This window comes from Diadema antillarum, unplaced genomic scaffold (assembly GCF_040938485.1).
Source record: "Diadema antillarum isolate AM-2024a unplaced genomic scaffold, OU_Dant_1.0 seq00001726_RagTag, whole genome shotgun sequence".
In the NCBI taxonomy this organism is placed as follows: domain Eukaryota; kingdom Metazoa; phylum Echinodermata; class Echinoidea; order Diadematoida; family Diadematidae; genus Diadema; species Diadema antillarum.
The window spans coordinates 1-288,358 of NW_027272413.1; the positions used below are offsets into that span (position 1 = coordinate 1).

The 288,358-nt window shown below is 38.2% G+C and overlaps 1 protein-coding gene across 1 annotated transcript; it reads left to right on the forward strand.

Moving 5' to 3' along the window:
* The first annotated feature begins 14,048 nt into the window (after positions 1 to 14,048).
* LOC139711893 (tRNA pseudouridine(38/39) synthase-like) lies at positions 14,049 to 189,591 on the forward strand. Its single transcript, XM_071623739.1, has 14 exons — positions 14,049 to 14,192; positions 17,550 to 17,719; positions 24,587 to 24,680; positions 30,105 to 30,297; positions 37,147 to 37,252; positions 40,725 to 40,785; positions 57,777 to 57,836; positions 75,647 to 75,720; positions 78,857 to 78,974; positions 89,948 to 90,071; positions 92,100 to 92,157; positions 109,777 to 109,898; positions 139,359 to 139,472; positions 189,280 to 189,591. Exons 1-14 carry the CDS (start codon positions 14,151 to 14,153, stop codon positions 189,384 to 189,386), a joined length of 1,443 nt encoding a protein of 480 aa, XP_071479840.1. The 5' UTR covers positions 14,049 to 14,150; the 3' UTR covers positions 189,387 to 189,591.
* The last annotated feature ends 98,767 nt before the right edge of the window (positions 189,592 to 288,358 follow it).

A 288,358-nucleotide genomic window follows, 5' to 3' on the forward strand; every position in this document is an offset into this window, starting at 1 on the left:
AGTTGTATATCATCCGCATAACAATGATAACTAATACAATGCTTGCGAAATACTTCACTAATTGGTTGCATATACAGAGAAAAAAGCAGCGGGCCTCCAACAGAACCTTGAGGTACACCAAACTTTGTCATAGTTTTACAAGAGGTAGAATCACCAATTCTGACATAATGAGATCGATCACATAAGTAGGATATAAACCAATCAAGAACAGTTCCTTTGATGCCCAAATATCTCAGTCGTTGAATCAGAATAGCATGATCGACTGTGTCAAAGCTGAGCTCATATCAAGCATGATAAGAGCAGTGATGTTACCACTATTCTCTGAACACAATATCTGATAAGTTGACTAACAGTGTTTCTACACTATGACCAGGCTTGTACGCAGATTGAAATGAATCAAGCAATTCATTATCTTGCAGATACATTGTCAGTTGTGAGAAAACAACCTTTTCAAGCAATTTACTTAAATAAGGTAAATTTGAAATTGGGCGGTAATTTTTTAGACACTCCTGATCTAAGCCTGCTTTTTTCAAAGTTGGATGAATAACTGCTTTTTTACACACCTGTGGAACTACACCTAATCTCAGGCTAGCATTTATGATTCTTGTCATAACGGGTGCTAAAACTCTGCCACACTTCTTAACCAAATCTGTTGGGATTGGATCAAGTTCACATGATTTGTTAGGTGAGTTCTTAATAAGCTTTTCTATCTCATTAACAGTGACAGACTGAAACTCACTCAATTCTGACTTGACTTCACATACAATGTCATTTGGCTGTTCACAACGAGTTGGGAAACTCCGTTGGATTGCCACAATTTTATCAATGAAATATTGATTAAAACAAATAATTCTGAGTGCACAAGACTTATCACTTATATTCCGAAAACTGAAGGTTCCCTCATGTATCTTAAGGGGAATTTCCCCTTTTAATCGACCCTTTCCTCCCTCAGCCCCCCCCCCCCTGTCATTTTTTTTTTTGTGATTTCCCAAATGTTGATTCCATCAAATATGCGTATCATACGAGATATCTCAATTTCAACCTTAAAAAGATAAAAGCTCCATCGGAAGGGAAGGGTGGAGATAACACTCGCCCACGCCTTCTCCCTGCTCGCCCCCCCCCCCCCCCCGCCATGCAAAGAAGTAGACTGTGGCTATACCCAGATCGCTTTATTTCAATTCTAAAAACGCAAAAGCTCCGCGAGCGGGAGGGGGGATCCCCCTTCCCCTAAGCTCTACCTCACTAGACTTTATACGCACAGATGGTGCACATTCGGAATAAGAGCTAAATTCCGTGATTTTAACACTTCGATGAAAAAGTATTGCACCAAAAATTTGCACCAGATCGCTGAATTTCAGGTCTGAAAACGCAAAATCACCTTCGCGTGGGAGGGGATATGCCCCTATCTACACCCTCGTGTGGATGCTTTTTCTGTTTGATTGCTGAACAGACAGCATGATATTCAGTGTAAGAATTAATACAAGAAGACTAGTATAAATTATACCATTTTATAGGCAAATTGTTCAATAATAATCTACACTAAAATATACTGCAACCAACAAGTGGGACTGTTTCAACTCGTTAAAACACGCAAAAACATGCATCAAACTGCACCATTTTCAACATCAAAATGCAAAAAGTTCTCACCGTGGGAGGGGACACCCCCCTCCCACACCCTCCCCTACCCCCTCGCTCGCTCGGGCTCGCTCGGGTTCAGTCGCGTTCATAATATTCAGTGAAAAGAATTAAGAAGTGTATCTAAATTATACCATTTTATAGGCAAATTGTTCAATAATAATCTACATCAAAATAAACTGCTACCATAAACAAGTGGGACTGTTTCTCGTCGATAAAACGCGCAAAAACATGTGCATCAAATTGCACCATTTACAACATCCAAATGGTTCCTGGACAACTCGACCGCGGGATAAGTCGTCCCTGGACAAGTCGTCCCTACCCCTGGACAGCTCGACCGGGTCGAGTTGTCCAGGGTCAGGTTTGCGATTGGACAACTCGACCCAACTTTATTTGTGCCAGATTTTTGCAGAATGAAACACATTTTAGTCATTAAAATGGCATAGGTTAGTGGAATGATGTATGAAAAAATGTTTTATCGCATTTTTAAGGCAATTCCTATTTATTTTCTGATGCTGCGAAGCAATATTTCACGGTATCTTCCCTGCTCTGAGAATCTCGGTGACGGAGCTTTTTCTTGTGACGACAGCCTGTATGGTAAGGTGACATTTGTTGAGAAATTTCCATTAAATGCTTATAACCAGCAATAAAATATAGTATTTTACATAGTTATACGTGTTTTCTATCCTTAGTGACATTTTCATGAGCAGAGGAATCATTTCAGTATGAAAAATGAAACAAATGTCTACAGTATGTCGATTCGTCTTCGTTCGTACTTGTTCGGTTTCCATATCGTGGGACGCGCGCTGCTAGCTAGCTGCTAGCTGAGAGGCTAGGCTGAGCGTGGCGCTCGCTCGCTCCCTGGCCACCAGACCCCCTCCCACCGATACCAGCCCAACTTGTGACGACATCCTGTTTGGTAAGGTGAAATTTGTTGAGAAATTTCCATAAGATGCTCATAACCAACAATAAAATATAGTATTTCATATAGGTGCATGTGTTTTCTATCCTTGGTGACATTTTATGGGCAAAGGAATAATTTCAGTAAGAAAAATGAAACAAATATATCTATGTCGAATCGTCTTCGTTCGGTAGGTGTCCACACCGCGGCACGCTGCTGAGAGTGGCTCACGCTACCACCGATACCAGCAGAACGGGATACCGGCCCGCGGGCCCCGCGGGCCGTAGGGCTGGCAGTCGTGGTGCTCGCTCGATGGGTGGAGCGAGCTGTGTCGCTGCGTAGCTACGAAGTCGACCGTGATCTTTTCTTCGACATTTGGACTAAATTCCAGTCAATGAAACTATTTCATACCTTTCTCTTAACTTTGAACGATGTTATACTGACTAAATGGTTTGAAAAGTGTCTGAAATTTTACCGTCACTGTATTGATTCATAAGTAAGCCATCAACAACATGACGACCAGGCTACAGTCTTTGTCTTGCAAGCCCAAATTCTCTGTACTACCACACTACCCACAAGCTATGGAGAACCTGACTCCGTATTGATACAGTACTGTGGGGACCAGTACTGTACTACTGTACTGTCAACAAATAATGGGGGGAAAAGATAGTGACAAAAAAGGAAATAAGATTTCTCACTCTTTTTCTTTTACTTTTTTGTGGTTGGTTTGTTTATTTCTGTTTTTGCCAAAAAAAAAAAAAAAAAGGATTGCCCTGCATGTCTTGCATTCATTAAAAAAAGAAAAGAAAAGAAAAGAACAGGGAGTACATGAAGTACTGGCTGTCTTAGCTTGTCTGAAAACTTCAAATATGTAATCCTCTATTTTTTTTTCTTCTACGCACTTCTCTCTCGGTCTTTGCCAAAGATACTATTTTGAAGAAAAAAAAAAATTCTTGTAACTTACACTTGAACACTTGTAACTTATATTTACCGGTGATTTCTGACAGTACTTTTCTGAAGTTGATGATATGATCTGAACTGATCCTTTTTAAGAAAAAAAAAGGGGGATGGGTTGGGGGGGGGGGGGGGGGGCATCCCAGGCCTGCATAGAACATCATTCTAATGCCCTGGGCAGAGTTGTGTCAGAAAAACAGAAATGTATATCTTAATTTGATTTTGTTACGTATGCATGATACAGGTTACATTGTCTCTCTCTGTCAAACTCACAGGTACTTTTTTTTTTCTTAAAATAGAATTATGGTCATAATAAAAAAAAAAATTCTGTATGGTACGGTACTTGAAATTCTGTCTTTGTCAAAGATATAAACTGCGAAAACTGTTTGACGTTACAGACAGTTCACTACACATCGGTTACGGTGTAACATTATCCTAAATTCCTAAGGCCACGTTAAAGTCCATCAAACCATCCAGATCTCTCTAAACCTTAGTTTCATCACAGAAAACAATGTCACACCTTTCTTCACAACATATTTTGGGTCTGGACATGACTAATTTTCATCACATTTCATTTATCAGGGCATAAACAAAGGTGCATTTTAAATTCCACCTTGTCTTATTTTATATGTCCCAGTTTGATGTGAGCTCATCAATCTACTTATCTGGTATCTAGATAGAACAACCTCAAATTTTGCTGAATAGCCCTTTAAAGACAGGAGTATAAACGAAAACCAGAAATGTCATTGTCAAAATGATTTATACCCCCTCTTGAAGTACTGGTGCCTATTTGACCTCAAAAAAATATCATAACACTTACTATATCTACAGATTGAATGTGCACAAATTGGAAAAGAATTTCATGACCCTGCATGGCATTCCTCATTTTGAGGCCATCAGAAATGTGCTGTTACCATGACACCACACTTTACTCTTTAAAAATGTATCTTGCACTTTGAATATCAATTTTTTTTATGTGTTCCATATATCTGGTAATTTCTAATTGAAAAAAATGGCAAATTAAGTCTCATTTGTTAGTCCATTACCGCACTTAAAGGGTTATAATTTGCTATTGCCATGGCAACACACTTTCTCCCCAGTGCTGATTAAAATGTTATAATGTGAACAGGACTCCACAGCTGGGATATTTGGTTGCAGGTGCAAGGTGGCTAGCAGTGCATAAAGCCCCCCCAAATGCAATTTGGCCTATAAGGCTGCGTTCACATAGAAGTATACTATTCGGGTATAGTACGGTACGCGTTTTCGAGGGCACGCGAATAGCTTGAATCGAACGATATGATTTTCTAACACGGGTAAGAGGGCACTATTTGAATATGCCGAATAGCACAGAATAGTAAAGCATAGTGGGAATCGCGCTTGTTCGATTTTTGAGCAGCGTATACCGTCTTTCGATTTTGAAATGGTAACAACTTTGGTCTCGATTTGCCCTTTAGCAAAAATAATCATATAGACTGACACTCTGATGCAGTTTAGAAATTGTTAAAGGACAAGTTCACCTTCATATACATGTGGATTAAGTGAAGGCAACAATGTTAGTAGAACACATCAGTGAAAGTTTGGGGAAAATCCGACAATCCGTTCAAAAGTTATGAATTTTTAAAATATTTGTGCAATCACTGCTGGATGAGAAGACTACTACAGTGTATGATGTCACATGCGTACAACGATATAAGGAAAATAAAAAGAGAATTTCACAAAACTTGACTTTTTAAATAAAGTGCACATTTTCTTGACTTGTTACTGACTTATGTTAGGGGTAATATTATTCCCCCTGACTTCTGAAAGAGAGAAATCGAGTGTTCTTTTATTATGTGAAAAAAGTGAGAATATCTTGAATTTTCTTTATACTTTCTTTATATAGTTGTACTCATATGACATCACAAGCTATAGTAGTCTTCTCATCCAGCCGTGACTGAGCATAAACTTCAAAAATTCATAACTTTTGAACGGATTGTCCGATTTTCCTCAAACTCTCATTGATGTGTTCTACTAATATTGCTGCATTCTCTCAACCCACATGTCTATGAAGGTGAACTTGTCCTTTAATAAGATTGCTGGGATGGTTGTGTAGGAGGAAGACATTCAGATGGTGCGGGTGATGGTGTACTGGGTCGACTTGACGACGCATAGGGAATAACGAATACTGAATTCTTCTATGTTAACGCAGCCTAAGGGTATACACAGCTTTACATTGAGCCTAACATGACCAATGTGTGCTATTAAACTTATGTCATCACTTAAAAACTGGAGAAGTGTGATCTGTAAGTCTTTTTGTAATTTCCTGGGCCATCATGTAGGGCTTACAATTGTCATGGCAAACACCTTCGAATGCATTTGTATACTAATATATCTTGCACAACTTTATATTGAGTCAATTTTTGCTTGAATCTCTTGAAAACCAGCATACTACAGTGTAGCAGTTTGAGAATTCTACAATTTTTAATGATTTGTACAAAAATGTTGTTACAGTGGCAGGACATCTTTTGACACTCACACAAAAGTGTCTTGCACAACTACACATTAAAATATAGGCCTACTGATTGTAAACATACAACTGAATTGCCAATTGAGAGAATATATTTCAATCCACAACTTTAGATGCATGATTTTCATAAAGTTTGCAGTTATCAATTAATAGGGAGGAAAAGGTGTCGCGCATATCTGCCTGTGATTTAGCGGCTACACCTGCCAAGATTTAGGTTTACAATGTACAAGTACTACTAAAAAAATGAGGGTAGTTTGATCCACAAGACTTTGCAATGGACTGACCGATGGACCATCCTTTACAAAGTCTTGTGGATCAAACTACATGTACTCTAATTTTTTTAGTACCAGCTTCAGAATGGGGTGCTGTTCGTTTAATTCGCAAATTCCCTATACCTAGAGGTTCTTTAATCCGAAAATGAAAAAGGGTTCGTTAGTCTTAACATTTGTGGCATTATTCCGAAGGTTCGTTATTCCCGAGATTTGTTAATCCGAAAATGAAATTTGGAATGAAGAACCTTCAGAATAACGAATCTTAGGACTAAAGAGCCTTCGGAATAACGAACCTTTCGAATAACGAGCTGTAACCTTCAGAATGATTCCTCTTGCTTCAGGTAGTATTTCTGCTCAAAATGAAACCTCAAAATGTGGTATTACTGTATGAAGGTGATTACCTTGTATACAGGTACTCCTGTCTCCATCCAGTTTCCTTCTCTCTGGGAGGTTTTCTCTGAGTTATAATACAACAGGCCATGACCATGTCAAGGAAACCTAGTGTCTTGCATTCTCTTATCGAGGCCAACAATAGTGGCAAAATTCATGAAAATTACTGGTATCCTGTGATAAGGTTTAATAATCATGCTTCATCCTTTATTTTTGCTATGCCATTACCATAGCAACCAATTCAGGACACTGCAAAGATGTGTCATGGACTTTTTCATATCACAGTCATCATGTGTACCAAAGTTTGAGATATTTGCCTAAAAACTATGAATACAGATTAAAATACATTCATAATTAATTTTTTAAAAGAACATACATGTACTATGTAGCTTTACATTATCATGAATTCATTAGCCTTCACCACACCTTCAAGAAACGGCATTATCTTGATAAAGACACAAACTCAAATAATGCTTGTCACATTTTCAACTAATACATTGCTGTTGTCTTGTACGACCTGATTGGAAAAAATTGTTGCAACACAGGCAAACTCCTTTCAGAATGAAGTGGTCACTAAAGTTTGATAGAAATTGTGGAATATAAAGCAAAAGGGGAGATGTCTGATCTGCACAGATAGTCCGGATTCATGAAATGAAATTGAATGTGGTTCTATGCGTATTTATGCCAGCTTCAACCTAAAATGCATTTTCTCTCCCAGGGATTTTGTGTATTTCCTCCCTTTTTCATATTTATACATATTTTTTTTAATTATCATTTTTATTTCTTTCATCAATATCATTATTACTTTTATTATTAGGTCCCTATTATTATTATTGTTATTATTTTGTTATTATTATTAGTATTATTATTATTATCATTTTCATTATTAATATTATCATTATCATCATCATTATTATTATTGTTATTATTATTATTATTATTATTATTATTATTATTGCCTTTGATATGATTGAGAACTTGCATTGGTTGGTTGACACTCACTTTCATTTTGTTGCCTCCTCTTGGTACACCTTATTAAGGCTCATTGCTTGCTCAGCCCCCCCCCCCCCCCATGCTTTTCACTCTTTTCCTTTCTTTATCCTCTGTTGTTCTTTATCTTGTTTGATTTTGCCTCCTTATTCATCCTGTTCCTTCAAGGTTTCCCCCTTTGGTCCTCAGATCTGGATCATCACTGACCCTCCTCAGCCTTTTGTCTGTCAACCTCCCACTCTAATCCCCCTCCCTATACCTGTTGGGCTCCTTGCCCATGACTTCCTACCCTCCCCTTTTGTTTTCCTTGTTCTGTGTCCCTAGCGAGTCTCTGACTGTTCTTTATGGGTGAAGTCCTATTATATGATTGCTTTCCCTGCCTGTTTGTCGTTTTGCCTCTGACAGAGATTCTGCTAGGATTGAAAGCTCAGGCCCATTTGACTCCATTTTACTCCACTGGCTCTCCACAATTGGATTTAAGCAGTTTTTGAACAGCAGTTGTTGTTTTTTTTTCTTCTCTCTCTCTCTCTTTTTTTTTTTTGTTGCTACACTGAAAAGACAAAGTGTGTACGTAGGAGTATGCTGTAGAACTAGGAAAACATTTCATTTTATGATGCCTATAGGACAAACACACAAGCATTTTTATAACATGAGCAATTTCACATTTCTAACCCATAGGGCATATATGGTTGTTTGTTTTCACATACAATTGATAACATAACACAATCTGATTAAAAGACGATCAGTATTCTTAAAAAACTAACTAAGAAGGCTGAAAATAGATGGTAAATTTTTGGTCAAGTTATGATGTCACGGTATTTTTTTTTTTTTTCATTTGTGCATGCACATGTGTGTGTGTACCACATAATGTCTTTTAGCAGCAAAGAAATATCATGTGATCATTTCAATCATCAGAATATATAACAGTCATGTTGCCCCCCTCCCCCCCCCCCCCATAAAAATGTCAAACATACCAGGCTCATTGACTTTACTATCTTTTTCCTCATTAAAGTTCATATTGCATACACACTCACACACACACACAAGGAGGGAAACGGTCGAACAATCAGAACATTACAGTAAAAAAAAAAAAACCTCAATCATGTATCCATAGTGTAAAGATTGCAAATGAATGTGATTTGACTACCTGACATCCAAAATGACATAGTTATAACTCACAGAATTGGTATTCAAAAACTATTTTAATCTGTAAGTGGAGGATTTGAAGGGGAGATAGAGATACAAGAGAGAGAGCCTGGAAAGAGAGATGAGGTGGTGGTGGTGGTGGTGGTGGTGGGGAAGGTTAATACAATTTATTATGTTACCTATCACAAAAAAAGTCCAACTGTAACCTGTTTGTCCAGTTACCTGACAAAATTATACAGGGATCCCTGATATAGAATTGTGTTGACCATTGTTGATGAGACCACCAACAACAAAAAAAAAATGCACAAGGAATCCATGACAAAACTAAAGATCAAAGTCATTGAAAAAAAGTAGAGGAAGTGTCTCTGATTGTACGAGTCCTTTTGCATCAATCTGTCCATGTTATGCATTTGTTTATTTACCCTGACCCTAATGGTTTACACTGACGATTTGCTGCGTGAAGGGATCGAGTCATCATCTATTTAATCAGTGTCACCTAAAAAGTTTGGTGCATTCACCTTTTATGCCATGATCATCGGTTGTCAGTTTGTTACTGTCAGCTCCATAGAAACACTTTCTTGGAATAAAATGAATGGGGTTAACACAGTTTTGTATGCTATGTTACCATATAGAAATATCTAATTATGACAATAATTAGAATTGTGTTGGCCATTGCTGATTAGACCAACAACAACAAAAATGCACAAGGAATCCATGGGGGGGGGGGGGGTCCCTTTTTTATGCACTGCTAACCTTGCGCCTGCAACTGAACATCCCATAGCTGTGGAGTCCTGTCTGCATTAGCCAGAAGAAGAGAAAGACACATTTTAATCAGTGGTAGAAAGAGAAAGACACATTTTAATCAGTGGTAGAAACTGTGTTGTCATGGCAACAACAAATCATAACCCTTTAAATGCAGTAAAGGACTAGCAAATAAGACTTAATTCTTCATTTTTTTTATTGAAATGACAGGAAAAAAGGACACATAAAAAAGATATTTGAAGTGCAAGATGCATTCTTAAAGAGGAAAGTGTGGTGTCATGGTAACAGCACATTTTTGATGGCCTCAAAATCAGGAAGCCATACCGACAGAGCGGTGAAATTCTTTTCCAATTTGTGCACAGTCAGTCAATAGCAATAGTGATTATGATAATTGTGAGATGCACACAATAGTCACGTCAGCCCAATTATTTTGTGGGAAATACCCCATGCGTACAGTAGTGTCCATTTCACATTTAAATGTATAGCACTGTATAGTACATCCCCATCTCCAGACCACAACAGGTGGCAGTCCCCAGGAGCTTAATGTAAGATAAATCCCCTGTCCAGGGACAAACATCTCAAAGGTCGGGTGGTCTTAACCCTTAGGGTAGGAGGCTAGCAGGAAATAGAGATATACATTGCTGGTCCAGACAGAGAGATGATTGGTTAAAAGTAATTTTCTTTTGTGTTTCTTTGAATAGATTTTCAGACAATGAATAACATAAGTTATGTAAGAATGACCTTCTTTATGATTGGTCAGAAGTGTAGATGCTATACAACTCTTTATTTCTCACTCCAGACAAGAAGTAACATAAGTTATGTAAGAAGGGATAGTGGTGTGATTGGTCAGGAGTTATTTTCCATGTTATGTCTTTGTGTGGAATCGAGACAAAACAAAAGTTAGTAGCAGCAATGTGCTGACTTGACCAAGGTAGTATTCTTTTTGTTTCCCTTAATGTACCCTTCCCCTTTCATAAATGGCTGACTTGTCCAAATAGGACTATTTTACTCTCCCTTTATTCATAGAACCACCGTGACAGTCCGAGCAGAGTCCCAGGTCGCGTCAAGGGTGAAATATGGCCACGTCACTCTCCAAGAGGATCTCGATCGCGATCGCGAACTGCAGTGCGCACTGCCACGATGAGCTCCGGGTCGAGATGCTGACGTGTACACTGTTTGGAACGGGTGTTCGCCGCCTGGTCCGTCGCCTGGCACTCACATCACTTAGCGCTGACACTAATGCGATTGTCAATGATGCGATCCCAGCTTGGAGATTCACATTTGCGCTAATTCGTCGTGAGCTGGAAATGGATGAAGTTCATCCTCAGTCATTGATGACAGGGTTGACAATGAGAGGAGATGCGAGACGAGCTCTGATGCAATAGCCTCATGCAGCATCCGCAAGTGTGACAGGAAGGCAACTCCTCTTCCGTAATAATTGTTCCAAAACTATTTCAAATCAATGTTGCTGGAACCAAGCACCTCACCGATGTGGTGTAAAATAGACATGTATGAACTTAGAGAATTTATCAAAACCGTCTCAATAAGGAAAGGACGTGACTCTGGAAAGTAATATTGCATCTCCTTTTTGTATTGGACGCAGGAGAGCTATGGTCTACTGTATGTCCATCTCCTTTGGAGGTTAAGGAGCCAGAGTGAGATAAAGAGCTTTGTCCACGGTTAATGTTAGGAAAAAGGGGCTACGTGGCAAGTATTATGGGATAAGCCTACGTGTACCTTTTTACGTAACCGTGGTCAAAGGACTGGTCAGCGAAAATGAGCTCTTTTGTTTCTTTTTGCCATCAGGGAGCGTCCGGAGAGAGTAACATGACTATACTACCGATTGAAATGGCTCCCTCTCTCGGCCAGTGACTTACTGTCAAACTAACGGGGTACGTGCTGCTACAAAGGTGTGACATTGTTTTCTGTGATGAAACTAAGGTTTAGAGAGATCTGGATGGTTTGATGGACTTTAACGTGGCCTAAGGAATTTAGGATAATGTTACACTGTAACTAATGTGTAGTGAAGTGTCTGTAACGTCAAACAGTTTTCGCAGGTTATATCTTTGGCAAAGACAGATGTTTAAGTATATACCGTACCATACAGATTTTTTTTTTTATTATGGCCATCATTCTATTTTAAGAAAAAAAAAACCTTTGAGTTTGACAGAGAGAGACATTGTAACCTGTATGATGCATACGTAACAAAATGAAATTAAGAATTATACATTTCTGTTTTTCTAACACAACTCTGTCCAGGGTATTAGAACGATGTTCTACGCAGGCCTGGGATGCCCCCCCCCCCCCCCCACCCCTTTCATCCCTTTTTTTTTTTTTCTTAAAAAGGGTTAGTTCAGATCATATCATCAACTTCAGAGAAGCACTGTCAGAAATCACCAGTAAATATAAGTTACAAGTGTTCAAGTGTAAGTATTTACCGGTAGGCATTTTCTTTTTTTCAAAATATCTTCGGCAAAGACCGGGAGAGAAGTGCATAGAAAAAAAGAAAAAGAAAAGAGTTTTCAGACAATATTTGTAAACGTGGAAATTTTCGTGGTGTTGAAATTTTCGTGCATTTCGCGCAACCAGAAACTAGCGCGAAAATAAAAGCATGCAAATATTTTTGCTTGCCATATGTTATTGTGCATGATGTCTGGATTCCGCGGAATTAAAAACAGGCGAAACTCTTCTGACCCGGCCAAACGCGAAAAATTAGTCGCGCGAAAATATCCACTTTTACAGTAGGTCCTACACCCGTTTTTTTTTTCTTTTTTTTTAATGAATTTCATGCAGGACATGCAGAACAACTCTTTTTTTTTGGCAAAAACATAAACAAACCAACCACAAAAAAAGTAAAAGAAAAAGAGTGAGAAATTTTATTTCCTTTATTTGTCACTATATTTTTTTCCCCATTATTTGTTGACAGTACAGTAGAACAATAAGTGTATCAATATGGAGTCGGGTTCTCCATACTAGCTTGTGGGTAGTGTGGTAGTACAGAGAATTTGGGATTGCAAGATAAGACTGGTCGTCATGTTGTTGATGACTTACTTATGAATCAATACAGTGCCGGTGAATTTCAGACACTTTTCAAACCATTTAGTCAGTATAACATCGTTCAAAGTTAAGAAAGGTATGAAATAGTTTCATTGACTGGAATTTAGTCCGAATGTCGAAGAAAAGATCACGGTCGACTTCGTAGCTACGCAGCGACACAGCTCGCTCCACCCATCGAGCGAGCACCACGAATGCCAGCCCTACGGCCCGCGGGGCCCGCCGGCCGGTATCCCGTTCTGCTGGTATCGGTGGTAGCGTGAGCCACTCTCAGCAGCGTGCCGCGGTGTGGACACCTAATGAACGAAGACGATTCGACATAGATATATTTGTTTCATTTTTCTTACTGAAATTATTCCTTTGCCCATAAAATGTCACCAAGGATAGAAAACACATGCACCTATATGAAATACTATATTTTATTGTTGGTTATGAGCATCTTATGGAAATTTCTCAACAAATTTCACCTTACCAAACAGGATGTCGTCACAAGTTGGGCTGGTATCGGTGGGAGGGGGTCTGGTGGCCAGGGAGCGAGCGAGCGCCACGCTCAGCCTAGCCTCTCAGCTAGCAGCTAGCTAGCAGCGCGCGTCCCACGATAATGGAAACCGAATCGACATACTGTAGACATTTGTTTCATTTTTCATACTGAAATGATTCCTCTGCTCATGAAAATGTCACTAAGGATAGAAAACACGTATAACTATGTAAAATACTATATTTTATTGCTGGTTATAAGCATTTAATGGAAATTTCTCAACAAATGTCACCTTACCATACAGGCTGTCGTCACAAGAAAAAGCTCCGTCACCGAGATTCTCAGAGCAGGGAAGATACCGTGAAATATTGCTTCGCAGCATCAGAAAATAAATAGGAATTGCCTTAAAAATGCGATAAAACATTTTTTCATACATCATTCCACAAACCTATGCCATTTTAATGACTAAAATGTGTTTCATTCTGCAAAAATCTGGCACAAATAAAGTTGGGTCGAGTTGTCCAATCGCAAACCTGACCCTGGACAACTCGACCCGGTCGAGCTGTCCAGGGGTTGGGACGACTTGTCCAGGGACGACTTATCCCGCGGTCGAGTTGTCCAACCCCCATCCAAATGCAGAAAGTTCTATACTGTGGGAGGGGGGACACACCCTCCCCGCCTCGCTCGCTCCGCTCGCTCGGGATCGGTCGCTTCGCTCCCTCGCAGACTAACCCCACCCCCCCCCCCCCCCCAAGATGAAATCCTGGCTACGCCGTTGTTTATAGTTGTGGTCAGTGTCGCTCTCTCACTTTCCAAGCTCCTCAGTTAAGTTCCTCACTTTGGTATAAAGAAACTAAAAAGGAATTATTCAGGGATCGTCCCCAAAGTTTGGTCTTCAGAGCGACTGCTCTTGCATGTGTCCTACATTTTTGAAATATTTTCGCTTTTGCCTGACGGCACGGGTCATCTCATGATCTCAAATGTTGTAATTTCAAGTTTATATTGCAAAAGATTTTACAGAAGCTGCGCGTACTCCTTCAGCAATTTTGTCTCTGTACTCTCATGATGTCGGTCATGATGGATCACCGAAATCAGACTGTCCAGGTAAGATAGAATCATATGAATCATCATGATCTGCGATAAAGAAATGTGTCCAATTTTCGTGGTATTATTCCAATAGGCTCATTCCCATGTTATCGTTATCTGTGCAGCTTAAAGCAAGTTAAAGGTTAATTTCTCGATCTATGCATCCAACGGCAAAGCAAAGCCAAGGCGCGGCGGCATTATCCATTTTTACAGTCCCGAGTGTACAAACCCATGTGGGTTATTTTTACTCCATTTGACTAGGTAGGATGGTAGATCCGATTTCCGGACGCTTTTTTTCGTGGCTTTCAATTCCGTACTCAGAGGATGAAATTTCGGCTAAAAATAACACCACTTATTCACAGACTCCTGGAAATTACGAATTCAGCCTACTTATGTCAATTGTTCGCTCCAGTTTTCAGAGAAGAAAAGGCACAGAAAATATGTTTCAAACATCTAACAGTTCACAGTTAGGCCTAGGACCCCTCTAAAAAAGTTGTCTTTTTGCGCGGTGCAAAATCGCATTGTATTACCAGACACGATTTTTGCAATGAAATAATCGACGTCTTTCGCACCTAGTCCTTGCACCAGAATCACAATTCATCCCACAAATCACTGTACACGATCTCACCGAGCGGATGACAAAGAAAAAATCGGCAAATGAGGCTCAAATTTCGTATTTTACGGTAAAAATCAAAAATTATGTCTGTTTTGAACATTTCGAACAGTTCACGCAATAAAACCTTGTGAGAAATCGACAACACCACAACTTCTATTTTACGTGCTTTGTCTATGGGAGCTGCATGCGCGGGTGACGAGTTGCGGGCCCCTATAGCGCACAACTATTCCGGATCGTTCGCATTTGAGGACGATAACTACAAATTTTCGATATTGATCAGTAAACTTTTGGTTCTATTGGAATCTTCAGCATTTTTCCTGTATGTGAGTGGGATTTCATAGAATTTCAGTCACGAAATGTGATTCAAACATGCATAAATATTAATTATGACGAGGTGCAGGTCACTCAACTATAAATTTGAGGTAAAATGTGAATTTCTTCGTGTTTTTACATTCTTATGTCGTGTTTTTTGCGATTTCGGTCCACACAAAGTTCTGTGAGGTTAATCTACGAAGTCTCGCGTGTACAGAATGTCATAAGTACGCAAAAATGTGCATGTCCGGTAATACCATGGTGTCCGGTAATACCTAGACAGAAAGATCTGTCTGTCCGGAGGAGTCTTGTATATTTTTGACGTTTATCGCTCTCCTAGTGTATAAGGAGGGGATCCGTGAAGCCAGACGCAATCTCCGCGGAACTTTCCCCGACGACCAGGTAATACCATGCTTGCATATACAGTACCGGTATATAAATAACGCCATCCATGCGATGGGAGCGACTTCTGCAATTCTGTACAGCGACAGCTGACAGGCCAGGCATTGAACCTGTATATAATCCTCAAGCTTATATCTTGAAGATATGCTTGTCCAGTAGCCCGACCATATTTATACAGCGACTTGGCTATGTATAGTTACTTGTCCATACATAGGATAAAGTTTAATAAACCCGTAAACTGCTGAGGGTATTTTTGGCATTTTTAGTTTTAGGGCCACACAGATGGAAATTATTGAAGAATATTATATTTCTGGTTTTTATGTGATGTTATATGTCATTTTGAAGAGGATAGATTGAAAATTTTAGCTGAAAAAATAATTTTCCAATGAATTTCAAATATATTTTTCATATTTTATGCCAAAAAACAATTTTTGTATTGAAAAATACCATAATTTTCGTAATAGATATGAAAAATTATGACCTATTTTAAAATTTTCTTCATCGTTTTCCAAATTTTCTACCTACACGGTGTAATTTTGTACATTGGTATGTTAGGACACTAATGCAAGAAATTATGGTGTTTATCACTTTTTACTGCTGAGATATTTGCATAATTGTGAGTCATGTGATCAATGTCCGTGTAGTCCCATATACTGTCGTACTCTGTTCAAAAACGCATATTTTGACATCTTTTTTGGCTATAAAATTTCACTTTTATGATAACACTTATTTTTTTCTGCTTCGGTTTGTTAAAACTGAATCTGCTTCATTGAAATAGCATAAGTTTTCACTTAAATACTTGTTCTTAACAAAATGACAAAAAATGTTACTCGGGGCCCCTTGATGTGGCCTTCAGCAGTTTAAACTGGCCTGGGATTGGTGTGTGACAGTAGGTGACAATGACAGTGACAGTGTTAGAACAGAACTTCAGGAAATAAGATGACAGTGAAAAAGTTGTAACGCTAGATTTATGTACAATAAAAAAGGTGGCCAAGTCGTGATATTGTTCTGTGTGTGCGTCTTCACTATATATGTGCAATGTCTATGGAGGTCGAAAGCAGTCCCCGGCTATGACAAAATGGCAGCAAATGGAGTGGTGGACTATTTCACGATAACAGCAATATGTTTCTGCTCTGAGTCCAAGAAAGTATTGATTCACAACAGTAGTTCATAAGAAAACTCTATGAAAGACGTAGTTTTGACGAATTTTCGTCCATAGGGCTTTGTCAAGTCCATGGCAGATTTTATTTTCTGCTACTACTGTTGTGAATCAATATATGAATATATAAAATTGTTCTACACATGAGACATCACAAATTTTAGTAGCCTTCTCATCCAGCAATGGTGCCACTGAAACTTTAAAAATGTCATTTCTTTCAAATGGATTGTCCAATTTTCCTCAAACTTTCACTGATGTTTTCCACTGACATTGCTACATTCACTTGAGCACATGTGAGGTGAACTTGTCCTTAAATAGTACTTCTAGGAAAGTGACAGACATCCATGCTCATACTGAAAACATCAATATTTTTGCGTGATTGATTTTTCGCGCTGAGTGGCTCAAAAGCATATGGGTTGTTGAATTCATGCTGTGCAATTGTCAACCCATTTACAATGTGCAGAGAAAATTTTGAAGATATTTGCACAGGTTTTAGAATTCGCGCTAGCCAGAAGTAGTGTGAAATATATGGAAATTAATGTATGGCAAAAATGTCTGCATTTACGGTAGATGTTGTAGCAATACTGCATTTTCAAGTTTAAAACCTGCACATTTTCCCCTTCAGAAAAGTCTTGAAAAGTGGGGTTCATGTTATGCATGGGTGTAGGTTATATATGTCAGAATGGTATTTGTAAAAGCACTTCATTGTATGCGATGTGTGCCGTCTATAGTTGAAGTGTCCAGAAGTCAAATTATGAGGTCTGATGTAAAATTGCATCTAGACCCATGAAGTTCATGGAAACTTGTGTTGCTTTTGTAGACTTGACCTCAATTCATTCTTCTCATATCAAATCAATTTCTTTGTTTGCTTTCACAATCCTTGCAGGAAATCAAGAATATTTTAAAGAGGCAACTTACTGACAGAGAATGGAGTAAAGTCAACAAAATCTTAGACCAGCACAGATCAGCCAACGTAAGAACTGAAAGTAAAGAATCAGATGCAGAAGCCAAAAAGGGAAGGAAATCAAGAGTCAGCAGACCATTTGACTTTTCAAGGTATATTGAAATGTTGTGTTTATACCGTATGTCCCAAAAAAAATTACAACGGGACCCTCCGCAATGATAACTTTAAAAATAGTGAATCAATCCAAATACAGTTTCAGGGTATGAAACTATAACTCATTGCCCACATCTTACAGAAAACCCCACTCAATTTCCTTCAGTGGTCAGAGAGAAATGCAGAATTTGTTGAGCATGTCAGGAATCTTTTCCATCCAAGTTCTGTCCATTGTGTTCACACACAAGAGCATCCAAGTGCTAAACTTGGAAGAATCAGACTCATGACATGCTTTACAACAATCCACATTTCTCTGTGACCTCTTAACCAAATTGAATGGAGTTTGCTGCAAAATAGAGCTAAGATGTTATGTTTTAAGACCCTGAAGTAGCATTTCGACTGTTTAATCATATTGGGTGTTATTGATGCGAAAATCTGATTGTAATTTTTTGGGGGACATACTGTATTTTAATCTTGTCATTACTTTGTTGTGTATGCAACTTTATGCAACTCATGCTAAGCCAACTCAAATTTGTATCACTTTGTTTCCCCATTGCATCGATGATGCGTGCTAAATTGAAAAGAAAAAAAATCATTCTTTTTCATCTTTTAAAGTCATTAAAACCAAAGAAGAACCCTTGACTTCAATGACTTTAGAATATGAAAAAGAATAAATTTGTTTTGTTTTGTTTTGTTTTTTTAGCAGAAATTGTGCCTGCTTTTCTCTAGCCATCCACTTAAAGACGGGCTACATACCTTATACTTAGGGCAAAAATGCTAAATTTCACTCAAGCGTCAACCCAGTAGGACAGCTGAATTTTAATGTGTGAATATACTCGTATAAGTCAAGATTTACTCATCATAATTGTGAGATCTCTCAAGGGCCCCATGCTTTTACATCTGTATGTGAGGCCTTGGGCAAAATTTTTAATTTTGGTGTACTGGAAACGTCAATATTTTCACGCAATTATTTTTTGTGCTGAGCCGCTCAAAAACATATTCGCAGGTTCTGGAATTTGGATGTGCAATTGTCAACCCATTCAAAATGTGCAGATGAAATTGTGAAGATATTTTGGCTGGATTTAGAATTGGCACCAGCCAAAAGTTGCACAAATGTGCAAAAATCAATGTACCACAAAAAAAAAAAAAAAAAAATCTGCATTTGGGCAAGTCCAAGATAATGTCCCCTCAGATGCTCAAAATTCATCTTGATTTAATTTAAAAATTATTGATATCATGTTGTAGCCAAAGAGTTGAATTGTATATCTCCAGCAAAGAAAATATAGAATTATGCCAATTTATGCAAGAAATACTGCCTTACTTTGCATAAATCAAAAACAAACCTTACGTATGGGACAATGAAAAATATCTAAAATCAGCTGAATTTGTTCTTGACCTAGTTCCTTTATGGACATGACCCCTGTATGAGCTAGTATAATTTCCAATTGGTAAGACAAGGTCAGCAGATTAATTATGCAAATTATGCTTTTTCCCAGAACGAAGTGTCCCATACGTAAGGATTTGAGTATGTTTTTTTAAGTTTTTTAAAGTTTTTTCTGAAGATTTCTAACATTTACCAATCATACTTTAGGAAGTTCTAATTTATTCATTTAAACTCCATATTAGCAAAACTAAATGTTGAAATTTAATTAGTCCTTCATCTTCTAACTAATTAAAGTTTGCTTACGTATGGGACAAATGCCTTACGTATGGGACATTACATGCAAAGTGAATGGGAAAACCTCCTTTAGACATGGATGCTATATGTATGTACTTATACATTTGTTCGGTAATGGTTAATGGTTATCTTTGCACCTACAGTTCTCTGAAGGATATATTTATGTCTATTTATCTGCCTCTCCTATTCAGTGGACCTCAGGGAGAGTGTAAGAACAGCATTATTGAGTCATTCTGTGATTAAGAAAGGAAAATATAGAATTTATTCATTTCTACTTGTATTTTCTTATTTTCATTACAGGCTGTGCAGCTGGTCTTCAATTAACATTCCTCCTTTTAACATTTTGATATTTGACATTTCTTAATTCAGTTTAATATCATTTTCAACTTTACCTCTCTACAAAATAACTTTGTCCAAGGGAATGGGATTCTCTGAGTGTCATTTTAGGTGCAGTACACTGTTCAGCATGTGCTACAGCCTCAAAAGGGAAATCAAAACAATTGTGCTTGTGGCGCTCATCAATGACAACATTACAGGTTTAATACTGAAAAGAAAATTCACTTGAGGTGACAGCAGGTAACTTTGTCATTACTAGAGTTGATAGCAAAGGAAAAACCCTACTAGAATACTTTTTATTTTGATATGATGTTTAATATTTCAACTGCACACCCCCAGAATATGTCATGACTTATCAAGGTCATGAACATGATTTCTGAAAATCCTGTAAAATGGAGACTATAGTTTACTTTTGCCATGAACCACAATATCAATACTGGTTCTGTGGTTGGAGTGCTAAAACATAAATTACACAAACAAATGGGGATTCTTTTTTCTTTTCTATTTTGTGTTTGAAGAGACAGATGTGCTCTGAGACACCTTCATGTATCAAGTCAGGCCATAACTCATACTTACTTTGTACCCCACATCTACACATTATCAACATGCATTGCATTCTGGTACTGTATGATCAAATGAGGTTATTAGAATTTATCAAAATTGTAAGTTTCAGATCAGTGAGTTACTTAAATCTTTCAAATCTAAAATTAAATTTTCTCTTCAGATTTGAATGTACAAATGTTAATCTTTCCTGTATCAGTACACAAGCATGCTGTACATACTTATCTACAAAGTAAAGCAAATTTTGTCATCTTTAGTTTCATAGACCTGAAGCTAAGCAATTAAAAAAAAAACAGCCAGCATAGGTACATCTGCATTCTTCTATCTCTTTGGTCTACCATGGCTTTTAAAATCTAAATGTTTCAGGAAAATTTGATGGATTTTGCAGAAGCTAAAATTTACATGGCAAAACATGACGATTACAGAGCAAAATGAAGTACCATTGTTGTTGTGTTTTGTGCTGCATTTCAAACTATTACAAAGCTCTATAAAAACTTAGACAACTTGCAAGGTAAGCCTAGAGCTACTGAAAGTACCCACTTCAAACTGTATTTGCAAATACATGGCTTTAGATTTTAAAGTTGAAACTATCAAGACTACAAATTACTGTAAAACGAGGAATTTTCGCGTGCATTTTAATTTCGCGAATTTCGCGAGTGCCGAAATTCGCGAAATTAAAATGCACGCGAAAGTTTTTGTCTACACTACATGCATTGAACGCCAGTGGCAATTCGCGAAAATTTCATGCCACGAAAAAGGCTGTCGGCTCCAATTCGCGGAAATTTCATGCCGCGAATATATCATGTTTTACAGTAATCATGGTAGGCTCTATCAAGGTCGCAAGCTAGAATTCGCACAATATTTTTTTTCCATTTGATAAAAAAATATTGACCAGAGTATCACAAATAGGCTAGAAATAGAGTGTCAGTATACAGTATCTGTATGTGTAGACACCATGAGGATAGTGTTAATGCATGAAGGAATCCAAACTAAGACATTTAATTGTAAATTGGTGATTACTTTTATTTGTCTTAATTTTAGCTTTTGTTAGGTACCTGAACCAGGAAAGTATCCACTTACAAGTCTGTTTCATTTGTTACATGTAGTATGATTTGTGGAACTGAATATGACATCATGGAGAAATTGAAAGTCATTTCCATGAATGCACTTGTGCACTAAAGACAAATGTCCCATACGTAAGTTGAGCCATGTCCCATACGTAAGGTGTACTTTAGTTAATTAAATCAACTTCATGAAAATATGCTTTATTCTTTTGCAGTGAAACTTTGCTGAAAGATACTTTAGTATTGTACCTTTCTTCACTTCTAAACAGAATTTGATCAGCATGGTACTTTCAGAGAATTTTCAATTCAAACTTTACTTTGAAAAATCCAGTTTTTCTCTGGTCCCATATGTAAGTTGCCATATTTTTCTTAATAAAATACTTAACCCAAGGTCAAATGACATCAAACTTAAACACAGTATTCTTCTCAGGGATACCAGTCCTCCTGATGATAAACAGTAAAATCCAAGTGCTCCTTCATTACTTTTCAGAGGTTTGAAATCTCTGAATGTCCTACGTAAGGTGCGCGATATCTTGGACTTGCCCATTCACAATGTATAGTAGCCAAGTATATGAGTTAATATAGTTATTCAAGAATATAGCAGTGATCCAATTAGGCATCTATGGGGACATAGAGAATTGAATGGGGCCCGAAGTTCCTTAGTCATCATTTTCTGTAGAGATCTCTGAAGAGCCCCATGCCTTACATTTGTGTGTGAGGCCTTGGGCAAACTTGTTAATTTTGGTATAGCCAAGTACTAGTGATATAGAGTACTATTATATTTATTTAAGAATATAAGTTGTTCATGATTATGGCAGCAGTGATCCAATTTGGCATCTAGTCTTCATGATGTTAGCAGTGATGGTTCCCCTAGACACATTCAGGGGATAACAAAATTGGTTGATACATTGTAATTGTTTGTGTGGCCCCAAGAGGAAGCAGTTACTATTCCATATACCATTTTATTATAGGGCACCACTGGGAATACAATACAATACAATACAGTGCAATAATGCAGTTGTTGTACATAAATACAGTACACTCTATATCTACTTAATTTCTCTTTAAATTATGCATGCTCAAAATAATTTCAAATCTAAAACCAGACTCATCAATTTGATACACCATTACAGAAACATATGTACAGCCTGTACCAATGCAGCCAAGGAAACTAGAACCAAAAGAGAAGTTCCATTACACTTGAATTTCTTTAAGCTCAACCAAATGTGACCCGCTGCAACAGAAGGATCCGAAAGTCGGGGAAGGGCAATTTTCTGGAAATGACATGACATTATTCCCTTACTCTTCCCCTTGAATGTCATATATTACATGACTCATAAAAATACTCGGTTGCAGAGATATCGATGATTTTATTAGCGCATGTCGAGTGGTTTAAGAAATCACCGTTTCGAGAAAACTGCCTTCAAAGTTTTCCTTCCGACGCTATCATGATCAAGGGGAAGCAAGACAGTTTTCACCGTTAGATAATAGAAGGTACGCTCCTAGCAACCTCCGTAATGTTCATTCAAGCTTGAATAGCGCCAGCGGTCTACGCACAACCAATCAGTAACCAGGATGCCACGCTCTGACCTTTGAGATCACTCCCTCGTTGCTAGGGGCGGAGTCTAGCTGTGGCGCTGAATCCAAATCTTCGGACGTGTTTCTGTTCCGTTGAAAGAAGGAAGATTATGGTCCAGAAAAATGCAATTTTCTTGCCTTTTCTTTGATCATTTAGCTTCAAAATTTTGGCAGATGATAGAAGATACATTAGGCTACAAAATTATGTCAAAAACAGAAATCAGTACGTTTTGAGGGATTTTGATGATCTGACTTCAAACTCGATTTTCTCGGCTCACCCGTCAGCGACTTTAGGATCCTTTTGTTGTAGCGGGTCACAAATGTTAGGCCTACTAGTACCTTGTTATACAATTGTCACAAAACATCTCAACAATATGTATACTTCTTATATTTTTTCTCAAGCCCTGTTTTAACAGACATTATCCTGACAATGTCGGGACAACATCCAAAGAACAAAGTTCCTTGTCTTGGGCAATAAAACTTTCCAGGAGAGAACCAGGGATATTGTTGCAACAGACCACACTGAAAACCTTCTCCAAACTTGTAGGTTTTCATAACAACTTACCTGATCATGCGCAAAGGGTTTGTGGTTACAATTCATGCGCATGATCGGTGAGTGTTGTGTCATTCTGTTTGAAGTATTGCGCATGCGTGTTGAGTGTTTCAAAGGAATGTTACCACAAGAGCATTCTAACAGATGCATTGAAAGGGTAATATCAGGTAATGTTGGGGTAATTACCCTTAAGCTGGCTAGGGTAGAATTGGGCAAAAGTCACCACGACAATGTCTGCGAGGACCGTTTTAACAAGCCAGATTTGGGAAAAAAAAATGCCCAGACATTGTCAACGTAACTCTTGTTTGAAAGGCTCTGTTAAAGCAGGGCTTAGATCAAATTACAGTACATATGTGACCCGCTGCGACAAAAGGATCCGAAAGTCGGAGGAGGACAATTTTCTGAAAATGACATGACATTATTCCCTTACTCTTCCACTTTAATGTCATATATAACATGACTCATAAAAGTACTCGGTTGCGGAGATATCAATGATTTTATTAGCGCATGTCAAGTGGTTTAAGAAATCAGCATCTCGAGAAAACCGCCTTCAGAGTTTTCCTTCCGACGCTATCATGTTCAAAGGGAAGCAAGACTGTTTTCACCGTTTGACAATAGAAAGTACGCTCCTAGCAACCTCCGCGATGTTCATTCAAGCTTAGCTCCAGCAGTCTACGCACGACCAATCAGTAACCAGGATGCCACGCACAGACCAATGAGATCCCTCCCTCGTTGCTAGGGGCAGAGTCTAGCTTCGGCGCTAAATCCAAATCTTTGGAAACGTTTCTGTTCCGTTGAAAGTCGGAAAATCATGGCCCAGGAAAAAGCTATGTTCTTGCCTTTCCTTTGATCATTTGGCTCCAAAATTTCGGCAGATGATAGAAGATACATTAGACTACAAAATTATGTCAAACAAGAAATCTGAACGCTTTGACGGATTTTGATGTCAAACTCGATTTTCTCGGCGCACCCGTCAGCGACTTTAGGATCCTGTTGTTGTAGCGTTATTGTAGTGTTACTGTTAAAGATGTCCATCCAGTAGCAGTACACTACAAGCATATATCCAATGATAATGTTTTCATATTTTTCCTTCCAGATACAATACCAGACATGTTGCACTGAGGATTTCCTACCTTGGATGGGATTTTCATGGATACGTTGTCCAGGAGGATTCTGAAAATACTGTTGAAGTAAGTTGACCACTATATGATCACAGCTCCCTGCTATTATTCATATGTTACAAATTTGTGAAAGTATCTTAAATGTTCATTGCTAAACCACACCTGTGTAAAACCCACACCCTCACTTTTGGACCATGGAGGGGGGGGGGGGGGGGAATAAATCAGGGGGAAAAAATCTGGGAGTCATTAAATGGAAAATCAGACCTAAAATTGGAGCCTTTCATCTTTACAGAAATTCATGCAAATTTCTTTTCCCTTCTGATTTGTTTTATGCCTTTGCCACAAAGTGTTTAAGGAAACTTATGTGAAAAGAAACCTGTACTGACATTTTTTAACTGTCTGATAATTCTAATTTACATTTTTTGATGCCTACAACTGGAAAGAGAGGATTCTAAAACCCAGGATAAGCCTGTTATGATTTTTTGAAAAAAATGAAAACGAGCAAGCCAAGGAACGATCCACACAATTTGGCATACGTCACAGGTGCCAACCTCCGATTTTAGCAAAACGAACTACACATGTCAATTTACTGATGAAATCTCACACGAAGTACTGCAAAAACGGTTATTTAGTAAAATTGCAATATGGAGCTGAAATAAACATGTTAAACAATATTTATTAATTTTTAAAAGGAATCTCTTCAAAAGCTTTTTATTTAGATAAAATTTTGGGGGAATATTCCAGATATGCAAAATGAAATTGGCATCATTGTCCGAACGTGCTGCCCATAGAAAACTGTGTGTAAGTAACGTTGCACTAACTATGCATTGAGATGAGCGATAATGGGTCGACATCACAGTTCAAACTATCTAACGAAGATGAGGACTGAGTGATTCTTAAAATCTAAATAAAAAAAAATAGTCAATGGCAATCACGGCTTACGCCTAGTTAGAAGAAAACGGCACCCAGTACATATAGACTCTAGACTAGAACTAGGACTAGTAAGCAGTCAAGGACCGAGAAGATTCTACTCGCCGCCCCATCGACAGCTGTACGTGCACAGCGATAATAATAGGCACAGTGTAAACGTTTAGTATACAATACATACCCCTGCTGCCAGAACTTGAAGAAAGTCCAGACGAAAGTCCAGACTCCAAGGTCTAGCATTGCCGCTAGATCTAGGCCCTTGTGCTGCAGGCCCTGTTGTTTCTGTGCTGAATTTTGCAGGTAAGGTATCTGCTTTATGGATTTTCAATGCTTTTGTAGTCGAGATAAATCTCATGGTGGTCGTATTAACACCAAGGACTAACTTAGATCTAGTTTTAGTAGGACCCATACCTCGGAAGAGTGGCCTGACCACGTAGGTTACAAACAGTGCCGCCGCTTCACGATCCAAGTGCTGGTGTAGGTATAGTGCTAGAATACTTCCGTATCCATGTAGATATCTCAAAATTCACTTAACCAAATTGTACCAAAATCACAAGAAATATCTTATGACTCATGTCCACTTGCTCACGCTAATTGGAACCAAATCGCAAGTCGGGAAGCGTAAGTGAAGTTGTCGACTTTCCTGTCATCGCTAAAAATAATCTGCTCTGTACGACTAAACAAGAGTGATCGCGGCGTAGTAGCCCTACCTGACTGCGCACGCACAGACTGAAGTTAGCCATCTAATATCATGAGACAAATCTTTCAAGTAATTGGGAGCAAAAAAAATCAATTTATAAATTATTTGAGCTAAGATGAATGAAAAATAAAGTTCGTAAATCACACAAATCGCCAAAATCATGACATTTTTTAGTTTAGTTCCCGCGTAAATTCCCCGTTCGCACAGTACTAGTCGGCTAACTTCAGTTCTCGATTGTGCATGTCGCGTTTACCAAGATCTCTCGTGAAGAGTGAGTTTTTTTTTAGTGACAACTTGAAAGTCGGCGTCAATATTGATACTTCTCGATTACCGATTCCGTTCAAATATAATACAGTATTTTGAAATATGCTTAGAAGTATATCCTGCAATTTTGGTGCGATTTGGTTCAGCGAAATTTGAGACAGCTGCATGGATAGGACAGTACACAAGTGCCGCCTGCTAGCTAAATTGGGCCTAAGCGTCGTCTGCTACTCCGCATGATTTAACGCACGCGTATGCGAGGGCTTGTAATCAGTGATATATTTGGCACCTGTGACATCACGACATCCGGGCTCGTCAGCTCATTAGCATAATTCTCGCCAAAAAAGTTCCATTTTCAACATGAAATTACGGACTAAATCGTTATGAAATTTTGATTCTGTTTGCACCTCTGGGTCTTTTAGAATTAAAAGAACAACATATAAAAAAATAAAAAACCGGTTCAATGCCCTTTTAAAGGGAGACATGGCCACACACATTATGAGATTTAAACAAAACTTTATTAGCCTTTGCTCTTTTGTAGTGTTCAAGCAATGCACAGGTAAGGATACTCGCATGAGGCATGATGTTTTTGGGTTGGCCATTCATCTGTCCATTCGTTCTTTTGTCTCTCCATCTGTAATAAATTTTGTCGGCAGCACTGTGCACTGTGTATACAAATGCTATGCTTTGTCTTTGAATCTTTGAAAAGAACAACATTTTCATTGGCTAGGTCTATTTTTGGGGGGAGGGGAGAGGGAGTTGTTAGAAGGTTCAACAGAAGAGAAAATAATTCATTCGTTACTAGCCAAATAATATCAGGAGTTATAGACCTAGACCTCATACAATTTGTAGCCAGAACCTGTACTGATGCAGAGCCAGAGCAGCCGGAGTCGTTAAGACAAGGGAGATATGATGGTTCTGCTTTTTCAAGGACCACAAATAACTTGGTAAGAAGGCTTGACAACAGAAGTCTGAAAATATTTATATAAAGAGATGCATGGTGGTACAAAACTTCAAAATTGCGTTAAACAAATTCATACTACTGAACGTTTTCGATGTGCACTCATCAGAGTAGAACCGCACGTATGAAACAAGAAACGCGAACAATATATACAAAACGAGCAAACCATTCAAGCAAGCGAAACAGTGCGTACGCTGATTGGTTGACGTCAACATGAGTCAGAATCTAAATCAAAAGAGCACCAATGTGCGTACAAACTCCTTTTGCCTGCATAGAATAGGACTGGTCAGCTGAATGAATGTAGCCTCAAGCATACGCAGGTGAGCGTCGCTCCGGGCTCTACTGACTATGCGAAACTGTGACGAGGTGAAATGCTCAGCGCATGTGCGACTAGTCAGTAAGTGCTGAGCGATAGCAGATGAAGGGTTACCAGCGGTGGCTGCACTATCAGCGGGGCGTTTACACTGGCGCGAAGGCTGTGCGCCATCAACTAGCTGCTTATTACGTATGTGTGCTGGCACATGCTGTTTAATGCGGTCCCCAAGTCGCTGTGATGTGCGCCCTATGTACCGTGCTTCACGACGGCACTTAAATTCATAAACATAAGCGAATCTGCTCGCCTTGTCATCTTTCTAGTGAAATTGACCGCATACGCCAGATCATGCATGAGAATGGTTACCCTGATAACGTCATCGAGGTAAACATAATGCGCAAGCTCAACGCTCCACCCAAGCAATTAGGACCCCACAAACGTCCCGTGTACCTTAAACTTCCGTGGAAAGGGAAACTCTCTCAAAAGTATGAGCAGCAACTCAAGCAGGCTGTTTGTTCAACTTACTATGCTGTTGAACCAAGAGTGATCTTTACAACTCGATGCATGCTCTCCGCAGTATGCAAGGATGCTATCCCTATCACACAAATGAATAACGTTGTTTATGAATTTAAGTGCCGTTGTGAAGCACGGTACATATATTAGGGCGTACATCATAGCGACTTGCGGACTGCATTAAACAGCATGTGCCAGCACACATATATAATAAGCAGCTAGTTGTTCGCGCACAGCCTTCGCGCCAGTGTAAACGCCCCGCTGACAGTGCAGCCACCGCTGGTAACCCTTCATCTGCTATCGCTCAGCACTTACTGATTAGTCGCACATGCGCTGAGCATTTCACCTCGTCACAGTTTCACATAGTCAGTAGAGCCCGGAGCGATGCTCACGTGCGTATGCTTGAGGCTACATTCATTCAGATGACCAGTCCTATTCTATGCAGGCAAAAGGAGTTTGTACGCACATTGGCGCTCATTTGATTTAGATTCTGACTCATGTTGACGTCAGCCAATCAGCGTAGGCACTGTTTCGCTTGCTTGAATGGTTTGCTCGTTTTGTATATATTGTTATGTTCGCGTTTCTTGTTTCATACGTGCGGTTCTACTCCGACGAGTGCACGTTGAAAACGTTCAGTAGTAAATATTTATATATTTTTTCAAATCTATTGTAATGAAAAACTAGATAAACTTGATATTTGCAGTGTCTCGATTGAATAAACATTGTTCGTGTTGGTGTTTGCAGTGCAACGGCACCACAAGTGGACTGTGCCAGTATTTGGGGTAGTATACGCACAGTGCGTGCTTCAGGCATAACGTCGCTGGGGTGACAAGACGTGGTATGTGAAATTTCGGTGAAAATGATTTTTTTTAATTAATGGTCAAATAATGGGTTAAGTGATGTCCTGTCCAAATCCCACGTGTCTTACTCCAAAAATGAAGCCACCACAGCATGTCAAAGGAAAGGCTTTCCCATTCATTATAGTGCTTTGGCCGCCATGTTTTTTGGCTCTCCTGAACATTTGACATTTTGTAGATACGAGGTCTTGTCGCCCCAGCAACAATAAGCTCTGCCAGAGATTCTGCTGGAGTGCTACTGCCTGGTTGTGTCTCCAGTTGCTCTGAGATGTACTATAGATCTATTGGGAGAAGCATGCATTATGGCGGAGGCATACCAGAATCCATACCAACATTTTTAGTTTTTTTCAGGCTGCTAGAAGTTGACCAAATTTGGCATGAGTTATCAACGGGAGGGATGGATTGTAGTTGAATGTACAAGTGGTAGTGGGGCCCGAAGATGCAAACTTAGCAAATTTGCATAATTTTCATCTTCTTGGAAATAGATGGCTAGATTTTGACCAAACTTGCCAAGAATCTCAGTCACAGTTTGCACAAATAGTGGCATTCCCCTCATAGAGGCTCATAGGGCAGGTCCCAAATGCTCACACTTAGGATGGAGTTGCCCAAGGACCTACAGCAATCCCTGAATCTCAAGATTTTGTTATAATTTGCCTCTAATGGAATGCCGTGAAGGCAAATTTCGTGACTAAAGCAAGTGCTTGAGCCATGGGTCTCTTGTTTCTTGACATGGACAAAACTTTCTTGTGAAATTCATATGTTGATAGATATGAAATTATACGCTATGAATATGAGATGAACGTGAAAGAATAAAGCAAGGTGCCTTAAGCTTTACTTCAATGTATTTTGGGGAGGGGGTCTTTTGTTTCCACTGCACTATGATAAAGTCATGATAAGTGCATAAATTTGATATTAAGTCTAGCAGTTATTTAACTTATCATGCAATTTATCATTGTTGCAGCACCACCTCTTTGAAGCACTGACCAAAACTAAGCTGGTAGAGAGCCGAAGTACATCAAACTATTCCCGTTGTGGGCGAACAGATGTAGGGGTCAGTGCATTTGGCCAGGTCATTGCCATCGACCTACGAACCAACCTTCTAGAAGGTCAAGGGGTTATTCAAAGAGCAGGAGGAACTGCTCGTCAAAGAAATGGTAAGTTGTCAATCATTTCACTGTTTACTTTTATGTGTTCCACATACATTGTGATATTTTCATGTTTTCCTGTCATCACTTCATTACATTTGTAAAACAATGAACAAGTTTGTTTGGACACAACAATACAACATGGTCACAATATAGGAAATATAAAGACCAGGAAAAGATTTTGAATTGAATAACCAGGACATAAGATGATACAAGGGAAAAGGCAAATGGCACTAGGGAGGTGTTTCATAGACAAGGAGAAGGACGTACAATCTGGTACTGTAGAACCTCTGCTTTGGACTCAAGCTCTGTGCCACTGAGAAGTTATGTACTGTATCGCAGATGTTAATAAATTGCTTTGACAAAAGACAACACTTCTGTATTTGTCATTCCTCACTCACAATAAACCTTGCAAGCAGCAGTTTGCTGTCCCTTTATTTAAAGGGGATGGCTAGTAACTGATCAGTGGGAATCAGTGGGAATGCTGGGGGATGATTGTTCCATTTCTTGTGGGATTCATTTAAGAGTAAATTTTTGTTGTGTGAAAATTGTTTGCTTCAATGGTCTCATATTCAAGTAATGTGCAGTTTAATGCCCCGTCACTGTACAGGCATGCTAGTCTGGAACCATTAAATTGCACATTACTTGAATATGAGACCATTCTGAAGTAAATAATTTTCACACAACAATATACTCTTAAATGAATCCCACAAGAATTGGAACAATCATCCCCCAGCATTCCCACTGATTCCCACTGATCAGTTACTAGCCATCCCCTTTAAGGCAGCAACTATTTTGTGTGCAGAGGACAGAACACGTGAAATGAATTTATTAAAAGATTGTGCTTCTTTCTCTGTAAAATGTTACTAAACATGCATGAGCCAATTGCTTTATCTGAAAGATTTATACCAAGTGCTTTACTTGGTGAACAAAATTATGCACAAATGTGCAGTAGATTAAAAAGTTAACCTTTTGTGAGGTAGTAATATTCCCTTTTTCAGTCCTAGAGTATCAATGACAATAAGATTTGAAGAAAAATTGAAAGGATTTGTTCCATACCATTATTACCAGCAAGTTCTACACATTATTTCAAAATTTCCACTGAAATACAGCTTAAAATTGCTGAAATCAAGAATCTCTTTGTTAGAAAGTCAGCATAAATTTGCACAAATTGCAAAGATATTCCACTCCTTCACTCTAAAGGTGCAATCACACATCGCCGGTTTGGATGGCGATTCATGGCGGTTCGGCAAATCGCCATGCTCCGCCAAAGACCGTGTTCGCACCGTACACAAACCCTGGTCATCCGTCACTCATAAACCCCGAGAACCGTCGAGAACCGTGGAGAACCGCCAGAAAAATTAAACATGTTTAATTTTTCGTGGCGGTTTTGGCGGTTTAAAATGGACCGTGTTCAAAATGCCATCCACCGTGTAAAGAACGGCTCCTCCGTGTTTGCACCACAAAATTCGTGATGATACCGTGTCAACACCGCCATAACTTTTCATGCCAAAACAAATGTAGAAATTAAAAGAGAATAATGCCTCCGGCGACACTTCGTGGCGGAGCAATCAAAAAAGAATGGGGAACAAAGCAAGGAGGAACCCATAATACTAGATTGGGTAAATATTGTTTTGAATGCTAAAGTTTCATTGCTTCTTTTTATCTTAACACACAGAGTAAAACAGAAAATTTAATATTCAAAGTTGGTAGGTTTGTTGAATAGTAGCCTACGTCAGTTACTTTAAAAGGCGTGTGCATAATTTTGTTAAAGCTTGATAGATTAAAAGATGGCCAGCTACGTAAACCTGTAAGTTATACACAGAAGACTTATGTAAATATGTTGGGTTCTGCTTTCGTGATTATGTATGCCTCTGTGTAAGAGTACATGTTGATACAGACATGTTGAAACTTAATTAAAAGAGTAGAGGGAAAAGCGATGTTGAAACTTGAAAAAAACAAACACCATTATTATGTTACGTGAACCTGTAAATAAACAGGAAACTATGTGGATGTACTGTTTTCTTCTTTGATATGTATGTCTTTTTATTGACTGTTGTTGGAGGTATGTGAAAACTTAATTAAGAAAGGGGAAAAAAGAGATATTGAAACAAGCAAGTACTTCTACATCACTTGACATAACATATAAACCTGTAATTGAACAGGAAATTTGTAAACTATGTTGGATTCTGCTTTGACATGTATGTCTTTTAATAACAGTTAATACAGATATTTCAAAAGTTAAAAGAGAGAGAAAAAAACCATGTTGAAACTTGAAGACGATTGCTTATTGCATCACTTATGTCAATCTGTAAATACACAGGGTGAAAAAACATTTCGCAATTTCTTTTGAAATTCTCTTTTTGTACCTAACAAAGCAATACCTCCTTGTTGTAACCCATTGAAGACGAGTGAGAGGGCTCTGATTGCATCCAACTACAAGGGCTTGGTATGGACTCCTCCACCTTTCGGGGAGATCCGTGTTACTACCGCTCCAATCCGCGTTAGCGCCGTGTTCAAAACGTGCTGAGAACGTAGTCACATCGCGTTTAAGTGCTTTCCGCCATCGTTTGGACACGGTTCACGGCGGTTTAAGAACCGCCATGAACCGCCATCTAAACCCGCGATGTGTGATCGCCCCTTAGCACCTCTCTGGAAGCACTTTGGCAAACATGTTATGTATATTGCACGTATTGTCTTTCTTTCATATTTTCGGTCTCCCACCCCTCCCCCTAAATTATTCAAGATAAGGTATTGAGACAGGATAGAGAGAATAGGATATATATTCGTACAAATGGGCACCAAGCCCCATATGGGGCTTGTCCTAATGTCCCAATGTGGGAGAGACCTGAAGCCCCCAAAGTAAGGAATCTTTACAAATCTTATTCTCTCGAACAGTTGCAGCGGACAGGTGCAATTAACTCACTGTTTTTATTTCGATGTGACCTCGCTTTCCTCTTGAATGAACACGCTTCGCACGAAAACCGCTAGGAAAGTGTCGCATCAAAACTGCTGTAACTTTACTATTAATTCATATTTTTTGATAATCCAAACGGTTATGAAAAGTAAAAATCTCATTTTAACCTGCCATTATGTTACCTTGTTTAAATAATGACGATAAAATATTCCAAAATGGAGCATAACTCTCAAAACGGAAAATAATTGTCAGAAATCGTTGCTAAAATTTCACATTTTGACTTCGTGAACAATAAAAACCTTCAAGTATGTTACTAAGTATGTATTTCTTTACGGAACTCTAAAATATCACATTCGAGAAGTCATGCATCCGGATATGTCTGGAAATAATCGAAAGAGGTTCACTTTCTACCTGCGTTCTGAGCATGAAATTTCATAGTCATTCGCACACGGGAAGACAGGGTACAGTCCCACGTACCCACATCTTTGTGGCGCTCACATCACCTGTACTGTGATCGTAACTCGTACTGGGAATTCGTAGTTGTATTGTTACTTACTAGTGCAGTAAAATCTGTGTTAAGTCTAACTAATCCTATGTCATGAATTTACAAGTGGCATCATAGCTCGTAGATATTCACATTTTTGCTTCTTTTTTTTTTTAATAGGCCCGTTCTGATAAAGTAAGTGCTTGTTTATGAGGTGGCGAAGTCCCCTGTAGCACACTGCTACTTATTGACACCCCGCGGCCCACTCTCATCATGCATGTACAGTGTACTAGGCATCCGCAGCAGCCTCCTCGCATCGCACAGTAACAGTACGCTGCATCGACCAGTCAGCTCGCTGGAACGAAACAGCATGGGAAAGTCCATTCATTGCGCAAGCGCAAATCAGTTTTTCATAGAATATGATGTCATTATTCTCGTTTGCTGCTCCCACGCAATTTGAGATTTCTGACAAGATACCTCATTTATTTTCAATTGTAACTTCAAAAATAGGTCTTCGGCAAAGCAAACAGCACTCTGCTAACGTCCGCCCATGTCTTACTATAACAATGTTAAGTTTCATGAATATTTAGTGGTGCGACCAGATGTGTCTGGAAATAATCGGAGGGTAGTTTTCCGAGACAGCGAAACATGAAATGTTGAATAACTTAAAAAGTGCCTAATCATTTCTCGTGATTTTTCGTATGTGGACAGAAATCATCATTTTGCATTGATACTGAAAGTTTGAGTGATTTTGGTCAATGTATAGCGGAGATATGAGAAGGTGAAATTTTGGTGAAAATGAGAACTCCCGATTCGCACTGTCTCAATGACAGCTGAAAATTCAAAATGTTTCGTGGGTTTCGGGGGAGTTAATTATAGTCGTCCGCTGCGACTGAAACCAGAATGTTATTTGCCTCCCTTACACCATATACAGTGTAGCAGGCAAAATATGTCTGGAATCAGAAATCAGAATCCTGAAAAGAAACAAATATGTGAATTGAGTGAAAGCAGTGCAGGTTAGTAGAACACATAGTAAAAGTTTGGGGAAAATCTGAGAATTGATTCCTAAGTTATGAATTTTTCAAGTTTCTGTGCCATCATTACTGGATTAGGTATCAAAACGTGTTATGTTTTTAATGTTTTGCCATTAGGTATTTTTTACTGCACAGGGAATGTGTTTTCCAAGCTCATACAGGCAGTAGTTGACTATTGGAGTGGACATGGTCAAAAGGTTACAATTTTGATGATGGATTTGCTTGGAATAAGAGCTGAGATATAGCGAAGCATTTAAATGAAAAATTACAATGTGATCTCAAAAACTGGAGTTTTTGTTGGTAGAAGAGAAGTGTCAATGGGAGCCACAATCTACAGCAACTCCTATGGCTTGGGCTAGAATTTTGAGTTTGACAAAGATAGACTTGTTTGCCAGTTACCAGCAGACAAGTTGCAGATCTCAAATCCAATATTTTGTTTGTGCTGAGTTTAACTTAAAGTCAAAAGCTTCTAGCATGGTTAGAACTTTGGCAAGAGTGGTAGGTGGCATAGTGTCCATGCATTCTGTCATAGGACCATTGATACAATTATGAACCAGAGAGCATTTTAAATGTGTGAACAGGGCCAGTCAGAAGGCCTCTATCAGGCTTGCGCAGAAGGCTCGTGAGGAAGAGTTTGATAAGTAGAACACATTCAGAGTCAACATCATACAATTCTACAGCCTATACCACTGCCTCTGGCATAGGTTTATGGTGCATGTGTAGATGGAGCTGATGACATACTGTGGGAGTCTGGTCCAAATTAGAAATGCACCTTGGAGGAAGTTGGAAGTGGTGGTGAGAATGGCACAGGCTAATGAGCCAAGTCTGAATGGGCAAGCAGTGAGGAAGTATTTTTGGACTGACAATAGAAATCTGATCTTGATTATGAAGAAGGGTAGTGACAGACCAGAAATACAGGAGAGTGCAACACAATGGACATACAGGTATTAATGTGAAACAGGGAAGCTCAAAGTATAATCCTGTATGGATTCCAAGAGAGGAAAGTATAGACCAGTTGAGCAGGATGGCAGACAGTTAAGATTAGTGTGTATGTTGGGAAGTATTTCTGAAGCTCTTGTCCATTGTCCCCCTGTATGTACCCCAAGGAATAGTTACATATACAGTCAAACCTGCCTTAGCGGCCACCTGTCTATAGCGGCCACCTGTCTACAGCGGCCACTGAAAAATCCCCCCGAGAGAAAAGCCCTGTTAAAGACCCTGTGTATAGCGGCCACCTGTCTAACGCGGCCAGCGGCCACAAATTTTGTTTCCCGCGGTAGATTTTAACCTGTCTATAGCGGCCACAGAGCCGGTAATTCAGCATGTTTTTCTGATTTGTGGCCGTGCCAGACATTCATGGGCAACGTTCAGTGATCGCCACCGCTGCATTCATCACTTATTCAGTCATAATAATGCATTAGTGTAAAGCTTTCTTCACGACTGTACACATGCTACTGTGCAACAATTTTATAAACACCGGCATTGTTCAATGCATGAAATACACGCGTGTATACTTACGCATAGTACATTATGTACATTAAATTCTTATCGACGTATCCAACGATGATATATGTACATGTATAGGCAATGCACATTAAGTTGGATAACCTGTCTATAGCGGCCACCTGTCTATAACGGCCACTTTTTTCGTTTCCCTTGGGTGGCCGCTATAGACAGGTTTGACTGTATATACAGTCTCATATAGTCGTGCAGTGGTAGTAGTACAAAATTGTAAAATGTGCTGCGATCAGTTTTGCAACAGTCCCGTGGTCTTAGTACAATCGCACCCACTCGCAAGACTGGTCTCTAGGTTGCCAGCGCATGTGCGAGTTGTTCAAGATCCCCAGCCAACCCAATGTGACTATTTAGTGTGAACTCTAGCATCACGTAAAATGTTGTGCAACACTTGTATGACAGTCGCACAACTGGTGGTACAACCTATTGTGAGTGAAGTGATCGCTTCTTGTCACATCAGGATTTTGAGCATCGTCATGAACACCGTCATGAATACTTCTACAGCTTGCAACAACCACAAGTGATATTGGTCATGCAATACCCTAAACAAAAATTGTTGCAGTTGGTCACAAGCTGGTTGCAGACCACTTGTGAAAGAGGATTAACAATGTACGTACAACATTGTAATAATAATACTGGTTTTATATAGTGCATTTCACACTTTCGTTAAGTATCTCAAAGCGCTTTACAGACTATTATTACCCCAGTCACTGGATACATAATTTCCATCCAGCACTGACAGTGTTCACTCTCCACTCCCTGGGGAGCATTCCAACCAGTAGCAGCCATTTTACAGGCGTTCACATGCTGATCAACCATCATAAGCTTTGTACATGTATGTGTTATCACTTTTGCCAATTCCTCAAGATTGATAATTGTATGAATGTGTTTGACTTATTTTATTGAAGGTACAAAGACCGAGGAGATCAACTATCCCCAGGTTCTGAATAGAGTCCTGCCTAGTGAAATCAGAGTGTTGGCATGGGCACCGGTTGAGCCTGGCTTTCATGCACGGTAACACATTCTTGCTTTTCCAAAATACATTTCTTGACCTGTATTCATAAAATCTCACTCCTACAGTACATGTATATACACTATTTGTAAATTTATGCCAACCACTTTGTTGCTTCTGATTAATTTGAAATTGAAAGTAACCATTAATCTATAATGAAAGCTTTTCCTTCTGAATGTAACAAGAAAACCCAAATTATCATTAAGATTACCTAAAGGCCGTGTCACACCTTTCTGGGCAAGCTACCCGGGCTTGTTGCGAGGAGGGATTTTCCAGCACACAGGAGAATTTCCCCAGGCGGACAAGAATGCTTGCGAGTTTCGCACTCGTTTCTTACCTACTAGGCGCATGCTACTTACCTTCTACTTGCGTGTATTCCATGTGATCTGCCTGCGCTTTAGTGCGCGCATGCAAACCTCAAATACGCGCAGCCTGAACTCCCAAGATCATTGACCCTACCTGCCAAAATATCAAAAATCCTTCATAAATTCCCCCAAAATTCTTGGATCACTACCAAAAGTCAATTGTTTGTTACTTGTGTCATTCTCAACCTTTCCTGCAATTTTCATCCCAATCCGTTAACTACTTTTTGTCAAGCCCACCGGAGGTGAGGGGAGACTAAGGGATCGCCTGCGGCGTCTGTCCGTCCGTCGTCCGTCCGTCCGTCCGTCGTCTGTCCATAACGCTACAAAAACTTCAATAACTCTTTACTCTAGGCTTCAATTACAATCAAATTTCGAAGGAAGAGAGGTCATACAAAGTTTCACATTTTACCGTATATGAAGGTCACCTCAAGGTCAAAGCTCACAGGCAGGGGTCTATGAACTTTTAGAGCCCAGTGTTAAGTTTTTATGGCGCGTTTCTATTATGGGTCATAACTTTTGATCCATAGGTCCGTTTGTTACTAAACTTGGATGGTAGATGTCCCTTTGGGAGTGGATGATCACCACAAGGTCAAAGGTCACAAGCAGAGGTCAACAAACTTTTAGAGCCCAATGTTAAGTTTTTATGGCGCTTTTCTATTATGGGTCATAACTTTTGATCTATAACTCCATTTGTGACTAAACTTGGATGGTAGATGTTCCTTGGGGAGTGGATGGTCACCACAAGGTCAATGGTCACAAGCATGGGTCAACGAACTTTTAGAGCCCAGTGTTAAGTTTTTATGGCGCGTTTCTATTATGGGTCATCACTTTTGATACATAGGTCCGTTTGTGACCAAACTTGGATGGTAGATGTCCCTTGGTGAGTGGATGGTCACCACAAGGTCAAAGGTCACAGGCAGGGGTGAACGAACTTTAAGGCACATTTCCTTTTTGCCATAAATTTTTACCCTTTTATATTTCTTGTTGTCAGTTTACAGATCTCTTTTTTTTAATCTGTTATATCCCATTCGCGTACAATTTCTTGTACGCGAATGGGCGAGACATATTATGGCACTTGCCTTGTTGAGTTATTTTGCACACAGATAAACTAACGAACTAACTAACTAACAAACAAACAAACCAAAACATAACGAAAACGTAACGAAAACATAACCTCCCCCCTTGGCGGAGGTAATAATAGAAAGAAATGAATTGATAGATTATAGTTACAGATTTAAAGGATGGACTTCAATGTTAAATGTATTTATTTGACAAAATTCAGTTATCAGCTTGATAACTCAAGAAAGTTTGTGGAAAATACCCTCATATGAAAAGAGACGATATTCTCTTACAATAAATTTGAGTAATTTGGCAGTCTGCTGTGACAACATCACCTGTCTCATTTGAAACTATTCTCTTTGTGCAAGTGTATTTTCCTTTTCCTAGCACAGATAGACGAATTAGATGAGTTCAAATAAGCCGATGGGACACGCTTTGTACATTTGTGATCATGAAATTTAGGCATACTGTACTGTATGTGTTAGTGCATGACCAAATACATTTGTGACCCGCGACAACGGTTTCAGGCAAAAGTCGCAAGAGCAAATTTCCTCCTAGGCGGGGTACAAAGATCTTTACCATTATTTTTGTTGATTTGGGTTGTTTGCAGAAATCGAATCTTTGATATATTTTCTACATCTACACTAAATTTCATAGCATAAGACTGAGTTTTTCCTATCGAAAATGGAATTTTAAGCACCCTATGTTGGATCGCCAATATCCCCAACGTTGCTATGACACAAGGTCTCGCATGCGATTGGCTGGTGCGTCGCACACATTTACATAATTCGGCTTGCGGAGATACCAGTTGCAGCATTTGGGGAATGCTTTGTCCACGCGTGCATGATTACATGCTCCATTGTTCTTGCGAGAGTGGTTTATACGCTGTAGTGCGTGCTCTTCGTTTGGCTTTCTATCCAAACTATTCTACCGCAATGTTCGACAACAGAAGTGAAACAAATATCATTTAGCACGACATAATCGTGTGAAAAGAAAAAACAATAGTCTACTTGTACATGTAGTAAAAATTATGACAGCAGACTGACTCAAGGGAAGGTAGATGAGAGGAAAGGAGAGGTCACATGGAACCAGTTATATTCAAATACTACACATCAAGATCGCACGAAACTAACGAGTCGTGTTTGTTTGTTTGTTTTAATATAATTAACACCACCGAACAAGGCAACATATGCACGGCTTGTAAAAGCAAAACAAACAGGAAGCGTGACCTTTGCCAGCACTGGCATTTTTCTGCCTACGAAAGGGTCGCCAATGATAAAGTCAAATCAACAACAATGAAAACGCGATTTGTAAATGTGTGGATTCGCCACCCGCTCCTGTTACATGCACATGGTCATGGCGTGTGGATGCCATTGCGTAATGCGTGCACCAATACACGTACACCGTACGTGCAATTATTGTATCCGCCATCTTGAAAGACGTGGTAAAACAAACCCGAGCGAACCGCATTGTTTTTTGGCTCCATACGCTGAGCTCCTAGGAAGGGTGCCCGGGAAATTTGACTCTCTCAGTGAGCCAATCAGAAGGCGATGTGGTTGCTAGAGGCGGAGCTTAACATCGATTGGCACCATCCTACAGATGGGTGATTCTTACCTCGCATCGGCGCTCGGACATTGTCTTTGAGAAAGAGGTGAATCTTCAAAGCCCGTTTTCTCGCAATTTTGTCGGGCTAACAACTTAAAAAGTGCATTTTATTTCGCTTTCCTTGCCCACTTATGATGCCAAAGAATGCAAGTGTTTTATATCAATGCAAAGCTTAGGAAATGGGCAACATGATTCAGTGACAAAATGAATTTTCAAAATGCCTGACTTTTGCCTGAAACCGTTGTCGCCGGTCACATTTGTAAAAATACTTGAATAAAAGGTATACTGACAGAAACACTTGCAGATTTATACTTCCTGTTTCATATTCTCATAATATTGCTTGTACATATTTTCAGTGATAACCTTCATTATAAATGCAGTATATCTCATACATCATGTTAACAGATATATTCCTCATGTTTTTCTTCATGCACTACATCTGCAGATTTGATACCTTAAGCAGGACCTACAAGTACTTCTTCCCTGCCGGAGATTTTGATATCGAAGTATGTAAACTATATTTTTAACTTACGTGCAACGGCATCAATATAAGCTACGATGTAATAATCTCTCTTCAAATCCCTTGCATAGCCAATGTAGATAGTGTGTATTGAAAAAAAAAACAAGGTAATCCAACTTTAGAGCCCTGCTGTTTCATAATTGACAACTATGGAGAGTGCAATGTTGGTTATGAGGAAAGGGAAGCACTTCTTTCCATTGGTACCTAATTGTGTTGATAAATGTCATGCATGACTGAACACCATAACTTTAAAGACGATAGTATACAAATGATGCACAGGATAGAGTGCGATAGTGGAGATGTAGCGCACTCGAGGGTATTTACAATTGTGAAAGATGCACGAGGCGAAGCCGAGTGCATGTTACACTACATTGTAAATACCCGAGCGTGAGCTGCATCTCCACTAACGCCACGAAATAATCCTGTTCATCATTTGTTTTATAAAATGGGTCGAAAACTAACAGCATTTTTTACGTACCTTTGTAAGATGTCCGAAGATGTTCGTCCCAAACATTTACGCACGTCACACTCGGAAATCCCGCACATATAAGTACTGTATGTTTTAAGAGTATACGTACGCCACACATGTTATGCACACAAGAAAGGCCGGCCGGCAGCCCGAACGAGAAGTTGTTTACAGGATTGACAGCGCGTATAGTAGCGCGCGACGCACTTGTAACAACTGATTGAGTGCGCACTGCTAGTGTAAACATTGTGACGTCAGGCCGTGGATGTGAATAGTGAGAAATTAATGCAGGCACACGTGACTCATTTCAGCGCTTCCAATTAGCTACATTCTTGAACCCATTTTATAATAACAAATAGCACTTTTTCCAAGTTTGAGTGTTATTATGAAGGAACACTGAATGTCGTGCTGAAACTGATGAGATCTGTCAGTGAAAGTGGTCAAATGATAGGGCGGTGAGTTTGGCTCAATTGGTAGCGTGTCTGCCTCACGATCCTAAGGACCTGGGTTTGAACCTAAGTCTGGACTGAGCAATGTTGTGTGTAAGTATACCGTCCCCTCTAGCAAGAGGCAAAACACTCTGTCCCTCGGATAGGACGTAAAATGGAGGTCTCGTGTATGAGAGAGTAACAACTCATGCACGTAAAAGATCCCGTTTCATTCATTCATTGCAAAGAGCAGGGTGTTTAACCCGGTGAAGTGGTCCCACCCCACATCCAACTGGACCCCATGGAAGACCAGCTTAACATAACTGAATATGGGCTATCCAGCCATCTTCTCAGATGGAAATGAACAAACAAACAAACAAACAAAGCCTACATGACTTTAGGTTTGTGTTTAGAAATTCCTCTAAACTTTTATGGTCCATAGCCTTTAACTAGCCACCTGTCTGATAATCTGGTTGCTCCTGCAATATCCCACAAAGGCCAACCCACACAATCCATTACACACGTAGTAGGAGAGTAGATCGTATCACCGGACGCTTTTTTTTGTGGCTTTGAATTCTGTACTCAGAGGATGAAATTTAGGCTAAAAATAACACCACTTATTCAAAGACTCCTGGAAATTACAAATTCAGCCAACTTATGTCAATTGTTCGCTCCAGTTTTTGGAAAATATGCTTCAAACATACCCCTCTTAAAAAAGATGTCTTTTTTGCGCGGTGCAAAATCGCATTGTATTTACTGGACATGATTTTTGCAATGAAATAATCGACGTCTTTGCACCAGGACACCTAGTCCTTTCACCAGAATCACGATTCATCCCACAAATCACCGTACACATTCTCACCGAGCGGATGACGAAGAAAGAATCGGCAAACTAGGCTCAAATTTCGTATTTTACGGTAAAATGTCTGTCTTGAACATTTTGAACAGTTCACGCAATAAAACCTTGTGAGAAATCGACAACTTCTATTTTACGTGCTTTGTCTATTGGAGCTGCATGCGTGGGTGACGAGTTGCGGGCCCCTTCCTTAGCGCACAACTATTCCGCATCGTTCGCATTTGAGGAGGATAGCTACAAATTTCCGATATCGATCAGTGAACTTTTGGTTCTATTGGATTCTTCAGCATTTTTTCTGAATGTGAGTGGGATTTGAATAGAATTTCAGTCACGAAATGTGATTCAAACATCCTATACTATAATACTCGAAGTTGTTGTTGTCGCGGCCTTATGTATTTCCTGTTTTATTTCGGTGTTGCTGGTTTCTCTATCTCCTCCCGAGCCGTCGGCTCCGGGCAGTTGCGACCGGTGCCGTTGGCCGCAGGAGAGTATCCTACATCGAATGGCGCAGGTTTCGTCCCCTCTCCGTCTCCGTGTCGACGTCGAGGACGAAAAAGAAAAATTAATTAGCTACATGCATAATGCATTTTTGTGCGTGACGAAAGAGCCGAGCGTTTCAATATTCACGGAACCTGCGCTGGCCTCCTGCTTTCTCGATCTTCCATCTTTTAGCTTGCAGAGACACTGGGGGATACTAAAGATGATGGTGCAGCGAAATCTCTGACATCTTCCGGCGGACGCGCACGCACACACACAATGTACCTCGCAGAACTCTATACACACTCTACACTGTGTGTATATAGTTCTGTGATGTACCTTTGCCTCCGCCTGTTACGTGTACTGAATGTATTGACGATGGTTACACGAATCTGTGTGTGCGTGATATGGACTACAAGGGCATTTACGTACAGTTCGCCATTATTGGCGTCCCCAAATGAAAACAACGAACGTCAGGTACGTCATTTAGTTTGCTCGCCGTTTGCTCTCAAGTCCGGTGTCACTGTACGCAGACTGTTTAGGACGCGGCTAAATATATTTGCCGATCGTACCCTTACATATCAGATTACACGCGCAGCTGTGTCCATTCGTTTACTGCAGAGCTGCTGTAATCATACATATTCATAAGATGAGCGGACGTAGAGGAAAACCTCGCTTTGCCGACCGCCTATTTTTAAAATTGCAAGTGAAAATAGAATGTGTGGTTCTATGGTCTATCAAACCAAGTTTTGGTGACAAAAAAAGAGGGAGCAAATGAAGACGAATGCAGTGATGTATATATTCTTCTTTCGTCCATAACATGGGAAAAATATTAAAGAAAAAAAATACGAAGTCGTGAGAACCTACTCCCACGGGTGCCTTATTAAACCTGATGACTATTAAACCTGATGACTATGATCTCCCCCTCCCCAAATAATAACAATGGTGATAATAATAATAATAATAATGATAAGGATAATGATAATAATGATATGATAATAACAATAATAGGAGCAATAATTGTAGGCCTAATATTAATTATGATAATGTACAATCTGAAGCAGATGTAGTTCTATATTAATATGATATATCAAGCCAAGTTTGGGTGATTAAAAACAAAAAGGAGGGAGCAAAATTATGAAGACGAAACTCTCATAACGTGGGGAAAAGAAACATGAAATAAAAAAACAAAACAAAACAAACCGAGGCCTTGAGACCAGCCGTGGATTCCCGCGGGTGCCTGCGTGGATGCAAGAGCAGGGGGTAATCAAAGTCATAGTGTTAATATCTTCCCGTTTCGACGGGAACAACCTGTGGGCAGAACTTTCGGGGAATCTCATTTGCGTTTTTGGTAATTTTTCCCTGAATGTTTTTGTTTTTTGCCCTGCGGAGGTGGAAATGTGTGTGTGCGTGAGGGGGGGGGGGAGGGGTGAGGGGCAACAAGACAACTGTTGGACTTCAACGGGTGCAAATAACCCCTCGAAACTCAAGTTCTATAATAAAAGCAAGTAGTGGCGGGAATGATCCCTACCAATGGACCGGATCGCCTGGCATATACTACAAAAATGTATTATAAAATTTCTGGGAAGGGTGGTCATTTAGAAGACAGCACAATTAACGAAAGAATGAGAACACTTTTCTTTTTATTTCTTCAATAAAAATGTGCAAAATCGTATTATGAGAAAAAAAAAATAAAACCCCTCAGACCCGTGGATTTCCACGGGTGCTGCTAGTGCATAAATATTAACTATGACGAGGTGCGGGTCACTCAACTATAGATTTGAGGTAAAATGTGAATTTCTTTGTGTTTTTACATTTTTATGCCACGTTTTTTGCGATTTCAGTCCACACAAAGTTCTGTGAGGCTAATCTACGAAGTCTCGCGCGTACAGAATGTCATTAGTATGCAAAAATGTGCGTGTCCGGTAATACCATGGTGTCCGGTAATACTGTGATGTATGCCTCTTTGTTTTATGTAGCCCCTCCCAAGACAATACCACCCACCGTGGTAGTCTAATTATGTAACGCTGACCCTCACCGCAATACCGGAAAGCCCAACGGGCAATTCCGTATGGGAGGGGCAAAACAGCAAAATTCAAAGTAAAGTAAATGCTCAGAAACTTAAGTTTCCCATACAGACTGATTGTTGTATTTACGGAAACAAAAAACCCTTTTCCAACAACTTTCCCCATTTTTGTTTTAAGTACATACTTTCAAAGTTGAAAGACTTTTTATTGTATTTATCTAATATTTTACAATATCAAATGAAAATCCATTTTATGAAGCATTCAGTCGCTCTCATTATGATATCTTTTTGAGAAATTTTCCAAATCTACTGACAAAATGACGTAATTCCGTTACTCTGAAATTGAAAAAAGTTTTCTCCTGTTATTTCTCCCCATACAAATTTTTTCTATACATGTGACTCCCTAAAAACTCACAAACCATTTTTTGAAATATCTCCTTTAGTTCTGCTGTAATCGTGGTAACGGAATTACATGGTAACGGAATTACACGCGCGTCAGTAATGGAAACGAATGACATAACCTACTTTCACGCCAATATGTATGAGATATTCATGAAATAGCGTGAGGGCGTTCTCCTCAAGCTCAATGTTGTTAGTGATTGGCAGTAAAGGAGTGAAAGTTGAAATATACACTGACATGACTCAGCATAGTTGGGTGCCTCTGACAGTGAGTCCTGACATCAGGGTAGGTGCTTGACAAGACTACTTGTGCTTGAAGTCTCCTCCTTACTTTCATCTTTTCTCATGTACAAGAACTACATGGAGACTGCGCTAGCTGATGATTTAGGTTTGGTAAAGATACTCATTCTCAAATGTTAAAACTCATACTGAATTCTGAGATATCAATGTATATTTTCTTGCTAAAAGAATCTCATGGTTTAAGGTAGAATCTAAAGTATGAGTGCTGAGGGACTATTGAATGGGTGTGATGCAGCGTAAATTGAACATAGGTTAGAAAGAAGAGGAAGGACATAGAATTTCTTTAAAAGGAAAAGAGAGCACTGCTACTAACAGAGAAATGAACAGGATAATTTTTGTGAGGAGAGAGTATTTAAAAGAAGGATCATACATAAGATATGATACGTGATAGTTCAGTCATAAATTGACATGGGATGGCCACTGAATGTGACACCTTTGATCTTTGACTATGTCAATAGTCTGACCGTTTATTGAACACGTCCTGTCTTCATCCTCACGTCCTTTATTTTTAATGGTAGGTGTATGACTATGACCTTCTTTCATCTGTTTCTTAGATCTATCCTCCACAGAGACACTTATATTGATTTCATGCTCCTTTGATACAGAGCATCTGCTACGCTTAGAAATGTGTTCTTTAATCTTTTCTTCTTAAAATAAATAAAGACAAAAACTAAATTTGTGATGAACATTGTACTATCCAATCGGTTGCTGTGATACAGTTTAAAATGTAACATTTAGGCCAATACTCCCCATCCTCAGAAGATTTTATATTGAGTCAATGGGCTTCTGCTTCTACCTTTATTCTTTAATAGTGTTACCACTTGCTCTACAACCCAATTAATAGTGAAATTACAGTGTATTTTATCATTTGCTTTCAAGCAGTCAAAATACCACTTACTGCAAAAGAAAAGATGCACACTTCTTGTGAGTGAATATATAGCAACACTCAAAGAGAGAACATTGTCAAAGTCAAGAAGAAAGACAGAGACAGGAAACTAGTTAGGAAATTTATAGGCCACGTCATGAATGCAGTCAATGATCAGATCGCTGTCATATTTCTGAAGATGTCATTTAGAAAATATGTGTGGTCACAAGTAAATACTAACAATGTTCACATGTTGAATAATCTGGTTCTAACTCAGTGAGGTACAGATGGATAAGAGGCCCTCTCACCGGTAAAGATGAATTCAAAGAATTTGGTGGGCTTGCTCTCGTGGTTCAAAACATCGTAGTTTGTTAAAAACTTAATTTACTGTATTCTGTTTCATTTTAGTGTAGTTCATTTTATTTTCTGTAGGCTTAAGTAGTTTACACTGTAAAGTAATTATCAAAGCATGCACTACATTGTTTACCAGGAGGCAACTTCAGCCATCAGTAAAATGTCACTTTTAGTGAGGAAAGCAACAACGTATAAATACTATTGATTGAGCACTGGTGCAGTAATAGTCATATAAAAAATTTCTTTTCAATTTATGATTGAATTGTAATTTGTTATGTTTGTCATTGAGACACAACTGCATCTTTTCCCTTAACAAATCAGAAGTTTAAAGCATCATTTGTGTTCATACTCAATATTAAACATTGTGTTCATTGATGGGTCTGCACACTGTGCTCTTGCACTGTAAATTGGCATTTTATGATTTAGATTTAAATTCAATGTCAATCCAGACATTTTTTTCTTCTTTTCTCGTGCATGTGCACATAACATTTATGTACATCATTTGTAAGTAATTCACTCAAATTATCAATAGTTGGCATATTTATGAACAAGAAAACAGAGAAAGGTGTCTTGCATGATATTAACAAAATAAATACAAGAAAACTTGATCATTGTTGACTTGATTTGTAGAATTGTATTTGTGTAGGGCTATTGTAGCGTAATTCCATTGCCATGTGTCTTAGATATAAATTTCCTACAGAGTGTAAAATTCTTAACTTGAAAGTAGACAAATCTTGATGGATGTGGTACTTACAAGTTAAAAGATCTTGATCGACATACAACTTCAAATCACAGTCATTAACATGAAAATTTTATGTTTTTTGACAATAGAAATTCATTTGGCACCTACAAACTTGTAGTAATTTTAGGTTAAAGGTTAGAGAGTACTTATTTAGTGGTTATATTATAGTTGAAGGCATAAATAATCTTTATCAAGACATTTCAGAATACATGAGTACCAAGAATTTGTATTTTTTCCAGTGTATTTCAGAAGGCGTAATTCCGTTACCATTTGTGTAATTCCGTTCCCACTGACTTTACAGGGAAAAAGCCTGCTGCTAAGAAAATGTGATGAAATATTTGAAAACCAATCCAACTATTCGTTATAAAATTGAAGTTGAAACAATCAATGATGAAATCAGACAACAATCTATACTGTATGTGTTATAAATTTCAGAGAAACTACTCCCAAAGTCAGAGGTGAAGTTGTGACTCAATTTTCTGGTAATTCCGTTACCATCACACATAGACCTCCTTTGTAACCAACCAAGTGAGAACATTTAACAAGTTTGTATTTGGGGTGATAGTGTGAGTACCTCTGCATCTTTTAAATGTTTCAAGAGAAGGCAAAGTAATCAATCCAGTGTACAGGGGGAAAGAATATGAGCCAAAATTCTCTGATTTGTAATTCTGTTAGCGCGGAATTGCCCCAACGTGGCAGAAGTAATAAACCCACACTCCTACCTCGCAACGCACTTGAGTCGGACGTACTTTCTGTATCCTCTGTGTCTACATGAGTGAATGCTAGTTGTATATGCGAGTATGTATTACATGGTGTCAAGAAAAGGGAGTCAACATTGCATTCTACTATAAGCACGATGGCAGGATTGAAGCCTCCAGGACCCCTTAGCTTTGAAGGGAATGTGGCCACCAACTGGAAGGATTGGCTGCGATCATATGAACTATATGAGACGGCAACAGAACTAAACAAGAAACGTGACGAAGTGCGTTATGCTACGTTTTTGTACGTGGCAGGTGCCACAGCCCAGAGGATAGCGAGAACATTTGAATTCAAGTCTGAGGAAGTCGGAAAAGTACAGCCACTGAAAGAAAAGTTTGAGACTTACTGCCAACCGAGAAAAAATTTGTCGGTATTGAGATACCTATTTAACTCTCGCAATCAACAATCTGATGAGAACTTCAGCACCTACCTCACCGACCTAAAAGCGCTCGTGGCTAACTGTGAATTCAAGGATCTCGAGGATGAGATGCTACGTGACCGGATAATTTGTGGTATTAAGGACCATGGACTCAGAGAAAAGCTGCTTCAAATAGACAACCTCAACTTGCAGCATTAAGGAAAGCAGTACAGCGCAGATGGAACAATTACGAATTGGTACCGAGGCTGAGGTGCACCATGTAAAGAGCCGTGCACGATCTCGATCACATCAGAAAAAGTTTCGCCGAAACGATCGCCCGTCCAAATCCCAAGCCCGACGCGACACATGTGCTTTTGTTTATCTGTACCTTTGTTTATCACTCGCCATCCTATTATTCTTTATTATTATTAGAATGGTTTATTAGGTAAAATTTGCAAAATCGTAGCCCAAAGGCTAAAATACATTGCAATGACAACTAAAAAATACATTGAACTGTCGTACATTACATCCACATTAAAAATCACAATTAGACATAAAATATATTGCACAAAATAATGGAAAAAGTGTAGAAACTGCGGGCAAATTGGATATTTTGAAAAGTCAACCAGATGTAAAATGAACCGGAGCTTTGGTGATGGAAAACCCACCCCATCGATGGGTAACCCAAGCCAGAGTGGACGAGGTGACCGATTATGCGATGCGAACGATGACCGCCGGATTGACAGCCGTGGTGACCGCCGAAATGAACTTTGCGACTATCGACGAAACAATAGGGACTACCATGATCAAGGTATATCGAGAAAGAATTACAACCGGGACGTGTGCAACCTCGATCAGTACAACCAAGGTCCCCGCGATGATGATGACGACAACGGTCACGACGATGACGAATATTTCTACGTAGATGTTATAGTCGACAATGTGGACCAACTTAGAGCGGATGAATGGAGACAAACCTGCAACGTAAACGGAGTGAGAGTTAAGTTTAAGCTAGACTCGGGTGCTCAGGTTAACATATTACCCGAGAGCATCTTTAGGGAAACTAAGTCATGTTTGGAGGACACAAACATAACCCTACGTACATACTCGGGACACAAAATGAATCCCGTTGGACAGGCTACATGCGAAGTGAAAGTGGGTAAGAAAATATTCTCCCTAAATTTTCAAGTGGTGGCTGACAATGTCAGGCCTTTGTTAGGTTTGAAAGCTTGTGAGATGATGAATTTGATGAAGAGGTGCATTGTTGATGACGTGGCAGGCGCAGGCGGGGCACAACCAAATGACGCTGCGACCCCACATGAAACCCGAGACCCAATTTCTCGCACAACCGCAGAAAGTGCGGCAAAACATGACCCCACCCGAGGGAAGAGCGACCCGCTAGATGCGCATGCGGATTTGTTCACCTGACTTGGCCGATTACGCAACCATGAATATGACATCTCAATTCGAGATGACATTGCACCCGTAAAGTGTTCTCCGCGTTCGATACCACACAAGTTAAGCGACAACGTGAAAGCTGAGCTCGACCGAGTCGATGGGGGTTATCAAGAGGGTAAGCGGTCCCACAGGATGGGTAAGCGCAATGACCATAGTCCATAAGCCGGATGGACGCGGCCGAATATGCCTTGAACCCCGCGGATTGAATATGGCGATCCGACGAGAGCACACCCCCATGCCCACTTTTGAGCAAGTATCCGCACGTATGCCTAATGCTTGGATATTCTCAAAATTTGATGCCACAAGTGGGTACTGGCAATTACCGCTGACAGACAGAAGTTTGTACTACACGATATTCAACACCCAGTTAGGCCGATATCGCTACAAGGTGATGCCATTTGGCATCTCATCGGCCAGTGAAATTTGGCAGCGAGCCATGGTCGATGAGTTTGGCCAACTGGAAGGTGTTGGAGTGGTCGCAGACGACATTCTGATATGGGGCACAGATGTCACGGAACATGATGCCCGTCTAGCCGCTTTCCTAGACAAAGTCCGTTCGTGCGGCTTGAAGCTGAACAAAGCCAAGTCGATCATTCGCGTGAGCAAGATAGAGTATGTAGGTCACGTGATCAGTAGTGATGGTGTAAAGCCCAGCAGTGATAGGATCAAGGCAATCATACAGCTACCCTATCCGGAATAAAAAAAGGAGGTTTGAAACCTTCCTCGGAATGGTTACCTACCTGGGAAAGTTCATCCCTAACCTATCAGAAATAACAGCCCCTCTATGCGAACTGACAAAAAAAGATGTGATCTGGCACTGGGAACCAGAACACACGCGCGCTGTCGATTCACTGAAGAACATGATCACATCCGCACCAGTACTGAAACTCTATGATGCAGGGAAGCCAGTTGCCCTAGTAACAGACGCATCCAATGCGGGATTTGGAGCCGTGCTCATGCACGATAATAATCCTATCGCCTATGCATCGAGACGCATGAACGATGCCGAAAGCAACTATGCGCCAATAGAAAAGGAGATGTGTGCCATACTGTTCGCTTGTAATAGAATCCACGACTACTTGTATGGACAGAAAGTGATGATACACACAGACCACAAGCCGCTGATTGGCATAGCCGCAAGACCGTTGCACAAGTTAAGCCCTCGCCTACAGCGCATGCGTTTGCATCTCCTGGCTTACGACATCCAGCGCCAGTGAAAGCCTGGGAAAGAGATGTTCGTACTTTGTACCAGACGCCTTTAATAAGCCGCTTGCTCCCTCCAAGCACTACGCGTTTGCAAACAGAGCCTCGTATCAAAGTAGAGATCGACACGGTAGAAAGTGCTATGCACATGTCCCCTCGCAGACTGGAACAATTTCAGAGAGAGACTGAACGCGATCCCGTTCTCCATAAGGTTCGCGCGTTTATACGCAGTGAATGGCCTGAGAACATGAATGACGTGCGGCATGAATTGAAGCCTTATCACTCATTTCGCAATGAGCTCGTTGAAATTGATGGGCTGATAATGAAAGACACTAGAATCGTAGTACCTGCAAGTCTTCAGAAGGAAATGCTAAATGTCCTTCATGAGTCCCACATAGGTGTAGTCAAGCTCAAGATGAGAGCCAGGAATATCTTCTTTTGGCCAGGGATGAACGCTCAAATCGAGGACAAGGTTGCACGCTGCTCTATCTGCCAGGCTACCAAAAAACAGCAACAATCTGAGCCACTCATCCCACATGAAATACCTGATAGGCCACAGTCAAAAGTAGGGATAGACGTATTTCATCTTGACGGAACTAACTACCAACTAGCAGTAGATTACTACTCTAAATTCCCAGAAGTTCAAGCCCTCCACGAAATGACAGCACATCATGTCATCAATGAGCTAAAAAACATGTTTGCCCGCAATGGCATCCCAGATGAGATAATCACAGACAATGCCAAACAATTCATCTGTGCAGAATTCGAGAAGTGTTCACGGGAATGGGAAATTGAACACAAGACATCGAATCCTATCTACGCACAAAGCAATGGGCAAGCAGAACGGTATGTTCAGACAGTGAAATCGCTCATGAAACGAGCAAAAATGAGTAACCGCGACCCAGTGTATGCTCTGCTTGAGTATAGAAACACGCCCATTGATGGTTTAGAATGGGTATGCACCTGCTCAACTTCTCAATGGACGGCTATTGAGGAGTACTTAGTCGTGTGCCCACTCAGATGACCCTCCTCAAACCACATGTCGTGCCTACCATGCATGATAACCTCATGGCCAGACAGAAACAGCAGCAAAAACACTTCAACGCGAAAGCCTGTCAGACCCCCCTCTCCCAGCTCCCAACCAATCAGGAAATAGTTTTTCGCGCCACGACTAACTCGTGGAGAACTGGCCACGTCGCACACCCTACTTACGCCCCTCGAAGCTACGTTATCAAAAATGAGCAAGGCGAATATAGGCGAAATCGGAAAGACATCCGACCAATTCCTGCCCGCCACCCTCCCACAGCCCCGCCAACTGCAGCGAGCAACAGCTCCATTACAGCCCTTAGCTCGCCACGTCATAGCCGCTCCCACTCACAACGCTATTGCACCATCATGCTTTTCCAACCAACCACCACTCGAAGCGGAAGAGTATCCACCCAACCAAAGCGTCTTGATTTGCAATTCCTCAAAGCATGGTGAACTAAACAGAAATTTGAAGTGTAAATAACCGTACATTGTATTTAACTTCTGGTAACATCGCTCACGCATACCAGTATATTTGTTTTATAAGTCGTGTAGTCCTTATGATTGTTATGACTTGTCTGTTTCATTGTCGAATTCCCCTCTTTACTTTCAATCCTTCTCCTTGATCCTTGCCTTCTTTCCTTCTCTTTCCTTTTAGAAAACATCCTTTCTTGATAGATATAACTCACTATTTCATGTAATGTCGACATCTGAGTTACCGGTTGAGAGATAAAACATGCTACTTCTATCCACTCACTTTCGGACGTATATATAGAGCTTATTATAATTATCCACACTTCATTAGATTATTAATCAAACATTCTTAAAGTAGGCCCAAATTATTCATGGTTAACGAAAATCTAAATGATAAGTTAAATATCATTAGTAGTTCTCACAACTTCATTATTTCAATTACTATGTGATGTCTATATATAATTCGCATAAATGATGACCGATGTAGGAAACATAAAGAACATGAAAATCAATGGTGCGATGAGAGAGATTAAGTAACAAAAGATATATTTGAAGATTTAATGATGTTAAGTATTGTGCAATTACAATGAACATTGAATGTTTGTAGAAATCGAAAGTGGCAAGAGAACCACGTAAAAAGAAAAAAAAGAGTAAAACTTATTTGTATATGTGATGACAGAAAGTGGAAAGAGAACCACACAAACACAAATGATTACAAAAACAATGTACTGTGTATATACTTCACTTTGTAACGAAACTAAGAAGGAAAAATAAGAAACTAAGATGCACGCACTGAAGAATATAACGAGCAAATTGTACTATTATTATCACGAATTAATTTTTGACTTATTTGGCTTATTTTTTATATCTAGTGATCAATACATGGTTTTGGAAATTGCCCCTCAAAATACAAAAATAAGAATGTCTTACTAAGTGATTCCCTATAACACTAAAAAGATTTGATTTGCAGTATAAGTTCATTTCTTGTTATGTTTACACATGATATGAATCGACTACCTCTTCGATAAAAGGGGAAGATGTGATGTATGCCTCGTGTTATGTAGCCCCTCCCAAGACATACCACCCACCGTGGTAGTCTGATTATGTAACGCTGACCCTCACAGCAATACTGGAAAGCCCAACGTGGCAGAAGTAATAAACCCACACTCCTACCTCGCAACGCACTTGAGTCGGACATACTTTCTGTATCCTCTGTGTCTACATGAGTGAATGCTAGTTGTATATGCGAGTATATTACAATACCATGCCTGCATAAATGTATGGGGGTATGTAGGAATCACTGTGAGGTCGGGTAGCCAGGCAGTTGGTCTGTCGGTCAGTTGGTTTAATAGGCAGGCGGTTGGTCCGTCGGTCCGTTGCAAAATCTTGTGGATCGAACTACTCTCTCATTTTTTGAGCAATTAACCCCAAATTTATCATGTGTGACCGCTATCAAAGGAAGATGTGCAAGATGCCTTTTTCATTGGTATTGCATTATGCATTGCCATGGCAACGTCAAATTTTTTTAAAATCTCACAAAATGTTGTGGATCGAACTCCTCTCTCATTTTTTGAGCAATTGACCCCAAATTTGGCATGTGTGACCACTATCCAATCATATATCAATCATACAGAAATGTGGGGATTGATCTAACTCCCAGATTTTTTGAGTATTTGACTTGAATTTTGGCACATGTGACCACTATAGTACATAGATGTGCAGAACACATCTTCTGTCAGTATTGAACAATGTGTTGCCATGGTAACAGCATTTTGTCACTAAAAAGAATACAAAAATGTTGTGGATTTGGCTAACTCCCTCAGTCTTTGAGCATATGGCATGAAATTTGGCACATGTGACCCCTATGGTACGTAGATGTGCAAACTTAATCTTTTGTCATTATTGAACAATGCATTGCCATGGTAACAGCATATTCTGAATAAAAATTGTACAAAAATACTGTAGATTCAGCCATCTCCCTCAGTCTTTGATCATTTGGCTTGAAATTTGGCCAATGGGACTGCTATAGTACTTTGATGTGCAAACTTAATCTTTTGCCATTGTTTAGCAATGTGTTGCCATGGTAACAGCAATTTTTCACTAAAAAGCCAACAGAAATATTGTGGACTCAGCTTACTCCCTCAGTCTTTTAGCATTTAGCTTGAATTTTTGTGCATGTGTGACCGCCATAGTACATAAATTTGTAAACTTAATCTTTCATCAATGTTGAACAATGTGTTGCCATGGTAATTCAGCATATTTTGAATGAAAACTCATGCAAAAATACTGTGGATTTAGCTAACTCCCTGAGTTTTTTAGCATTTGGCCTGAAATTTGGCACAATGTGACTGCTATAGTACCAAAGATGTGCAAACTTTATCTTTCCTTATTGTTGAACAATGTGTTGTCATGGTAACAGTATATTTTATATGAAAAATCATACAACAATTTTGGTTCAGGTAACTCTAAGTTTTTTGAGCATTTGGCTTGAAATTTGGCACATTTGACCACTATATTACCTACATTTGTAGATGTGCAAAAATTTATCTTTCATCATTGTTGAAAAATGTGTTGCCATGGTAACAGCATATTTTGAATGAAAATCATGCAATATTGTGAATTCTGCTAACTCCATCAGCTTTTGAGCATTTGACTTGAGATTTGGCACATGTGACAGCTATGATATACAGTTGTGCAAAGTTATTTTTTTGTTAATGTCAAACATTGTGTTGCCATGGTTACGGCATTTTTTAGATAAAAATCATAGAAATTGTGATTTACTTATTTTGTTCCCTCAGGTTTTGAGCACTTGACTTGAGACATGGCACATATATATACATATACATATATGAATATACATTTATTCAATGTTGAACAATACATTGCTGTGGTAACTAATTTTATTTTTTAAGAAAAAGCATACAAAGTAATTGCTAGTTGAGCTAACTCCCTCAGTGTTAGGTGGGGGTACTAATCACATTGAATGGTAGTTCTAGTTCTTTATTCATATCCAAGACATGGTATGTCACTGCAAGCCATGTGTTGAAAGTGAACAGAGAAAAATGGAATGTGTGGTATAGCTTTTGTTGTAGTGACCACATTATCTGACAGGTCACCATGTTGAAGATTATGAACCATAAAAAGTAAAAGAAAACCCTAAACACAGACCTGCAGTCAGTGCAGGCTGGCCTGTTTATTTGACCATTTTCATTGACATATCTCATCCATTTCAGTGAGATATTCAGTGTTCCTTCATGATGACGCTCAAACTTGGAAAAAGAACAACTTGTCTTTAAAATTAATGTGTTCAGTCATTTATGATATTTATCCACACAATTAGGTATCAATGGAAAGAAGGAGAGTTCCCCTTTTCTCACAGCCAACATTGTGCTCTCCATAGTTGACAAAGAGTAGCCTTCTAATGTTGGATTGCCTTTTCCTTGTTTTTTCTTTTACTTTTTTTTTCTTTTTTGATATGCATTGTATAAGTATACCTGGATGATGATATAGGGGAATCATAATCTGATATGGTACAGGTGGCATGTCCTTGCAGTCAGAGATGACTCTGTGAACCCGTCCTGCTTTTCAGTTCCCTCCTTCCTTTTTGTAGTCCTTGTGATGTGTGTTGTAGGAATATGTATCCTTAGAACGACTCATGGACCTTAGAGATTCCTTTTGTCTGTAAAATGTATCGCATATTGCAAAAAAAAAAAAAACACAAAAAAAAAAACAAAGCAAAATCAGGTACATTATATTTTTGGTGAGAAAGATTTTCATTTCATTTCTTTATTTGTCCAAATATTTTTAGATCATGTAATGGAAATTGGGTTTTGTCACACATTACTATTGAAACATCTAAAACAATGTATGAAAAAAAAGTAAATTAAACATAGAATGGATACTCAGATAATTCCAAACAGCCACACATTCATTCAAACACATTTTATTGTTATGTAGTGCACATATTAAAAAAAAAAAGAGTATACATGCAATACCTGTATAATGAATCAAGTACATATACTTCCAAAGGAAATAATATATGTATAGAAATTATTGTGAAATCATTTATCAATAGTTATAAATTCTAACATTTATGTCATTAAACATCTATTTATGGAGACTATATGAATAACATAATCTGTAAATTATTGTACATATTTCCTTTTATCCACATACACTCCTCACCCTGCCCCCCCCCCCCCCCAAACCAGCTAAGGCCCACTCATTTTCATTGATGCCCTGTACACAATCAACAGTTATTGAACATTAACAGGGGGGATCTGCATATCTGTTGGCACATTTCAGAGATCTGTTCTACTTTAGAACCACATTGCATCCATATATCATGCATCCAAATTTACATTTTTAGTAATTGCTGCATTTGTATGTCCCTATGTACCTATGAGACTATTTCCAATTTCATTTCCACAAGATTGGTTCACATGATGACTCTGTAAAGCCCTTGGTCAGAAATGAAACCAATCTTAGCATTAATCAGTCCAAGAGACAGGGGATTCAGTTGTTATACATCTGTAAACTGTGAAATATTTTGAGGATATACAACACGGTATATATATATATATATATATATATATATATATATATATATATATATACAAGTAAGTCCATCATCATATCAAATGCTTTATTGCCCATAGCCAAATTTAAGTCATGTTACTTGGAGTTTATCATAAGTTTTTTTGTTAAAAACAAATGCACTGTGCATCACAATTGTGAAAATAGTAACAGTTACTGCCTTTGTGATGTGTGTTTGTTTTACTGCCAGGTGATGCAGGAAGCTAGCCAGAAATTAGTGGGAACTCATGACTTCAGGAACTTTTGCAAGGTATGTATGTGGTCTCCACTTCATTTGTGTGTGTGTGTGTGGGCTTTTTTTTTTTTTTTGCAACTGCATTGCATGATTATTTCAGTACAGATTCTAAGCAAAAGTGATATATTATTATAATAGTGCACTGCAGAAAATGAGGAAAATAGCCAGTTCCTTGATTCATGTTATTTATTTGTTACATTTGATGATTGGCTTGATCTTTTTTTTCTCTGTGTTTTTGTCTCGCCCACCGGAGGTGAAGGTGAGACTAAGGGATCCAAATGGCGTCCGTCCGTCGGTCATCCGTCCGTCGTCCGTCCGTCGTCCGTCACAAATGTTAAAGTTTACCTGCAAGACTCTCTTATGATGCATAACTTGGCAACTGTTACAGCAATGGCAGCCACACTTGGGTGATAGAAGCACTAGGGGTATCTTCATGTTATGGTGTTGTCGGATGTCATGTGATGATGTCAAAGGTCATTTGAGGTCATTTATTAAAGAGTATGTGCAAGACTCTCTTTTCTATGTTAAAGTTTACCTGCAAGACTCTCTTTTGACAAATAACTTCACATAAGTTGCTTGGATTACAACCTAACTTGGGTCATAGATGCACTGGGGGTACCTTCATGTTATGGTGCCGTTGGAGGTCACAGGATAAGGTCAAAGGTCATTTGAGGTCATACGTTAAAGTTTACTTGCAAGACTCTCTTATCACACGTAACTCGACACATGTTGCTACAATGGCAATCAAACGTGGGTGATGGATGCACTGGGGGTACCTCCATGTTATGGTGCCGTAAGAGGTCACATGATAAGGTCAAAGGTCATTTGAGGTCATACGTTAAAGTTTACTTGCAAGACTCTTATCACACGTAACTCAGCACATGTTGCTACAATGGCAATCAAATTTGGGTGATGGTAGATGTCTCTTGGGAAGTTGAAGGTAACCACAAGGTTAAAGGTTACAGACAGGGGTCTATGAACTTTTAGGGCCCAATGTTAAGTTTTTAGGGCGCATTTCGTTTATGGCTCATAACTTTTGATCCCTTTGTCCGTTTGTGACCAAACTTAGATGGAAGATGTCCCTTGGGGAGTTGAAGGTCGTCACAAGGTCAAAGGTCACAGACAGGGGTCAACAAACTTTTAGGGCCCAATGTTATTTTTTTAGGGCGCGTTTTGATTGTGGCTCATAACTTTTGATCCCTATGTCCGTTTGTGACCAAACTTGGACGGTAGCTGTCCCTTGCGGAGTTAAAGGTCATCACAAGGTCAAAGGTCACAGAAAGGGGTCAACAAATTTTTAGGGCCCAATGTTAAGTTTTTATGGCACGTTTCGATTATGGCTCAGTACTTTTGATCCCTTTGTCCGTTTGTGACCAAACTTGGATGGTAAATGTCCCTTAGGGTGTTGACGGTCACCACAAGGTCAAAGTTCATAAGCAGGTCAATTAACTTCTGGGAGTTATAAAAAATATTAATTCCTTGTACGCGAATGGGCGAGACACAATTCGGCGATTGCCTTGTTTAAACAAAATGGAAAATATGCTCTTCAGGCATGAGATTTCTCCGCGGATCCGCGGATTTCCGCGGATTTTGAAATTCTGGGGAGAAAATACACAGTCGGGAAAATTTCTGTGATTTTCCTCCTTTCCTTTCTTTTTTTTTTTGCAGCCACCATATCTCGCCGTGTGTGAATGGTGATTCGAGTGCATTTGTCAGCGGGCAGCTGTGCGATGTTGCATGTTTCATGCATGAAATGGATGTGAAACGTGCTTGTCGATCAACTTGTAGCTACGGTACTATACTGTAGCTTGCAGTGTGGTGTGATGCACACGTGTGTGAGGCTGTAACTGCGTATTACGTGTATCTATCAAGGAGCTTCGGCATGCATGCGTTGCCGCAGCATTCAGCGCGATGCGTTGACCGAAAGAACGCTCTGTATCTGTCTGTCGCGGGGAATGTTCCGCGGAGACTGCGTCTCGCTTCACGGATCTCCTCTGTATACGAAGATCAGCGTTATAACTTATGACAAAATATAAAAGAGTCCTCCGGACAGACGGATCTTTCTGTCTACGCGATGCGCTGCTTTTGTATCCCGCTGATTACGTTGGCGTGTCCTACATTTGTCATCGTGATTTTGTGGACCGGTGAGAATATTTCTTTCTTTAACGAGAAAATGAAGACCTTCGATAAGGATGACCCTCGTGTAGCGGATATTGACACAGATGTCTCCAATACAGTAAGTTCAAGTGGCAGTGGTTGGAATATGAAGTTGATCTCCCAGAACCAGTTTCATCTTCTAACCACGTTAGGCCAGCGATTCAATCGACTTCCTCGGCACCTGGAACTTGTGATACATCATCCGCCGCAAGGATTCGCTTTACATTCTGGACTTCATCCAACTATACTTCATTTGCTTGGTCTACATTAGCTGTTTATGGACTTAACCGGGTCTACAAATTGTTGTACCTCCTGTAAGGTATTATAGGCAGTCTAAGTTAGCTGTAGACAGAAACTGAGAAAGATCCGTCTGTCCGGAGGACTCTTTTATATTTTGCCATTAATGCTGTCCTACGGAGGGGATCCGTGAAGCCAGACGTGGAACATTCCCCGACGGACAGATACAGACCGATTTTTCGGTCAAAGTTAGCTGTTGCATGGACGTAGAGACGGTCAACAATAATGAGCTGCATGTATGATTTATTTTCAGCTGTCTTATATACAATGTACATACAGCCTGTACATGTTTCTCTACTAGACTACATGGACCAAGATCAGCAATACTAGTAGTAGTAGTACAAGTACTTTGCCTGGTCTGCGCACTGTAAACTGTTAATGGACTAAGGTAAAGACAGCCAACAATGGCAATGCTAAGCTGTGATTTATTTTAATTTTTTTTTTTTGTACCCGTATGAACTGAATCCAGCAAGACGTCACCTGGGTGTACATTACTGTGATTTATTATGGCCTCACATTTGAGTAGGTCCTAGGTATAACAGTTACGCATACTTTTCCTTCCTTTAGATTTTGCAAGTGTCATTCATGAGTTCAATTATCACAATGTTTCTCTGTTAAACGTACCTCATAACAATAGTAAATTTCAGTTGTAAAATGCATTAAAATGAGTTTTTTCATACCTTGAATTTCAAAAAGTCCTCACTCACCCTCCCCCCGCTCGGTCGCTACGCTCCCTCGCAGCTTGGTCGCTGCGCTCCATCGCAAACTCTCTCCTCTTTTTTCAACTTTTCTCTGTCTCATGCCTGGCTCTTTTACATACTGTAAAATGAGGAAAGTTCACATGCATGTTAAATTCTGCGAAATTTGCGGGTTCCAAGATTCGCAAAAATAAAAATGCATGTGAAAAGTACTTGTCTACACTATAAGCATTGAATGTTACAGGCAACTCATGAAAATTTTGTGCCGCGAAAAAAGCTGTTTGCTCCAATTCGCGAAAATTTCATGCCACGAAAAGATCATGTTTTACAGTAATAGAAAAGGAATGATACAAAGTTTAGTCCTCCATGATTATAGCAGCATAGATCAGTCAAGTGACCTTGATCAAGGTCTTTTTATAGAGTACAATGTACAGGCGATTCCAGTTATAATTAAATCCTCAGGACCAGCAGGTTTTGTCAAGCCCACTAGAGGTGCGGGAGACTAAGGGATCACCTGCAGCGTCCGTTGTCCGTTCGTTGTCCGTCCGTAACGCTACAAAATCTTGAATAACTCTTTACTGAGGACTTCAATTTCAATCAAACTTGGAGGAAAGAATGGTTAAATACAAAGTTACACATTTTTACCAAACATGAAGATCACCTCAAGGTCACAGACAGGGGTCAATGAACTTTAGGGCCCAATGTTATGTTTTTATGGCGTGTTTCAATTATGGCTCAACTTTTGATTCCTAAGTCCGTTTGTGAACAAACTTGGATGGTAGACGTCCATTGGGGAGTTGAAGGTCATCACAAGGTCAGATGTTCAAATCCAAGTTAACCTTAATTTCCTCTGTATCCTTGATGCCCAGCTGAGAAAAACATAAGTTACATGTACCAGGTTAGAGGTGAACTATGTGCGGGCACCGCAGCGGGGTTTGGGGAAAATAAAAAAGAAAAACCCCTCACAATCAGGTACGGTACCGATCTCCCTGAGTGGCGAATGTTTGCAAGCGTAGCGAATTCTAGGGAATTTTGAGGTTCGTTACTGTTGCAATCAAATTCGTAAACAATTGCAATCAAACTCGCAAATAGTTTTCATTGTCATAACCAGTTTTTCTTGTTACAAAGAAATTTTGCACAAGTTCAAAATTTCCTTGCGACAAGAAAAACCGTTTACGTCAAGGAAAACTGCGCATTTGATTGCAATTGTTCCATGATTTTGAATGCAACTGTTAATGAACTCTGATGAAACCTAATATTCCCTAGAATTCGCTATGTTCGCAAACATTTGCTGCTCAGTGAAATACCCCTATTAAGGGCTGATTTCGCGGAGCACGCGAACGATTTGCGAAGGATGCGAATGGCAAAATCCAACATTCCAGAAAAGTTTTTATCCGAATGTATTCCGACAGTGAAGCCAAAAAAAACATCCTTGCGCAGTTTGTGCAAAGGTTTCACGGTGTATGTGCAACTGTTGTGTGTACCATTGCTATTACAAAGTACAGCCAGTTACATACACAAAATGCATGCTACGGAAATGCAAACAACGCAAATTTTTAATAATCATTGGAGATGTGTTTCCAAGGAGATTGTTAGCTGTCTTAACTTGAAGTTTTTCTCTTTCCTGTCTCTCTCATTTCTGTGTTGTGTGTGTGTCCCGACAGTTTTTGTGATGACCTATCCCCACAAGCATTTGATTTTTTTTTTTTTTGCATGTTCCCCCACACATTGTCTTAAGTTTCAAATATAATTTTGGCATCTTTATAGTATTTTAAGGTATATTCTGTGAATTTTTTTAATATCAAACACTTAGTTTTCTTTGCTAGTTTTTAACTTTTTTGTTACTATATTAGTTGTTTGATATGTGGATGTATGTTATGATTTTGATTTGTAGAAAACGTAGAGCTTTAAAGAGGTCATACATCAAGGGTGTGGATTTGCCCCAAACATGAGCCAAACATTCGTGAGAATGTCTCCAAAGGGACGCGAACAGTTATTGCAGGTAATGATCAGAAGAACTTCCCGGATATTGCGAAACATACACGAGACATCTTCCAAAGTTCCGGGGTATGTCCGGGGTTTCACGAAGATTTTGCAAATATTGCGCATGTCTTGTGATGGTCTTGAACATATGATGAGGCTTTAAGACATTTTTGAGAACAAATCATAAGCAAATCACGACTCAGTGTGCAGAAAAGGTTTGCAAAAAATTCCAATTGTTTTGAAATTCTCGCCGAAGTTAAAGCGACATCCTCAAACAATTGACAACACTTCTGAATTCCCACGTTCATTTAGCGATCTTTTGCAGACTAAAATGTAAATGTTGGACTTTGCCATTCGCGACGTGACCACGTAAAAAACACACATTACATGCAAGGCATTTCAGTTATCACAGTCCAATAATTGAGCTTCATGATTCTTTATTTTTTCAATTCAAGCAAAACAAAAAGCACTAAATACAACATCTGTAATTTATCGGTCAATAAAAACATAAAAAGACATTGCATTACGAAAAGTCATTAGGAAATGCAATTCTTATAAAAATGACATCCGATGGAAGTCGAATTTCATGTAAGTCGAAGTGTTTTAGTTGGTCCCAATAGTTTCGACATAGGCGAGGTTGACTGTAGTGAAAAGTATAATGATAATTTGGGGACTTTACTTTGTACTTTGTTGTAGTAAAAATTCCATTATAATTGTGTTTATTGTATTAGGAGTGTGCTGTATACGGATAGAAACAAAGAAACGTCCAAAAAATGAGGTGAATAGAGAGTGGTTCAAAAGTGCGAATGTGAGTACAGTGCATGTTAGTACAGGCCTGTCAGAGCCACTGTGGGTAGTATGGTATTGACCAAAGACGCTTAACTAATAAGACACGAAAGTGCGCGCTAATCCTGTAAAAAACAAATGGACAGCGTGCGGTCCTCATGCGTATTATGCGCATCACCTGAGACCACTCAGTTAACTTCAAAGAGAGCGCGTCTCAGGTGATGTGCGTCGTTGCCTGAGACGCGCTGTCTTTGAAGATGTTGTTGTTTATCAAGCGTCTTTGATTGTGAGATCATGTTGTTGCCAAATTTTTACCTCCATGAAATAATCCTTATTACTTTAAAATCTCATTCTTCAAAATAATCCCCTCAATCGAAAAAAAGCTATGACTACAATTTTTAAATCTTTTTAAGATAATAAAAATACCACTACCTTTGGAAATGAATGATGTTCCTAGGTAGTTTGTACTTAGCTCTCTTTTGTATCGTCATGTAGGGTAGCCATTTTGTGTCCATTTTTATCGCGCGCCTTCGTATTTTGTTGTCTATTATCTTTGGTATTGACTGTACCACTTTTTGGCCTAAAAGAGAAAGAGAAAGGAGAAAGGTGGAGAGATAGAAGAAAAGAAAAGAGAAAGGGAGAGAGAAGAGAGAGGAAGAAGAAAAGAGCAGGCAAAAGAAGAGAAAACTGAAAAAGATGAGGAATGATGAATGTCATGATGACAGGCCAATCTTTAGGTCTGATTTCTCGGAGCATGCAAATGATTTAAAAAGGACAGGAATGGTAACAAAATGGCAAAGTCTGATATATGATTTCTTCGAAATTGTTTCGACAAGGGAGCTGTTAACCATTTTTGTGCAGTTTGTGCGTAGTTCTCATGGTGTATGTGTGAATTCTGTGTGTACCATTGCTAAACTATGGCCAGTCACATACATGAAAAACATGCAACTTAAATGTGAACAATGCAAATTTTACAACTAGACTTAGAAATTTGTCCAAACTGACAAATTAAGTGATCCACTCAATTTGCAATCTGAAGCAAGATGTTCATCAGAGAACTGATATTAAAGGCATAATTTACCATTTGCAGATGAAACAAAAACCCAGCATTAGTGCTTCAAAATAGTTCTAAAATGTGAGTTAGGGATAGAAACAACCACTGTAAAATTTTGAATCCGTATAATTGATGTTAAGTGTTGTTAAATACACAAAATGTGAACAATAGTTATAATAAAAATGTTTCCGGATTAAACCGTCTACAGTTATGGTTTATTGAGAAGAACACTGATATCTCCCCATATTTTAGGCTTTATTGCAAAATTTTTATATGGTACATGTAGGATGTTTTGTGATACAACAAACCTACACATATGCATCAAATGTGATATCTTGAACATTTTTGAAATCACTACTCCCAAAGGTACACTGGACCTTTAAAACTTTGCATCTTGCTGATGATAAGCTACATATTCTGCCCATACACAATAAGAATTGCACAACATCTCACTAATTTGAAGACTAAGCTTCAATTTCATTCCAAAGTCTATACATAATTCCGACATGCCCTCAATAAACAAAGAGCATATCATAAAAGCCTAAAGTTTCAGTACAACTTATCTAAATCTGGAAGAAATTTGTCTGAGCATAAGTGAGCTACACTGCTCAATGAATAAAGTCATGTCAATAAGCTCTTCAAAAAAATGGACTGCCATGGAGATATGTAAAATAGGTAATTTTACAATTAGGTTAACATTAATCAATATTTCTACAGTGATGAGGTCATCGAATCAAAGCACTATGGCTATAACTTTGATAGAGAATGAATAAGCTACAACAAGGTTAACTTTGATCGATGTTTTCACATTGATGACGTCATCAAATTAAATAGCTGTTATTATGATTTTGATGGAGAATTTGACAACCTACACCATACAGAAATCTGGTTGAAATCAAATAAGTGATGAGTAAAATACATGTATGCTCTAATGAGTTTGACATTTGATGATGTCTACGTAACAAGAAAAATGGTCAAATTTTACAGGGTAGTTTAATCAATGTTTTCACAGTGATGGCATAAATTGAAAAGCTATTATTATAGTACAGTTGATAGGGAATTTCAGTAAGCTAAAGCATACTGAAATCTGGATAGAAATTGGTCAAGAATATGTGACATATGCTTAACAAATTTGGACATTTGATGATGTCATTTTTTGATATTACTTTTTCATATCAATTGACTGAATTGTAGACATGATTTTGACATTCAGTCCAGAGGACAGGGCAGAGTCCAGTAATACAAAGTATCAACTGCAATGAACTGAAATCTGGGAGAAATTTGCTGAAGGATAAGTGAGTTATTGCTCAATGAACACAGTCATGTCAAAATGCATTTTGTACCAAAAAAAAAAATGCACTGTCATAGAGATAACATGTGAAATGGTCAAATTTTACAAGGGTATTTTCAGTTGATATTTTCACAATGAGGACGTTATCAAATTGAAAACTTTGAATATGATTTTGATAGACAATAATTATGATAAGCTGCAACATACTGAAATCTGGGAAAAAAGCTGTCAAGGATAAGAGAGATATACTCAAAAAGGTTTCAAATCTGATGATATTATGAAATTTGCTATTTATCATTTCATGCAGAAATTTGATTTCTTTGAGTAAATTTGCCAGCCTTGAGGACCCATCAGATGATATCTACAAATCATCATCTTTCAGAATATGTAGCAAAACATGGGGGTCATCTTCCGTCCAAAAGAGCTACAATGGGTTTAAGATATGTACTTTTTCACACATTCGCACTGTGAATTGCCATACATTGTAGATGCATGCACAAAATTTTAACTTTGATGGGCCCATATAACGTCATATTAGCTCTAGTAGACTTGAAATTTGGTGGAAATATTATCTATGAAATCAATAACCAATTTCATGCACAAAAATAAAATTTTTGCTTTACAGGCACGCAAATATGCATGAATGTTGTGCGAACACACAAAATTTGAAAATGCAAGATGGTCTGAAAAGTATGTAAATATAAAGATTTCTGCAGTGGATTCCCATTATAACAAAGCCTTTGGGACCGGCAGTTTTCTTTCGTTTTATCTAAATTTTGTTATACCGAACATATAAACTATAAAAAGTGGATAATGTTGCATCCTGAATTTTCACTTCATTGTAACCGGAATTTTGTTATAACGGTGTTCATTATAATGGGAGTGCACTGTATCTGGATTGGAGCATTTTGAAATTTTGACGATGTGTGTGTCAGCTATTTTCTATATTAAAGATATTGATCATTTTAATACATGAAATATGCATCTGCCAACTTTCATTGAAAAAACAACGTTTGGAAATAGAGCTAGAGGCAATGTGATTTTAGATAATGCTATCATAACGGCGGCTCCATTGAACTGTCAACTAGAAAAATGACACCCTTCACTCATGATACATAAGTGCTACAAGTTTCAAGAGCTAGGAGCTAGAGCTTTTAGAGGTACATGGTTGCACAAAATTCATGGAGAAAGAATGAAACAAAAAGATAGAATTTGTACAATAACAAGAGATGCTCTGTGAGCTTTCATGTATCTTGGCAGGTAGCATCCCTAGGGGGATATTATCTCAGTATGTCCAAATGGGCACCATGCTCCCCTGGGGGCCCCAGGAGGGCCCCAACGTAACCCCCCCCCCCCCCCCCAAAAAAAAAAAAAAAAAAAAAAAAAAAAAAAAAAAAAGCCCTCTCCAGAACCAGAAATTATAGAGCTAACGAAGTTAATACGATGAGTTAGTACATTTTATGAGTGTAAAAGAAATAAAGTGATTGTTTGTCACACGAAGCGAGGCAAACACAAGGTATGCGTACGACGTTTCGGCCACGAATTCTGCTGGCCTTTGTCTGGCAAAGTAGACTGAGCGCTACAGCGCATGCCTATTTATATGGCTGGTGGAAGGGAGCATTGTGCTCAAAGGCACGCCATTGTGCTCAAAGGCACGCCATTGTTCCGCTTCACTGGAGCGTAAAGTGCGCTATTATCGGACGATGCGATAACGGTCAGCCAATCAAGATGCTTCCCGCCGCCGGTGCTCTTTTGTCACGTGTTAAGTGTGGCGGGAATTACCAATTGCGGACGTTGTAGCTAGGAAACAAGGCGGAGTAAACAACAGCGTACGATGCGGTGATGCGTAAGCACTGAACTCAGCCTGTACGGGGGCTGAGCGGGCTGCCATACCATCCCCGTCTGCTGCGGAGGGGGAGAGCATAGTGGCGGATGACAGGTAACCATTCATCCGGAATATCAATTCCGCTGTCCCTGTTTATGTTGTTAGGGTGCAAGCGGATCTGAACAGCTTCTTTAACGCGCTGCGCGTACCAGTGTTTGTCTTGTGCTATGCACCTGACCTCTTCCCAATTCGGTGGATTCCATATACGGTGCGCCACCTATTGGTTGTAGCAGACAGGCCGATTTTCAACTTTGGGGTCGACATCGCGCTAGCTATGCAGCTAGAGCTACGCTGCAGCGCAGCAGACACTAGCTGCATGCGCAATGCACTGTTTACTGTACAATAACTGTACTGGCCTAGCGTCTGGCGATCGGTATACGCGGTAACTAGAGTCGACAAACTGAAGAAATACCTGAATGATCGTGGCATACCAACCCGAGGAAAAACGAAGGACTAACTTGTTCAGCTGTCGGAATGTGGGGATAAATATGATGTTCTTAAACCGTGTGACCATGCAGAATTGGAAAAGAAACGAAGGTGTGTATGATCAGCGGATGGGACTGAAGTGAACTTGTACGATAGGCCAGTAAGATGGACTAGGGATCTGAGTACTATGCCTGATCTGTCGCTTGGAGATGTGTTTGCCTACCTTATCAAACAGTGTGATTGGACCCCAGAAAGGCTAGCAAGCTTAAAAAAAGATGATGGCTACCTTATGTTTAAGGACAATCACATTGAAGATGTCCATATGGGACACATCCAGAACCACCAAACCCAGACCACATTTAGTGATTTACATCAAGGCAACTGTGAAGCCTGAGCAGCGTCAAATGGCAGAACGGTACGCTACATTGGTACTACTCACAACAGACGCTTTAGTCCATTCTGCTGGCTGTGGATGTGTTGCAGCGTAAGTTTGCTTTTTCTGTGATTTGTTGATTTTGTCATCTGTTACCGGTGCTCATGTTGGGGCCTAACTTCAGGCCAACCAGCCCGGGCGCCCGCCCGCCTGGCGCGGCCGGCTGAGCTGAGCTGCGCTGCTGCATGTGCATATATAGAATGCGAGTAATTTTAATGTCGACTTTTTCCCATAAGGCATTGCGGATTTCGGCCTGTCCGCTACAACCGATAGGTGGCGCACCGTATATGGAATCCACCGAATTCGGTGGGTGCTCCGAGTCCCAAGCATGTTCTGCAACAGCAGAATTTTCAGTGTGTTGGAGCCTGACATCTCTGCGATGTTCCAGCATTCTTTCGCCGACGGGTCTACCCGTTTCGCCGATGTAGACCTTGTCACAAGCCCCACACAGGATCTCGTAAACAACACCATCTCACCTATTTGGGAGGGCGGGGTCTTTTGGGTGGACAAGCTGGTTACGGATAGTAGTATCGGATTTGAAGACGAGGCGTATGCTATGTTTCTCTTGCTGTCGCCGGAGCTGGCTCGAGATACTGTCGACAAACGGAAGTACTACGCTAGATTTGTAGTGCACAGGCTCCTTAGTGTTAATGGACTTTCTCTTGGAAACCCTGTTCAGAAAGGAACGTGGATAACCATTGCAAACAAGAGCGGATGCAACATGTTTCTTCTCAGCTGCTGTGCAATGAGGCTTTGTAAGTGATGCATGAAGCTCTGTTGTACAGGCACTTCACTACACCGCGCTTGACAGACTGGGGGTGGTGTGAATCATAGGCTAAGTAATGATCGGTATGTGTTGGTTTCCTATACACGGTGGTAACGAGGCGGCAGTTGATGTCACGGTGCACCAAAGTGTCGAGGAACGGGAGTCCGTTATTACTTTCATTTTCAGCAGTGAACTGAATAGACTGCTGTTGTGTGTTCATGTGTTTCAACAGTTGTTCGGCGGCGGATTTGTGGACAACAGTGAAGGTGTCATCAACATAGCGTTTCCATATTCTAGGGACGCATTCGGGCAGGCAAGTCTCGAGCGCTTGTTCCTCAAAAGACTCCATGTATAGGTTAGCAATGACCGCGGAAACCGGGCTGCCCATGGCCGCTCCTTCTTGTTGTTCGTGAAAGATACCATTGAACATGAAGTACGTAGATTGCAGTTAGAACTTCAGAAGGTCAGTGATTTGTGCCGGTGTAAGCTTGGTACGTTTGGGCAAGCTAGCTCTCTTGCGCGGTCGCCTCCACTACTGGACTACTACGCCCTCTTGTTGTTATAAATCTCTTTTGGTGCACCACACTGACAGGCTGCTGACAAATGTAGCCCCAACCAATGCATGGCTGTTTTGAAACGTAATTTCACCGGCCACTATAAGCAGGTGGTCACTATAAACAGGTGGCTGCAAGGACAGGTTTGATTGTATAGGTTTGACTTATATGTATATATATATATATATATTATATATATATATATATATATATATATATATATATATATATATATATATATATATAATGTGAGATATGACAAAGGAGAAGAAGATGCGTACCTTTGAATTATTATTCCTCTTACTGTTCCTTCGTTTTTGGAAGAAGAGCACAAGTTGAAAAATTGGTCTCCGCCGGAAATTGAATCCGGGTCTTTGGCATAGAACGCCAGTAGTCCAGTCAAAATAGGGTTTCACCCACCACTAATTGCAACAGTACGAATTCCACTGCAGTGCAACTTGTTATGGGCTCCTAAACACCATACTAAAAGTCCCAAGAAATCCAACTGGCTAAATTTGCATAATATGCAAATTAGCTCCCATAATGATAAAAATAGTGTTTCCATGAAAACTGTGCTTCTAGGTTTCAGATTGGAAAACCGAAAGTGTTTTAACCTATGTTTACAATGTCAGCTAGTGCGATGCAAACATTTCCATGGACATGATCTGGGCCTCATTTGCATAATATGCAAATTAGTTCCCCATAATGATAAAAATGCAGTGTTTCCATGAAAACTATACTTCTAGGTTTCAGATTGAAACACCAAAAGTGTTGAAACTTATGTTTTCAATGTCATTTAGAGCGATGCAAACATGTCCATGTACATATTCTGGCCTCATTTGCATAATATGCAAATTAGCTCCAATAATGATAAAAATACAGTGTTTCCATGAAAACTATGCTTCTAGGTTTCAGATTGGAACACCCAAAGTGTTGAAACATATGTTTGCAATGTAAGTTAGTGCGATGCAAACATTTCCATGTACATATTCTGGGCCTCATTTGCATAATATGCAAATTAGCTCCAATAATGATAAAAATACAGTGTTTCCATGAAAACTATGCTTCTAGGTTTCAGATTGGAACACCCAAAGTGTTGAAACATATGTTTGCAATGTAAGTTAGTGCGATGCAAACATTTCCATGTACATATTCTGGGCCTCATTTGCATAATATGCAATTTAGCTCCAATAATGATAAAAATACAGTGTTTCCATGAAAACTATGCTTCTAGGTTTCAGATTGGAACACCCAAAGTATTGAAACATATGTTTGCAATGTAAGTTAGTGCGATGCAAACATTTCCATGTACATAATCTGGACCTCATTTGCATAATATGCAAAGGGTACCGAGCCAACGGAATATTCAAATGCACCAAATTGCCCGATATGAGCATATCAAGAGTGTTCAAATGTGATATTTCAGTTTCTCTTCACCAAAAACAAACTTTTCAGCATTAGAAACCTAGCATGAATAATTTTAAGCGAATAATAGTTTGTTATCAGACAGATAATGATAGCTTATCCATTAATTACGTAGAATCAAAGTACGAATATAAACAACTGTCAACATCTATAACTAACTTGTCCAATTTTGTAATTAATGAACTCTATTTGGAGAGTTGCTTATTCGAACCTGGCTGATTCAGCTCTTGCACCCTTGAGGGTTTTGAGATATTGAAGCTAGCACAGTCAAAGGAAACTCTGTGGGTAGTGACCAAAGTTACCCCTATCGATCATATCCCCACGGCCATTTGCAAAACATGCATCAACCAATCCTGTGGGATGTGCCCCAAAGTACCCCACCCTCACGGTAATATAGAAAACATTGAATATCATTAACGCGAATATACTATAATGTTCCAAACATACATGTTTCAAACTTCGATCATGCCATGCAGCATGGGCACTTTTGCTTTCAAAAATACATTGTAGTTAATAGAGGAGACATCCCTTAACAATATCCACATTGTCAAAAGGACAATCCCTTGGGAATGGTCCAAAATTACACCTACGCTCACGCACCCTTAAGACAAAACACAGCTATCAGCAAAGCAAACACCGTTGTTCGAGCGTGGATGGTTTTAAAAGTAGTCCCGGCAATACAGCAAATACACTATTTATCAGTGAAAAGTCATGGAAATGATAGAAGAGGCTTAACTTTACAAGATCTATACTGTGAAGAGGATGCACATTAAATGGCAACCCTGTGAGATGTGCCAAAAATATTCATCCCTCACGGCAACTTAGAAAACATATAATATACAACGCGAATATATATATGTTCCAAACGTACATGTTTTCAAAATTCCATCGTGCTGAATAGCAAAGGCACTTTTGTTTCCAAAAAATGCAACTAATTAATAGAGGAGACATTGCTCTACAATAACTATATTGTCAAAAGGGTGAACATTCAAAAGTAATCCCTTGGGAAGTGTCCAAATTCACATCTACGCTCACGCCCTCTTATTACAAAACACAGATATTAGCAACGCAAATACCGTTGTTCTAGCGTGAATTGTTGTAAAAGTAGTTCCGGCAATACATCAAATACAATTTTCATCGATGACAAGTTATGAAAATGATAGAAGAAACTTAACTTTACAAGATCTATACACTTAAGAGGGTGCGCATCAAACGGCAACCCTGTGGGATGTGCCAAAAATACTCCACCCTCACGGCAATATAGAAAACATATAATATCATATAACGCGAATATATATGTTCCAAACGTACATGTTTTTGAAATTCCATCGTGCCGTATAGCAAAGGCACTTTTGTTTCCCAAAAAAAATGCAACTAATTAGTAGAGGAAACATTGCTCTACAATAACTACATTGTCAAAAAGGTGGACATGCAAAGGTAATCCCTGGGGAGGTGTCTAAATTTACACCTACGCTCACGCCCTTTGTGACAAGATACGGATATTAGCAACGAAAATGCAGTTGTTCTAGTGTGAATGGTTTTAAATGTAGGTCCAGCAATACAGCAAATACACTCTTATATAAATGAAAAGTCATGAATATGATAGAAGAAGATTTGCTTTACAAGATCTACACAATAAAGAGGGTGCTTATAGAAGGGCGACCCTGTTGCGTGTGCCCCCGAAATGCCCTTTATCCTCTTGGCAATATAGAAAACATATAATATCATATAACGCGAATATATATGTTCCAACAGTACATACTGTCAAAATTCGATCGTGCCTTATAGCAAGGGTATTTTTGTTTTCAAGAAATGCAATGTAATCAATACAGGAGACATTGCTTTACAATACTGATATAGTAAAAAGTGGTGCACATTTAAAGCGGCCCCGTGGGAGGCGCCCAAAGTTACCCCCTTAACCCCGCGTCCCCATATGCAATACGTGCATTATGCCAACGTGACTACTGTTGTTATGAATGTACTCTTACAGTTACCGCTAATTTGCATTTTATGTAAATTATTTTTGTACGACCAATTCGAAAAGGCATCTATCGTGTTCATTGACCTACAAATTATAAGTTTATACATTTAAATCTTTAAAATTGGATAACGGGAAGCTGAGATCTGTCAATTTCCTCTCATTTCAGGTGCTAATTTGCATATCATGCAAATTTTACTATTTTGCCCCGCTGGATTTTTTGGGACTTTTAGTATGGTGTTCAGGAGGCCTCAACGACTTGCTCTGCAGTGAAATTCCTACTGTTGCAATTAGTGGTGGGTTACCCCGTAAAAATCGCTAGATTGACTGGACTACAGTGCCTTAACTGCTTGGCCACAAAGACTTCATAGCAGTTCAGGCAGACCCAAGCTCGATTACCTAGTGAACCAATTCTTCAAACCTTATGTGCATATTCCTTTTGGGGGCAGAGAGTTACAAATAATAACCAGCTGCGTGAGCTGAATCTAATAACGAGCTTCAAGTGCCGGTGAATTGATTCGGGTAGTTATTTGTGAGAAAGGTCACTGATACATACAACTTTTTGCTTCTCCTGAAGATGAATAGTTAGATCTGTGAGATATTACATGTACCTCAAATCAAGCATAGTTGAGGGGATTGTGCTTTCTCATACAATATACATGGGCCCAAAACTTTGGAACAGCCTTCCAATATCTCTTCGTCAAGCACCTTCAATTGATGCTTTCAAAAAGAACCTCAAGACCTACCTTTTCAATTTAAATTGACAATTGTTTATCTGTATGTACATATGAACATATTTTGTTTCTTTGTTTGTAGTTCTTATATCTTCTGTGATACTCTGTTGTAATGTGAAACATATGTACTCTGTTCCACAGCGCCATGAGTATCTTTTTAGGTAGAATGAGAGCTTTATAAGAGTCTCTCTATTATTATTATTTATTTATTATTATGACGAAGGGCAAGATGGTGCATAGCTTTAGAGCAGGATATGAGTATTTTAATGCAACTGGCACATGTTGGCATAAGTTGCATATTGCATGGAAAATGAAAGACAAAAATGGTTAGAACCTTTAATTTAGAGCAACCTGTTGCCTCCCACAAGTACAATTGTACTTCAGGGTCAAACTGAATTGTTGCAATTCTTAAATTTTTGTGTCACTGACTTTTCTTTATACATTTTTGATAAACACTACAGAACCTGATTCTTGCATGTTATCTATTCAGTGGCATGTGTTATTAAAGTTGATAGCATATTTATGAGGAAATAAAGTCAAAATTATGTATTACGGCATGTTGAGTGAGGGATATATAAAAAAAAAACCTGTGGCTAGTAAAAATTCCTCTCAGTGATATGAAATGATATTAAATAATTGAAATGATATTATTTCATTTAAAACCATGTTTGTACACATCACTGTTCATTGCAGATAATGTAATCTTGCTTTGTTTGTGTTTAGAATATATTTTTTAAACATCTGTTACTTGTCTCAATTTTTCTGTTTTAAACATACATTACCATATATCAAGTTGAATATATCAATGACACAAAGGTCAGATATTTTGTTTGATTACCCATTTTCTAATTTAACAGTTAGTCATACATTGTAGATACTGCAACAAATAACATCAGCACTGATGAATTAGAATATTTTCTGCCACTTACTAGAATTATTTGAATATGAAATTATTCAATAATTATAAAAACACATTTTTAAGCTGTGTAGCATGCATTACCATGGATTGTGGTTTTTCAGAGGAGGTTTTTGAGGTTAGTAAAATATCTGTTGAACGTTTGAATCTATTGCAATATTTTGTCGTATGTTTCGACTGGGTAAATTGCTGAAATTTCAGAATTGCGTTGATTGAGTGGGTTTGACCCGACATGAAGATAGGGTCAAATTTGGTGTGCATGAAAGTACCTAGTACGGGATACAATATGATCTAGAAAATTTTGCTTAGAGACCTGATCCTTTCATTAGGAAAGCAAACTAATATACTAATAATGTCTACCTCTGTATGTATTATATCATTTAGGGTTTGCCTGCATACTTCAACCATATTCCTGATCTTATCTGATCTTTCACCTGAATAGATGGACGTAGCCAATGGTGTCGTGAATCATGTGAGGACAGTCACAGCGGCAACAATCGAAGAACTTGATGGCATGTGAGTTGGAGCATTTGCTCACCATATTCATTTTAGAATTGAGTAAAGTCCATGCTGAGCCTTATACACTGTTCATAGCAACACCCATAAAAGTCATAATGTATTGCCCGTGATTATAACAAAACACTTGCAATTATGTACTTGAGTATGATTGCAGTCATTAATTCATCGCACTGCAAATCAAAAGATAAGCCATGAACCATCAAATTGTTGCAAAAGCATGGTGCAGTAGTTCAGCAACTATGACTGGGCTCATTTCTGCTTAGTGCACAAGCTATCACAATTGCCCACAGATTTAAGTTTATTATATACTATCAACAGATGTCATATCTTTCCTGGCAGTTACAGCTCACATATTTTGTCACTGATATAGTGGTTGTCCTCTGACAGGGCATATCACATTTGGAAGACACAAAGTTTATGAATTTATAACAAAGACAACCATTTTTTCCTAAATAGGGCATCCATCCCCTTGTCTGCCCATTCCAAACTTCTCATATGTGACCGTGAATCACAAAACGAACAAAAAGTCGCACCCCTTGATTTTACGTGAGGACTCAATAAAAAAGGTGAAACTGGTCAACCAAGTCAATCTTGACTTTTTCATTTTATCCGAAAGAGTTATTCTTCTTTTACATTATCCTGAAGTTTGAGATCATAGAATGAATGGGAAAGTGTGTTTTTAGCAGTTTTCTACAACCCCTTTTTTGTAAGAGTAGTGTGAGCAAGTATGTCTTCTAGAGGTCCCTTTTCTTATCCTTTGCCCACTCTTCACTATTAACTGTAATAACTTTTGAAAGGATGATGGGACTACTTTGAAAGTTGGCATTAATCATGTACAGAATGTGTTAATACAGTATGCTCAATTTCAGCTTAATCTGACAATCCTTTCATTGTTGTTGCTCCAGTGGTTAACATCCTGTTTTTTGTCCCATTCATACTGCACCTAGCTCGGCTTGGTAAAGATGAAGTGCTTGAATAGACCCTGTACTTCAGAGCTTCTTTTCTCAGTTCACACTTTCCAGAGTGTGTGCTTTCTTTCCATTATTTAGATAGGTGAGGAGATTCCATTTGAATTGAGTTATACATCATTTTAAAGCTTAGAGTCTGCTCTTTCAGGATCTGCCCTTAATTAAAAATTCATGTTTGGCGACTTTCTGTTGGTTTTGTGATGCAGGGTCACATAAAGAAAGTGTCTCTCTTTCTGAGTTGAATATGCTGGGTTTTTTCTTTTTTGTTTGTTTGTGCCCACACCTAATGACATGAGAGTTTGTCTATCCCCCTCTTTTTTCCCCCTTTCCCCCTGATGGGGCAGGTCAAAATGAAGAGACACAGAGTTGGTCAACCCTTCAACAAGGGGACATGTGTACTGTTTAAACAAAGCATTTCCCCCTCACTTAGGTGGCTGTAAATGAAAGATAAGAATTATGAGACTTGATTTTGTCACTGGGACGAGACAGGCTGACCTTGATGCTCTAGCTGATTGAAGCAAGACGTGGCTGATGGAGTTCAATCCTGATGAGTGCCAAATCCTTCGGGACACCCGTAAAAGACACCCAGAGGTCTTTCAGTACACCCTCCATGGCAAACCTCTCAAGGCTTTCCCAGCTGTGAAATACCTTAGGAGCTGAAATTACAAAATTGTTATACCCCCGCCAAACGAAGTTTGAAGGGGGTATATAGGAATCAGCGGACGGTCGGTCGGGCGGTCGGGCGGTCAGTCGGGCGGTCGGTCCGTTGCAAATCTTGCGTTGCGAACTACTTCCTCAGTTTTCAACCGATTCCCATAAAACTTGGCACAGATGTGTGCCTTGGGTTGTAGATGTGCAAGACGTATTTTTTGACAGTACCCAAAAGTATGTTGCCATGGTAACGGCATATTATGGGCAAAAATGGGTACAAATCTTGCGTCGCGAACTCCTCCCACAGTTTTTGATCAATTTTTATGAAATTAGGTACAGATGTTCATCTGAATATATTAATGTGCAAGACACATATTTCCACAGCTTGGCAAAAAGTGCGTTGCCATGGTAACGGCATGTTATTGGTAAAATATAGGGCAAAATGCTTCATGGCAAAACTGCTTCATCAGTGTTCTTCCAATTCTCATGGAATTCATATTGAATGTTTGTCTTAGGATATAGGTCAGCATGACACATTTCTTGACAGTGACAAAAAGTATGTTGCCATGGTAACAGCTCACATATTATGAGCCAAAATGATGGAAAATTTTGTGTTGCAAACTACTTCCTCAGTTTTTGCCCAATTTCCATGAAACTTGGTACAGGTGTGTGCCTTTGGATGTAGATGTGCAAGACGCATTTTTTGACAGTACCCGAAAGTACGTTGCCATGGTAACGGCATATTAATGGCAGAAGATCAAGGAAAGATCTTGCGGATTTAACATCTTCCTCAGTTTTTTGACCAAAGCTTATGAAATGTGGCACACACCTTGATCTTGGTGGGAAGATGTGGAAGACATATTTTTCGGACGTGTCGGAAGCTGCGTTGCCATGGTAACGGCATATAAATGGCAGAAGAGCAAGGAAAGATCTTGCGGATTGAACTACTTCCTCTGTATTCGACTGAAGCTCATGAAATGTGGCACACACATTGGTCTTGGTGGGAAGATGTGCAAGACATATTTTTTGGACGTGTCGGAAGCTGCGTTGCCATGGTAACGGCATATTAATGGCGGAAGATCAAGGAAAGATCTTGTGGATTGAACTACTTCCTCAGTTTTTGACAAAAGCTTATGAAATGTGGCACACACAATAGTCTTGGTGGGAAGATGTGCAAGACATATTTTTCGGACGTGTCGGAAGCTGCGTTGCCATGGTAACGGCATTTAAATGGCAGAAGATCAAGGAAAGATCATTCCTTGGGTAAGACTGTCGTCACGGGGCGGGGGTATTAATCACCTTAAGTGATATTTCTAGTTTATTTTGTTTTGTGTTGTACATGTACTTTATTTCCTAGAATTGTTCATGAGTCCAAATAAGCTGAAATGGTAGTGACATGCAAGGCACTTTTCATCAAATGTATTATACAGTAGATTTGGCAATAGCGTGGTATTATCTATGTTTTAGAACCTCTTTGTGAGTTTTGTATACATTTTTAATCTTTCTCATTATAGTTCTGGGGCATATCAGATGTTCGAATTCACCATCACAGGCATGGCATTCCTCTACCATCAGGTCAGGTGTGTGATGGCCATCTTGTTTCTCATCGGGCAGCACAAGGAGAAACCAGAGGTTAGGATTTTTCTTTGTTAACTAATGTGTTTACTTTCACATATGATAGCTGGTCACTGAAATTGTCCTGGCCTCAAGTGATAATGCCAAAGTAAAAACACATTTAATGTTTGTGTTGTGCATGTGTGTGTGTGCTCATTTGTTATAAATATGTTTATTTTGTGTCCAATCTATGATTGATTTTGGAAAATTGCTTTTTACGTGATATTATTTTGTGAAAAATGCAGAAATAAAATGAAAACAAAGGTCAAGTAAAAAAAGCTAAAGTTTCACTTTTTCTCCATATCTCTGAAATGGCTGGAGGTATCTTCATGGAACCTAGTACATATGCATGTCCTGCTGAACAGTGATTCTCTTGGGACTTTAGGGATCAATGGTCAAGGGTCAAAGGTCAGGGTCAAATTCTCAACATATCACTACTGTAAAACAAGGAATTTTCGCGTGCATTTTAATTTCGCGAATTTCGCGAGCGCCAAAATTCGCGAAATTAAAATGCACGCGGAAGTTTTTGTCTACACTACATGCATTGAACGCCAGTGTCAATTCGCGAAAATTTCATGCCACGAAAAAGGCTGTCGGCTCCAATTCGCGAAAATTTCATGCCGCGAATATATCATGTTTTACAGTATTTCCCCCATATCTATGTGTACGTTATGCGTGAAGGTACTTTTTGAAGCTCATTGTTTACCAGTATTACCAGAAAGAGATTCTCTTGGAAAGTTTTTGACCATAAGGTCAAAGATCAAAGGACAACTTTGTTTTACCTTGTTTTTAGATATCCCAGTCATTTCAGAACCATTTCATGCCACGAAAAAGGCTGTTCATTCAAATAAACTTTTGATTCCCCTTAGAATTGTATGCTCATTGTTTTATTAAGGGATGGTACAAAGTATTGTTTTACCTTGTGATATCCCAGTCATTTCAGAACCAATTTTCATCAAATAAACTTTTGATTCCCCTTAGAATTGTATTAAAGGGATGGTACAGTATTGGTGGAGATGAGAATTGGGCTTTTAACTTTTTGCAAGATACCAAGAAAACACTTATGATATAGTACAGAGCATACCATTTTAAGAGGAATTCAAAGTTTATTTGATGAAAATTGGGTTTGGACTGACTGAAACATCCACACACAAAGTAAAACAAAGCGATCGTAATAAAGTGTGGGTCCCATACTTTATTAGAATCACTCTTTTTTGGATATTTCAGCCATTTCAAAACCAATTTTCATCAAATAAACGTTGAATTCCTCATAGAATTACATGCTCTTTCATATTTCATAAGAGGTTTCTCATTATCTCACCAAAAAATGTTAGAAACCTGAAATTAGGTCACAACCAAAACTGTACGATCCCTTTAACATTTTCATTGAGTGGTTTCTAAGAATCTCGCAAAACGTTACAAGCGGATTCCTCACCTCAACCAGTACTGTACAGTCCCTTTAAGGGCGGACGTCCACTTGGGCGCGGACAAGCCCCGGAAGGGTTGCGGAAGCAAATTTTGTTATTTCGGCATCCTGTCCGCGACAGACGCGGAATAACTTTGTGAATCGGCTTGTCCTGGGACATTCCTAGGACTGTCCGCGGACTGTCCGCGGACTGTCCGCGGACTGACTGCGGACATTCCTAGGAATCACTCCGGAAGAGCGCGAAATACCTCGGAATATGCTAATCGTAGCCGGGCAGCGCGGAAACATTTAGGATTACACCAGGAATGAACGCGGACAATCAGGATGCCTTCCGGACAACACAAGTTAGGCATGCGGACAAACTGTGGACGATACCAGGAAAATGGAAAGGCATAAATTTGGCGCTGACTTTGACTTTTCTTCATTTGACTGCTAGCGGTCATTGATGCTCCGTGTTGTGCTTCCGCAGTAGGGGCTGATATTATATTAATATGATTCGTAAATATTATTTGATAAATGTGACCACCAAAAGTCGAAGAATAGGATTGTCTGCATGTCGGCTGACGACTCATTTTCTTTTTTATTTGTCTCATCTGGGAGAACAATTTTTTCTCTGCCTAAAGTCACATGGATGATATTCGCAAACTTTTTGAACCATATATATATATGTAAATATATCGATTATGTATATATAATCATGTTGATAAGGTAGTCCACGTGTGGGCAAGATAAAAAGATAGGTAACAAAACTGCAACAAAGTTCATCAACGATTTATTTCTTCACAAGAAATAAACCGTTGGTGAATACAGCATGAACTTTGTTGCAGTTTTGTTACTTATATATATATATATATATATATATATATATATATAGGCCTATATATATATTATATTCTTTATTTCCTTTTTTTAGACCTGTGCCTTATCCATCGTGAAGTATATACATGTTTTGTCTGATACTTTTTTAGAGCATGCCAAAATGATCCTAATTATTAAATTTGTTTTTCTTTCTCTCATTTTTTAATCATGTTGATAAGGTAGTCCACGTGTGGGCAAGATAAAAAGATAAGTAACAAAACTGCAACAAAGTTCATCAACGATTTATTTCTTCACAAGAAATAAACCGTTGGTGAATACAGCATGAACTTTGTTGCAGTTTTGTTACTTATATATATATATATATATATATATATATATATATATATATATACATATATATATATTATATTCTTTATTTCCTTTTTTAGACCTGTGCCTTATCCATCGTGAAGTATATACAGGTTTTGTCTGATACTTTTTTAGAGCATGCCAAAATGATCCTAATCATTAAATTTGTTTTTCTTTCTCTCATTTTTACCCTTGTGCATCTCTAACCCTCTCTTATTTTTGATCACTTTTGAACATTTTCAAGTCCTAGAAATTTTTTTCATGCTTAGAGCTTACTAGCCTATTGTCAATGAAGTGTAAAAATGAGGAAATGTTTTTTACCTACTTTAATTTACTTTTTTTTTGGGGGGGAGGGGGTTCAGCTGGCTGTCAAATTGGACAATCGAGTTTATTTGCAACTAAAACAAAAAGAGAAGAAAAAATTTTTAGGTAATAACAACTATGAAAATCATTCAGTTAAAGAATATTTCTGAAATGATTTGTGATGCTTGATGTGTACTTAAATATATACACTCAGCAAAAAACAACACAAAAGAAAGACAGAAATTTAACACCTTTTCGAGTTCATGGTTTATTGCTTTTTCTCTCATTTCACTTGAATTTTGAAGTGACAGAAAATTCTTCATTTTCCTCCGTCATCTTTAGCTTTCATCGTTATTTTGGGCTTCAAAGATGTTACATTGTAATGAGACCACAGGTATATCTTTGCAATTGAATTCATGCTTTTTAGTGTGATGAATTTGTCTTTTGTTCTAATATGTTGTATCATTAGAAAGCATTTACGTATGAATAACAACTTGTTCATGTTTATATATATACATTAACATTTAGCCAAAAATTCTATGCTTTTTTTTCTGAGTGTACTTCCACCTACTTTTGTGATTTTTCAGCTGGGCTGTCACATGGGACAACCTAGTTTGTTTGCAAATAAAATACGAAAACAACATAAAGGAAAATGTACTATAGTAAGTAATAGGAACCAGGAAAGTCACTCAGATGAAAAATAATTTCTGAAAAGATCAAATCAAAACAAACTTACTAGGAAGTTAGGGGGCTGATTTCACTTCTTTCTGGTTGCTTTTGGCACAGTCTCTACTACCTTCTTCTTTGCCTTCTGGGACCGGAAATTCCTTAGATTTACCTGTTCTTCATCACTAGACGAAAGGTTTGCCTGTGATGGGGATATTTGCATGGGGGCCTCGCCTCCCTTCTTGCTCATTTTGCATTTCATTGGCATGACGCTCGCGGAAAGTGTCGACATTTTCGTGTCTGGATCACAAAATTTCCGCATCGGTTCCGGACACTTGCATATATAGATCCGCATCGGCTCCGCGCTGTCCTAAAACATTCCTGGTGTCTTCCGCTTTCATTCGGGAAGCTTCCCCACACCGCGGGATTCTTTCCGGAGCGTGTGCGGAAGGAGCGGAAGGGTCCCGGACAAGCGGGACATCCTCAGGACATCGTCAGGACAAGTCGCTGAAGGTGTCAGGAAGTTCATTTCCGCGTCCAAATTTTGGTCTCGATCAAAATTTGGACGCGGAAATTTTTCTCTCTCCCGAAGGTGCGGAAACGCCCGGACATGTTTAGGACAGTGAGCGGACACGTTCAGGAACGTGCGGACAGGTTCCCGAAGGAGTGCGGAATACCAAATTTGCATTCCGGGGCTTGTCCGCGTCTTGTCCGCTCCCTAGTGGACGCCTGGTCTAAGGAAAGTAAACACTGCATATTTGTGACAAACGTGTCATTTCACAATTATGTGAAACTGTCATCTCACATTATCAAGACATACAATGTACTGTAGACCTATTGGAAGGACCATGCGATATATAGTGTATAGCTGAGGAATACCAGTTACCGTAACGACATTGCTTCCGCACAATAAGCCTTTGTTTCAAGGTTCTGTTTTTTCAGGGATGCACTGTATATTACTAGTACATGAGATAGTGTTATCATCTTATTTCTTTTATTTGTTGTCACAAGGTTTAATGAGATTTTGTTTTTACATGTATGTAGTTCATAATCTGATTCTTCCAGATTATGCAGATTAATATCACAGAAGGACCCCATAGAATCTTGAAACCCGCTATTAGTTTAACCTCATGCTTGTCATTGTATGCCTACAAATTTGCATTCTTTATTAACTTCCTAATTTGTTGACTTTGTACCAATCTTGTAACTATGAACACATCAATATCAGTTTGTTCCCTATAACTGCATAAGTAATGGAAACATGGGCAATATGCTACGCTGCTACATGTATAGCAACTCCTAATTTGCATATTTTTCCAGTACCGGTAGTTTGCATGTTAGGGCTGATGTTCACTAGAGCCCCAACAAGATTAGGAAAGATTGCGGAAGCAAATTATATGATTTCGGCATTCTTTCCACATCAAAGGCAGAAAAGCTGTTCTAATAATAGTTTCCTAGAATATTACCATGAATGCCAGCATATTGACTGCAATATTCTACCAAGTTTCAAGGTAATCCGACTCAATATGATGTCATACGGACCCGTCAAAAGTTGAAATTCTGTGCATGTGTCAATGGCGATATACAGTGCAAATATGCAAAAAAAAAGAAGGCTAATTTTAAATCAAATTTAGCTTGTCCGGATGGACAATGACCCCCCCATTTTCTTCACATATATTGAAAGCTGATGAGTTGTAGATATCATTTCATGGCCAATAGCCAATGCTGGCAAAATGATAATAAGATACAGTGTATTAAATTCTTCTTTGATATTAAGATAAAGTGAATTTTAAAAATGATGTCATCAAATTTCAAGTTCACTCGAGTGTACATTGTATCTCACTTATCCGTACTTGATTTTCACCCAGATTTCAGTATGATGTAGCTTGTTAAATGCGCTTTCAGGTATGTAACCTCAGATCTTAGATTGGATGATGTCATCACCTCGGAAAAAAAAATGGAATGAAGGTAACCTTGTCAAATTTGACCATTTTATGTGTTATCTCTATGGGAGTGCATTTTTTCTGAAAATTAACATTGACATGATTGTCTTCATTGAGCACTAGCTCATTTATCCTTCATTGAATTTCTTCCAGATTTTAATATGTTGTAACTGAGACTTTGGGCTATTGGAAGTGGGCTCTCAGTTTTTTGTTTTTGTTTTTGTTTTTATTGGATGTGGAGATCACATTGAAAAACTTGGTTGAAATTGAAACTTAATAGCTCCGATGTAAAGAGATACTGCTTAATACACAATGGGCCAGATGCATAAAAACTAGCACTTGCTTGTCCTCGCCTTTTACTTGAATCCGTATGCATAAAAACAAGCAATTACTTGCGAGCAAAAGCTTTTGCTAGCAAGCACAAGCAAAATCTTGCTGCCCGCAAGCAATTGCGTAGAGACCTAGCATTTGCTTAAAAACGAATGCATAAAACAGACCTTTTGCTTGTTCTTGTTAGCAAGTGCTTACGATTTTCCAAACTCAGTAAAATGAGCTTGAGCTTTTGCTTAAATGGAATGTTTCCTTTTTAAGCATCATTTTCATATTCATAAAAGAAAAACCAATGTGTGCATTGCGTCATTTCATAGCTCTTCTGCTATGTCAGGAAATGTTTCTGCACACATGCCCTTTGATGCTGTCACACCCGCCTTTGTTCTTGTGATCACACAGGCTTGACATCTTTTTTGTTGAAAATGCAAGCAATTGCTTGTGCGGTACAAGCAAAGGTATAAGCACAAGCAAAAGGTTATGCATGGATATAAGCAACTGCTTGAGCTAGACCTTTTACTAGACAAGCTTGTGCTTGTGCTTGAAGTGATTGCTTACAAGCAATTGCTAGGTTTATGCATTCGGCCCAATATGGGGGTGATGTGGCTTAATGGTAGGGCATCAGACTTTCGTTTTAAGGATCAGGTGTTAGAGCCCCACGCATGCCATTTTTTTTCTACTTTTTTTTATCCTGACAATTTTCCTTTTTCTTTAGTAATGTGTTATTCTCCCTTCCAAACTTTATCTTAAGCGATTTTTTTTTTGTATTTTAATTAAAGTTCTATATCATACCATAACTTATTTTTTCTTTTTTTCTTTCTTTCTACTTTCTGTGCAAAGCTCAAGAGCAACAGGCCCTACCAACCCACATATTTTGCAAATGAAAGTCCATGTCACGAACATAATTTTATAAAATAACAACTACTTCATTGGACACCATCTTGGCTGTGTAAATTAGGGTAAAAGGTCAGAAATGTTTCATCATGTATCTTGGTGAATACATGTCCTATCACTCCCATATTTTGCATGCATGTTGACCATGTTACAAGAATCATTTCATAAATGACAACTTATTGCTCAGACGCCATCTTGCCCATACAAAGTGAGGTCAAAGGTCAAATATACTTCATTCTGTATCTTATGGGGTGTTGCAAGAAAGTTGCAATCAATTGCAACTTGCAACTGATTGTCACTGGCCAATCAAAATCATTGTTGCATGCATGTCTTCTTAATAGGGCAGACCCTGAGCCAATCAGAATGGTTGTTTCAAAATTAGCAATTATTTGCAATTGATTGCAACTTTCTTGCAACACCCCATTAGTGTATGTGGTATCAGCCCCATATTTTGCACACATACAGACCATGTGACAAGAAGTATTTCATAAAATTACTATTTTTTTTGTTCAGATGTCATCTTGGCTGTGCAAATGAGGTTCAGAGGGCAAACATTCTTTATTTTTTTATCTTGGTTGGTATATATGCAATACCAGGTACATATTTTGTGAACATATAGACTATGTTACCCGGATTATGCTATAAAATAAGGACTTTTTCCCCAAGATGGCATATTGGCTGTGCAAAGTGGGATCAAGAGTAAAAAATATCTCATCTTGTATCTTGGTAAATATGTGGAATATTGCCCCCATATTTTGCACACATGAATAATGATAATGATGATAATAATAATAATAATAATAATAATAATAATAATAATAATAATAATAAATCATTTATTAAGCGCAGAAACTATGTCTATATATTCTAAGGTACTGCGCCTCAAGAGCTCTTGAATTCCTATGTTGCACAATGCTGCATGGGAAGTAAAAAAAGAAATAGGCCCATGCTAAAACAAAAAAGTTTTCATGTCAAAAGAATCATTTCATATTAAAGATATCAACTTTTTCCTCAGATGCCATCTTGTCGGATGTGCAAATGAGGTTCAGAGATTTTCATTTTGTGTCTTTGTTGATATGCCTCATCCATTGTACAACTAGATCTGTAAGCATGATGACAGGTTTGATTCCCTTTTCCTTGATGAGAATCTCAGAAATCACTTGGCCATTCACTTTCAATTGCAGATATAATGGTAGGGTCATATGAATTGCAGTCAGGGCTCAAAACATTTATTTCCAGATACATCGGATCACCTAGTTGGATTTATTGATTTTACAGTGTAATGAATGAATCAATTTATATGGAGCAGACTGTTTTAAAAATCCTTAAAATCATGATAAACTTTTAAAGAGCTGAAAATGGCTGCTTCCTCGTCCTCATGGAAATCGTGGACCAAGAATTTAAATCTTTAGCTTTGCCTTTATTCTGTGGCCATGGGAATGTTGACACTCACCAGTTCATCATTACAGGAGGAGATACATACATACTGTAGTCAGCTGCAGGATGGGATCCTTGCCCATCCTCCCGACATCTTGTATTTTAATGGAATAAACAAGAATTTATTTTTTGAGGTTAAATCCATACAAGTTACAAGTTGGGTCATTGCTGAAACACTCTGGATGACTATTGCATACCTTTGTGAAGCTGCCCACACCACAGGATTCTTTATGCCTCCGCCACGAAGTGGTGCCGGAGGCATTATGTTTTTGGGTTGTCCGTCCGTCCGTACGTCCGTGCTCATTCATTTACGCGATAACTTGAGTAATATTGACTAGAATATTACCAAACTTGGTCCAAGTATAAAGTATGATGGGGCACTTACTTGATTAGATTTTGGGTGAAATCGGCCAAAGTTCAAAGGTCAAGGTCAAATCATTAAATTGTATCTGTTTACGCGATAACTCAAGACTGGATTCAGCAAATTTCACCAAACTTTGTCTGAGGATGATGTATGATAGGACAATTACTTGATTAGTTTTTGAGTGAAATTGGACAGAGGTCAAAGGTCAAAGATCAAGGTCAAATCCTAAAATTTATCTGTTTACGTGATAACTCAAAACTGGATGAAGCAGCTTTCACCAAACTTGGTGCAAGGATGATGTATGATGGGGTAATTAGTTGAGTAGATTTTAGTGACATTGGCAAGAGGTCAAAGGTCAAAAGGTCAAGGTCAAATGCTAAAAACGTTGCTATTTCCCCCATATCCATGCAATGCTCGAAGATATCTTCTTGAAACTTAGTGTAGACATGTACTACTGCATAAAGATTCTCCAGAGAGAGTTCCATGTCATAAGGTCAAAGGTCAAAAGGTCAAAGGTTAGGTGAATATGTCACAATTTCACTTTTTTTCGCAAATGGTTCAATGTATATTCATGGAACTTTGTACATACGCATGTACTGACTGGCAGGGATTTTCTAGGGAATGTACGGGTCATGGGTCAATAGTCAGGGGGTCAAAGGTCAAGGTCAACTCCTCAAACTGTTACTATTCCCCTCATATACTGTTATATGCAATGCTTGCATTATTATTTTTAAAACTAAAACTTGATATATGGTACATGTATTCCCTTAGGGAGATTCTCTGGGAAATTTCCAGCCAGAAGGTCAAAGGTCAAAGGTTAAGGGTCAAAGGCCAGGTTTAAATGGAAAAAAAAAATATTTTATACTGTAATTACACTCTTTCTTCATACCTTGAAAATTACTCAATGCATAAACTTATAAGAGGGTCGGTCAGAAGTCAAGTAAAAATTCTCAATTCCCCAAATACAGGTACCTGCACTCTTAGACAATTATAGCAAACCTAGTTCAAGGAAAGTGAACATTCAAGATATTTCTGACAAACCTGTCATTTCAGTATTTTGTCACTTTTGTGAAACTGTCATAACACATTGTGAAGACATTGTACCATACACCTATTGGAAGAATCATGCATTATTGCGGAGGCATCAGTCGCCATAGCGACATTTCTAGTTCAGGAAATGCCTTGCTGTCTTTAAGAATGATAAAGGCAGTAAAGCGAATTGTTCAAGAATATATGAAGAGGTTGCTGATTGAATGGGAATTAAATTTGCATTCCACGCCTTGTCCAGCCCCACCTTCTCATTATGGGATGAAATCAGTGCTAATTTGTCATTTCCAAACTTTGAATAATGTAGACTCTTAAAACCAAGTAGGTACAGTATGGATGATACCAGAATAGAATTATTATTGTACCTCCTTGACTTTACAGGCACTCATTTCACACTTCCTCTGGTAGTCCCCTAATACACCATTTTAAGCTGTTCCTCCTGCAATTCTCTGAGTGACTTCAATGCCCCCAAACAAGATTCTTTTTGCAGGTTGACAGAAAATGAACAGGGTGGTAATCCACTTGTCAAGCGGTACATGTTCCCCCGTTCACAGGTCAACTGCATGTGCCGTTGAACAATGGAAATATCAATCAAGCACAAGATATGAATAAAGCATGCACTGATGGGCTCACAAACTCTGTTGTTATACACAAAAGATGCACCTGAATGGGGTCAGCGATATCAAATATCTGCTGAGCTCACCCTTAATCGCTACGTACATCTTTATACAAATTCTACAGCAAAACAAGCTAACACTACATTGTGGAAAAGGCAAATAATACTCCAATACAGGCAGCTAGTTTTCATAGAGAAAGAAAACAGATATTGATGGAAGAAATTCTAAATCTTTCTATTAAAATCATTTTTCTGGGCAGCGTAACACAAATTAACATGAATTTAGGCCATGAATGCAGGCACTCATGTCTACATTTTGGGAACCTGGTATGGCAGGTTCCCGTATATCCAGGTGAGTCGCGGGAATTGCTTGTAGAGGTCCACGCAGAACACTAGTAGGAGGCTCATAGCAGCTTCACCTTGCAGGCAGATAACACACATTTGTAATGCAGGTTCTTCGCAGTGCCCATATGTCGTCCATAACTAGAACGTAAGTAGAATGTAAGTAGCGCGTGTCTAGCAGGTAAGACGCACACGAAACTAGCTTAAATCCTTGTCTGCCCACAAAAAAATTATTCTGTGTGCTGGAAAATCCCTACACGCAAGAAGCCCACTTAGCTTGCCCAGAAAGGTGTTACAGGGCCTTTGGGAAAAAACTTAGGAACATTTTCACAATGGCACCACAGATATGTAAAGCCCCCCCCCCCCATCTCATGTTAAGCCTATTATGTAGCTTGTATGCTCGCTACCTGTGATTGCAATGCATCCTGGGTTAAATGCCAATTTTGTTTCTGTGTGTAGATCATTGACCAACTCTTGGATGTAGAAAGGCAGCCATGCAAGCCTCAGTACTCCATGGCCACTGACTTCCCTCTTGTGCTCTATGAATGTGCCTACTCAGGAATTCAGTGGATATATGATACTGGTGAGTCTTTTGCACTGAAAAGTGTAATTTGCGTGTGGATTTCTGCAAGCAAATATCTGGTATTGATGGGGCTTGTTCACCAGTTTCTCTGTTAGTTTTTAGTTAGTTTTTAGTTTTTAGTCTTTCAGTTTTTATTATGCCTCCGCCACAAAGCGTTGCTGGAGGCATTATGTTTTCAGGTTATCCATCCGTCCATCCTTCCATCTGTAATAAATTTTGTGGACAGCGTAACTAAAAAACTGAGGTATCCTAATGAAACTTACCATGTATATGTATGAGGAGGCGAAGTTGTGCCTTTCAACTTTTGGGTGCACATGCTCAAGGTCAAATGCTCAAAATTTCACTATTTCCGCATATGTATGCAATGCCCACAGGTATTTTTGTGAAATGAAATAAAGATTATCCAGAGAGAGTTTCAGGTCATGCGGTCAAAGGTCAAGTGAAAATGTTAGAATTTCACTTCTTTCTCCATATTTCACAAATGGTTCAAAATATCTTCATGGAACGTAGTACATATGCATGTACTGACTGGCAGTGATTATCTAGGGAATTTGGGAGTCATGGGTCAAAAGTCAAGGTCAACTCCTGAAAATTTCACTATTTCCCTCATATTTATGCAATGCCTGCAGAATTTTTCTTGGGACTTAATATGTACAATGTCATATATTTCCTGATAGAGATTCTCTTTGAAGTTTCAAAAGGTTAAAAGGTCAGAGGTCAAGTGAAAGTGCTACATTTCCCTTCTTTCTCCATATGTCAGAAAGTGACTTACAGTATCATTGTGAAACTTAGTAATATTCATGCATGTTCTACTTGACAGTGATTTTCTTGGGAATTTTAGGGTCAAAGGTCAAGGGTGAAAGGCCAGGATAAATTGCTAATATTTTATTATTATACCCCCACCCACACATAGTGTGTATGGGAGTATAGATAGGAATCACTCTGAGGTCCGTTGGCCAGGCAGTCGGTCGGGCGGTCAGTTGGTCCTTTGCAAAAGCTTGTAGATCAAACTTCTCTCTCATTTTTTGAGCAATTAACCCCAAATTTGGCATGTGTGACTGCTATCAAAGGTAGATGTGCAAGACACTATTTTCGTTAGTATCACATAATGCATTGCCATTGCAACGGCATATTTTCATAAAAACTTGTAGATCAAACTACTCTATCATTTTTTGAGCAATTGACCCCAAATTGGGCATGTGTGACCGCTATCAAAGGAAGATGTGCCAGACACCTTTTCGTTAGTATTGCATAATGCATTGCCATGACAACAGCAATTTTTTTTTAAATCTTACAAAATGTTGTGGATTAAACTACTTGTACTCAGTTTTATAGCTATTCAATTGAAATTTGGGATAAATGATCAATGAAATGTGTAGTTTTGCAGGACTCCTTTTTTTGTGAATAAATCTGTTGCCATGGCAACAGCAGTTTTTTAATTCAATCATACAAAAATATGTGGATTGACCAACTCTGAGTTTTTTAGTATTTGACTTGAATTTTGGCACATGTAACCACTACAGTATGGAGATGTAAAGAACTTATCTTCTGTTCATGTTGAACAATGAGTTTCCATGGTAACAGCATTTTTTCACTAAAAACAATACAAATATATTGTGGATTCAGCTAACTTCATCAGTCTTTGAGCATATGGCTTGAAATTTTGGCACATACATGTATGACCGCTATGTTAGGTAGATGTGCAAACTTAATCTTTCGTCAATTTTGAACAATGCGTTGCCATGGTAGCAGCATATTTTGAATGAAAATTCTACTAAAATACTGTGGATTCAGTTAATCTCCTTCAGTCTTTAAGCATTTTGCTTGAAATTTGGCACATGTGACATGGTAACAGTATATTTTGAATGAAAATTATGTAGAAATTTTGGTTCAGCTAACTCTCAGATAACTCAGTTTTTTAAGGTTTTTTTTATATTACAGTTTTTTTTTATACCACATAAGCTCAGTAAAGTTGAGATGGATTTTTTGATGTGACACGCTAAGCTTTTTCACTCCATCTGTCCATAGCTCACCATGAGAGGACTATTTCTCAGTTCCAGGAGAAGTGGACAGGTCACATTGTCAGGTAAGATATGATTCTGTACGTCTCAAAGGTCAAGTTAAAGTGCTTAAATTTTACTGTTTACCTCATATTCTGAAATGGCTCAAGTTTCTTCATGCATGTTGTATATAAATGTTTATGCATGTAGTACGAGAGGTGAATGTCTGGTGCAGCTTGGGATTGTGCCATCAAACTTTCAAACCTGTTGCTTTACTTTCTTGCCAGTTTTGTATGTGAAAATGTCATCTCACATCATCAAGATGTATTACAAACATTTTGGGGCATTAATGCAATGTAGCAGAGGCAAGATGTACATGTACTACAAACGGGACAATAAAGCGATGTAGCGGAGGCATACCAGTGGCGAGGACGACATTTCTAGTTTTATTCTGATGTATGACAGACACTCTTTATCACTCATAAACATGTATGACCAATTTGAAAACTTCCTGTAGACTCCTCAAGGGGCAATCTTCGTACTATGCTCTTGGCAAATCAATGTAATGAATTGACGTTAGTCTCTATTAATCAGACTGATAATGTGCAGTCTGTGAGATTAAAAGAGATGTGTCACCAAACACCATAGCAAACAAACAGAAAACATTAATGATGTACACTCAAAGTAAAATGCATAATGTCACAAATAGATCAAGGTCACTGACGTATCAGTGAATATATATTGCATTTCTTTTTTAAGTCGAATGAAACCCAATGTAAATGGTATATGTGACCATGCATCACAAAACCAACAAAAAGTTGCACCCCTTGATTTTACGAGAGGACTCAAAAAAAGATGAAACAGGTCAACCAAGTCAATTTCTAGTTTTCTATATTTTCTGAAAGAGTTATTCCTCTTCTTCATTATCCTTAAGTTTTGGATCATAAAATGGATTGAAAATTGGGTTTTCAGCAGTCTTTCTACAACCTTTTTTTTTTTTTTTTTTTGGTAGAGTATTGTGATCAGGTATGTCTTAGAGACCCTTTTTCATTTCTTGAAAATCCTTCACTTTCAACTGTAATAACTTGTGAAAAGATAATGCTACTACTTTGAAAGTTGGCATTAATCATAAACAGAATGTGTTTATAGTGGGTACTTAATGTCAGCTTAATCACAGATAATTCCTTCATTGTTTTTACTACAGTGGTTTACATCCTGTTTTTTGTCCCATTTGTCTCGCAGCTAGCACAGCTTGTTGAAGATTAAGCACTTGAAGAGACCCTGTATTTCAGAGCCTCTTTTCTCAGTTCATGCTTTTCCAAAGTGTGTGCTTACTTTCCAATATCTAGATAGGTTAGGAGAGCCCATTTGAATTGGGTTATACATCATTTTACTGCTTAGGGTCTGCTCTTGTAGAATCTGTCCTTAACTAAAAATCCATATTTGGCAACTTTTTTGGTGGTTTTGTGGTGCAGGGTCATATGTGAAGAGTGAATGGAGCAAGGGTAGTGGCATACATCAGTAAACTTTGAGGAAAATTGGACAATCCTTCGAAAAGTTCTGAATTTTAAAGTTTTGGTGCAGCTGTTGCAACATAAATTGTCACCCCGTCATAAATTGTCGCCAGACGACAATTTATGATGAGGGCTAGTGGCAAAAATTGCCGCCCGCCCTCGAAGCATATTTTGCTGGGTAATATCATTCTTGACATAGTCATTGAAATACCATAACATCTATACATGGCTACATCCATGCAAACAAGCCATGTAAAAAGTCACGGTGAGGTTTCAAGGAAGTGTGTATGTGCGCACACACATGATAATTGAGTGTCCGTTTGTGCGTGTGTGTGTGTGTGTGTGCTTGTGTGTGATGGAGCGCTCTGCATGTTGTGGGCTCTGCATGTTGTGGGAATTGTGTCGCTTGAATGTTTCGTTCCTTTTATCTCCTGCGTGCTTACGTAGACACACGAACGCTTGCACACAACACACATACGTACATAGCCCACGTACACCAAACCCCTCAGATATACGTTGTACACTCATGCAGGCACAAAACTGCGCCCACAAACACGCAACACCAAACACCCTATACACATACGTCACGTACCCACATACACACGTACGCATACAGGCACACGTATACACACAGACAAACAAACCACTACCACTATACAACCACCACACATGAACAGTTTCCACATATTGTATTATTACACTTCCAAACACACACACACACACACACACACACACAGCTATACGCAAACGCATACACAAGTCACATATTATACGCACCTACAAATCATACACAGCACATACCATGCAGCCCCCAACACACACACACACACACACACATACGCATAACTTACCAGTCATACCCACCCCACCAAAGCATAACACCGGAGCAACCACCCCAACCACATAATTCACAGTGCATGGCCGGCGACAATTTTTGACGGGGCGACAATTTATGTCGCAACAATTATTTTTGCCATCACAAATTGTCGCCATTGAGGTCAAAAATTTGAAACCGCACAAGCATCAAAAATTGTCGCCAGACGACAATTTTTGACGGGGCAACAATTTATGCCGCCAACTCTGTCAAAAATTATTGCCCCAAACCAGGGGCGACAATTTTTGACGGGGCGACAATTTATGTCGCAACAGCAGCCATCGCTGGGTGCGAGAAGACTAATTACTGCAGTTCTTGACATTGTGTATGCACAGTGATATAGAGAGAATGCCACAAAATTTTATTCTTGCATTAGAAGTACACATTCCCTTGACTTGCTACTGACATATGTCAAGGGTACTGTAAAAGTGGATATTTTCGTGCGACTCATTTTTCGCGCTACGCCGTATGAGAAGAGTTTCGCGTGTTTTTAATTCTGCGGTATCAAGACATCAACTACAGGCATACATTGCAAGCAAAAATATTTGCGTGCTTTTATTTTCGCGCTAGTTTCTGATTGCGCGAAATGTGCAAAAATTTCAACACTGCGAAAATTTCCACTTTTACAGTAATATTATTCTCCATGCTTTTAAAAGAGGTAAGCCCAATGCTTTTTCATTATGATAGAAAAGTAAAAATATGTTGAATTTTCTACATAAGTATTTCCTTCATATCATTTTCTATATGTGGTGTCATAAAGTGTTGCAGTCCTTTCACCCAGTAATGGCCGCACCACCAAATCTTTAAAAATTCACAATTTTCGTTTGTCAAATTTTCCTCATACTTTGCTGATCAATATGTTCCACTTATATTGCTGCATTTCCTCAATTCACATACATTGTACACATACATACCATAAATAATAATGTATTAACCGCACCCCCCTTTTTTTTGGGGGGGGGGGGCTGAACCTTGTTGAGCGTCCACCCAATGTTTTTTATGGTTTTACCCTATTTCGGGGTGCTGTATCCGAATCTGGATGATGCAACTCTTGCATCCTTGAGGGTTTTCAGATATTCAAAATGGCTGTCAAATATGAAAGTTTCCATGTATTTCTTTTTAAATGGTGAACAATTGAAAACAATAAATGAATTTACCCTATTTCAAGGGTGCAGAATCCAAATCTGGATGAAGCAACTCTTGCATCCTAGACTGTTTTGAGATATTCAAGATGGTCGCCAAAGTGGCTGCCAAAAACAGAAATTTCCATGTACATTTGGATTTCCTTCTTAATGGTGAAATTTTGAAAACAATTGATGGATTCACCCTATTTGAGGGGTACTGAAACCGAATTCGGGATGATGCAACTCTTGCATCCTTGAGGGATTTGAAATATTCAAGATGGCTGCCAATATGGCTGCCAAAAATTGAAATTTCCATGTATTTCCTTCTAAAGGGTGAAAATTTGAAAACAGTTGATGATATTACCCTATTTTTGGGGTGCTGAATCTGAAGTCGGATGATGCAACTCTTAAATCCATGATGGTTTTGAGATGTTCTTCAAAATGGCGGCTAAAATTAGTGGCCCCCCCAAAAAATGATATTCCTATGTACAGATGTACTTCCTTCTAAATGGTGAAAATTGAAAACAATTGATGGATTTACCCTATGTCGAGGGTTCTGAATCCGAATCTGGAAGATACAACTCTTGCATTCTTTAGGGTTTTAAGATATACAAGATGGCCGCCAAAAATGGATGCCGAAATGGCCTCCAAACACAGAAATTCCCTTGTAGGCCCCCTATTTCCTTTTATAAAAAGGTGGGGAAAAAATGGCGGTTTCACCCTATTTTGACGGTGCTGAATCTGAGCCTGGTTGATGCAACTTTTTCATTCTTGAGGGTTTTGAGATGTTCACGATGACCACCAAAATAGCTGTCAGAAATTGAAATTCCAACATGATATCTCTTTCTTTAATGCCGTGTCACACCTTTCCGGGCAAGCCTTGTGTGTGACTTGCGAAGAACAATTTTAACTGCCCGAAAGTCCCTGCAGATGACCCACACAAGATAGTACCTAGCACGTATCTCACCTGTAGTCGCGCGGAGGTGCTCACGCAAATCCTTTTTACCTGCAACCATGTTTAGGCCCTGTCACACCTTTCTGGGCAAGCTACATGTACGCGGGCTTGTTGCAAGTGGGGATTTTCCAGCATACCAGACAATTTCTGAGGGCGGACAAGGATTTGTGCGAGTTTTGCATGTGTCTTACTTGCTGGATGCATTCTACTTTAAAGGGTCTCTGAGGTAAAAAAAAATTAATTTGTGTACTGCTAAAGTGCATAAAATTAACCCCAAATAACTTATCCGACATGCTATGGATTACCAGTTAAGGAGTTAGAAGTAAATAAACGGTAATGTCCATTACTGACGCGCGGAACTAAACCCCGAGATAAGTTCCGCGCGAGGCTTTTTGAATGCGTGTGCGTTTTTCTTGCATGCACGTCAGGTTTCCCCCAAAACAGCGATTGGAAAATGATCACGATTGAGAGTTTGCTGAAATCGGTCCTAGTGCACCCGTACGAGCGCTCGCTCGAGCAAGCTAGCTAGCTAGATCGCTCGACGCCGTCTTTGTTTCTCGAACGCCGGTAGCTATTTCAAGATTTTTGTCAAGAGTTGAAGAAAATATTCTACAGATCTGCCGGTGCCATCGACTTTCAGTTCACGATGCCTGGAAACTGTTTGGCACCGGGCTGCAGCAGCAATCCCTTATCTTTGTGTTCCTTCCATAATTTCCCGAATAAAATCCGCCGTCCTGATCTTTATCAAGAATGGACAGAGCTGTTGGTTGCAGCTTATGCGAACGCCGGATCCAGTCTACCAGCAACAGTGCTTCAGCGGGCGGGCTAGCCCTCTACTGTGCGAGAGGCACTTCAGCCCGCTGGACTACTGCGATGCACTATCGTGGCAGAAGGGTATGAAGTCAAAGCGGAGACGACTTCGAAGTGATACAGTGCCGTTCTTCGAATTTCCAAGGAAAAATCGGAAAGAGGTAGGTTCAATTCATTATTGCTTATTATTATCGCGCAACTAAACTATGGTCTGATGGTGTAAATGTGAGTGTGACTGTGACTGCCTGTGAGTGTGACTCTGTCAGTCTGTGATTGAGTGTGAGCAGTTGTGAGCAGTTGCCTCTCCATGAGTCCAGTCCTGTGTGTCACTGTGAGCTCGTATTGGTTTTACCTAAAATTTAGCAAGAATTTCTTGATATTCCATAACCCCAGGGGGCTCCAACGCTTACGCATTGATGCCCCAGGTACAACTAACCAAAATCTTCCTTGCCCATGGCATTAGCATGATCAAGTCTAGTTTGGTCGGTCGCATCGTCCAAAAGACGCCCAGACAACTCTCTAGCTAAACCCCTGCCCCCCCTCCCCCCCCCCATCCTCTCTTTTTTTTCTGGTGAAACTTTACAAGGGCCATGGAAGGTATATAAGCACTCCGACTACCCTTGTAAAAATATATGGAAGACGAAAGTCACACATGTACATCCAGTTCCCTTTACTTGCAGTGATTTTTTTTCCCTCTATCTCTGTGAAACATAGTTGTGACAGGCAACATTATACATGTATTTACTCAATAATATTTATTATATGCATTCAATTTCAGAAGACCACCACAGGTGGTTTGTCATCCAAACTTCCTGCACACTCTGCTGACGTTGAGCCACTGCATGTTGCTGATGCAAGTGCTTCAGTTAAGGTGAGGGTAACAGAAGTTAAAATTACATTCGTTTACTGCAAAAACAGTTAATCTATGGTCATCACTTTCCATGATCATTGTTTGACAAGTCACTGACTCAAGATTTTGTTGAATAGATCACCAATTCTTGTCTGTATACATGTACATGTACCTATCCCAGACAACACCATTCTGGCCTACCATGCTGGCCTTAAGTGTGAGAAGAATTTATGATAGATTTCTTTTAATACGTTTCAGTAGTTGGATTTTTGCAGTGCATTATATAAGATCTGTTGATTGTAAAGGTGAATTTCATTCTTTGTAATTGAAGACACCTGTTGATATATATATTTTTTTGATACATGTAGTACATATTTGATTGGTGTAAAATTTGTCATAGATTTTCATTACCAATTTGGATTTAAAAATTGATTTTTAGAAACATAAATCTTTAAAGTGTAATTCAGTCTTGGCTTTTAGATGATTCACAGGAAAGTAGAAAATAGATCAGGATGGTGAAAGTCAAAAGAAAATCAGACAAGGAATAAGAAAGTTATGGATGTTTGAAAAATGATGTCACTTAATCTTTGCGAATGGTGAGCTGATTGTGACATATTGCCGGTCAGGGGGGGGGGTGGGGGGGGGGGGGGGGGGGGGGCTGGGCTGCAATATGTAAAACTGACTGCACATGTAGATACCACATTTTAATAGGTCCCTTGTAAAAAGAAAACAAAGTTCAGAAGAAACATGTTTTTTAAAAATGTGGGATATATGGATTAACTGGGTGTCAGTAGTGTTTAAAAACCTGCATTAATCAATTGCTCTTTATTTCAGATGGGATTGAGGTCTGATGTCCGTCTTCCAGCCGACCGCGCAGATGTAATGCTATCAATGCAGCAGACTGCCCCTGATGCAGAGCCTGAAAAGATTGTTTGTTATCACTGTGGGAGCGGAGTACCCGTCGTCAGATTAGCAGATGCTTCAGTAAATGTGAGTTTAAGACTAGATTATGCAGTTATAACCGCAATTTTACAACATTAGCATATAAGCTTTATAAGTCTTCACATGATACTTAGAATAACGGAAAATTAATGGAATAGGCTAACTCATATTATTGTATTCTATTTAGGGAGCAATATATACATGTAGGGCCTACATGTTACGAAGATGTGAACCGACACTATTGTAACTTGTTCACAGGCATTGGAATAAAAAGAAAGAATATCTTTTAAAAATTAGGAAATTCAAAATGTCAAAGAATTGAAAAGAAATGAAAAGCATCCATGCAAAATCTAATGGAATAACATCACGTATTTTTCTGACATTAGAAAGTAATTTCTGCAAATAACCCTTTCCTTTTTCTCTGATTTTCTTCAAACATAATTTTATCAGCTTTCCTGCTTTCATTACAAGCAAATTTTTCCAGCTTGTCCTGAACGTGTATGAATTTGTATGATTACAGTCCTCAGTTTGATCACAGCAGAAAAAAAAATTTGTGATATGTTAATTTCATCAATACTAAAGGTGATAAATTTCAGACATGGTTTCTCATAATCAGTAATTGAGTCAAAAAAAAAAAAAAAAAAAAAATGAGGGGAGACTTGTATGGTTACCAGTATCAGTACTAAACCATGATAGATTGTTAGTCATGTGTTTCCAGAAATGAGTAATGAGACTGTAACTTGACAAACTGATAATAATTCCATAGCTTGTAACAATAACTTAATCGACAAATATGTAGTTTGTACTAATTTCTTTTTTCTTTTTTTTTTTGTTATGTTTAGACAGATTGATGAAATCTACGGTTGACGAGCCCTATCCTCTCAAACTTACCCAAACGCAGACTGAGACAGGTACACAGACGGAAGGATTCTTCATTTGATACATCACTCTCCTCAGATTCATTGGATTCATCGGACACTGACAACATCTCCTCCTTTACAGCCTCATTCTGCGATGGATCTCCAATCAAGACACCAACAGCAAGCACACCAGCAGCAAACACACCTGTTTGGTCACCCAACACATCCTTCAGTGAGAGCGACGCGAGCTTCCTCTCTCAAGCAGAAGCAAACTACAGCCCAGTCCATGACAGAAGTATGTCATTTTCAAGGCTTCCCTCGACGGACCCTCCTTTCATATATAAGATGTGATGAATGGGCCTTGTTGCAGATCCTGACCAGGCAGTTTGGAGAGAGGATGGGAGTCTTCTGATAGTTGACATTATATAAAATAAACATCTGGACTGCTCACAATTTGCCAAAGCTCCTGTTTTGTTTTTGTTTTTGTTTTTGTTTTTTTTGGGGTTTTTTTTTTTTAGTGCATTCCTGTTTATTTCAGTGACTATGCTATTGGTGAATGCATTGATAGGGCCAATACATTAGTCAACTTTGTATTCAGAATTTGGTTTAAAAAAAAAAAAAAAAGGGCCAGCAATGATGTCACTGAAATAAAGCCTTATATAATAGGTTTTAAAATATTGTAGAGATTAATTCTTCTTATGGGCTTCCAAATCTTGGGTTTGGAGAATTCCACCCTTTCTGGACAGTGCAGTTTTTTTTTTCATAATAGGGCCTACAGTGGAACCTCGTTATATAACGAGGTCCTTGGGACCATAGAAATACCTCTTTATATCGAAACATTGTTATATCAGGGCCAAAATACTATAGAAGATAAAGAGATTGGACCAGGAAAATCACCTTGTAACGAGAGTCTGTGTTTAATATCAGTGTCCTTTATAATGGGGTTCCACTGTACTTAGCCTTATAATTATTTTACAACATGTTTAGAATTCCGGTGCAATGTTCATGGATACCTTTGATATAAAATCAAGTATGTTTATGACTTTACACCTCTAGGTCTGAAACATTTTGTTCATGAAGTATTGTAGATTATTGCATCTCCTGTGGATATTCATTGTTTTGTATGGTATTTTCGAAATCTGTAAAAAATGGGAAAATTATATCTAATTGCATATTCATTTGTATTCTTTTGTCAGATCTTCAAAGTTCTATTTTTGTATTCTACCCTATTCCTCATCTCGCATCTGCATGTCTAGTGATGAAGTATGGTCACAAAATCTGGATTCTTTGAAAGTGTACATGAGTGTGGAGGTGGTACATTGTATGTCAACATGTAGACATGGTTTGCTGTGACTGATGTTGATTCACATCACTGTGTGAGAGCTTTCTGAAATAAAACTGATGAAAAAAAAAAAGAGTGCGACATTCACATCACCATTTAGTTAGTGAATAAAAGGATGTGATGTTTTTTTTTAAATCATTATATTGCATTGTATTATTAATTTCCATTAACAATTTTTAATCAATGGAAGTCACTAAATTCACTGGGGAAGGGGAAAGCAGGGCTGCAGCCCCTAATCATTACTGCAATCGTCGGTATCGCGTCATTGCATCTAGCACACGTATAGGCAGCGAGATGTTTTGTTTTGTTTTTTAAACAAAATTCATAGGTAGTTTGTATTATTAAATTTCAAAATTAAATAGCGTAAAAGGTCAAATTTTCACCCATGCTCTCAATTAAGTACTGGTAAGTTCTATTGATAAAGACAAAGTAAAAAAATTATTCTTAGTTTATCGTCCATGACCACATCATTTTGGGGCGTTCTCCAGAATATTGGTTGTTTTTTTTTGTTCAAAAATGGGGGGGGGATACTGCAAAAACATGTGAACAATGAGGAATTAAGACTATTTTATTTTTTAGCCTCCTATGTGAATATATATGAAAAGTATCGGATCACAAAACACAGCCCCCCCCCCCATTTTTTTACAGACGAGAAACTAGCAATCAATTTTGCTTGGCCTTTGGGATACAAACATTCCCCAGCTAAATTGTGCCCAGGATTTTTTGTCGATTTCAAAAAAGAAAGAAAGAAAGAAAAGGGGGAAAAATAGGACAAGCCAAGAAATTTCAATATAGGAAAAAAAAACCCAATCCCCCCTGTTTTTATTGCTAACTCCCAACCCTTTCTCCAAACAAAAACAACAAACAAAACAAAACAAAACAAACAACAAACAAAACACCCAGCATATAACGAGGCTCAACTCTATATGTAGTACAGGGTTCACTGTGACCTAACTAGGCCGGCTCACTGATGAGCTGTAGTGTATGCCTATCCAGTTCGTCGTTAGCTACAACTCGAACTTGGGAGTTACAGGTAAATTTTCTCTGCATACAAGCAAATATCTTTCACTTGACCCTCAGTGCTACAATAAGAATCCTGCAGAAATGAAAGCAATATACTAATTAGTTATAAATTCTACAATCACGCAAAATACAGCGACTTCAAATATGAAATAAATCGGCGCCGCTGCACAACTAGCAGCATGTTCATATGTAGTCGACAGGCGACACATCAGACGCCGATGCCACATACAAATGCGATTCCAATGGGAAGCGCACGTCACATGCAACAACAATGGGAGCACGTACGTGCGCACGAAACGACTCCTTTCTTAGCTCCGACAGCTGCCTGCTGAAACGATATTCGTGGCTATCGTTACTTCAAAAGGCGATCGGTGATTGTTTCGCCGTATGAGCTAGTCTTCGTACAAGTCGTCTTTAGATTTATTATGGGAAACGTTCAGTTTTAGAAATTCAATATTTTAAAAAAGAAAAAACTTTTTAACGTTATGGATTGTTTAGGGGGTTGTTATTAGGTATATTACCCACTAGCAAAGTATTTTTTTTGGCCTCTGGTACCCTTTAAGTTCTACTTGCGGGTATTCTGTGTGACCTGCATGCCAGGTGCGTGGAGCTGATAACTCAGTGAAGGAATTCCTCTGAAGGCATGGCAGAAGTCCCACAGAATGTCATTGTCTTGGCCGCATATGGGGACTGCGAAGCACCTTTGTGGGAGTTGCCTGCGAGGTGCTGCTGCTAAGGACCTCCTATTGGCGTTCTGCGTGGACATCTGCAGGCAATCCCCGCAACTCACCCGGAATAAGTGTTGGTCATGCTCTAAGCTTGGCTGCAGGTAAATGGGACTTGCGTCCACACCTCCGGGCAACTACGGGCGAGATAAGTGCTAGGTACTATCAGGTGCAGACCAACTGCGGAGAGCTCCGGGTAGAAAATTTGTTTCCCCGCAAGTCTACCCGCAAAACTTCCCTAGATATGGTATGACAAGGCCTTGAGCATTCTCATGTTCCGAGTGACTCGGGGGGGGGGGGGGGGGGTTGCCCGCAGAGGTGTACGCAGAACACCAGTGGGAGACCCTTACTGGCAGCACCTCACAGGCAATTCCAACACAGGTACTTCGCAGTACCCGTAAGTTGCTCGTAACAGAAAATGGACTGGTTTTAAAACTCTCACGCAGGTCACACGGAATACACGCAAGTAGAAGGTAGGTAGCACGTGTCTAGCAGGTAAGACACAAGTGCGAAACTTGCAAACATTCTTGTCCACCCGCAGAAATTCTCCTGCGTGCTAGAAAATCCCTACTCGCAACAAGCCCACGTAGCTTGCCTGGAAAGGTGTGACACGGCCTTAATGGGGAAAATTGAAAATGAATTGCTAGTCTTAACCCATTTCGTGGGTGCTGAAGGTCTTCTAAGGTTTTGAGATATTTATAAATGTCCTGTATAAACTGAAACTCCTTTTTATTTTATGATAAATGGCGGAATATTGTGCTCTAAGTGAAGCGGGGGATTGAACCCATGGTGAAAAGCAATTATTCATATTTTTAAATACAATTCAGTTGAGTGAATTTGTCAAATTAACCCAAAATTAATGGCATCCAAAATGACTTGCACAATGGTATTATATACTGAGATATTCCGATATGTCTCATATAGAATTTTTGCGCATACTAACAAGATTGATGTTGACATCATACTGAAACATACAAACACAAAGATGCAACTGAAAATTCTGTTATGCAAAATAGAAATTAAAAGAATGCTTTATGTTCACCAATAATATAGAGTAAATAGAGTAAATATTGAAGCCTGCTGGTATTTGGTGTTGAAACTTTTATGGTATTCGTATGAATCTGGCTTCGTCATATTCTGGCATATTCTTATGAAACTTGACGCATATTCACTAGAAATGGCTGCATCCATGACAGCTATAGTAGATATCAATATGCGCGTGATTTCAAAAGCATTCTTCACGATTATGATATTCTTAAGTACTGAAATACTAACTGTTACCTTATGTTGTCTTTGGTTTGTTTGTTTGTTGTTTTTTTGTTAACTGCACGTTACCTGTGATTTTTCCTACCACTCGTAATGTATTATACATAGATGTATGTATGTATATGTATATTATATATATATATATATATATATAATATTTCATTATATTGCAGAAAAATGTAACATAGATACATTAAAGAAAAGTCCAACTTGTATCTAATGTATTCAAGACCACCAATATAATAAATTAATCAATTTGAGTGTTCATGGATTAAGACAAGTAATGCTGGGTAATCTCAGTAAACTTCTTTTCATCACTATCACATTATGATTGAGATGGGCATGTCTCGTCCACTGATTGTTAGTGTTCAAAACTTCTGCATGTAGAGAAAACAGTATTATCTTGCGAATATTCAACCGCATCTGAGTCTTGCCAGGTTCATTGCCTGAACATCATTATCGTACCATTTCCAAGATATCTGATGGACCTGGGGCCTGTTTCATAAAACTTGTCATCAGTGACAAGTTGTCATAGTTGTGACAAGCTACTGAAATCCTTGAATCTGATTGGCTGAGAGCAAATTTGTCATAGAAATGTGGCAGTTGTCATCAGTGACAAGTTGTCATACATGTGACAAGCTACGGAAATCCTTGAATCTGATTGGCTGAGAGCAAATTTTTCATAGAAATGTGGCAGTTGTCACTGATGACAACTTTTATGAAACGGGCCCCTGGTTTTACAGCAAGTTCAAACTGGGATCGAAGAACTACATTATGCGTTTGTTTGTCAGCAGAAAAGAGTTGGTTTTAAATTTTGTGATTTTTATAGAGACGAAAACCTGAAATCTTTCCACGCAGAAAAGGCTCATATTTTGATGGTTCCAAGAAAGGCATAACATCTACAAAGTTTTCACTGAATTATATGATGATGGTAAGCAAACAATGTGGACTATTGTGCACAAGGAGGAATCTCATGTGTGCAAAAAAAAATAACTATTGTTGCAAGGGCCAGTGCAGAATGTGCAACAAAACCCTGAATGCACCTATTTGCTCAATAATCATAAGGCAGCTGTTTAAAAAACTCAGCATGATAGTTAAACTTTGTCAAGTACTGATTTAAGCAAAAATATCTTTCTCATTTCAAGATAGTTCTATGGAGCACAAAACTCATTCAAATTTCCACTCTGTGGAATATTCCACAACTTAAGAATGATGGTCATACTAACAGTCATTACTATTATCATTTGAATTAGAATGTAAGTAGGGTTTTATCAAAAATAAAGATCTGTTTCTCAGTCATGAGTGATTACTTTCTTTTGTGAAAAAAAAGACATTTTGGCTACCATCTTGGATATCACAAAACTATCTCGGATGCAAGAGTTGCATTATCCAGATTCGTTTTAAGCACCCTAAAAATAGGGTAAATGTGACCCGCTACAACAAAATGATCCTAAAGTCGGGCGAGGTCGATTATTTGAAAATTGCATGATATAATCCCCTGATCTCTGTGCTTTAAATGGATATATAACACATTTTATAAAAATAATCGGCTGCAGAGATATCGATGTTTAAAAGAGAGCATGTCGAGACGTCTGGAAAATCACTGTTTCAGAAAAGCGCCCTAAAAGTCTTCCTTTCGACGCAATCGCGATCAAGGGACACGCAAGTCAGTTTTCACCTCTGGACAATAGAAGGTAAGCCCTAGCAACCCCCAAAGAGTTCATTCAAGCACATCAGCGTCGGCGGTCTCCTCACCAACCAATCAGTGACCAGGGTGTGAGAAGCGGCTGAGCGTAGCGCACCCCGCCCGCACGCACCAGTCATCTGGGCAGTGTGCGAGCTTCACGCTTCGGTTAGCAGCAAGCAGCAAACTGACCAATGAGATCACTCTGGTCGTTGTTAGGGGCGGAACCTATCTGTGGCGCTCAATCCAAATTTTCGAACCCGTTTCTGCTTTGTTGAAACGCCAAAAAAACATGGCTCAGAAAAACGCTATTTTTTTATCTTTCCTTTGATCATTTTGCTTCAAAATTTCGACAGATGATAGAAGACATGTTAGACTCCAATAATATATCAAAATCAGAAAATCGTAAGTTTTGACCAATTTTAACGCTCTGACTTCACACTCGATTTTCACGGCTTCGACCGTGCGCGACTTTAGGACCTTTTTGTTGTAGCGGGTCACAAATACTTCAATTTTTTCACCATTTAGAAGGAAGCACATATGAATTTAAGTTGCTGGCAGCCATCTTGACTATCTCAAAACATTTAAGGAGGCAAAAGTGGCATCATCCAGATTTGGAGTCAGCACCCTCAAAATAGGGTAAATCCATAAGTTGCTTTCAAATTTTCACCATGTAGAAGGAAATACATAGGAAGTTAAGTTTCTGGCGGACATCTTTATTATCTCAAATCATTCGAGGATGCGAAAGTTGCATCATCCAGATTTGGATTCAGCACCCTTGAAGTAGGATTGAACCATCAATTATTTTCAATTTTTCACAATTGCAAAGGAAATACATGGGAATTTCCATTTTGGCGGCCATTTTGACAGCCATCTTGAATATCTCAAAACTTTCAAGGATGTAAGAGTTGCATCATTCAGATTCGGACTCCAGAAACCTTGAATAGAGTAAAATCATCAAGTGTTTTCAATGTTTACCCTTTAGAAGGAAATAAATGAGAATTTCTGTTTTTGGCAGCCATTTTTGGCGGCCATGTAGAATATCTCAAAAACCTCAAGGATGCAAGAGATGCATCCTCCAGACTCAGACTCAGCACCCTCAAAATACGATGAAACCATCAATTGTTTTCAAATTTTCACCATTTTCCATGTGGAAATACATGGAAATATCCATTTTTGGCGGCCATTTTGGCAGCCATCTTGAATATCTGAAAATCTTCAAGGATGCAAGAGTTGCATCATCCAGATTCGGACTCAGCACCCTCGAAATACACTGTAGGATGAAACCATTGATTGTTTTCAAATTTTCACCATTTAGAAGGAAATACATGGAAGCCAGTATCAATTTTTGGCAGCCATTTTGGCAGCCATCTTGAATATCTCAAAACCTTCAAGGATGCAAGAGTTGCATCATCCAGATTTGGATTCAGCACCCTCAAAAGTTGTGCCTTTCAATGTTTTGGTGCACATAGGCCTACTCAAGGTCAAAGGTCAAGATCAAGTTCTTAAAACTTTGCAATGTCTGAAGGTATTGTGGTGTGTTTCCTAGCAATCATTTGTGTCTGATTTATCTTGAGCTTGTCCAAATAGCGCAAGGTGCATAATGGGATTTTGCATATTTCATTGTTTAGGACCCTAATTCAAAGAATGAATGAGCCAGTGTGCAAAAACTAAACCTTGTGTGAGAAAAAGCGTGCACATTTGTGTCTCCATTCACACAAAATATTCGATAGCTGATTACCAGTTGTCACAGGGCACTGCCTCTGCACCGCCCAGTAATTAGTCCTAGGCCCGAGGCCTGAGCGATGATTGCCCTCTTTCTTCTGGGTTATGCTAAACAGTCACTTTGTGGCATGGTGCGGCTCGCTGGGTCAAAATTAGCCAAAGATGTATGATGTCTTCAAGAGGACGCATCAACAAGGTGTCTATATTGCAGGATAAAAATTGATCAAAATATACAAAGAGAAATGAAAGAGGATAACATGTCACATAATAGAATTGGACAAGAAGATGATAGAATGACAAAGAAAAACACCGAATGACAGAGAAGAGGATAGAAGGGGAGGAGAGATGGAAGAGGGAATGAAAGAAGAGGAATAAAAATTTACATAACTCGGGTAGGAAAAGCGGGAAAATATGACAAGATGAAATGAAAATAATGAGAGACAAAGAGACGTAAAATAAAGGGATATAGATTAACAATAGTGCTCTACGTTTGGATAAAAATTATAGTGCTCTACTCTGTGCACTACATTCTGTTTATCTCACTTAGCTCTGCAAGATGAAAACAAAAAAAAACTTCTCAAAAAGATGGAGGAGTAGTTTTCTGGTAGTTCAAATAATTTTGCCAAAAATGACATCGATGAATTTTACATTTCGTGTACAGAAATTCTTCAGCCTGCCAACTAGCCCCATTGAATCAAAAACCGATAAGAATGATGGAGAAATGATGGAATGGTAAAGATTAACATCAAGGAAAGATGAAAAGAGCTTTATTCAATCATCCGCACCGATTGGACGCTATTCACCCAAAAATAAATACAAAGAAGGGCATTCTGTACAATTTATCGTTTAACATTAAAACTTTTGTTTAATATTCACAGATAACAAAGAATTATATGGGCAGCTTGTAGCACAGGGGCAAGAGAGACATTTCCTGTTATTCAGTGTTGGTGATTTCCCCAGACATGTTATGTTGTACAAAATTGCACTATGGTGCTTCATGGACTGGAGAGCATCCATGCAACAACATAATGTAAAGAAATTCAGTATAAAAAATATTACATTTACCACAAAACCAATAAGGGAGTGAAGGGAGACACTATATTGAGTACAAGCATGCGAATCAGAAAAGCGGAATGTTAAAAGTTCCAAAAAAAAAAGAGAAAAAAGTTATTTAATGTTGGGTAATAAAGATTACAAATAAGTACAGTTGAACCTCTCTTATCTGGCCTCCCTTTATCCGGATCTCTCTATTATACAGACGCAATCTCGCCGTGATTTTTTTTTAATAATTACGGGAGGAAAGGGGGATTCCCAACTCCTTGAGAGCTCCTACACAAACACACATGAATTACATATACTTGATACATTTCTTAATAGTTATTTAGGTAAATAATCCCAAGAATTTATAAAAGAAAATGATTTCATTCTTGCAAACACGAACCTCTATTTTGGGGTCTGTTACTGAGTGTAACAATGAAAAGGTTGCAGTATACACATTACTACATATGTGGTACTACAATGGGCTACTGTACATGTGTATGTATATTATGTACATGTATAAAGCATTGAGTCTCCCGTATCCGGCCAAATCCCTTATCCGGATGAGCCCCGGTCCCGACTTGTCCGGATACGAGAGGTTCAACTGTATATTAAAGGAATCTCCTCTTTTTATCAACATTTTTAGATGCAGTGTTTATAATGAAGAGTCACTCGAGCCGTCCACTTTGTATTATGACTCTCATATGTCAACTTGAGGGTAAAAACGCTGTTCATCTCCGTCATAACAGATACAATGTATGAGTCATTCATGAATTCCAATGAGAATCGGATCTTCAGGTGTGACACAACACATTTTTGCTGCATTGCCAAAACAATGATCCCCAAATTGTGTGTGATTTGATATTAATGTTAATGTTACTGGATTCATTATTATGTTATATTAGGTGGAAGTGGAATGTGTTTCCCATTGGACCCCATCTTTAATATTTGTACTCTCCAATTCTTTTCAAAGAGCTACCATGATCAAGCGAATGCTGGATGGTCTTACAAGTGTTCCTGTAATTACAAGTACCCATCCATGTACTGAAGAAGAGAATAAAGTAGATGGTCAATCTTCAGCCGACAATATTGGAGGTACAGGTACTCTCCTTATTTTTACTTTTACTTTGGTCTTTCACATCAGCCAGATGAAAATCAAACCTCTAGAATCTTTTAGGAGCACAAACAATCACGCTCAGTCATTTGAAATTCTCATGCACTTTTCAGAACTTATTTACAGCGAAAGCTGGCCGATTTATTTATTTCAGTACAGGGCAAAGGAAACTGGAAATAACTGATATTATATGAAACCTTTGCTAAAAAAAAAAAGAACTGGTACTCAACACAGTCACTTTATTATGAATTTAGAGATACTTGAAACTGCCCGACATGAATTTACATTCACTTGCACAAATTACAAAAGAAATAAAAAGAAAAGAAAATAATGCTTTCAAATTCTCCATCATGTATGCATGGGTAAATATCCCCAAGTTTACATGAACTTTATGTCAGGACGGACTTTGCCATGTCAGTATTCTGAAACCACCATAGAAAATGCTCAGCTCTCTTACAACAAATTTAACACATTTCAACAAATTTCCTTTCCATCACTGATGGTTTTAACGAGCTTTAACAGGTTTTTTTTCTTCACAGCTAGAAAAAACGTTAGAAATCCCAACGCACTTAACGTTTTTGCTTTTCATTTTCCAGCGGTTTTGACACTTTCAACGTATTCTATTGGCAGTCGATTACCATTTGCAACGCATTTGGAATTTAAACAATCTCAACAGAATCGATGTCATGCGTCGTGTGGCAACTCTTTTAGCCACATTCCATTGGCATGTTTTTTTCATGAACGGAATTTTGTTATTTCCATGGGACGTTTTCATTGCCACGTATTGTTTGTTTGTTTGTTTGTTTGCTTTTATTTCTGCATTCAATCAGATGCAATTTGAATGCAAACTTCAAAAAGTACAAAGACAAAGAATAACAAGTGCAGTGAAATAAATCGATAACAGTACATAAATAGATTCACATAGGTGATTGCATTGAGCAATGTAGATACACAGAAACAGAAACATAAAATAAAATATACAGTATTTTTCAGTAAACAACAGAGATAATTGAATGCAGGAGACCACCATCATAAGCGATTAAGCTTGAAATGGATGGAGGCCTCATAAAATGACTATCCAACGACATAACTCTCTTGGAGGAAGGTGATCAGGTGAGTGCAGTGCAGTTGCAGGTGAGAGTGCAAGATGCAGTTGTAGGAAGAAAATTGAGATTGACAATAAGATGACAATCTATACTATAAATATTTGTTAGCTCAATTGGTTTGGAGAATATAATTGTATCAAATATCGTTTAAGTGAAGCTTTCAAAGAATAAATACTTGAACAAGACTTTATATTATCCGGGAGATTATTCCAAATATCCGGACCCGAATGTCTTATAGATTTGTGAGTCACTAATAATTTGGGATTCAAAAGGTGGAAATTTCTACATATACGAGTAGGGTACGAATGGACAGAAGTATTGAACCTAAACATGTTATCAAACGATGATGGAAGTTGATGATGTATATATTTGAACATAATTACTGCTACTTGAATAATATTCAAATCAAAAACCTTCAATGTTTTAAGCTCATGAAATAAAGAATCAGTATGAGCCAGAAAATGCGATCCTGTACAAATACGTATAACTTTCTTTTGTAATTTAAATATAGAATTTATTTTGGTAGAGCCGCAAGTACCCCATACAACATTGCAATAACTTATATATGGGAGAATTAAGGAATTATATAATAGAAATAAAGTTGAACGAGGAAGAAAGAACTTCAGCTTGGAAATTATCCCTATATTTCTAGAAATACACGTTGTAACATAATGTAAATGCTCATTCCAAGTCAAACTTTCATCTATATATACTCCTAGAAATTTTGAATTCATTTTCTTTTCTAATGGGATATCATCAATGTTAATATGTATCAACGTATCTTCATTATGAGAATGAAGTTTGAAATGAATAAAATGAGTCTTTTTTATATTCAAAGAAAGTTTATTAGACTTAAACCAATTTGATACTTTACTAATTTCAATATTTAAAGTGTCATTTAAAATCTTAAGATCTTTATGAGAATAAAATATATTCGTATCATCAGCAAATAGAACAAAAGAGAGAAGAGAGGATGTATTTATGATATCATTAACATAAAGAAGGAATAATAATGGGCCTAGAATTGAGCCTTGAGGAACACCACATTTAATTAAAAGGGGGTCAGATTCACAACCATTAAAAATAACATATTGTCTTCTATTAGTTAGATAATCTTTAAGCCATAAAAGTGCTTGTCCTCGAATACCGTAATGACTAAGTTTGGTGAGTAAAATAGAATGATCAAGAGTATCGAATGCTTTACTCAAATCGCAAAATATACCTGCAACATGTTCTTTGTTTGCAAAAGCACTCGTAATTTTGTCATAAATTTGTATTAGTGCTAAATCAGTTGAATAATTTTTTCTGAAACCATATTGATTGGGAATAAATAAATCATACTTATTAATAAATTTAAGAAGTCTATTATAAACAATTTTTTCTAAGATTTTGGATATACTAGGCAATAAAGAAATAGGACGATAATTGCTAATTTCATGAGGATCATCTTTTTTATGTACAGGATTAACTTTCGCTATTTTCAGCAGGTCAGGGAAAATACCTTGTGATAAAGAAAGATTAAATATATAACTTAACGGTTCTGCGAGTGGATAAACTATTTCTTTCAATAACATCATACTTATTTTATCAGAACCACAAGATTTAGAGCTATTTAAAGATTTAGTGATACTAATGATTTCACTGGGACTTGTTGGGTTAAAATAAATAGACTCTTGATTTTGGTCAAAAAGATAATCTGTAAAATGAGCAGAAGTATTGCTAATTTTAGTAGCAAGTTCCGGACCGATATTAACGAAAAATGAGTTAAATGAATTAGCATACATATTAGGATCATTTATTTTAATACCGTTTAATGTGATATCATCCGTTGGCGGAGAATCAGGCTTCTTACCTAGGACCTCTTTAATAATTTTCCATGTTGCATTAATATTCGAAGAAACCTTTTTCATTCTATCAGAAAAATATAATCTGCGGGATAAACGAATCAATTTTGTCAATTTATTTCGATAAACTTTATACATATTCAAATTAGATTCAGTTGGGTTACGAATATGTAACTTATACAAAAAATTACGAGTGTTTATGGATTTCAAAATACCTTTTGTAATCCAAGGATTTCTTGGTTTATTTCGGTTACTTTTTATTCTGCATAAAGGAATATTATTTTCATAATAAAACAACAATTTATCATTAAAACATTTATATACCAAATTAACATTGTTAATACTATAAATATCTGTCCATTCCTCTAAAAATAAATTCTGTTTCAATAATTCCACATTACGTTTTGACTCTTTATAGTACCATATTTTATCATGTAATTTATTACGACCCACTTTACATTCACAAATTGAAAATATTGGTAAATGATCAGAAACTTCAGAACATAATATACCCCCCATAATTGTATTATTATACACATTCGAAAATATATTATCAATCTGAGTTGACGAGTGTGGATTTATCCTGGTGGGTCTATTGATAATCGACATAAAACCATATGAATACATTAAATGCATAAAATTAAGGGAATTATTGTTATCGGATGTGGGGGAAAAGTTAATGTTGAAATCACCAAAAATAAAAACATGTTTGCTTTCATTACCTATCTTATGGAGATATAAATCCAATTCATCACAAAATAATTCACAATTCAGATCAGGAGGTCGATAAATTAAACCTATAATAACGTTTTTAGAGATTGGGTTCTCAATTTCAATAAATAACGTTTCTGCATATCTTAACGTGATTTCAGAACGGATTTTGAACTGTAAATTTTGCGCAATATAAAACGCAACACCGCCACCCCTTTTTCCTTGACGATCAGCCCTAACTAATTTATGATTGGGTAAATTAAAGATATCTGGGGAGTTTTGATGTAACCAAGTTTCACTTATTCCAATAACAGAAAATTCAAAATTGTTTAAAGAGTGCAAAAGATTTTCCAAATATTCAAAATTTTTATTCAAACTCCTAGAGTTTATATGAAGAAGTGAAATATTATCTGAACTATACGATACAATATCATTGAATTCAAGGGGTGTGTAATATTTACTGTCGCGCATAGGCATAATGTCAGCAGGAATATCGGGGGTATTCACATGTGACGACGCCATTCCGTAATACAGAGATGTAAATTACCGGAGATTTGAGAGACAACAACTGCATAGGTGCTAATGTGCATTTTGCAAGTGCATACTACTGTGCAGGTGTGTGTGCAAAGTGCAAATGTGTGTGGGGTTTCAATATACAATACAAAATTTGGTACAATTAGACCCATCTTGGTCACACTTACAATAATTACTAGTACGCAATTACAACAGATCACCAGGGGATAGCCGGACCACTCAGTATAAAGGTGTTGTGTTTTAAAACACGTACAGACAGAGAATTCAAGGACCGTGACACTTGCCCAGTTAAAGTTCAGGGAGACTTTCCCGTATACAGGGGGGGGGGGGGGGGGGGGGGAGTAAAGGGGAGTAAACAGTAAAGGTACATTTCTTGCAACATCTGTATTGGCTATTGAATGTGGGACTTTTAACCATGCACCCATTAACACACGTATCAGAGAAAAAAAAAACAGTACAAATACTGAATGGAAATCAGGGTGTTAATAGCAACCCGTTTAACATGCGTCAAACGCAGGTGCTACTTGCAGTGGCTTAATTACCATTGGAGATCAGTCGGCCGTGGCGCGAAAAAGCAGCCACGCCTCGTGTCGACACACAACATGTGAACGATTATACATTCATGGAAACTGCTTACTGTACATGTATAATACGGACGTCTTATCAATGGGTTCGGAGTTTCAACAGGTGATTCGTAGAACAAAGGGATTTTTTTTTTTTCCGGACAGTTCACAGGAGGATAAATATCTGCCAAAGCAGTGAGGGATGTGCTGTACTAAAAATAATAATAATAATAAAAAAAATCGGAGTTCAATACCAAAAAATGTGGGAGGTTTAAAAGAACCATCTACCAGTTATAAATTAAAAGAGATTAGTGACTTTCTTTAAAAATTTAAAGTTATGGGTTCAAAAACATTTTGAAACTATGAAGTGAAATATGTGGGTAGAAATGTCTGGCTTCAATCTATACGTGAAAAAATGAGGTACTATAAACTGTCACCATACTGTGGAGAATGACCAGGTGGTGGATGAGCATAACCTTGCAAAATTGAACCGTGTATCCCTAAAATGATGACCGAAAAAGGTTTTCTTTTTTTCCCGTTAAACTTTTTTGATAACCGCCATCAAAAAAAAAAAAAAAAAAAAAAAAAATATATATATATATATATATATGTACATATGAATGTATATAATAGGAAATAAAAATGGTTGAAACAAACCATGGTTCTATCATTCATTACACACAGCGTTGGGAGTCACAGTGGATCAACAAGGAGGACAGATAGCGGAGGCGTGGAGGGGAAACCTCGCCCTGACATTGGTTTACGCACAAGACACGTAATTAACAACACATATATTTGTAGTGATGTTACAAGGTACAATTGAGTTCTACGGTTAAATATCGAAAAAGGAAAAATGTATGGAAGCTTAGTTGACAATTGGTTGACTTTAGATGTTCTTGCTCAATAACAATAAGTTGTAAGAAAAAGGAAAACTGTCAACCAAAGAGCTCCGGATGGGAATGTGCTTTGACATTCCCATTCCCAGTAATGGTGGACTTGGCAATTGAAGGCAACCATTTTCAATCAAAGATTACGTAACTTTTTTATGAGTCAAAGGGCGATGCCCGTCAATAAATCCAACAGGGCAAATAAAATCTTCCTGTATGGTAGCTTTTTAATGGTTCCTGGAAGGTAGTGACAAACATACATTCTTTTCGTGGCTAATGTGTTAAATTATTATTTTTTCTTTATTTGTTATTTTTTTTTAACTCAACCAACGCCATTGTGCCTTACATGATCCTTAGCCACAATAAAACCAATACAAGTTGATCATGAGAGTCAAAGTGTCGAAGTATTTGACCCCTCCATACGAACAGGAAAAATGGCTCAAAAGACCGATATAAAATATTAGATATAATTTTTGCCGTGGTGAGGAAGGGGAGCCACGCCCTGTGTCTATATTTTAGACGTGTGTGGACAACTATAAAGACTACACATTTGTTTGTTTTTTTTTTATATATAATTATGGTTACGTTGCAGAAATAACTGAATAAAATCATTGGTTAACACAAATTCATTATACAAATTCATTACAAACTTTAGAGTTCCTTTATATGAAAACCAAAGGACCGTGGCCCTTGTCCAGTTAGGGAGGGGAGGGGGGGGGGGGGAGTAAAGGGGGAGTGAAGGTACATTTCTTGCAATCTCTGTATTGACTATCAAATACGAGACTTTTAACCATGTACTCAGTACCCATTAAAAGACACGTCGAAGAAAAAAATACTGTACAAATATTGAATGGAAATCAGGGTGTACAAACAGGAACCCGTTCAACATGCGTCAAACACAGGTGCCACTTGCAGTGGCTTGATTAACATACAGAGATATAAGTAGGTCGTGGTGTGAAAGAGTAGCCACGCTCAGTATCTACACTAAACATGTGAACGATTACACATTCTTGCAAAATTCTGATAGTACACATGCATAGAATAAGAACGTTACGTCAGTGGGAACACCTCTGACTTTCACAAAGATGATTTGCAAAACAAAATAATTTTGTTGGGCAAGTACAGGGATAAATGCCTGCCAAAGCAGTGCAGGGGATACTATACTGAGAAAATCGAGGTTCAATAACAGGAAGTATATATGGAGGTTTGTAAAAACCGTTTGCCAGTTATCAGTAAACTTCAAATTGATTAGTAACTTTCATTCAGAAAGTTGGAGATATGGGTTCAAAAAAGTTTTGAAACTTAAAGGGAAACAGGCAGGTGAACATTTCTGGCTTTACAATTAATACGTGAAAACGTAAGGTACTAATTGTCAACATTCAGCTCGCAGGCTGGTGGCGGATGAACATAACCTTGCCGATTTGAACTGTGTACCCCTACAGTGATGACAGAAACTGATTTCCCTTTTTTCTCATTAGGTTTTTCACCTTACCGGTTATCAAAATCTTTACAATATAATGTGATTTCTTTAAATATAATAATTTATGAAGTGAATCTCTATACATTGATTCACAGTGGATCAACGAAGAGGTCGGATAGCAGAGGCGTGGAGGGGAAACCTCGCCCTGACATTGGTTTACGCATGCACAAGACACGTAATTGGCCACATGTGGTGAGGCTAATACACAATTGAGTTCTATGGTTGAATATCAAAACAAGGAAAAATGTATGGAAGCTTAGCTGACAATTGGTTGACTTCAGATGTTCTTGCTCAGTAACAATAAGTTGTAAGAAAAAGGAAAATTATCAACCAAAGAGCTCCGGGTTGGAATGTGTTTTGACATACCCGGCCGCAGTGATGGTGGATTTGACCATTGAAAGCAGCCCATTTTCAATCAGAAATTATGTAACTCTCTTTATTTATCAAAGGATAATGCCCGCCACTAAATCCAACGGGCAAGACAGGGTATAAAATGGAACATTCCTGCATGCATGGCAGCCTTATTTAGCTGCTGAAGGGTGGTGACAAACATACATTCCTTTCGACGCTAAAACGTCAAATGTTGTTATTTCTTTTTCTTTAATTATCATTTCTTCTTAACAAGCTAACGCAGTTGTGCCTTTCAGTTGTTCTTCGTCACAATAAAACCAATACAGATTGATCGTGAAAGTCCAGGTGTCAAGGTATTTGACCCTTCCGAACGAACAGCAAAAATGGCCTAGAAGACCGATGTAAAATATTGACTATAGCTTTACCGTGGTGAGGAGAAGGAGCCACGCACTGTCTATATTTTAGACGTGTGTGAACAACAAATACAGGGATTTCGTGTTTATTTTGTTTTTTTTTTATACAAAAGTATAGGTATGCTACAGACATTATCTGGATCATCGGTTGATACAGAGGATATACAAAATTCAGAAGGTAGTTAAATTAAGCTCGAACGTAATTCATCAATAACAATTCACAACAAATGAATAGATAATTTGTGATTTTAAGAAGTACTTTTGAATGCAATGTATCGTAGTAACAAAAGAAAGGAATGGAAGGTCATGCCAGTAGAGGAAGAAGATTCACGCACGTGGTTCAACATTTTTAAAGGCAAAGGACTACCTTACATTCGCCAAAAGAAAAAAGACAACAAAAATAGAAAGAAAAAAAAAAAGGACCAGAGTTATCAGATAAACCTTACTCAAAACGACTGGACAGAATTTCCCTACGAAAAATAAGACAACACAAAAAGCAAATATTCAAGCAGTCGTTAAAGTCAGATTACTACTGTAGTGAATGCATGCTTTGAACAAACCAATCTAACCTTGGAAATATTTCGGTGCTATAAATTTGTTGTTGTAGTGACAAATATACATTCCTTTCAAGGCTCATGTGTTTGACTTTTTTATTTTCTGTTAGTCAACATGAATGTGCCTTGGGTAGTTCTTAATCACGATGAAAGTCAAGGTATCGAAATAGTTGACCCTTCCATACGGCCAGTGTGCCTAGAAGATATTAAGCAGCCGTGGCGTGGAAGAGAAACAGCGTCCTGTGTCTGTTTTAGAAGTGTGTGAACATTATAACTACATGTTTTAAGCTGTGGGTATAAGCTGTGGGGATAAGATTATTGATTGATACAGGGGATATACAAGACTCAGAAATGGGTTGATACATGCTCGAAGTTCAAATAACAATTCACAGAGAATAAATAAATTACAAATTGTGATGTTGAGCTGTATTTTTGAATAAGATATATAGTATTCATGCATTTTACAAGGAGTGATGGGTCGTCCCAATAGAGGGAGAACGTTCACGCATGACATTTAACGTGTTCGGAAGTAAATGGGATCTTACGTTTGCCGATAGAAAAAAAAAGGCAAACAAGTAGAAAAAAAAATGAGAATTTGACTCATCAGATAGACCTTTCTCGTATGAAGCAAATTGGACACTATAATATAAAAAAGAGGTATTATAAACATCAGTACCACAATCACTAAAGTGAGTGTAATGAATGCATGCCTCCAATCGATCTGAGGTGGAAGTATTTCTCTGCTACATCAAACATTGCATTCCATTTTTTCTTTCGTTATAAATTTCCTTGGGTGTAATAACGTAATAAGCAATGCATAGTACACCGGTAGAAATTCGTTTCGCGGGGATTGTCAAGAGTGTGGAATAGGGTCATCATTGATGACAAATAAGTTCAGATTTAAAACAACAAATAAGACTGTACATCCCTCACTCTGACCCAGTGTTCAGTATGTTCGGCTAACATGAGTTTGTACGTGAAAATCACAGCCGTGGTGTACAGGAAAAGTAAAGCTCTGCTTCTATTTTGCGTTGAGAGCATGTGTACCTGGTACCAGTACGGAAGCTCGTTTTTATTCTGTTTAGTTTTTTCCCCATATTGTTAATTGATATTCATTTTTTATATAGCAAAAAGAAAAAAAAAGGTCATAAAAATCAAACATTCTGTGTACGATATCTTTATGGTTTGCGGTGAGACAGAAAAAAGAAAACCACTCATATTACTTCATTATAATATGACAGAAATTTAAAGTCATAATTACAAATTAAACTACAATACCGAAATGTATCGAAATGTACAATATACTGAAGGTGTTTTTCCCTCTACATGTTATTATAATTTCAAACCGAGGGATTTTAAAGTTTGGATAGAAAACACATTGGAAAAAGGCTTATAAAGAAAGTGCCAAAGCAATGTGAAACGCAAAAGAAACAACGTTTGCTATTTTCCCCCCTCAGTTTCACATTGATTATAATATGTAGCTGTAATTCATTTTACTTCTTATTTCTGAACCATTGAGAAAAAAAAATACCAAAAAACAAGCTAGGTCACCTGAGGTGATGAGGGGTTCAGTCTTGGTAAGGTTTCCATGCTGTTGTTCCTTTCTCTCTCCACTGAAGGACGATGTTGACTCCTAGTAGTTTAATTCTGGTAGACAGGTTTTTTTCCTTTCGCAGCTTGTAAGCCACCTCAGCAAGGTGGCCGCGCCGGGCTTTCAACGTGGGAGGGAGATCGGTCCTGACGGTCATCCGGGAAGGGGGAGACGGGTTGGTTCCGTCTCCTTCAGGGGTGTTCCTCGGTCGCTTTTGATTCTCAAAGGTGGAGAGGATGAGATCCCGGTCAGCCATCCGAACGAACTTAGCGATTATCGGTGCGGGGGATGGGCGGTTTGAGGCTGGGTGGTGGGCGTCAGCGTTCCCGTGTGGGTTGCGGCGGGGAAGCCTGTGGGCGTTAACTAGCTGTATTCCTTTGGCCTTCTCTTCATCCAGGCCGAGGAGTATGAAGACATCAGTAAGCGTAGTGTAAATGTTTTCCTCTCTTTGCTCCTCAACACCGTAGAACAACAAATTCTGCTTCCTGTAGTAGATTTCCGTTAGAAGCAGTTTCTCCTTCAATTGAGCAATTTCTCCTTCAATTGAGCAATTTCTTCTTGTAAGTTAATACAATGAGTTAGTACATTGATGTAGTTTCAAGTTTGTTAGTGGCAGATCCAGAGATACCCCCTTGGAGCCTGAGGGGAAGGGACAGGGAAGGGTTCGAATGGGGCCTAAATTATGATACATTTTCATGTTCTTCTTGGAAAACCCATGATGGATTTTCACTAAACTTGGCAGGTGCATGTAGCATCCCTTGGGGGATTAGATCTCAATTAGTACAAATGGGCACCATGAGAGAAGGGGAGGTGGAGGGGGCTGGGCAACACAGTCTATTCTTCTTCTTGATAGCACTTGGTCAAATTTGTCATCAAACCCTAGTTTGCAAGCACAAACCTGTGTCAGTCATAAAGGAGTCTGTGCCAAAGTATCTCTTTTGTTCAAGCCTTCCACTGTTCCAGTAGCTGTTGGGAGCAGCTACAGTACACGGCTTATGGAACAGTGCCAGTGGTGCCTATTAGTCTTTTTGGTGCAGACTTTACAACTTCAAGGATTTGTGTCTGTAATCTAACCAAACCCAGTGCACTATAACAAGGGTGACAATTTATGTAGTATTAATGGGAACCCAAACCCAAAGAGCAATATAGATTGAGTGAAAGCAGCAGTATTAGTAGAAATCAGACCATTGATGCAAAAGATATGAATTTTTAAAGTTTTGGTGTTGGAACCGCTGGATGAGGAAACTGCAAGAGGTTATGACGTATGAGTGGACAACAATAAAAAAAATATATATAAAGAAAATTCCCCCAAAATTCACTGTACTAGAATAGTGAAAGATCACTTGAGTAACCGCTTTCAGAAAGCAGGGGGAATAATTGCTACCCTTAACATATGTCAGCGTTAAGTTGATGGAATGTGTAATTTTTGTGAAAAATGATTTTTTTTGTGTGTGTGAAATTCCCTATATATTTTCTTTATATTGTCCATTATAAAATGGGTTCAAGAATGTAGCCAATAGGAAGCGCTGAAATGAGTCACGTGTGCTTTGGTTATTCTAGTCCCATCGCACTGCGTGTTAAATCCACCGTGGTTAAATCCTATTGCCGATCATCTGTGCATGCGGCGGCTCCTTTGAATTGCATGCATACATACAGTACGCGCTGTCAATCCTGTAAACAACTTCTAGTTCGGGCTGCCGGCCGGCCGGCCTTTCTTCCCTTGTGCATAACATGTGTGGCGTACGTATACTCTTATATACGTACACTTTGTACAGTACAGTAGACCAAGCGTTGTGGGACCGGACGCGTACGTGGAGTCACTTTGAAGGGCAAATCCAAGTCTTTAGCAGGTTAATTCTCACGCCGTTTTCAGAGTATGTTGTCTAGTAGGCCTATATGAGGAGTCTATATCAAGTCTTTAAGGTAAAGGGTGCATATTCTATGTAAAATAAGTAAGTTTTCATGCGGGAACTGAAGTGTCCGGAAACCCAATCCCCCATCATACTTATACTGTATGTGCGGGATTTCCGAGTGCGACGTGCGTAAATGTTTGGGATGAACATCTTCGGATGTCTTGACCCACAAAGGTACGTGAAAAACGCTGAAAAATGCTGTTAGTTTTTGAATTTTCGACCCATTTTATAAAACAAATGATGCACAGGATTATTTCGTGGCGTTAGTGGAGGCGTAGCTCACTCTCGGGTATTTACAATGTAGTGCAACATGCACTCGGCTTCGCCTCGTGCATGTTTCACAATTGTAAATACCCTCGAGTGCACTATACGCCTCCACTAACGCACTTTATCCTGTGCATCATTTGTATACTCATACGTCATAACCTCAGACTAGTAGTCTCCTCATGCCGCGGTTCCAACAGCAAAATTTTAAAAATTCATAACTTTTGCATCAATTGTGCGATTTTCCTCAAACTTTCACTGATGTGTTCTACTAATGTTGCTGCTTTGACTCAATCCACATTGCTCTTTGGGTTTGGGTTCCCTTTAATACAAGGACCACAGAACACCCTAGAATGCACTTTCAAAGTTATCTATAGTAGATCCATTGGGGGGGGGGGAATCGAATGGGGTGGGGGGCATAATTTTTCGAATATCCTGTCAGATCACCTCCTGTATCTGTACTGATTTTTTTTTCTTCTTCTTTATTCTTCTTTCTTTCTCTTCAAATCTTGTGCAGAGCTTAAAGTTCTTCAACTATCAATTTCAAACTTATATGTATCATGTCCTTAGAATGACAAATATATTGTATCATTTTGATCAGTCAACCGTGACATCAGTATGACATCATCATCTCAATTCACGTTCTCAATCATATGTCATGAATGGAATGGAAATTTTTAATGAAATTTATATGTCATATACTTCAGGTCAAGCTCTATTTATTCATGATTTTAAAATTCAGCTGTAGACAGTATACGTGTGTGTACAAGTGCGTTAACATTTTAACATGCTCCAATCGAACTCAAAATTGTTTTGCACTCCTTTCAAGTCAATTAGACAATTTGATAAATTTTATTGTCCTATTAGCTCATTAGGATGTACAATGACCCACCATTTTCTTTACATATACCGAAAGCTAAAGAGTTGTAGATATCACCTAATGGCCAATGGTGGCAAAATTATTTAAAGGTATCAAATTCCTCTATAAAATAGAAAAAGTGAATTTTCAAAATGATATCGTCCAATTTCAAGTTTACTCGAGCATATCTCACTTATCCTTGGCTGTTTTTCTCCCAGATTTCAGGGTTTTTTTATCTTGTTCAATTGTCTGTCAGGTATGTAAGCTCCGATTTTAAATTTGATGACATCATCATATCTAAAAAATCAAATTGAAGTAATCTTGTCACATTTGACCATTTTACATGTTATCTCTGTGGCAGTGCATTTTTTCTTAAAATGAAAATTGACATGACTGTCTTCATCAACCGCTAGCTCACTTATCCTTCGGTGACTTCTTCCCAGATTTTAACGTGTTGTAGCTGAGAACTTGTGGCTATCAGAAGTGTGCCCTCAGGTTTTTTAATGGATGTCGGGATCACGTTGAAAATCTAGGTTGATATTGAAACTTAGCTTGGATGTAGAGAGATATTGCTTAATACACAATACGCATGTGGCTGATATGGCTCAATGGTAGTGCATCGGACTTTCGATAGAAGGATTGGTGTTTGAGCTCCTCGCATGCTTTTTTATTTTTTTTTTACTTTTCTTAATCCTTACAATTTTCCTTTTTCTTTAGTAATGTTTTATTCTTCCATCAGAGCTTGATCTTCACCAATTTTCTTTATTAAAGTTCTATATTTACTTTAACTTTTATTTTTCTTTCTTTCTACTTTCTGTGCAAAGCTCAAGAGCAACAGGCCCTACCAGCCCCGTATTTTGCAAATGTTTAGTCCATGTCACAGACATCATTTTGTAAAATAATAACTACTTCATCAGACACCATCTTGGCTGTGTAAATTCAGTTAAATAACCATGTGTGGTTCAAAATGTATCGTAGTGAATATATGTCATATCACTCCCATATTTTGAATGCATGTTGACTATGTTGCAAGTATCAGTTTATAAAATAATGAATTTTTGCTCAGATGTCATATTGGCTATACAAAGTGGGGTCAGAGGTCAAGTATACTTCATTCTGTATCTTAGACAGTGTATGTGGTATCACCCCCATATTTTGCACACATATAGACCATGATACAGGAAGTATTTCATAAAATTACTTTCTAGTTTCTGCTCAGTCACCATCTTGGCTGTGGAAATGAGGTTCAAAGGTCAAAAATTCTTTACATTGTACCTTTGTTAGTATATGCACTACCAGTGCCATATTTTTTACATATATATGATAATATATATGTGATAAAACCTAAAATGGCATTAAAACGCTTTATCCTGGCAAGGGAAGCGCATGTTTTAGAAACAAGTCACCAAACAGGTTAGTCATCGCATCCTTCATCATCAACCAGGATGCAATGTTATGTTAGATTAAAATCCGTTTCTGAGGCAGACATACACACAAGGGTATACGTCTGCTCCTGGTCGGACGCATTTCAAAACTAACCTGCTTGTGATGGAATGCATCTAGTAGTTGCTGCCACAGTTCAAAGTAACCGCACAGTGTGCCTGTGTGCGTTTGGTGCAGCAATGATGCATCCATGGACTAGTTCCCTCCATGAAGAGCCACAGATGAAAGGATGATATATATAAACCATTTTATTACGTAAGTCTCCGATCGAGACTACATGTCTGATCGGGTGCAATATGAGATCCCGCTGGTCACGTGTGTGGCAATTCGTTGGCGCGTTTTGTGTGTGTGTGAAAAGGATTTTCACAACCTCCGAATTTTCAAGAATTTCACGGAAATTCTTCCTTTCGGACTTGTCAAAATAATGAAAGAACAGAAGGATAGAAGATCCGCTGGTGTGGCCGCGGAAAAGGAAAACAAAGAGAAGAAAACTGACCGTGCAGCGGCAGAATCTTCGGGCGAAAACAGAGCAACGGAGTCACAGCAGGTGGTGAGTGTTAGCCAAGCTGACCGCACAGCGGCAGCGAAAGGGACGGCTGCCAACACGGGCCGTGGACGGGGAGTACCGGCGATGATGGAGGCTGCCGACTGCTCGGCGGTAGCGGCGACTCGGCCTCGGATTACTATGAAATCCAACGCGTCAAAGTTGAAAAAGGACAACTTTGGGGCAGTAAACAGTCGTCTTGATAGACTCAAAAGGCTTGCTCTGTCAGTTCGTGGAGGCTCTTCCCAGTAAAAGGGAAGGGGTGGCAGGCATGGGACATGCACAGCCAGACCGACATCTTGATCGCAGTCGAAGTGATTCAGCCTCTGCTTCAACTTCTAGTGCAGATTATGACATGGCACATACAGAAGAAATGGATATTGAGGATGATGGCATGGTGCATGCCTTGAGTGCAGGGCATAGCTCAGAGCTGGAGTCGTGCGTGGATAGGACAGAAGCACCGACAGTACCAGCTTTTGCTGCTAAATTTGCGGTGGCATCAGATATTGGACAGCCTCTTGATGAGGAGCTAGCAAGCTCTGTGAACTACTTGATGAGCCATCATCTGGAAGAGAAAGTGCTTGATGAGACAAGTAGCAAATACCCAGTGCCGTCGAACTGTCGAGGGATCGACACCCCGAAAGTAAATCAGACAGCTAACTATAGCTGTTAGCATCATTCCTTTTGTTTCCTATGTAAACGTAATGTGCAATATGTTATGTGCGTGTGCATGTATTTGTGTTTTTTTTATACTTTTTAGCATGTGGAATAAATAAAATTGAATTGAATTGAATTGAATTGACAATCTGGGACAACCTCTCTGCCTCTGAGATGAATGCCCTCCGTAAAGAATTGATAAAGCCGGATCTGAACACGAAATTTACTTATCTTTGTAAACCCACAAACCCTGTAAACAAGTACCTTTTTGGGGATGACTTGGGCAAACAAGTAAAAGACTTGCAAGACCAACACAAAGTGGCAGCCGGAGTGATGAGAGGCGGGTTTAAAAGACCCAAGCCGGCCTATCACCCCTACCCAAGCCAGGGGTCTCAACGCAGATACAAGGAAGCTGGTTGGTGTCGCGGACATCCTACGCGGACTTGTCAGGGAGCACATCTAGGCCTCTTTTAGGCCAATGAAACCAGTGGAGGAAGAGGACTCCACAAGCTCCCCATACGTTTACCCCGACAGCGTCTTGAGAGGGACACGAAGCTCCACAGTTCCGGAAGTTTGGCCAGGGGCAGGGCAGGATGAAATAGAGCAACTCCCAAACAGTGATGAGGTAAGGGAGACGATAGCAGCATCTAATGTCAATGATATTGCAGTCGGAGGTCGACTGAAGCTTCATATGCACAACTGGGGAGAGCTTACATCTGATACATATATTTTGCAAGCTGTACGGGGCTACAAGCTTGAATTTGACCCTGCTAAATATCCTCCTTGTAGGGAAAACCCCCTTCATGAATTCAAAAGAAATTCGGAGGAAATGGCCGTGATTCAAGGAGAAATCAACAAGCTGGTTGAGAAAAATGTCATAGAAGCATGTGAACATGTAGAAGGGGAATTCATATCAAATATTTTCACAAGGCCAAAGAAGAATGGAGACCTCAGGGTCATCTTGGATTTGACAGAATTAAACAAGAGTATTTTATATCAGCATTTTAAGATGGACAATATTAAGACAGCTCTACCCATTATTTCTCTGAGAGATTATTTAGCTTCAGTCGACCTTCGAGACGCATACTTCATGGTTCCTATCCACCCAGATTCTCAAAAATTCCTGAGATTCACATGGCAGGGAAGGTTATGGCAATTTCAAGCACTTCCCAATGGGCTTAGCTCAGCACCAAGGCTCTTTACAAAACTGCTAAAGCCTGTTTTGGCGATGCGCAGGGAGCAGGGCCACATTGTAATTGGATATCTAGATGATACACTTATCATTGCAAAGACTGCTGAGGAAATGCAGGCAGCAGTGAGCGCAACTACTAAGTTGCTATCAAATTTGGGGTTTATTGTTCACCCTGAAAAATCCATTTTAGAGCCTACTCGTGAGATTACCTTTCTGGGTTTCAATCTGAACACTCTGGATATGAGTGTTAGGCTTCCAAAAGAAAAACAGGAGAACATAAAGCAGTCTTGTCAGAAACTGTTGGCTACTGAGAAACCTGTTTTCAGAAAAGTTGCGAGGGTTATTGGACAACTAGTGGCATCATTCTCAGCAGTACAATATGGCCCTCTCTATTATAGAGCCTTAGAGAAAGACAAGATTCTTGTCCTTTGCAAGGAACAAGGGACATTTCGATAGGCATATGACCTTGTCAAGAGAAAGCATCCATGAAATTCAATGGTGGATATTGAACCTCGAGTCACAATTTAGCCCAATGCAGAGGGCAAAACCAGATGTGGAAATCCACACAGATGCCAGTGGTAAAGGCTGGGGGCAACAAATCTGTGCACTTCAACAGGTGGTAGATGGAATAGTGATGAGTTGAAAGAGGCAAATCAGAATAAAATTAACCTGCTAGAAATGGTAGCAGTTGGCCATGGGCTAAAAGCCTTTTGCTCAGAGAAAAGGAGCAATCATGTACTTGTTAGACCAGATAACATTACTGCTGTCGCATATCTGAACAATATGGGTGGCACAAAATCTCCTGAATGTAATCAAATGGCCATTGATATTTGGGAATGGTGTATTAGGACATCTGGCTTACAGCTGCTCACCTACCTGGGCGATTGAATATTGAAGCAGACCGCATGTCTCGAAAATTCTCGGACAGTACAGAATGGATGTTGAATAAGAGCATATTTCAATGATTAATCAGGAGATTTGGTGTGCCTCAAATTGACATGTTTGCCTCCCGCCTAAATAAGCAGGTAGACTGATATATTTCTTGGAGGCCTGAACCGGAGGTCTGGGCAGTAGATGCCTTCACAGTTGATTGGAGTCAATGGGATTTTTATGCCTTTCCCCCGTTCAATCTAGTGCAAATGTGCTTGCAGAAAATTCAGAAGGATAAGGCATGTGGAATTTTAGTGGTGCCCAGTAATTGGCCAACACAGGTTTGGTACTCTATTCTTAAGAGCATGCTGGTTGAGGAACCCATGTTAATTCGAAAGAGTAAGACATTATTATGTCAACCAGTTTCAGGCACCCCACATCCTTTGAATAATCACTTGTCTCTATGTTGCAGGCTTGGAAGGGACTTTAGGCAGAGCAGGGCCTCACACAAAGGACAATAGACATCATAGCGGCTTTGTGGAAAAGATCCACTAAAGCACAGTACCAGGTGTACATCAGAAAATGGAAAAGATTTTGTGCAGAGAGACACATTAATTATTTGCAAGTCCAAGTTTGTGATGTCCTTGCATTTCTTACAAATATGTTAGACAAAGAAAAAGTTGGATACAGTAGCCTGAATACAGCCAGGAGTGCCCTTTCCACGTTTCTCGTAGTTGATGGTGGACAACAGCCTCGTGGGTCGCTCCCACTTGTAAATAGGTTTATGAAAGGAGTTTTTCATTTAAAGCCGCCTGCACCTCGTTACTCTTCTATCTGGGATGTTAATGTGGTCTTGGACTACCTCAGAAAGCTATCTCCATCCAAGGCACTTAATCTGAAGCAACTTACTCAGAAATTGACTATGCTGATAGCACTTGTTTCTGCACAAAGGGTGCAGTCTCTTCATGTTATCCACCTGGACAGGATGAGGTGGAAAAAATCATCTGTTGAGATTTCTTATGAGAATACACTGAAACAAAACAAGCCTGGAAATACGGGATTCAGTGTAACACTAAATGAGTACCCTCCGGATAGGAGATTGTGCGTAATGAATTATATGAAAGAGTATGTGCAGCGGACACAGAATCTAAGAGGGATGGAGAGACATGTATTAGTAGCTTATAAGAAGCCCCACCTTCGTGCATCAAAGCAAATTACAATTGCACGTTGGATTAAGACTGTCCTACATGACGCTGGTGTCGATACACGGATCTTCAGTGCTCACTCCACAAGGGCGGCCTCTACGTCAGCAGCACAAAGGAGTGAGGTGCCTGTGTCAGAAATCCTCTCAAGGGCTAGATGGGTGGCTGAGAAGACATTCAGAAAGTTTTATTGCAAGCCTTTACAAGACACTGGCCAATTTGCCCAGGCTTTACTGACTTGGCAACTTCAGTCAGCCTATGGGGATGGCAGTCTGCACAGAGTGCACAGGTATGTCTGTCTGTAGTGATGCCGTTTGATGGCTTACAGATGTATTGTTCTGTACGTGACTACAGGGTTTTGAAATCTCATATTACACCCGATCAGACATGTAGTCTCGATCGGAGACTTACGTAATAAAATAGGGTGATTAAATGAGGACTTACCAGTTTGAAATTTAATCTTGATTTTATAAGTAAGTCGTAGAGAAGAGACTACATCCCTCCTCTTCCCGCCCCCCCCCCCCCCCCCCCCGTGACTTACGTAGCCTTATGCAGGCAAAGTTCTCAACATCTTCATCTTCCTATTAGTATATCCTGTAGTCTCGTACAGCTTTAAAAATTGCCACACACGTGACCAGCGGGATCTCATATTACACCCGATCAGACATATAGTCTCTTCTCTACGACTTACTCATAAAATCAAGATTAAATTTCAAACAGGTAAGTTCTCATTTAATCTTCCTATGTTACCTGGATCCTGTTATAAAATAAGGACTTTTTCCTCAGATGCCATCTTGGCTGTGTAAAGTAGGGTCAAGAGTCAAAAATATCTTGTTGTGTATCTTGGTAAATACGTGGCATATAGCCCCCATATTTTGGACACATAAAAAATCATGTCAAGAGAACCATTCCAAAGATAACAATTTTTTTCTTCAGATGCCATCTTGGATGTGCAAATGAGGTTCAAAGATACAAAATTTAAATTTTGTGTCTAGGTTAGTATAATATGTCCTATCAATTTTTAATTTTCAAAGTTCAATTCCCTTTTGTTTGATGAAAGTATCAGAATCACATAGCCATTCACACCCAATCGCAGATGTAGATATAGTTAACCTTGCGTAAGTCGACATAATCGGGACTGAGAAAAACATGTCGACTTACGCGAAAGTCGACTTACACGTAAGTCGACAATTTGTCGACTTATAAATGAAAACTAATTTCCCCTATCACAGAGTAAGATCACGATGCGGATCGCGACCCAAATCTTACTCCTTTTGCCGCCAAAACATACCTACTGACATTGGCAACAATTATTTTTCAGTTCATGCATAAATCTCGCGCCAATTAGTAATGACAACGCACAATTCCCAAATCTCTAGAGAGATTTTGAGAGAGCGGGATCGGAAACCTGGGCACGTTTCTAGACACTGTACGTTTTAAATTTGATTTTAAAAATCAAACGCATATTCCCCAAATTGCATGCAACTTTGCGATTTAAATTCAAGTGCGTTGCTGCGAAGATATGGGTGTGAATTCGTATGATTCTGTCGAGATAATTTTTCAGTGCCGAATGAGTTGAAATAGGATGTGTGATTTTCCTTCCCTAAGTCGCCATATTTGTTTTGCTTAAATTTCTATTGCCATACTCTGAAAATGAATTGTTCTCGCGCTCCGATTCGCAACATTACCGCTCTGTACGGCGCGGGCCAGTCTGAAATAAAAAGAAGAAGAAAAGTTTGTTCATCCGGTAGTTTCAAACGTGTATTAAAAATGTTGCGATGCCTTTCCCCTGCTAGTGCAGACTAAGTTCAGTCACGGTGAAAGTTCCGTTACGAAATAAAAAATAATGCAAGTCTTTTCAACAATTACACACTTCTATAAATTTCTATGCGTTTAAATGCAGTTTCTAGTTTCGTAAAAAAACTGCAAGTCTTTTTTTGCAACGCTCTTGCATTTTAAATACAGCGTTGCTTGTGATGTGATGGACTTGCATTTGATTTTTAGAATTGAGTTTAAGTTTCTTACAATTTTCTAGTTTCGGATGATTATCAAACGCAAGTCTTTTCAGCGTTCCGTGTGATTTGATGGACTTGCATTTGATTTTCGGGGTTGCGTTTAATTCTTAATTTTGCGTACGAAATAAGAAATAATGCAAGTCTTTTCAACAATAACGCACTTCCGTAGATGTTTAGAGATGCGTTTAAACGCAGTTTCTTATAGTTTCATACAAAAACTGCAAGTCTTCTCTGCAACGCTCTTGCGTTTAAATACAACGTTGCGTGTGATTTGATGGACTTGCATTGGATTTTTAGAATCCCGTTTAAAACGCAATTGAGTTTTAAAAAAAAGTTCCCTACAATTTTCTATTTTCATATGATTATCAAACGCAAGTCTTTTCAGCGTTCCGTGTGATATGATGGACTTGCAATTGCATTTAATTTTTAGAATTGCATTTAATTTTTAATTTTGCATATGAAATACAAAAAAATGCAAGACTTTTTAACAATAACGCACCTCCGTAGATGTTAAGAGATGCTTTTAAATGCAGTTTCTAGTTTCTTACAAAAACCGCAAGTCTTCTCTGCAACGCTCTTGCGTTTGAATACAGCGTTGCGCGTGATTTTGATGGACTTCATTTGATTTTTGATAAAATTGATAGAAGGCGACAGGCCATGCCTTTTATTAGGATCTCTTTGTTTCACCTTGTTTTTGGATATCTCAGCCATTTCAAAACCGATTTTCATCAAATAAACTTTTGATACCCCTTAGAATTGCATGCTCTTTGACATCTCATAGAGTGGTTTCTGAATATCTCGCAAAACGTTAAAAGCTAAATCCTCACCTCAACCAGAACTGTACAGTCCCTTTAAATGAATAGTGTTACACTTTTGATATTTTTCTGTGAAGAAGAAACATTATGCTTTTTTGGTCAAAAGGGCATTATTGGTTTATTCCTTGCTTGAAGTAATATAATTGTTTTTCTTTTCCTTTTCACTGGTTTGTCAAGGCTTGCAAATATATCCCAGTTACCAAGAAATAGGACTTTGCAACGAAAGAATTCTAAGATCAATATAAACGAATCTTCCTGTTCATAAATATCATGTATTACAAAATGTTCCTGCATGAATGAACATTTTTTCACCGTAGAATCACCTCTCACTTTGAGCAACATCAGTGTTAAGTTTCAAACAGTAATGACAGTATATGCCTTATGTACCATGATACAAGATGTGCCATATTACCTTAACCTGACATTTAAAGTGCAAGCGAAGAAATATATCTGTTTGTGCATTTGCCTCGAGGTAGAAACTTCACTAAGCTTCCAGAAAAAAAAGAAAAATGCTAGCAAAAGCAATCATTAGTAAAGATTATAAACCTGTTGGTATACAGCTGTACACAAGCTTTTTAATAGAAAAAGGTGGTTACCATGCAACCACATCATTGATTAGGCTTACAAACTTCGGTAGCTTTATCGTCACGTAGGACTGTGAATGTACTGTATAGTAATTTAGGTGCATATATTGCATGTGGTAAACTTAAACTTCAGATGATTTAACCTTAAACTTGTACTGAACCTTAAATCAAAAGCTCAAGCCCCCCATAAAATGATAATAATGATAAATAGATAAATAGATTTAAAGAAATAAAATGCATGTAAAATGAAAAAAAATGTATCCATGGACATACCATGGTGATGACATCATTCCCTATCAAAGGGATTGCTGCTCTTTTTTGATAACCTTTGACTTGTCAGATGTATTGAAATGGCCTAAAGTCAAAAAATTTGCCTCAGTTATAATTACTGTCATGGTAGCTGACATTACATGCTGGTATACGACGTTTTGGTAACTGACGTTACACATTTTGAAGTGTTCATTTTGACTCTCCAGTATGCCAAGTATCCTTATTTCTGGTATTGAAAGGAAGACATATGGGCATGCATTAGAAATTCCAAGTCACATCATACAGCTCACTTTCCTTGATGAATAAAGTTTAAAATTCCTTGTTTTTGGTAACTGATGTTACATCCATCATTGTCAAACTAATTAAAAGTTTTTAGCAAATTCTTTTAAGCAACCAGCTGGTTTTTTTTTCTATCATGTGGTAAAAGACTTCTCTGGTGACTGCATACTAAAAAGATTGTTGTTTAGAGTACTAGTAAAGTGCATATATAGAGAGTAAGTTATGTGACAATACACTCTTTCTTACCATTGAGTTACAGGCATATTTTGACAGCCATTTTGAAAATCAAAATGGCCGCTTTTATTGAAAAACATAATGATTCTTAAAACTTCAACTCAAGTATTGTCTGAAAATGTATTGGTGTTTGAAACAAATATCATTTTGAATTTTTGGCATCTGTGTCCTATATACCATGGAATTGCCCAGTTGCGATCTTAACAAATTTAATTTGTAGAGGGAGACAAATTTAAGCGAAGAAACTCGCACCTGAACCTTTACCCCTCTGAATAATATCTTTCTTTCATTTGATATGCCTTGTCCGCCTTGGACTACTTAACATAACAATGTCGGAATTTCGGAACTTGGGTATTTGTTCCATGTTCATCGTGTCACTGCCGGCAACCAGGGACAGCCTGTGGTGGTAGTGTCGCTGCCCGGAAAGCAGTAGATGACAGGTTCGAGTCCCACTGGTTCCTTTTTTCCGACATGTTTGTTAATTTACAGATCAGCAGTTGCGATTATAACAAATTTAATTTGTAGAGGGAGACAAAGTGAAGAAACTCGCCCCTGAACCTTTACCCCTCTGAATAATATCTTTCTTTCACGAAATTCATTATCCAAATGCTACATGCGTCATAATATTGAGTAAGCTAGTCCACTTGTACAATAAATGTGTGCAGTTAAATGTGATTATCATTACTTAAAAATTGTTGCAATAATACAATAAAAAAAACTGCTCAAAAATGACATTATGAATTAAGATGTCAAAAATGACGGCCTTTGGGAGAGAGCAAAAGCTAGGTAAATGGAAGGAACATGGAGAAGATTTTTAAAAAAGGAGAAGGGATGTACATGTTGTACTTTATTGTGATAACAAAAATCCGGGTGAGCCAAATATGAGAGAAGCGGGAGAGGTCGAGACAGAAGGTAAAATAGAAGTGTTGACTGTAACCTACACACTTAAATGGCATATAAAAACTACTCTTTTCACATCAAATGCTATAATATGAAATATGATATAAACCCCACATCATTATACCTGTTCACACAACAAAATATATAATCTATGCAGTATACACCCGTAGATAAAAGGGGGTAAACCAGTACCTGGTCATAAAACTTGATTGAAATATTGTTACTTCATCATCCAAATACTACAGTACACATGCATCAAAATAGTATTGCATGAGATTATTCTACTTCTCGTGAAATAAATATGTTGTATACGGTTAACCGTTGTCAGTATTGTATGATGAATGCAGTGAGATGGTAAGAGGACTGCAAAACATACCACCATGAATGTAGATATGAATATGATAACCATTTCCAAGCAGTTTAAAGAGAGTTGGCAAAACAATACTTATAATACAAGGAAACATTACAAGGAAATAATAATTGCCAATGGACATGATGCAAACAAACGTAAGACCTGTATAATATCATTTGGAATTCAGTGGTTTAGTCATGAATGGTACTGGGCTATTTTTGAAATGGTTGGTGTGGCACCTAGGGTCCTTGTACAACTTTGTATGTCTTGAAGATCTTACGCAGTCGTTTTTGATGGACCAGTTCTTTCCAATCTCTAGTTTAGTGGAAGACTTAGCAAAAGAGAGGCAGAGTTTGACACACCTTAAGGCCAGGTCCTGGATCCCCGCTATCTCAAGCGGTGTGCGATATGAACTTCCAGGGAAGGTAATCCTCAGTGCCTGTTTCTGGATACGTTCGATGGCAGATGATTGAACGACAGTAAGCCTGGAGTGCCAGACAGGACAAGCATATTCCAGGAGGGGTCTGATGTACCCAGTGTATACTGTCACAAGGTCTGCAGGAGGAAGTCGGAATTGTTCCAGTCTGCGGAGCATGTACAGACGTGAGGTTGCGCGTGATGTAATGGAGAACACATGGTGATTCCATTTGAGGTCCCTATGGATAGCCACACCGAGCAGTTTCATGACTGATACTTCCTTCAGAACATCGTTACACAGAGTGAGATCGAGATCAGGGGGTGGCGTTTTGCTGAAACTGACACGCATAATGTGACACTTCTGTGGATTCAGCATGACATTGTTGTGACTACACCAAACTTCAAGGTCAGATTGCAAGGACGCACTGGGCATAGCACCGCTGATTTCAACAGCGCCAATGGACATATCATCTACATACTTCCACCGACGAATTGAAGAATCATGCAAGAGCAATGCATTATCGATGAGAACTAGAAACAGGAGGGGACCAAGACGGGTGCCTTAAGGGACACCAGCTGTCATTGCTCTCAGAGGTGAGAGGACACCACGGTAGGGAACTTGATTCTGTCTGTCCGTCAGGAAACTGCACGTTCATCCAATCAACCATGGAGCCACGCCAGAAGTGAACAGTTTCTGCATCACGACTGAATGGTCTACCCTGTCAAAAACACAAGTGAAGTCAGTACAGACTATGGAAGTGATGGATTTAGGGCGGTCAGCGTTTTCACATAGGAAGGTGTAGATGTCGATATAAAGACATTGCGCTGTAGAGCGACCTGCTCTGGCACCAAATTGGTTCTGGTCTAACTGATGATCAGGTTACGCAACAGATGGCGATAAACAAAAATCTCAGCTATCTTCGCTAAGTGATCAGTCAGGGAGATCGGCCTATATCTGTCAATCGAGGAGGAATATTTCTCTTTGGGCACGGGAACAATAATTGCCTTTTTCCACTGCTTTGGGACAAGACCTGACTGGTAGGAAGAGTTTAACACCTCACAGAGGGGTGTTGCCAACTCAACAGCAAATTCCTTGACAAGACGTGTGGGTATTCCATCTGGACCACCTTATTTCCCTGGTTTGATTCGTTCAGCTCCTTGAACACCTCATACGGTTGAAGTAACTTAGCAGGTTGAGCGGGTAAGAATGCTGATAAGCTCTGAAGATAAAGTACAGGTATGTCAAGATTGATGCTTGCGGAGTGGTCATTGGTCGCTTCAGCGACAGCACAGTCATCCAAATCAGGAGATCCAGGTATGGTGATGATACTTACGGGTTTCGCTGCAGATGACAAGAGTTTAATATGTTCATACCAGCTTGATGGTTTCTCTTGCTTCAATTTGAGAACATGCTCCTTGTAGAAATTGCGTTTCAGTTCAGCTTTCACCCTTTGAACTTTGTTGTGCAATCGTTTCCACTCCATTTCATCTGTTTGAAATGCTCGTCTTTGACAGATCTACGCTTTTAGGAAAGGCGTAACCCATGGTTTATCTGTAGTGGAAAAAACACTTAAAGTTTTTCTTGCAGGGTTTCATAGAAATTGTCAACTCACGAATTGCAGAGTCTTTTATGGGACGAGTGATAATACTGACTGTTTTGTTGACTTTCTCACCTTTACTGTAGAACGGTTTCCAAAGCACAGCATTGTGATCACCACTGGTGCCTTGGGGTGAGAGGATGTCTGGTGCCGAGTACCATCTTTGCATATTTGTGATTATGAGGTCCAGTATGGCAGATCCATGTGTCGGATTACTCATGACTTGTGCGAGACCACCCGTACATGTAAGCTGAGAGATGTCGGCTCGGTTAAGATCACCAAGAATAATGATACCAGCGTTTGTGTGTCTTGTGTTTATATCATCGACACAGTTCATGAGGTACTGGATGAGATGTCGGCACCATTGTGTGCGGAAGGGGAATACACAGCCGCTACGTAAATGCACGAAACGTCACAGGGTAGTCTTTTTGGCCTGATTTGAATCCAAAGAGTCTCATGATCAGGATGCGGTGGGAGAAAAGTGACAGTTTTAGGTGATAAATCAGGTCTACCATATATCACCACTCCACCACGACGCCGAGAAGTTCTCGATTTTGCAAAAGGATACGAAATTGTTCACTGCGTAGTCGCTGTCAGGCTGGTCAGCTCAAAACCAGGTTTCACTTACTACACATAAGTCACACCCAAGTTATTTGACAACGATAGCAAATTCGTCCAGTTTTTTATTCAGAGAGTGAGGGTTGCAGAGGTAGACAGTCATAAATGTAAAATAATGCAAGTTGGAGGAACTTACGCATTCAATTTTCTGTAACTGTGGGATGCGAGGCCTGGTTTGCGTTCTTCTTCTTCTGTTGGCAGTAATGACCTTAATAGCTCTCCTTTTGTGAGAACCAGCTTGGCATCCACGTCACTTATAGATGCCGAGCTCCTTTGTCCGGTTGAATACTTCAGTGGGCAGTCGTGAATGAATGGCTGTATTACGTAATGATGTGAGTTCTGATGGAGAATAGAAGAAGCGTTTGCAATCTGGGTTTGCACTTGACCCTTCAGATTCCTACGACTGGAAGACCATGGCTACGATAATAATGGATAGGGTCATCTGAATCGGGGTTAGAGCTCAAAACATTTATTCCCGGATGTATGGGATCACGTAGGATACCCTACATTTTAATTTGTCAGTAATTGACAAAATTTTAAGTGTAGTTACATTTTTTTTAAACTGCATGGCTAAATTTTCTAAATACAGTGTACTTGGCAGGTATTTTCAGCTCATCTAAGCCAAAGGCTCAAGTGAGCTATTGACATTGCTCTTTGTCCAGCATGCAAACTTTTTACATTTTCATCTTCTTGAAAACCTCTAGACCGATTTTCACCAAACCATACCCCCAGCTCTCAAAGGTGTCCCCAACCCCCTCCCAAGTTTGCATTATTCTGAGGTAAGAGTCTGCGAGAGTGCATAGACGGTGAACTTGTGATACCCGGGTGAGCAGAAGACCCCCTGATCTCTTGTAACGATTGTGATGGAATATGCATATGAACTCCATGCCCCCATAGAAGCAGTCAAAGCTCTCCACCTCCCCCACCCCCCCACAAGTTTGCAATGTTCTCAGGTAGTCTGCAAGGATGCGTGGAAGGTGAACTTGCAATACTCAGGTGATCGCGAGACCCTCAGGTCTCTTGTTAACCCTAAAAAGGCCAGGGGGGGGTTGAATCAACCCCCCCTCGACATTTTTCGCGACTACTCTGCCGCGCAAAATTTTTTGACCGCGCCGTTCGCTGACTTTTTACTTTCAAGTCTTGCGCATCTTTTGACACCATTTTCGCGAAAATCGTGCATACTGTTGCGACGCTGCGCGACCTTTTATACATGCCTGTCAGACCGAAAATGGCTCAAAAACATGATTTTGTGTCTATGCAAAGTCTATGCAAAGTCTATGCAAATGGAGTTTTCTCTTCTTATTCATAAAGATATGATTATTTTCACTTTCATAGGCTGAAACTAATTAATTCTAGCATAATTATGCTTGAAATAGGTTCTGTCATAAATTTTGAGAAGAAAAAATGATAAAACAAAAGGTCGAAAAAACGAAGAAATACATAAGAAATTCATAAAACAATAAAATACATAAGAAATTGATTTTGATACCAGATTTTTTTTTCATGTACATTGTTAGGAATGCTACAAAGAATGTTATCACCAAAAATTAGGATTCTAGGAGCTTTAATTTCTGATTTAGAGCAAAAAGTATTATTTTACGCATATATTAACATAATTAATCATTATGATGAAAATGTCCATTTTTTTTTTTAGTTTGGTAGATTACGCGACAGGTAATGTATGTGCCAATTTTTATGGTGATTGCGCGAGCGACGGCCGAGATCTCGGGGGGGGGGGGGGGTTAAATCAACCCCTCCCCGGCCACAGAACACCCAAAAAAGCCCAGCCTGGTTAGGTTAAAGTTTGGTGCTGCCATTGCTGGATGAGACATATGAAAAAGAAATATAAAGAAAATTCCAGAGCAAGCAAACAGAAAACATTAAATGTATACTTAGAGTAAAAGGCATAGTATCACAAATAAAGCAAGGTCATTGACCAATCAGTAAATATTGTATTTTTTAGGGGGAATGAAACTCGCCATAAGTTGTACATGTGGATTGAGTGAATGAAGCAATGTGAGTAGACCATGAGGAAAATTGGACAGTCCATTGAATAGTTCTGAGTCTTTAAAGTTTTGGTGCCACCATCGCTTGATGAGAAGACTATTACAGCTCATGACATCACGTTAGGAATACAGTGTAAAGAAAACATTTTTAAAATTCCACAAAATTTAATTCTTTATGAAAAGTACTCATTTCCACAACTTGTTGCTGACATATTTTATGGTTAATATTATTCCCCCTGCAAGTAAAAATGAATTGATTATGAGGTATGAACATAAAGTATTCAGAAAAACACAGAACAATCTCTGTTGGTCTATTCACCATATTTCCATTAGCAATGATTAACAATGAAACTGTAATGTTCATTTTCATTTAAGATTTCACAGCTCCTGAGAGTGATGCCAGACCAACAACAGTGAGACAAGTGACATGTCTCTCTGGTTGCCTACCATCAAAACACCACAGACCACTTCTAGACAGACCCAGAGCAGGTAAAAGCAATCAAATCTTCCATTTATATGCCACATCACCTTTAGTTGACCTTGTACAGTGGTGGGCCAGCCTTCATGGCAGTACTCGGCCCCACATTTTTGTGTGTTTACACTGCCTTGTGGAGCAGCATCTGCCAAGTGAAGTTTCCTTTCGCATGTTCTTTTTGTCGTCATTGTGGTATTCTTCATATGTAAACTTTTTTTTTTTTTCCCAGCGATCTCTACAGTAGAGCCAAGTGGGTTTGGCCGCACATCGTGGTTCACTTGCATTTACATCAACCACTGTAAATGGGTCAAAAAGAGTAAGCGTGAACACACAGAACAGCAGAAGTTTCACCAAGAACTGACATAAAATGTCAAAGTCACATATTTTTTGGGGTGTCAATTTTTACGCATTTGTAGTGAAAAGTGATATTGCTCATACTAAGTTATAGAATTAGCAGATTACCTGCACACATATCTGTACTTAATTTCCACATTCTTTAAATCAAGTAAAAAGGAATAAGGTTATTGAACCTGTAGCTCCAAATCATTGTACAAGTATACTTTCAAATCATTACAAAAGGAATGTTGGTTAATATATATGATTTGACGGAATTTTTATGCAAACCTACATGTACTTCGGTGATAACGTCATTTACATTGTCACCTTTTTAGTCATTACAAATATCATTATTGTGTTACAACATATGGTATGGATGAAGAGTAATTCCATTACTCTTCCTTATTTGTCCAATGAACTTCATTTTCTGTTTGATTAATTTTATTCTCATTTTATTTAAGTGCAGATAGACGTGGAGTTGCATTTTATTATCACTCCCTCCCTCTGTTACTCTCAGTCTACTGTAGGACAACCTATAAGTGGTTGTTTTCGCGAGGGTTTAATTTTCGCGAATTTTGCGAATCACAGTTGGATCGCGAATTTAACAACACGCGAAAATCAACGCTAAATGAAATATCGACCCTAAATGTAATACACCTTAACCCTAAATGTAATAACAACCCTAAATGTAATACATTTTAACGCTAAATGTAATAATCGAGTCAACCCTAAATGTAACACACTTTAACCCTAAATATGATAACAGGAGACAACCCTAAATGTAATACATGTCAACCCTAAATGTAACACATTTTAACCCTCAATATGATAACCGGAGACAACCCTAAATGTAATACATATCAACCCTAAATGTAATAACAACCCTAAATGTAATATTGATCCTACATGTAATACTTTTTAACCCTAAATGTAATACATCTTAACCCTAAATGTAATAACGACCCTAAATGTAATACTTTTTAACCCTAATTGTAATATTGACCCTAAATGTAATACATCTTAACCCTAAATGTAATAACGACCCTAAATGTAATACATGTCAACACTAAATGTAATAACGACCCTAAATGTAATACATGTTAACCCTAAATGTAATAACAACGCTAAATGTAATACTAGTGGGGGGCGCAAGGGACTTTTTGGTTCAAATTCTTCCAGAAGCACCAAATTTGGCACACATGTAGCCCAAACCATACTATTTCGATTTTTGATGGGCGCCAAGAAGGGTGCCCTCTTGGGCGGCCATATTGGCAAAATCCAATATGGCCGCCATGTAGGTTTAAAGGTCACTTGCAATTGAAAACATGAAAGGGTTACAATCATTTAAAAAGTCAGGTTCGGAGGTTTTCTGAGTCAAGGAATTCGAATCTGAAGTTCTTTTAATGGTCTGAAGTCAACTTATCCTTATAAGGTCACCTAAAGGTCATTTAGGGGTCAAGTCATTTTATTCATAACAGGTAATTTAAAAGTGGCTAGTCCATGGTCAATATTCCAGGAATGCCAGCCTTGGTAATAGAATTGCAGTTGTCGACGGCTGAAAAAAATGCATATTTCTTGTGAAGGGCGTCCTCTGGGGCTGCATATTTGCAAAATCCAATAAGGCCGCCACTTACGTTTAAAGGCCAGTATAACAATTCAAAACTTTAAAAGTGTTACAATAATTTGAAAAGTCAGCTTAAGAGGTTTTCTGAGTCAAGGAATTCGATTCTGAAGTTGTCTTTATGGTCTGATGTCAACTTTTCCTTATAAGGTCACCCTTAAGGTCATTTGGGGTCAAACCATTATATTCACAATAAGTAATTTAAAAATGGCTTGCCTATAGTCAATATAGCAGGAATGCCAGCCTTGCTAATAGAATTGCAGTTGTTGAGGGTTGTGGGAGAGGGAGGGTGGGCTTTCTCACGAGTAACATCAATATATCTGCTTTCGTGTTAAAGATTTGTTTTCGATATGTTTGCATTCGCTTTAATGACAGCCAAAAGAGCTAGTTAGAATTATGGGTAATGCCCTTTCAAAGAGTTTTCAAGATTTGATTGCAATTTGCTATTTTCGAACTTGTGTTAAGCGGGGTTCCCACTATCGTGCGATCCATTGCGAACGCCACGATTGGACATTCGTAACTGGTCGTGGAAAATTTTTTGAACTCGTCTGAAATTTCACGTTTGGATACGAGGTTATGCGAGTCAATACGTGTTGGTACGCTTGGATGCGATATGGTCACGATTGGTCTATTTCAAGCGATACGATCTGTCACAATCTGGTCTGCCGTTCAAATACGATCCGACAGGATTGTCCTGATTGAGTTCACGATTGGCACCAATCTAACATGACCATTACGATCAGGATCCCCGATCTGGTACGTGCAGCAACGTACTGATACGTTCCAATACGAATACCGCGAACCAAATCGGGCTGCGGATATAAGATACGATATCTTTCACGATCGGGATCAAAAGCGACCCCAATTTAAGGCGCGATTGGACCCGAATGGGAATATTATAGTCCGGCTGACAATGGATATCATTGTTCCCCTTAAATCATGCAGAGTGATTAGGCCTATTGATTTTATCCACAATCATTGATGATGGTAAGGCTTGACAGGTTGACGATGATGACAACGTAACCTTTGCAGTATTGCTAATGACGATTATGTTATCAGAGAGAAAGCAGCACCCAGGCCAGCCATAACCTCAGATATTCCCTCGTCTAATATTAAACGTAAAGAAATTAATAGATTATTAAATCGACATGCTCACCCTCCCCCCTCACAAAAAAAAAAAAAATGAAATAACGACCCAAATACATAAGATCAGATGATTGCCTTTCTTCCCCAGAAAAAAAACCCAGCAAGACAAAATGGCCTTTCTCTCCAATACATGAAGAAAATGATTATATGATGAAATGGAAGCTAAGAAAGAGGATGGGATCATTTTGAATGTTATGTAACATAGTATTATGTGTTATATATGCTCGATATAAGAAAGTTGGCCGAATGGATATAGTATTGCTTATGTGTTCGATTTCATATTCGCAAAGTGTATGTATCATATGCCTTTTTATTTCAAAATGTCGTTATCTCATGGGTTATTAAAAGTTTGGTTTATTCGGCTTGATTTAGTGTTTTACTTAACAATTTTTAACATAACTGATACACACACATAACAGAAAAGTGACTCCCTAATCAAAATGATGTCACTTTTTAACAAAAAAGGAGGTTTTACGCAAAATTATTTCGCAGGGGTATATTGCTACACTTATTGAATAACTAACTGTGAAAAATAATAAGAGTGATCTTCATTGTCATAATCATACGGGTGATCTCACATCCACGAGAATGGTCACTTTTACATTTGCAGTAATAATGAGAGTTGAAAATAACCATTTTCCTCTAAAATTATACTCTACCAAACATTCAAAAAAAAGACATTGAAAAGTGTCAAAATAGATGTAAAGGTGTCAAACGATGGCTGATGAAACAACAACTCTTAATTACTATGTACAATACACAAACAGCAGGATACTGCACCCCCCCCCCCAAAAAAAAAAAAACTCTGTAATATACGTTTAACAATTAACCATTTGCCTTTGATATGTACCCATTCAAGCACAATTCATTAAATTATTCTCATCTCTGTACTGACGTTAGTCAATACATGCAGACATACAATTGCCATTTCATTTTTGCTCATTTTTTGTGTTCGTTACAGAAGTTATCCCATATCCTGTTTTGTGTGTCTGTATAATGGTAATAACTCATTATTGAACTCATTATTGAAAACATCATTAACATAATGTATGAAAACATCTAACAATCTGTAATACAACTTTAATTTTATGAAATCATTTTTAAAAATGATTTTGATAATGTACCTTAAAAATTACGACAATTAAACCCCACACCGTCATACAATTTACCGTTTGGAAATAATAATCTAAAGATGCAGGCTACCACCTATCAGAATACAAAATAAATATAATTTATGAGTAAAATAAGGGCAAATAGGCAAAAAATAATAATAATAAGCGGAAGAGAAGTGAAAAAGTTGATCCCGATCAACACGATTAAGAAGCACGATTAGAAGAGATTTGCTGCATTTGGTTACGATCCTAGACGATCTGATGCGATGATCACGATCAAAAACTAATCGTGTTAATCGTAGAAAATTTTTGAACCATCCAAAATTTTCCTACGATTAACGCGATTGCCACGATTGACCTTAAGATCTGATACAATCTGATAAGACCATCACGCTTGCTGCACGATTAAGACCACGATTTAAATCGTGGCGCCAATCGTGATAGTGGGAACCCCGCTTAAGAAAGTTCGATTTTAAAGTCCTTTATAGGAAATTTTATGTGCCACCACAGCTAAATATGCTGTTTAGAGAATATGACGGTCCTGGTGACGCCATGTAGGGAACAAGCACAGGTGCCGCAGTGACACCATTAACGGGGTACAGATTAGATGTGCTATAGTACAACTTTCATGACACCGTCTAGGGTCTATTAAGATTCGATCCAAAGTGCTTGGATGCAAATAGGTATAATATCACAAAGATTTTATAAGTTGGTATCTCGTTGGTCTGAAGACTCTAGGTTGCAACTCTAGTCTCCGCAACATCTCTACGACGCACGTCTCCTGGATACGAGCCCAAACTCCAGGAGTCGCAGGAGGTTCGAACCTTTTCGATTTTTGCAGAGACTATTTCTGGCTTCCAGCTTGTCTCGAGGACGTCTCCGCGAAGTCTCCATCACTGTGGCCATGTCGTGGGGACTAAATTTGTCTGCAACATCTTCGAGATGTCCTCGCATCTTGTGGAGACCCGTAATAACCTAATGGCGACGAGATGGAGAAGTCGCTGAGAAAAGACGTCTCTGATAAGTCCCTGGGACTGCAAAAGCCGTACCGACATCCCCGTGACTTCCAAGCAAATAAGTTGTCCCTTTGTTTGAAGACGTCTCAGACGTCGCCCTGGAAATCGCGTTAGTTGTGACAGCAAAAATAATTTTCTTCAAGACGCTGACATTGCGACAATGTCTCCTCCCATCAGATAGGCCCTCAATCCCCCCCCCCCCCCCCCCCCGGCAATTTAAGTTTGCAGCAATATCAAACTACTGATCATGGCTCGTCTGACACCTTCTCTACATTGTGCATTTTCACCTTCATTCATTTCATTTATTTTTTTTCCTCCACCTCCCGATGCATGGCTTAAAACTGCTGTAGTGCAGAAGAATGAAATTTGGTACTGAAGCAATGCGGAGAGTGGCTGATAGTAATTGTCATGTACCTGTGCTATCTTTACTCCAACTCCACTCCCTGAAGTCAGGGATCACATCATGACTCATGCTGTCATGATTCCAGAAGAAACTCGCTTGTAGCAGAACTCATCTTCGAAATGTTGATAGAGCGCCGCTTGAGCAGATAGGGTGGTTTCTGATGATCTGCTCTCACGTTATGACGAGGAGATACCTACCCTCGTTGACGCTGGCTGCACCATAAACCTTGTTGCTCATCAGCCCTCGCTGCACATGAGCACGATTATTAAAGTGTTCTACCCGTTGCATGTGAACGGACTCGATACCGTCGAGCTCAGGTCCAGGATGAAATCTGTGAAGTTAATGTGTCAGTGAGCTCTGGTTTGCTGACCCATACTAAGGCATTTTGCATGCCACATCAAAGCAAGTCTAAAGTAATGTCGCACCCTGTCAGTGCATGCTGGGCTCTGGAAGAGAGGTATACTGTACAGGAAAGAGCTGAAAAGGTTATCTTTCCAATACCAGGACCCACCCGTAACTCCCTCAGATCAAAGGGATTTTAAAAAAAAGCAGACTACAAACTATCCGTGCAATTGTATACTGTTTTCAGAAAATGTTCTGCAACATTATGTTATCCTATGTAAGGATATCTTTGTGTAGATCGCATCTAAGTTGTTGGAAAGCTGAAGGGTTGTGAGATCACAGTTCCTGTTGGATATTGCTGTCTCGAATCAGGCGCTCAGGATGAGTTTTCCGTCCCATTTATTCTTGGAGATCTGTGCGCTGATAAATGAGGGCAGTTCTTCATTTGTCAATCTTATTTTTCAGGTTTGAGTGGTGCCATCACCATCTCTGGTCAGAGGACTGCACATTGTTGCTGCGCAAAAATTTTAAGATTATTTTCTTTAGGATCAGTATCGCATACAACATCAATAGGTGTTCAGTTTCCCTATTCATTTGCGCCTGAAGTAAAGAAACGGTATTGTTTGATAAAAAAAAATAAAAAAGATAAGAAAAAACCTTGAGCTGGATTGTCTGCTCTGATAACATACTGCCATTAAAGGACTCTAATGTAGTTAACTGCCCCTAGAATGCTGGTCTGACCTGGATTGAGGAGCTCGATTCCCTGGAATCTAAGCTGCGACCATGGCTTCATTCACTGAAGATGCAGACGCTTGTCAAGGAAGAGAAGACATATACATTGTACCAATTTGAACAGGAGGAGAATAATATCGCTTGCCAGCTGGAAAGTTGTATAATTGACCATGAAAGGTGACGACTAGGCTCAGCCAGTAGCGTATGACTCGCAGTCTAAAGACTTGTGTTCCGGCGCGGGTTCGAATCCCACTTATCTCGAGTCTAGCTGAGCAATGGTGTGAGTTGTCATACCGTCCCCTAGTAAAGGCACAACACTTTGCACCTCAGCACTAGGATATACTGTAAAACATGATATATTCGCGGCATGAAATTTTCGCGAATTGGAGCCGACAGCCTTTTTCGTGGCATGAAATTTTTGCGAATTGCCACTGGCGTTCAATGCATGTAGTGTAGACAAAAACTTTAGCGTGCATTTTAATTTCGCGAATTTCGGCGCTCGCGAAATTCGCGAAATTAAAATGCACGCAAAAATTCCTCGTTTTACAGTAAAAAGTGTAAGTCCCGTGTGTGAAAGAATCACAACCTAGACACATTAAAAGATCCCGAATCGGCATTTCATTCTAGGAAAACTTAAGGTGCATAACCCGGTAAGGCGCACCTGGTAAACTAGGGACGGCGAGCGACGCGGTGCGACGCTTCTGCAAATTTCTTTCAATTTCCGACGTCAAAGGACACCCAGCGACGGTTAGCGATGGCGTACAATCACTAGTTTAGACTGCGTGTCGGCGGGCGCCGCCGAGCGTCGCAAAGCGTCGGCTAACTCCCAAGTATACTTGTAAAAGACGAGCCCTCACAAATTAGTGCAGTCGGAAAGGGAGGTTCCCATACACCCCAAACATATATTTTTTAAATCTACTTCATCTAGACCAATTTTGTGCGTAGATTTCAAAAATGCAATGTTAACAGGTCAAAGCGTGTCCCATAGTGGTCAAAAATCCGTTTCCATGGTAACGCATGGTGAAAATGTCAGTATCTCATAAAAACACATGTAACCTTTGATAAAATTGTTCAATTATCATGGCTTTGGTATCAGATTAAAAAAAAATTAAATTATCTATATGATGATACCAATTATGTAGGGGGTTATACCAATCTTCATATTAATTTTGAGGCCAGAATTCAATTTTTTCACATTTTCTCGCAAAAATGCATTTTTACCATAGTACTAATCTATCTCTAAATCATACCGAAACATATTCAATTTGTTTGAATATTCTTCAAAATTATACCAAATATGTATGTAATAAAATGTGAAAAATTCGTAGATATTGCTCAAATAACAAGAAAGTTACGGCCATCCAAAGTTGACATTGACACCTGTCAAGAATTGGTCAAGAATTTCCAGATGGATGGTGATGCGCGCCCTCTATTGTGGAGAAATAAGCAAGCTTGCTTGTGATAGGACAAAAGTTTTGGTGAGAAGCTTTATTGTTTGGATCAGACCGGGATCAGTCAAAGAAATCTGCCATAAATCAAACCTCTGACCCTTGTTTCTGATTGCATTTTGTGTCATATTATTGTTTTTAAAACCATTCTGCAACATACATTTATTTTTGCTTGAAAGCAAAGTACCAAAAAAACTTCATCTATTGAAGCTTTTCAACTACAAGTTTATGTTCAGTGAACTTCAGTCTCACATGTTTAAAAATGTGTTAGGATTTAGGTATGACATGAAATCAGAACTTGTTGATGTGCTGTGTTGAATTGAGTTGAATTTACTAATATTTAAAGAGAACATCTATGAATAGATTGTTATTTGTATAGTTACTTTGCTGAGTGTGAAAGTAACAGATTACAAGATTAGTTTGATGGAATGATACTGTCTGTGACATAATATTAGTTTTGGTGTAGACCTTAGTTCTGTAGACTCCACATAATTTTGTATTCATTACAATAGATCTGTAATGTTAGAGTCTAGTTCTATGTAATTAATTGATGGTGAAAACTAAAAGTAAACAGAAGCACCCAAATTTTATCTAAATTTGCAATATTTCATGAGGTATATTTTCATGTCTCTGCACTGAAGGTGGCGGATCGGGGGGGGGGGATTGGGCACATCCAACAGGATTGGCATTTACTGTACATCCTCTCACTAAATAGATATTTTGAAGCAATGCTTCTATCATTTCCACGACATTTATTGATATAAAAGTGTGTAGCTGTAATTGCTGGAACTACTTCTAAAACCATGCACGAAAGAACGTCGGTATTTGCGTTCATAGTATCCGTGTGATGTAATTACGGGGCTTGAGCGGCGGTGTTTATTTTGGACACTTCCCAGGGGATTGCTTTTGAATGTTGACCCTTTTAACAATATAGTTAATGTAGAGCATTTTTACTTTTTGTAATTATATTGCATTTCATACAAACAAAAGGGCAATCGCTGTACAACCGTAACGACAATGTGAAGGCATGGTAAATTGAAACATATTTGTGCTATATGCTGGTGCATGTTTCCTATATTGCCCTGGGGGTTGGATGGTTTTGAACAAATCCCACTCGGTTGCCTTTGAATGTGCACCCCTTTGACTATGGTGATTGTAAAGCAGTGTCTCTATATCATTTACAAATCATGAAAGGTAAAGTGTCTTTATTTACCACTCGGCAACGACTTTACATGCATGTACAAGTGAGTTTACTGTGGCATATAATGTATGTTTTGTTAATCTGTTTTGGGACCACGACGGTCAGGGCAGGGGTGATCTGGGCACTTTCCAAGGGCTTGACAAAATGGATATTGTAAAGCAACGTCTCCTATATCACCTTAATTGCATTTTACGAAAGCGTATGTGCTACATAGGCGGAAGAGCTTTTCAGAGGCATGTAACCATGGAACATTTTTCGCGGTTGTACAGTGTATACTGCATGTTTTTCATTGCCTTTAGGATTAGTTTGAGCACCTCCCACAAGGTGGTCTCTGCAAGTGAACCCTTTGGACTGCATAGATATTATGGATCAATGTTGTTATTTTATCTCTACCCCGGCAGTTTTTATAGAAAAAAAGTGTCTTGACATGGCAGGAATCCAATTCAATAGAATTCAATTCAATTTCTATTTCATTTTTCGACAAGAACAGATAGACATCACTTTCTTTGTAACAGAAAATGAGGTGCGTAAAATTATGTCGAATGAGAAGAATGTACAATGATTATAGCACCGTACGATGATTATACATAATCACAAAACTCAAGTGATAGTCCTAAAACTCAAGGAACGACCTTTTTTTCTTAGACATGCACTTTTGGAACGACTGTATATACTATAATTCCGTTGATATTTGCGTTACAAAGGTCATGTATAGAGGCAATTAATGTGTACACTTCCCATATAGTAGGCTCCCTTCGAATGATAACCACTTTAACTATGTCAGTGTAAGTAAAAATTACAGAGCAATACATCGTCTGTTGACTCCATTGAATTTCATTAAATAAAAGTTTCTGGGCTAGAGGACCAGAAGGACTGTTTAAAGGCATGTATCCATAGAACATATTCATGTATTTGCGCTGGTACATGATTATTGCATGTCTTAGACTGTCTTTGGGTGGGGTAATTTTGGGCACCCTCCACGTGGTTGTCTTCGTATGTGAACCATTTTCACCTTATACCAAGATATTGTAGAACAACAATTCTTCGAGAACTTCCACTGAATTTTAATGGAAATGAAATGAATAGGACGTTATGCACAGAGGGTTTTTTTGTCCCCGCCGAACGAGTTCGAGCAGGGGACTATGAAACGGGCTCCGTACGTGTGTGTGTCCGTGTGTCCGTCCGTGTGTCCGTCCGTGTGTGCGTCCGTGTGTGATCAAAATCTTCAATTTGCTACTTCTCTGTCATTTATGAGCCAATTTTGATTCTGTTTGCTTTATATGATAGCACTACATGGGAGCTTTGAAACTTGTACACAGAATTTCAGTCGTGACCTTTGACCTTGACCTTTGACCTATATTGTACATTTGCTACAAAATGCTACTTGTTCGCCATTTCTAACCCGATTTCGATTCCGTTTGCTTTATATGATGGCACTAGGTGAGGGCTTCAAAACTTCTACACAGAATTTTGACCTTTGACTTCTTTGACCTTTGACCTTGATTTTGACCTGTATGTACATTTTGCTACAGAATGCTACTCCTTCGCCATTTCTAACCCGATTTTGATTCCGTTTGCTTTATGTGATGGCACTAGGTGAGGGCTTCAAAACTTCTACACAGAATTTTGACCTTTGACTTCTTTGACCTTTGACCTTGATTTTTTGACCTATATTGTACATTTTGCTACAAAATGCTACTCCTTCGCCATTTCTAACCCGATTTCGATTCCGTTTGCTTTATGTGATGGCACTAGGTGAGGGCTTCAACACTTCTACACAGAATTTTGACCTTTGACTTCTTTGACCTTTGACCTTGATTTTTTGACCTGTATTGTACATTTTGCTACAAAATGCTACTCCTTCGCCATTTCTAACCCGATTTCGATTCCGTTTGCTTTATGTGATGGCACTAGGTGAGGGCTTCAACACTTCTACACAGAATTTTGACCTTTGACCTTGATTTTTTGACCCGTATTGTACACTTTGCTACAAAATGCTACTCCTTCGCCATTTCTAACCCGATTTCGATTCCGTTTGCTTTATGTGATGGCACTAGGTGAGGGCTTCAACACTTCTACACAGAATTTTGACCTTTGACTTCTTTGACCTTTGACCTTGATTTTTTGACCTGTATTGTACACTTTGCTACAAAATGCTACTCCTTCGCCATTTCTTACCCGATTTCAATTCTGTTTGATTTATGTGATGGCACTAGGTGAGGGCTTCAAAACTTCTACACAGAATTTTGACCTTTGACCTTTGACCTTAATTTTTGACCTACATTTTGTTGTACATTTTGCTACAAAATGCTACTCCGCCATTTCTAACCCGATTTCGATTCCGTTTGCTTTATGTGATGGCACTAGGTGAGCGCTTCAAAACTTCTACACAGAATTTTGACCTTTGACTTCTTTGACCTTTGACCTTGATTTTTGACCTATATTGTACATTTTGCTACGAAAATGCTACTTCCGGCGGGGACATATATTACGCACCGCGTAATTTCTACTTTTCCTTGTTTCGCTTCAAACAGCTGTATTCACGTGTGTATATGTTTTGTACCAGGCCGTGAGGGTATAGGGATAAATTCAGGTACCTCCCTGCATGCAAGCCACTTTGACTGTGCACCACTTTTCAAAGATGTACACATTGTAGAAAAATGTCTCCGCTGTCAATGCCAATTGTATTTCATGGAAATAACAAAGTCTTTGCTAGACGGCAAAACGACTTTAGAATAAAATCTTGTACGCTTAGAACAACCGAAATTGTGTTGGTTGATGCATGTTTTGTAAATTAATGGTCGTGGGATAATATGCTCGACTGGGGTAACTTTGGGCACTACCCACATGGTTTCCTTTGACTGTGCCATCTTCAATATCTCAAAACCCTCAAGGATGCAAGAGCTTAATCATCAAGATTCGAACAAACCACCCTCCAAATAGAGTTCATTCATTACAAAATTACCGTAGACTAATTATAGATGTTGACACTTGTTTAATTTCGTACTTTGATTCTACGTAATATTAATGGATAAGCTATCATTATCTGCCTGATAACAAACTCTAATCTTATAATAATAATTCATGCTAGTTTACTAATGCTGTAAAGTTTGTTTTTGGTGAAGAGAAACTGAAATATCATATTTGAACACTCTTGATATGCTCATATCGGGCACTTTGATGCATCAGAATATTCCGTTGGCTCGGAACCCTTTGCATATTATGCAAATGAGGCCCAGACTATGTACGTGGTGAAATGTTTGCATCGCACTAGTGACATTGTAAACATAAGTTTCAACACTTTCGGTGTTCCAGTCTGAAAACTAGAAACCTAGTTTTCATGGAACACTGTATTTTTATCATAATGGGAGCTAATTTGCATATTATGGAAATTTAGCCCTTTGCCCCACTGGATTTCTTGGGACTTTTAATATGGTGTTTAGGAGCCCATAACAAGTATAGCACTGCAGTGGAATTCCTACTGTTGCAATTAGTGTTGGGTGAAACCCTATTTTGACTGAACTAATGTGATCTATGACAAAATGTGTATCCGGTGTCTGTTAACAGTGCGTCATTTCTTTCAGAAGTACAGTATTTGTTGTAGTAGTCCATCGAGTATAATGAGCTTGCTCTGGTATCGTACAGAAGTCCATGCAGGACCCGTTTCACCAACATTGATTTCAGTGAGATCAGTGCCACTTAGTGTTTTCAGTTTCACTTAGCAAGTCCTCGTGACTGAAACATACCAATCAGAAAAGTGAGATAGCGAGACTGAAACCGGTGAAGTGAAACTGAAACCAATGAAAAGTTTGTTGAAACACCCTACAGGACTGCAAGAAAGTGTCGTGAAGTGGGTCGACTTCACGGGGTATATGGACGGTTGAGGTCCACGGGGTTCACACCAATGAGGATGTCGGGAGACTTCAGTTAAAGGAACTTGGGCCTTTAATGTTTCTCAATGACTCAAGAAACAAAAATAAAAAATCCAAAAGAAAAACCCCTGCAAAGCAGAGAAAAAACAACAAAACGATAATCAATACATATACTGAACCACGCAATATACTACTAACACTGTTATATTAATACGACAACAACAACGAGCATAGGTTGATATAAATCAAACTAACACATTTCTTCGCTAAAGAAACTTAAAATTACCTGACCAAAATTTAACTGTGGAATAGCTTTCGCTCTAAATAAACTCATCTCGTTTCCTATATTGTCCGAAATACGTAAACCAAACAAAATCTGCAAATTATACCTTTGGCATGTGTCTGTTCATCACAATGCAACAAACTGTTTTTATATTCTAAATTTTCTATCGATATAATCTTTCAATTAATTTCTTTTGTCTCAACATGCGTCAAAAAGCCAATAAATTGATACAATAATTCTTTATTAACTGATACGTCCAAATCCGATACCATCTATCAATGTTGCACAAAATATTCAAAGCACTTGACTATGCAAATGAATCTACTATAGCTTACTATGACACAAACAATTTACATGTATCTCATATACCGATAATCTTCTAACTTAATGTACGCTTCTCAACTGGCGATCCAAAAAATCCTATACAAGTATGACGTGCAAGCGGAATAATAATCATACTACGCACGCACAAGCATTATAGTAATATTTACAAGTGATGATCATACGATCAAATCAGCCATCAACGGCGACGCTACCGTTAACCATTGCCAAATCCCCCCCCCTTGGGTTCTTGTCACCTTAGTAACCATGACAATTTACTTACATCAAATATATTCTCTTTAATCTGAACAATCATGCACAATCAATCTATCTTCCCGTCATGCGAACTGCCCAATCTTTAGTTGATGGTACATTGTACTATTTAAACCAATCCAAACTCGTGCATGACTAATCAAAGTAATGTTTCCAAGGAGGAATCACATCTCCCTTCAATTGCGTAAACAGCTTATTTAATTTGATCTAATTTAATCCTTTTCATAACACAAATCATCTAGGAGTATGCATTACTCATACCTGAATCCAACACAGGAATCTCTGTTGTGTTACGAGTTCCCGTTTGTCAGAACACGTCGTACAAACCCGCTGCAATATACAACGATAACACAAATCAGTCATCTTACAATACAATACGGTGCATCAAAATTATAACTACTACGTCGAATATAAATGTGAACAAGCCGCCAAAGCAGCGAAACAAACGTGCCCCTCACTGTACGTAGAGTCAGTGTCTTTTGTTTCTCTTTGTTCCTCTAAAACTCCTCAACTACGGCTCGCTGTAACATTTTTATCGGCAAAATGAACGAGCTACGATTTGTTGACTAAATACCGACCGAAATCTGTACTTTTGCCTGTCTAAGGTCACTCGCTTGAGCGAGGCAAATCCCTTGTGGATAACTGGACATAAAACATGAATCAACTCTTGTGACCGTTGCCACGCGACCTAACTTTTTCTCTTCTTACTTCGACATACCACCTCCGATAAGGCTAGTGTAAACTTCTCTTTCCCTTTCTCCCTCCATCTCTCTTCTCCTCTCGCTCGCTCCCTCCTTCTCTTCTTTCTCCCTCTCCCATTGACCGAAAGCGACTCGATAAAGTACACAGAGCATGAGTCGTAACCAAGATGGTAGTCGCTCACTCCTAGCACCCATCATCGTTAACGGAAACTTTCTAACACCATTACTACTTCATAATGCGAAATTACAAACACAATATCAACAATTACGGTCAACAACTTAAAACAACTTCATCGTAATTAATCTCTGTCTTCCATACAGTATGTGGAATTCACACAAAGGAGGAAAGTGGTATCATATACGAGACTAATGTCCAGCGAAAACGCAACTATTTCACGGTGGACCACTATCACCTAACAACGTCATAATTCTCCCTAAAGAAAATTCTCTAAAACAACGTGCGGAGACACAATTCATTATTGGACGTTTCTCTATCCATTTATAAATTGAAATGTTGAATTTACTTACGATTTTCTCCAAAATCGGGATGATTGTCCAAAACTTCGACTTTTCCTCCGACGCAAAACGTGTCCTCTTCCTCTGGCCATTCTTAGAGCGAATGAAACTCATGCGGTCTCTCCGAGCTGACCAGAGGAAGATTTCTGACCCAATCACTCTTTTCTTCCAAATAATTATTCTTACTCTAAAATAATCTTGGTTTTTCACAAAGCGAAATAAACATGAATATACCTTTCGAGAATCACAATACCAGAAACTACTTATATCTGAAATTATCATAGCCGATGTTTTTATTCTATAATTTTCTCCAGGAGAGTTACTTGCTTGCTCGCGGATGACCACATGATGTCATCACAAGTCAAGCGGTTTTCTACGAAATACACCCCGATTAAAGCTATTCTCCGGCTTTTTTGAGGCAAAAACAGCAATACGAATGAATTAAACTGTATTCAAATCCCTTTTCAATCCCGTTTATGCGCTGTAGGGAAGTGTTCTATTTCAAGCATCTTAATCAGCCATAATGATTACCATATCATGGAATTTATTTGCACAAACTAAAAGTTTAATCTCGTCAATTTTCCATTTTCCGACAAAAGGAAAAGGCATGAACTAACCATTTTTATTGGGATTGGGGGGCGGAGGTAGAGGGTCTCATTTTATGAGAAATTGACTTAATCTATGTTCTGTGCCTGATTGACTTGAACGAAATGTCAGCTTGTGCCAAATGCAAAACAAAAAACAAAAAATCCAGCTACTAGGATGGAATATATAATATAATACACCACTAATAATGAAAATTGTGATTTCTGGACAGCTGTGTTATAATGGCTACAGGCAAGTTTCTGTGTAAGCATGGTAACTATGGTCTCTAACTGGTTAGGTCTCAACTCCAGTCAATTAAATAGCTATGAATTTGCATACTTATGTAACTTTAAAATGGCGTTGAGAAGGGGTTGCATTTTTTTGTTTCAGAAAAACATTGTTTTTAGCATAAAGTTTCCATAGAAATGACCTAATTTGGGCTCAGATTTTTTGAAAAAGAGGTCACAAATGTGCCCAATTTTGTTTGAAGAAAGGCAGGAAATAAGAAATACATACACTAGAAACTTATCTCATGATTAAAGGGACTGTACAGTACTGGTTGAGGTAGGGATTCATGTTTTGAACATTCCTAAGTGAGGTAATGAAAAGCCTCTTATGAAATATAAAAGAGCATGGAATTTTAAGAAGGATTCAACGTTTATTTGATGAAAATTGGTTTTCAAATGGCTGAGATATCAAAAAAAAAAGTGCTAATAATAAAAGGCGACATGCCACAACTTTATTAGGATCTCTTTGTTTCACCTTGTCTTTGGATATCTCAGCCATTTCAAAACCAATTTTCATCTAATAAACTTTTGATACCCCTTAGAACTGCATGCTCTTTGACATCTTATAGAATGGTTTCTGAATATCTCGCCAAACGTTGAAAGCTAAATCTTCACCTCGACCAGAACTGTACACACCCTTTAATGTCAGTTGTATAATGAACACTTGAGGTATCCTAAAATTCCCATTCATTTATCTGGTTTGTGGGGTGGCCATGTTGATGACGTCATTTCGGCATGTTCCGAAGCAGAACTTCCGGGTAAATTTTACTGGTAAGTTTGTTAAGACATACATGTATACTTTCAAATACAAAATTTGTTTGTTATACGATAGTTGCCAGTTGACCCCAAAATTCAGCCCCAATTCCCTGGCCTATAGACTTACAGTTGAAATCAACTAATAGTATAAATGATTATAATCAATTTTAAACAGGGCCCGGGTATTACGAAATCCTATTGTTCGATTTTAAGCTATTCGTATGCCCTCGATCGAAAACGTGCACCGTATACCCGAATAGTATACTAGTACTGTACTGTACTCCTATGTGAACCAATGATTTTTTTTCTACTCGCCCCCCCCCCCCCCCAGCAGCGTGCTGCAAAAACTACTACCCTGACCTCAAAATTGATATGAAGATTAGTATAAATTCCGTGTGATGATTGGAATATCATTCAAAGAATTTAATACTCTTCATTTAAATTTGACATTTAAATCATGATAAGTGAACAATTGTATCGAATATTACATTTTAAGGAGATTCTGACATTTCCATCATGCGTTGCCTTGGCAACAGATTTTTTTTTGCCACCATGGGACACTCTTTGACCTGTTAATGCATTTTTTTTTTTAATTCTACCCACAAAACTGGTCTAGATGACCCACTTCATCCAACTTCATTCTCATGCTTTTGGAACCAAATTATGATGACTGAAATGTTTAAATGAGATTATTCAACAATAGAGGGCGTACATCACACTCCCACCTGCACATTCTTGACATGCTTGAATGTCAACTTTGGATGGCCGTAACTTTCTTATTATTTGAGCAATATCTATGAAATTTTCACATTGTATTACATACATATTTAGTATAATTTTGAAGAATATTCAAACAAATTGAGTATGTTTTGGTATGACTTAGAGATAGATAAGTTTTATGGTAAAATTGCATTTTTGCTAGAAAATGTGAAAAAATTGTATTCTGGCCTCAAAATCAAGATGAAGGTTGGTATAACCCCCTACACAATTGGTATCATCATATAGATAATTTAATTTTCTTTAATTTGATACCAAAGCCATGATAATTGAACAATTTTATCAAAAGTTACATGTATTTTTATGAGATACTGACATTTTCACCATGCATTACCATGGAAACGGATTTTTGACCACTATGGGACACGCTTTGACCTGTTAACATTGCATTTTTGAAATCTACGCACAAAATTGGTCTAGATGAAGTAGATTAAAAATATATATGTTTGGGGTGCATGGGAACCCCCTTCTCCTACTAGACTAAATGGACCGTCGCATGTACGAAAAGCAGCTTACCTGGTGGCCGTCTCGCTGCGTCCGCAAAATAAGCTCCTTCCCTCTACCTTCCCGATGCGTCCCGATGCGTCTCGAGGCGTTCCTCGTTGAATGGCGACTATTGTTTCGTAATGAATAGAAAGCTAAAGTGCTACTACTAGTGCTATTAAAGCGGAGAAGCCATCGGCAATCCAGGATTTGGGGCCACGCACTGTTTTGACATGAAAATTACACTTACTGATACATGTGCAAATGTATTTTAGGTTACAGAAATGAATTGTGACATGATTCAACTCCTCAGCAATGCAACTGCGAACCGAATTCGGCAATTAATATTAAGGAAGAAATGCCATAAATATACTATTGCTTGATGCTTAAAAAAATCGCGAGTTTACCTATTAATTCGCGCTACTCGCTCGCTACTCATGATCCGAATCCCCGATACGCGTGCGTGTGTACGTAGTGTAGCGTCCGAGTATACTTGGGCACACAATCTGCGCCCTGGGCTTGAGATGAAATTTTATGAAGCACAGCTGTGACTTGTGAGAGCTAAAACATCAAATGCAAGTCCCCGCACCGTACGTAAATTTTCATTTAAACGCAAGGAAGTTCATTGCTAAAAGGAAGCGTGATTCCGTAGACATAATATCGAACGCAACCTTCACTAATCAAATGGAATAGAAAGTGCTACATATTACTAGCAGACAGAGCGGAGAAGCCATCGGCAATAAGAGGGTTTGGGGCCACGCACTGTTTTGACCTGAAAATTACACTTACTGATTTTCTAGGTTACAGAAATGAATTCTGACATGATTCAGCTCCTCAGCAGTGCAGTTTCGAACCAAATTCGGCATTAAGTATGAAGGTAGAATTGCTGCCCGATGCTTACAAAAATCGCGAATTTACCGTTTCGCGCTACTCGTTCGCTGCAACTCCCGATATCGATCCGAAAATCCCCGATACGCATAAAGTATTATGTGTTATAGCGTGTGGTATAGTGCACATAATCTAAGCACTGAGCTTGGGAAATTTCAGAAGTTGTGACAGGTACATGTAGTCCTAAAGCATCAACAAATGCAAGTTCCCGCCCGAGAGCGAGCCGTACGCAAATTTGCATTTTATTGCAAGCAAGTTCATTGCTAAGCGGACGCTCGATTTCGTAGGGAAAATATCGAACGCAACCTTGACTAATCCAATGCCAATTTGCGTTTGTTTCTAATTCAACGCAAAGTTTCAGGCAAAACTGTATTACTTATTTGCAGTTGCAAGTCAAACCTCTCACAGGGCCAGCGAGCCCTGGTCCCAACAACGGACATCCACTCGTTGGTATTCCAGAATGCGTTCGGAATACCTTTTACATTTGTATCTCAGTGGCATGCACTCGAGAATGCGCGCATTCTACTAGTATACCCATTCCGGCCGTCGCCTGGGAATGCTCAGCTTAACAGGGCCTAGAAATAAGCCGGGCATTCCGGAATGAAACTGAGAATGCATCAACAATGAGGGTGACTTTGTCTAATCTCTCTATTGTCTGTTAAAACCTAACGGTAACACTACCAACAGGATTAATTTGCCAGGGTTCACACTAATCACAGCCTTTGTCTTCTAGAATGCATTCGACCAGCCCTACGCTTTCACCAATGAGGTGCATTTTGTATACGTACATGCCGCTACTATACTAGCTTCCTTCGCCAGCTCTCAACGATCGAACATGTGGCTCTAGCTAGCTGGCCTGCTACATTGCGAAGGTACCAAGGTAGTCTTTATCCAGGCATGCTAGATTTCGAATTTTCTATCAAAGGACATTTAATTCAGTTTTCGCCTAGAAGGGATAAATCAATCCTTTTGCATGGCTACGTGAACATTTGTGATATCAGGGAGGTGAGATCTGTTCGCTATATGCCTTTTTTTAGGCAAAAAGAAAGACAAAACAGTATCATATGACGTTTACAGGAACTCAAAAGGGGCTTTTACTCAAGACTAGTGCCAGAGACATGTCCCTGGCTCACTCCCACTCCCAGGCCAGACTGTCTAATTGATATCTACATGTGGTTTACAACACAGGTGGGGTGTGAAGGAATGCATACGCGCATTCCTTTGCTGGCAGGCAACACTACTGTAACTTATTAGCCGGGTTCACACGTACAAAATAGCGGGATGACGATCGCGATGCACATCCCGAGTTTTTTTGCGAGCGTCCACACGTACCAAATTAGCGGGATAGCGATCGCGATCGGTATCCCGCTAATTTGGCGAGCGTCCACACGTACCGAATTATCCCGCTAATTGCCGATAGAGATAACAGCAAAGCCTGCAAACTGGGTCACACAGCGCCCTTCTCTATCACTGCCTGCGCGCACTTACCTTTGTCCGTTGTCTTTTACGCGTCAGTGGTGTGGTTCGCGCGCTGTTGTTGTTGTGCTCCAAAGAGGTGAAGGACCTCTTCGCAGATGCCTTGCTGTTGTGATGTGTGCATTGCATGATGGGATATAAAAACTCGAGATTCTAATCCCGACCGTTCACACATACCAGCGCGGGGCCAATTATCCCGCTAATTGACGAACCAGCGCAAGATTTCTTGGGATTAGCATCGCGATGCTTATCCCGCTAATTTTCGGGTTTTTTCTGTCCACACGTGCGAAAAACTTGGGATGACGATCGCGATGCAAATCTCGAGATTTGTATCCCGCTAATTGGTGTACGTGTGAACCCGGCTATTGATTGATCCACTCTGCTTTCATGGAAATTTCCACAAGCTTGGCCTGGCTGGGGCATATGTATCCCATTTATTCAGCTAGCATATGTTCCTTTGTTTGTTTCTTTTAGTTTTAGTTTTGTTTTGTTTTTGTTTTGTATTGTATCTAACTTCGAGAGGGGAATCAAAAGGAGGAATCGTCTGCTAAGCATGTTGTCTCCTATACTTTTGCACAGTTCCATAAATTGTCATCGAATGCCGATCATGTGAAATTAACCGGATTTGGATCAAATAGAATTGAACTGATATGAATAATAATATGAAAATCAGTGCTGTTGCTACAATACAAACGCATTCTACGTCACTACGAATGATTACAAGTTACTGATCTTATACTGCAGGACATATAATGTATTGCAAAGCGTTTTTAAAGCGACAGGGCTGTGTATGAAATTACAGACCAGCGTGGCTAACGAGCTACCCTCACAACCATGAAGCAAACGGACAAATTACAGATAGGAAAATTATTCGACATGTATTCTAGCATGTTCCGGAGCTGCATGTTATTGCTATTTACTTTTGAACGCAAAAGCAAACATGTGACATTTATTTTATCATCGTACGGAGTTGAATATTATCGTCATTAATTTCCGAAAGTTAAAGGAAACATTCCACATTTATTTTAGCATCTTCCGGGACCGAATGTTATTGCTATTTACTTTCGAACATAAAAGCAAACATCCGGCATTTATTTTACCATCGTACGGAGTTGAATATCATTATTATTCATTTCCCAACGTCAAAGCAAACGTGCGATATTTATTTTAGCATCTTACACAGCCGAATGATATCCTTATTCATTTCCCAATGCAAAATCAAATACTCGACATTAATTTTAGCACCGTACGGAGCTGAATCTTACCGTTATTCATTTCCTATAGCTAATAAAGTATAAGAAAACATCCGACATTTATTTTAGTATCATACAAAGTCGAATATTACCGTTATTCATTTCCGAACGTTAAAGGAAACATTCGACATGTATTTTAGCATCTTCCGGGGCCGAATGTTATTGCTATTTACTTTCGAACATAAAAGCAAACATCCGGCATCTACTTTACCATCTTACGGAGTTGAATATCATTATTATTCATTTCCGAACGTCAAAGCAAACGTGCGATATTTATTTTAGCATCTTCCGGAGCCGAATGTTATTGCTATTTACTTTCGAACACAAAAACAAACATCAGACATTTATTCTATCATCGTACGGAGTTGAATATCATTATTATTCATTTCCGAACGTTAAAGCAAACATTCGACGTTTATTTTAGCACCTTCCGGAGCCGAATGTTATTGCTATTTACTTTTCGAACATAAAAGCAAACATCAGACATTTATTTTATCATCGTACGGAGTTGAATATTATCGTTATTCATTTCCGAACGTTAAAGCAAACATTCCACATTTATTTTAGCATCTTCCGGGGCCGAATGTTATTGCTACATGTACTATTTACTTTCGAACATAAAAGCAAACATCAGACATCTATTTTATCATCGTACGGAGTTGAATATTATCGTTATTCATTTCCGAAAGTTAAAGGAAACATTCGATATTCATTTTAGCATCTTCCAGGGCCGACTGTTACTGCTATTTACTTTCGAACATAAAGCAAACATCCCGCATTTATTTTACCATCGTACGGAGTTGAATATCATTATTATTCATTTCCCAACGTCAAAGCAAACGTGCAATATTTATTGCAGCATCTTCCACAGCCGAATGATATTCTTATTCATTTCCCAACGCAAAATCAAATACTCGACATTAATTTTAGCACCGTACGCACGGAGCTGAATCTTACCGTTATTCATTTCCAAAAGTATAAGAAAACATCCGACATTCATTTTAGTATCATACAAAGTCAAATATTACCGTTATTAATTTCCCAAAATTAAAAACAAATATCCGACATCTATTTTAGCATCTTTCGGCAGTAAATGTTATTGCTACAGATTCGAACATAAAAGCAAACATCAGACATTTATTTCATCGTCGTACGGAGTTGAATATTATTGTTATTCATTTCCGAACGTCAAAGGGATCATTCGACATTCATTTTAGCATCTTCCGGAGCTGACTGTTATTGCTATTTACTTTCGAACGTAAAAGCAAACATCCGGCATTTAACTTTCATCGTATACGGAGTTGAAATTTTTTTATTATTCATTTCCGAACGTCAAAGCAAACATGCGACATTTATTTCAGCATCTACCAGACCCGAATGTTATCTTTATTCATTTCCGAACGCAAAATCAAATATCTGACATAAATTTTAGCACCTTAGGAAGCCAACTCTTACTGTATTCATTTCCAAAAGTATAAGCAAACACCCGACATTAATTTTAGTATCATACAAAGTCGAATATTACCGTTATTCATTTCTCGAAAATAAAAACAAATATCCGACATTTATTTTAGCATCTTACGGAGTCGATTGTTAGCGCTGTTCATTTCCAAAAGTATAAAGGCAAACATCCGACTTTTCTTGGTGGCCCGATCGGTCCACCAAAATCTTCATATGAAATTTGGGTGCCCGACGTGCTTTTTTTGATGGCCCCGGGCCACCGCTAGTGTCGAGACCTGACGGTATACCTGGTAGGTACAACTGTACCTCCTAGCAACAGGGTTGGCGTCTCATTCTGGCAAGAAAAAATACAAATGTATCGAACTGCGGTACGAAACGCAACTTTAGGCGACGAGTATTATGTCGTAAAAAACAAACTAACCAACATACAGAAAAATCGAACAAAAACAAAATCTCTGTGTTAGAAATCCGTTTCCAGAGACACTTTTACTCATTCTTCGTCCCCGCCGAACGAGTTCGAGCAGGGGACTATGAAACGGGCTCCGTACGTGTGTGTGTCCGTGCGTCCGTGCGTCTGTCTGTGTGTGCGTCCGTGTGTGATCAAAATGTTCAATTTGCTACTTCTCTGTCATTTATGAGCCAATTTTGATTCTGTTTGCTTTATATGATAGCACTACATGGGAACTTTGAAACTTCTACACAGAATTTCAGTTGTGACCTTTGACCTTGACCTTTGACCTATATTGTACATTTTGCTACAAAATGCTACTCCTTCGCCATTTCTAACCCGATTTCAATTCCGTTTGCTTTATGTGATGGCACTAGGTGAGGGCTTCCAAACTTCTATACAGAATTTTGACCTTTGACTTCTTTGACCTTTGACCTTGATTTTTGACCTGTATTGTACATTTTGCTACAAAATGCTACTTCCAGCAGGGACATACATATATTACGCACCGCGTAATTTTTACTTTTCCTTGTTTCACACTGAAACTGAAATACAACGTGTATAATAATGGCGCGCCTTTTCTTTCTCACAACGCAACAGGGCGGCGTGTCGTTCTTTTGAAGGTCAAAGACGATCTTCTTCTTCTTCTTCTTCCAGGTAGAGTGCAGCTTCAAGTTTTGAAGATTATCGCACTGTGAAATGCGTGTGAGTGTGTGGACCCTCACACACGTCTACGACAGGATAGCTTTCGTGCAAGTGCGTATATATACGATCGTAGAGGTGCACAAGGCCGCTATCATTCTTCGTGAATGAATGGTTTCAGTAATGCGTCTGCATTCTCGGACGCATTCCGGACGCCTTGTATAGAGGATTTTATAATCCCCATTCTCGGAATACGACGGAATGCCTCTATTCACAAGGCTGAGGGGAGTAACAATAGGGCATTCTCAGAGCAGGCAGAATGCGTGGACCGGGAATGAAGTAGAGAATGCCTGCATGCCGGACGCATTCTGGATTACCAGCGACTGGATGTCCGTCGCCACAGCATACAATTCATCACATTTTATTTTGCTTTCTGCAGAATGTGCGTCATCATGCGTCCCGAGGCGTCCCTCTCTGAATGGCGACTGCTGTTTTTTAATGAATAGAAAGCGCTACTGTACTGGCAAACAAAGAAGAGAAGATTAATCATTATCTTACAATGTCTTAATGAAGTGTAAAGTTACTCTAAATACTACGGATTTGGAAGTAAAACGTGATTCGTTTTCTTCTCTTAAATGCATTCTTTGAGACCTTCAGCAAATTGTGATAGTCCCTTACGTGCTACTAAGTAGGTTATAGCTCGTTATTCCGAAGGTTCGTTATTCCCGAATTTCATTTTGGGATTAACGAATCTCCGGAATAACGCCACAAATGTTCGGATTAAGGAACCTCTAGGTATAGGGAATTTGCGTGTTTCGGATCAACGAACCTTCTGAATTTTGAATTGATTTGATTTGATTTATTTCATTTTCATTTTCATTTTTTTCTTTCATTTCACAAAACATAACACAAAGTAAATCTCAAATTCAATCATAACCATATTATACATTACAAAGTATAACGATCAATGGTAATCAACAAACTTACAAAGATATGCACACATATACTGGAATTACAAAGTTATGTTTGAAGGATAAAAAAAGATGAGAACTGAGGGGTGTGTAGCGTAGAATCATGAGATCACGAGCTAGTTCTTCTAGTCCATGGGCCAGGCCAGATATTGGTACCACCTGAGGTGGCAAAACCTTTTTAGTGTCATTTTGCTTATCGGGCAGAGATATGCTTATCAAGCTATGATAGCATTTCCAAATGAGTAGCTTAGTCATAATAAATGAATTTTTTACCAATTTGGTCTCGTTGTTATATCCCTATACTTCTGAATCGAAACTAACCGCTATTGGACTATTCCATCGATTTAACTTCCAGGCTATTTACACGTTGTTTACTACCAGAATTTCAGTGCGCGCATTCTTTCGTCTGGCCAGCACCTGGGGTCTGGTGCATGCTTCTTTGGAAATTTCCCACAACGGGGGCCGGGGGGCGTGTCGACCGCATACAATCCGTTCGTGTTTTTCCCCTTATTTTTTTCCCTTTGCTGGTAATGAACATTTAGTTTTAACTTAACGAAGGTGAGGTGTATGTATTTTTTCCATCATTCATGGGAAGAGAAGAAGAGTGAAAGAGTGAAAGAGGGAGAAATGAAATCAGACGGGGGACACGTAGCTCAACAAGCTGTCTTTTACACCAGCATCAGTAATTATCATTAACATCACTCAGATCATTTGGCCCTTTTCGTATCAAAATTAAGGAACACGACCACCATCATCACTCGAGATAACACCTAAGCAAACTAATCACAAAGTACCAACAACCTCTCAGACAACAACACAAACACTACAAAATATCACACAGCACACCAAAGAGGCTGGGATCGAACTTCCTTCGAAATACTACACTACAGCAAATTGGAGAAATCGCCGTTACGAAAATGCATGTGCAGTCAACGAGACACCTGAAAGAATTTTTACATACCGGTACTTCGAAACAAAGGGAACGAATAGAGTGACATTAAACGAAAGAAATCGTACCGAACGAGCTATGAGAAACAGCGGAAATAAAACAATGAGTAGGCACTCGCCGAAGTTTTCAGCACCGAACACCACGCGAAAATTATAAAAGTCAACACGTGGCAACTCGCTATGACGAGATCTTTGAGACAGACATATTTTGTTCTCTGTAATCTTTATCAGTAGATAATAAACAATACAAAACAGAAAATGAATTCGTTGGGACCGGAGAAATTAGTTTGTTATATCGGATATTATTTTGTTATATCAGGATATCCTATGCCTATATCGAGTTTCCACGGTACACTGGAAACAAAGTTCGAACGCTTTTTCACATGCACAAAATACATGCAAGAACAATTATCGCAGGAGCAAATGTGTCATCATCCAGTTCATTCCCAAAATTGATTTTTTTTTTTTTCAGTCACGAATTATCTTTAATTGTTGTGAAAATTGTCCCGAAACGGGAGAGTGCCACAGAACTTCTTTAGAGTTCTGTGGAGAGTGCCCCGTCACCTTCTTCTGAGGGAATTGCTAGTAAGCCCGACCAGACGCAGTGCAATTCTATGCAGCGGCAGGGCTGGGTAGTTAGTGGAATGAGTTGCCTCCTAATCCGTCTTTTGTTCGCACGAGGCATGGCGTGGACATTCTGTTTTGAAATAGGCAAGCCTTAATACCATTGTCTTTGATCAAAGTTACTCTGTACAATGCACTTGAAAGTCTGTGGTGTAGGGGTCATTGAGACACCTTCCTTGCAAGACACAGTGCGATGCGTGAAAAAAAAAAGATTAGTGCTTGTTCATTAATTGTCTATGCCACCACGCCAATGCACTGAATACGCATTGTATCACGTTATGTGCACGTATGTAAACGAGGAAAAAACAAAAACAAAACAAAACAAAAAAACGAACGAATGTTGATAGCCAAATAATTTCACAGTTCGTAGGTGAAGTTCCTTCAAACTTTCCAAAGTTATACGTAGTTTTGAGCGTGAAATTGTCAGGATTTTGCTGTCTAACCAGGTAGTGGCTGCATCACATACTCGTAGTGAATTTGTCTGGGCATACGAGGCCTTTCGTATATTTCTGTGAGTAATAAATGCCTTCCTATACAATTTGTAGTTCAGTAAACATTTAAAATACTCAATTAAGCACACAATAATAAACTGTTCGATATTTCTACTAACGGTCAAAAGAAAGGCTATAATTAGAATCATGATCTTTGCGATGACTTTACTCATGAGCTAGTTCTTCGATCGATATTTCCAGGCTATGTACACGCGGTTTATTCCAGTGCGCGCATTCTTTCGTCTGGCACCTTGGGTCTGGCACCTGGTTTTGTGGAAATTTTCCACAAGTAGGGGAGAAGGGTGGGGTGTCAAGTTTCTCGTAATGCCAGAGACTGCATACACAATCTCTTTGCTTCAGTAACTGTTGTGTTTTTCCCCTTTGCTGGCAATGAACATCTAGATTTCACTTTACGAAGGTTGCTAGCACGTGGTTCTTTTTGTTGTGAGGTGTAGGCCCCCCTATGTATTATGTTTTCATCATTCATGGGCCGGAAGGGAAAGAAGTATGTTCAGCAAGCTGTCTTTTACACTCGCATTAGTAATAACTTATCATCACCATCACTCAGATCACTCAGCCTCTTTCTATAAACATTCAGAAACATGACCAACATCATCATCAATCAAAGATTATTCCTCCCGTCTATATTTCTTTTCTGAATTATCCTCCATTGCTCGCTTTAATGATTAACAAAAAATCGTAATGGCGTTACTTTGAAAGTTTGCAATTTCCGAAGTCTCGTTATTCGAAAAAAAAAAGTAAAAGCAACAACAAAATTGTGTTGCTGTTTTGAAGATTCGTCAATTCAAAAACGAAGGAAGGTTTGGTTTTCTAAATGCTGTTAATCCGAAAACAAAACAAATTTTTGACCACGTTATTCGTTTTCAGATTAACGAACCGTATTTCCCATTTTCAGATTAACGAACCTTCGGAATGTCACAAAATTAATGTTCGGATTAACAAACCCTAGTACATTTTCAGATTACTATAGTAACAAACATGGAATTTGCGTTTTTCGGATACGGAAGAACAAACCATCGGAATATAAGTACACCTAGTATCATCATACCTGACTCTTTTTGGAATAATAACCACCACGCATAGAAATTAACAATGTCAAACTGAGAAACTGATTTCTTGCCTCAAAATTTTCCCTGATGCCGTCTATATACAGTCAAACCTGCCTTAGCGGCCACCTCTCTATAGCGGCCACCTGTCTATAGCGGCCACTGAAAAATCCCCCCGAGAGAAAAGCCATGTTAAAGACCCTGTGTATAGCGGCCACCTGTCTAACGCGGCCAGCGGCCACAAATTTTGTTTCCCGCGGTAGATTTTAACCTGTCTATAGCGGCCAAAAACCCGATGGAGCCGTAGCCGAGCTGATAATTCAGGGTGTTTTTCTGCTTTTTAGCCGTGCCAGTCATTTCTGGGCAACATTCAGTGATCGCCACCGTTGCATTCATCACTTATTCAGTCACAACAATGCACTAATTCATGACTGTGCACATGCTACATCTAGTGTACTGTGCAACAATTTCATAAACACCGGCATTGTTCTATGCATGATACACACGTGTGCATACGTACACACATAAATGTACATGTATATACAACGATGATACATGTACATGTAGGCAATGCACACAAAGTTGGATTACCTGTCTATAGCGGCCACCTGTCTATAACGGCCACTTTTTCCGTATCCCTTGGGTGGCCGCTATAGACAGGTTTGACTGTATTTCTTTTCTGAATTACCCTTCCCCCTCCACTGCTCGACTGAAAAACAAACAAACAAAACAAAACATAAAGTTACAGTTTGTTACTTAAAGTTCGTTATTCCGAAGACTAAGATTCGGAAGAACGAACCAACGGAATAAGTACATGACTCTTTCCAGAATACAAACATCACGCAAAAAAAAAAAAATTAACGATATCAAACTGAGATTTTCACTTACTTGTATTTCTTGCCTCATAAAGATTTTCACTCCCTTCTATATTTATTTTCTGAATTACCCCCCCCCCCATCCCCTAATCGACTGAAAAAAAAATAAACATAGTTACAGTCATTCCAAAGGCTCGTAAATCCCAACTGATGAAGGGGGAAAAAAAGTTTCGTTTTTTAAAGAATCGTCGACTCGAAAACGAAACGGGGGTCGATATTCTCAACGTTTTTAAACTCAAAAGATAAATGAATAAATAAATAAATAGATAGATACATAAATAAATAAATAAATAAATAAATAAATAAATTTTCGTGCCGGATTAAGAGTTTTCAGACTAAGGCACCTTCGGAATAATCCCACACACTGTTAGTTAGTTAAAAGTTGATGCCTATTATAGGTGGTCAAAACTTACGTTTGAAATGAGAAAGTGGGAGCATTTGCAGACATTTAAAACATCCGACATTAACGTTTTAGCACTATAAAACGTTATTCATAAAAGTTACTGTTATTCATTTCCGATTGTAAAAGCAATCATGCAACATTTACTAGTATTTTAGCACCTATACGGAGCCGAATATTACCGTTAAACATTTTCAAATGTAAAAGCAAACTACCGACATTCATTTTAGCATCTTTAGGGAGCTGAATGTTATCCTTATTCATTTCCGAACGTGAAAGCAAACATCCGCTATCTATTTTAGCATCTAACTGAGCCGATTGATACCGTTAATCATTTCCAAATGTAAGAGCAACAATCTCATATTATTTTAGCATCGTATACGGAGCAGAATATTACTGGTATTCATATCCAAATTTAAAAGCAAACATCCGACATTTATTTCATTATCATACGGAGCCGAATGTTATTTGCTGCTGTCCACTTCCGAAAGTGAAATGAATCATCTGACAATATTATTTTAGCATTGTACGGAGCCGAATAGTAGGGCCTACTGTTGTTCATTTTTAACGTCAAGGCAGATATCAGACATTTACTTTCCCATCAAACGCAGCTGAATGTTACTGTTATTCATTTCGAAATGTAAAAGCAAATATCCAACATTTATTTTAGCATCGTATGGAGCAGAATGTTACTTCTATTCACTTCCGAACGTAAAAGCAATCATCTGACATTTATTTCAGCATCTTCCGGAGCCGAATGTCATTACTATTTACTTTCGAAAGTAAAAGCAAACATCCGACATTCATTTAATCATAGTACGGAATTGAATATTATTGTTATTCATTTCCGAACGTCAAAGGGATCATTCGACATTTATTTTAGCATCTTCCGGAGCTGAATGTTATTTATATTTACTTTCGAACATTAAAGCAAACATCCGGCATTTATTTCACCATCACACGGAGTTGAATATTATTGGTATTCATTTCCAAACGTCAAAGGGATCATTCAACATTTACTTTAGCATCTTCCAGAGCTGAATGTTATCGCTAATTTACTTTCGAACGTTAAAGTAAACATCCGGCATTTATAGCATCTTCCGGAGCTGAATGTTATTGCTATTTACTTTCAAACATAAAAGCAAACATCAGACAGTTAGTTTATCATCGTACGGAGTTGAATATAATTGTTATTCATTTCCGAACGTCAAAGCAAACATCAAACATCAATTTTAATGAATCAATGTTACTATTATTCATTTCGAAATTTAAAAAGCAGACATCCGACAATTATTTTAGCATCGTGTGGAGCAGAATATAACTGCTATTCGCTTCCGAACGTAAAAGCAATCATGATTGTGATAGTTATTTTAGCATCTTCTGGAGCCGAATGTTGCTATCTACTTTCGAAAGTAAAAGCAAACATGCGGCGTTTATTTTATCATCGTACGGAGTTGAATATTATTGTTAATCATTTCCGAAAGTCAAAGCAAACATTCGACATTCATTTCAGCATCTTCCGGAGCCAAATGTTATCTTTATGCATTTCCGATCGCAAAATCAAATATCTGACATCAATTTTAGCACCGTATGGAGCTGAATCTTACCGTTATTCATTTCCAAAAGTATAAACAAACATCCGACGTTTATTTTAGTATCATACGAATATTACCATTATTCATTTCTAAAATTAAAATGAAACATCTGACATTAATTTTAGCATCTTGCGGAGCCGATTGTTGCCGCTGTTCATTTCCAAAAGTTAGGCAAACATCTGACTTTTTCCTACGGGAGAAATAGGACGACTTCGTAATACACTGTATTCAGTTCTTGAGTCACTTGACAGATGAAAAAAGATCTCACCTCATGCATGCAAAATTTTACATGTATGGAGCTGCCTAATTAAGGCATACATTCGCGTATGAGTGTAGACCTACATGTGTTTTCATAAACCCTCTTCGATCGCTACTTTCAAAGTGTTCCCCGTTCAGTGAGATCACACCCCATAATTACGTTTTCTTTTCACCATCTTATAGCCAAACGAAACGCAAATCAACTCATAACCAATGTTGAGACAAAGGAAAGCGTCGGGACACGTCGCTCATCGTCGGGCTATCACGAGCATCATTTGTAATCAGGAGAGGTGCGTCTGGACACGTCGCTCGCTATTCAATTTGAGCACTGGCCGTGACCATTCAGAAATCTCGCTACATCTCAAGCGCCATGTCCCGAAACGTCGGCACTATTAAAACGAACACTTGCGTGAGCGGAGGTCACGCAACATAGAAATAATCAACAGCTTCTTTTGAGGGTGTCGGCAAGTGTCAGCAAGCGTCGGCAAGCGTCGCGGTATCATCAAAATGATGGTGCGTGATGCTTTGACCGACGCTTAGCGACGGAGTAAAAACATACTGCGACGCACTTCATTGTTCTCGCAATAAGTCTCCGTCGCTGAGTGTCGCTCTCCGTCGCTCGCAGTCCCTAGTTTACCAGGTGCTCCTAAAGTGGTCCATCCCAAGTACATACAACTGGTCAGCTATACAAACAGACCAGCTTGTTGCATACGGGCTATCCAGCTATCTCGTCAGAAGGAAAAATGAAGACAAAATAAGATTAGGTGTGTTATTACCCTCTTTGTAATTGCACCCTGATTAAGCACTTTGGAATAGGATGGCGGCCGTATTTAAGCATATACATATATATATATATACTGGAAGAAATTGGACTGAGGCGGACGTTGCTCTCGATCTTAGTCTCCCTTTTATTTGTCAAGCTTTCGGCCAATCATCTGGCCTTCCTCAGGATCTACCAACAGAATAGTTATTATATGAATAACCTGATGTGTCGTATAATGTGTAATACAATTTCATATATTACCACTCTTCTAAATCATTTCCTTTATATACACACATCAATCATTCAATTCAATACAAATATCCAATCTAACCTCATCTCATCATCAAAATAACATCATATATCCAGAAAAATATATAAATAGATTCTTATATCATAATACTGCCATATAATAGGCATATTTTCTCATAATTCTTAGCATAATAATCACAAACAAAATCATATACATATACAGTGTTCATATGTCTATTTGCATTGCGTATATGTATACATACACATATACACACACACAGACACCCACATACATACGCATATATATACATATTCACATACACACACATATACCCAAGCAAACACACATACACACACAACTCCGGTTGATATGATACTATCTAAATCAACAAATACACCCAACAAGCGAAAAACTCTCCCCTACACAACACACTTTAACCAGCCCGACCACTCAATTGACAATGTAAAGATCACAGGCATCGAAACAATCAGAACAAAATCCCGCCAAGTAATCCTCCATAGAGAATCCTTCTGGATAAAGAAATTGAAAACACTGACCCCCGATGGCATTAACGTTGACCAATGAACCCCACATAGCCCTTATCCCGAACCCCCTCACTCTAACTTCAGACTCTCAGTAGAACACCCGTAGCAGAAAACTCGGCCATGACCAGACAGGACACAATATAGCCCAACATACAGGTAAAACACCCTACTCATTTTCAGGTTAGATATATTGTGATTATTGAGATTTCATTTGTATGTATCGATATATTGTATGATCATAAGATGCATACGTATAATGTTGAGCGTAATGAGTTCATGTGACTTGATATGAATGAAATGTATAATGGTATATAATGATGAATTTGGGGAAATGTATGAATTTGCGATTTTTGACATGATTATTTCTGACTGTTTATTTATTTGTAACATAATAGATATTATGATTGAATATTATTATGAAATTTTGTTGATATTTATTGTATGGTCGTACGATACATGATTACTGTTGAGCGTCACGAGGTGATCTGATTGGATATGAATGATATGCAAAATAGTGTATGATGGATTTGTGAATATGATTTTGTGATGCTCTGATATGATTATGTTTGATTATATACATAAAATAAGAGGTATTATGATTGAATGTTAATTATTGTATTTTTTGAACAGAATATGCGCACACGGTGATGCAGGACATCATGCCAATAATGATACACGTCCTACGCAGGTAATTTATAGAATGTTGTTGTTGTTTATACAATCTGATTTAAGAGTTGATATATTTTTGGCAGTGGTTAAGGTTATTATATTTCGGTAATATAAGAAATATATATGATATGTTGATTTAGATACTATCATATCAACCGGAGTTGTGTGTATATGTGTGTTTGCTTGGGTATATGTGTGTGTATGTGAATATGTATATATGTGCGTATGTATGTTGGTGTCTGTGTGTGTGTATATGTGTATGTATACATATACGCAATGCAAATAGACATATGAACACTGTATATGTATATGATTTTGTTTGTGATTATTATGCTAAGAATTATGAGAAAATATGATTATTATATGGCAGTATTATGATATAAGAATCTATTTATATATTTTTCTGGATATATGATGTTATTCTGATGATGAGATGAGGTTAGATTGGATATTTGTATTGAATTGAATGATTGATGTGTGTATATAAAGGAAATGATTTAGAAGAGTGGTAATATATGAAATTGTATTACACATTATACGACACATCAGGTTATTCATATAATAACTATTCTGTTGGTAGATCCTGAGGAAGGCCAGATGATTGGCCGTAAGCTTGACAAATAAAAGGGAGACTAAGATCGAGAGCAACGTCCGCCTCAGTCCAATTTCTTCCAGTATATATACTTGTAACCAGCAATGAGGCACCGCACACGTTTGGGACCCAGGGAACTATCTCTCGCACTATATATATATATATATATATATATATATGTATATAATTATATATTCTTGTATATTGAAACAAAGAAAGGGAAAACTGACCAGAAACAAATGATAAATAGTGAAAACATTGAGCAAAGAAAATGAGAAAAGAAAACGAAACCGATGGAAACCCATTTTCTGTGCTCAAAGTTTTTGCTATATCGTATATGGGTGAGAATTTTGAACGATGTACAATTGCCAATTTTCGCACTTTATGACACTCTTTCCCTTAGAACACACCAGGATGATCTAAGAAACCAGATTCTTTCATGTCATCTCAAAGCCTGATGAATTTCCTTTCAGGAAATGTATGGTTTGGTTGACTTTTGCATTCGACAAGGACTTAAAGCGTAAAAATACGGTAAAAACGCTATTTTCACAATAATTGTTGTTTTTCAAAACAATGATGTGCCTTTTTTATGGTACGTGGCATCTAATATCTGACAGTGTTCTGGATCTGACATATCATGGATATGTACCAACAAATTATAAGAAGCCTATGAGCACCTATGAAATTACAGAGAACATTTGAAATATCAAGGCCCTAAATAGACGTACGTCCGTGATGGTTTTATTTCTATCGCAGCTGCAAATTCTACTTTGTTGTCCCAACTGTAATGTGTACGAAAATTTAGTGTTCCACCTAATGTACATATCCTGCAAAAATTGTAAGTCTGCTGGCTGTACATGGAACGTAACATTCTTTTACACAAGATTATACTCAGTTTTCGTCACGGACGTGCGTCCGCTATTTACTAATAAAGATCGTAGCCCATTAATCGTTAGTGGCGATAATGTTATGAGTCGTAATCAACTAAGATCTAGCCACAAGATAATACAGTCAAACCTGTCTATAGCGGCCACCCAAGGGAGACGGAAAATTATAGACAGGTGGCCGCTATAGACAGGTAATCCAACTGTGTGTGCATTGCTTACATGTACATGTATCATCATTGTATCCTTACATGTACATGTGTGTGTGTGCGTATGCATACACCGTGTAGTGTGTTTCATGCATTGAACCATGCCGGTGTATATGAAATTGTTGCACAGTAGCATGTTTATTGTCGTGAAGAATCGTGCATTATTATGACTGAATGAGGGATTAATGCAGCGGTGGCGATCACTGAACGTTGCCCGCACGGCTACCGAACAGAAAAACACGCTGAATTATCGGCTTGGCTACGGCTCCATTGGGTTTTGGGCCGCTATAGACAGGTTAATGTCTCCCGCGGGAAACAAACTTTGTGGCCGCTGGCCGCGTTAGAGAGGTGGCCGCTATACACAGGGTCTTTAACAGGGTTTTTCTCTCGGGGGGATTTTGCAGTGGCCGCTACAGACAGGTGGCCGCTATAGACAGGTGGCCGCTAAGGCAGGTTTGACTGTATGTATGTTTTGAGTTTCTGTCCATCCCTTGTCAAATGCAAACCGAAATTACATTTTAAGACGAACCTCCGAGAAAAAAAGAACGTCCGTGATGATTAAAACGTTATCGAGTGGGGCACCATCTTGCTTTGATGGCGAAGGTACATTTTACCTTTGGCTCTCTAGCCCAGGAGCTGCATGTCATGTTTGGAGCGGACTGGGGCTCGCCTGTAGTTTTTGGACCATAGGATTCACCGAAAATCAAGCAAATAATTAATATTTTCTCTAAAAATTCACCTCCGAATCCCTCTCTGAGCAATATATATGTAGAAAGGGTGTCAAATTTCTTATAATTTGCATTGACAGTACCTTTTCAGATTTTTGAAAGAGTTAGGAAGGCTATGTACTCTCTGTCGATTAGTCACCCGTCCTGGAACATGACCCTAGTAGTAGAACGAACGTCCGTGACAATTTCAGCGAACGTCCATGACGTATGCAATCTGACCGATAAAGATAACTTGTCTCGAAAGTATCATTTAGTCTTTAAAACTTTTAGTTCCTATAGCGACAAATAAAGTTTTACAAAGTAAACAATGAGCTTAGAGCAGTAATTTCAGAATTTTTAAGGCGGTATGTGATCATGATGAACAAACAGCTCAAAATTTACTCGCAATTTTACGCTTGTTTCCCCTATAATTATATAAAAACAGCTAAACACTGAAAACCAAGTTATGGGAAAATTGAATTTTGCGTGATCTGTAATTTCTGTGCATTTAAATTTCTTTCTGATGAGGTTTTGGAGACAATTCGCACTGTTTTAGGTTCGGAAAGTTTCGCTCACGGACGTTCGGTCCGAGAAAGGAAATTTCTGATAATTACAAATATATCGTTGTACATTAAGTTAATGCTATTTGAAAATATTACCAAATCACTGAGTCACTCATACCCAAAAGTGAATAACTTTCAACATTCAATTTATCTGTAATAACAAAAGGAAAACATTTTGCTTACGGATGTTCGTTGGTAGAATAAGTCCATGGATTACATGGTAGGAGATAGAGGAACAGTGCCACTTTTTAGTGACAGATGCTCGCCGTGTATATCTTTTGAGTAAGGTAGCTGCCATCTCAAACAGAACACACCCGCTTTTGGTCTCCACGGACGTTCGCTGTAATTGTCATAATATTTTATGCCTTAATACATTCTTATTTTTCTCTTCGCAATGATTTTTCTCTCATACCCTAAGTAGCCTGAACATGCTGCGGCCAAACAGAAAAAACGAAACAAAACAAATCCGAAAAGTTCTCCGCAGTTACATTCAGAATATATTGAAACAAAAAGGAGGAAATGACGGAAGAAGTCTGTAATGGGCATGTGTCGAGAAGAAACGTAAAAGTTTCAAAAGGACGTGGAAGCAGTTGAATGAAAATGAGAAGAAACAGAGAAGGGATCGAGCTCCAACACACAGAGAAAAGAATTGCCAGTGCAGTCCCGTTATACCCAATTCCTCTGGAGGAGCATTTTTTGTTTGTTTATTTTTTATTCATTGAAATGTCGTCATAAGCGAACAAAAATAATACAGCTTAAAATTATTGTCTGATGAAACACGCAAATCCTCCGTTTATCATGACATGATGTTTTTTACACTCATCAATGAAAAGCAATGTTAATTTGCATTTCCGCCCCAGATGTTTTTTTCTTATTTCACATTTAAGAGACAGAGAGATCGTCAAGTTGTTTGTGCTTTTGTGCTTACTTTGAAAGCACATGTTAAAAAAGTGATGATTTAGTGATAGGTTTAAGGTCGCATTTTGATACGCTAGCTCTTCCAAAGATTTGTTACTCTGAATGTCTAAAGGTTTGTTATTCCGAAAATGAAATAAAAGGTTCGTACTTAATTCTGGAGGTTTCATATTAAAAATGCTCTTATTCCGAAAATGAAATATTAAGGTTCACTACTCTTTAGGTCCGTTCTTCTAAAAGTGGAATGGGCCTGATTTTAGTTTAGGTGAAAATGATTATTATGATGTTTTGAAATCTCTAGGATTTGGTTGTTAATTTGTTTCTCCACATTTGGATAAACAAACCTGATTTTTCATGTTCCAATTAACAAACCTTCGGCGATTCCTATCATTTACCGAATAAAAAAGCTTCATGATTACTTGAACCTTAAAGGGTGTGTACAGTTCTGGTCGAGGTGAAGATTTAGCTTTTACCGATTCGTGAGATATTCAGAAACCACTCTATGAGATGTCAAAGAGCATGCAGTTCTAAGGGGTATCAAAAGTTTATTCGATGAAAATCGGTTTTGAAATGGCTGAGATATCCAAAAACAAGGTGAGACAAAGAGATACTAATAAAGTTGGGGCATGTCGCCTTTTATTGTTAGCACTTTTTTGGAAATCTCAGCCATTTGAAAACCAATTTTCATCAAATAAACGTTGAATCCTTTTTAAAATTACATGCTCTTTCATATTTCATAAGAGGCTTTTCATTATCTCACTTATGAATGTTCAAAACATGAATCCCTACCTCAACCAGTACTGTACAGTCTCTTTAATCAATTTTCGGATTGACAAACCGTATAAATAGCGAGCCTCCGAAATGACCTGCTACAAAATGTATGTTATAACGAACCACATTGTATGATATCGAAGTCGCAAACATTCATCCAAGTTATATGGACTTATTGTGTCATGTTATGACGAAACTTCTGAGTATCGAACCTTATATCATTTCTGATTAACATAATAACACAAATTCTCCTCAGTAACAGTGTGTAACACACAGGAGCAAACGCAGAGGGATTTCTTCCTATACACATTGAAACATATTCGTTTGCCCTCCCCAACTAAACTTCGTATTTCGATAACGGAGCACATTTCTTATGTTTTTCTATGTCAATTCTTTGTCATATTTAGCTGTGGCCATGTTCGTTGTAAGCAAATTTTGCATTGTAAACTTTAGATAACAAATTTAGGACCTGAATCTTTACTTCGTGATTACGAAATTTTGATAAATATATTCGTTCTCAAGGATGCACTACGTCACTGACATTAAACGTATGTTTGTACATTCATTTACGAGAGAAGGAAAATAGTGTTTTCTTTGATTCCTCAGCATGGAAAGATAAACAAGCTTTTATAATGGAGAACTGGTAATAATTATTTAGGATTTTGCAGAGAAGTTTGTTTTCGACATGAAATCGCTGTTTGTTGTGAATAGAATGCGTTTCCAACTCAAGAGAACTGCATTTTTCAATATCTTATTTGTTCCGAACGTCCTTGAGCTATATGCGAACCTCCGTGATGAAAACTATGTTATTTTTGTTGGGTGATAGAGACTGCCTAGATCAGATACATCTTAGAAAAATATCTAATTATTTGGGAGTAAGGATTAAAGGATGGGATAGTGAAATAAGAGGTCGAAATATTGAGTTTCTGTAAAATGCGCGTAAATTGGAGAAAGTGTTTAGTGGAAGAATAATATTTCAACAGAAATGACGAATTTGGTTAAATCATCAGTTGTCTACCATTACGTACAGGTTTAGAGTGCAAGCTTAATATTCTGCCAACACATACATATATCCCTTAAGATATTTTGTTACTATTTTGAACTGAATCAGATGGTTGAATGCTATGTTAAATGGTATTCAATTATGTATGTGCAGTACTATTCCTCATGGACGTTCGCTGCTGTGGACATGATAAACTTCCGCGGTGAATAAAAACTTGTTCCTCTGGGAAAATCATAGGGAAGTATAGTTGGGTTCATATTAAAGCTTGAATTATACTCTTTCAGGTAAGATAAATGATTTGGAGAATTTCCTACTTTTTAAATCTTGCGTTGTTTTGGCTCAATTGTACATCGTTCAAAATTCTGACCCATATATATATTAAATGTAATTTTTAATTTCTTTGTCATAATCATTATTGATATGTAGGGGGATGGAACCGCTCTTGGCCCTAATTGACCATTGAAGAAGTATGGAAGAGATGACAAATGGAACAAAATAGGGGTACCAGTAAATTACTGTTGAATGCTCACAGATGCCATTTCGAAAAATGCCCGAAATGCCTGATTTGACCCTTATTTGACCTTAAAAGTAACCTTGAGAGGTAATAGTGACCTTGAATTACAGAAATGATATTAAGAATCACATTCTCTAACCCTGTAAACCCTTTCACATGGGATTCATTACTTTGATCAACCTTTTTCAATTTGTAATACTGCAGTTGCCCTTTAACCCAGATGGTGGCCATATTGGATTTCACCAATATGGCAGCCCCAATAGTTTTTAGTCTCGGCGCCCATCAAAAATCGAAAGAGTATGGTACAAGCAACCTATGAGCCAAATTTGGTGCTTTTGGAAGAATCTGAACCAAACAACCCATTTTGAGCCCTTAGGCCCCTAACTATACACCTTTATAACCCTAAATGTAATACATTTTAACGCTAAATGTAATATCCTGAAACAACCCTAAATGTAATAACCGGAGACAACCATGAATGTAATACATGTCAACTCTAAATGTAATAACAACCCTAAATGTAATAACCTTTAACCCTAAATGTAATATCGACCATAAATGTAATACATTTTAACGCTAAATGTAATAACGACCCTAAATGTAATACACCTTAACCCTAAATGTAATACATGTCAACCCTTAGTGTAATATCAACCCTAAATGTAATACTTTTTAACCCTAAATGTAATATTGACCCTAAAGGTAATACATCTTAACGCTGAATGTAATAACAACCCTAAATGTAATACAATTTAACGCGAAATGTAATAACCATCCTAAATGTTATTCATGTCAACCCTAATAAATGTGATACATTTTAATGCTAAATGTAATTACGAAGCTAAATTTAATACACCTTAACCCTTTTAAACTGTAATAACACCCCCTAAATGTATTACATTTTAACGCTAAGTGTAATAATCGAGGGAACCCAAACTATAATAACCGGAGACAACCTTATTAAAATGTAAAACCTTATTAAAATGTGTCTACCCTAAATGTAATACTTTTTGACCCTTCAATTTAATATCCACCCCTTTTCTGTATGAGACTGTAGGATTTTGAATGATTTATATTAAAGGAGCTTTAGTGGTCGTCAGTCTTATCATGCAATAGGCAATGACACGAGCGTATTGAATTTACTCTACGTTTCGTTTTCTCGTACAGCTTTTTCGGCCTTCCAAATTGCAGCATAACATGTTTCCATTGCTTCACGTTCTGCAATTGATATCATTATCGAGTCAACAGTTCAGACTTCGCTCAAAGTGAGTTTGCGTTACTCATACATTCATATAACATAGGGAAGTCAACGATACAAATGGTGACTTAAAGATGACTAAGAAGACATCTATTTCCTTTTGCTTTACGATGTGTTACATTTAGGGTTGATATTACATTTAGCATTGAGATGTATTACATTTAGGGTTGATATTACATTTAGGGTTGAAGTGGTTTACATTTAGGGTAATGTTATTACATTAGGTGTATTACATATAGGGTCGTTATTACCTCTGCCAAGGGAGGAGGTTATGTTTTCGTTACCGTTGGTTTGTTTGTTTGTTTGTTCGTCCCTGTGCAAAATAACTCAAAAAGTAGTTAACGGATTGGAATGAAACTTGCAGGAAAGGTTGAGAATGACACAAGTAACAAATGATTAACTTTTGGTGTGATTCCAGAATTTTGGGGGAATTTATGAAGGATTTTTGATATTTTGGCAGGTAGGTTCAATGAACTTGGGAGTTCAGGCTGCGCGTATTTGAGGTTTGCATGCACGCACTAAAGTGCGTGCTCTAGTTTCTGCCAAAGTTGTTTCTGCTAGGGCAAGGTGCGCCGTGCAGCTGAGGGTTTATGACGTAACAAAGGCTTCCATATTGGGAAATCGGGCGACTTTCAGCACACAATGTAGTAGAAGTACGTATGGGTGGAAATCACTGATATATCAATGGAAGAACAAGATCAGTGGTGGAAATGAGCTGCATGCTTGGCTGAGGTCTGCGCTCTCAGAGTGCTTTTGTAGTTACATTTAGCGTTAAGATGTATTACATTCAGGATTAAAAAAATTACATTTAGTGCTGTTATTACATTTAGGGTTGACATGTATTACATTTAGGGTTGTCTCTGGTCATTACATTTAGGGTTAAAATGTTGTTTCAGGTTATTACATTTAGCGTAAAAATGTATTACATTTAGGGTTGTTATTACATTTAGGGTTAAGGTGTATTACATTTAGCGTCGTTATTACATTTAGGGTTGACATGTATTACATTTAGGGTAGTTATTACATTTAGGGTTAAGATGTATTGCATTTAGGGTTAAAGAGTATTACATTTAGGGTCGATTTTACATTAAGGGTTGACATGTATTACATTTAGGGTTGTTATTACATTTAGGGTTGGCACGTGCTGCGTGTATTACATTTAAGGTTGTCTCCGGTTATTATATTTAGGGTTAAAATGTATTACATTTAGGGTTGACTCGATTATTACATTTAACGTTAAAACGTATTACATTTGATAGGGTTGTTATTACATTTAGGGTTAAGGTGTATTACATTTAGGGGTTATACAGCGTTGGTGTCAATTCGCGAAATCAACATCTCGCGAAAATGTCTGTCACCTTCTAATTTGCGATAACATCTGTATGCGAAAATAACAGCTTATACAGTATATTGTGTAGATACCCATTGTAATATTGAAACCAAACTGACAACATGTTTATTCAAAGAAATTATTGATTTATCTGAATAAATATGCAGTACTTGCTGCTATTAGGAATCCCAACCATCACTGGCTATTGAGTTTAGGCTCAGAAGGGTAATGAATATGATGCCTGTCTAGCAATGAGGAATTGTTGGTGTGAGTCCAACCTGAGTTTTTTTTTTTTTATACCCTTGAAGTGTATGCGGGGGTATATAGGAATCAGCATGTGGTCGGTTGGGCGGTCAGGCGGTCCGTTGCAAATCTTGCATCGCGAACTTCTACAGTTTTGAAGCAATTTTGATGAAACTTGGGGTACATGATGACATTGAGGTGTAGATATGCAATACATGTTTTTTGTGTTTATCAGAGAAAGCATTGCCATGGTAACCAAAATTTTTCCAAATCTTGTGGAGTGAACTACTTCCACAGTATTTAAGCAATTCATTTCAAATTTGGTATGTGTAATGGTCTATAGGTGTAGTAATGCAAGACACACTTTGTGTTTGCACCCGACAAGGCGTTGCCGTAGTAACAGCATATTTTCTTGAAAATTTTGTTGAGTGAACTTCTTCCACAATTTTGAAGCAGTTAAACTCAAATTTGGTGTACATAATGACATTGAGGTATAGATGTGCAAGACATGTTTTTAATGTTTGTCAGAAAAAGCATTGCCATGGTAACCACAAAATTTTCCTGAAAGCTTGTGGAGCGTCTTCCACAGTGTTTAAGTAATTTATTTCAAGAATTTATGCAAGACACTCTTTGTGTTTGTATCTGACAAGGTGTTGCCATGGAAACTACACATTTTTTCTTGAAAATCTTGTGGAGTGAACTACTTCCACAATTGTGAAGCAGTCAAACTGACTAGGTACTCACAGGGTACTACACACAAGCACACATAACCTTTTATCAAACCCTGGTTCAATTCTTTTTCATAGGAATCTGGATTGCGGGAGGGGGGTATTAATCACCTTTAGTGATATTTCTACTTGTCATGGCTGCTACGTATTGAAACACTCATAAGAGCAATTTGTCAATCAGTAGTGACAGTTTGGGAAATATACAAGATGTTAAGACAAGATCCCAAGTTAAAGAATGACTACCTTGGTACGGTACTACATATCCCACCACACTGGGGTAAATTGATTGGCCTAAGTATAAAAAGGTAAAGGTGAATTTATAAACAATTTTTATTCGTCAACATTTTACTCTGAATCTAGAAGTAAAGACAGGTTCATTTGTTATGTAAACATTTAGATGGGAAACAGATAGAAAAGTGCTTGAAAATATTCTATATGTCTATATCCAAATCGGCCATGCTCATGGATTGAATATTTCTGTAAAATAAAACATAGCACTTTACTCTCCAAGAATAGTGTCACAGGGAATGTTTCTCTGAATGTGGGGAACATAAAGTCTTCCCTGTGACTGAGATCTTTCCTGTAGTAATGGCTGACAATCTCCAAAATGCAGCAGATTGCTAACAGACTGTCACCTGTTCAACTTGTTTGACTTGTGTAATCAGTGTTCCTTGAAATAAGCCTTTCCACCAAGTCATACAATATGATAATGACTTTAATATACTGCTTTCACAGGTATAGTGATGATTACAAGTAATTATGTGAGTACAAAATTAGTAGATTTCCAATTCTTGAACTCAATCCAGAGTTAAGCTGTTGTGCTTTGTGCTGCCCCCCTTGTTGTGTTCTCTGTTGACAATGCCCTGCCTGGAGTAGCAGGTCATCCCTCTTATGATTGTTGGAGTCCCAACTTTCGTCCTGGTTGGAACCTCAAACTGTGCTCTGCCTTGGAACCCCAGACACCAACAGTTGTTGGTATTTCAACTCAAATCCTCCTGGCGAGTGATTGTCTTTTGGATGAACTGGCTGTCAGAGCTGAAATGCAACAAATTCCTGAATTAAGATTATTCCAACACTCTCCTACACTCAACTTTCCTATTTGGAGTGACATAGGTTGATCCTGAGTGTTCAGCAATACAACTGTAGTATGTAGCATCTGAAGTTTACTTCTGAAAACCTCATATTTGTATATTTCTCCTGCCATAGGCTGCAACATTAAATAGGTCAGATGAGGTGACTTTCTGAAAAAAAAATTTTCAAAAAATTCTGCCCCCATTTCGGTATTAGCTGGACTTGTGTTTTCCATGTGTCAAGAACTATGTTAACATTTTCCTTTGCACTGGTCAACCCTTTGCTTAATGTCATTGCTTCCTGTCCACAGAAACCGGAACTTTTCTGAAATTGGCATGTCTTGCCTCAACTGTAAGCTTGTACTGAATTACTCCTTAGTGATGTCCACATTCCATGAGGCATACCATAAGAGATGCCCTTTCTCATATTTTGATGTCACAGAGGGTCTACTCATTGTAGAAACAATGGGTAGCAAAAATCCTGTGATCTCATTGGTCGAGAGCTGTGTGTTGATTTGTATTGGCCACATGCAGCTTTACAGAGGACAACCACTGTGAACATTATCTACATTCAATACAACTGGCTGCCCGTCTCTCAAAGTATGTTATTATCTTACCAGTTATGCCCGATTCCGAGAGCATATAAACAAACAGAAACCACAACAAAAACAATCACTCACCGCATGCATCGCTACGCACACTGGCGGCATGCACCACTGACACTTCGCTCACACTCCGAGATGTCAAGACGTGTCTTTGGCTCTCTCATCCCGCGTGATACTTCAAGCATTGAATTAACCCTTTCTTAAAGCACCACTCACCTGGCTCGGCTGGTCTCTGTAACAGGCACAGTGCACAGCTGTTGCGTGGACTCCCCTTTAGGCTGGGTTCATATAATATTAGGAGTATACTATTCGGGTATACGGTGCACGTTTTTGAGGGCATGCGAATAGCTTGAATCGAACAATAGGATGAAAAAAATGCCGTATAGCTGCATATAGTATAGTATAGTGGGAATCGTGTTTGTTCGATTTTCGTGCACGGGTGTGGCAGTTTGAAATGATTGAAGATGCAGGGTCAGAATGGCTCAACTAACCCGCGCTGCGGGTTAGTTTAGCCATCATGTTGTTGTGTATAGTTGAGCCATATCTAAAGTGCTTGTATAGTATTGGTCGAGGTGAAAATTCAGCTTTCTTAACTTATTGCAAGATATTCAGAAACCACTTTATAAAATGTTAAGAAGTCTCCAATTCTAAGAGGAATTCAAAGTTTATTTGATGAAAATCGATTTTCAACTGGCTGAGATATCCAAAAACAAAGTAAAACAAAGCGATCCTAATATAAAAAGTGGGTCCCACCTTTTATTAGGATTGCTTTGTTTTGGATATCTTAGCCATATCATGCAGGAGTACGTACCGGTAGAGCCAGAGCCCCGTTTCATAAAACTTGTTAGCAGTGACAACTACCGCATTTCTATGACAAATTTGCTCTCAGCCAATCGCATGCAAGGATTTCATTATATAGCATGTAACAACTATCACAACTTGTCACCGGAAACAAGTTTTATGAAACTGGGCCCAGATCTTCTTTGTCTGAAGTATCCATTTTGACGACGCCAAAAGTAGGACACGCGTGCCACCTTATGTGACCCGCCATGCCTGTATAGAGTATAGCGAATACCGTATACCGTATACTTCTATGTGAACCCAGCCTTACAGGCCCACAGCATTTTTCAGGGCAATTCACACCTTGCCTGAAGGATGAGATTGCGGTGCCCAGCAGGCTCGTGAGCTAACCTTCCAGCCTTCTGGGCCCAACCACGACAGGCTGCGCTGCCACTGCCCCCTGTCACTCCACCCCTGAGGAGCGACCAATCCTATGTGGACTTCTGCCAGTGCATGGGATGCAGCCATGACCAAGCGCACCCCTGCGTGCTCTCTGCCCCTAGGGCTAGAGCAGCTTTTGAAGATGCAGCCCAAGCATGGGGAGTTCCAGGGGAGGGTGGATGCAGGCTCTTAGCCTTTGCCTCCGCCTGGCACAACATCGTGGATGACGCCTTCATTCTCTCATTTGTTAGAACAGGCTGTCTGGTAGAGCTTTTACAGCCGCTCCCCGGACACGGTCTGCTTCCATCGACCCCCCCCCCCCCCATCCCTCGGGCAGCAGGCAATAGCACAGATCTCCTCCCTGCTGTCCAAGGGGGCGATAGAGGAAATTGCAGACCACAGGTGATTGTGCATATCACCCGTCTATCTCGTCCCCAAGCGCTTGGGCAATTACCATATGATTCTAAACCTCAAGCGACTCAGCGAGTATGTACACACCACATCCTTTTGCATGGAAACCCTCTCATCCATTCTCCTCCTGCTCCACCCAAGGGATTAAACAGTTTTCATGGACCTGAAGGATGCATACCTTCATGTACTGATAGTGCATCCCTCCAGGAACTTCCTCAGTTTTTTCCTTTGCTGGAAAAACGTATCGCTACCGCTCCCTGCCTATGGTCTGAATTAAGCCGGCCCTTCAGCTCTTCAAGGGGATATCCACATGCATGATGGGCTACCTCCAACTCCAAGGCCTGCATGTTTACTGCTACATAGACAATTGGTTATGGGTGACACTAAGTCCCCAGACCGCGTCGCCCAGCATCTCAGCTTCCTTCTGTCCACTGTGGAGAAGCTAGGACTGATCACAAACTGGGGAAAGTCAGACTTGACTCCCACACAATACCCCACCTTTCTTGGTGCAATTATCGATATCCCCAGAGGGATTGCCAGGCCAACATGCCCTGCTGCAGAAGTGGAGTGCACCAGCCTTCCTCTCTCAGGGCAAGCCATGGTCACGCTCACATCGGACGCCTTGTCACTGGGTTAGGGTGGTCACTGCCAAGGGAGAACCGCCAGCGGTGCTTGGCCCTGCTCGACTGTCTCTCTGCACATCAACATCTGTGAAATGCGGGCAGTGCTCTTATCCATGAAATTTTTCCACTAGGAGGTGTCGGGCAGCACTGTGCTTTTGCACACAGACAATACCACAGTTGCGGCCTTCATCAACAGGCAGAGGGGCACATGCTCTGCCCAGCTGAATGCTTTCACTGCTCAGCTGTGGCACTGGTGCCTCAGTCAGGGTGTCACACCAGTAGCATCTTACATCCCAGTGGTGGACAACTTGATTGTGGACTTCCTATCCCGAGGGCGACATTTCCACTGAGAGCGGACCCTCAACAAGGAGGTGATGTACCTGCTGGCCCACTCCCTAGGTCCCCTCAAGCACCTGCCCCAGTACTGTTCCCGGGTGCACGGCACAGTCCCCTGGACAGGCCTTCGCGCCCATGCCTTTCTACCAAAACTGCTAATACCACAAGTTCTGCAAAAAAGATCAACCAGGACTGAGCCTTCTCCTCCTAATAGCACCTTACTGGCCCAGGAGACTGTGGCTCCCAGAGCCCCTGAGCCTGCTCGCTGGATGCCCATGAGCCCTCCAGAGCAGGCCAGATCTCTTGTCACAGCCCTGTTCAAATGAGCTTTACCCCACCTGAGTCGTTATACCTAACTGCGTGGCCGATGTCAGGGAAGCCAACTCGCAGTCTGGTCTCTTCCACCACGCTGCCTCTTTAGTCACAAGCTCCCACAGGGAGTAGACAATGCTTACGAAGGAAACGGTTCTTTTGTCAGTGATGATGCACAATTACACAATCGTCATTGTCCAAACGCCTGAATGTACTCATTAAGATGTACATAATCAGGTGGCGGCGGTGATGATGGGATCAAAGCAAGACCTCTGTTCATAGTCCATGCGTGTGGTAGGTCCATGGTAGTACATGTGTACACTAAGTTTCAAGAAAATACCGTCAGGCATTGCATGGATATGGGCGAAATATGAGCATTTGACTTTAACCTTTTGACCTTTGACCTTGAGCTTGTGCACCTAAAAGTTGATAGGCACAAATTTGCCCACTCATACATGTACATGCCAAGTTTCATTAGGATACCTCAAACCGTTTTTTAGGTATGCTGTCCACAAAATTGATTACGGACGGAAGGACAGACGTATGGACAACCTGAAAACATAATGCCTCCAGCACCACTTCGTGGCGGAGGCATAAAAAGTTAGTTAAATTCGCCCGCGGAAATCATCACACTTTACCAGTGCTTCCTCTCTGGAAAATTGCATATCGGTCCCAACTTGTGCCTTTCTCTTTCTCTCTCTGCATCTCCAATTTGACGATTGTATAATTTAACAGGACAAATATTGGGAAGAGTACAAGTGTTCGCAAGAAAGTACTCTAACACACTGATTGGAGCAAAGATTTCTCTCATTAAGTTGCCAATTGACTTCCTGGAAATGAAGCTGAAAGAAGCTCATACATTTTACTGCTGTGTGTGCCTGCATGTGAAAAGAAAACATCATGAAGACAAGTAGCAAGTAGTGCAAGTTTCCATGAGTGAATTGTATTCATGATTTTCTTCAGACACATCGCTCCTTAGCTGACTCAAATATAGAACCTATAAATCATTCCACTGCAACTGCATGCAGTGCTGAAAACAAAATGTAGTCATCATTACCTTTGAAATCAATAATCATGTATTTCGCAAATAAATTGTATTAAATATAGCAATTTCCCTGTATCTCAAATGCAAGAAAAACATGCAAAATACAGCTCAGATAGCGCCAGAGAGCATCTAGAACCCCAGAGCTGGACCCCAGTGGCAAGGACAAGGGCTCCACACACATAAATTTTCGTAATATACTCACATTTGGAGCTTACAAGATACTCAAATTTCAAATTGTGGACCACCCTGAAGTCTATTAAGTCATTTCAGCTGCAGCAAAAAGTCAATTATCTTGTAATAACTTTTTTCTGGGTTTAAAATTCTATTTCTAACGTTGGGCTGATTCAGAGATTACTTTGAATGGTTATGCACAACAATATAGACATTTCTGAGCATTTGATTGCACGCTAGGGATGCAACAAGCAACAGTTTTAACATGTGAATCCGTATTTTTCTTTCTTTCAAATTCTGTTACAAGTATGCTTTGATGTACATGTATTGGTATTTCCGATAGCCACATAGAGTTTCTTTCAATATTTCAGAACATTTTAGGTATTTTTTTCATGATTGACCTTAATTCATTATTTTGCTACCTGTTCCCCTTACTCTATGCTATTTTGTTTTTGTTGTTTATCTATCTTTCCAGAGAGTCTGCAGAACAGGATTGAACACTTTGCAAAACGCCGGAAACTAGATCATTCCATTCACGAGGAGTCAACACAATGTAATCTAGAAATCAACAAAGTGGATTAATGACAAGTTACTCAGCATATTCTATCAAAGTGTCTAAATGGTAAACCATCACAAGTGTATTCTGTACAAATTGTATATCAGGCCATTTCATAAGACAGCCAAATGTGTATCAGATTTGAAATATGGTAAAATGGATGCTTGTTCGAAATATACCTTGTTATGATGTTATCCCAACGTTATACTATGTGTTACAAAAAAAAAAACATTTCCCACTTTTGATCCTTAATAGTTCAAAAAGTATATATCAGATAACACTGACATTGATATGAGCAGTAGCTGAATAGTGTACAATTTTGTTGGAGGTAATTTAAGAATGATAGCAAAAATCAGTTTCATCAAATTCAAGATTTATTTTTAATTTGGTTTCAGATTTTGCTCTGTTTTCATCCCTCTGTGCAAAATTGTAATTTTGCACAGTTGTCAATTGGTGTGTATGAGAGTGTGTGGTTAACATTCTGATAATGGTCCTGAACAATGGCCAGGATTGGATTGCTCTCTTACATATTCATGAGAAATTCCACTATCAGAGCCAGTCTTTATTCATCCTGAAATGTAGTGTATGCAATCACATGAAAGCATGTGCTTATTTTTTTTTTCAAGTGCATACATTTTACCCTTTACCATGAATTCAGACTAGCAGTGCCCAGGGCAATCCATCATGAATTATTAATATTGCATTCATGTGCCTTGGAGCAAGAGTCCAGAAGCCTAATCAGCAGAGCTCTGAAAAGGTACAGTATTCATGTCTATTGTTCAGGGTCATTGTGAGCACACACACTCACATACACAGCATTGGTTCTTGTGTAGAGTTCACTTTTAAGTACAGAGGGTTAAAATTTGACCAAAATCTGGAACTTAACTTTACAATTAATCATGGACTTAACAAAACTGATTCTTGCTCTCATATTCAAATCACTTCCTACTAAATTGTACACTATTCAGCTATTACTCATATCAATGACAGTGTTATCTGATGTATAGTTTTTGAACTAATTAAGGATCACAAGTGGGAAATGTTTTTTGTAACACCTAGTACCAACCAGTTTTCCACCATGTTATGACATCAACCCAATGTTATCCCATTATCCCACCCACTTTTCCACTGTGTTATGACGTTATTCCAATCTTAGACCAGCATTATACCAATCAATTTTCCACTATATTATCACTGTGATATCATCCCAACCATTTTCCACCGTGTTATGTTAACCCAACATTATGCTAAATTTTCCACCATCTAATGACGAGATCCCAATGTTAAACTCATGGCATTTTCAAAAGTGGGGGGAGGGGCAACAGTATTTCAAACAAGCTCCTTAGCTTTGATCCCATATCACCACTGACAGTCAGCCTAGATGAAAACAATACATCATTTTGAGCAATCTGAAAACTACATGTGCAAAAGATAACTCTCTTAAATCAAAATGCATAATGTGCAGTTGTAGTGTGTTTATTGGGAAATCATAGCTCAAGCAATCTCAGCTACATGAGAAAACATATTTTGGCAGGTTGATTTTGATTTGTAATCTAATTTTTCCCATTTTATGCACTTTTTTCAGAATAACCATCAACAGTAATGGTAGACCCATTTATGTCGTACTATTATGTAATGTTACATGCATGTCCACAAGTGTCCACTTTAGTCATTACCAATTATGTGAAACAAAATTTGTCATGATCTGAGATTTGCTGCTCCCCACCCATCATTGGTGTTTATTCCAAGGCAGTTGAGTCTGAAAAGGCATCTCAGCCAAATAAGACCAAAATGGGGGAAACGGTTCTTATTGTCAGTGATGACGCATGATTACACAATTGTCATTGTCCAAGCACCTGACTGTACTCATTAAGATGCACATAATCAGGTGGCAGCAGTGATGATGGGATCAAAGAAAGACCTCCATTCATGCATAGTCCATGTGTGTGGTAGGTCCATAGTCTAATGGTATAGCAACGTCATAATGGTTACAGTTCGTTACTACGAAGGTTCATTATTCTAAAGGTTTCGTTCATGTCAATGTTGATTAAGGTTTGTTAATCAAAAAATGAAATTAAGTATGTTATTTCTAAGAATCCTCAATCTGAAAATGAAATATTTCTTAATGCAAAAACAAAATGAGGTTTGCCATTCCAAAGGTTTGTTAATCCGAAAATGAAATAAGGTTCATTAAGCCAAAGATGAAATAAGGTTCGTAAATGAAATAAACCTCATAAAGTGACAAAATGCAGTGTTGTTATCACAAAAAAAGGAGGATATTATGCAATGAAGGGGGGGGCCTCCCAGGTCCCCCCTCCAGATCTCGGCTGTCGACTGCGCTATCGCGACGAAAATTGGCACACACATTGCCTATGATGTAATCTAAAGTACCATGAAGTTAATTTTTTCAATTATTATCATTTATACCAAATTATGCTAATTTATGCATAATGATGCATGAAATCAGACAATTTGGTATAAATCACTAAATAAAGCTCAAAACAGGCACATTTTTTGTGTAAATATTCTTTTTAGTGTCCTTAGCAAATGTAAGAGAAAAAAATTGCGCAATCAGAAAAAATTTCCTAAGTATTTTATTGTTTTTTGAATTTCTTATGTATTTCTCTGTTTTTTCGACTTTAAGTTTTTCATTGTTTTTGTAATGAAATTTGTCCGCGGCATAGTTCCGAACAAGAAAATATGTTATTCATTGATTTCAATCAATAAAACCCCCAAATAACCATGCTTTTATGAAATATGCCTGCAAACACAGTTTGCATTGAATTGTACACGAATTCATGTTTTTGAGCAATTTTTGGTCTGACATGCACGTGCATATTTATGCGCAACTTCGGAACCGCGCACACCGGCATCGCAAATTTGGTGTCAAAAGATGCGGGAGACTCGAAAGAAAAAAGTCATGAAACGTCGCGGCGATAGCTTCTCGTGATAGCGATACATAGCGCGAAACGTCGAGGGGGGGCCTCGGAGGCCCCCCCCCCCCCAGCCTAGTTAGGGTTAACACACTTGCAAATAGGAGCATTTAATTCTTTGGCCTAGAAAATGGTACTTTAGCTGCAAAAATAAAAGCTCTATGTCACTTAAAAGTTGAGATATATTAACGAAAACATTATTCATGGTGGCCATTTTGTAAAATCCAAGATGGCTGCCGTATATGATGCAAATGGAAACATTGTTTTTCTGATTACTTTATGTCCAAGAAATGTGTAGTTTTCGTACTCGCCACAAAACTCCAACAAAAGTTAAAATTCAAACATAGGGAATTTGACTGTAGCTACCATTACCGGTGGTTGGCAGCTGCATGTTTTAAACGTTGAATCTCCCATATCTGGCCAAACCCCTTATCCCAGGTGAGCACCAGTCCGGACATGTCCATGTATTAGTGGTCAGACTGTATATATTAATATGAAATAAAATAAGGTTCATGATTCGATGGTGAGTTGTTCCAAACTTCAAAATGGAATATGGTTCAGTTGGAAATACAATGTAAGTTCATTTTGTCACAATCAGTTGCAAATTACATGTTTGATTAGACTTTCACCTACTAGATCTGTAGGCTTCTTCAGATCGATACGATCGCTGTGGGAGAGTTGTTTTCCAACTAGCTGACGTAGCTGGCGCACACCGATCTGAGAGAATGGGATCATATATTGAGGAAAGTGAGTATTGTGCCAGGTCTAGGTTGAAAGGACAGGCTTCAGGAAGGGCTTCACAGGACAGGCTTCAGGAAGTGCGGAAGACTTGAAAGCAGAAGAAGACATCCAATCCTCTCTCAAGAAATGTGGATACCCCAGCTGGTCTTTCAAGAAAACCCAAGGGAAAGGGATGGGAAAGCAGACCAAGAAGAATCCACAGACCAACAAACCAGTCAGAGGAGGAAACTGGTAACCATCCCATATGCAAAATACATTTCTGAAGCCTTGCAAAGGATCTATCAGAAATGCCACATTTCCACAGTGATAAAGCTAGACACAAAACTCAGGAACATTTTGGTACACCCTAAAGATAAAAGATCCATTGATGACTAAGAGGGGGTAGTCTACCAGACTCCTTGTGGTAACTGTGAAAAATCCTGCAATAGCAGAAACAGCAAGGACAAAAAAACAGAGAAAACCTACAATTGCAGATACAGCAAGGAAATTTGGACCAGAAAAAAAATGATCACAAACAAGAGGTGAATGCAGGTAGCGCATCCTGTTTCACAAGAGGGAAAAGGAAGGAACCCACCTCTCATATGCACAAGTCGGAAATCAGTGACCATGTGGCCAGTGAAAATCACCACGTACATCAACTGGAGAAAGTGTTTCATCCTAGCCAGAGACTGTGTAAAAACGTCACGATGGAAAAGGGAAGCTATCCACATTCACAAATAACAAAGAAAAAGTTTCAACCAAGACCTGGGGCAATACAGGGTACTCACTTTCTTCAATATACGATCCCATTCTCTCAGATCGGCATGCGCCAGCTACGTCGACTAGTGGGAAAACAACTCTCTCACAACAATCAATCTGAATAAGCCTACAGGTCCAGTAGGCAAAAGTGTAATCAAACAGGTAATTTGCAACTGATTGTGACAAAATGAACTTTTTAATAACCAGTTGCCATTCGGATGAGATGAAGCTTTTCAGCAACAGAATATGGTTCATTATAACAGCATTGTGTGGCATTACTGTGAAGATTCATTATTCCCAGGGTTCATCAATCTGAAAAATAAGATTTATTATTATGAAATTTCCTTAATCCAAAAATTATAGAAATCATTGTGATTCTAAAGGTTCATTAATTGGAAAATGAAATAACGTTGACTTTGTTAATCAGAAAGTAAAAAAAAAAAACAGGAGGCCTACTGAACAAATTACAAACCTTTTATTTGATTTCATATTAACGAACCTTTGGAATAACGTTTCTCAGGGACAACAAACCTTATTTTATTTTGTGATAAATGAATCATCGGAATGACAAACCTATTTTCTTTGTCAGATTAAAAAACTTTCAAATAATTAACCTCATATTTCATTTTTAGATTAACTAGCCTTCAAAATAACAAAACTTTGAACGACAAGCTTTTTGAATGGCTGTAACCAAATTATCATTCTCATATATGTCTTCAAACTAAGCATTGAAGGTACAAACAAATTTGTGCTCTCTCTTCCATTTAAGATCAAAACAAAATGAATGAAGTAACATCATTTTTAACATTGCTTTTCAGCATATGAATATTCAAAAACATATGATATACACAAGGTTTGTGTTTTCTTCATATACTGTACTTGTTAGGTTATAATGAAATTTTTGATATAACAAAAGAAAACTGCCAGTCCTAAGGACTTTATTATAACGGTAATGCACTGTACTGATGGGAAAAAAAGTATTACATTCACTTTGATATTTTGCCCTCCCTCCTCCATATGGCACCATTCCTCTCTTCCACGTTAATTGTCAGCAGAATCATCAGGACTAACCTTGAGAATTACGAACATTACCTGGCATAACAACATGGAAAAGTGGTTGATCTAACAATGGGGTAACGTTGGCTGAACACTGTTCCAACATTGGTCCAACATCAATCTTTTACTGTTGAGCCAATGTTGTGCCCGATGGCTAAAAAGATGTTGGGCCAACCGAGTATTGCTATCTGGGCAGTTTCCACTGAAACCAGGAGTTTAACCTACCCTACTCATAAAATCATACATCCTACACCTATTATAACTACTTCCTGTTTCCTAGCTAATAGAAAATTGCATCATGTTCATTATAATTGGCTATTTCAATGGTTTAATGGTCACTAACTGGATCACCCATTTCGTAGGGCAATTATGAACGCAAGTACAGTTTCAAATACAGTGCAGAGTTTAATCCCAGCATAAATAGGCCTAAATCCTTTCGAGTGAAATGTTTCTTGTCTATTTTTCACTATTTTTCACATTTTCAAGGTGTCTCCTATAATTTAAGCCAATTTCATAAGATGGCAAAATCTCTATCAGCTCTGAAAAGTGGTAAAAATGGGTACTTGTTCAAAATATGATGTAAATGCTGGCATAATACCAGGTTATACTGCACAGTTCAGTCATTAGGCCTACTTTGCATTCAAACTGTGGTCACCAAAACAAAAGTTGACAGTAGGCCTGTATTAATAAGGTGACCAAAGATTGTTAAACAGCCTATTCATTGATTTTTTACCTGGCCAATTTTGTTATAACTTAAAGACAAGAAGTTAAACCGAAAAAGAATTTTAGGTTTCAGTCTACCATTAATTTGTTTTTGTTTTTTTGAAATGGTTGCAAAATGTCAATTTTCCCTCATTCATGGCCTCAAAAATGTGTGTAGAATCCAGCTACTCAACTGATGACGTCAATATGTGGGCATCACATTCCATTTGTGTAAAGTTTAGTGTGCTGTGCCAGCCATTACATATGAGTTTGCATGCATTTTCAGTCACAGTGAATAAAGTTGCTCAGTCAATCTGACACATTATTTCAACGCAAAATGGCCAAAGATGATCTCGACATGAGTTTTTCAGTTGATGATGATGAAGATGAGAGTGATTTTGAAACAAGGAGTGATGGCAACAACGATGATGGAGATTTATGGGAGTCCGGGGATGGGGAAGACAGCATGCAAGGTGCAGAAGGAGATGGTGGTACCACAGCCTGGCCATATCATCATTAGCCTGCTTTACGGCAGGCCAGGGGGCGTGAGGCCGAAGAGATGGGTCAGCTTGAATGGATACACTGGAGAAACGGGCACTAATGTACTTTTATATCCATGTCCATTAATTGTCATCTTAGTAAAATATACTACATTATAAAAATCATACATAGTTTTAAAAGAAAAACAATTAACCTTGCATCTTTGACATCATACTTATAACACCTTCCAATAAAGTTCACCCAAACTCATTGCTACAGCGTGAACCTTGCTGTCCTGGCTGGCATCTTCCCGAGCTTGGCATGTACCACTCCGCAGAGAGTTTCCACAATGAAACACCAAACACCTCTGCCCCTTCTTGCGTTTTGTCTTTGACGTCGCTGGTTTTCGACAAATCCATCATTGCAATCAGTACACACTGTCAGTAGATTGCAACAATATACAAGGTTTGAAAACACTTGAGATCGCCGCAGCAAAATGCCTTCAACTGAGCTGATACCATATATCGATATGCTGGCTAAGTTTTAGGCTGATTTTTGCACACACCGAACTGCATGCGCGCCACGCTATTTCGCATCTGGGTGCTTGGCTGCTAGTGCGGTGCCCACATATCTATGTCACACAAAAGAGAGCCGAAATCCTACCGGTCTCATGCTCAGAAAAGCAACAAGAAAATAGCTTTTTAATTGCATCTAATTATGGCATTGGCAGTCTACGGGTATCAAAACATATGTATTGACATTGTTCATGCTCTTACCTTTCTATTAATGTGTAATTTGCCGTATTTAGATATTTTGAACTCTATTACTTTTCTCGATGCCAAATTCGAGGAGATGAAAAAGATCACCGAGCAACTGGAGGGAGAAAATCACGAGCTCAAACAAAAAAATCAGCAGCTGGAGAGAAGAGTAGAATCTGACACACCAAATTAATGACCTCGACCAGTACCACCGTCGGGTCAACCTTGAAATCGCCGGCGTGCCAGAAGAAAAGGGTGAAAACCCTGAAAAGATCGTCTTAAAGATTGCTCAGAAGATCACCGAAGATGTGAGCGCTGGCGACATCGACATTGCTCATCGAATAGGAAAAGAGGATGATCAGCGGGGGCCACGGCCGATAATTGTGAGATTCACCAACCGACGCTCGCGAAACATCATCTACGACAGCTGAAGAAAACTACAGCACTTCACCACGAAAGATCTTGGGGCTCCGCAGCAACTCTAAGGGCAACGGAAGGATCTATGTCAACGAAAACCTTGTTGCGTCCACCAGGGAGCTGCTGAAGGAAACAAATAGAGCAAGGAGGCTGGCCATATACAAATACCTGTGGACCCACAACGGGCAAATCTACGTGAAGAAAAACGATGGAGACGCCATCAATGTCATCAACAGGAAAGAGGACTTGGCAAAGCTACAGTAAATATACGTATTACCTTTGTTTGTTGCCTACCACTATGATCCTCCTTCTAAATGCTGGATAACAATATTTTCCCTTTTAATCTGTTAACAGATGAAGACTTTGTTACTTTATTTCAAAAAGACCAAAATGTACCTGCTAGAAACACCAAGTTTGATAGGACTGCAACTAGAATCTTAGCTGACAATCTAGACGAACTTAACATTGAGTTTAACAGCCACGATGAAGCGCGTCAACTTGCTCAATCGCCATACTTTACAGAAGCTACCCTTAGAGAATATTTACGAACGCTAGAACGAGCTGAATTATTTTGTTTCCATTTAAATATAAGAAGTGCTAATCGAAACTTTGAAAAGCTTCGCTTATTTCTTGAGAATATTGATTTGCCCATGTTACCTATCATAGGCCTCTCTGAAACGTGGTCTGCTGAAACTCCAGCGTCAGGTCCAATTAATATTCTTGCTGGTTATGATATTGTCTTTAACAACAGATCAAATAGACCAGGTGGTGGAGTAGCTATATATGTTCCCCGAATGTATGATTACGCTATAAAGGAAGAACTGAAATATATGAATGATGTAATAGCATCATTATTTATTGAATTTTCTATCTGTAAGGGCAGAAACATTCTGCTTGGAGTTATATACAGACCTCCTCAATCTAATTATGATGATTTTATGAATATTATGAACGATATTTGTCGAAACGGTGCATTCCACAACAAGGATTGCATCATCATGGGTGATTTCAATATAGATCTTTTGTAAAGCAGTAATGCTGCCTGTGATAACTTTCTTGATAACATTTTACAAGCCTCATTTCTGCCTCTTATTTCTAAACCAACAAGAATTACTGGTCATTCTGCTACTCTTATTGATAACATTTTTGCGAACCTAAAACCTTTTCCAAAATCTGGCACAGTGGTGAGCGATATAATATTCTCAGACCATTTTATGATATTTTGTCACTTTGATATTGAACCAAGGAGTCATAGTACAATTCGAAGGCATGTATTTCGTCGTAAATTCACCCCTGAAAATATCGCTCTCGTTCAAGAAAAACTTCAATCTGTGGACTGGTCAAATGAAAATATTGACCAAGCATATGATAACTTTCTTTATCTGATAATTTTCTTTATCTTTTGAATAATTGCCTAGATGCATGCATTCCCTTAAGGAAATGTCGTACACAGGATTACAAACGAATCCCCAGGCAACCATGGGTTTCCAAAACACTCTTACGCTCAATAAATCGCAAGAGTACTTTATATGTTAATTTTATCAAAAACCGTGATGAAACCTCTCGAATGAAATATATTTCATACAAAAATATTCTTACCAATACACTCAGATTAGCTAAAAAGAAATATTTTGCGGACCAATTGAGTCAATTCAAATGTGATATCAAAAACACATGGAAAGTAATAAATGCCGTTTGAATAGAGGGAAGGCTGTAAATCCCATTTCTAAAGTTCCAGTTGATAATACTATCATTGAGGACAAGTCTGAAATTGCCAAGATTTTTAACTCATACTTTTCAAAGATAGGTTCAAACTTAGCACAAACTATTACTCCAAGTGATAAATCATTTTACGAATTTCTTTCCTCACCAAACGACCACTCAATTTTTTTCAAGCCGATTGACATGCAAGAATTAATCAAAATTGTACTTCAGCTCAAAGCAAACAAAGCCCCTGGCTATGATGACATTGGCAATGTCCTTATCAAAGACATTATACATTGTATAGCAGACCCTTTATTGTTTTTATATAACCTTTCACTACAATCTGGTCAAGTACCATCTAAAATGAAACTCGCAAAGGTGACTCCAATATTCAAGAAAGGAGACAAATTATGTATCAGCAACTATCGCCCAATATCTTTGTTAACTTTGTTATCAAAAATCTTAGAGAAAATTGTTCATTCAAGGACAACTACCTTCCTTGAATCTCACAACATCATATCTGACTCCCAATTTGGCTTTAGAGAAAAACATAACACAACTCATGCCATTTTAAGTTTAATAAATACCATATCAGCTTCAATCGAAAAATCCTGTCATATTATCGGTTTGTTCTTAGATTTTTCTAAAGCATTCGATACAATAAATCACGACATTCTGTTATACAAACTTGCGCACTATGGTATTAGAGGTAAGGCTCTGGAATGGTTCGAAAGTTATACTTTTTCTGGAAGAAAGCAATTTGTTACCATTGATGGATATAATTCATCTACTACGGTACCAATCACATGTGGAGTTCCCCAAGGAAGCCTTCTTGGTCCACTGTTATTCTCTATTTATGTAAATGACATTCGATGTTCTTCGAGTGTTCTCTCTTTTATCCTTTTTGCTGATGATTCAAACTTATTCTATACTCACAGTGATCCTAATAAGTTAGTAGAAGTTTTGAATGTAGAACTTACACATGTAACAAATTGGATAATTATCTTTAAATAAACAAAAAACCAATTACATGTTATTCAGTAACTCTACTAAACAACTTCCTGACCAAGTGATATTTGATCATTCTGTCATTAAAGAAGTCAAGACTACAAAATTTTCTCGGTATTACAATTGACAATAAGCTAACTTGGAATTGTCATATTGATAATATTTGTAACATAGTTTCAAGAAATATTGGCATCATTAATCACGTTAAACGGATTCTCCCCAAGTCAGTGCTTCTTATGTTATATTCAACTCTTATTCTTCCTTACCTTGATTATGGCGTAATGGCATGGGGAAATGCAATACAAACCAATAAAATGGACAGGGTGCTTCTCTTGCAGAAAAGAGCGATGCATTTGATATGCAATACCGCTTATAGATCACACACTGATGTCTTGTTTAAAGAAAACCGTATTCTTAAGATTACTGATTTATATGGTCTTCAGCTGGGTTGTTTTATGTACAATGTATAGAAATTAATGCTACCCCTGCTGTATTTAAGGAAATGTTTCGAAAAAAATAATGTTATACATAATATTGGTTACATATATAATCTACTATAGGCCTACTTTGGGTCATTAGTAGTAATGACGCAAAGATAAGAAACCATAGCACACGCGATTAAAGATCAAGAAGAAAAAAGACATTTCATTCCTTCTGCTGCTTTCAAATACTTTGGTACTTGTTTCAAACTGCAAGACTATCAGGCATCCTAAATTGGTCATTTATCAGTCACTTAATTTCATAACATACTCTTTCTTGAAGTTCCTGAAGTTTCTTTTAAACTTCTGAATTCCGCCATAATAAGAAATGAAAGTTTTGTTTCTTTTGAACAAAATATCTTTGTAATCAGATTGACAAAATTGACGGGTTTGTTACAAATCATTTTCAATACATTGCGTAATTAGCAGTAATGACGCAAAGATAAGAAACCATAAGACACGCAAATAAAGATCAAGAAGAAAAAAGGCACTTCATTCATTCTATTACTTTCAAATACTTTGGTACTTGTGGCAAACTCCAAGTAATTAGACTATCAAGCATCTTAGATTGGTCATTTATCATTCACTTGAATTCATAACGTTCTCTTTCTTGAAAACCAATGATTTCGTTTACCTTGCACGACAATTTGCCAGCTTTACGTTGGAAACGGTTTCAAACCCGTTTGCAATGTAATGTACGATTTCCTCAATAACGGGTTGTAGAGCCCACTAATGTCAAAACAACCACTAATGTCATAACACGTCGACGACAAATGTCAAAACAACCACTAATGTCATAATGTGTCGACGACAAATGTCAAAACAACCACTAATGTTACTAGACCCGGAATTTGTCAAGACTGACAAATTAGGTGATCCGATTTTTTTTTAAATCAATGATTCGAGTTTTCACCTGAGATTAGGGACATTGGTCGTGTGATGTTTGGATTCTCATTTTGAAAAGGGAGTCAGACCTGCCATCTTGGGTACCGAATTCCGTATACACTATCAAAGATGCAGAATGAAGTATATTTGACCTTTGACCCCACTTTGCACCCCCAAGATGGCATCTGAGCAAAAAATGGTTATTTTGTGAAATGATTCTTGTAACATGGTCTTTGCGTGTGCAAAATATGGGAAAGATAAGACATTTATTCACCAAGATACAGGATGAAACATTTATGACCTTTGACCCTAGTTTACATACCCAAGATGGTGTCTGATCAAGTAGTTGTTATTTTATGAAATAATGTACGTAACATTAACTAAACATGTGCAAAATATGGGGTTGATAGGGGCTATTTTTCTTGAGTTATTGCAAAGAAAATTGGAAAAAGAAAGAAATATGAAAATACATCGAAGATAACCTTTAATTTTAACCACGTTTTTGGACATGATCCCGACACCATATGAAAAACAAAGGGATTCCATACGATAGCGCAAAGTCTCACCTACAACATATTAAAATCTGGGAGAAATTCACAGAAGGATAAGTGAGCTAGTGCTCGATAAAGACAATCATGTCAATTTTCACATCTAAAAAAATTCCCTCCCATAGAGATAACACGTCATAACGAAGATAAAGAAAGAAGTACATATGACCTTTGACCCCGATCTGCACAGACAAGATGGCATCTGAGCAAAAAGTGGTTATTTTGTGAAATGATCCTTGTAACACGATCTTTACGTGCGCAAAATATGGGGAAGATAGAACATGTATTCACCAAGATACAGGATGAAACATTTATGACCTTTGACCCTAATTTACATACCCAAGATGGCGTCTGATGAAGTAGTTGTTATTTTATGAAATAATGTACGTGACATGAACTAAACATGTGCAAAATATAGTGGTGATGGGGTATGTTTTTCTTGAGTTATTGCAAAGAAAGTTGGAAAAAGAAAGAAATATGAAAATACATCGAAGATAGGCTTTGATTTCAACCAAGTTTTTGGACGTGATCCCGATACCGTATGAAAAAATGAAGGGCACATTACCGATAGCCCAAAGTCTCAGCTACAACATATTAAAATCTTAGAGAAATTCACCGAAGCATAGGTGAGCTAGTGCTCGAAAAAGATAGTCATGTCAATTTTCATTTCCAGAAAAACTGCACTCCCATTAAGATAACACGTAAACTGGTCAAATTTGACAAGATTACTCTCAATCCAATATTACGAGGTGATGCCGTCATCTAATCAAAATGTTGTTATTATATTAATGAAAGAGCATTTAGTAAGCTACAACATACTGAAATCTGGGTGAAAATTGGCAAAGGATAAGTGAGATACGCTCGAGTAAACTTGTAATTTGATGACGTCATTTTGAAAATTTCCTTGTTTTACTTTATTAAGAAATTTGATATCTTTTAATCATTTTTCCAGCATCGCCAACCCATGAAATGACATGTACAACTCATCAGCTTTCAGAATATGTTAAAAAAATGGGGAATCACCGTCCATCCTGACGAGTAATATCGGATTTAAAATTGGCGGTTTTTTGGCATTGTTGCACTGTATATCGCCATTGACGCGCGCGCGGAATTTCAACTTTGACGGGCTCGTATGACGTCATATTGAGTCGGATTGACTTGAAACTTGGTAGACATATTCCCTGACATTTCAGGCAGGCGATAAGTGTGAAAAAACGGGAAATTTCTATTGCATATGAGCTGTGCGTGCGTATATTTTTTTTTCAATTTTTCAAAAAATGCTCTAAATGGTCTGAAACGTGTGCAAAAAAAATTTGAGCTCGATTTGAGCATACAAATATTTCAACGCGCGCATACGCGCACGTTTTAAGGTATAGATGAATTTTGAGAATATGAGTAGAATGCGCTTGACTTGAAATATATTCCATTAATGAGATATGATTGAGAATGTGTTTTCATATAATGACGTCATAGTGACGTCAAGGTCGACTGATCACTTTGATTTTAGTTCGATTGCCGTCTTTGGGAGACGATACATATATGGTATAAGTTTGAAATTGATAGGAAGAGGACTTTCTGAGCTAATCGATGCACAACTTTTGGGGAGAAATAAGAAGAACTAGAGATTGTAATTTGTCATTACTGACAAATTAAGGTGATCCGATTTTTTTTTTAATCAATGATTCGAATCCTGATGACCATACAGGTTTCATCTGTGTTTAGAGACATTGGCCGTGTGATGTTTGGATTCTCATTTAGAAAAGGAAGTCATATCTGCCATCTTTGGTACCAAATTCTGTATACACTAGATAACGAAGATACAGCAACAAATACACATGACCTTTGACCCACCTTTACACTCCCAAGATGGCATCTGAGGAAAAAGTGGTTATTTTGTGAAATGATTCTTGCGACATCGTCTATACGTGTGCAAAATATGGGAAAGATAGGACAGGTATTCACCAAGATACTAGATAAAAAATGTATGACCTTTGACCCTAATTTGCATACCCAAGATGTTGTCAGATCAAATAGTTATTTTATGAAATAATGTACGTGACATGAACTAAACATGTGCCAAAGATGGGGGTGATAGGGCCTGTTTTTCTTGAGTTATTGCAAAGAAAGTTGCAGAAAGAAAGAAATATGAAAATACATCGAAGATAAGCTTTCATTTCCACCAAGTTTTTTGACGTGATGCCGACGTCATATGAAAAAGTGGAGGGAACATGACGATAGCCCAAAGTCTCAGCTACAACATATCAAAATCTGGGAGAAATTCACTGAAGGTTAAGTGAGCTAGGGCTCGATAAAGACAATCACGTCAATTTTCACATCTAGAAAAATTCTCTCCCATAGAGATAACACGTCATAGCGAAGATACAGAAAGATGTACATATGACCTTTGCCCCCACTTTGCACAGACAAGATGGCATCTGAGCAAAGAGTGGTTATTTTGTGAAATGGTCCTTGTAATATGGTCTTTGCGTGTGCAAAATATGGGAAAGATAGGACAGGTATTCACCAAGATACAGGATGAAACATTTATGACCCTTGACCCTAATTTACATACCCAAGATGGTGTCCGATCAAGTAGTTGTTATTTTATGAAATGATGTACGTGACATGAATTAAACGTGTGCCAAAGATGGGGGTGATAGGGCCTGTTTTTCTTGAGTTATTGCAAAGAAAGTTGCAGAAAGAAAGAAATATGAAAATACATCGAAGATAAGCTTTCATTTCCACCAAGTTTTTTACATGATGCCGACATTGTATGAAAAAGTGGAGGGCACATAACGATAACCTAAAGTCTCAGCTACAACATATTAAAATCTGGGAGAAATTCACCGAAGGTTAAGTGAGCTAGGGCTCGATAAAGACAATCACGTCAATTTTCACATCTAGAAAAATTCTCTCCCATAGAGATAACACGTCATAGCGAAGATACAGAAAGATGTACATATGACCTTTGCCCCCACTTTGCACAGACAAGATGGCATCTGAGCAAAAAGTGATTATTTTGTGAAATGATCCTTGTAACATGGTTTTTGCGTGTGCAAAATATGGGGAAGATAGGACATGTATTCACCAAGATACAGGATGAAACATTTATGACCTTTGGCCCTAATTTACATACCCAAGATGGTGTCTGCTCAAGTAGTTGTTATTTTATGAAATAATGTACGTGACATGAACTAAACGTGTGCCAAAGATGGGGGTGATAGGGCCTGTTTTTCTTGAGTTATTGCAAAGAAAGTTGCAGAAAGAAAGAAATATCTCAATACATCGAAAATAAGCTTGAATTTCAACCAAACGTTTTGACGTGATCCCGACATTGTATGAAGAAATGAAGGGCACGTCACGATAGCGTAAAGTCTCAGCTACAACATATTAAAATCTGGGAGAAATTCACCGAAGGGTAAGTGAGCTAGTGCTCGAGAAAGATAGTCGTGTCAAATTTCATTTCCAGAAAAACTGCACTCCCATAGAGATAACACGTAAACTGGTCAAATTTGACAAGATTACATTCAATCCATTTTTACGAGGTGATGCTGTCATCCAATTAAATTTTTGTAAATTTATGTTTGAAAGAACATTAAATAAGCTACAACATATTGAAATTTTGGTGAAAATTGACAAAGTATTAATGAGATACGCTTGAATAAACTTGAAATTTGATGACGTCATTTTGAAAATTTACCTTTTTTACTTTATTAAGAAATTTGATATCTTTTAATCATTTTGCCAGCATTGCCACCCCATGAAATGACATGTACAACTCATCAGCTTTCAAAATATGTAAAGAAAATGGGGGGTCACCGTCCATCCTGACGAGTAAAATCGGATTTAAAAATGGCAGTTTGGGGGCATAGTTGCACTGTATATCACCATTAACGCGCGCGCGGAATTTCAACTTTGACAAGCCCGTATGATGTCATATTGAGTCGGATTAACTTGAAACTTGGTAGAAATATTCCTTGACACTTCAGACATCCGATCCGTGTGAAAAAACGGGATATTTTCGTCGCATATGAGCTTTGCGCGCGTATATGCGCGCGCGCGTACGCGTCCGTCGATTTTTTCTGAAATACTCCAAATGACCTGAAACGTATGCAAAACAATTTTGAGCTCGATTGGAGCACGTTAGAATTTCAACGCGCGCATACGCGCTCGTTTACCAGGGTCGTGATCAAATTTCATGAAATATATCGATAGAACTTGACTTGAACTATATGATATGTAAATTTCATTGAGAAATTCCATTCCATTAATGAGATACGAATGTGAACGTGATTTCAGATAATGACGTCATAGTGACGTCATGGTTGTCTGATCACAATGATACATTAGATCTGTCGTCCTTATGACGTGATACATATATGGTGTAAGTTTAAAAGTGATAGGTGAATGACTTTTTGAGTTAACCGCTGCACAACATTTGAGGAGAAAGAAATAAAGAAGAAAGATTCAGTACAGATACAATAGGTGATCTGAGAGGATACTCGGATCACCTAAAAAGAAGAAGAAGAAGAAGAAAGAATCCGTACAAAAACAGAAGGTGATCCGAGAGGATACTCGGATCACCTAATAACGCGTCAACGACAAATGTCAAAACAACCACTAATGTCATAACACGTCGACAACAAATGTCAAAATCGGATCAACCACTAATGTCATAACACGTCGACGACAAATGTCAAAATTTCCATTTTTACTGCAAATGTCATAACACGTCGACGACAAATGTCAAAATCGGATTAACCACTAATGTCATAACACATCGATGACAAATGTCAAAATTTTCAAATTTTCTGCAAAATGCCATGACGCGTCACAAGGGCGGACCCAGGAATTCCACAAAGGGGAGGCACCTTTATAAAATCAAAGGCTGGCGCGACCCTCGCCCCCCTCCCCAATTTTCTTCTTTTTATTTCTGTTGTGTTGACACAATAAAGAGCGCCCCCTCTAAATCCGCGATTGCGTCAATCACAAATATCAGTATTGGATGTCATAACACGTCGACCACAAATGTCATATCGGCGTCACAGGGGCGGATCCAGGAATTCCATAAATAGGGAGGGGGGATGCCTTTACAAAATTCAAGGCTGGCGCGACATCCCCACTCCCCCATTTCTTTTTTTTTTTTTTTGTTTCTGCTGTTTTAACATAATAATTATATTGAGGGTGCACAGAGGGGGATGCGGCCCTCTCGATCCATCATTGCATTCAACCACAAATGGAAAAACTCATTGCTTCCATTAGAGGGGCGCATGAAGGAATTCCGTAAAGGGGAGGGGCGCCTTTACAAAATGAAAGGCACGCGCGACCCTCCCCCTTTTCTTCTTTTAATTTCTGCTGTGTTGACGAAATAAAGAGAGGGGGCACTAAGGAGGGGGTGCGCCCCCTCTAATCCGCAATTGCGTCAACCGCAAATGTCAATATTGGATTATCCACAAAATGTCATACACTTCGACCAAAAATGTCACAACGCGTCACAGGGGAGGATCCAGGAATTCCGTAAAGGGGGGGGGGTAGGGCTTTACAAAATCAAAGGCTGGCGCGACCCCCCCTTTTCTTTTGTTTCTGTTGGTTTAACCTAATATAGTGAGGGTGCACCAGAGGGGGAAGAGCCCCCTCTCGATCCATCGTTGCGTCAACAACAAATGGGAAAACTCATTGCTTGAAATTATGGGGGCGGATCCAGGAATTTTGTAAAGGGGAGGCGTACGTCTTTACAAGAAAGTCAAAGGCTGGTATGACCTTCCCCCCTCCCCATTTTCTTCTTTTTATTTCTGTTGTGTTGACAAAATAAATAGAGGGGCACTGAAGGGGGATGCGCCCCCTCATAATCCGCGATTGCGTCAACCAAAAGTCAAAATCAGGAATTAACCACAAATGTCATATCGCGTCACAGGGGCGGATCCAGGAATTCCGTAAAGGGGGAGGGGGCGCCTTTACAAAATCAAAGGCTGGCGCGACACTCCCCCTCCTCCTATTCCTTATTTTTATACCCCCGCCAAACGAAGTTTGAAGGGGGTATATAGGAATCAGCGGGCGGTCGGGCGGGCGGTCGGGCGGTCGGTCGGGCGGTCGGTCAGGCGGTCGGTCCGTTGCAAATCTTGCGTTGCGAACTACTTCCTCAGTTTTCAACCGATTCCCATAAAACTTGGCACAGATGTGTGCCTTGGGTTGTAGATGTGCAAGACGTATTTTTTGACAGTACCCAAAAGTACATTGCCATGGTAACGGCATATTATGGGCAAAAATGGGTACAAATCTTGCGTCGCGAACTCCTCGCACAGTTTTTGATCAATTTTTATGAAATTAGGTACAGATGTTCATCTGAATATGTTAATGTGCAAGACACATATTTCCGCAGTGGCAAAAAGTGCATTGCCATGGTAACGGCATGTTATTGGTAAAATATAGGGCAAAATGCTTCATTACAAAACTGCTTCATCAGTGTTTTTCCAATTCTCATGGAATTCATATTGAATGTTTGTCTTAGAATATAGGTCAGCATGACACATTTCTTGACAGTGACAAAAAGTATGTTGCCATGGTAACAGCTCACATATTATGAGCCAAAATGATGGAAAATTTTGTGTTGCAAACTACTTCCTCAGTTTTTGCCCAATTTCCATGAAACTTGGTACAGATGTGTGCCTTTGGTTGTAGATGTGCAAGACGCATTTTTTGACAGTACCCGAAAGTACGTTGCCATGGTAACGGCATATTAATGGCAGAAGATCAAGGAAAGATCTTGCGGATTGAACTACTTCCTCTGTATTCGACTGAAGCTCATAAAATGTGGCACACACATTGGTCTTGGTGGGAAGATGTGCAAGACATATTTTTTGGACGTGTCGGAATCTGCGTTGCCATGGTAACGGCATATTAATGGCGGAAGATCAAGGAAAGATCTTGTGGATTGAACTACTTCCTCAGTTTTTGACAAAGGCTTATGAAATGTGGCACACACAATAGTCTTGGTGGGAAGATGTGCAAGACATATTTTTCGGACGTGTCGAAAGCTGCGTTGCCATGGTAACGGCATTTAAATGGCAGAAGATCAAGGAAAGATCATTCCTTGGGTAAGACTGTCGTCACGGGGCGGGGGTATTAATCACCTTAAGTGATATTTCTAGTTTATGTTGTTTTGAAGAAAAAACAATAGAGGGGGCATCAGAGGGGGATGCGCCCGTCTCGATCCGCGATTGCGTCAACCACACAATGTAAAAACTCATTGCTTGCATTACAGGAGCGGGTCCAGGAATTCCGTAAAGCGTAAAGGGGAGACGTCTTCTCAAAATGAAAGGTTGGCGCAATTTCCCTCCCCCTTATTAATATCTTTTTATTTCTTTTGTTTAAACGACAGTTAAAGCGGCAGTCTTTAATTTTGTAAAGGAGCCTCCACTTTACGGAATTCCTGGTTCCGCTCCCTGTAATGCAAACAACGGGTTTTGCCATTAACTTGTGGTTGACGCAGTCGCGGATCTAGAGGGGGACACGGTACCCCCTCCCCGTCTCTATTTTTGTTAACACAAAAGAAATTAAATGAAAAAGAGGCGAGGCAGTTTGCGCAACTTTTTGATTTTATAAACGCTTCTCTCCTTTACGGAATTTGGACCGCCCCTCTAATGCAAGCAATGAGCGTTGACATTACTGATGTAACCCAATCGCGGATCGAGAGGGGGCTCATACCTCTATGGTGACTCCTTTAATTTGTTTTTTTTTTTTACAATAGAAAGAAAAAAGGGGGTGCGGCAGATTTAAATTTTGTAAAGACGCTTCCCCTTTACGGAATTCCTGGATCCGTCCCTATACGGCAAGCAATTAGTTTTGATATTATGGTTAATGCAATCGCGGATCGAGAAGGAGGCGTATCCCCCTCTGGTGCCACCTCTCTTTTTTAAAAACAATAATAAAATATAGGGGGGTACGGCAGCCCTTATAATTACTTTGTAAAGGCGCCTCCCATTAACTGAATTCCTGGATCCGCCCTTAATGCAAGCAATGAGTTTTGACATTTGTGGTTGACGCAATCATGGATTGGGAGGGGACTGATACATCTCTGGTGCCCCCCCTTTTTTTTGTTAAAACAACAAAAATAAATAAAATGGGGGGGGGATGGAAGCCTTTAAATTTGTAAAGGCGCCTACCTTTTACGGAATTCCTGGATCTACCCCTGTAATGCAAACGATGCAGCAGCTTTGATTTTGTAAGGGCACCTCCCCTTTACGGAATTCCTGTATCCGCCCCTATCATGCAAGCAATGAGTTTTGACATTTTGTGGTTAATGCAATCGCGGATCGAGAAGGGGGAGCATCCCCCTCTGGTGCTCCCTCTCTTTCTTTTTCGTTAGTTAAAACACTAGAAAAAATGGAAAAAATGGAGGGTGGGGTGCGGCAGTTCTAGTTTTGGAAAGACGCCTCCCCTTTACGAAACTCCTTGATCCGCCCCTGTAACGCGTTATGCCGCACCCCTATTTTTTTTTTAAATTTCATTTCTGTTGTTTTAACAAAACAAACAAAATAGATAGGGGGTACCATGAGAGGGGGATGCGCCCCCTCTCGATCCGCGATCCCGTCAACCACAAATGACAAAACTCATTGCTTGCATTACGGGGGCGAGTCCAAGAATTCCTTAAAGCGCAAAGGGGAGACGTCTTTTCAAAATGAAAGGCTTGCGCAATCCCCCTCCCCCTTATTTTTCTTTTTATTTCTTTTGTTTAAACGTAAAAATAAAGAAAAGAATAGGGGTGCGGCAATCTTTAATTTTGTAAAGGGGCCTCCCCTTTACGGAATTCCTGGTTCCCCCCCCCCCCCATGCAATGCAAACAATGAGATTTGCCAAAAACTTGTGGTTGACGCAGTCGCGGGTCGAGAGGGGGGGTGGTATACCCCCTCCCCGTCTCTATTTTTGTTAACACGAAAGAAATAAAAAAAGAAGGAGAGGTGGCTTTCGCAGGCATTTGATTTTTTTAAAGGCGTCTCCCCTTTACGGAATTCCTGGACCCGCCCCTATAGTGGAATCGCGGATCGAGATGGGGCGCATTCCTCTCTGCTGCCTTCTTTCATTTCTTTTTTAAACAACAGAAATAAACGAGATATGAAACTCGTCACACTGAAGACGAGTTAGGTGATACGCTTGGGGTCATCAGATGTCGGTCATCCGTGATCGACAAAGAAAAGAATGTAATATAGCACCTTGAAGTTATAATGAGATACTTAGTTGAACTTTTTTAGGCCTACATTATTCAGATCACATTTGTTTTTCTGTCACACAAACTAAGTGGAAATTCTGTGCGTGTGCGACTAAGTCGATTTACAGACTTTTTGAGTACGTACAGTGCATAAACTTAGACCCCGTTTACGGTGCAGGGCTGGGCCGAGCCCCGCAATTTAGTCCGTTTACACTGCCGGGCTCGGCCGCGCTTTTGATTCAACCCTTTCAATATGTTGTCGTAGTGGCGCTCTACTTGTAAACAAACGCAATTTGGTATTGTCTGGTTTTCAGATCCTTTGCCAACTCAGGGGCGTCACCAGCATTTTTTCAAGGGGGGTGCGTTTTGACACTAAAATGTTTACGATATTTTTTGGACAGACATTTGGAATATAGGAAGCTCTCAATCCCTAGACTTTTACTGTGTTTTTTTTAGGGAAACCAAGCGGGGAAAGGGCACCGGCATAGCTAGGATTTCATCTTGGGGGGGGGGGGCGGGGGGAGGGGGGTTAGTATGCGAGGGAGCGAGCAAGGGTGGGGGAGGGTGTGGAAGTGCCGGAGGGGGTTGTACCCCCTATGAATGGATTATGGAATGACAGTGTGAAACGACAAATTACTGGCAACGATATCACTGAGGAGAATAGCATAACGACTACATGCGAGCGAGCGGAGCGAGTGAACTTGAAAATTTTGACATTTTACAGTCCAAAAACTGCCGTTTGTAGCCATATTTTTGTGCTTTGTAAATTAAGGGGGGGCGTACCGGGCGCAACTGCTGGCAATTACTGGCAGCAACATCAGGAGAATGGCATAATGATTAAATGCGAGCGAGCAAAGAGAGCGAGCTTGGAAATTTTGACATTTTACAGTCAAAAAACTGCCATTTGGAGCCATATTTTTTCGCTTTGGAAATAAAGGAGGGGTGGGGGGGCGCAACGGGCGCAACTGCCGGTAATTACTGGCAGCAACATCAGGAGAATTGCATAATAATTAAATGCGAGCTTGAAAATTTTGACATTTTACAGTCAAAAAACTGCCGTTTGTATAGCCATATTTTTTTTTTGCTTTGGAAATTAAGGGGGGCGCACCGGGCGCAACTGCTGGCAGTTACTGGCAGCAACATCAGGTGAATGGCATAACAATTAAATGCGAGCGGGCGAAGAGAGCGAGCTTGAAAATTTTGACATTTTACAGTCCCAAAACTGCCATTTGGAGCCATATTTTTTCGCTTTGGAAATAAAGGAGGGGTGGGGGCGCAACGGGCGCAACTGCCGGTAATTACTGGCAGCAACATCAGGAGAATTGCATAACAATTAAATGCAAGCTTGAAAATGTTGACATTTTACAGTCCAAAAACTGCCGTTTGTAGCCATATTTTTTTTTTTTTTTGCTTTGGAAATTAAGGGGGGGCGCACCGTTCGCAACTGCTGGCAATTTTTACTGGCAGCAACATCAGGTGAATGGCATAACAATTAAATGCGAGCGAGCGAAGAAAGCGAGCTTGAAAATTGTGACATTTTACAGTCCCAAAACTGCCATTTGTAGCCATATTTTTTCGCTTTGGAAATAAAGGAGGGGGGGCGCACCGGGCCTAACTGCTGGCAATTACTGGCAGCAATATCAGGAGAATTGCGTAACAATTAAATGCGAGCGAGCGAGCGAGCTTGAAAATTTTGACATTTTACAATAAAAAACAAACAAACTGCCGTTTGTAGCTATATTTCTTCGCTTTAGAATTTAAGGGGGCGCATCGGGCGCAACTGCTGGCAAATAATGGCAGCAGTATCGGGAGAGCATAATGATTACATTCGAGCGAGCGGAACGAGCGAGCTTGAAAATTTTACATTTTACAGTCCAAAAACTGCCGTTCTTAGCCATATTTTTTCGTCTTGGAAATTAAGGGGGAGGGGCACCGGGCGGAACTGCTGGCAATTACTGGCAGCAACATCAGGTGAATTACATAACGATTAAATGCGAGCGAGCGAAGAGAGCGAGCTTGAAAATTTTACATTTTACAGTCCAAAAACTGCCGTTCTTAGCCATATTTTTTCGCTTTGGAAATTAAGGGGGGGGGCGCACCGGGCGCAACTGCAGGCAATTACTGGCAGCAACATCAGAAGAATGGCATAAACATTAAATGCGAGCGAACGGAGCGAGCGAGCTTGAAAACTTTGACATTTTACAGTCCCCAAACTGCCGTTTGTAGCTATATATTTTTTTTTTCCGCTTTGGAAATTAAAGGGGGGGGAATGCCCGGTGCGCCCCTCCCCCCGGATCCGCCACTGTAGTCAAGGGTGTGGATTTATGTTCATGACTAGGGGAGCTATGACCAGCGAGGTGGCGTCGTGGAAAGGATGTCCAAAATCTGCACTTTAGAGCATTCCCTAAACTAGTTGTTCGTGTTTGTTTGTGTGTGTGTGTATTATATACATGGAAAAGTTAGGAATTAGCCCAGGTCAAGTCTTTTTATTGGCAATGCAAGACATTTAGTATGTAAAGCAACACTGCAAAATCAATGATCTAGCTTTGATGTAACGAAGCGTGAGGTACAAAGGTGTACATTCTATATCACATTGCGCAACATTGTAGCGACTCTTCGTTCGGATGTACTGAGTACACTGCGCACATCCTGCTTATAATATGCAGAATGCCAACCAGGAACACGCTAAATCACAATCTTTTGTCGGGTTCGGGTTTTTTGAACAATGTTTCACACTATATACCTATTTGATTTATGTTAAAAGAAATCAAAGAAAAAATATCTTATTTCTTGATCACCCTTTCATTCAAAAAGCAGTTTACTAACACTTAAACTACTATTTCGGTAGTTTTGTTTTTTTTACCAGCGGATTGGGAGGGGGCGCACCCCCCCCCCCTCCGTAGTTACGCCACTGCTGTGGGGTGAAATAATTGGACAGATTTCTTAAATTCTAACAAAAAAGCAAGAAAATCTTTTCATCGCGGGAATTATGATTATGCGGGGTGGGGCAAATGGTGCGCTTGCCTTCCAATATTTTTATGGGGGCAACATTTTTGTTTTCTTTCAAAAGCAAGAAAATCTTCTCTCATTACGGAATTATTAATTAAAGGGAGGCAAAATTAAAATATGCTTGCCCCTCCAATATTTTTTTGGGGGTAACATTTTGTTTTTCTGTCAAAAAAAAAAAGAAAATCTTCTCGTCTCTGGAATTATGGAGGGGGGGGGATGGGCAAAATGATATGCTTGCCCCTCCATTTTTTTTTTTCATTTTTTTTTTTTTTAATGAGGCTAAGGCTCGCTCTTGGGCTGGCAATATGGATTGGCCAGAAGTAACGTATACATAGACCCTACATACTTGTAAGTAGCACACGTACGTGCAAACGTGTATAAGTGCTCCGTATCGCACGGATGTACGTACGGTCGATAAATAGTAAACACTGTAGAATATTATACAACGTCCAAGTAGATCCTTGTAATTTGATTGGAGGATTGTAGGTGACGTAATATTCAATAAGTACTCCATTCAACGCGCCGTGCAATTTTGGTTCTATTTTTGCGTCCAACTTGGTTCGATTTTTTCGTTCTATTCCACGGTTCGAGAAATTGTACGGTACTGCATGTACTGTGTGTTGCATATTGAGGATCGCATGCAGCTAGCGCAGTGTGCGTGTGCGGTACATGCATGCGCGTATGTAGTCCTACGTAGTGCTAGTGTACGTGTATGACTGGTATGAGCGCTAGTATAGCTGTGACCTGTATCTACACTGATTGCACAAGCCAGAAAGATAATCGCAGTGGATCCACATGTAAGTATGGCTATATATTTTTCATACATATATAGTAGACTTCTAGGCCTACTTAGACCTACCCAACAATCCTCCAACCAAAAAGATCTACTTGGACGTTGTATAAAACAAATAGTGTATGGTCTTTACTCGTGCAATGGAACGAGATTTCACACTCGGTGAAAGATGAGGCGCACTATTCAACTCGGCTTCGCCTCGTTGAATAGAGCGCCTCTATCTTTCACCTCGTGCGAAATCTTGTTCCATTGCACTCGTGACCATTCACTATTTGTATACTAATAGATATGTATAAAATCAGTGCTGCCAGAACCAGGGGTGCGAATTGTTTTTGCCGACGATTTTCTTTGTGTGTGTGTGTGTGTGTGTGTGTGTGTGTCCCTGGCGTCAAATAGAAAAAAAAAATAGAAAAGAATAATTATTTAGCGTCCAGCGTTGAGGTCGTTCGCAGACTGATTTTTTTTTTTTTTTTAAGGATCTGAAGGGGGGTGCGTTCGCACCCAACGCACCCCCCCCCCCCCCCTGGTGACGCCCATGCAACTGAATTCCGTGGCGACGAAGTCGCCGTTCGGGCAAAGGCCGTTGCCGAAGGAGAAAATCCTTTGCAGGACAAAACCACCTTAAACTATACTAGTTTTCGACGTTGAAGTGGTTAATATCCTGAATAGCGAAATAGTACAGGCTAGGGTTTAGAAGCCAGACTAAAATTGGCCACGCATTTAGCCCAGTTTGCGTTTACACTGAGAAAAAGGCCGGGCGTGACCGCGGCTCGGCCGCGGCCGAGACCACCTCCAGAGCGTGGCCTAATGCGAGGCCAATTTTGGCCCCGCATTTGGCCTTTTGCGCGTTTACACCGAAATGAAGGTGGGCTCGGCGCGGCCAGGCCGCGGCCGAGCCTCGCACTGTAAACGGGGTCCAAGTGATCCTCGGCACGTACAAATAAAACATGACAATTAAGTGTTTATAACCATCCTGACTTTAACAGTGGCCTTTTAAAACATGACCTTTGACCATTATTTACATAACCAGTATGACTCCCTCTAATCTTGCTATCATAATGATCAGTTCAGAGAACTCTTACAGCTATATACAAGCCTGTGAGATTTACCAGCAGTAAAACCAATGAAGCCTCCGATACAAAACAAGGGATATAGAGCAAGTGAGTCTGTTTACATGAGAATGTGATTTATCCTGGACGAAAGTGATACCTCAATTAAAGAGAAAAGGGCAAAAGAAAGACGGGCCAAACGTACGGCTCCAGCGAAAGAGACATCGCCTTTAACCATGTAACTATAGGTCTCCTCCAACTAAGAGTACACTTTGAACGTAAGCTTATACGTGAATGATAATTTATGACGATCTTACGTGATCGACACACATTCAAAGGGGACAGTTAGAAGTGGAAGGAGTGCTTAATCGTGTCATTAATTCCTAATCAATGACACCCCTACTATAGGCATATCATAATTTCTCATCTAAAATCAATGGCCTATAGGACTCATGCACCATTACTTGTATCGTGCATAAACTTTGTTTTTTAAGCTTTGAGTGAAACGTGTCATAACATAATTCTGTAATTCCATCAGCAATGATTGACATAATAAAGAAGAGCGATATATCACCGTATTGAACGCTTAGAACCCAAGGGGGGGGGGGGGGTATCATAGCATGATACTCGGTTCTTTACAGCCCAGATGCCAACAACACCCATCACCCACGGCCACGCGTAGAGAAACAGCCATGGCGAAAATAAAACTTTGCTTTCTCATAGGCAGAATGACACAGAACCCCGTCAAACACACTTCACTATTATTGGCAGGGATGGACATGAAAAAAATTCATTACTAATACTAAACAGCGTATGCATTCCATTCATGTGGCGCGAGATACCTCTATAGCAACATAAAGCCTGTCTTTAACTCCGTTGGTCGAACAATGACAACCTGAAATTTCAAAGAGATGAGCGAGACGCTATATACACCTGGCCTAGAGTTAATTTATTCAGTTCTCATTCCCACTTCAAGTTGGGTTATGTTATTGTGATCATTCCCATCTGCAGTATGACAAAACCAAAGTGAGGGAAAAGGGGAGAGAAAAACGAGAGGTGGCAGAAGTAAAACTGCATGCACAACTGCAATCCATATCATTGCGTGTGACAAGTGAAGCAAATGTATTAGTTGTTATAGCAGTGTTTTATGAGCATAAACAGGCAAATAGACAGACAATGTCAAATATAAAAACCATCAATTTAATGTCAGAGAAGATGGTAAAAAAGATGCATTGAAACTGTAACTAAATCGTTGCTCTTCTACTCGGTCACGGAACGTCCAACTTCATATTCAACCAAAAAAAAATGTTAGGGGAAAGAAACAAATTTAGATATAACATTCTTAAATTAAAAACAAGAAAAAGAGATGTCCACGTCAGGATTCAAAAAAAAAACAAACGCCGCACGAACATGCATTATATTCTAGATGGGAATACGGTCTTGATGCAAAGGTCCAATGATTGTCTCATTACTTTAAAAGCAATCTATGGTTCCCTTACCATCACCAGTACCACACCACAATGACGTCTCTAAAATCAATGGTAGCACATTTATCATTGCATCGTGCATTAACTCCCTTTTCCCAAACTACCAGTGGAACGTGTCATATTATATTGTGTATTTCGATCAGTAGTGATTGACTTTAAAGAAGAAAGATAATGCAAAAAAAAAATTGAACGCTTACCACATTGCTTATAGGGCTATTCCAGTTTGGTACTGATCTGTTCTATTCTCCCAGATGCCAACAACATGTATCACCTATGGCTAAACTAGTGAAACAGCCATGACGAAAATAAACGACAGAGAACCCCGTCATAATCACTACACTTGGAAAGGTGTTGCCCGAAATTCCTCATTATGAAGCAATATCAAGTCACTTCCTTCCCTGCCTGTCTTTAACTCCGTTATTTGGTCAAACAATAACAATCTGGAATTCCAAAGAAATAAGCGAGACACCATGCACCTGGACTAGAGTTAATTAGTTCAGTTCCCATTCCTGTTAGTTATGTAAACGTACACGTTCCTAAATATCCTGCTACAGTATAACAAGAACAAATGAAGAGAAAAGGAAAGAGAAAACGAATGGTGGCAAGCGGGGTACTGTTTCAAGGGGCAATTTACAACATTACGTGTGACAAAATTAAAGAAGCAAACCCAACCTCCAAACTCCAATACAAAACAGGGAAATAGAGTAGCTGTGTTCATGACATCAGAGTGAAGCTGAACTGCAGAAAAAAACAGGAAAAAATAAATAAAAGGAAAGGTCCTGCGGGACTCGATTAACTTCTCTCCTTCCGGTCGGGCATTATAAACACGCAGCGTGCTAAGCGATTCTGCCACACGGAAGATCAAAAGATCTTCTGCGAAACTTAAATCTATCTATGTATGCTATAAACAACACAAATTTACATTGATATTGAGTTTTTTGGCGATATACGTCAAGTGACTGATAGCCGCGCTATTCAACTTCCCACGAGTGGCCGCGTGGATTCGATCAGTATACAGTTGCAAAGATAAATCTGGAATCGTTTCGACCAGATTCCATTCTCATTTTCAGTGATCGACAACGAAAATAATGTTAAGTAGCGACTTGTTTGATAGATACTTTATTTTCTGCAAATCAATATATACATAAATTGAATAATCGTGAACATTATTACAATATAACAAGAACCAATGAAGAGAAAAGGAAAGAGCAAACGAAAGGTGGCAAGCGGGACACTGTAACAAGGGGCAATTTACAACATTAAGTGTGACAAAATTAATGAAGCAAACCCAATCTCCAAACTCCAATACAAAACAAGGGAAATAGAGCAGCCGTGTTCACGGGTTACGTATACTTGATAAAATAATACGATAAATGACATCGGAGTAAAGCTGAACTGCCGAAAACAAAAGAAAAAGAAAGAAAGAGAATACTCCTGCGGGAGTCGAACTTCTCGCCTTCCGGTATGGCGTTATGAACACCCAGCGCGGTAAGCGATTAAGCCACACGGCTGTCCTGAAGATCATATGCGAAACTTAAATGTATGATAATACTATTGTGACAATGCTGACTGAGATGGCGCTATTCAACTTCCCACAAGTGGCCGAGTGGATTCGACCAATATACAGTTGCAAAGAACAATCGGGAATCGTTCCGTACAGATTGCATTCTCATTTTCAGTTTTAAACTACAAAATTGTCAACCTGATGATGAGATTTGAAAATATAGAATGCATGATGACTGAAGCTTATTGTCTACAACATATACGTATACAATACTTAAGTTTCAGAGGAAATGGTGCAAAATCAGCTGAGATAAAGGTGCTTAAACGTTGTCAAGTCAATGCATGGTTTAAAAAGAAAATCACCTCCCATAGACATTACACGTAAACTTGTCCGATTTTGAGTCTTTACCTTTAATCACAATTTAAGGTATGATGACGTCATCAAATCCAAAATCATGACATGGACTTGAAAGCCAAATGTTCAAAGTACAACATATCTGAATTTGGGATAATATTGATCTTAAATAACAGAGATACGAGCAAATGAATGTCAGAAACAGTACCTCAAAAAAATTAATTCCACTTTTTTGATTTCAGATGACGATATGATGACGTCATAATGTATTTAGGGAAATATTGATACTTGAAACGTTATTTCCAATTCATATGCTTTTGTAATACGCAATAAAAACATAGGGTCACCTGACGTTTTAAAGAGCTATGGCGAAATAAAGAAAGACATGTTTTTCGCTATATTTCCACATAGACGCGAACACGAAATTTCAACTTTGACGCCAGCGCATTCCTTTGTTATAGGTCGAAATTGATCGAAAATCAATGGATATTGTTACTTAATGTATCAGGAATCCAAATCTGTCAAAAATGTGCATTTTCATGTTGCTTACGCGAAAATACGCGGACGGACGCGGACGCGCGGAACGCTTAAAATTGTCTGAAACTTCGAGATTTCCCATTGGATAAGTTGTTTTGAGCATTTTAAAACTTTGACGCGCGCGTAACGCGCACATAATGATGTCCTAGGTAATTAGCATCAAAATGTAAGATAGAGCGTGACCTGAACTTTATGTCCCCCGAAAATGATACAGAAATGACCTTTAGTTATGAAGTTATGATCGATCATGTAACATGGTCCGAAAATCACAAAATGGCGCCTAGATGACGTCATAGATATGTTACTGTCATGAAAACCTTATTGTGGCTAGATTTTGTCATGAGACATGTTGACTGAAAATGTCATGTTATTCGTCGTAATGTCATTCTTGAGAATATTGACAAACACAAAGGTGATTGTCCAGAGAGAGAAAGAAGAATGATAGCGTAAAACGAGACATGAAACTCGTCACTTTAAAGACGAGTTAGGTGATACACTTGGGGTCATTAGATATCAGTCACCAGTAATCGACAACGAAACAATAAAATATAGCGACTTTAAGTTATATTTCTGCAATAATATTTTAGCAAAGTCGATTTTTTTTTGGACCTTTATTTTTCAGATCAAATTGTTAATAACAATGCAAACCACATGGAAAGTCCTGTATGTGTGTCTGCGTGTGCAAGTAGGCCCAAGTAGATAAACAGGTTTTCTTAGTACAGTGTATCTGTACGATGACGAACAAATATAAACACAAACAAATTGAAACACGTCAATACAGAGTTTCAAAGATCGTCTTGACTTTAATATTGGTCTTTAAAAAATATGAACTTTAGCCCTTATTTCCATAATCAAAACTGCTATATCGAATCTTGTCATTAATATGATCAGTTTGGAGAGCGCTTACAGCTACAAGCCTGTAAAATTTTCTAGCAGTTAAGCAATGAATCGTCCAATACAAAACAAAGGAAAATACAGCAAGTGCGTGTCTTTACATGACAATGGGATTTATACCCGGACGAAATATGGTGCTATATTGTAACTACTACTGACTTATTTTAAGGGCTCTGCTGCTTGAGTATCCGTGCTCAGCTAAATGAATTGTAATTTGGCGATAACCAAAAATTCCCACAAGCAATAGAAACACTCTAACCTCCGATACAAAACAAGGGAAATTGCGTGTTTGTGTTCGTGGGGATGCGTATACTTGAGGAAATAGTAAAATAAATGACATAGGAGTGAAGCTGAACTGCCTAAGAAAAAAAGGAAAAATAAAAAAAGCCCTTACAGCTACAAGCCTGTGAAACTTTCCAGCAGTAAAAGCAATGAAACGTCCAAATACAAAACAGAGGCAAATAGAGAGAGTGTGTGTTTGTTTACATGACAATATGATTTGTACCTAGAGGAAAGCGGCATTACCTGAACTAAAATAAAAAGAGACATAGCTTCTAACCACGTAACTAAATGGTAAGTCTTTTCGAACCAAGAGTGTGGAACGTAAGATGAATCACGACGATCGCCCGTGACCGACACATCTTCAAAGGGAACAGTAGAAGTGGAAGGAGTGTCAAGCATATTGTCTCAACAAAGCAATGACACAATAATGGTATTAATCATGTAGGCCTACCATTGCTTGCATAGTCCATAAACTTTGATTTACAAACTTTAACTGAAACGTGTCATAATATAACTATGTAACTCCATTACCAATGACTACAACATAAACAAAGATATATCAAAATGAACGCTTAGCACTCATGGGGATTATAACCTGATACTCTGCTCTTCACTGCCCAGATGGCAACAACACTCATCACCTACGGCTAGGTATAGAGAAACAGCCATTACTAAAATAACACCTTTGCGTTTTATTTGGCAGATCGACACACAACCTCATTTAACACACTGTAATTGGCACGGAGGGAAATGAAAGAGCTCTTCACTAATACTAAACAGCATATGCATTCCACTCATGTGGCGCAAGATACACTTGTACCTCTAAAGCAACATAAAGCCTGTCTACAACTCCGTTATTGGGTTAAACAATACAGTCTGAAATGTCAAAGATACGAGCGAGTCCGCATACACCTGGCTTAGAGTAAATTAATTCAGTTCTTATTCCCACTCAAGTTGGTGTTATGCAAAATGCACAAATCCCCACCTTCAGTATAACAAAAACAAACGTAGCGAAAAGGAAAAGAAGACGAGAGCTGGCAAAAATTAAACTGCACAACTGCAATCTATAACCTTTTAGGTGACAAGTGAAGCAAATGTATTAGATGTTATAGCAGTGTTTTTTTAAGCATAAACAGACAAAATAATAGAGGACAGACAATGTCAAATTAAAAAAACATAAACTTAATGTCATAGAAGATACTTAACAAGATGCATTAAAACCGTAACTTAAATCGCTGTTCTACTTCTCGGCCAGGGAATATCCACAGACACACACACAGAAAAAAAAAAAACCTTAGGGGTAAGAAACAACTTTAAGTATAACATTCTTGAATCAAAAAAGATAAGAAAAACAAAAATTGTAATGTCCACATCAGGATAACAAAAGCGCCCGCATGAACATGCATTATACTAAGATGGGATTACGATTTTGATACAAATGATTGTCTCATTAATTTCAAAGTAATGACTCCTTTACCACCTGCAGTACCACACCACTATGACGTCTCTGAAATCAATCTATGGTAGCACTCATGCACATGTGATTGCATCGTGCATTAACTTCCCTTTTCCTAAACTATCAGTGGCATGAAATAACTCATATAATATAAAGCAATATGAAGCCTATTCCTTCCCTTCCTGTCTTTTACTCTGTTATTGAGTCAAACAATAACAACCTGGAATTTCTAAGAGATGAGCAAGACGCTTTACACCTGGACAAAGTTAATCAATTCAGTTCCAATCCCTGCTAGTTACGTACACGTTCCTAACTATCCTGTTACATTATAACAAGAACAAATGAAGAGAAAAGGAACGAGAAAACAAAAGGTGGCAAGCGGCGCACTGTTTCAAGGGGCAATTCATAACATTACGTGTGAGAAAATTAATGAAGCAAGCCCAACTTCCAAATCCCATGCAAAATAAGGGACGTAGAGAAGCTGTTTTCAGGGGGTTGCATATACTGAGTACTTGATGAAATTGTACGATAAAAGAAAATGACACCAGGGTAAAGCTGAACTGCCAAACAAAAAAAAAAAAAGGAAAAGAAAGAAAGCTCCTATGGAACTTTCAAGCAGTAAAATCAATAAAGCGTCCAGTACAAAACAAAGGCAAATAGACAGAGTGTGTGGTTGTTTAGATGACAATGTGATTTGTACTTGGACGAAAGCGGCATTACCTCCTTCCAAATAAATAAAGAGACATCGCTACTAACCACGTAATTAAATGGTAAGTCATCTCGAACGAAGAGTGTGGAACGTAAGCTTCTACGTAAATGATGAATAATGACGATCACCCGTGACCGACGCATTTTCAAAGAGAACAATTAGAAGGGGCAGGAGTGCCAAGCATATTGTCTCAGCAAAGCAATGACACAATGACATTTAGGCAATCCATAATTTCGCTCTGAAATCAATGATATCAATAATGTAGGCTTACCCTTGCTTGTATAGTCCATAAACTTTCAGTGAAACGTGTCATAACATAATTCTGTAACACCATTAGCAGTGACTACTACATAAACATAGATATATCAAAATGAACGCTTAGCACAGATATAACTCATGGGGATTATAACCTGATACTCTGCTCTTCACTGCTCAGATGACAACAACACTCATCACCTTACAGGCTACGGCTACGTATAGAGAAACAGCCATGACTAAAATAACAGTTTTGCCTTTTATTTGGCAGATCGACACACAACCCCTTTAAACACACTGTAATTGGCACGGAGGGACATGAATGATGAAGGAACTCTTCACTAATACCAAACAGCATATGCATTCCACTCATGTGGCGCAAGATACCTCTAAAGCAACATAAAACTTGTATACAACTCCGTTATTGAGTCAAACAATACAGTCTCAAATATCACAGAGATGAGCGAGACGGTATACACCTGGCTTAGAGTAAATTAATTCAGTTCTTTTTCCCACTCAAGTTGAAGTATGTAATAAATGCATAAATCCCCACCTTCAGTATAACAAAAACAAACGTAGCGAAAAGGGAAGAGAAGACGAGAGCTGGCAAAAATAAACTGCACAACTGCAATTTATAACCTTTTGTGTGCCAAGTGAAGCAAATGTATTAGATGTTATAGCAGTGGGTTTTTTAGCATAAATAGACAAATAGAGGACAGACAATGTCAAATTTAAAAAACCGTCAACTTAAAGGGGCATTCCGGACGATTTTCATAATTCAACATCATGTAGTACATAAATCAACAGCTCCATATATAGATTCGTGTAAATTATTGTTGCCCTTGAACAGAGAAACCAATAAAATAAAATCTTAAACAAATTACACTGAACAGTGTTGATGACATCAGAGCCTCACATATTTCAGAAATGTAGCAATGTAATTCCATTACAATACCCCCTGCTTACAAGTACACCTGTGAAGAATCTATGCATACTTTCTTCTTTTGTTCTGCTTCCTTGCGCCCCAACTCATGCATTCTTATGGTGAGGCTGCCATGTCATCATCCTTGTTCACTGCAATTTGTTATAAATTTTGGAAACATTCTCATTTCTCATCCCAATCACTATGAATTCAGAAACTCTGTACTCGGTTTCACTAATTTATAGTTGTTCATGTGTAAAAGTCTGAAAATCATCCGGAGGTCCCCTTTAATGTCAGAGAAGATACTTGATACTTAAAATAGATGCAAATGATTGTCTCATTAATTTAAAAGCAATTATTCCTTTACCACCACCAGTACCACACCACAATGACGTCTGTTGCGACACGGATTATCGCCCCTACACGGATTGTCGCCTCCTGCTCGGGGCGACAATCCGTGACGGGCGCTGGCGGCACGGATTGTCGCCCCCGTCACGGATTGTCGCCTGGCGACAATCCGTGACGCTTGTGCAGTTCCCAGTTTTTGACCTCGAAGGCGACAATCCGTGTAAGCAAAAAAATTGTTACGACACGGATTGTCGCCCCGTCACCGATTGTCGCCCTGGGCTCGGGGTGGTTCCTCCGGTGTTAAGCTTTGGTGGGATGGGTATGACTGGTAAGTTATGCGTATGTGTGTGTGTGTGTGTGTGTGTGTGTGTGTGTGCGTGTGTGTGTGTGTGTGCGTGTGTGCGTGTATATTGTGAGCTGCATGATATGTGATGTGTATGATTTGTTGTGTGTGTGTGTGTGTGTGCATGTGTGTGTGTTTGGAGTATAACAATACAATATGTAGAAACTGTGCATGTGTGGTGGTTGTATAGTGGTAGTGGTTTGTTTGTCTGTGTGTATACGTGTGCCTGTATGCCTACGTGTGTATGTGGAATATAGTGGCGCTACTGTGGCAATACAAACGCCTTCAGAGTGTATGAGCACGTGTTTAAAGAATTCACACAAGCGTTGATCTAAAAATAGTATGGGTGTGTCAACCAATATCAGCGGTGAGGCGGGCTAGGCAAGAGAGAGACCGAGAGAAAATACATACGAGGGAGGTACCCTCCCCAAATGTTATTTGTCTGTGTTCATTTTTCACTGCAGTCATTTTCTTCCATCAGTCTTATAAACTAGAACGTCCATACCACTATTCTTTGTCCCAGAATAGGTTTGGCATGCTTTATGCATGAGCGAATAATTTCCACACGCCGTAAAAAATTTGTCAATCGTTAGTTGATTTTAGCACAAACGAACTGCCATTGCACATCGCTAATATATACGTAATACAAACACTCAAACAAATCCTCATAATGCAAATAAACCAACTCAACACTTTTTTTCCTTGATATTTATTGATCTCATTCAAATCATTCATAAATCGATCCATTCTGGGTGTAACATGAACAAAAAAGTTACAAATGGCAATTCGAAACACAAACAAATCCATTTGTCAATTTATACCACAAATAATCTCACTTTAACATAGATAGCTCGATTATAGACCAACCCTACTAATAATTTCTTCACGAGAAAGTTTTGACATGTATGGCCCTACCAAACCTATATTCCTTGAATATATTGGTTTGGATCATGTAACACCTTCTTACTTACAAGAGCATATACATAAAAAACACAAATACATTACACAAATCTAGAATGAAATCAGTAATAAAAAAAACCCGACCACCCCCTCCCCTCCCCAACCGAAACAAATCTAGGGCCTACATCTATCCTAAATATCCTACCAACATCTGTCATACCATTTATAACTATTCTTCTTCAAATCCAATCCCCAACCCACCAACCCCTGATTAAAGAAAACCTATATCATCCCACACCCACATTCACCAACCCAAATACATACATACATACACATACACACACACACACACATGTGTATTTATGTATGCTTTTCTTAATGAACCCTATCTGTGCGAATGTAGAATGGTCAGATATGATAATTATATAAAATGAGCACAGCACGGCACATATCGATTCAGACAAACCCTGTAAGTAAATGCCATGTTTTGCAGTGCACCATTTTTGTTTTGTGTGTGTGTGTATGTGTCATTAGTTTAGAACAATTTGATGATATGTATCAAATGGTAACATGTAATTTTAATTGGATTAATTAGTATTGAAAGTTTTGTAAGTAAATGCCATGTTCTGCAGTGCACCATTTTTGTTTTGTGTGTGTGTGTATGTGTCATTAGTTTAGAACAATTTGATGCTATGTATCAAATGGTAACATATAATTTTAATTGGATTAATTAGTATTGAAAGTTTTGTATTATGTAAACCGAAAGGAATAAACTATGTGAAAGGAAGTTTCACTGGGAATGTAAATGTGACGTATAATGACCCCTGACAGATTGTCAACGAAAGGTCCACCAAATTTAACTTTTTGTATAACTCTGACGGATAATAAGACCGTACATAATGCCAGGTCTTTAATACCTCGGCATATTTCCTCTCAAAAGAGGCGTATCTGTCTGAATGTAGAATTGCTCGGCAGAGTGATTACACCAAATGAGCACTGCATGACGCATATCACTTCATTCAAACCTTAAGGAAATGTTATGCAGTGTACCATTTTATTTATTTATTTATTTTGTATAAGTACTGTTGAACAATTTGATTTTTGATAGTTGTATAGAGTTACAAGTGGTAATATAGAATTTTCATTTGAGCAACTGGCATCAAACAGTTTTTATTATTCAAACGAATGATTATAAAAGAAACCAAATTCAACGGATATGTGAATGTGACGTATAATGACCCCTGGCAGATTATCTAATGATATATTTTTTTATGTGTGTGTGTGTGTCCTAGCAAAAGGTCTGCCAAATTTGTCTCTTCTTGTCCTTCCATTTTATCCTCCTGGTTGGGACAATCCTTGAATTTGTCCTCCCGTGGGATATAGTAACGTCATATTTGATTTTTGTATGAGTACGTTTTCTATGCAAATCCTGAATTGGATGAATACCACAACTCAGTTATATGTTATGTGATGTACATGTAGTTATTGCTGATAATCCTGACAAGGTTTAAAGGGTGTGTACAGTTCTGGTCGATTAACCAATGCGTGTGCATGATCCCGTATATAGCACCTTTGTCCAAACGCTTGACATCACTACATGTTTTGTTTGTTGTTTTTTTTTTTATTATGGGCTTTTAATCTGTTTAGTCCCCCGAATTGGATGGAGTCGAATGACCCCGTGCTCTTGCAATCAACTCCTTTCCTTTTTCCAATTTCCTAATAATTTTTTACACGAACGTACCCGCAACTAAACTCTTACATCTTCATTGTAGATGATAAAACCAGGGTGGTGCACCACGGAGTTGATCTTGTATAAAACATACAAAGTTCTGCATTTTGGATTTGAATGATTTTACGTGTAATGCAATGCGTCACTTTTCCACACCATGTATAGTAATGAGGTACATGATGAAGCATGCTCCTGCACCTGCTTATTTCTTGGGTCTTTCTTCTGCTTGCTCGCTTTTCTTCATTATTTTCTTTTATTTCTTTTCTCTCTCTCTCTTTCATTGAAACCAGACGTAATCTGTACAAACGCAACAGGTGATTCCATTTGGTCATTACCCCCAGGGAGGCACGCTTTACACCATTTTGGGGTGAGGAAGTAGACAACTCAATAGGTTTGACTCAATTAACACGTTATATAATCCCGAGCCTGATGGAGCGGGGTATCGCTCTGACTGATCCTGTTTTGCTTTGTCAGTTGCTAGGTGTTACTTTCACTCCCAGTACACCGTATCTGATTTGTATGGCATTATTGTTGTTAGAATGTGTTAATTCGACTTGGAAGCACGTCATATATTTGACAGATGATCTACAGCATTATCATTTTGATGGGTCAATAACACTTAAAGGACCTTATTTTCGTGTTTGCCCAGCAATGTGTCATGCATAATAACCCAAATACCTCTGTTTGTTCATTTCGTTGCCTTTTAATCAAGACGACATTCACAATGTAGCGTGCTATGTTCGTGCTTTCTTTCTCTCGTTCACCCTCTCTTCCTTTTCATTAAGAAATAGCTGACAATCTGAATGGTTCTTTTGCACCTTGTTTATGACCATGATCTTCGTGACGATTACTTGTGACATGAGATAGGATTTTTTTTTCTCTGTTCATCCTCTGAAAAGGTGGCGTGACATCGCCTGTCAGTTCAGTGAACTGCGAATGTGTGTAACGATGTCACGTATATTGTAATACGAATCTTGGAGATTGGAAGTAGCAGTGTTGCGTATTGTAATCCCGAGTTCAATTGGAAAGGTGTCATGTCTTTATACCGGGTGTTACTTATTTTCCCTCTTCACTCTTAACAAATTGAATTTGAATTGCATTGACTTAATGCTTTTGCTTAAGATGCAATGGCACGCCACGAATTTGGTTTTACTTTCATTTTCCTTTTGAAATTAGGGTAACCAAACTGCAAGCCTAGTTTCATTCAAGATGAGGTGCTTCCAGATTTTATTACATTATAATGTAATGGATGTTTGACTGCTACCTTTTTGCTTTTTCCGAGGATTGGTTTAATTCGTCCCTTCTCCTTTGTTAGGAGAATTCTTGTTTCAACTCTTGAGTTGGCGAATAATTTGATTTTTATTGAATTTATAGTTTGGGTTCGGCAAACCTTGATGGGGTGGGAAGGGCTCTCTTTTTTGCATGTTGTTCACTACTCATGAATATGAGCTATAGAATTATGTGTAACAAGCTGTATTTTTTTCTTGTCTTTGTGTTGTCCTTGTTTATCGTCGGTACTCTGCTCTCTTGTAACCGTTGCACCTTGTCTTCTCCTGCTTCTCTCTCCCCCTTCTACTATTCCATTCTTCTCGCAGCGTTGCTCGCATTCTTCCGTTATCCTTTGTCTTCTGTTCCTTGGGTCATTGCCTTGTGCACTCGAACACACTCTGCATGGTTCTCGCTGAAACTCGAGTTCGGTCTTGCCATTCATCCTTTATATTTTAGATGATGCGAATTGAAAACTTCGCTTTCAGTTCACTAAATAACGACGAATTTTTTGAAATGTTTCATCAAGATCCAGTATCATACACAGTTAATGACTCCCAAAATGATGAGTATCCTGCTGTTTATGATTTCGATTTCTGTGAAACAGATGTAGAATTTGATGAGGATAATAATGAACGATATTTAAGCTCCAAGTGGTATACTATGAATCAATTCAAATCTTTAACCGGACTCACCGATTGTTTTTCATTATTGCATTTGAACATAAGGAGTTTGAACAAGAATTTTGATAAATTCTGTTGTTTTTTGGATAATACTCATGACATATCTTTTTCTATAATAGGTCTCAGGATTCTGCTTCCGCATATTCTCTTCCAGGCTATGATTTTATAGAGAATAGTAGACGCGATAGAATGGGCGGAGGTGTTGGTTTATACGTTAAACAAAACCTTGATTACGTTACACAAAAAGATTTAATTTGTATGAACGGAATCGTTGAATCATTATGTGTTGAAATTAAGGTCGCCCATGCCAAAAATATACTTGTATTTATAATGTATAGACCTCCTAATCTAACACCCAAGATTTTTTGGATTATTTGCAATTTCTATTCCATAATCCAATATTTCATAATAAAGACTGTTATATTATGGGAGATTTCAATATAGATTTATCTAAGTTTCAAACAATGAATACTGCTCAATCTTTTCTTGATATTATGATGTCCACATCTTTTTTACCCCTTATAACCAAACCAACTCGAGTAACCAATCACTCGGCAACTCTTATTGATAATATATTTTGTTATATTAACCCCTTACCGGTCTCCGGTATCATCCTTTCAGATTTATCAGATCATTACCCTATTTTCACTCACATTCCCCTTCAGAAAAAAAAATCACCGTAAACGACCCGGTGTCAACTTTCCGGAAGGTGACACCTGGAAATATAGAGAGGTTGCAAAATGACCTCGGTAATGTGGATTGGTCTTTTGTATATAATACCGAAAATACAAATGAGGCTTATGATTTGTTTATGAGTACTTTAATTTCGGTTATGGATAAGCATGTTCCTGTTGATAAAAAGAAATCCAGAAATTATAAAAGATCCCCTAGACTTCCATGGGTATCAAAGTCCTTACTGCGATCAATCAATCGAAAGAATAATTTGTATTATGCTGACAAAATTAAACGTACCCAGCAATCTCATGATAGATACACTTCATATAAAAACGTCCTCACTCAAATATTACGTTATGAGAAACGGAAATACTTCACTACTCAGATAAGTTTGTTTAAACATGATGTTCAAAATACTTGGAAAGTTATCAATATGTCTATCAACAAAAATAAGGATAAACCCCGTATTACATCAATTAAACATGGTGATGTAATTGTTGATGATGTTTCCTCAATAGTTGATATTTTCAACCAGTATTTTTCACAAATAGGAAGTAATCTTGCCCAAAATATTCCACATAGTCATCTGAATTTTCAAGATTATTTAGAAGTCCCCAATCCAAGCTCATTGTTTTTCGCATAGAAATGAATTATTAGATATAGTTCAGAATCTGAAAACTAAAAAAAGCTCTGGATATGACGGCATTGATAATGTCCTTTTGAAAAGTATTATTGATTATATTGTTGATCCACTTGTATATGTATTTAATCTGTCTATAAGTACTGGCGTTGTCCCTGAGGCTATGAAAGTCTCCACAGTAATTCCCGTCCATAAAAAAGGGGAAAGGGAAGATGTCTCTAATTATAGACCAATATCCCTGCTAGCCTCTGTTTCGAAAATATTAGAAAAGGTTGTTTACACCAGGCTTTTGAAGTTCTTAGACACCCACGAAATTATTTCTGATTATCAATTCGGATTTCGGCAAAAGCATTGCACATCTCATGCAAAATTATGGGATACTCGCATGGGGAAACACTTTCTACTTATACAGAAAGAATATTATTATTACAGAAAAAAGCTCTTCGTATCATTTGTCACGAATCGTGGAGAAGTCATACTAATAATTTATTCCACGAAAATAATATTTTGAAAATTCATGATCTTTATCGTTTGCAATTAGGACAATTCATGTATAAACTCACCAACCATTCTCTCCCCCTTGTGTTTGATTCCATGTTTTTAAAGATTGAAACTGTTCATGCATATCCAACCCGTCAATCCCATGAATATCATTTGCCTTTGACTAGAACGGTTTTTGCAAAATCTTTATTCTCCTTTTCTGGACCAAAATTCTGGAATTCTCTGGATAATAACATAAAAGAAGCTTTAAGTTTTCATACATTTTCTTTAAAGTAAAAGAATTATCTAAAAACTTCGTACGCAGCATAATTCATTTTTCTTTTTTTACTTTTGATTTTCAAAGTTGTTGTTGCTTCGTTATTCTCACTACTCTTTCTTCATCAGCGAGCCCGTGCTTCTGTGCCTCCAGTGCCCTGGATATGACCCACCATTTTCCTCTCCTCTCTCCTCCTCCCCCCCCCCCCTTGTCCCTGACTTACTACCTTCTTCACTACTATATCTTTCTATCCTCCTCAATTTTTCCCTTACAAGAGAGCCGCCATGTGTTTGTTAATGTGCGTCCGTAAGTGTGCTTGTATCTGTGTATTACTCTTGTCTGTTTTTTTTTTGTTTTTTTTGCTACCGCTTAGGGAAATTTGTTGTTTTTTTTTTGCATTTTTTTTTCTTTATGAGGGGACTGCATTCTACAAGCTCTGCTTTTTAGCAGTCCCCTCCATTTCCAGCAATATCGTTTATGCATTTACCACAGTGACGTAACAGATATTTGTATCTCTGTTGATAATTTACCTATATTTTTCTTACAATGTTATTCTGTTCATCGCATTGTGGTACTGATTTCATGACATCTGTGTATATGAGTGTTTCTTTCTATTTCTTATTTGTTTGTTGGAAGTGAAATAAAATCAACTTGAACAACTTGGACTTGAACACACACACACACGAGAAGGTTCGTTATTCCGAAGTTCCTTTTTTCCGAGGCTTCATTTATCCGAAACACACAATTCCCTATACCTAGAGGTTCGTTGATCCAAAAATGAAATTCGAAATAACGAACCTTCGGAATAACGAACCTTCGGAATAATGAGCCTTCGGACGAATGAGCCTTCGGACGAATGAGCCTTCAGAATAATAAACTTTTGCAATAACGAAATGTAACCCCCTTCCCACATACCGACGCACACCAGAACCGATACCACATTCCTTCCTGATGAAACGATTTCCCAATGTTGATAAATAAGACATAATGGACCGTGTGCAGAAAAGCAGCATCCGCCCGCACGCAAGCTCCACTCCGAATTCATATACAAATCTGCCAAACAAACTCATCAAATTCAAAGCTGCTGATAAAATCAATATGAACGTTTATGCTAGCAACAGCTTACTAGGTATCCCTCCCCACGCGCGGCTAATAAACACATGTTTATACGCAAAAAACTGACATAATAAACACATTCTTCCATCACACACACGCACACACACACGCACACACACACACACACATACGCACAAACGGACACTAAATTATCATATGCACGCTCACATACACACTTCCTTGAAACCTCACCATGACTTTTTACATGGCATGTTTGCATGGATGTAGCCATGTAAGTTATGTGTTAGTATTTCAATGATTATGTCCAGAACGATATTACCCAGCAAAATGTGCTTCGAGGACGGGCGACAATCCGTGCCGCCAGCCCTCGTCACGGATTGTCGCCAGGCGGCAATCCGTGTTGAACCCACAAATGTAAAAACGCCCACAAATGTAAAAACACCCACAAATGTAAAAATACATCGTTCACAAATGTAAAAAACACCGCCCACAAATGTAAAAAACGCCCACTAATGTAGTACAAAATTCAAACATCAACCAGAAATGTAAAAAATTTTTACATTTGTGGTTGACGTATTTCTACTAATTGGGCGTTTATGTAGACCTTTATTTCGTGCGTCTTACCTGCTACTAGATGCACGCTACTTAATTGCATGTATTCCGTGTACTGTGAACTGTCGAAGCCGATCCGTTTTCAGTTACGAGTAACATACGAGCACTGGAGCTCTAAAACTAAGGCCTTGTCACATCGTGTCTGGGGAAGCCTGAGGGTTGACTTGCGGGGAGTTTTTTTTTTTTTTTTTTTCTTTTCCTCCGGAGCTCCCCGCAGCTGGTGTTGGCCCGCACTAGTACCCAGAGATGCGCACGCAAGTCTGATTTGCCAGTGTCGCTGGTCGTCTGCGTGCATGTTGAGGGTCAGTTACTGCCTCTCTGCTGGTTAGTTGAGAGTATATAGACATTCTGTATGACTTTTTGACATTTCAAATTACTTCAGAGGGATTCCTTTGCAGATAAGTCAGTCCTCATCCGCCGCCCAGAAACAGAAACTTGCAGGAAAACAACATACACACACACACACACACATGCACACACTTTTTTTTTTTTTGTTTTTCAACGATGTTTATTCTGTTCCATTCAAAGTAATAGAAAAAAAATATCAATTTTCATTTGCTACAATTGAAATGACGAAAATATACATTTGTGATCATAATAGCAAATTTGCTATTGCTGTACATAATGACATAACAAAAATTACATTTTCATGAACAATTATCAATTTACATACAGTCACTTCCCCTATGCTCTCAAAAAAATTGCTTAAATTTAACAGTGATAATTCAATTCTTCTAGCATTAATCTTAATAATCATCCAAATGAATTATGCAGCAAAATTATACAGTAATAAATAATGGAACCATATTATTTATCAACCAATACCCGCCCATACACCTACTAACTCATATCCCTTACTGAGTCCCTATGACCACCCCCACCAGTTCCCTCCCTTCCTGTTTCCTCCCCCACCCCTATCTGTACACATGCAACACACAAACACACACAAACACACCCATACACACACACATACACATGCACCTAATTTGGTTAACTGCTCTTGCCTACACATCACAATATAGTAAATATAGTTATATAATCAGCCCGCCAACAGGCTGACAGGAACGCATGGGAAAGGAGGGGGAGAAAATACAAAACAACACAAGAGAAAAAAAAAAGAAGAAGAAGAAGAAGAGGAGGAGGAATGAAGGAAAGGGAAAAAATGAAGAAAAGAAAGAGTGGAATACTATGGAAACATTACTATTTTCTTAAAAGTCACAGACGTTGCACGTAGCTTCAGACTGGTTTATTCAACGAAGTCTCAAAATATTCCCATTTTTGTAAATGTACATGTAGCTTCCCAGCCTTGGTCGCAAGGATTTTTTCCTCATTTATTAATTCAACAATAATCTTTTGCATCTTTTCTCCAGTGGGTAACTTATTTCCCGTTCTAGATTTAAAAATGATGTATTTTGTTAAGATAATCAAAGTATTTACACATTTTGATCTATTTGAATAACCAGAAATTCCCCCAAATATATCTCTCCAATTCATATTCCTTAACTCATTTATATCAAAATAATTAATTATGAATTCCCATAACGGTTTCACTTTAACACAGTGTAAAAATAAATGCAGATAAGTTTCAGGCTCATGTTGGCAGAAGGAACAAAGGCTGTCTGTTACAAAACCAAACTTCATTAAACGCTCCTTAGTGTAAACTACGCCATGTAACATCATAAATTGAAATTCTCTATATTTTCTTATCAATGTACACTTACTCGGTTTAATAAAAAGATCTTTTATTTCTTTGTTTGTATAATCATAGCTACTGTGGTCATCTTTGATTTGTAAAACATAAGATGACTGTAAATCTTCCACCATAACCTCATATATTTTTCTCGATTTTAAAACTTGCAAATTTACTCTCTGACCAGAAAAAATCAATTTTAAGTCAAAGTTTGTGGAATCAACTTGCTGAAGTGTACCTGCTCTCATAGAATCCTTCCATTTCTGGGGTATAGCATTAAATATATCATTCAGTTTAAGCAATTCTTCTACCTTAAAACCAAGACCCAAGCTTTGAAAATGTGACTGAGATCTCAAATGACCGTTATCTAATATATCTTGTATTGTAATTATTCCTGCATCAAATAAATCTCTATGAAAAAACATCCTACCTGTTATGCGTACACTCCTATTATTAAATATTATTGGATTTACAACCTCATTTTCCAATTGTCTATATTTATAGATATCGAGCCAAACCTTCAATATTTCCGAATAAAAAGGTGGTACATTATCTGTCATAATAGATGAATCAAAGTCACACATAAACAGGAATCTACCTCCTACAGTACTAAAACAGAAGTCAAAAAATAATTTCCACCCAACTTCTTTTTCTCCATATAGAAGGCGTTTTAGCCACATAATACGTTGTGCCTTAACAAATAACCGAAAGTTCGTCATTCTTAAACCCCCAAACTCATAATCTTGATACATAATATTTCTCTTTATACGGTCTTTGCCATGCCATAAGAAATCAAAGGTAATTTTTTCGACTTCTGAAAATACCCACTGAGGAACAACAATAAGTGATGCTACATAATTCAATTTTGACAAGGCGAATGTTTTCATAAGATGTATTTTTCCCATAAGTGTTAAATCTCTTTCTTTCCACCATCCTAAAAGACTTTTTATCTTACTTAATATTTCTTTAAAATTTAAATTCTCTTTTGCCTTAACATCTAAGGAAAAATAAATTCCTAATATTTTGATTTCTTGAACAAAATTCCCAAACAAATGAATATTTGGCCTATCTTTTTCCTCCCCAAGCCATAAGAAATTAGTCTTCCCTTTATTTATTTTGAGACCACTTATTTTCCCAAATTCATCAAATAAAAATTGTAACCTTTTAATTGAACCCTCATCTTTCACAAACAAAGAAATATCATCCGCGTATAAAATTTGTTTTATTTCATTTTGACCAAATTTAATTCCATTAATATCCTTATCTTTTCTAATAGCTCCAGCTAAAGTTTCCATAGCTAATAAAAATATATATGGAGACAGAGGATCACCCTGCCTCACACCCCGTTTGATATTAAAGTACCCCGTTGAGTTTCCACCGTTCATAACACAGCTACTGATATCCGTGTACAAGACTTTAACCCAAAATTGAAATGAATTCCCGAAACCAAATAATTGCAGAATTTTAAATAAAAAGATATGCGCTACCGAATCAAATGCTTTCTCAAAGTCCACCGCAACTAGATAACCGCAAGGATGTTCCAATGCATGAAAAAGAATGTCATCTATTATTCTTACAGCTTCTCCGATATTTCTGTTTTTCATATAGCCTACTTGATCATGATGAATAATTTCCGGTAACACCTTTTGAATCCTTTTAGCTAATATTTTTGATAAAATCTTATAGTCAACATTTAACAAAGTAATAGGTCTATAGTTTTGAACATACATACCATCTTTACCTTCCTTCTCTATAAGTGTAATTACTCCTTGCTTTTGAGATGTAGACAGTTCCCCCCTATTATATGCCTCATTTAGCGTTTCAACTAAAATATCTCCTAAAACTGGCCAAAAAGTATTATAAAACTCCACAGTAAATCCATCATTTCCCGGAGACTTATTAACTTTCATTTCCTTCAAAACTTCATAACATTCATTTTTAGTTACTTCACCTTCACATAAATTTCTACTTTCTTCATTTAATTTGGGAATACCAGATAAAAATATCAACTTTTCATCTTCAAGGATATCACAAGCAGAATACAATTTTTCATAAAATGTTCTAATAATTTTCAAAATCTCATTTTTATCTGACACTATTTCTTTCTTTTCATTGTATACTTCTTTAATAACACTTTTCCTTTTCTTAGATTTCAACAACTGTTCAAAATACTGTGTTTTCTGTTCTCCCTCTTCATACCACTCTGCTCTTGACCTGATTCTCAGACCTTGGCGAGAATAATCATACAAATTGTTTAGTGCTGTTTTTTTCTCTTCAATTTCATCCGTTATAAATTTTACAGGTAAAGTCAATAATTGAGTTTGTAAATGACTTATTTCTGATTCTAACTTTTCTATTTCCTTTCTCCTTCGTTTTGCCTTCTCCTTCGAATAACTGATTATAATATTTCTCATTTTCATCTTTAAAAAATCCCAAAAAAGTAATTTATCCTGGATTTCTGGAATCAATTGTTCCCTTAATTGATAAATTTTCTCATTCAACATATTAACAAACTCAAGATCTGCACATAAACTATTATTAAATTTCCAATAAGATTTACCAAATGAAAATTTATCTGCTAGATTCTTAAGTTGTAACAAAATACAAGAATGATCAGGTGTAATTGACGTAATGATATCGCACTTATTAACCAAATTAAGTGCATTAGAGGAAAAAAACCAATAGTCTAAACGACTTTGAACGATTGGCCACTTTTGCCTAAAAGTAAATTCCCTTTTATCCGGGTTTCTTTTTCGCCACACATCTTCTAGCTCATACCTTCTCAAAAATTCTTCCAATTTCTCATTAAACTTAGTTTTTATAATATTCTTTTGCCCCATATAATCTAATTTTCCATTCATGAGTATATTGAAATCTCCCCCTAAAACTACTAGCTGAGAAGGATCATACAATTCCGCTATCTTAGTATTTAGCTTATCCAAAAACTCAAACTGTGTTTTTTCTTTATCTCTAGTTGGGAAATAACAATTACCTACTAATATTTTCACGCTTCTCAGTTCTCCCTTCAGTAATATATAACGCCCATCTTTATCTAATAAAACATTCTCAAATTTAAACTTTAAATTTGGGGATAACAAAACTAAAGTTCCCCTACTATGGTTTGATCCATGGCTGAAAAACATTGAGCCATCCCACTCTGAGCTCCACCTTTCCTCTACATCAACAGTACTATAAGTTTCTTGAAGAAAAACAATGTCACTTCCTTTGCTTTTACACCATGCAAAAATGTTATTCCTCTTAGCCCTATCCCTTATTCCCCGAACATTCAAAGAAATTAACGTAAGATGCTCATTTGTTTCCATTATATAACTAGATTCTCATTATGAATGATAAAGCGTGCATTGGTACAAGACATGAATAATACAAAGTCCTCTCCCATGCGTTCCCGTTCAGGCCTCTCCAAGAATTTCCAACGAGTTGTGAGTACAAAGAGAGCACAGCTGATTTGTATAAACATGTAATTAGTTTGAGTGCGAGCAAATAGCAGAACCATCACAGAAAAGGAACCTATGTCTCCTTCCAACTGCACATGTGGTACAAACATTCCAAACACACAACATCTAACATACCTCAACCACGCCCTATCCATATCCCTAGATACCGATCCCTAACCCAGCCAATAAATTGAGGAAAAAAAAAAAGTGGAAAAAAAAAAAAACTATATGTAGCTGGCGAGTGGCGATATATGCAGACTTGCATTGACATTCAGCCTACCCGCCCCAACAAAATTTTCATTTTTATGAGTATCTTGCCTATAGCCTAGATAGCTTATGACAGTTGCAAAACTAAACCTCATAAAATCTTAGATAATAGAAAGAAAGTCGAAACCCGCATAGTAGTGAAGGACATGGTAATGACGTAGTTTATATACCGCAATGAAGTAAATCTCATTATGATATTCAAGTACGTCAACCCTTTCCAATAGCAAATATTTTTAAAAACAATACATGTATTTCAACCAGCAGAACAAAGGAAAAACTAATTAATTTATAATGTCCTTCCAATCGAAATAAATCGCAATAAATAAAATATGTGACCCTGCACCTCAAAACAAAAACAAAAAGTCGCGAACATGAGTTTCCACATAAGACCCCACTCTGAAAGAGCAGACCCTAAGCCTTAAAGATGTACAACTCAAACCAAATAGACTTTGTTCTGTTATGTTAGATGTTAAATGAAAAAGGGATTCCAAAAACACACCCAATCACATCACTCTACCAAAAATGTTCGAGACAAACCGCCAAAAACACACCATCCTGCCCTTCCCACGATACCAAATTGTGTACGCACACACGTACACACATACACACACACACACACACACGAAGACAAGCATCACAGTAGTACATGCAACGATACTCCATGGCAGGTCGGCATGCAAATAGCAGGTAAGTGGCACGTGTCTAGCAAGTAAAACGCAAGTACGGAACTCTTTAACATCTTTCATGTCCACCTGCAGAAATTGCACCGCTCGTACTCGCAACAAGCCAGCGTAACTTGCCCGGAGGCGCAGCTGCCCGCCAGAAAGGTGTGACACGCAGCACACCGTAACACCAGGGAGGCTCCCACCTCCCTGGTAACACACAGACAGACACACGCACACACATCTCCCCCGCCGAATTCTCCACTACTATACCCACACACACGCACTTGTCTCCGTACATGTGCGCATTATTTTACAAGAAGTGCACTGCTATCCTAGAGAAGTGAGTCTATCTATATCAACGTACTATAGTACTTGTCGTTTTTACATTTGTGGGCGACGTTTGAAATCATTTCTACATTAGTGGGCGTTTTCTACATTTGTGGACGATGTTACATTTTTACATTTGTGGTCGATTTTCTACATTTGTGGGCGTTTTTACATTTGTGGCCGTTTTGACATTTGTGGGTTTAACAATCCGTGACGGGGGCGACAATCCGTGCCGCCAACGCCCGTCACGGATTGTCGCCCCGAGCAGGAGGCGACAATCCGGGTAGGGGCGACAATCCGTGTCGCAACAGACGTCTCTGATATCAATGGCAGGGGGTCGGGCTAACTCGGCCCACGGGACATCTCGTCCCACCCGTCGAGGGTGGGCCGAGTTGTCCCACTCGTTGGTATCGATAGTGATCGTGAGCGCTCGTCTGTGTTTGAGGTTATTTTGTCTTTGAGACGTCTTTTTTAACCGTAACTTTTATGGAATTGTGCTCAGTGGTTTCTGTAAAGAATATTTGCCAACTTTTGGGGGATACAGCGACGTAAAAATGAAATTTCAGACGTTTTTATCGCGGTTCGCGATCCCCATAGGTTCACTATCATTTCGCGCGGTGGGCTAACTCGGCCCAGCTAAGTTTTGGCTGTTGTTTCGTCAGTAAATCTCCGTAAAACTGTCAATTTTATCATGTATGAAGGTGTATTCAGCGTTCCTTCAACTAATTTCATCTTCGAGGGAATTTAATTTTGCGCATGTTTTAGGAAATGTTGGATATTTGTTCGCATGGTTTCATCTTTGCCGTGTCCGCACCGCACTGGTCTCGCCACTGCAATTCGCTCACACACACAGTGGCAGAGCTGACCTGGCAGCGCCATGCCCACTCGGGGAGGCGCGGCGGCGGGGCGCAGCGGGGCGCTGCGCGTGGGGCGCGAGCGGCAGAGGGAGCAGCCGGCCACTCCGTACCCGTATCCCCAGTAGAGAAGAAATCAAATTATGTAGCAGATCATTCGATGTGAACTACATGAAGGTCATTATATGCATTTGATTTTAACTGTTAAATGTTTTGTTGTTGCTGATTTTATGTATAGATCTGCGTTCTACTCAAAAGTTATTTCTGTCCAATAAATGTTACCTTTTTTCTTAATAAAAACAAACAAGCAAAAGTCAAAGGGGTGAGTCTGTTTATGGGCATTACCGTGGAAATTAATAAATTGTTTGATATCCAGTGGTCAGTTATTTGACCTGTAGATATGGATGATTTGGTTGAATGGTTGATATCATGAAACCGGTAATGAAATGTAGTGCTAGCTAGATTGGCCTTGTTTATGATTGTAGGGCCTACCTTTTGTGTGTACTTTCAAAAATAAAAAGGAATTGTTTTCTTCTTCTTCTTCTTCCGTGTAGTACAGTCCACAAAATGTGTATCAGCGTACTAGTGTGTGGGCAGGTGTGGTGCAGGCATATACAGTGTCATTAAAATGTCTACAACGTCACTATGTGCAGCTAAAAACACCCCTGGTTGTTAACGCAGTTGTATGTCCTGCACCCTCTTTTTGAATAGATCTAGAGAGGTGCAGTTGACAGCATCCAGAGGAAGGCTGTTCCACAATCGGATGGCATCTGGGAAGAATGATGATTTGTAACATAACGTTCTTGTGTGAGGGACAACAAGTTTCAGGGTATGTCCACGATGCAAGTACGGAGATGGTGCAGGTACTGTATAAGTCCGTGGGAGGTCCACTAGGGAGTTCATGACCCTGTACATCATTACTGCCTTCAGCTGGGCTCTGCGTTCTTGAAGTGTTTGCCAATGCAGTTGGTGAATCATTGGCGTAACACTACTTGTCCATCGATAGTCGCTAAGGACAAAACGTGCGAAACGTCGCTGGACTTTCTCTAATTTGGTGATGTTCTCCTGTGTAGAGGGGTCCCAGACAGTACAGGCATATTCTAGGATAGGGCGCAACATGACATTGCCATTTTTGCCATGGGAATCCTCATCCTAATTCAAGAGAAAAATTCTCTGCCACCTGTACCTGCACGATAATGGCCAACCGTCAAGTTCTTTTTCTTTTTCTTTTTCTTTTTTGTAATTTTCTTTTTATATATGTACTGTATATACAGTGTATATCTCTCTCTCCCTCTATAGCTATGTTGTGTATACTGTGATGATCTATTGAACCAAACTTGGACTTCATATCTTAATCTTTTCCATGCCTTAGCCCTATTATATGTGTTAATCTTTTACATTTTTATTTATTTGTACAAAACAAGGCTGATTATAAAATTCTCAAATCCTTGCTTGTCCTGCACTCATACTGTTGAATTCATGCACATTTTTTTTTTTTTTTTTAAAACAAGCAGCAAGATGAATAGCTTCTCAAATGGTCTTCCTTCTCAAGCACGGTACTCAAAGTGTTACATAATTTGCAGTCATGCAGGGTCACAAAAGAAACATTACAACATGCACTGGTAGGCATTGGTAAGGTCATGCATATAAGCTCTCATCTTCCTTCAAAAAAGAATCTGTTGTTTTGTGGCCATTGCATCCTTTCGACTGTTGCCCTGCCTGCCCTTGATTACAATGTACCGGTTGGTACTGCTCTTTCCAAGACTGCAAGATCACAGCAAATGTTGAATAATATTAATGTGAGCATGTAAAGTATGTTTTGTTTTGTTTTGTCATTTTAACATCTATTACTTTATTATTTCCTTTTTTTTCTTGAATAACAGAACATTCTCATTTGACTTGAAATAATACTTTCATTTTCAATTATCACATTACCAAGTATCATCTGTGTACAAAGCTTTCTTTCCACAACTGAATTGTAAAGTTCTGTATTTTTTTATGATTCTTCGTCTGGCTCTATAGATCGCCTACTGTGTGGAGCCGGGAAATGTGCAAACGCCGGGAAATGTGCAAACGCCGGGAATTGTGCAAACGTCTCGCCGGGAAATGTGCAAACGCCGGGAAATGTGCAAACGTCTTGCCAGGAAATGTGCAAACGCCGGGAAATGTGCAAACGTCTCGCCGGGAAATGTGCAAATTTCATCAACGGGAAATGTGCAAACATGACGCCGGGAAATGTGCAAAAGTTCAATTTTGCCGGGAAATGTGCAAAACGTCGCCGGGAAATGTGCAAATCATTTACTGTAGCGATATTGTGTATAAAGATAGTAGATAAACTCCATATCAAAACTGCCCATGAACTTCCACCATTAAGATTTTCTTGATGAAATCCTTGACAGATTTTCAACAAAATTGGCAGGTAGCACGATTATGGCAATGGGATCTCAATTTGTTTATATAGTAGTCACACCCCCCCCCCCCGAAAAAGGGGAGGGGGCCTCAAAGTCCCAGAACTACGGTATTATCGAAATCTTCTTGTATCATATAACCAAATAAGAATGAGCTAGGTTGGTTCGTTAAAGATATTGATGACAGGAGTTCACGTTTAATGGCAGATCCAGGGATGCAGGGCACGGGGCCATAAGTGGGGAGGAGTCTTCAAATTGAAACCTCGGAGTCCCTAAACTAGTGCTATGAAGAGATTAATGACTGCAATTGCATGTTTGATTATGACGAATCCTTGGGTGTCCAGATCGCGGGGGGGGGGGTGAGGGGAGGAGAGGGATTTTCTACATTTTCAGTATCTTCTTTAAAAGTCTAGGACAGATTTTCACTAAACTTGTCCGATAGCCTTATTACGGTGATATGATCTTTATGAATTGAAATTAGCCCCCAATCCCCCCCCCACCCCCGGCCGAAAAAGGGGGGGGGGGGAGTTGAAGCCTCAGAGTCCCTAAATTCTAGATTTTCAAAAATCTTTTTCTGTCGAACAAAAAAGAAGAAGATAGAGTTAAGTTAGTGCCTTGAAGACATTAATGACTGAAATTTCATGTTTGATTATGGCGGATCCAGGGGTGCCCTGATTGGGGTGGGGGGAGGGGAAGTGATGGAGAGGAGGGGGATTGTCCACATTTACTGCATCTTTTTGATAAATCTCAACCAAACTTGGCAGATACCATCTTTACGATGATATGGTAAAATGAGCCCCACCCCCTCCCACCGCCAAGGGGGGGGGGGGGGAGGAGGAGTTGAAGTTTCAGGTCCCTAAACTCTGGAATTTGTAATCTTCTTCTGTTGAACCGAAGAATGGAACTACGTTATATGAAGACACTATAGTTTTTTTTTTTTTTTTTTTTTTTTTTTCCCTTCCACAGGGTGTTTTATTCATACACATATTCAGAAAGTCACATTTACAAATAATTTTTTAAATACAAAACATCGACAAAGAGTGGCCTACTGCACTTGTACATATAACATATAACTTATATCATTTTTTTTTTATTTTATTGGCAGAAATAACCCTGAAAACACTATGAATATCATGCAATTTTAATATTCAAAAGCACTTAATAAATAAAGCCCATTTCTTCACAAAAGTTTTTTCTCTACTATTCATTTGACTTATACATTTTTCCATCTCAAAATAACATTTTATCTCAGATATTATATGTTCGAATGACGGAACGGTCTTTTTTAATTTCGCTGAAAAAATTTCTCTTCTTATAACAATCATCATACAGTTTAATGCACTGTTGTTGAGACCATATAATCCGAATAACTTGTGTTGGTTTGTAAATACAATTTGTTTATCTATCTTCAAAAGTAACCATCGCTCAAACTTATTCCATATATTATTTGAATAAGGACATGAACAGAATATATGCATTATGGTTTCCTCACTGTCATTACAAAACGTACACTTTTTATCTGTTACAAAACCAAATTTTAAAAGAGCATCTTTCATATATAATATTCTATTGAGAATCTTAAATTGAAACCACCTCATATTAATATCAATAGTTGATTCAAAAGGAATTAAACAGTATAAAGACCATGTTTCATCATCAAGATCCAACATGCTACTCCACTTAACAAAACTGTTACAATGTTTTGACGTGTGTCTTAACAACGTTTGATAAATATCAGAACAACCTTTCTTATGTTTCAGTATTACATTTAAACCATGAGGAATAAAAGGGTCTGCTATTTTCGACATGCGGTTTTTTGCAAATGATTGGATAGAATTACACAGTCCACCGTGCTGAAGAAAGTTAGTTTGTATATCAAACTTCCTCTGAAATTCAAAATATGAAAGAAATTTTCCATCATTATCTAACAAGTCATTTATAAAACGTACACCTTTTTCACACCAAGACTTAAAATATACAGTGTTATTATTCATTTTAATCAAAGGATTATTCCAAAGAGGCTGGCTTGCCCAATTATCATTTGTATTGATTTGTAGAAATTCTGAAAAAGCCAGAAGTACCTCTTTCCAAAAATCATTAGACATTACATTGGCAAGTTTTTTGTAGTACAGTGACCCCATAAATAAATGAAACGATACTGGTTGGGGCAAGAAAGAACGGAACATGTGGAACGTATAATTTTCAGTCTGCGGATCACAAATAAACCTTCTGATCCAGGATATTTTAAGAGATTTAGCATGCATGAAAATATCAATCATTTTAGTACCACCATGACAATATAGCTGGCACATTTGATTTCTATTTATTTTATCAGGTTTATTTTCCCATATAAACGAATAAAAACAACGATTTATATCTGTCAATGTTTTAAAATTTGGTTCAGGAAGTGATAACAACAAATAATTTAATTTTGACATCAATAATGATTTAACTACAGTAATTCTTCCTAAAACAGTAAGTGATCGTTTAGACCAGGAGGTCATTGTGTTTGTAATATCTTTCATTTTTTCACAATAATTTTGTTCAACCATTTCATATAATTTAACTGAAAATTCTATTCCCAGGTACCTAAAGTACCTACCCTGAAAAATCCAGTCAAAATTACAATCTTCCAATAATTTAATTCTACAATTCCGATTCTTTCCTATCCATATTATTTTAGTCTTTCTGGGGTTAATTCTTAAATTCGATATGTTAGCAAAAGTATCAAAAATCTCAAGAGCATCTTTTAGATCTTGATCTGATCCGTTAAGTGTTAAAAGTGTATCATCTGCGTATTGTAATACTTTAAAATTTTTTTCATTAATTTGCAACCCAACCACAGAATTTGTGTGCCTAATCATAATTCCAAGAATTTCACTGACCAACAGAAAAAGGTAGGGTGACAAGGGATCTCCTTGTCGACAGCCCTGTTCTATTTTGAATCTATCTGTAAAATAACCGTTCACTAAAACACTGGAAGTAGCATTGTTGTAAAACAACTGAACCCATTTTTTCATAGATTGGCCAAAGTTAAAAAAATCTAAAACTTTAAAAAGAAACTTATGAGACACAGAATCAAAAGCCTTTTCGAAGTCAATTAAAAGTAACAAACCTGGTATATCATGTAACTCTGTATATAAAAGTATATCATACAGTAAACGAATATTTTCACCAATGTATCGACCTTCCAAAAATCCGGTTTGATTTCCATGTATCAAATATGATAAAAATGTCTTAAATCTGTTTGCTATACAACCAGATGCCAGTTTATATATTACATTCAATAAAGAAATTGGACGCCAATTCTTTAGAAACTGTCGGGGTTGATTTACTTTTGGAATTAATGTGATTACTCCCATTTTTTGTGCTCCCGACATTTGTCCTGAAAAATAAGCATAATTTAAGGAATTTAACAAAAAAGATTTTATTTCCTTCCAAAAAACACGATAAAACTCCACGGTAAAACCGTCTAATCCGGGAGATTTATTACATTTCATATTTTTTAACACAGAGTATACCTCTTCTTCATTTAAGGGACCTTCTAATGATAACGACATTTGTTGTGATAGTTTTGGTATGTCAGAAGATGACAATAATAAGTCTAAATCTACATCTGTGGTTTCTTTTTCTTCATACAAACTGGAATAAAACTTAAACACTTCTTTCTGTATATCGCACTGATTCATAATAATATCATTTTCACAAAAGAGCTGACGAATTTGTCTATTAACATTATTCTGTTTTTCCAAGGTTAAGAAATACTTTGAGGGCTTCTCTCCTAATTCCATCCACTTAATCCTGCTTCTCATTGCAATTCTTTCATTTTCTTTTAAGCGTAATATTTCAAATTCTTCTTTCTGTTTATTTATTTCATCTAATATTTCGCTTTTATCATTACACAGTAATAATTTTTCTTCTAAATTTTCTATATTTTTCTCCAATTCCTTTTCTCTATCAATATTTTGCTTTTTAATATAAGAAGCGTAAGAAATAGTTTCCCCACGTATTATCATCATTAAAGTTTCAAAAAATAACTGATCATTAACAGTCAGCTGACATTCACCAATTACGTTGTCACTGTGATCAAACTGGACATTTCCCTTTGCATAAAATATAATTGTATCTTTTATAATTTGTTTAATTTTCTGAACATATATTTCATCTTTCAATAAAATATTATTAAATTTCCAAAACCCTGGTCCCCGTTTAAACTCATTAAGATTTAAACTAAGAGAAACTTTAGCATGGTCAGTACGGTAACCTGAAGAAATATCAGTGTTACAAACTAAAGAGAGCAATTCGGAGGATATCAAAAAGAAGTCTAATCTACTTTGTTTAAAGGGATTTTGTTGCCGCCACGTATAACATCTTTCATCCGGATTACATATTCTCCATGGATCACATAAACTTAAATCATTTTTCATTATGTCTAATTGTTTTTTAGCCCTAGGGTTATTTACATGTACATAATTATATGTATCGAGGGTTGTATCCTGAACTAAGTTCCAATCACCACAAAGGATAATATGTGGGTTTTCGAATTCTAATATAATCTTTTGAAGATCAACAAAAAAATCAGGTTTATCAGTATTCGGACCATATAAAGATATAAATGTCAGATTATATTCATATAATTTCAAATCTAATATCACAAAGTTTCCTGTTTTATCTATCATAACTCTATTAACTTTTACTGGGATTGTGTCTTTAAATAATATGGCGACACCTCTTGAGTTTGAGGTATTACATGAAAGAAAACATTCACCTTTCCATTCCTTACGGATTTCTGCCTCAGTGCTCGGTATAAAATGAGTGTCTTGAATACAACAAACATCATACTTTTTTGACTTCAGATAAGACAAAACATCTTGCCTTTTTTGGCTATTCGCTAGGCCACGACAATTCATCGAAATAAATTTTACATTATCCTGCATTAGGTAAATATACCTTCAGAAAACGTGCAAAAGGACAACCTGTGGAAGTAGTTTTCAAATGAATTACACACAATAGACTACAAAAGACAAATAGCAAAACACACACGGGAGAGGGCGTGCTAACCAAAACTCGGTTGCTTACCCGAAGAGTCTCAAGCGACCCCTCAACAACAATTAAAGATAAAATAAACCCAAAACCCCAAAAGAAGCTCCATGGGAACACCTACCCCCAGAGTACTTAGAAAAAATGTTTGCAAACCGAGATGCCACGAAATGGTGGCACCTCTGCGTGAAACAATTAAAATTAGCATGTACACACTGCTTTCAAATACTAGTACACCCCTGTAGCCCGCGTATGCCTCGTACCAACGTATTCGTGTCTGTCATGTATCTCGGGTCGAGGGAACCCTGAAAATACTTCAAACAAAACTACCATATAATATCATAAACATGTATATATTATGCATACATGTATGTATAGACATATAATGTATAATAACACATCCATATCCATACACACACATGCACATACATGTATGATATACACTTTTGCAACCCAGTCATGAATAAACCAACCTGTGTGAGCATTCACAGGTGTTGAAAACCAACCTATCCCTTTCCGCCATGCAAAAACATAGCCCCATATTCAAAAGGAAAACATGTGGAATATCTGCCTATTCATTTGCACGTTCATGCATGTCAAAAAACATCACCCTTGGTAAACACGAACAATTCTCTGTTCAATGTCACTGCATATCAGCAAAGCAAACTGAAACTAACTCTTAAAGGGATTATACAGTTCTGGTTGAGACCCAATTTCAGGTTTCCAACATTTTTTGGTGAGATAATGAGAAACCTCCTATGAAATATGAAAAAGCATGTAATTCCATGAGAAATTCAACGTCTATCCGAAGAAAACCGGCCCCGAAACGCCCGAGACATCCAAAACAGAGCGATTCCAATAAAGTGTGGGACCCACATTTTATTACGATTGCTGTGTTTCACTCTGCTTTTGGATGCCCCAGCCATTCCAAACCCGATCCCCACCGAACAAACCCCGAATTCCTCCTAAAATGGTACGCTCTGTACTATGTCCCAAGAGTCTTCCTGGTATCTCACAAAAAGCCAAAAGCCCAATTTTCAACTCCACCAACACTGTACTATCCCTTTGACATAATATTAGAATCACTATTAACTTTAGCATCCATATTGTCTTGATTACACTGACCCCAAGTGATATCCACCCATAAAAGAAATACCAACCTCTGCGTGACACAATTGCAATTAGCATGTATCATCCCTTCACAGTACACTTGTATAACCGGTGTCATGCACAAACCGAGACGCAGGGGAATGACGGCACCTCTGCGTGACACAATTACAATTACAAATGTAGAATGTACATGTACACAGTTTTCAAATACACCTCTGCATCCAGCAGATATATGTTTTTTACCTACATACTCATGCCTGTTTACATGCATATCAGGCCATGTGAATCCTGAAAATACTTCAAACAAACTACAATAATGTCACATACATGTACATTATGCGTGCGTGTGTTTTATAAACATAGAAACACATCCTTGTCCATACCCACACATGCACACACATGTAGATACGTATAATAGACTAACCTGTGTGAACTTTCACAAGAGGCATTAGTGCTGAAAACCCAACTGTCCTTTGAAACCGTTCAAAAACACCGCCCCATATTCAAAAACAAAAGGAAACTTACGGAATATCTGGCTATTCATTTGCACTTTCATGCATGACAGAAACATCACCCCTGGTAAACACGAACAATTCTCCGTTCAGTACCACTCCATATCAGCAGAGCAGATTGAAACAAACTTTTAACATATTAAAATCACTATTAACTTATGCATCCATTATTGGCTTGAACACATTGACCGCAAATAATACCGCCGCCATTTTTATGAAATATTTTCCCGTGCATAACATAATTACAATTAGCATGTGTCATCCCTTCACAGTACACTAAGTCTTGTACAGCAGGTGTCATGCACAAAACGAGACGCAAAGGGAATGGTGGCACCTCTGTGTGACACAATTACAATTAGAATGTACACAGACACTATAGTTACTAATTTTTTCAGGTTTGATTATGACGGGTCCAGGAGTGCCCTGATAAGGGGTGTGAGGGGGAGGAGGGGGATTTTTCACATTTTCTGCATAGTCTTGTAAAATCTATGACGGATTTTCACCAAACTTGGCAGATAGTATATTTATGGTGATTCGATCTTAATTTGTTAAATTGAATCCCCCACCCCCGCCGACGAGGGGGGGGGGGTTGAACCCTCAGAGTCCCTATTCTCTTGATTTTTTTTTACTTCTGTCGAACCGAAAAAGTTAGTGCTGTAAAGGCATTAATGACCGAAATCTCGTGTTTGATTATGGTGGGTCTAGGGGTGCTCTGATCGGGGGTAGGTGAGGGTGAGGGGGAGGGGGTGCTGTTCGTTATTACGAAGGTTCGCTATTCCGAAAGTTCGTTTTTCCGAAGGGTCGTTAATCCGAAACACGCAAAGTCCCTATACCTAGAGGTTCGTTAATCCGAAAATTTGTGGCGTTATTCCGAAGGTTCGTTATTCCGAAGACTGGTTAATCCGTAAATGAAATTCGGAACAATGAACCTTCGGAATAACAAACCTTTGGAATAACGAGCTGTAACCAGGGGGAGGAGGGGGATTTTCAAAATTTTCTCCATCTTCTTCAAAAATCTATGACGAATTTTCACCAAACTTGGCAGATAGCATCTTTATGGTGATAGTACTGTAAATACAGTTAATGCATGATGTAGGTTCAAGTTTACTATGACAGATGAAGGGATGCCCAAAAAGGGGAGGGGTAGGAAGGAGGCTTAATTTTCACATTTTTGTCTTTTTCCTGAAAACTCATCAAGACGCATCCCTCGGATAATAAAATTGTATATCAGCTAAAAAAAAAAACCTATACAAAAATGATGGAGCTAATAGAGTGCTGGTGCCTGTTATGGTAAGTTAATTCATGAATTAATATTAAGTGCGGCGGAGGCGGATTTGTCACATATTCAGCTTCTTCTTGAAACCCTTATATTATAGATATTTGCCAAGCTTGAAACGTAGCGTAGCATATTTATCTGGTGATATGACCTCAATTTGTCTAAATGAGCACTGCCCCAACCCCTAAGGTGAGAGGAGATGGAGCCTCCCCCCCCCCCCATCTCCGCCCCTTGAACTTGAAAGGGACCAAGACGAGGGGGTGGGGTCGTTTGGGTGGAATTCAGAATTTTATTGAAAACCCTATACATATGAAAAAAACCCGGAATACATACATTTTTCTATACAACCAAGAGTACTAGAACACAATTTTATCACATTTTTAGAAGGTAGATCTATACTTTGATGAAATTTCACGTCTGCTTACTAAATGACGTGGGCGCTACCCTGGTCTTATCCCTATCTTTGGGGAAGGGGAACAACTTGGATTTGTTGTCCCTTCGAACAAAGTGGGATTCTATTACCCTAGAGATGCTACCTCCCACGTTCGGTGAAAATCCGTCAAAGATTTCTCAAGAGGATGCAGAATATGTGAAAATCCCCCCTCCTCCCCCTCCCCCCCCCCCCCCGATAAGGACACCCCTCGATCCGCCACAATCAAACGTGAAATAAAATTTCAGGCATTAATGTCTTCATAGCACTAACTAAGCTCTCTTTTCCGGTTTGACAGAAGAAGATAAAAAAATTGAGTTTAGGGACTCCGAGGCTTCAACCCCCCTCCCTTAAGCGGTGTGTGTGTGTGTGTGTGTGTGTATGGGAGGGGGGGGGGCTCATTTTAACAAATTAAGTGCATATCACCGTAAAGAGGCAATCTGCCAACTTTGGTGAAAATCCGTGGTAGATTTTTCAAGAAGATGCTGAAAATGTGGAAAATCCCTCTCCTTGCCCTCACCCCCTCGATCTGGAGACCCCTTGATCCGCGCCATAACCAAACATGAAATTTCATTCATTAACGCTGTGTCTTCATAGCACTAACTTAGCTCTATCTTTATCGGTTTGACAGAAGAAGATTAAAAAAATTCCAGAGTTTAGGGACGCTGAAGCTTCAAACCCCCGCAGCCCCACCCCCACCCCCCCCCTTCGGCGGTGTGGGGGGGGGGGGGGGCTCATTTGAACAAATTAAGATCATAATTATTACCATAATCTTGCTATCTGTTAAGTTTGGTGAAAATCCCTAATAGATATTTCAAGAAGATGTTAAAAATGTGGAATATCACCCTCCACCCATCACCCCTCCCTCCCCGCCACCCCCCGATCTGGGCACCCCTTGATCAGCCATAATCAAACATGAAATTTCATTCATTAATCACGTTAATGTCTTTATAGCACTAACTCAGTTCTATCTTTCTCGGTTTGACAGAAGAAGATTTTTAAAAAAAATCCAGATTTTTGGGATGTTAAAAGTGAAGCTTAACCCCCCCCCCTTTTTCGGCGATGGGGGGGGGGTGCATTTTAACAAATCAAGATTATATTAACATAAACATGACTGTATCTCACAAGTTGGGTGAAAATCCGTCCTAGATTTTTCGAGAATGTGCTGAAAATGTGCAAAATCCCCCTCCTCCCCCTCACCCCCGATCAGGGCACCCCTGGGTCCGCCATAATGAAACATGAAATTTTAGTCATTAATGTCTTCATGGCACTAACTTAGCTCTTTCTTTTTCGGTTCGACAGATGAAGAAAAAAATTAAGCCGCTTAGGGACTTTGTGAGGCTTCAACTCCCCCCCCCCCTTCCTTAGGATTGGCGTGGGGGGGGGGGGGGGGGCTCATTTTGACACATTACGATCATATCACCATGAAGATGTTATCTGCCAAATCTGGTGAAAATTCGTTGTAGGGTTTGCAAGAAAATGCTGAAAATGTAATTAAAAACTAGAAATGTCGCTATGGCGACTGATGCCTCCGCCATAATTCATGATTCTCCCAATAGGTGTATAGTATAATGTCTGCACAATGTGAGATAACAGTTTCACATAACTGGCAAAATACTGAAATGACAGGTTTGTCAGAAATATCTTAAATGTTCACTTTCCTTGAACTACGTTTGCTGTAATTGTCTATTAAAGGGTGCAGGTACATGTATTTCGGGAATTTAGGATTTTTACTTGACTTCTGTGACCCTTTTATAAGTTTATGTATTGAGTAATTTTCAAGGTATAAAGAAAGAGTGTAATTGCAATATAAAATATTTTTTTGCATTTAAACCTGGCCTTGACCCTTAACCTTTGACCTTTGACCTTCTGGCAGGAAATTTCCAAGAGAATCTCCATTAGGTAATATATGTATATCAAGTTTTAAAAATAATAATGCAAGCATTGCATATACTAGTATATGAGGGAAATAGTAAAATTTTGACGAGTTGACCTTGACCTCTGACCCATGACTATTGACCCATGACCCCTGAATTCCCTAGATAATCCCTGCCAGTCAGTACATGTGTATATACCAAGTTCCATGAAGATAGGCCTACATTGAACGATTTGTGAGAAAAGTGAAATTGTAACATTTTCACCTAATCTTTGACCTTTTGACCTTTGACCTTATGACATGAAACTCCCTCTGGAGAATCTTTATGCAGTAGATATGTCTACACTAAGTTTCAAGAAAATACCTTTGGGCATTGCATGGATATGGGGAAATAGCAACATCTTTAGCATTTGACCTTGACCTTTTGACCTTTGACCTCTTGCCAATGTCACTAAAATCTACTCACCTAATTGCCGTATCATACATCATCCTTGGACCAAGTTTGGTGAAAGCTGCTTCATCCAGTTTTGAGTTATCACGTAAAAAGTTAAATTTTAGGATTTGACATTGATCTTTGACCTTTGACCTCTGTCCGATTTCACACAAAAATTAATCAAGTAATTGTCCCACCATACATCATCCTTGGACAAAGTTTGGTGAAATTTGCTCGATCCAGTCTTGAGTTATCGCGTAAACAGTTATAATTTCATGACTTGACCTTAACTTTTGACCTTTGACCTTTGGCCGATTTCACCCAAAATCTAATCAAGTAATTGCCCTATCATACTTTATACTTGGACCAAGTTTGGTAAAATTCCAGTAAATATTACTCAAGTTATCGCGTAAACGAATGCGGACGGACGTACGGACGGACGGACAACCCGAAAACATAATGCCTCCAGCACCACTTCGTGGCGGAGGCATAAAAAACAAGACAGATGGTCGCTAAGACAGGTGGTAAAGATGGTAATGGTTCGTGCGCAGCTTTGATAGAAAGTTTCTCTTCCATCTCTACATAATATAGGTGAGATGAATGGTTTGCACATTTCCCGGCGACGTTTCGCACATTTCCCGGCAAAATTGAACATTTGCACATTTCCCGGCGTCACGTTTGCACATTTCCCGTTGATGAAATTTAGAGATTTGCACATTTCCCGGCAAGACGTTTGTACATTTCCTGGCGTTTGCACATTTCCCGGCGAGACGTTTGCACATTTCCAGGCGTTTGCACATTTCCCGGCGTTTGCACATTTCCCGGCTCCACATACTGCCAATATTTCCGCTTCCTTTCCCCGTCTCTCTTTCACTCTTCCATCAACCCATTCTTTTCTTATGCGTTATCAATGTGTTTGTCAAGTGTCAAATGAGATTTGATTTGAAGCACTGCATACCGGTACTTCATGTGAATTGCACACCAGTATTTTTTTTTCCGAATTCATTTTTACATAGAACAACTACTGTGTGCATATCTACACTGATGTTCAATGTAGACAAATTTGATACGTGTATCTTTAATAAAAAAAAAAGTCTCAAGTAGCGCTGTACTATGGATTAAAAAAAACATGTGACAAAAACATTTTTTTTTTAATAGAGTCATCACACTTCATCATCAGTGAATAGTGTGCATTCATAAAATGTGAATTTAATTCCGCCACATTTTATAGTGTGTTATAACGGTAATACAACATTTGTTCCTGTGACCTTGTAACAATTGCTCTGGTGTATTATTTTCTCCAAGGACTTGGATCAAGGTTAGGATTGTGATAGGAGTAGGGTTAGAGTAATGCTCCTTTGTAGAATTTATGTTTGGTTTAGCATGCGGAATTTCAAGTGAACAATTGTTGCAGGAGCAAATGTCATGGAACCATTACGACACTGACTTCAGTCCTACTTTAGTTATTTATAGGCCTACTTCAGTCGATAGTTTGCTTTCTTCTAGATTTTCACCTCTTGACCTACCTGTAAAACATACAAGTAGTTTACCAGATAGTTGCCAATTGATGAACTCTGCCCCAGGTGAGGTGCATCGCAGGAAATGAGATTGTTGTACATATGTCAATCCAGATACACTTCATGAAATGTTGCATTATTGTAACACTCATTTCGGTGTCCAACATTATGCTCAGTCACTCCGCAAAACCAGACAATGTCCTCTCAAAACTGAATATTCACTATAGCTGTAGGGGCTGAAGAAAGCAGATCTGTTCTCGGTCAGTTCCTTTGGTAGACTCTTTCTTAATTCTACCCACTTACTTTTTCCAGGGTAGTTAATTTACATATTAAAATCATAAGATAGACAAATCAACCAAAACGAAAGGAGGAAAGTAGTTTCACCCGAGGACCGAAGGAACCGATGGAAAATAAAGGTAGGGCCTACAGGTGATCACAGGGTGGAGTTGAACATGAATGGATACAGATCAAAAGAGTTTGAGGACGTAGGTGTGGAGGTGAGTGGAGAGAATTAGGTTGTGTGGAAAACTAAATATGGATAATTCATTAGGGGTATGTCTGAAAAGTAAACTACAAATATGTAAAACTACACAAAACAACAACAAACCAAAGCTACACAAAAAATTAGTTTCTGGTCACATTAATGCTCTGACATTAAACTCACCTTTGACTTCATGCTGAGACAGACTGCTGTACATTTTTATTTTGTCTGTACTATTTTCATGAGAAATATGAAAATACATGTAAATTGAAATTGAAATTGAGAGTAACAGGAATGGAAGAGACCAACTAAAATGTAAAAATCCAACTCACTATGACTACAAATGAAAATAAACTGGACAAAGGTGTCAACAAGCTGAGGTGAGAACTTATTTCTTCTTTTTCTATGTCACTGTCGAACATCCTAATGTAGAGGCCGACTGGACAAGGGAAGTTAAGTTCGGACTACCGAACTTAATATGGAATGTGAAACAAAAGAGTAGGTGAGGTGTGAAAGGGATGAACACATGAATGGGAAAGGAATGAGGGCGATAAAAAGAAACAGCATACTGGTCAATGAGAATGTGTGTAAACCTATGAACCTATACAATTACAAACTGAACAAAATATAATGATCTGAGATTGAAAAGAATGAAATAGCCAAGAAGCTCAACAAATTCAAGTTTGCTGTCTTACCGTGGGCCTACAGGCCATCATAATACAATTTTAGGCACAGGTAAGAAAAAATGTGAAATATTAGCAAATGTTAAGCTTTGTCGAAAGTTCTAGGTGTTACAAAAAAAAATCCCACTTTTGATCTTTAAAGGACTAGTTCACCTTCATAAACATAAGGATTGAGAGAATGCAACAATATTAGTAGAACACATCAGTGAAAGTTTGAGGAAAATTGGACAATCGATGCAAAAGTTATGAATTTTTAAAATTTTTGTGTTGGAACCGCTGGATGAGGAGACTACTACAGCTTGTGAGTCATATACTGCGTACAACAGTATAAAGAAAATGTAAAAGAAAATTCAACATATTTTCACTTTTTTCGCATAATAAAAGAGCTCTTGACTTGCCTCTTTCTAAAGGCAGGGGGAATAATATTACCCATAACATTTGTCGGTAACGAGTCAGGGGAATGTGTACTTTTTTCAAAAGATGGCATTTTGTGAAATTCTCTTTATATTTTCCTTATATTGTTGTACGCATGTGACATCTAAGTTATTCATACACTGCAGTAGTCTTCTCATCCAGCGGTTACTGCACAAAAACTTCAAAAATTCATAACTTTTGAACGGATTGTCTAATTTTCCTCAAACTTTCAATGATGTGTTCTACTAATATTGCTACATTCTCTCAGTCCTTATTTTATGTTTATGAAGGTGAACTTGTCCTTTAATGCAATGTAGTTCCAAAACTAGTACTACAGTACAATCTCAGAGCTTACCTGGTCATTAAGTTATTTTCCCCTACCAGGCCCTACTACTACTAGCAGTATATCCATCCTGCACAAGTCTGCATGCAATTCAATACCACAGAGTTTACTGGTCTATCCTGCCAGAGAAGTAATACCTGGTACTTGGGTGTAAAAGAAAGAGAGAACATACATGTACTAATGTAAAATTAATTTCAGGGCCAATAGTATTCATTGTTAGTAGCAAGGTGCAGTCTATATGACAATTCAATGATAAAGTGATAAGTTACGTTGCTACATAGATGTGCTTCGATCACAATGTAATTTACTATTGCTTTATCTGCTGCTTTCGTACCAAGGTTATAATTATATTCCATTCATTTCTATAACAGTATTTCTTCGAATTCATGAAATTCTTCCGTCGAGATGTTTTTTAATGCAAGTGATTGACAAATTGCCCTACATCAATGTCAATAATTATCTCTATAAATCTTCATACATAAACATTTATATTGATGTACGTGTAGGGCAATTTGTCAATCATTAGCAGTAACAACAGTATTTCTGTTAGCAATTATAGTACATTGAATAAATATCATTTTAAAAACAGATCACCATAGTAGGCCTACATGTACTAGTAAATCATTTCAGACACAAAAAGGTGACATTTTCACATATTAAAACTCATACTATTTCACAAATGTTACAAATTAAGGAGCAGTGTCCCAACATAGCGAATAGTGTCATCCGAGTCACGTGATAATTGCCAACAATACAGCATGCATCCAAATCGTTATTTTATGTGTGTGTTGTGTGTGTGTGTGTGTTTTTTTTTTATTCGGTATCAATCATTAATAATAATAATGTTGATGCTGGGGGATAGACAGAAAAACAGCAAAATGACAACTGCAAACTGCATGAGGTTGGAATACATATTATTGAGTCATCCTGGAAAAAAAAAATATCAGAAAAAAATAAAAGACAAAAAAAAAAATCAGAAAAAAAAAGAGTCAAGCAACCCCCTATATGCCCAGCCTTTAGCACAAACCTTGCCCTTTCACCTAGGCATTGGCTGGCGGTAGCACACCAGCTCAGCCCAATTCACGCAACGTTGCAGCAAAACACAGTTGAGTTGAAACAAGTTGCTCCCTCTCTAGCTCTCAGCTCAAAGTTCAAGACAATGGATAGGAAAATGCCAACTGACTACTGCATAGAATTTAGTACTCACGCGAGAAAATTGGGAAGTGCAGCAAATGACGCCTTTTCCTCCAATTTCAACCACCGCCCTTATCCGTAGCGACGTTTACGGAGTGGCTAGCTGCTCCCTCTGTGCCGTTCGCGCGGGTGCCCCGCGCCGCACCGTGCCTCCCCGAGAGTGGGCATGGGCATGGCCCTGCTCAGCTCTGCCACAGTGATGTGTGAGCGAGCTGCTGGTGGCGAGACCGGTGCGGTGCGGATACGGCAAAGATGAAACCATGCGAACAAATATCCAACATTTCCCAAAACATGCGCAAAATTAAATTCCCTCGAAGATGAAATTAGTTGAAGGTACCCTGAATACACCTTTATACATGATAAAATTGATAGTTTTACGGGGATTTACTGACAAAACAACAGCTAAAACTTAGCTGGGCCGAGTTAGCCCACCGCGCGAAATGAACGTGAACCTATGGGGATCGCGAACCGCGATAAAAACGTCTGAAATTTCATTTTTACGTCGTTGTATCCCCCAAAAGTTGGCAAATATTCTTTACAGAAACCACTGAGCACAATTCCATAAAAGTTACGGTTAAAAAAGACGTCACAAAGACAAAATAACCTCAAACACAGACGAGCGCTCACGATCACTATCGATACCAACGGGTGGGACAACTCGGCCCACCCTCGACGGGTGGGACGAGTTGTCCCGTGGGCCGAGTTAGCCCGGATCCCAATGGCAGCACTCGCCCACATCGTGCATTAACTTCCCTTTCCCGAAACTACCAGTGTGGAACGTGCCATTATATTGTGCAATTCGATCAGTAGTGATTGACTTTAAAGAAGAAAGAGAAAGCAACAAATTGAACGCTTACCATGTTGCTTAGGGTTATTCCAGTTTGATACTGATCTGTTCTATTCTCTCAGATGCCAACAACACATATTACCTATGGCTAAACTCGTGAAACAGCCATGACGAAAATAAACGACGAAGAACCCCGTCATAATCACTATACACTTGGCAGGGTGTGTCCCGAAATTCCTCATATAATGTAAAGCGATATCAAGCCAATTCCTTCCCTGCCTGTCTTTAAGTCCGTTATCGCGTCAAAAAACAATAACAATCTGGAATTTCAAAGAGATGAGCGAGACGCCATACACCTGGACAAGAGTTAAATTATTCAGTTCCCATTCCTTTTAGTTATGTAAGGCTGCGTTCACATATAAATATACCTGTATACTATTCCGACATTCGGTGCTCGTTTTCGAGGGCACGCGAATAGCTTGAATCTGACGATAGGATTTCCTAAGGCTGCGTTCACATAGAAGTATACTATTCGGGTATTCGGGGCTCGTTTTCGAGGGCACGCGAATAGCTTGAATCGAACGATAGGATTTCCTCACACCGGTTCACATAAGACGGCACTATTCGAAAGTACCGAATATCTGCGAATAGTATAGCAAAGCGGGAATCGAGCTTGTTCGATTTTCTGCCTGGCGTATACCGTCTCTCGCTTATGAAATAATGACAATTTTGGTCTTGCCCTTTAGCAAAAATAAGCATGTAGACAGACATTCTCATGCAGTTTAGAAATTGTTAATAAGATTTGCTGGGATGTAGGAGGAAGAAATCCTCACTGCATGGGATGGTGAGTTGACGGTCCGGGTGATGGTGTACTCGGTGCCCGAATGCTTTTTGATAGGTTCCTCATATTTACACATAATTTTATTACATGTCCTTATACATTTGTGCAATTATGTCTAAAATTGAATGTTGTGTTATACATATTTTACTCCGAAATCAAATGGAATATGAAACCTGAATATGGAATGTGGAATATGGAACTTGATTAATAAAAAATAGCGACTAGCGAATAGCGAATAGCGAATAGCGAATACCGAATACCGAATACTTCTATGTGAATGCAGCCTAACACCAGTTCACATAAGAGGGCACTATTCGAAAATGCCGAATAGCATAGAATAGTATAGCATAGTCACTCTGGGAATCGTGCTTGTTCGATTTTGGAGCAGCGTATACCATCTTTCCTTTATGAAATGATGCCAATTTTGGTCTGGATTTGCCCTTTAGCAAAAATAAGCATGTAGATTGACATTCTGACGTAGTTTAAAAATGGTTATTGCAGGGATGATTGTGTAGGAGTAAGAAGTAGGGAGTTGATGGTGCGGGTGATTGTGTACTGGGTCGACCTGACGGCGCATAGCGAATAGCGAATAACGAATAGCGAATAGCGAATAGGGAATAGTGATTGATGCCGTATACTTCTATGTGAACGCAGCCTTAACGTAGACGTTAATACCTATCCTGTTACAGGATACAAGAACAAATGAAGAGAAAAGTAACAAGAAAACGAAAGGTGGCAAGCGGGGCAATGTTCCAAGGGGCAATCTACAACATTATGTGTGACAAAAATTAGGAAGCAAACTCAACCTCCAAACTGCAATACAAAACAAAGGAAATAGAGTTAGCTCTGTGTTCAGGCGTTGCGTTTACTTGATGAAACAATACGATAAATGACATCGGAGTGAAGCTGAACTGCAGAAAAGAAAAAAAAAAAACAGTCCTGCGGGACTCGATTTAACTTCTCGCCTTCCAGTAGGGCATTATGAACACGCAGCGCGATTCTGACACACACTGCTCTCCCGAAGATCGTATGCGAAATTTAAATTTATATACTATACACAACACAAATCTACTTTGACATTCAATTTTGGGCGACTGATGGCGCTATTCCACTTCCAACAAGTGGCCGCGTGGATTCGATCAATATACAGTTGTAAATATAAATCGGGAATCGTTTCGTCAAGATTCCATTCTCATTTTCAGTGATTGACAACGAAAATAATGTTAAGTAGCGATTTGAAGTAATATTGAGACACATTCGTGAAGTCCTATTCTTTATACAGTCCCACATAATTCAGATGAAATTGTTTCTGGCATGCACCCATGTGAAAATTTCACGCGTGTGTCGGCGTAGGCAAGTAAGTCGATTAGACAGGATATGTAAATGAATATTTACCAATAGGTTTTTATATTGTTCAAAAAAAAAACACAGAAATCAAACATGGCGATAAGGTCTTTTAAGAGTCGCTTTTCACATTAACATTTGCATTTTCAAGTCGAAGTTTCCAGTCGAAGCGCTTTGGTCTCCAACACAACACAAAGGGATATTGTGTGTGTGTGCGTATAGGTGCGTTTACGTGCGAACTTGATTTCTACATGGGCGAAGGTGTAGTACTCCATTGAAGAAAAAAGTAAAAAAATATAAGTATTTTGTTTCGTGCTCTTGTGGGGTTCGAACCCACACGTGTGCCACCTCACGTCTCTTAGACGTCGCCTTTAACCACTCCGGCCATACATCTCGACGAGAAAAATATGAGTAACGTAAACTTATGTATGTGAAAGATGAATCAGGAATCGTTTCGTCCACATTCCATTCTCATTTTCAGTTTTAAGCTGCAAAATTGTCAACCTGATGATGAGATTTCAAAGAATAAAATGCATGATCACTGCAGCTTATTGTCTCAGCTACAACATACTTAAGTTTCAGAGGAAATGAAGTAAAATCAGCTTAGGTAAAGGTGCTTAAACGTTGTCAAGTCAATTGCATGGTTTAAAAAAAAATTACCTCCCATAGACATAACACGTAAACTTGTCCGATTTTGCGTCTTTACCTTTAATCACAATTTAAAGTATGATGACGTCATCAAATTTCAGAACCATGACATGAACTTGAAAGGCAAATGTTCAAAGTACAACATATCTGAATTTGGGATAATATCGAGCTTAAACAACAGAGATACGAGCAAATGAATTTCAGAAACAGTATCTCAAAAAATGAATTCCAATTTTTTGATTTCAGATGATGATATGATGACGTCATAATGTATTCATGGAAATATTGATATTTGAAACGTTATTTCAAATTCATATGCTTTTGCAATATGCAATAAAAACATAGGGTCACCGGACGTTTTTAAGAGCTATGGCGAAATAAACAAAGACATGTTTTTCGCTATATTTCCACATAGACGCGCACACAAAATTTCAACTTTGACGCCAGCGCATTCCGTTGTTATAGGTCAAAATTGATCGGAAATCAATGGATATTGTTACTTAATGTATCAGGAATCCAAATCTGTCAAAAAATTTGCATTTTCATGTTGCTTACGCGCACTGCGCGCGGAAAAGCGCGGACGGACGTGGAATGCTTAAAATTGTTCCCATTGGGAAGTCGTTTTAAGAATTTAAAAACTTTGACGCGCGCTAATGCGCGCGTAATGATGCCCTAGGTAATAGTAATAATAGTCAGTTCTTAGAAACGCATAATACCATAAGATAGTCTCTATGCGTGTATAGTCTCTATGCGTGTAATTAGCATTAAAAAGTAAGATAGAGCGTGACTTGAACTTTATGTCCACCGAAATTGATACAGAAATGACCTTTAGTTATGAAGTTATGATCGATCATGTAACATGGTCCGAAAATCACAAAATGGCGCCTAGATGACGTCATAGATATGTTACCGTCATGAAAACCTTATTGTGGCTAGATATTGTCATGAGACATGTTGACTGAAAATTTCATGTTATCCTGTCATGTCAATGTTGAGATATTCACGACACAAAATGTGCCAGAAAGAAAGAAGAATAAAAAGAAAGAAAGGAAAATTTTGACAAACACAATAGGTGATACGCTATCAGCGTATCACCTATTGTGATTGTCAAAATCTCTCTTTATATTTAGGTGATACGCTTTTAGCGTATCACCTAAAAAAGAGGGTGCGGGAGTTCTAATTTTGTAAAGGTGGCTCCCCTTTACGAAACTCCTGGATCCGCCCCTGTTTGCAGTATACGTTTGGAAATTTCGACATTTTTGTGGTCGACGTCTTATGACATTTGCGGTTAATCCAATTCTGACATTTGCGTTTGGCGCAAACGCGGATCGAGAGGGGGCGTATCCCCCTCTGGTGCCCCCTCGCTATGTTTTTTCAACACAACAGAAATAAAAATAAGAAAACGGGGGGGGGGGGCGAAGGTCGCGACAGCCTTTTATTTTGTAAAGCCGCCTCCCCTTTACGGAATTCCTGGATCCGCCCCCGTAATGCAAGCAATGCGTTTTGATATTGTTGTTGACGCAATCATGGATCGAGAGGGGGCGCTTCCCCCTCTGGTTCCCCCTCACTATAGTATGTTAAAACAACAGAAATAAAGAAGAAAATGGGGGGGGGGTCACGCCAGCCTTTGATTTTTTTAAGGCGCCCCTCCATTTATCGGAATTCCTGTATCCACCCCTGTGACGCGTTATGACATTTGCAATTAGTTTGAAAATTTTGACATATTATGTGGTCGACGTGTTATGACATTTATGATTAATCTCCGATTTTGACATTTGCGGTTGACGCAATCGCGGATTGAGAGGGGGTGCATGCCCCTTCAGTGCCTCCTCTCTTTATTTCTTCAAAACAACAGAAATAAAAAAAAAAGAAAATGGGGGAGGGAGGAAGGTCGCACCAGCCTTTGACTTTAAAAGACGCCTCCCCTTTACGAAATTCCTGGATCCGCCCCTGTAATGCAAGCAATGAGTTTTGATATTTGTGGTTGACGCAATGATAGGTCGAGAGGGGGCGCATCCCCCTCTGGTGCACCCTAACTGTAATTATTAGGTTAAAACAACAGAAACAAAAATAAGAAATGGGGGGGGAGTGTCGCACCAGCCTTTGATTTTGTAAAGGCGCCCCCCCCCCCCTACGGAATTCCTGGATCCCCCCCCCCCCGTGACGCGTTATGACATTTGTGGTCGACGTGTTATTGCATTTGACTTGTGGTTGACGCAATCGTGGATTGAGAAGGGGCGCATCCCCCTTTAGTGCCTCTCTCTTTATATCGTCAACACAAGAAAATGGGGAGGGGGGAAGGTCGCGCCAGCCTTTGACTTTGCAAAGACGTCTCCCCTTTACAAAATTCCTGGATCCGCCCCTGTAATGCAGGCAATGAGTTTTTCCATATGTGGTTGACGCAATGATGGATCGAGAGGGGGCGCTTCCCCCTCTCGTGCACCCTCACTATATTAGATTATACCAACAGAAACAAAAATAAGAAAAGGGGGTCGCGGCAGCCTTTGAATTTGTAAAAGCCCCCCCCCCCCCCCCCTTTACGGAATTCATGGATCCGCCCCTGTGTCGCGTTATGATATTTGTGGTCGACGTGTTATGACATTTGTGGTTAATCTAATATTGATATTTGTGTGGTTGACGCATTCGCGGATTTAGAGGGGGCTCATCCCCCTTTAGAGCCCCCCTCTCTTTATTTTGTCAACACAACAGAAATGAAAATAAGAAAATGGGGGGGGGCGAGAGTCGCGTCAGCCTTTGATTTTATAACGGCGCCTCCCCTTTATGGAATTCGTCGATCTGCCCTTGTGACGCGTCATGACATTTTGCAGAAAATTTGGAAATTTTGACATTTGTCGTCGACGTATTATGACATTAGTGGTTAATCCGATTTTGACATTTGTCGACGACGTGTTATGACATTAGTGGTTGTTTTGACATTTGTCGTCGACGCGTTATGACATTAGTGGTTGTTTTGACATTTGTCGTCGACGCGTTATGACATTAGTGGTTGTTTTGACATTTGTCGTCGACATGTTATGACATTAGTGGTTGTTTTGACATTAGTGGGCTCTACACGTACGGGTTCATTATTTTGTCGAACCTTCCCCGGATTTCTAGCGAGTAACAAGATCGACGAAATCGACAAAACAAATACAAGGAATTTTCTCTCCTTGTAGAATATCGAATATACTGTCCGATATTTCTTTACTTTACGTGGTTACTGCCAAATACCCAATTTACTGGGAATTCAATGAAACTTTCATTATTGACTAATTGAATTCATCACCGTTATAATACCGAGACTCATTACACAGACTAATTTCGTTTGAAAACATGATCGTGAACCATTTTGGCCACTTTGATCTTAATTTGTAAATTCATGCTATATAACCACTATTTTCTTGTACTCACGGAGTTTCTTTAAAACTTGTAAATTGCGTCATAATAAGAAATGAAAAACAAAATTCACAATTTGATTTTTTTTCCTTTCAACAAACAACAAAGAGCTTTGTACCCGATTCACAAAATTCGCGGAGTGTTTTCACACATGGTTACATATATAATCTACTATAGGCCTACTTTGGGTCATTAGTAGTAATGACGCAAAGATAAGAAACCATAGCACACGCGATTAAAGATCAAGAAGAAAAAAGACATTTCATTCCTTCTGCTGCTTTTCAAATACTTTGGTACTTGTTTCAAACTACAAGTAATTAGACTATCAAGCATCCTAAATTGGTCATTTATCAGTCACTTAATGTCATAACACTCTTTCTTGAAGTTCCTTAAGTTTCTTTTAAACTTCTGAATTCCGCCATAATAAGAAAAAGTTTTCTTATAAAAAATAAAAAAAGTTTTGGGTTTTTTTTGGGAACAAAATATCTTTGTAATCAGATTGACAAAATTGACGGGTTTGTTACCAATCATTTTCAATACATTGCGTAATTAGCAGTAATGACGCAAAGATAAGAAACCATAGGACACGCAAATAAAGATCAAGAACAAAAAAGGCACTTCATTCATTCTATTACTTTCAAATACTTTGGTACTTGTGGCAAACTCCAAGTAATTAGACTATCAAGCATCTTAAATTGGTCATTTATCATTCACTTGAATTCATAATGTTCTCTTTCTTGAAAACCAATAATTTCGTTTACCTTGCACGACAATTTACGTTGGAAACGGTTTCAAACCCGTTTGCATTGTAATGTATGATTTCCTCAATAACGGCTTCGTTATTTTGCCGAACCCTCCCCGGATTTCTAGCGAGTAACAAAATCGACGAAATCGACAGAACAAATACAAGGAATTTTCTGTCCTTGTAAAACATATCGAATATACTGCCCGATGTTTCGTTAGTTTGCGAAGATATGAAACCATAGGACAAGCAATTAAAGATCAAGAAGAAAAAAGGCATTTAACTAATTCTATTACTTTCAAATACTTGTGGCACGCTGCGAGTAATTAGACTATCAAGCATCTTAAATTGGTCATTTCTCACTCACCTGAATTCATAACGTTCTCTTTCTTGAAAAAAAAAAATTATTTCGTTTACCTTGTAGATTATATGTTATGTAACCATGTGTGAAAACATTCCGAGAATTTTGTTCTTGAAGTTTCTTTTAAACTTCTGAATTCCGCCATAATAAGAAATGAAAGTTTTGTTTCTTTTGAACAAAATAGCTTTGTAATCAGATTGACAAAATTTGCGGGTTTTGTTACAAATCATTTTCAATACATTAGCAGTAATGACGCAAAGATAAGAAACCATAGGACACGCAAATAAAGATCAAGAACAAAAAAGGCACTTCATTCATTCTATTACATGTACTTTCAAATACTTTGGTACTTGTGGCAAACTCCAAGTAATTAGACTATCAAGCATCTTAAATTGGTCATTTATCATTCACTTGAATTCATAATGTTCTCTTTCTTGAAAACCAATTATTTCGTTTAGCTTGCACGAAAATTTGACGGTTTTACGTTTGAAACGGTTTCAAACCGGTTTACAATGTAATGTACGGCTTCCGCAATAACGGATTCTTTATTTTGTCGAATCTTCCCAAGATATCTCGCGAGTAACAAAATCGAGGAAATCGACACAACAAATACAAGGAATTTTCTCTCCTTGTAGAACACATCGAATATAGTGTCCGATGTTTCTTTAATTTGCTTGGTTACTGGCAAATACCCAACTTACTGAATTTACTGAATTCAATGAAACTTTCATTATTGTCTAATTTGATTTCATCACCGTTATAATGCCGAGACCCATTACACAGACTAAATTCGTTTGAAAACATGAACGTAAACCAATTTGACCACTTTGATCTTAATTTGTAAAGTCATGCTATATAATCACTATTTTCTTGTACTCATGCAGTTTCTTTAAAACTTGTATATTGCGTCATAATAAGAAATGACAAACAAAATTCAAAATTTCATGTTTTTTTTTCCTTTCAACAAAGAACAAAGGGCTTTGTACCCGATTCACAAATATGGCAGTATGGTTTCACACATTGTTACATATATAATCTACTCTAGGCCTACTTTGCGTCATTAGGTAATAATGACGCAAAGATAAGAAACCATAGCACGCGATTAAAGATCAGGATGAAAAAAAGACATTTCATTCCTTGTGCTACTTTCAAATACTTTGGTACTTGTTTCAAACTGCAATTATCAAGCATCTTAAATTTGTCATTTATCAGTCACTTAATTTCATAACATACTCTTTCTTGAAGTTCCTGAAGTTTCTGAAAGTTTCTTTTAAACTACTGAATTCCGCCAGAATAAGAAATAAAAGTTTTGTTTCTTTTGAACGAAATAGCTTTGTAATCAGATTGACAAAATTGGCGGGTTTCTTATGAATCATTTACAATACATTGCGTCATTAAGAGTAATGACGCAAAGATAAGAAACTATAGGACACATAGATCAAGAAGAAAAAAGGCATTTAATTCATTCTATTACTTTCAAATACTTAAGCACTTGTGGCACGCTGCGAGTAATTAGACTATCAAGCATCTTAAATTGGTCATTTCTCACTCACCTGAATTCATAAGGTTCTCTTTCTTGAAAAAAAAAATATTTCGTTTACCTTGTAGATTATATATGTAACCATGTGTGAAAACATTCCGAGAATTTTGATCTTGAAGTTTCTTTTAAACTTCTGAATTCCGCCATAATAAGAAATGAAAGTTTTGTTTCTTTTGAACAAAATACCTTTGTAATCAGATTGACAAAATTTGCGGGTTTTGTTACAAATCATTTTCAATACATTAGCAGTAATGACGCAAAGATAAGAAACCATAGGACACGCAATTAAAGATCAAGAAGAAAAAAGGCACTTCATTCATTCTATTACTTTCAAATACTTTGGTACTTGTGGCAAACTCCAAAGTAATTAGACTATCAAGCATCTTAAATTGGTCATTTATCATTCACTTGAATTCATAATGTTCTCTTTCTTGAAAACCAATTATTTCGTTTAGCTTCCACGGAAATTTGACGGTTGGAAACGGTTTCAAACCGGTTTATAATGTAATGTACGGCTTCCTCAATAACGGATTCTTTATTTTGTCGAACCTTCCCAGGATATCTCGCGAGTAACAAAATCGATGAAATCGACAGAACAAATACAAGGAATTTTCTCTCCTTGTAGAACACATCGAATATAGTGTCCGTTGTTTCTTTAATTTGCTTGGTTACTGGCAAATACCCAATTTACTGGGAATTCATTGAAACTTTCATTATTGTCTAATTTGATTTCATCACCGTTATAATGCCGAGACCCATTACACAGACTAATTTCGTTTGAAACATGAACGTAAACCAATTTGGCCACTTTGATCTTAATTTGTAAAGTCATGCTATATAATCACTATTTTCTTGTACTCATGCAGTTTCTTTTAAACTTGTATATTGCGTCATAATAAGAAATGAAAAACAAAATTCAAAATTTCATGATTTTTTTTTCCTTTCAACAAAGAACAAAGAGCTTTGTACCCGATTCACAAATATGGCAGTATGGTTTCACACATTGTTACATATACAATCTACTCTAGGCCAACTTTGCGTCATTAGTAATAATGACGCAAAGATAAGAAACCATAGCACGCGATTAAAGATCAGGATGAAAAAAGACATTTCATTCCTTGTGCTACTTTCAAATACTTTGGTACCTGTTTCAAACTGCAATTATCAAGCATCTTAAATTTGTCATTTATCAGTCACTTAATTTCATAACATACTATTTCTTGAAGTTCCTGAAGTTTCTGAAAGTTTCTTTTAAACTACTGAATTCTGCCAGAATAAGAAATGAAAGTTTTGTTTCTTTTGAACAAAATAGCTTTGTAATCAGATTGACAAAATTGGCGGGTTTCTTATGAATCATTTACATTACATTGCGTCATTAACAGTAATGACGCAAAGATAAGAAACCATAGGACACGCAATTAAAGATCAAGAAGAAAAAAGGCATTTAATTCATTGTATTACTTTCAAATACTTTGGTACTTGTGGCAAACTGCGAGTAATTAGACTATCAAGCATCTTAAATTGATCATTTCTCACTCACCTGAATTCATAAGGTTCTCTTTCTTGAAAAAAAAAAAAATTATTTCGTTTACCTTGTAGATTATATATGTAACCATGTGTGAAAACATTCCGAGAATTTTGTTCCTGAAGTTTCTTTTAAACTTCTGAATTCCGCTATAATAAGAAATGAAAGTTTTGTTTCTTTTGAACAAAATAGCTTTGTAATCAGATTGACAAAATTTGCGGGTTTTGTTACAAATCATTTTCAATACATTAGCAGTAATGACGCAAAGATAAGAAACCATAGGACACGCAATTAAAGATCAAGAAGAAAAAAGGCACTTCATTAATTCTATTACTTTCAAATACTTTGGTACTTGTGGCAAACTCCAAGTAATTAGACTATCAAGCATCTTAAATTGGTCATTTATCATTCACTTGAATTCATAATGTTCTCTTTCTTGAAAACCAATTATTTCGTTTAGCTTGCACGGAAATTTGACGGTTTTACGTTGGAAACGGTTTCAAACCGGTTTATAATGTAATGTACGGCTTCCTCAATAACGGATTCTTTATTTTGTCGAACCTTCCCAGGATATCTCAGGAGTAACAAAATCGATGAAATCGACACAACAAATTACAAGAAATTTTCTCTCCTTGTAGAACACATCGAATATAGTGTCCGATGTTTCTTTAATTTGCTTGGTTACTGAAAAATACCCAATTTACTGGGAGTTCAATTAAACTTTCATTATTGTCTAATTTGATTTCATCACCGTTATAATGCCGAGACCCATTGCACAGACTAATTTCGTTTGAAAACATGAACGTGAACCAAATTGGCCACTTTGATCTTAATTTGTAAAGTCATGCTATATAATCACTATTTTCTTGTACTCATGCAGTTTCTTTAAAACTTGTATATTGCGTCATAAGAAATGATAAACAAAATTCACAATTTCATGATTTTTTTTTCCTTTCAACAAAGAACAAAGAGCTTTGTACCCGATTCACAAATATGGCAGTATGGTTTCATACATTGTTACATATATGATCTACTCTAGGCCTACTTTGCGTCATAAGTAATAATGACGCAAAGATAAGAAACCATAGCACGCGATTAAAGATCAGGATGAAAAAAGACATTTCATTCCTTGTGCTACTTTCAAATACTTTGGTACTTGTTTCAAACTGCAATTATCAAACATCTTGAATTTGTCATTTATCAGTCACTTAATTTCATAACATACTCTTTCTTGAAGTTCCTGAAGTTTCTGAAAGTTTCTTTTAAACTACTGAATTCCGCCAGAATAAGAAATGAAAATTTTGTTTCTTTTGAACGAAATAGCTTTGTAATCAGATTGACAAAATTCGCGGGTTTCTTATGAATCATTTACAATACATTGCGTCATTAAGAGTAATGGCGCAAAGATAAGAAACTATAGGACACATAGATCAAGAAGAAGAAAGGCATTTAATTCATTCTATTACTTTCAAATACTTAGGTACTTGTGGCACGCTGCGAGTAATTAGACTATCAAGCATCTTAAATTGGTCATTTCTCACTCATCTAAATTCATAAGGTTCTCTTTCTTATAAAAAAATTTCGTTTACCTGTTAGATTATATATGTAACCATGTGTGAAAACATTCCGAGAATTTTGTTCTTGAAGTTTCTTTTAAACTTCTGAATTCCGCCATAATAAGAAATGAAAGTTTTGTTTCTTTTGAATAAAATAGCTTTGTAATCAGATTGACAAAATTTGTGGGTTTTGTTACAAATCCTTTTCAATACATTAGCAGTAATGACGCAAAGATAAGAAACCATAGGACACGCAATTAAAGATCAAGAAGAAAAAAGGCACTTCATTCATTCTATCACTTTCAAACACTTTGGTACTTGTGGCAAACTCCAAGTAATTAGACTATCAAGCATCTTAAATTGGTCATTTATCATTCACTTGAATTCATAATGTTCTCTTTCTTGAAAACCAATCATTTCGTTTAGCTTGCACGGAAATTTGACGGTTTTACGTTGGAAACGGTTGGAAACCGGTTTACAATGTAATGTACGGCTTCCTCAATAACTTATTCTTTATTTTGTCGAACCTTCCCAGGATTTCTCGCGAGTAACAAAATCGATGAAATCGACAGAACAAATACAAGGAATTTTCTCTCCTTGTAGAACACATCGAATATAGTGTAGGATGTTTCTTTAATTTGTCTGGTTACTGGCAAATACCCAATTTACTGGGAATTCAATGAAACTTTCATTATTGTCTAATTTGATTTCATCACCGTTATAATGCCGAGACCCATTACACAGACTAATTTCGTTTGAAAACATGAACGTAAACCAATTTGGCCACTTTGATCTTAATTTGTAAAGTCATGCTATATAATCACTATTTTCTTGTACTCATGCAGTTTCTTTAAAACTTGTATATTGCGTCATAATAAGAAATGAAGAACAAAATTCAAAATTTTATTATTGTTTTTTTCCTTTCAACAAAGAACAAAGAGCTTTGTACCCGATTCACAAATATGGCAGTATGGTTTCACACATTGTTTCATATATAATCTACTCTAGGCCTACTTTGCATCATTAGTAATTATGACGCAAAGATAAGAAACCATAGCACGCGATTAAAGATGAGGATCAAAAAAGACATTTCATACCTTGTGCTACTTTCTAATACTTCGGTACTTGTTTCAAACTGCAATTATTAAGCATCTTAAATTTGTCATTTGTCAGTCACTTAATTTCATAACATACTCTTTCTTGAAGTTCCTGAAGTTTCTGAAAGTTTCTTTTAAACTACTTGAATTCCCCACAGAATAAGAAATGAAAGTTTTGTTTCTTTTGAACAAAATAGCTTTGTAATCAGATTGACAAAATTGGCGGGTTTCTTATGAATCATTTACAATACATTGCGTCATTAAGAGTAATGACGCAAAGATAAGAAACCATAGGACACGCAATTAAAGATCAAGAAGAAAAAAGGCATTTAATTCATTCTATTACTTTCAAATACTTTGGTACTTGTGGCAAACTGCGAGTAATTAGACTATCAAGCATCTTAAATTGGTCATTTCTCCTTCCCCTGAATTCATAACGTTCTCTTTCTTGAAAATGATTATTTCGTTTACCTTGCACGAAAATTTTACAGCTTTGCGTTGGAAACGGTTTCAAACCCGTTTGCAATGTAATGTACGATTTCCTCAAAAACAGGTTCATTACTTTGTCGAACCTTCCCCGGATTTCTAGCAAGTATACTGTCCGATGTTTCTCTACTTTGCGTGGTTATTGCCAAATACCCAATTTACTGGCAATTGAATGAAACTTTCATTATAGACTAATTTGATTTCATCACCGTTATAATACCGAGACTCATTACACGGACTAATTTCGTTTGAAAACATGATCGTGAACCAATTTGGCCACTATGATCTTAATTTGTAAATTCATGCTGTATAACCACTATCTTGTACTCACGCAGTTTCTTTCAAACTTGTAAATTGCGTCAAAATAAGAAATGAAAAACAAAATTTACAATCTGATTTCTTTTTTCCTTTCAACAAAGAACAAAGAGCTTTGTACCCGATTCACAAATTCCCGGAATGTTTTCACACATGGTTACATATATAATCTACAATAGGCCTACTTTGGGTCATTAGTAGTAATGACGCAAATATAAGAAACCATAGCACACGCGATTAAAGATCAAGAAGAAAAAAGACATTTCATTCCTTCTGCTGCTTTCAAATACTAATCTACGATTTCCCCAATAACGGATTGTCCATTTTGCCGAACCTTCCCAGGATTTCTAACGAGTAACAAAATCGACAGAACAAATACAAGGAATTTTCTGTCCTTGTAGAACACATCGAATATACTGACCGATGTTTCTTTACTTTGCGTGGTTACTGCCAAATACCCAATTTACTAGGAATTCAATGAAACTTTCATTATGGACTAATTTGATTTCATCACCGTTATAATGCCGAGACTCATTGCACAGACTAATTTCGTTTGAAAACATGATCGTGAATCAATTTGGCCACTTTATTCTTAATTTGTAAAGGCATGCTATATAACCACTATTTTCTAGTACTCACGCAGTTTCCTTAAAATTTGTAAATTGCGTCATAATAAGAAATGAAAAACAGAATTCCCAATTTAACGATTTTTTTCCTTTCAACGAAGAAGAAAAAGCTTTGTACCCGATTCACAAAATTCGCGAAATGTTTTCACACGTATAGGCCTACTTTGGGTCATTAGTAGTAATGACGCAAAGATAAGAAACCATGGCATACGCGATTAAAGATCAAGAAGAAGAAAGACATTTCATTCCTTCTGCTGCTTTCAAATACTTTGGTACTTGTTTCAAACTGCAAGTAGTTAGACTATCAAGCATCCTAAATTGGTCATTTATCAGTCACTTAATTTCATAACATACTCTTTCTTGAAAACCTTTTTAACTTTGTTTCTTTGAAACTTCTGAATTCCGCCATAATAAGTAATGAAAGTTTTGTTTCTTTTGAACAAAATAGCTTTGTAATCAGATTGACAAAATTACGGGTTTGTAAACAAATCGTTTTCAATACATTGCGTAATTAGCAGTAATGACGCAAAGATAAAGAAACCATAGGACACGCAATTAAAGATCAAGAAGAAGAAAGGCACTTCATTCATTCTATTAATTTCAAATTCTTTGGTACTTGTGGCAAACTCCAAGTAATTAGACTATCAAGCATCTTAAATTGGTCATTTATCATTCACTTGAATTCATAATGATCTCTTTCTTGCACGAATTGACGGTTTTACGTTGGAAACCGGTTGGAAACCGGTTTACAATGTAATGTACGGCTTCCTCAATAACTTATTCTTTATTTTGTCGAACCTTCCCAGGATTTCTCGCGAGTAACAAAATCGATGAAATCGACAGAACAAATACAAGGAATTTTCTCTCCTTGTAGAACACATCGAATATAGTGTAGGATGTTTCTTTAATTTGTCTGGTTACTGGCAAATACCCAATTTACTGGGAATTCAATGAAACTTTCATTATTGTCTAATTTGATTTCATCACCGTTATAATGCCGAGACCCATTACACAGACTAATTTCGTTTGAAAACATGAACGTAAACCAATTTGGCCACTTTGATCTTAATTTGTAAAGTCATGCTATATAATCACTATTTTCTTGTACTCATGCAGTTTCTTTAAAACTTGTATATTGCGTCATAATAAGAAATGAAGAACAAAATTCAAAATTTTATTATTGTTTTTTTCCTTTCAACAAAGAACAAAGAGCTTTGTACCCGATTCACAAATATGGCAGTATGGTTTCACACATTGTTTCATATATAATCTACTCTAGGCCTACTTTGCATCATTAGTAATTATGACGCAAAGATAAGAAACCATAGCACGCGATTAAAGATGAGGATCAAAAAAGACATTTCATTCCTTGTGCTACTTTCTAATACTTTGGTACTTGTTTCAAACTGCAATTATTAAGCATCTTAAATTTGTCATTTATCAGTCACTTAATTTCATAACATACTCTTTCTTGAAGTTCCTGAAGTTTCTGAAAGTTTCTTTTAAACTACTTGAATTCCGCCAGAATAAGAAATGAAAGTTTTGTTTCTTTTGAACAAAATAGCTTTGTAATCAGATTGACAAAATTGGCGGGTTTCTTATGAATCATTTACAATACATTGCGTCATTAAGAGTAATGACGCAAAGATAAGAAACCATAGGACACGCAATTAAAGATCAAGAAGAAAAAAGGCATTTAATTCATTCTATTACTTTCAAATACTTTGGTACTTGTGGCAAACTGCGAGTAATTAGACTATCAAGCATCTTAAATTGGTCATTTCTCCTTCCCCTGAATTCATAACGTTCTCTTTCTTGAAAATGATTATTTCGTTTACCTTGCACGAAAATTTTACAGCTTTGCGTTGGAAACGGTTTCAAACCCGTTTGCAATGTAATGTACGATTTCCTCAAAAACAGGTTCATTACTTTGTCGAACCTTCCCCGGATTTCTAGCAAGTATACTGTCCGATGTTTCTCTACTTTGCGTGGTTATTGCCAAATACCCAATTTACTGGCAATTGAATGAAACTTTCATTATAGACTAATTTGATTTCATCACCGTTATAATACCGAGACTCATTACACGGACTAATTTCGTTTGAAAACATGATCGTGAACCAATTTGGCCACTATGATCTTAATTTGTAAATTCATGCTGTATAACCACTATCTTGTACTCACGCAGTTTCTTTCAAACTTGTAAATTGCGTCAAAATAAGAAATGAAAAACAAAATTTACAATCTGATTTCTTTTTTCCTTTCAACAAAGAACAAAGAGCTTTGTACCCGATTCACAAATTCCCGGAATGTTTTCACACATGGTTACATATATAATCTACAATAGGCCTACTTTGGGTCATTAGTAGTAATGACGCAAATATAAGAAACCATAGCACACGCGATTAAAGATCAAGAAGAAAAAAGACATTTCATTCCTTCTGCTGCTTTCAAATACTAATCTACGATTTCCCCAATAACGGATTGTCCATTTTGCCGAACCTTCCCAGGATTTCTAACGAGTAACAAAATCGACAGAACAAATACAAGGAATTTTCTGTCCTTGTAGAACACATCGAATATACTGACCGATGTTTCTTTACTTTGCGTGGTTACTGCCAAATACCCAATTTACTAGGAGTTCAATGAAACTTTCATTATGGACTAATTTGATTTCATCACCGTTATAATGCCGAGATTCATTGCACAGACTAATTTCGTTTGAAAACATGATCGTGAATCAATTTGGCCACTTTATTCTTAATTTGTAAAGGCATGCTATATAACCACTATTTTCTAGTACTCACGCAGTTTCTTTAAAATTTGTAAATTGCGTCATAATAAGAAATGAAGAACAGAATTCCCAATTTAACGATTTTTTCCTTTCAACGAAGAAGAAAAAGCTTTGTACCCGATTCAACAAAATTCGCGAAATGTTTTCACACGTATAGGCCTACTTTGGGTCATTAGTAGTAATGACGCAAAGATAAGAAACCATGGCATACGCGATTAAAGATCAAGAAGAAGAAAGACATTTCATTCCTTCTGCTGCTTTCAAATACTTTGGTACTTGTTTCAAACTGCAAGTAGTTAGACTATCAAGCATCCTAAATTGGTCATTTATCAGTCACTTAATTTCATAACATACTCTTTCTTGAAAACCTTTTTAACTTTGTTTCTTTGAAACTTCTGAATTCCGCCATAATAAGTAATGAAAGTTTTGTTTCTTTTGAACAAAATAGCTTTGTAATCAGATTGACAAAATTACGGGTTTGTAAACAAATCGTTTTCAATACATTGCGTAATTAGCAGTAATGACGCAAAGATAAAGAAACCATAGGACACGCAATTAAAGATCAAGAAGAAGAAAGGCACTTCATTCATTCTATTAATTTCAAATTCTTTGGTACTTGTGGCAAACTCCAAGTAATTAGACTATCAAGCATCTTAAATTGGTCATTTATCATTCACTTGAATTCATAATGATCTCTTTCTTGCACGAATTGACGGTTTTACGTTGGAAACCGGTTGGAAACCGGTTTACAATGTAATGTACGGCTTCCTCAATAACTTATTCTTTATTTTGTCGAACCTTCCCAGGATTTCTCGCGAGTAACAAAATCGATGAAATCGACAGAACAAATACAAGGAATTTTCTCTCCTTGTAGAACACATCGAATATAGTGTAGGATGTTTCTTTAATTTGTCTGGTTACTGGCAAATACCCAATTTACTGGGAATTCAATGAAACTTTCATTATTGTCTAATTTGATTTCATCACCGTTATAATGCCGAGACCCATTACACAGACTAATTTCGTTTGAAAACATGAACGTAAACCAATTTGGCCACTTTGATCTTAATTTGTAAAGTCATGCTATATAATCACTATTTTCTTGTACTCATGCAGTTTCTTTAAAACTTGTATATTGCGTCATAATAAGAAATGAAGAACAAAATTCAAAATTTTATTATTGTTTTTTTCCTTTCAACAAAGAACAAAGAGCTTTGTACCCGATTCACAAATATGGCAGTATGGTTTCACACATTGTTTCATATATAATCTACTCTAGGCCTACTTTGCATCATTAGTAATTATGACGCAAAGATAAGAAACCATAGCACGCGATTAAAGATGAGGATCAAAAAAGACATTTCATTCCTTGTGCTACTTTCTAATACTTTGGTACTTGTTTCAAACTGCAATTATTAAGCATCTTAAATTTGTCATTTATCAGTCACTTAATTTCATAACATACTCTTTCTTGAAGTTCCTGAAGTTTCTGAAAGTTTCTTTTAAACTACTTGAATTCCGCCAGAATAAGAAATGAAAGTTTTGTTTCTTTTGAACAAAATAGCTTTGTAATCAGATTGACAAAATTGGCGGGTTTCTTATGAATCATTTACAATACATTGCGTCATTAAGAGTAATGACGCAAAGATAAGAAACCATAGGACACGCAATTAAAGATCAAGAAGAAAAAAGGCATTTAATTCATTCTATTACTTTCAAATACTTTGGTACTTGTGGCAAACTGCGAGTAATTAGACTATCAAGCATCTTAAATTGGTCATTTCTCCTTCCCCTGAATTCATAACGTTCTCTTTCTTGAAAATGATTATTTCGTTTACCTTGCACGAAAATTTTACAGCTTTGCGTTGGAAACGGTTTCAAACCCGTTTGCAATGTAATGTACGATTTCCTCAAAAACAGGTTCATTACTTTGTCGAACCTTCCCCGGATTTCTAGCAAGTATACTGTCCGATGTTTCTCTACTTTGCGTGGTTATTGCCAAATACCCAATTTACTGGCAATTGAATGAAACTTTCATTATAGACTAATTTGATTTCATCACCGTTATAATACCGAGACTCATTACACGGACTAATTTCGTTTGAAAACATGATCGTGAACCAATTTGGCCACTATGATCTTAATTTGTAAATTCATGCTGTATAACCACTATCTTGTACTCACGCAGTTTCTTTCAAACTTGTAAATTGCGTCAAAATAAGAAATGAAAAACAAAATTTACAATCTGATTTCTTTTTTCCTTTCAACAAAGAACAAAGAGCTTTGTACCCGATTCACAAATTCCCGGAATGTTTTCACACATGGTTACATATATAATCTACAATAGGCCTACTTTGGGTCATTAGTAGTAATGACGCAAATATAAGAAACCATAGCACACGCGATTAAAGATCAAGAAGAAAAAAGACATTTCATTCCTTCTGCTGCTTTCAAATACTAATCTACGATTTCCCCAATAACGGATTGTCCATTTTGCCGAACCTTCCCAGGATTTCTAACGAGTAACAAAATCGACAGAACAAATACAAGGAATTTTCTGTCCTTGTAGAACACATCGAATATACTGACCGATGTTTCTTTACTTTGCGTGGTTACTGCCAAATACCCAATTTACTAGGAGTTCAATGAAACTTTCATTATGGACTAATTTGATTTCATCACCGTTATAATGCCGAGATTCATTGCACAGACTAATTTCGTTTGAAAACATGATCGTGAATCAATTTGGCCACTTTATTCTTAATTTGTAAAGGCATGCTATATAACCACTATTTTCTAGTACTCACGCAGTTTCTTTAAAATTTGTAAATTGCGTCATAATAAGAAATGAAGAACAGAATTCCCAATTTAACGATTTTTTCCTTTCAACGAAGAAGAAAAAGCTTTGTACCCGATTCAACAAAATTCGCGAAATGTTTTCACACGTATAGGCCTACTTTGGGTCATTAGTAGTAATGACGCAAAGATAAGAAACCATGGCATACGCGATTAAAGATCAAGAAGAAGAAAGACATTTCATTCCTTCTGCTGCTTTCAAATACTTTGGTACTTGTTTCAAACTGCAAGTAGTTAGACTATCAAGCATCCTAAATTGGTCATTTATCAGTCACTTAATTTCATAACATACTCTTTCTTGAAAACCTTTTTAACTTTGTTTCTTTGAAACTTCTGAATTCCGCCATAATAAGTAATGAAAGTTTTGTTTCTTTTGAACAAAATAGCTTTGTAATCAGATTGACAAAATTACGGGTTTGTAAACAAATCGTTTTCAATACATTGCGTAATTAGCAGTAATGACGCAAAGATAAAGAAACCATAGGACACGCAATTAAAGATCAAGAAGAAGAAAGGCACTTCATTCATTCTATTAATTTCAAATTCTTTGGTACTTGTGGCAAACTCCAAGTAATTAGACTATCAAGCATCTTAAATTGGTCATTTATCATTCACTTGAATTCATAATGATCTCTTTCTTGCACGAATTGACGGTTTTACGTTGGAAACCGGTTGGAAACCGGTTTACAATGTAATGTACGGCTTCCTCAATAACTTATTCTTTATTTTGTCGAACCTTCCCAGGATTTCTCGCGAGTAACAAAATCGATGAAATCGACAGAACAAATACAAGGAATTTTCTCTCCTTGTAGAACACATCGAATATAGTGTAGGATGTTTCTTTAATTTGTCTGGTTACTGGCAAATACCCAATTTACTGGGAATTCAATGAAACTTTCATTATTGTCTAATTTGATTTCATCACCGTTATAATGCCGAGACCCATTACACAGACTAATTTCGTTTGAAAACATGAACGTAAACCAATTTGGCCACTTTGATCTTAATTTGTAAAGTCATGCTATATAATCACTATTTTCTTGTACTCATGCAGTTTCTTTAAAACTTGTATATTGCGTCATAATAAGAAATGAAGAACAAAATTCAAAATTTTATTATTGTTTTTTTCCTTTCAACAAAGAACAAAGAGCTTTGTACCCGATTCACAAATATGGCAGTATGGTTTCACACATTGTTTCATATATAATCTACTCTAGGCCTACTTTGCATCATTAGTAATTATGACGCAAAGATAAGAAACCATAGCACGCGATTAAAGATGAGGATCAAAAAAGACATTTCATTCCTTGTGCTACTTTCTAATACTTTGGTACTTGTTTCAAACTGCAATTATTAAGCATCTTAAATTTGTCATTTATCAGTCACTTAATTTCATAACATACTCTTTCTTGAAGTTCCTGAAGTTTCTGAAAGTTTCTTTTAAACTACTTGAATTCCGCCAGAATAAGAAATGAAAGTTTTGTTTCTTTTGAACAAAATAGCTTTGTAATCAGATTGACAAAATTGGCGGGTTTCTTATGAATCATTTACAATACATTGCGTCATTAAGAGTAATGACGCAAAGATAAGAAACCATAGGACACGCAATTAAAGATCAAGAAGAAAAAAGGCATTTAATTCATTCTATTACTTTCAAATACTTTGGTACTTGTGGCAAACTGCGAGTAATTAGACTATCAAGCATCTTAAATTGGTCATTTCTCCTTCCCCTGAATTCATAACGTTCTCTTTCTTGAAAATGATTATTTCGTTTACCTTGCACGAAAATTTTACAGCTTTGCGTTGGAAACGGTTTCAAACCCGTTTGCAATGTAATGTACGATTTCCTCAAAAACAGGTTCATTACTTTGTCGAACCTTCCCCGGATTTCTAGCAAGTATACTGTCCGATGTTTCTCTACTTTGCGTGGTTATTGCCAAATACCCAATTTACTGGCAATTGAATGAAACTTTCATTATAGACTAATTTGATTTCATCACCGTTATAATACCGAGACTCATTACACGGACTAATTTCGTTTGAAAACATGATCGTGAACCAATTTGGCCACTATGATCTTAATTTGTAAATTCATGCTGTATAACCACTATCTTGTACTCACGCAGTTTCTTTCAAACTTGTAAATTGCGTCAAAATAAGAAATGAAAAACAAAATTTACAATCTGATTTCTTTTTTCCTTTCAACAAAGAACAAAGAGCTTTGTACCCGATTCACAAATTCCCGGAATGTTTTCACACATGGTTACATATATAATCTACAATAGGCCTACTTTGGGTCATTAGTAGTAATGACGCAAATATAAGAAACCATAGCACACGCGATTAAAGATCAAGAAGAAAAAAGACATTTCATTCCTTCTGCTGCTTTCAAATACTAATCTACGATTTCCCCAATAACGGATTGTCCATTTTGCCGAACCTTCCCAGGATTTCTAACGAGTAACAAAATCGACAGAACAAATACAAGGAATTTTCTGTCCTTGTAGAACACATCGAATATACTGACCGATGTTTCTTTACTTTGCGTGGTTACTGCCAAATACCCAATTTACTAGGAGTTCAATGAAACTTTCATTATGGACTAATTTGATTTCATCACCGTTATAATGCCGAGATTCATTGCACAGACTAATTTCGTTTGAAAACATGATCGTGAATCAATTTGGCCACTTTATTCTTAATTTGTAAAGGCATGCTATATAACCACTATTTTCTAGTACTCACGCAGTTTCTTTAAAATTTGTAAATTGCGTCATAATAAGAAATGAAGAACAGAATTCCCAATTTAACGATTTTTTCCTTTCAACGAAGAAGAAAAAGCTTTGTACCCGATTCAACAAAATTCGCGAAATGTTTTCACACGTATAGGCCTACTTTGGGTCATTAGTAGTAATGACGCAAAGATAAGAAACCATGGCATACGCGATTAAAGATCAAGAAGAAGAAAGACATTTCATTCCTTCTGCTGCTTTCAAATACTTTGGTACTTGTTTCAAACTGCAAGTAGTTAGACTATCAAGCATCCTAAATTGGTCATTTATCAGTCACTTAATTTCATAACATACTCTTTCTTGAAAACCTTTTTAACTTTGTTTCTTTGAAACTTCTGAATTCCGCCATAATAAGTAATGAAAGTTTTGTTTCTTTTGAACAAAATAGCTTTGTAATCAGATTGACAAAATTACGGGTTTGTAAACAAATCGTTTTCAATACATTGCGTAATTAGCAGTAATGACGCAAAGATAAAGAAACCATAGGACACGCAATTAAAGATCAAGAAGAAGAAAGGCACTTCATTCATTCTATTAATTTCAAATTCTTTGGTACTTGTGGCAAACTCCAAGTAATTAGACTATCAAGCATCTTAAATTGGTCATTTATCATTCACTTGAATTCATAATGATCTCTTTCTTGCACGAATTGACGGTTTTACGTTGGAAACCGGTTGGAAACCGGTTTACAATGTAATGTACGGCTTCCTCAATAACTTATTCTTTATTTTGTCGAACCTTCCCAGGATTTCTCGCGAGTAACAAAATCGATGAAATCGACAGAACAAATACAAGGAATTTTCTCTCCTTGTAGAACACATCGAATATAGTGTAGGATGTTTCTTTAATTTGTCTGGTTACTGGCAAATACCCAATTTACTGGGAATTCAATGAAACTTTCATTATTGTCTAATTTGATTTCATCACCGTTATAATGCCGAGACCCATTACACAGACTAATTTCGTTTGAAAACATGAACGTAAACCAATTTGGCCACTTTGATCTTAATTTGTAAAGTCATGCTATATAATCACTATTTTCTTGTACTCATGCAGTTTCTTTAAAACTTGTATATTGCGTCATAATAAGAAATGAAGAACAAAATTCAAAATTTTATTATTGTTTTTTTCCTTTCAACAAAGAACAAAGAGCTTTGTACCCGATTCACAAATATGGCAGTATGGTTTCACACATTGTTTCATATATAATCTACTCTAGGCCTACTTTGCATCATTAGTAATTATGACGCAAAGATAAGAAACCATAGCACGCGATTAAAGATGAGGATCAAAAAAGACATTTCATTCCTTGTGCTACTTTCTAATACTTTGGTACTTGTTTCAAACTGCAATTATTAAGCATCTTAAATTTGTCATTTATCAGTCACTTAATTTCATAACATACTCTTTCTTGAAGTTCCTGAAGTTTCTGAAAGTTTCTTTTAAACTACTTGAATTCCGCCAGAATAAGAAATGAAAGTTTTGTTTCTTTTGAACAAAATAGCTTTGTAATCAGATTGACAAAATTGGCGGGTTTCTTATGAATCATTTACAATACATTGCGTCATTAAGAGTAATGACGCAAAGATAAGAAACCATAGGACACGCAATTAAAGATCAAGAAGAAAAAAGGCATTTAATTCATTCTATTACTTTCAAATACTTTGGTACTTGTGGCAAACTGCGAGTAATTAGACTATCAAGCATCTTAAATTGGTCATTTCTCCTTCCCCTGAATTCATAACGTTCTCTTTCTTGAAAATGATTATTTCGTTTACCTTGCACGAAAATTTTACAGCTTTGCGTTGGAAACGGTTTCAAACCCGTTTGCAATGTAATGTACGATTTCCTCAAAAACAGGTTCATTACTTTGTCGAACCTTCCCCGGATTTCTAGCAAGTATACTGTCCGATGTTTCTCTACTTTGCGTGGTTATTGCCAAATACCCAATTTACTGGCAATTGAATGAAACTTTCATTATAGACTAATTTGATTTCATCACCGTTATAATACCGAGACTCATTACACGGACTAATTTCGTTTGAAAACATGATCGTGAACCAATTTGGCCACTATGATCTTAATTTGTAAATTCATGCTGTATAACCACTATCTTGTACTCACGCAGTTTCTTTCAAACTTGTAAATTGCGTCAAAATAAGAAATGAAAAACAAAATTTACAATCTGATTTCTTTTTTCCTTTCAACAAAGAACAAAGAGCTTTGTACCCGATTCACAAATTCCCGGAATGTTTTCACACATGGTTACATATATAATCTACAATAGGCCTACTTTGGGTCATTAGTAGTAATGACGCAAATATAAGAAACCATAGCACACGCGATTAAAGATCAAGAAGAAAAAAGACATTTCATTCCTTCTGCTGCTTTCAAATACTAATCTACGATTTCCCCAATAACGGATTGTCCATTTTGCCGAACCTTCCCAGGATTTCTAACGAGTAACAAAATCGACAGAACAAATACAAGGAATTTTCTGTCCTTGTAGAACACATCGAATATACTGACCGATGTTTCTTTACTTTGCGTGGTTACTGCCAAATACCCAATTTACTAGGAATTCAATGAAACTTTCATTATGGACTAATTTGATTTCATCACCGTTATAATGCCGAGACTCATTGCACAGACTAATTTCGTTTGAAAACATGATCGTGAATCAATTTGGCCACTTTATTCTTAATTTGTAAAGGCATGCTATATAACCACTATTTTCTAGTACTCACGCAGTTTCCTTAAAATTTGTAAATTGCGTCATAATAAGAAATGAAAAACAGAATTCCCAATTTAACGATTTTTTTCCTTTCAACGAAGAAGAAAAAGCTTTGTACCCGATTCACAAAATTCGCGAAATGTTTTCACACGTATAGGCCTACTTTGGGTCATTAGTAGTAATGACGCAAAGATAAGAAACCATGGCATACGCGATTAAAGATCAAGAAGAAGAAAGACATTTCATTCCTTCTGCTGCTTTCAAATACTTTGGTACTTGTTTCAAACTGCAAGTAGTTAGACTATCAAGCATCCTAAATTGGTCATTTATCAGTCACTTAATTTCATAACATACTCTTTCTTGAAAACCTTTTTAACTTTGTTTCTTTGAAACTTCTGAATTCCGCCATAATAAGTAATGAAAGTTTTGTTTCTTTTGAACAAAATAGCTTTGTAATCAGATTGACAAAATTACGGGTTTGTAAACAAATCGTTTTCAATACATTGCGTAATTAGCAGTAATGACGCAAAGATAAAGAAACCATAGGACACGCAATTAAAGATCAAGAAGAAGAAAGGCACTTCATTCATTCTATTAATTTCAAATTCTTTGGTACTTGTGGCAAACTCCAAGTAATTAGACTATCAAGCATCTTAAATTGGTCATTTATCATTCACTTGAATTCATAATGATCTCTTTCTTGCACGAATTGACGGTTTTACGTTGGAAACCGGTTGGAAACCGGTTTACAATGTAATGTACGGCTTCCTCAATAACTTATTCTTTATTTTGTCGAACCTTCCCAGGATTTCTCGCGAGTAACAAAATCGATGAAATCGACAGAACAAATACAAGGAATTTTCTCTCCTTGTAGAACACATCGAATATAGTGTAGGATGTTTCTTTAATTTGTCTGGTTACTGGCAAATACCCAATTTACTGGGAATTCAATGAAACTTTCATTATTGTCTAATTTGATTTCATCACCGTTATAATGCCGAGACCCATTACACAGACTAATTTCGTTTGAAAACATGAACGTAAACCAATTTGGCCACTTTGATCTTAATTTGTAAAGTCATGCTATATAATCACTATTTTCTTGTACTCATGCAGTTTCTTTAAAACTTGTATATTGCGTCATAATAAGAAATGAAGAACAAAATTCAAAATTTTATTATTGTTTTTTTCCTTTCAACAAAGAACAAAGAGCTTTGTACCCGATTCACAAATATGGCAGTATGGTTTCACACATTGTTTCATATATAATCTACTCTAGGCCTACTTTGCATCATTAGTAATTATGACGCAAAGATAAGAAACCATAGCACGCGATTAAAGATGAGGATCAAAAAAGACATTTCATTCCTTGTGCTACTTTCTAATACTTTGGTACTTGTTTCAAACTGCAATTATTAAGCATCTTAAATTTGTCATTTATCAGTCACTTAATTTCATAACATACTCTTTCTTGAAGTTCCTGAAGTTTCTGAAAGTTTCTTTTAAACTACTTGAATTCCGCCAGAATAAGAAATGAAAGTTTTGTTTCTTTTGAACAAAATAGCTTTGTAATCAGATTGACAAAATTGGCGGGTTTCTTATGAATCATTTACAATACATTGCGTCATTAAGAGTAATGACGCAAAGATAAGAAACCATAGGACACGCAATTAAAGATCAAGAAGAAAAAAGGCATTTAATTCATTCTATTACTTTCAAATACTTTGGTACTTGTGGCAAACTGCGAGTAATTAGACTATCAAGCATCTTAAATTGGTCATTTCTCCTTCCCCTGAATTCATAACGTTCTCTTTCTTGAAAATGATTATTTCGTTTACCTTGCACGAAAATTTTACAGCTTTGCGTTGGAAACGGTTTCAAACCCGTTTGCAATGTAATGTACGATTTCCTCAAAAACAGGTTCATTACTTTGTCGAACCTTCCCCGGATTTCTAGCAAGTATACTGTCCGATGTTTCTCTACTTTGCGTGGTTATTGCCAAATACCCAATTTACTGGCAATTGAATGAAACTTTCATTATAGACTAATTTGATTTCATCACCGTTATAATACCGAGACTCATTACACGGACTAATTTCGTTTGAAAACATGATCGTGAACCAATTTGGCCACTATGATCTTAATTTGTAAATTCATGCTGTATAACCACTATCTTGTACTCACGCAGTTTCTTTCAAACTTGTAAATTGCGTCAAAATAAGAAATGAAAAACAAAATTTACAATCTGATTTCTTTTTTCCTTTCAACAAAGAACAAAGAGCTTTGTACCCGATTCACAAATTCCCGGAATGTTTTCACACATGGTTACATATATAATCTACAATAGGCCTACTTTGGGTCATTAGTAGTAATGACGCAAATATAAGAAACCATAGCACACGCGATTAAAGATCAAGAAGAAAAAAGACATTTCATTCCTTCTGCTGCTTTCAAATACTAATCTACGATTTCCCCAATAACGGATTGTCCATTTTGCCGAACCTTCCCAGGATTTCTAACGAGTAACAAAATCGACAGAACAAATACAAGGAATTTTCTGTCCTTGTAGAACACATCGAATATACTGACCGATGTTTCTTTACTTTGCGTGGTTACTGCCAAATACCCAATTTACTAGGAGTTCAATGAAACTTTCATTATGGACTAATTTGATTTCATCACCGTTATAATGCCGAGATTCATTGCACAGACTAATTTCGTTTGAAAACATGATCGTGAATCAATTTGGCCACTTTATTCTTAATTTGTAAAGGCATGCTATATAACCACTATTTTCTAGTACTCACGCAGTTTCTTTAAAATTTGTAAATTGCGTCATAATAAGAAATGAAGAACAGAATTCCCAATTTAACGATTTCTTCCTTTCAACGAAGAAGAAAAAGCTTTGTACCCGATTCAACAAAATTCGCGAAATGTTTTCACACGTATAGGCCTACTTTGGGTCATTAGTAGTAATGACGCAAAGATAAGAAACCATGGCATACGCGATTAAAGATCAAGAAGAAGAAAGACATTTCATTCCTTCTGCTGCTTTCAAATACTTTGGTACTTGTTTCAAACTGCAAGTAGTTAGACTATCAAGCATCCTAAATTGGTCATTTATCAGTCACTTAATTTCATAACATACTCTTTCTTGAAAACCTTTTTAACTTTGTTTCTTTGAAACTTCTGAATTCCGCCATAATAAGTAATGAAAGTTTTGTTTCTTTTGAACAAAATAGCTTTGTAATCAGATTGACAAAATTACGGGTTTGTAAACAAATCGTTTTCAATACATTGCGTAATTAGCAGTAATGACGCAAAGATAAAGAAACCATAGGACACGCAATTAAAGATCAAGAAGAAGAAAGGCACTTCATTCATTCTATTAATTTCAAATTCTTTGGTACTTGTGGCAAACTCCAAGTAATTAGACTATCAAGCATCTTAAATTGGTCATTTATCATTCACTTGAATTCATAATGATCTCTTTCTTGCACGAATTGACGGTTTTACGTTGGAAACCGGTTGGAAACCGGTTTACAATGTAATGTACGGCTTCCTCAATAACTTATTCTTTATTTTGTCGAACCTTCCCAGGATTTCTCGCGAGTAACAAAATCGATGAAATCGACAGAACAAATACAA

Coding starts and splice junctions, on each gene's coding strand:
- LOC139711893 (XM_071623739.1), top strand. CDS start 14,151: ATGATGTCGGTCATGATGGATCACCGAAATCAGACTGTCCAG. Junction 78,975..89,947: donor AGCACAAGGAGAAACCAGAG/GTTAGGATTTTT, acceptor TTCTGTGTGTAG/ATCATTGACCAACTCTTGGA. Junction 109,899..139,358: donor TTCAGCCGACAATATTGGAG/GTACAGGTACTC, acceptor TTTTCATTTAAG/ATTTCACAGCTCCTGAGAGT.